A 238,651-nucleotide genomic window follows, 5' to 3' on the forward strand; every position below is an offset into this window, starting at 1 on the left:
AGGACATTTTGCATGTGCTGTTTTCAAAAATGTTAAACTTATGGCCAAAACAATAACACAATGCAAAACTTGAAAAGAGCAAAATCCAACAGCAATATTTTATTGAAACATATTTTAAATCTAAAAATGCAGTTTAACCAGCCACAGCTGATTCTCATTGTAGATGAACATCTGCACAGGTGTTACTCCTTCAATTTTTCAACTCCTTCAATTCTGGCAGCCAGAAGATTCTTTCCTAGGTGTGTTGCCCTAGATGACATAAGATGTGATGTGGATGAGAACCTGTGGCCAAATGGAGAAGACCGAGTAGAATAGCATTACTATTGTATGTGTATCAGTGGATGGTGTGTATACAAATTCTTGTATTTTGGGATTACTTAGTGCAAAAACATAAAAATACATAAACAAATATTAACGAATTCTGCATGATGTCTGATTCATTCCAGTAACATATATTGAAATTATAAACAGAGATGTGTCCTTGTTTTACACAAGAAAACACTGTGTAATGCTACATGTTGTTAGTGTTTTTAGGTCATTGTTTTGTGGGTGACAAAGTGTGTTTGTCGGCTGTCAACCTTTGCTAGTGTTCTGGAAGAATGAGTTTATTTGAGACCTGAATGAAGTGTTTTGGTAGTTGTAGTGCATTTTGAATGTGAAATGAACTGCTTTGCCAAGCTGACGGTCAGTTAGGAGGATTGTGTGAAGAGTTTTGCAAAAGTGACCTAAGTATTGAGACATGTGTCCTAGCTTACCTGTATTATAGTGCTTAGGCTGATTGCAAAGTGAACTAATTATCTAAAAAAGTTTTCACATGTGACAGTGTGCCAGACAGTTGGCAAATGAGTGTAAATAATGGCCGTAAATGTGTATAGTTTTGCTAGGAGTGCGTTGATCATTTGGAAATTGAGTGTAAAGCAGTGAGTTGTGTTTACAGTTCTGCAAAGAGAGTGCTGTGCAGTGGATTGTAGCTACAGGTTTGCAAAGTGTGCGCTACAAAATGGCAAACTGAGTGCAAAGCAGTGTTTCTGCTTTTAGTTTTGCAAACTCAGTGAGTGGTTTTGCTATAAGTATTAATAGTTTTAGAAATTGTGCTGTAAGAATCACAGTTAGGGTTTAAGCATTCAGAAAAAACTGTAACATACAGTTGAAAGGCCTGCATTTGTGTGCATTGGTGCATGCTGAGGTTTTCTTTTGTTCAGCATGGTTATACCATTGTGAATTTTGCTATATAAATATGCTTCAGAGTCTTTCATATGTTTGACATCCAACTAAAAAATTTGAAAATATATAAATGTTTTAAATCAGTAACATTGCATATCTGGAGGAAATGTTTTTGTTTTTTAACAACAAATGAGTCACGTTTTAAACACACTTTAAATAACCAGCACTGGCAGTCAGACATTGATGAAGCGCTGCCTGTAACAGACGTGGTTTCCGTGTGAAAGGACCGCGGATGTGTTGGTGCAGAGACACACGCTGTATTGTTGCTATTCTCTTTTGCATAATCAACGCCTAACTGCCAGAAATGCTCTCATTTCACAAGTTGGCATACGTTTTGCCAGAAAGACGGTAAGACTACACAGTTAAAAACTGTAAAAATGCTGAATTAAGAAGAAAAAAAAAAGATTTACACTGTTTCACCAAGTTAAAAACAAATCCAGCAAAGCTGCTTCTAACACACACTTTTATATTTCAGATCGGTGTCTAAAAAAGCACCATTAAATTAATTTGATGTTGTCTGCAGGTTACTGAGAAGTTGTTCTGAACCTGTCTCCTGGAATACGATATAATAGTGCGGGTTTTAATAGAAAATGTTTTATCTCGGTTGTCTAACAAGATCCTTACTCTGGTTGGCATTGCCTTGAGCCGACTGCTGTAGTGATTTGGCGCATTATAACTAAAATTGAAGCACACAACGGCAACATTTATTTATATACAAAAAGAAAAATGCTTTTTTACATAAAAGAATTCTTACTTCACAATTCATCACCATACTGAAACCGATTTTGTGGATACATAGTGTAAGTCCTCATTTTTAACCCATAGTGATTTGGGTAATTTCTCAGGGACTTGGAAGGGTGGCCATGCGCAGTCTACCTCATCGATGTTGGGGGAGTCGTCAAAATACAAAAAATCTTCCTCATCGTCGGTGTCCATAGTCCAGAGTTGTGGTGATGAGGAGGGTGCGCTCCACTTTGACAATATGGTGCATCTTCAGTCCAATCTTCAAATGTAGGGTTCGTGGACAGACCTTCAGAGACTGAAGTTTGGCCAGCATCCCTTTCACAGTCTTTCTGTTGTGGTGCTGCTTGTACCCAGTTCTGCCAATTTGATGGCTGTTTGAGCAGAAGGGCTACGAGATGTCATCGTTTGCTGGCCCATTCTCACGTGCTCCTACAAATCAGGCTTTTGTTTTAGAAAAGAAAACAGATTGAATATCCTATGATATACATTTAAAAATTACAATAATAGTCTTGCTTTACTTACCATTTATGAAGTCCATGTTAAAAAAAGAACGATGTTGGCCTCGCTGACCGACCGACCAAAATGCTGTAATCGCGAGGGCAGTTATTGTTGTGATATTTTGATACCATGGTAGCATTTACAGGATATTGCTTTATAGTGATATTATACAGGAAAACTGTTACTCAATAAGGCCCATTTACTAGTTGTTTTTCTCTTTCTCTGTGACCCAAGAATTAATGTGTAAGAATCACAGGCTGGTACCAAGGTCGAAAATACCACAGCGATCACTTCCTTACTCCCATCCTCCCTTCTTTATCTCTTAGAAAAAGGCTTGTTAAAGGCCAGGTGGTTTGTTTCAGAATTCACTAATGAAAGAACTCTGTATTCTATGTCTAGGAGTGTATTTCGCTGGGATAATCATAAATTGTAGCTGAACTGATAAACTATACAAAGGATACTTCTTTGCTCAGAGGGCAGGAAGACGTTTCCTTATTTGGTCTGTATCGGTTTGAACTGAGAATCTGCTGACACACGAACCTTTTTCCTCTATATAAACTGTTGTATACTGAATAAACCTTTGAGTTGATTTTGGGAAAGCAACCTGAACAGTCTCTGTGTCACTTTGTTCTCCTAACTACTCCCGACGTCGTAACTAACCTGCTGAACGGCATACCTGTGTCATGGTTCAGCTGTGTGGCAGGCAGGAGAGGACCCAAACGCAAACTCACGGAGACAAAAACGTAAACTCAAAACACAGCTTTAATGCTGGCATAAAGTGAAACACAAAAAACAGTACTAAACTTAAACTGGGGAGACTAAAGTACAAGGAGCCACAGGGGAAAAATCACACAGCTATGAGGGAGAACGCGACACCGAACAGAGGGAGACGCAGACAGAAATACACAGAGGGTTAACGAGGAAAGTGGGAACACACGGGGAACACAGCTGACACAGATAACCATAACGAGACAGGGCGGGGTGAACATAACACTGACGGGAGACGGGCAGAGTCAAACAGGAAGTACAGAGGTTCAGACAGGAGGAGAGAGCACGGGGAGAACACAGTCATAACGGGCTGGGGAAACATGGAATAAAACATAAGGAGAGACGAGGGCTCACAGATACACAGAGGGGCACACAGGGGGTAAAAGCCACAAAGGGAAAACACTTAGGGAACAACACAACAGGGCAACTCAGGAAACATGGCCTAAATAGGGAACAAAATACAAACATACAAGAAAACTAAGAATACTGGGCCAACATGGCCCAGGACCATGACAACCTGAGTGTTACTTTGAATAATTTTGAATCTTATAGGGTAAAGACAAAAACTCTGCTTATAGGTGCCCACGCCTCGGAGGAAAACCCGATCCACGGATGACCCGGGACGGAGATTTCTTTCAGTTATGAAGTAGGAAAATGCCGTGTGTCTGATGGGGTGTTTTTATATAGGTGGGTATAAACGACCAGGTGCAAATTCATGCTTTCCAGCATACTTTATTGACTCACACGGTTGCTGTTCACAATGCTCACAGATTTGCAGCTCTCCCGCTGCCCGCTCAACATTATCACCACAACAACCCAACCACAGGACCCAGTACAATATTTAATTCGGCGGGGCGTGATTGCGGATGCCGTGCAGAGGAGGCGGACGCACCTGCACGGCACCGCAGGCCACACCCTGCCACAGTGGGCTTGGTTTCAGTTGCCCTCTGACATGCAGAGATAAAGAGCAGGTTGTAAAGAAAAGGTGGAAACTACAGAGGTGCAGTTGGGGAGTGTACCTTTCTTTGTGAACGTTAGGGTGTGTGTCCTCAGATGCTCTTGATAAGGAAACAGCATGTATTCTTTTTATGACTTGTTTTGATGACTGTTGTGGACCCACCTGTAACCCATGTGTCTAATCATTGAGTCTTATTGTTGCAGTATGTTTGTGTGACTAGTAGATAAGGGCTTTGGAGTTGACGTCACGCCGCAATGCATTGTGGGAGCGCGGCACCATTTTCGGGGTCTACGAATCAAAACAAACACACTGTGTTGGATCGACGATTACAAGATGCTTAAAAGCAGCTCAAAAGAGAATGGACTGTATAGAGACCGATTGCGTCCAGAGGCGAAGCGGCGGTACTTGCAGAAAATAGCCTGCATTGGAAATGTGGACCCGTATGAAATACGGCCGTGGAGTAAAAACCCTGAAGACCAACCGCTATTGACGTAGCCTGACATATTCTCGTACCTTATCTGTGGAGTCAGCGCGTACAAGTCGTCATTCAAACAAAGGTAAGTCAGCTCGAGTACTGCGAGTGAAATGCGTTTGATTTCCATCCGAACATTCACATTAGTGCAGCATAAATTCATTCATACATTTTATTTTAATTTTATACATTGATTAATGACCTGCAGAATCTCCTTATCATATTAAGTGGTTCATAATTGTCACTTTATGCTTTCTCCATCTCTACAGTGATGGCATCCTTGCATTACATACTTTAGGTTCATTTTCTGCAGGCAGGTTTCTGACAGAGAACAGGCAGGTTTACACTATAACCTGCAGCGATGGACACATAAAGAAATGAAAAATGACATGTATGTGCTAACTTTCTAAACACTTTGTTACATTTATGATAAAGTAGATTAAACACATTTGTGTCGGCCTTGGCTCATAGTTCTTGTCTTTAAATGAACTTTGTCTGTGTGTGTTTCAGGTCCTGCACTCTAAGACTGAATGAACCAGCATTGCAGCCATGGGTCACTGTGAGCATCACAGGGAAGGTTGAAGCCGCCCGCTGCACCTGCAAGGCCGGAGTCGCAGAGACCTGCACCCACGTCACTGCTCTTCTGTTTAAAGTAGAAGCAACAGTGTTGATCTGTGGCACAAGGACTGTTACAGATGAACCTGCATACTGGGTTTTGCTGGGTAATGTGACCAAGATACAGCCAGAGGTTGGCCATAAGATAGACTTCTCCTCTTCAGCTGCCCAAAAAAAAGGCTCTTGATCAAAACATTCACAGACCATCTGTAGTGACAGGTAAAAGGAGCCGTCCTCAAAAAAGAAAAACCCCACCTGCTGCTGTGGAGGAGTCGTCACTGCTATAATGCCATCATGTTTTATCTAGGGGTCTAGATTTATGCCTGTAGTGCACTGCCGTGTAAATAATTTGCATTTACTGAATATGTACTGACTGAGTCCCGCTGTTCAAAAGTTGAATAAAGAAACAAAGTAATTTTTGCCTCTTTTTTTAAAATTAAAACCACTTCATAGAACATCACATCAGTTACAATGATGATGTCATTTATAGTTTACAAATGACAAAATGTTTACACAAAATCATGACAGTGATATCACCCACTACTAACATTACTTTATTTACTGTGTCTTTTGAAAAAATACAGCTATTTATACAGCAAAAGACTAAAGAATATTTAACAGGAGCAGGTTTCATTTTCCCTGGTTTTATTATCACACTGTTCACCAAACGCAGCAAACCTTCACCATCTTATCCAGAAGGGTCACCTCTTCACCCTCACATGGAAGAAGTAATCTGATTGGCATGGTGGTATGTTTGCAGCAGGTCCCTCGTGTAGCGCTGGAACTCAGTCACGATGTTTCATCCATTTCATGGGCTGGTTTGCTGCAATAATGCCAAATAATTAGCAACTCTATAGATAGAAGGTAGTTCTGCAAAATCACTCAGTAGGATGTTTGTTCTAATTTGCTATGAGCTCAGAGCGCATAGAAAATAAAACTAATAGGTAGGGCTGGGTATCGTCACTGATTTCTAGAATCGATTCAATTCCGATTCACAAGGTCCCAAATCGATTCGATCCACGATTCGATTTAATTCGATTCGATTCGATTTAAATCTGGGAAATTTTGACAGTCAGAAGTATAATTCAGATCAGGACATTTACATATTTTTGTATCTATAAAAAGGAAGCTGACACTCGCAAGACTTTATCCAAGGTGTGAGCATCACAGCAGATGCCTTTGTGTCAAAGTAGCTGAAGATAAAACACAGAAAAACATGAAGGTGATTTTCCTGGCCTGGATTTTATAAAAATATTCTGCAGTACATCAAAAACGAAAGAAAACCATTAACTAATGAACATTACCTCTGACATTACAGCGGTTTTATTAGACACACGGCTAAGCATTTTGCATTTTGAATAATATTAAAAAGTTTAAATTTGTTCAGTATTGAACAGCAGAAATGAGGTTTTCTTTTCGGAAGAATGTAAAAGGAGAAAAAACAGCGGCCGACAGCGCTGTAAGCAACAGTAGACTTGTGCGTAACAAGCAAGCGAATAATGCAGAAAGCGAAACTGTTCGAGAGAGAGAGGGGGTGGGGGGGGGGGGAGGGAGAGAGAGAGAGCTGCGCATCGCAATGGAAGCAAAACAGTAAAAGAGTGAATTCATGACGATGTTTATGTGAAGCGTTTGGATCTTCTTTTGCTGCTGGTTCGGTCAATATTGTTTGGAGAGAGATCAAACTAACAGCTTTAGAATCAGCGCATAAAGGGCGTGAACACAAAGCGCGGACCCGGATCAGCGAGCTGTCGGCTTTCAGCCCCGACTGTGAGAAAGGCGACATCTAACTGATTCTGATCCGCGGGTCGCGCTGTGTGTTTAAGTCTATGTGCAGAATCCCTGTACCTGCTCTCATTTACTGTTTGGTGGTTCTTGAAATTTTGTGAGATGTCACCAGAGATTCTGGCATTTCGGACAAAATAAATTTATATTAAAAAATCGATTCAGGATTTTAATGAATCGATTTTACGTTATCCAAGCCAGAATCGATTTTAATCGATGAATCGATTATAAAAACCCACCCCTACTAATAGGCTATAAAGAGTGATATGAACATATTTAGAACTTACCGGAATGAAAATGTCCAGAGCACCAACAGATATTTGGAGATGGAAGAGAGCTGGATATCAGCTCGTCTCACAGCTGCTATCCAGGCTGGACGCCTTCGTTTGGTAACATCGATACACGAGCTGCCTCGTGTTGCTTCCAGGTTGGGGAAGAATGAAAAGACAAACCCTTTTTGAGCTTATTCTCTTGCCGGTCGTGCGATCGAACATTGCAGCCGACCACACAGCAAGAACGAACCATGGCTATGCTTTCGCTCCTTTTTCACTTAGACCCCCAAAATGGCGGATCGGGCCAAAATTCTTTCCACGCCCACCCCCGTGACATCACGCTCCAAAGCCCTATAAGGGCAAGAAAAGGTACAGGTATATTACTACTCATAATAATAATAATAATTGATTGGATTTATATAGCGCTTTTCTAGGCACCCAAAGCGCTTTACAATGCCACTATTCATTCACTCTCACATTCACACACTGGTGGAGGCAAGCTACAGTCATCTGCTGGTGTTGCTCCACTGTCAACACAGCCATAAACCAGGAAGTTTTAGAGCACTTCATGCTTCCTGCTGCTGATCAACTTTATGGAGATGCAAATTTCATTTTCCAACAAGACTTGGCACCTGCACACAGTGCCAAAGCTTCCAGTATCTGGTTTAAGGACCATGGTGTCCCTGTTCTTAATTGGCCAGCAAACTCGCCTGACCTTAACCCCACAGAAAATCTATGGGGTATTGTGAAAAGGAAGATGCGATATGCCAAACAGTGCAGAAGAACTTAAGACCACTATCAGAGCAACCTGGGCTCTCATAGCACCTGAGCCAGTGCTTTAAGTGGGCCGGTACGCGCCGGTACTCAGTACCGCCACTTCTAAATATAGCTCTTGAGAGTACCGCCACCTCTCCATGCGCCCAGAACGTGCTTTTAGCGTACCGGTACTCTCATTTGCACATCTGTTATAATCGTTTGGCTGCGCTGCCGCTTTACAGAGCGCCCTTCACAAGAACGCTTCCTAATTCGTCCCACCGAGAGCAGAGACTACATTACCCATACACCAATGTGTTTTACAAGTGAAAAGCGCATGCGTCGCTTTTGCCGTTGTCATGTCAACAACTCAACGTGGTCCGGAGAGGGTGTGTAAAACGCGCAAACAGCTGCTCGGTTAAAATACAAAAACAATGAACACTTAATATGCTCTCCTGGCTCAGACTCTGAGTAGTAAAAGAACAAGGTCAGAATCAGAGGACTCGCTGGCTGACACCCCACCAAGCCAGAATGATATCGCTGCAGGTCAGACGCAAGCTAATGAAAGCTGCACTAGTGCCGCAGCCGCGGACGACGGCACTTTTGGCGACGACGAGGACGAGAATGACACCATTTCTACCGACGACAACAGCCGCGTTAGCGAGCATGAGTGGCCAGAATGTTGGTCCCAAGCACAAGTCCGGTATTTCTCCACAAATTACAAGTGGCTGATCAGCAGAAATCAAAAGTTGGGTTGTAGTGTGTGTAGTCAAGTTTGTGCTCGCGTGGACATGCAGCAAGGGCAGAGAGTGTCGCAGGAGTGGAGTGGGTGCTTAATCTCGTCTTTTGGAAGGGACAAGGCTGCACAACAAAACTCACTACGAAAGAAAATAAAAGAGCAGAGAGACTCAATTTATCACAAGAAAGCAGTTGAAATAAAAGAGAAGGCAACACAAAATACAATGCAAAAACACATTGAAGAAATGAGAAAGGCTGACTACGCTTCAACTTGCAATGTGTTTAGAACAGCTTATAAGATTGGCAAGCATGGGCGTCCCTTTACAGACATGCCAATAGATGTCCAGTTGCAAGTTTTAAATGGTGTCAAGATGGGCAGAGTTTTGCACTCTAATAACTCATGTGCAAATATACTGGATCACATTGCAGCTGAAATGAAAAAGAAGGTAGTCAATGACATAGTGATGAATGAAAGAAAATTGTGTGTGCTCATTGATGAATCCACTACAATAAGTGGAAAGTCTGTGCTTGTCGTGTGCCTGCGGTCAGCTATTTCCAGTGAAAATCCAGACACAATATTTTTTGAACTGATTGAGCTGCAGGGGACCACAGCAAAGGACATCACTGAAGCACTGTTAGGATGTCTTCATAATAATGGCTTTGACCCTCACTACCTACAGGAACATTTGTTGGCATTTGCTTGTGATGGAGCCTCAGTGATGCTTGGGAGGAAAGCAGGAGTTGCTGCGCAGCTTTGTTCCAAATTCCCTTACCTGTTTGTCTGGCATTGTTCCAATCAATTCAATTCAATTTTATTTATATAGCGCCAAATCACAACAAAAGTCGCCTCAAGGCGACTCAATCACAGACTGGAACTGGCAGTTTGTGATGTTTTGAAGGAGGTAGGAGGAATCAACCACTTTAAAATATTCTTAGATCAGCTTTACTCCCTCTACCATGCATCACCAAAAAACCAAAGGGAGTTAACTGAGAGTGCTCACAATGTTGGACAACGTCTCCTTGTGATAGGCCGTGTTTTATCAGTGCGTTGGGTTGCTTCAAGTGAGAGAACAGTGAAAGCAGTATGGGAGAACTACCAAGCTCTGCAGGTACACTTTACAAGTGCTGCTGCTGATAGCAGCAGGGACTCAAGAGAGAGAGCAAAATACAAAGGACTCAATGATGTTCTCACTACTGTTTCTTTTGTGGTCAATCTTGGCATCATGTATGACGCTCTCACAGAACTCAGTGACCTCTCAAGAATGCTCCAGAGACGGGACATGACTTTGGATCAAGCCGACAGGCAGCTGGACCGACAAATCCGGGTGTTTGAGTCAATGGTATCCACACCTGGTCCCTACACACAAACTGCCATTGAAGCTGAAAGGGAGAAAATCTTCAGAAATGTATGCCTGCATGAAAATCAGAGGGTTATAAAAATCAACCATGGCCAATTTTTCCATAGCCTGGCTGAAAATGTTAAGTGCAGGATGACTCCAACAACTTCCTTGCATGTCAGTAAAACCTCATCTGAAAAGACAGATAGTCACCTCCTCTCAGACATCAAGGTCCTCCAGTCTGACTCCTGGCCTGCATCTCTAGATATTCAATATGGGGATGCAGCGGTCAGACGTTTATGTCAGAGATTCAGAGTTGGGGAGAGGGAAAGTGTCCTAGGATTTAGGGAGTATAAAGACCTTAAAGCTTCCAAGACACCAGCAGCCCTGAAGCCGCTTCTTACAGCTGTCCACACCATTGCAGTATCAACAAGTGAATGCGAGCGAGCTTTCAGCTCAATGAATGATACTTTGACAGATAAAAGAAACTCTCTCGACATCAAAAGGCTTTCAAATATGATTTTCCTGAAATGCAACGGACCACCCTTGGATCAGTTTAACGCACAAACATATGTGCAGACATGGCTGGCACTAGGGAGGAGAAGTGCAGCATCCACAAACTGCGAAGCCCAAAGTGAAAGGAAAGTGGAGCCCAAAACGTGCTGGAGCCTTTTCTAGGTAAAATGATTTGTACAGTATTTCTCATTTTTCATTTGGTGTACTGTGATTGTATTTTGCTGAATCTGCTTTTGTATATTTTTCAGGGGTAAAGAAATGAACCATCTTCAAGACTCAAGATTATGTTCTACTGTTCTATGGTTATTATGTTTGGGTTGCTTCAAGTGAGAGAACAGTGAAAGTAGTATGGGAGAACTACCAAGCTCTGCAGGTACACTTTACAAGTGCTGCTGCTGATACCAGCAGGGACTCAAGAGAGAGAGCAAAATACAAATTAGTTTATAATTTATTTTATGTACATTTTGTTAAAAAAAATTTCAATACCTTTTTGCACATTTTATTTATGTTCAGTAGCTCTTTCTAGCTCAAGCAAATCCACAAACTAATAAAATGATTTATTATTTTGTATAAGGTTGTCTGTTGACTGTTGTATATAAAACCCATTCAATATAGTTGTTGTTACCTCAGGGGAGGCGGAAAAAAAATAGAGTACCGGCACCTCTTTTGGGCCACTTAAAGCACTGACCTGAGCAGTGCCGCAGACTGATCGGATCCATGCCACTCCACTCCGCATTGCTGCAGTAATTCAGGCAAAAGGAGCCCCAACTAAGTATTGAGTGCTGTACATGCTCATACTTTTTATGTTCATACTTTTCAGTTGGCCGAGATTTCTGAAAAACCTTTCTTTGTACTGTAATATTCTAATCTTCTGAGATACTGAATTTGGGGTTTTCATTAGTTGTCAGTTATAATCATCACAGTTGTGAGACATAAACACTTGAAATATGTGAAAAAAAAGGAAAAAAAAGAAATGTACATATCTTCATGCATGCTTTGCAAGCTCAGTGGATGTTTTTTTTCTTTTTTAGAGAAAAGCCTGTCTGTATAACGGAATCATTAAAATGTTAAAGGTTAAAAAAAATAAAAAGAAAGAAATATGTGTGGACTGAATGTATACATCATACAACTTTCATTTTTTGAATGGAATTCGTGAAATAAATCAACTTTTTGATGATATTCTAATTTTATGACCAGCACCTGTATATATATATAAATTCCCCACCACAGGGAGAATTTGTGTTAAATTTTTCATTGATAGTATATGGATTTGTACACTTGCAATTCTGGATACTAGTCTGTGTTAAATCAATAGTAATATATTTTTAAATATTGTGTACTTAGATTAGGAACAGCAGCACTTTTACAGTTGTTACATGTTTAGTGAGCAGCTGCCAGATTGTGATGTCATGCATTAAGATGTCAGCTGTCATAATGTGAATCCACCCGAAAGAAACAGAACCAAGCTTGCACACTTGGATACAGGATTTCTGGATTAACGTCTTCGATCCTGAGGACACCCCTGCTTACATGTAATTCTAGATATTTATTATGCTCCACCTCGTACGAGTTTATCCCCGCCTACCAAAAACACACCAATCAGAGTTGGCTCACATGACACATAAAGGCTCCGTTTCGCCCTTTCATTCCTTCAAGGAGAGGGACAGTTAAGAGGAAACGCAGCAGCTGAGTCATTCCTGTTGTGTTTGTTTGAAGTGTGTGGCCTAGGCAGCGTGCGTGTTTGGTACACCGCCGTTCGCAGGAACACGGACTCTGTCGACAAAATTCCCTTTGAACAGAAGCGGGTGTGAGGAAAATATAAGTCCTAATTATTAATTTATAAGGAAGCATGGACTCTTGCTGATGACAACCAACATTCTCGTGGATTTCACTAGTCTGGAGTGGAAATATGCTGCTGCGTTCATGTGGAAGCCTCGAAGTAGACGGAAATTGTCATAAGTAAGGCGAATGTGGTAAGTTAACTGACAAGGTGTGTGTGTGTGTGTGTGTGTGTGTGTGTGTGTGTGTGTGTGTGTGTGTGTGTGTGCGCGCGCATTTTATGTTAACTTTATATGTAAAACAAAATGTATTTCACTTTTTGTGCGTCATCTCTTCAAAAGAAGTGAAACTGTAAGTCAGTGTTTGTATGTGTTTTACATGCCGGTGTGGCTGTTTACTAATCAGAAGCTTTGTTCGAACCAGCTCCAGTTTGCATGCCAAATATCATTGGTCAAGCTGCTCCCGATGCACTGGTCGGAGTGTGAATGTGTGTGGGGAAAAGCAATTAACTTCCTCGCGCGTAAATTCAACAAACCGCGCGTGTTGAACTTGTCAGCCGCGTGCGCAAAGAATTCATCGTGCACACCTTGAAAATTTCCATGAAATTCCAAATCAAAACCCCATAAACTATGGTATGTTACAATAATATTAACTCTGAGTGGTAGATGCTGTTATTCATTAATGCCGCATAGAGGTGGGTCAGAGTAATAACAGAAATTAAGTTTGAAATTACATTTTCTATAGTTACCTGACAGCAGCTGAGCTATGCCATTATGGCCATGTCACATGAATGGTGTGACAGCTATTTCACTTCTATAAACTAATAAGTTCATGTTGAATAAAAAAAAAAAAAAAAAAAAAAAAAAAAAAAAAATCTTATTCTTCAGTCAAACTTTGAGGCAGTAGCTCTCAAATGTTCTTGTAGATTGTTCAAAAGAACCCCCAAAGTCTAAAGAGTCTTTGAAATGTGAGAGTTTGAGCATGACAGGCCAAAGGTAACAACTGACCTCTTTATATACCAGTGGCCCAGTATTAACTTGTTCCTTGTTCTGCAATTACAAGCTCTGTGTAAACAATCTTGGTATCAAAATAAACTTACACTTGTGAGATTTCATCAGAGGTGTAAAACGTGGAGCAGATGTTACTGAGGCTGAAACACAGAAAGGCGGAAGTGGCTCTGATGTGGCTAGTTAGCTGCAATAGCTCCTGATAATAATTAGTCTATTGGCTGACTTCAAAGATAACTGAGGAAACTGAGAAGCCAGTTTCTGTCTTTTTTCTTCTGTGTTTGGCTGAGATTCTAAGGTTTTAGCATAGTTCTAAACGAGTTACATAGCTGCTTTTCATTTTCAAAACCTACATGCTAAGACACCCAAAAAATATAATGTGAACGTGGTTAGATCCCTTCTTTATGAGGAAACAAAAATGCTCATCATAAGTGCTCAAGGTTATGTTTTTCTGCGCCGAACGGAGCTTCAGAGTACCCAGCCTTCTTGGAGTCACTGAGTGTTTGAGGTAGTTCCACCTGAGACCCTGTTGTCCTGCTGGGAGACTTCAACACTCATGTGGGCAACGCTGGTGAGACCTGGAGCAGCGTGATTGGTAGTGATGGGCAGATGAAGCCCCATGAAGCACTGAAGCTTTTCATCCAATTGGTTCACCCCAACGCGAAGCTTCATGAAGCTTCATTTGCTCTAGCAGGACACCTACTGGACGTAAAAATAATAGCTGGCATGAATTTGAAGAGTGTGGCATTTTGCACACAGCCTGTAAATGTCAACAACAAAAGGAGTGTGTAAAACATGTATATTGTAGTGATGCAGTATACTGTGTATATTTATAGTGGCAGTATGGGAAATGATTATTTGGAAATGCTTGAAATGGAAATGATCATTTACTGTGAGGTGAGGTGTGGTTGAGGTATGGACAGCTACACACTGAGGCTTTGAGCCTCAGTCCTGCCTGTTCACATTTTATTCTGTAAAAACTAAATTTTCACTGCTTTTATGACCTTTTTAGTGGGGAGAACATAGCTAGGATTTAATGATTTAACAAATTTTTTGAATCCTTTGTCCTCCACAATGCTAAATGGCTGGGAGTCCTCAATCACCATGCTAACCAGGTCTTCATCTATTTGAGATTGTTCTCCTGAGGAAAGACAATAAAGATAAAGCACAAATATAAATATCACATACGTAACTTATAACAGTTGTATAATATTGTTATATCATTTAGTAACATTACTGCATCCTATATTATCATTGCATTTGATGGCTCACCTGGTCTTGCTCCACAATCGGTGTTCCTCTTATTCTCATGCAAAGCTCTGTAGTGCCTAAGCATGGATGAGGTGTTGTTGTTATATCCCAGCTCCCTGGCACATAGCAAACACTTCACCTTGTACAAAAGTCAAGACAGCTCAACATAAATTGTATTGCACCATCAGTATCATGAAAATACATCTTCTGTAGAAATTTACATACCTTGTTGGGAGGAATAAAATCAAAATGTTCCCACACAGGGGAGGACATCCTCCTCTTCTTAGCTGGCTCCATTCTCTCCTGACTTTCTCTCCTCACTCTCATAAACCTCCAAACGGTCTCCAAACTCTCACTAACCGCAACTCTCCATCAAACACCCACATTTTGATTGATGTCTGAGGGGTTTATATCGCTGTCATATCTCGCGGCAAAGTTCGAACCACTTCATGAACCAGTCACGTGGTACAGCCGGGCAGCGAGGCTTCGGACGTCATCATTTTCAGCTCCTCCCATAAATGAAGCAAGCCTCGATACGCGCTTCGCGGAAACGCCCCCTCCATTACTCGACACACGCTCCGAAGCCTCGATACAGAACGTCCCATCACTAGTGATTGGGACTGACCTGCCAGATCTGAAGCAGAGTGGTGTCCTGTATGTCCATAATGAATACCATGTTCAAACAAAAGGGCAGCCATAAGTGCACGTGGCACCAAGACAGTTCAGGCAACAGGTTGATGATTGATTTTTGCAATCGAATAATCAGATCTGCAGCTGTCAGGGGTAGACATTTGTTCTATCACAAGTAAGAGAAATAAGACACTGCAGACAAACTCAGAGTTTTAAGAACGTGCGCACGTTCGGTGTGTGTCTTCTCAGGGTGAATGTCCCTGAGAAGACACACACCGTGCGCACGTTCGGTGTGTGTCTTCTCAGGGTGAATGTCCCTGAGAAGACACACACCGATTGCAGGCTTGCTTGCTTTATTTATAGGGAAAAGCAGGTTACATAGTACTTCCTCTTCTGTGAGGAGTCGGGGAGAGGTTAGACGTTAGCTCAGCGCTTATCTGACCTCACACACACACACACACACACACACACACACACACACACTCTGAAATAACGAATACAGAAGTATATCATGCTTATCTGACATCTCACACACTGAAGTAAGGAATACATCATGTTCTCTTTAACAATAAGCTTGGTTATGTTGAAATATATGAACACTTGAATATAAGGCACACTTGATTATATTGCATTATGTAAAAAATCTTCTTACAGCAGCCATATGTTCTGGACCCTCAGGTGAAGAGAGATACTGAGCCGTGGACCCAAGGTGGTTGTTACTTGACATGTTGGTAACCCCCAAACCAGATAGTGGACACCAGAGGTGAAGCGAACCATCAGGCTGAAGAGTCCTATCAGGCTTGTTTGCCTGTGGGGCTCCTAACACAGCTGATATGTACTGACAGGCCAAGCGGAACGGGGCTCTGGTAGAGGCTGAGGCAAAAAGTAGTGTTGGTGAGGCAAGGGCGTAGATTTGGTCATATCGCACAGCCCTAACCCCCGGCCTGTTTCAGGCTGGACAATAATAACGGTGGCATTTAACTTATTTTATCCGATAAATAAACACTGTAAGATACAAGTTTTTTTGTACATGCATATGTATACCACTCCACCCCAACAGCCCTTTTGAATGTCTCCCTAATTCTGAGGTCTCAAGGTTGGGAAGTATGTGCTAGGCTTTGGCCCACATCAGTCGAAAATTGTATGTAACCATGAATAACGTGTTGCCATGTCCACCAGGAGAGACTGGACAGTATAGATGTAAAACAAATATGCCAGCAGTTTCTCAGTTAACGAGAGGAGAAGGCCTTGCAAAATCGCTAGCCCGATGTCCCAGGGCTAGCGATTTTTCCAGTCGGGCTACCAAAATCTATCTCTGCCCTGCCCGTCGGCCTATCGTAGGAAGGAAAGATATGTCAATGCTTTTGCATTCTTTCGGAAATGTAGCTGGGTAATTACGTCATTGGCATCGGTGAGCCACTGTCAATATGTGACACTGATTGGTGAGTGATGATAATTTGTGCACCAATTCCTCTGACATAGTCTTATCAATCGTTAGCTTACTATGCAAACATGACAAGTGAAATCTCCCGCAGCTTAAACATGTGAGAGGTTGATCGCGCAGAGAATCGCTGAGCTTATGTGAGTGCGTGTGTAAAAGCAGCAGGATATATATTTGACTACGATGACCTGGATGACTGAGAACCTTCACAGGCAGATATATATTTTAGTTCTGCTGAGCCAAATAAGACAGGTCAGGGTGAAGAAGTGACAGCCAAAGAAAAGCTTACCACAAAACGGAGCAGTTATGACAAATCAGACTATAAGGCAAAAAGAAAGTGCAGTTTCATGGACAAAAGAATTTCTGTGGCTGCAATATGACGAGCTAAATAACCAGGGCTGCACATAAGTGGTCCGCAGGTGCGCATTCGCTGTCAAAATAAAAAACACGCACAAGATATGAAGTTGCAACGCGTGTTTGCATACATAAGATTTTCTGGAGGAGGACAGACATTTGTTTAGAACTCTTAAAGATGTCGAAGAAGCTCCTTTAAGCAATTACTGTGATGTTCCTCCACCTCCAAAGAAATGTCAGGAGTCCGAACCACAAAAGAAGCACGTGTTCTCGGAAAAGTGGTTGCAGGAGGTGAGCTGGCTTCAAACAAATGATGAACGCACAGAGATGTGGTGCGGAATGTGCCGTGAAAATCCCACTCTAGCAGACAAAAACAGCCTTTTATATGGACGCAAACGCGCGTTGCAACTTCTTATCTGGTGCGTCTTTTATTTTGACAGTGAATGCGCACATGCGGACCACTTATGTGCACCCGTGTAAATAACATAATGTTCTGCCGGGTGTGTTGTTGGTTTTCTCTCGATTTCTGAGTCGACAAGCGCCTTTGTTACTGGGACCAGTCATTTTAAGAAAGGCCCCCATGAGAAATGCAAGAAATGCATTATTGTTCAGTCTGCAATATCTTTTCCAGAACAAACACCAATTGCAAATAACATACTAAAAATAAACCTGAAAAATCTGTTTAGAACAGCGTACTATGTTGCAAAGAGTGAACTACCACTGGCACAATGTAGCAGTCTTTGCAAACTTTAAAAAGCAAATGGCCTCGATCTTGGTTCCACTTGTCTCTTACCCGTGACTTCAGTGGAAATTTCAAATTCAGGATCTGACACAGACTGATTCATGTCCTACACAGTTCTTACAAGTTCATAGAAATTTCTGTTCAATTAGAACCAAGTATTTGAGTTGATTGTAATTTTTATACAATGTTGTAATTTGTGTTTCAACAATTTTTTGATTAATGTTTTGTTTCCGTTACAATATTATACATTAATGTATAATATTGTAACGGAAACAAAACAGGAAACAAAACATCAATCAAAAAATTGCTTTTTGTTTTTTTTGTTTTTTTTTTTTTTTATTTTTTTATTCAGGCTACCAAAAACTGAAGAGTCCCTGCCCGAAGGGCTACCAGGGATTTTGAAATTTTGCGAGCCCTGAAGAGAAAGCAAACACAAAAAGAGCAACAAACTAGCTAGCAGTAGATGACAGTAGATACTAAATATTAAACGCTATTGTGCAGCATGCAAGATAGACGGCGCACAATGTGCTTTGAGGCAGCAGCCAAGAAAGGTGTAGTCCGCATCTGTGTACACCTGTGTGGATCAGCATGCTTGTATTCCAAAGGTTTGTAACGATCTGCTAGGGAGTGTAGAGCCATAGCCCCGTCCCCCAGGGCATGAAGCAGGTATGGAGGAGATCAAGACTCCAGACATCCAGAGGCCCCAGAGTACGAGGGCCACCAAAGGGGGGGGGACCGTGCCACCCTCCTGGGAAGAGCTGAGTAGAGCCCCAAACAAGAGGTCACGGAGCAGAGGCCAGAGGGGGTTGCAGTGGCGTGCCCGCGGGCTCTGCCGGCAGCCAGCTGTGCCAGAGAGGACTGGGCTTCAGGCCCAGAGGCCTGAGGGCACTCCACCCACCGCCCAGGCACACAAGCACTTTTATTAACATACAGCATAGATGTACATGAAAAAATTACTCAAAACTAAATTATTAGCATTCATTAAATGATAATGCTCCAAAAATAAAAGAAAACAATGTTTTTTCTGCATAACAAAAAGCTCACAATTGTGCAGTCAAAATGTAAACTAAAACACGATGAGCATAATAACAAAGACAGATTTCACAGCTGCTCTGTTCCCAAGTTCGTGACTGACAGCCTGGAGTTTGAAATCCTCTTTGTAACCACGTTGCTGAACAGGTGCAATTTATGGTCCTTATACACACACGTACGGTAATATTACGTTGAAGCACAGTACGTATCACTCCGCGAGGCTCCTCGGTAGCCGTAATGCGCCGATAATCCATAGAGTGGTGCAGCTCCGTAGCTTACCAAAGTCGTACTAAAAGAATTTTTGACATATTGCTGAGCGCCGTGTACCACATAAAATCTGTTTGCGGTCATCAAGCACAACCAGAATTCATACATAAGGCGCGCTGTCAACTTTTGAGAGAACTAAAGGATTTTAGGCCGTGCAGCCCCTGTAAGCTGCATGGCATTAGTGCGGTTAGCTCGCTAACACGTTCATGCCGTCCAGCCCCACGCACGGGGCTATGTGCAATAGCTCGTTAACGGAGGTTTGCCGTGTCCATCTTGTCCTTACCTGAAGGTGAAGCGGTGGGGGAGGAGGGGGAGTTGTGTTCAGTGAAGGAGAGAGGCGAGGCGCCGAGTAGCGTTGTTTAGAGACAAAAGTGGACGAAAGGGAGGCAAACTTGCAGCTCCACCATTATAATTATAACGTAACCTAGACTTTATTGATATAAAGGATATTGTCACAGCTTATATCAATATTTTTAAAAAACGCGATATATCGCCCAGCCCTAATCTCTACCCACATCACTCATGGGAAGCATTGCTTCAATAAAAATGATGGTCTTGCCAAAAATTAAGTGATTTCAGGTAAACCATCTTTGTATATTTCCAAATGCATTTGGAAAGATAAACCCCTGCGTATCAGCTTAAAAACACTACAAGGGACAAAGGAGGACTAGATCTGCCTAACTTTCAGCACTACTTCTTAGCCAACAGGCTTCAGTTCATCACAGGATGGTTAAAACACACCCTCTTAGATGAGCCCTGGCTGGATGTAGAATGGGCACTATGCAATAATTTAGAGATTTCAGATCTACCATTTATCAGCTCAAACATCAAACGACATGAATGCCTTAAAACATCAACGTCAGCTCTTCTCTGACAGCTGGTGGGAGTTTCTAAGAAATGACTGAGTCTTCATTAATCCCATGCAAACTTACACCTATGAATGAAAGGCTTTATTGGCCACATGCAGGTTGCCCCGCAGTGGAATAGAACCCCACTGCGAGGTGTGTAAGTCGGGGACACACACACACGGACATCACATGGGAATACAGGTCGGAGATCGGCAGCGTTACAGAAAGACACTGAAAGTACACAACAATGGGAAAGTAGAAGAGGAAAAAGACCTCTACTCGTGCTGAGCACCTATGGGAGGACAGCATGAGAACAGGAAACAACAAAAAAAAAAAAAAAAAAATCTCTTGGACAGAGAGCACATAAATGTCCACAGTACAACAATGGAGTACGTGACAAGCCACAAGGTTGGGTAGGGGGTGAGGAGTAATCCGAAGGAAACAAAGCAGTCATCCTGCACAGCGCTACCATTCCAGCACGGCACACGGACCCGCCGTGTTCCCCCACAGGAAACAAGCATCGAAGGTGTTTGGAAAGGGAGGGGGGGGTGTGGGTGCGTGTCCAGAGTTCAGCTGAGACGGTGTCCTCCGCCCTATCAGGCTAAGTAACAACCCTGACATACTACAGAATAATAAGATTAACTTCCCTTATTAACAAGTTGTATTAACAAATTAAGTCTGTAATAAAAAGGAAATTTAAACCTTAAGTTGAACTACAAACACTGGGTGTGGTACAATTTCTTTATCTTAAAACTCTCAAATTACTGTCTCAAATATACCGTATTTTCACGACCATAAGGCGCACATAAAAGTCTAAGATTTTCTTTAAAAAGTGCGGCGCGCCCTATAGCGCAGTGCGCCCTGTGTGTTGTAAGGAGGACGTAGTAGAGAACACCATGAGAACGCTAAAGGGTGAAGTGTGGGCGTTGATCGTATATACCGGACAATCGCACATACCTGTATAAAAGGACAGGTATGTGCATTATGTGGAACATCGTTGTTTTAACAACCCTGGAAATGGCAAAGAGACACGCTTATGAAGCACAGTTTAAACTGAAGGCCATCAGCTACGCGGAGGAACATGGAAATCGAGCAGCCGCGAGAGAATTTAAGATTAACAAATCGATGGTTCGCAAATGGAGGAAGCAAGAAAACAAGCTCCGGCAGGTCAAGAAAACGCAGCTGAGTTTCCGCGGACATAAGGCGAGGTGGCTCGAGTTGGAGGAAAGACTCGAGCGGTGGATCATCGAGCAAAGAACGAGCGGGAGAAGCGTTTCGACGGTCACCATTCAACTAAAAGCAGTTTCACTAGCTGAAGAGATGAACATTGAACATTTCCAAGGAGGTCCGTCTTGGTGCTTTCGGTTCATGAAACGGTGCCATTTTTCCATCCGGACCAGGACTACGGTAGCGCAGCAACTTCCAGCGGATTATACCGGTAATGAAAAGCTGGCCATCTTCCGCTCCTACTGCAGCAAACACATTGGCGACAAACACTTCCAGCCCAGCCACATCACTAACATGGACGAGGTCCCGCTCACTTTTGACATCCCGGTGAGTCACACTGTGGAGAAGGGGACCAGCACGGTAGCGATACGCACAACGGGGTATGAAAAGTCTTCTTTTACTGTTGTGCTTGGCTGCCATGCTAATGGACAGAAACTGCCGCCTATGGTGATTTTTAAGAGAAAGACTTTGCCTAAGGAGAAGTTTCCAGCAGGAATCATCATTAAGGCAAATGAAAAGGGCTGGATGGATGAGGAAATGATGAAAGAGTGGCTGAGGGAGGTGTATGTAAGGAGACCAGGTGGTTTTTTTTCCACGCATCACCATCACTCTTAATCTGTGACTCTATGCGTGTCCATCTCACAGCCAATGTGAAAAAACTAGTGAAACAAATGAACTGTGAGCTTGCTGTCATTCCGGGAGGCCTGACAAAGGAACTCCAGCCGCTGGGCATCGGTGTGAACCGAGCGGCGTGGGAGCGATGGATGACCGATGGGGACCACAGTTTCACTAAGAGTGGAAGGCAGCGCCGGGCGAGTTACGCCATAATTTGCGAATGGATTGTAGATGCTTGGGCTAACATGTCTGCTGGCACTGTTGTTCGAGCTTTCGCAAAAGCCGGCATCATTTCCGAGGAGCCGCACGGCACGGAAAGTGACTCTGACAGTGAAGAAAGTGAACCTGGCATGTTTGATGGAGATTTAGCGCAGCTGTTCAATTCAGACACAGAGGATGAGGACTTCGATGGGTTTGATGACAATTACCGGTAATAAAAATGTGAGTACCAAACTCAGTTTTGCTCCCGCTTTATTTTTAAACACGCATACTTGTATGCGCCTTATAATCAGGTGCGCCTTATGTGTGTCTTAAATACATTAATGGCACACATAACTGAGACGGCGCCTTTTAGTATGGTGCATCTTATGGTCGTGAAAATACGGTACAGGACACTCTCTAAGGTAGATCAGAATCTCTTCAGATTACAAAATGGGAACCATCAGTCAGCTTAGACCAAACCTTCTGGTCTCAGGTATGCTTAAAAACCTTTTAAATTGATTAGAAATCCCAGTCTACAATGAATACAATACAAAATATTATATAGTGCACTATACAAGTCATCGGATGTTCACGATGGACTTTACGTCTTCTAACAACTCCTCACACTGTCAAGGCAATCCTATCCCCCAGTCATGTCTGTTCAGTTTGTAATCAGGACTGCCACAGTTAGTCGTTTAGTCACGATTACATCGACTATTAAAATTGTCGATGCGTCGTTTGAAGCTTTGTAAGATGCAGGAATAAGTAGTAGGATTTAAGAGTATAATAACAGACTGGAACAGAAGATGGCAGCAATGCATGTGCAAGGATGCCAGCTGCCGTTAAACCCCGAAGAAGAAGCTGTCTCTGGTATCGTAGCTGTGTCCAGATTTTGTGGTGGCATCCTTCGGAGGCCGCATTTGTAGGTAGAGCTGGGCGATATAACGATATGTATTGCGAAATAACTTTCTCGATAGAAAAGTTAAACTATTGCGATAGATCTCGCCGCTCTTGTCCTCTTAAAAAAAAAAAAAAAAAAAAAAAAAAAAAAAGAACAGCCAATCCAAATTAAGTAGCGCAGAGCTGAACCAATCACAGCCGCAGCGTCATGTCACGTGACTTGTTACATACAGCACAAGTGCCAAGCCGCACATGTGTATTTGTTTGGGAAGCAGCCAGCCGCCGTACTGCCCGGGTAATGGAGGAAATGAGTGCGCCGACTAGAGAAACATCAACCGAGCGTGACCGAAGGTTACCGAAGAGAAAACAGATGATGGTTCCAACGCCGGAGAGATTGTCGAACGGAAAGGCCAGAGAAGCTCCGCAGTGTGAAGGTATTTCTGCTATTTCAAGTCTGACAAAAAACAGAGCAGCGCGCACTGTAAATGTGCCGAAAGCAAGTCTGGAAATACAATAAAGCGGTGCAGCTCAGTCTCTGACTGGAAGCGCTGATTCGTCATTTGGCTTTTGTCAGACTGAAGTAACTGTTAAAACTGTTTGAAAAGCTCAGCTATACAACAAGGAGAGATTGAGAATTTCCTTTTAGTTCTCAGTTTATTTGATATTGACTGTTGAAAGATTTTATTATGTTTATGTATAGAAGTACATTTCATTTGAGGTCCTCTAGATGTGTTTGCTCTTTTTACTAGAGAAGTTACACTGTGCAAAGCTCAGCATAAAGTCTCTACTGTTGTATGTTATCTCTTCCACTCATGTGTCTGTGACGCAAACATGCTTGAGTATAAATAAAGGGTGGCAACGGCTGCGGAGTGTGAGTCTCCGTTTGAGCTCTCACCCGTGTGCACGTTAAACCTGCAAACCTGTCTGAGTGTCATTTATTCTGACCTGAGTTGCATTACAGGAAAACTCCTGACATTGACAAAAGTTAGTCAGTTTTGTCTGTTCTTCTGTAAAACAAACTAAGATTATTTTTAGAATTAATATTTTGTTTCTAAGTGGAATTGACAGTTTAGTCTGTTTCGTTTGTTCTATTTTGAAACTTAAACGCTTTAGCGGCTGCCTTTTGTGTAGTTTGCAATATTTGCCTTTATTTATCTGAAAAAGTCTCGTGTTCCTTAAGTACATCTACCCTGTTGAACTTATTATGGGAAATAAATATTTAAATCAAAACAAGCTGCTGATTATTTCACATTTTACTTGTGAGCAACGGCACATTTAAATCTTACAAATATAGTTATTTGGCTGATATCGTGATAGATATCGTTATTGCCTGAAATGAAAAAAACATATCGTGATATGAAAAAATCTCATATCGCCCAGCTCTATTTGTAGGCCGATTATGTTACAGTGTCGCAACAAAGGCTGTCCAAATTCAAAGACTGCTCCAAATGCAGCCAACAAATGTGTCCTCCTTTTCCCCCAGATTTGAAGGATGGGTCGGGTGTATCCTTCTTGGCCCAACCTATCCCAGAATTTATAGCATGGCCCAGCCAATTCCAGTTTCCAACAATGGTAGCAGCTACCTAGTTTTAATATTACTCTTATTTCTCTTCCTGGGTCACAAAATAAACTTTAAAGATATTTTCAAGTGTGAATGTAGCTGTGTAAACTTCAAATATCTGCTCAGTTTATCAAGACATCATATACGTGCAAAAGTGCTCTCGGGTTTTTGGAGACGTCTGTTACCCACTGGCTCGATAGCTAGCTGGGGGGTTCAAGCCGGCGTAAACAACGAACTCCCGGCGCATTGTTTTCAGACCCCCCTCGGTCTTTGGCTACTCAGGTTAAACATGATAGATAGATAGAGATATAGATATAGAGAGATAGAGATAGAGATATAGATATAGATATAGATAGAGATATAGATAGAGATATATATATAAATGTCACTTAGATAACTTTAAAATGTTTTTGGCATTTTTCAGGGTTTTATTTGTCCCTGAGTAAATTGGTTTGCTGAGATCAAAGTTGGTTTTCACACAGCTGAATAAACGTTAAACAGAAGAGTGAGACTGTAGAGAATTTACTCCGGTGTCCTATTTATATTTCTCCACAGAGACAACCTGCAAATGTCATTAAAGGTTTAATAAACCATCATCTTGCCTTTATTTTTAGTTAGCACATACCTTAAACACTTCAAGCTGTAAGCTAATGATAGTTAAGAGGAGACTGAGAGCGGTGAACCCCGGGAGAGCTGCCAGTCTCAGGGGCTGTGGTTAAAGCCTGTGCATCCTCTCCCTGACTCATGGCACAGTTCCCCGTCTACCTGTCTGAAGGCCTCCACTATCATTCACGTCCCCAAAAAGCCTGGTATAGACATCCTGAATGACTACAGACCTATAGCCCTTACTTCTATAGTAATTAAGTGTTTTGACTGAATACTATTTCAGCACATCAGAGACTGTCTACACCCAACACTTTGCATCCTCTGTGGACTGATTTGCTCTGTAAGCAATCACCATCACTTCACAGAGAGCTGGGTCATCTGGAGAAGAGGAAGGGCTCCGTAAGGATGCTCTGCATGGACAGCTCAGCATTCAATAACATAATATACGACATCTTCAGCTCAACTCTGATGGAGATAAGACTGTGTACAGGGCGGAGGTAGAGAACTTGTCCACTGAAGCTGATCATCTTTAAAATAAAATAACTCTTAATGGGCTTCAGGAGGCACAGACAGGTTCACTGCCCTCATCTTAAATGGAGACTGGTGGCATTTGTCTCCATGTTGGCCATTTAAACTGTTAACAAAGTGTGTGTGTGTGTGTGTGTGTGTGTGTGTGTGAGAGAGTAATTGTATAACTATAACCCAGATTTTGGTTTACATTGTTTTTGCAGGATGTATGCTCTCCAGGGCTTAAGAGCAAGGTGTCCACATCATGCCCATTGTTGTAGATCCTTAATTACCACCTCATCATCTTCAAGAGACACAATGGGTTCCAATGTTGAACTTGATATTGGAGCTGATATTTCAGATGAACGACATTGTAAGAATCAAGAAGTGAGAAATTCAACAAACTGTGGACTGAAGAGGAAACGACAGCGGAAGATCTCTCCTTATCCTCACAGCCGTCAACCAACAAAATGTGAAGATTTTGAAGTTGAGAAAGCCAAATCATGGACAGATGAAATGTTTGACTTCATCAATAAAGAGATTGCCTTTTACAAGTCAGACGTAAAGAAGAAAGAGACTTCCAACGCTTCTGGGATTCAACACTGCACTGGACAACCTCTTGACCAAGGCGGGTTGAAAAGCAGCAAAGGAACAGAATTATTTCCCAGCTCTAACAAGAATTATGATACATCTGCATCAGAGAACTGTTTAAAAGGTACACTAATCTCTGCTGTATAAAGTTTAAAACATTCTCCCAAAATGCATCTGCTTGGATCGAATTATGTCTGTAAAGGGTTGTCAGTCATGTTCTGATAACTGAAGGTAAAAGACATGCCAGTGTTGATGAAATAATGTATAACCACTCCTAATTATTCAGTACCTGCACCAAAAAATCCAAATGCTAGACTGAAGAATGTAAAACGAATTGCAGAGCTGGACAACTTTTCTGAATCACACTGCAACAAACCTGGAGTGGCGATATAAGTAACTTTCATCTCTTTATGTCCACAGATTATCAACATGTCATGTTGGATGTTGCTGCCACTTGCACAAAGAATGAAGCAGAGAGTCCAGTGACTGTGACAGCAGTGTCTGGGGTCACCGTGCCAGAAGAGACTGAGAAGTACCCAGGATTAACGGTCCGCTGCAGTTCCTCACAAGGAGAGCGTGAGAGAGTCAAAGAAACACCAGGCACTCTACCTTTGTTATCCAAGCATGTGAGATGGGAGAGGGAGGATGTTAGCCTCAAACCAATTGAAGGAGTAGGTTTAGGCAGTGGGCCTTGTGTGATTGGTGGAAATCAAGATAAAAATGTAAACCAACTTCAGAAAATTGAAGACCAACACTACTGCCATGTTGAATCTAAGGATGCAGTTGCACTTTCCAGCCTAGATTCATTAACTGATAAAACTGAGCTTGGCAAAACGCGAGTCTCTATGTACCAAAGTGAACAATCGGTGCGCAACCAAACAAGCTATAAAAATGCTGAAGAGGATACAACTGGTGTGTGTTTACAGGCTTGTTTAAGCGCATCTCTTCCTTTGAATAAAGTGAGCAGTGGAGAGCTGTTCTATGTAACTGTTGTAAAAGATCCACAATATGAAGATATTTCAGACACAGAAAATTTATCGAATATGGACACGAATCTCCTAAACACAAATCAAAGGGACCCTTCATATGAAGATGTGAGTGAAGATGAGAATCCAGAAGTTGATAATAATGATGATAATGACGAGGAGATGCCTTCACCTTCATGTGACGTGTCTGAAGCCAGTAATACGCAGTTTGGACATGTGCAGAGTCAGGCCGAGCTTCCAAAGAACCAAACACTTGGCATAGCACAAGATTGCTCTTGTCCATGTTTTGTTGAAACTGAGGATGGGTTTGAACGTTTCTTATGTCCTAAATGTGACGGTGAGAAACATTTAGATTGGCAAGCAAGCTGCTCTTTGAGCCCCCTTTCTGACGCGCAAGATCAAGAGGAGACTGATGAGGACGATGATTGGCTTGTTATGCCTATTAGCGTATTAGATGTTAAATGGGAACCAGCAGATGAAGGCCAGGCTGACCCAGAAACTGTTTCACAGCATGATGGTGAGCATGAAGACCAGGTAAAACAAAGTGACACAAATCCAGCTGTCTGTGAGGTACCCGGATCTGTTCCAAACCATGTGCCAGCTTCTGCTTTTTCCATGATGGAGGTTTTTGAAACACCTTCTCATCTAGCAAAAGTCATACAATCTAGAGAGACAATGCAACAGTCCTTCATGGTGCCTTCTTCCTGGGGCACAACTGAGACTAAAGCTCAGAGACCACAAAATAGGGAGTCACATAGTGCTCCTGATGACAGTTGTGAAACTGACGATAGTTCTGATTACTCTGCTGATTCAGGACGTAACTATCTGACCGTGTCCAAACAGTGGTTAAGTAACCTGTCAGCGCCTGCGTCAGCAGAGAAAAATGACTCTGGTTCTGAAAAAGAAAATGAAGACCATGAGATGGCAAACTTACAACCAAGTCAAACGGGGAACAGAAGCAAGTCTTCAGAAAAGGATGACATCATCAACCTTGATTCTGACACCGAGGATGAAGGTGTCCAAAGCTGTCCAGAGACAAAAACAAAGAGATTATTCTCTACGCGCACAGAGAACAGTGGAGCTGCCAGCCTTAATCAACTGAAGAAACCTTCTCCTGAAACTGTGGAAGGAAACTGTCAAACCAATGGACGTACATCTATAGATTTATCCAGATGTTGTAATGAAGTGATCCAGAGTGGGAACCCTGACCTTTCACAAAGGACAGAAAAGTGTAATAATACTGGATCTCACCATGGTAGAAAAGCACGAAGCATTTCAGATGATCCTGCTGTTATAGTAATATCTGACACAGAGGATGATGGAAACCAAAGCAACAGACATGTCAAGAGGAGAAGTGGACTAATCTCTGAGTCGATGGGGAGGGATGGTACTTCACAAGGTGAAAAAAGGAAAAATAATAAAACGCAGGACGGCAAGCATGAAAGTGCTAAAACGGAGACCAAAGAGCCTGGTATGTTTCCTGCAGACACAAAGTCTCAGCATCAACCCAAACTTCAACATCCACAGTTGAAAGAAAAGAGACGGGATGTAAGTTTTAGACTATCGCACAGTATAAAGAAGAGAAAACTGATTCAAGTTATAAGGCATCCTAAGCATTTTCAGCAAAAAGCCAACAGACCACCTACCTCGGAAACAGACATGGAAAAAGTCCTTACCAAAAGGAAGACCATTTCTTTAGACATGGAGAATAGCAATAGTACCTTCATGGAAGCTCAAACCAACATTTTTGCCAATGAAAACTCTCAAATCGGTCTGTCATCCAAAGACTCATCTGAGAAGCTTCTGATGTCTGGGGAGCGGGAGGTATACTCCACTAAAGCTTGCCACAAGCATGTTCAACAAAAGGCAAAAAGGACTTTGGAAAAAGCATTAGAAAAATGCGTTAACACACAGAAGAGAAGAACCATAGTACTCTCATCACAAACTGAGGGCAGCAATGATGCCTTACTTTATGCACAAACTAGTCCATCCTCCAAGTACATGCCTAAGAGGTGTCTCCAGACTCTGGATTTGAGTCCTAATCCTGTGAGTCCTCACTTTTTTGTTCAGAGAGCTTCTCAGCCTAGTGAGCACCTGAAGCACATGGAGCAGTCTACAGTCCAAAAAAATAAAACTCTGGTGACACCAGAAACCAGCAAAAACACTCGCTCCTCTAAAAAGGAGACGCAACATTTTTACAAAGAGATAAATGACAAGACTGGATACAGAGGAACGCGCCACACTGATACACACCATACATTACTTTCTAAAACTAATACCAGCTCAGCTAGTGCCAGACGACATTTTTCTTTATACAGTTTACAGCAAGCTCATTCCTACAGCAGCACCTCAACATTAGGTCAGTCTTACACTCATACAAAGGACCCATCATCCTTTACATGCATGCAGCATTCAGCCAAGAAGCAAGTGTTTAATGACAGTCAAAAGAGCTTTGTCCCAACCAGGAGAGATCAAAAAACTAGTGTGGAGAGTAACCTACGAGCCCAGAACAGTTTCAAGTCAATGAAGAAAGGTAGATGTGGTGATGATGTGGCACACAGGCGGAGACGCAGCTTCTATCCGTCTGTACCTCCTCTGATGAAGAGGACCAAGTGTGAAGCCATTCAGCTGACCAAGGCCAGAAATCGGGACACTCCACAGAAACAAAGTGTGTACTTTTGAAGTCTTTAAAGTGTTTTGGATTATTATTCATTAATTATTCATTTAGGTAAAGTAAAAAATTATTTTAAATGTGTTTAATCTCACTGCATGTTCCTAAACTTGATTCTAAATGTAGGATTCCCTGTGAGTGAAGGCTATAAGTGGAAGAATGAAACAAGCTTCATGGCTAACAGAAGATGATCCTCAACAATATATACACGGACTGCATATAAAACATGAATCCGGCTTCTGGCCCAAATGTAAAACTATACATTCTTACGTTTCTTTTTTGCTAACAGCCCTGAGGGAACTATTTTGAGTTGTTTCAGATGTTTGTAGAGGTGCCACCATTTCTGTCTTTGGTTTATCAAAAGCTCTTCTGTACAGTACAGCGGCATTCATATAAAACTGTAAAATATTCAATATTTTACCTGTTGTCAGTGTAAATATGTACGTTTAATTAATGTTATATTGTTAACATGTGTCACCGTTGTCATTGTTTGTTTAAACAGGAATCTGTTTGCAAAGGCTACTTCATGCTTCACATTTTTACCTTGAAAGCTTATCTAGTACACACCAACTATAACTGTATTTTCAATTATACTGCTAAACAAATATGAGAAATGATAAATTGACAAATGAAGTGTACATGTTGCAAATTTATGCCATAAAATGTGCACTTTATTAAGAACATGGCACTGGTCAATGAAAACCAGAACCATCACCTATATATAAACCGTACATTAAAAATCACACCGAAACTTAAAATTTTCCTTGAAGTCCTTTCAAAGCACTTTATACAACATTCTCACATCTCAAAGGCTGATGGGGTATTGTCACCCTGCCAGGCAGTCGGTGTGGATACTCAAGTCAATGCGAGAACGAGGCAACGTAGGATTTTTAAATTGATACCATTAGTTTGAATCCTACAGGTAAAGTTTTCTGAAAATCTCGTGAATCAGTGATTCGTGAGATGAGAGAAAAAACATGTTCGCCAGATAAAATCCAAATGAATTCATATGGTTCAGAAAAATTATAGTAATTACAAAATGGTATGTTTCAGGCTAGAATGGCAAAGGGGAAGCTGTCAGTAGAGGAACGAAAGAGAAGGAACAGGAATGATCAAAAAAGGAGAGAAAAAATTAACAGCCAGCCTGAGTTGAAGAAAGAGTTTCTCATAAAGGGAAAGATGGAGAAATAGAGTGAAAGAGGGAAAAATAAAGAACATCAGTGATCTGAAAGAAAGAAAAAAGGCAGAAGAGAAGGTTTTGGAAACAAGCACAGAGACAAAAGGAGAGAAAGTCCAGCAGGGTCTAAACACACAACCACAGAGAACTTTAGGAATCAAGGAGCAGGCAGCTACTGGTTGGTGAACTATTAAGATGTAGAACTTGACATGTGCAAAAACAGAATTGTTATGATGTGTCTTGTGATATTATGTAAGTTGTTAAGGTTTAATTGTCATTTTGAAAGAAATAATATCTTGTTTTCTACTAGTGTGTCACCACCGTCAGATTTGTGTCACCACCGTCAGCACCTTGTCAACTCCATAATATGGAGTTTTTCTTTATTTTTCTCTTTTGGAGAACCATATATTTTCCTCCCTCATGATCTTCCAATAGAAATACGTAGTTTTCTCAAATGTGTAATTTGCATGCTGCTAAATATGATTGTTTCTTATAGAGATTAAATACAAGCTTCTGAAAATATGTATGACTGTAACTCTAATAATAAAAAGCCAAAGAATCTTACTCTTAAACATGGTTTTTAGTTTGAAAACATATGTGCATAAACAGTAGAATAGACAAGCTACTAATAGTCAAAATAGCTGAAACAACTTAATTTAGAATATGTATTTTTGCATTTCTTTGTGTCTGATGGTGTTGACTAAACGTTGCACTTCTCCAGCAAAAACATAAATTATTAAAAAATGTTACACCTGGGAGATTGTACCAAAACACGGTGAGACAGCCAAAACTTTGTGTAACAATTATATGTAAATATGTTTTTGAAAAATCAAAAAATATATTTTAGAAAATTAAAACCTGTTTTGTCCCTAATCTCAGGAATCACTGGAATGTGTTAACTCAAGAAGGAAGTAACAGGATATCCAAAGTCATCCCATAGGGGCAGCTACTAAAATATTGGAAAGCGTCAAATGCCTGTCAACTTTTCTGAAAAACACCTAGGACTTTTAAAATTATACCATGGATTCATCTACTAACTGCAACCACCATTATTTTCTTTTCAACCGTCCTCTTACCAAATATCGTGTAGTGTTAAATGCAGGTAAACTAAATTAATAATTCATTACAAAGGTTGGACTTCAAGGATTTTCTTGTAGTCAGGGAGATAACCAAGAACCCGATGTTTTGACAAAGCTGCAGTATTGTCCTGTGAAGACAGGAGAACCTCCCAGAAGTACAACCATTTCTGCAGCACTCCACCAATGTGGCTTGTATGGCAGAGTGGTCAGTTGAAAGCCACATTTCAGTAAAAGACACCTTTTACCCTTTATACTGCCAGACCATGAATTGCAGCCTTTCCCCAAGCTGTCTGTGAATGGTACTCTTGGCCATTGATAGCAACAAATACTTCTGGCACAACTTCACCTACTTCCAAGGTGCATGAAGAAGATAAAGATAAATAAAAAAATAAAATATCCTCACATGAGAGCTATCTTTTATGTAAGAATTTAGAAACCAAGAAACCTCCAAAACTTAAATCCAATCTTGTCTTTTGCACAACCTTCACACCAAAAACCAGAAACATTAAAGAAATTATTTTAAAACATTGGATCATTTTGAAGGATATGCCAAACTTATTAGGGACCTTTAAAGAACCACCAATGATAACTCATAAGAGAGGTAAAAATATTAGAGATGGGCTAAAATGCCTTGATGCATTCACAATCATCCAGGTAAGTAAATCTCCAAAAGTTGATTTTGTTCATCTGGACGTAGCGTTTTCAGTGGGAGAAACATTTCGTAACTCATCCAAGTGGAGTCTCAGCTGACTGCAGGTTTCCCCAATCTTATAAACAGTACATTATGCAAATGTGCAAAACATTTGTAAATGTGCATGGAGTTATAAAAAACATATATAACTGTACATTTGTAAATGTACAGTAAATGTGTCCGGCTGGGATAACCACAGTTACTCAGGGCCTTCTTGATGTTCTTCTGCCTCTCTGGCTGCTGTGTCCGTGGGGATGGTGTTCGCTCTGTGTTGTAGCGTCCTGATGATGCCCAGTTTGTGCTCCAGTGGATGATGAGAGTCAAACCTTAAATACTGACCCATATGCGTAGGTTTCCGGTACACGTCAGCTTTTAGATGTCCCCCATTACTGATGGAAATCTCACAGTCTAAGAAGGCTAACCTGCCACTGTTCATATCCTCCCTGGTGAATTTGATGTGTCGGTCCACCACGGTTTCATCTGCCTCCATAATGACATCTCTCACCTTCTCAACAAAATCCAAAGTGTTCTGGATGTGGTGTTCAGAGCTGCCTACCAGCGGGTTGAGGATTGAAGGCAGAAACGTAGATGTTATAGGTGACCGAGTTGATTATACAGACAGTTGGCCTTAAAGGTGCACCCTGTTTATGTATCTTCGGTAAACCATACAGACTTGGTGGGTATAGCCTGTGGGATGAGGTCCGGTCGATAGCCTGACTTTGCCAAAGCTGGGACACGTAGTTTAATGCCTTTATTTTCAGGGCCGTGTCCACTTAATACTACACTATATGATTATATGGCACTTTAGTTAATATAAAGCATAGAATTGAGGCACTTCAAATAATTCCACCCCAACATGCCCTATGAAAGATTGAATTAATGAACACAGAAGTTTAATTAACTAGTCCTGTTGCAAGACATTTTAATAAAAAACATTATAAATCAGCTTAATTTTATAGGCATTGAAGCCATTAAACCCAGTCAAAGAAGTGGTAATATTAATTTTATCAGAAAGAATTGAAGCATTCTGGATATTTCGTGTTTTCGAGTTTACATCCTATGAGTGAGGATTTATTACTGAGTTTCTGTGAACTGTACCTTTTGTGTTTTTATGTTTTATAACTAGATGTTTTGCTTTGTCTCCCTCTTTTAATGTTTGTGTATTTATATTAACTTTTAATTTTTATCTTTTTTTATTTTTATATTAATTTATTTGCATTTTTCTGTGTAATTTTGAGCATTATTACTATAATACATGTGAGGAAATTTTATTGATGTATTTATTTATTTATTTTCCCCTCCCCCTTTTAATCTTTAATGGTTTAGTCTAGAATCTATTTGGGCTGTGACCTAACCAATTAACCAATTAGCCAATACCACCTCATTAAATATCAATTGGTCAGCTGGTTTATTTGTGAAGGTGTGATTGGTCCATTTGAATTTTTTTTCTGTTTCCAGACTTTTATTTAAACACAAATTGTTTCACATTTGACAATGACCCTGATGAAGGCCACAAGCTGAAACACGTTGGTCACTTAATAAAGTTGTTTCTTATTACTTTTAAGTGTTGCTGGAGTCTCCGTGTCGTTTAACTCTTGGATATTGATCAATGATCTTTGATCAGTGGTTGATGATCAATGGTCATGACAAATGTATATTACTGATCAAGAAACTGACCTCACAGCCCATTGTTCACCAGTGGCGCTAGTTTCAGTCATTGTGCAAACATCGTCCTTGTAAGGTTGGGGAAACCTGAAGTCAGCTGAGACGGAAGAAGTCACTTCGTTGAGTGACAAAAAGTTTCTCCTACTGAAAATGCAACGTCCAGATGAACAAAAGCAACTTTTTGGGATGGATGAATGAATCACCTGGATGATTGAGCATGCATCAAGATGAGCAATCGTTAAGGATGGTAAATGGTAAATGGCCTGTATTTATATAGCGCTTTACTAGTCCATGTACAGTGTTGTACATCCTGAGAAAGACAGAAAGCACTGGTGAACTCAATGCAAAAAATATGCAATGCTTTTGTTCAACCCTCTGAATTAAAGCTGAAAGGCTGCACTTGAACTGCATTCAAGTGGTTTGATTCGACGATCATTGTGGTAATGTATAGAACCAAAATTAGAAAAAAATTGTCTCTATCCAAATATTTATGGACCTATCTGTACATCTCACTAGTTTTCTTTCTTTCCAGTCTTTGAAATCAGATCAGTTTAACTTGATTTTTTACTCTAAAAACTAAGGTTTAATTAAACCATTGTTAGGATGAAATATTTTCATATATGGTTAAGATCTCCTTTTATACTTTCATATTTTTATAATGCATTTCACTACTTGTTGCCTGTTTCAAGTTCAGGGCCTAATATATATAACCAACAGCATGCCCCTATTAGGGTGAGTTCAAGATTGATTGATTGATTGTGTGATCATACTTTATTCATCCCGAGGGAAATTGGGTTAAGGCTGCCAGCCATGCCAGCGCCATCTTACCCTCCGACCATACATACATTACACAAACATCACATGGGGAAGACAGGGATGTATAACAATGGAAAATGCACCACATGAGGAAAGACGAGGAGAAAAAAGAACTCCCCCCAGACTGAGCTCCAACAGGGAGATCAGTTTGAGAACAGAAAAAAAAAAAATACCTCAGCGCATACAAAAAGCACATGACTGTCAATACACCATTGAAACACAAGACGTGCAACGGGGCGGGTAAAGGGTAAGAGAGAGCCGGTGTAGACAGCGCATCCGGTCCTGCAGCATGTCTGTGCTGGTCCAGTTGACCGCCATCTTCCCCGGGAGGGGACAAGCATCGAAGGCGTTTGGAAAGGGAGGGGGATGAGTGTGTATCAGTGTATGTGTGTGTGTGTCCAGAGTTCAGCTGAGACAGTGTCCTTCGCCCTGCCAGGTTTAGTAAACAGTCTTCCAGCCAACCCAGGTGGCCTTGCATGGGGGAGGAACAGTCTAAACACAGTCGTTATCAGGGTGTTGTTGTTCGGCTCCAGCCTTGAGACCACAGCTGGTGCTGAAGCAGTATCCACATGAAGTGATGATGGTTTTTACTTTAATGCGAACAACTCATGTGAATTTCAAAGCTGTTCTGACAGTCCGACACTGGTCTCTCAATCTCCCGTTGGAGAGCTGCGAGCTTCTCCATGATCTTATCAAACTTACGCTCTGTGATGTTGTCATTCTTGTGCTCAAAGAGCCGATTCTGAGAACTCACGACCGCAGTGAGCTTCTCCAAGATGTGATCAATTTTCGCTCAGAGGTCTTATTCTGAGTGTTCACGGCAGCCGTAAGCTTCTCCAAGATCTTATCCGTGCTGCGCTCAATGAGCCCATTTTGAGAACTCACCACTCGTCCCATCGATTCAATCCCAGCGGGCAGCCTTGTGGGGTTTTTTGCTTTCTTTAATCTTCGATAAGCCAGCTCCGGTCAGCAAGAACCCTGTTATCATGGTTCCAAATAGGTAGATATCTTCAGCACTCAGGCTCACCCGAGCCCAGACTTCTCGTTGAGAAAAGGGTGTTAATTGCATTTAGGGACCAGTTGATCAAATCCATAATTCCTCTTTAGGTTTTAGAGAACAGACTGAGAGAGAGTGTTCCAGGGAAAAGTAATACAAAACACACAAGACTAGACAAGGACATAAGAGGCAAAGCAGGGAAGATAAGTGTTGTGATATTTTGATACCATGGTAGCATTTACAGGATATTGTTTTATAGTGATATAGTGATACAGGAAAACTGTTACTCAATAAGGCCCATTTACTAGTTGTTTTTCTCTTTCTCTGTGACCCAAGAATTAATGTGTAAGAATCACAGGCTGGTACCTCAAGGTCGAAAACACCACAGAGATCACTTCCTTACTCCCATCCTCCCTTCTTTATCTCCTAGAAAAGAGCTTGTTAAAGGCCAGGTGGTTTGTTTCAGAATTCACTAATGAAAGAACTCTGTATTCTATGTCTAGGAGTGTATTTTGCTGGAATGATCATAAATTGTAGCTGAACTGATAAACTACACAAAGGATACTTCTTTGCTCAGAAGGCAGGAAGACGTTTCCTTATTTGGTCTGTATCGGTTTGAACTGAGAATCTGCTGACACACGAACCTTTTTTTTCCTCTATATAAACTGTTGTATGATGAATAAACCTTTGAGTTGATTTTGGAAGAGCAACCTGAAGCAGTTTCTGTGTCATTTTGTTCTCCCAAGCTACTCCCGGCGCTGTAACTAACCTGCTGAACGGCATACCTGAGCTTACTTTGAATAATTAATTTTATACAGAACTCTGCTTATCGGTGCTCACGCCTTGGAGGAAACCCGATCCATGGAGAAACCCGGGACGGAGATTTCTTTCAATAAGGAAGGAGAGGAGAAGAGAAAAGTGTGACCGCCTTTGCCAAGAGCCAAAATTAAAGTGCTGCATGCTTATACAACAGTTTCAGACAGGAGAACCTTCCTTGGCATTGGGTGTGATTTGGCGCTATATAAATAAAATTGAATTGAATTGAAAGGATAAGCGGAAGCGAATGGATGGATGGATGAATTGAATTGAATTCAACATCACAGCAATCAGCTGCATGTGACACTCACACTATTCTGTCATGAAACAACATTTCTCAGGAAGTGGACCCCAGATGCAGGACTCAAAACCCTAACCTTTATCAAGGTTGATTGCAGAGTGCAGCAAAGTTCAAGATCCACGAGAACATGGGGCAGAAAACAGAAACTCACAAGGACAGGACACAATTCTGTTAGCTGGAATCAAGAGTTGTTCCTACCAGCTACTTTGTAATAGAATAGAATAATCCTTTAATTGTCCCACAAGGGGAAAATTGGTTATGACAGCAGCAAAGAAAAAAGCACATATACAAACGAAACAGGACACAGAACAGAAACACACACAATTTTTACAGAAAAAATATTTAAGTCATGTACAATAATTACAAAAACAGAGTACTGTACATATTAAGATTAAATAGGAGAGGGATCAGCATTTATGTTGTTAAATGTTTTTGCTTGTAAGACTTGAACATTTAACTGTAGGATAGTAGATATTATTGGACAAAGGATGCTAGAACCAGAGCTTCAAAGAAGGAGGATAAGAAGAAGATCACAGAAAAGGATAATGGAGTACATACAGAGGGTCGGTGTGACCGAAGACAGGGTGAGATGGAGGCAGATGATCAACGGGAAGAAGAAGAGTTTAAAGATTTGTCTTTACTTCGAAAAGGCACCATTTCAAACCATCTCCAGCTATCAGCTGTTGAAACTGCTGTTCTTCTTGTGCGTCCATGCATTTGACCACCAGAGGGAGACAACGCAATATATAGTGCACTCGCCGAATTATTAAATTGAGACGATGTATAAATCTGAGGACCTGCAATTACAGAAATTTGTGTTTATCAGAGTCAGCACGTGAATGTTAAATCATGTAGATTTTACTGTTCTGGGTGGAGGGTCAATGACCATTGCAAGTTTTGTGTTTTTTAGCACACATGCAACAAAAACTCTATTTTTCTATTAAAATCTATTAAAATCATCGTTCTTCTGTGTTGTTTTTCAGAACAATACACTCCCTACACGCTGCAGTTTACTGTTGTCTGTGGCTAAATTACCTGTTTTTACATGGAAGAAAATTTTGTCTCTTTTCTAATTTGTCATTTTCAAAGGTTGGTTTTTATGTGCCTTTAAAAGTTAGTTGGACACAACTTCTTATTATTTGAAAATGGAAGCGACATAATATGCGTATGGGTGATGAGATCTTTTAAAACTATTAAATTGTGCTGAAAAGTCATGAAAAGGACCTTAAATCCCTACAAAAATGCAAATAGTCAGTCATATTTTTAAGTAGGGTATTTATTTAATTATTTATAAACGAGTAGCCGTGTGTTTAGGGTTGCCAACCGTCCCTTAAAAAACGGAATCGTCCCGTATTTAGAAACAAAAGTACACGTCCCGTATTGAGCTAAGGGACGCACTTTGTCCCGTAATACAGTGAGAATCAAAAGTAGTCTATAAATGTTAATGGAATTAACACTTTGTTTGAAAACATAATTCCCAGCCCCTCTCCTGCTTTGTGACCAATGAGCTGACAGCACACTTATGACAATTCGAGTATGACAATTCAGATTACCGCTCATCTCATTGGTTGAGGAAAGGTCGCTTACGGAGAAAATACCGGAAGACAACCGATGACCACAACAACAAGCATGGCCAACAGGGAAACAAACGCTGACACTGCGGTGCAAGTCTCGGACGGCACACTGTGCGTCCATAAAATGAAGGTTATAACAGAAAATCTGTCGCTCGCTCTCTCTGTCTTTCACTCACACAGACACACCACCACATCAGCTTTGCTAAATTGCTAATGAAAAACATGATCAGCTGTGATTGAGCAGCAGTGTAAATCCAACTATTTTCACGGTTGTTGTGGTCGTGATAATTTTGTGATGCCACATCGAAAAGGCTCGGATGAGCTTTCCAAAGTTCTACAAGTTGTGCCTCCATCGCTTGTGTCCAGATCACACGCTGCACAGCTGTGCTGCTCCATCTTTTTCACCGACGTTTACGTGTTTGCGCGTGAGCAGCTGCGGTGACACCCTCACGAGCGATTGATGATCGGGAGCTGGTCGTGAGGTGTTAATCGCTTCTCGTTACCCCACGTATACTACACGATGCACGATGAAGGCCAAAATTGGGCTGATCACCAAATCGGTCGCACGACTCAAAAATCGGCTCAAAATGGGCCAAAAATCGCACAGTGTGAGCCCAGCATTAGAGCAGCAATGTTTGTTCGCTCAGAGAAAGAAAAAAAAGGCTGCAAAAGTACAGGGAGGAATGGGAAAAGGAAAACACCTGGCTGGAAAAGTGCACGATAACACCTTTAAAGCGCACTGCACTGTGTGCCGGCGCACTTTTTCCATAGGCATGCTTCTAGTGGTGGGCACATGAAGAACATGAGGGGCGTGAAAGCTCGGGGAACCCTTTACCAATTTTTTGTCCACCAGGCCACGGCAGAAGCAGATATGGTATGTAAACACTGGTTTGTTTTTTTTAACCCTCTGGTTAAGGTTAATATGGGCATGTGCAGTGAATATCAGCGCTATGTGGCCAGAAGTGTGATAATATAACTTATTTTGTGTAATAAACAAATGCAAGGATAGATGATTACAACAAATAGATGACTAATACATAAAAGTAATACATAGATTAATAATGATGATGAGTTATGATGCGTAATCATGGGAACAAGTGGGTTTACAAACAGGAGCAGCTGATTAGCTTTAGAAAAGCTGAAATAATACCTCAACTGAAGCCAACTGTACTAAATGCACTGTATGTGCACTGTTACAAGAATATTTTTCGTTCTATTGCTTTCTATTAATTTATATAATTTTAAGTTAAGTAGGACAGAGTTCTTTTAAAGAAAGATTTACTTATATTCTCAAAAGTTAAGCATGACAGGCTTCTGTTTAAGAAAGAGGCCTGTGTTACTGTGTTAATGTTGTCATTGTGAGCTAAAAATAAATGGCTAAATGATCATTTGTTTCCCATATGGTCATATCACAAAGAATATGCATCTGCTTAAATCAAGTTCAAGTCAAATGGTTAAAAAATAATTTCACACACAAAAAAAGAGCTACCACACTGGGAAGGGTGAAGACAACTGGGTTGCCCGGCCCTGGCCACGAGGTGTCCCTTATTTATTTTTCAGGGAGTTGGCAACCCTACGTGTGTTGCAGTCTGTCAGCTTGACGAATATGAGGACCATAGGTCGTATTTGAATATCCCGCCTCGTCACCGACTCCTCCGAGCTTTGCCGAGGCGGGGATTCACACAGCTCTCTTCTCCCGTAGAGTTAGTAGTGTGTTGGGAAGCTGCACAGAAGCTCCGGTCACTGAAAGGTAACTTTTATAAAGCAGCTCTTATACTGCGAATGTTTCATTTTCTCATACGACGCGCAGCAGTGGAGCGTTATCAAAGACTGGAGCGTTTTATTTAGCCCCCCGCCTTTTCCTCTTGGATGTATCGCTTGAAGAACTAGGAACGGACCGCGCAGCTCACCGAAGCCGGGATGAGCGGGACCTCCGCGGGGTCGGCCGCGGCGCCCTGCCGCTTCGCGCACTACTTTGTTATTTGTGGAATAGACACAGAAACGGGACTTGAACCGGACGAGTTAGCAGGTATGTGGCTTCTTTTCTGTTGTTGAGTTATGAACGTGTTTTAAAGTCAAATGGAACCGCAGCGGTCCCCTCTCGCTTAACACGGTGTTGTTAACTGTAACGATCCATCCACCGCTATGGAGCTCTGGCTTTTTATTGTAAACCATTTAATACATTTATGTGACATATAGTGAGATTTCAGAACACTCTAAAACACAAGTGACACACACACACCTTTACAAATAAGTGGAATGAAACAGTTACTTCAAAGAGTTACTACAGGGCAAATAAGCAGTGTCTATACATTAGAATAAAGATATGCATCATTCCTGTCTGATCACAGTATATGAGCTGCGGAAACCAGTGTCATTTAAGGTAATAAGCTTTTGAGAAATCAGCAGTAACCTATCTTTTCCGAATCCTATAATCTGATCTGGGCTTCCTGTGCTGTGCTACGTCTCAGAGCTGCTCTGCAGCTTCAGTGTCAGTGTTTCCCAAATGAATCGATTTTGACTTTGATGCTTGTTGTGGCTTAAAATTATACATTTTAAGTAACTTTTACAGCAAAATAAAGACATGTTTGGATATATTACGCGTTCTTCGCCGGTTTGTTTGTATGAGTTTTAATAGTAAAATAAAAAAGCATAGTTACGTTCAGTACTACCACAGGTGTGGACTAAGATGGGGATTTTGTCTCCACAGCAGAATGTATTTTTTGACATGTAATTCCGGCAGGATCCCTGTTGTGTATTCACAGAAATCTTTTTCATCCTGGTGACTGAAGGAGAGCCGATGTCTGCTCTTCAGTGGCACCAACCTCAGTTTCAGCACGTTTGCTTTGTCACCAGATGCATTCACTCACGGGCTCAGTTTGTATTTTCTCCCTCTGCAACAGCCAGAGTGGAGGTTTTTTTTAAATGCACTGTGGAAAGCTTTGCTTTGTGGATCAACAAGAGAGTTGCTTGCTGTATTGCATCACAGTTGAATTGTAACTTTTGCCTCTGGGGCAAAGTTGCGAATCGTAAAGTCAATGTGTTCATGTTGCACACAAGTGACTTGGCTTAAAGCCTGGATGATTAAGTGAAACGAGTGAAGTTAATCTAGAACAAACGAAACTGAACATATACACAGATATATATTAAAATTTTATTGAAAGGGGGAAATAACTTCCCAGCACTGGGTTTCATAAACCAATTGCTTATCCTTGCTTTCCATAAAGACACTGCTTGACTGTGGCCATCTGCTCAGCAGTGATGCTCCTCTGCTGCACTGCTGAGATACAAACTGTAAAGGCATCATTTGTTTAAAAAAAACCCTTATAAGTAAGTATTTTAAAAATATACTTAAAACTACTGTGGTGGGAAGCTACAGTTTTATACCAAAGATGCATTATATGCTTCCTATGCTTTAAACTTCATCAAAGGTGATCAGTGGTGAAGTGGCCAGCTTGGTGAGGATTCCCAATGGGCTGTTTAAAAAAAGAAAATCACAAGATTAGTTAGTCAGCTCTAAGAGGGAGCCTCTGGACCAGCTCAAGAAATCCTTCATCCCAAATCATTGAGCTGGTTCTGCTCAAATAGCGTATCTTTGGCAATTTCATCATACGTACTTTTGGGACACAACAAAGGCTGAAAGATGATGTAGTATAGCCTCATCATGTTGTCAAACTATTACCATGAAAAATCCCAGTCGAATAAAATAGCCTGTTGTTTGGGCTCTCAGGCTGTGAAAAGAAGAAATCTTATCAGGAAAAGAATATGGAATCAGTTTTTCTTATAAATGAACTAAATGTTTATGAATACAACGATAGTAAAAAGTGTGAAATAGCTGCTCTGACTGTCTGTAATCAGATCTGCTGCCACGGTCTCTGGTGATCTCCAGTTGTACACAAAGATAATGTTGCAACGATTGATTGTTTGGTTGTTTTTTAAGCTTAGGCAGCATCTCAGCACCCCACTTATTCTTTTGCCCCTAAGTTAGAGGCAGAAACAAACAGAGTGACCCACATTAGGCTGTTTTTGCTTTTTTTAGGCTGCGACTCCCCTCCTCCCAGCTTTTTGTGCGCTACTGTGGCCTTATTTCCGTCTGCTTATTGTTTTACTAAGAGGACCCAACTTCCTGCAGACCTGCCTCAACCTCCTTTTAGAGTTGGCCGTACCTTCTGTCTATTATCATACAAGTGTTTCCCACATGGACTTTGGTGAAAAATAAAGTCCATGTGTGGGTAATTGTATCAGTTTGTATTTTTAATTATATTTTCATTAATTTATACGTCAGAGAAAATAACATCATGCACAATTTATGTCCTCTTGGACAATGCTCACTCTTATTTTTAAAAGTTTTGTTGTTGGTAACCAGCCAATCCTAAGCGTAGTATATCCTAGCTCATTGGCCACTGTGTTGTTGTGGCAATCCTTGATATCATCCACCTGCATCCTTCAAAAGGGGTCTTTTGAGTGTGTGAATGTAGTCAAACTTATCTTCTGCTCTTGAGCTGAAATCTTCAGAATCGATCAGCTGGTGAGGAACTTTTTCTTAACTGGTTAATTGTCTCCTGTAAGAGGTCACTGTCTCAGCCCGGGCCCACAGCCCATACCACACCACTCAGCCTCAGGGGTATAAATACATCCTGGCTGTCATACAGGCCCTAAAATAGTTTGTGCATTCTAACACCAGATGCATTCTGGGTCAGCAGCATTGTGGAGTTAAAGTGACCAGCCTGAAAAGCTAACTTTGGGGTGAGAGCTGTCACGTGTAGATTTAGATATGAGGTCATGGCTTGCACATCTCTCTTCTGTCTCTCGATGTAAGAAAGGTATGCGCTCTTGGTGGAGGGGAAGCAGCTGGTGGTTTCAGACCCCTGTAGCCTAAATCTTCCAGGTTACGAAAGACACTTTCATAACCTTTCATTACCATTCCTGTTTGCAGGAATGTATCTAAAATGTTTTCATTACCAGTTCAACTGTTTATGTTAAGCTTGCTCAACTATAAAAAGAATAAACATATATGATGTGATTTCAACTTTCATCTTATGGCAACATTTATGGCAGGTTGTAGTGACAGCGCTGATATGCCTGAGAATCTCATTTTGTAGCAAAAATAACTTTTATCTTATTGGATACAACAGAAACTGACGAAGTTAACCGTGAGAACAGGATTTGCGGTTGAAATAAGGTGATAAATTTGAAATATATGTTATTGCAATACTCAGCATTGCAAAATGTTAAAAATCTCAATAATAATCTCTCATTGTGATAGTGTCATATTGTGAGATGCTGTGTGATCGATCCCTGGGGAGATTTACTTCTCCGATGGGCCATTCTATACCCATTTATGACTCTTAATATTGTGTTTGCACAGTAACCTCCCTTGCTACCAGCTTGGAAGCTGCCCAGTGCAGGTTTAAATATCATTGAAGCACAGGGGCTTACAGGACAGCCGTGACGTGGGAGTGTCTTTGGGCTGCTGCTGCAGGCCACAATGGGATTTAAACTGCTAAAACTCCCCACTGGCCTGGACCATCTGTCTGCACCAGAGCAGCCTGAGAGCAGTCAGGACAACGACTGCATCATAATGGCCAACATGACAAGTATGCTAATGACAGGGACTAACAACAGTAACGGACGCGTCTGTTGACTCACGTTAACAATAGCGTGCATGGGTAATGGACAGATTATATGGCACAGACACTTACAATGGCTAATGACTGCTAACATCTCTGCAGTTCTTGTATTGTAAAAATAATGTTGATCTCATTTTAGAATTTTTAACTCCTTTTTCTTTCCGAGTTTTTGGACGGTGACTCCACTTTTGCCACGCTTGCTACAGATCTGAGTCTTTCTGAATGTGGGTTTCTTTCTTCCACGCATCATTACTTCCTTCTCCTCTCTTCTAGCCTCAGTCTCTTTTACTTTGCTGTCCCCCATTTGTTGCCTCGTGTTCTGTCAGCATGGCCGGCCTGTCGTTAAGCTTTTTAGAGTAATCTGTTTGGACACTTCCTCCAGGCTACACTGAGCACATCTCTGTAATATAACACAGCCAGGCCTAAGCAGTGCCTCCTCTACTCCCCTACACACACTCAGGCTATTGACTCCACTCTGCTTTCTTCAATCTTTGACCAACAGCATCCTCTTATTATAGAACTTGTCACTAAAGGTGGACTTTTTAATGACTGTGGAGGTTTTTGCCTCACTTGACATGGAGACAAAAGTTTTCTCCTGGCTGAGTTCTGATGCTCCCAAAAGAACAACAAGCACTTGTATGAATGTGTGTGTAAATGGGTGAATGAGACATGTTGTATAAAGTGCTTTAAATGCTTGAGTAGAAAAGTACGATATCACAACCAGTTCATACCATTCTGATGGTTCCTCCTTCATTTATTGTCACATGCTTTGACCAAACTCGCTCAAGCTGGCGGAAGCTCGGCCTTTGGTTAAAAAGATCTATCCAGAAAAACCAAAAACCATTGAAGGTGTTGTTTGGTGAACCTGTGGAACATCGAGCTTTCAGGTAGACTTTTGAAGTGTTTCTCCTCAATCAGATTAGATCCCACTCAGTGATTTAACCATATTTAAATTTTTGGGCCAACATATCATGTCAGATCTCGTATAGATTTCCTGGAATAATAATCTGTTTAATTTTGCTTCACTTAACCAAGTAGCATGAAGACAAACAAATGAAATGATAAAATGAATTCTATGGCGTTGTGAACTATGAAATAATTGTCACCTCTCGACTCTACGCGTGCCACATAGTTGTGTCGGATGTTCAGTGTTGAAGAAGATCCCAGATCTTGCTCACAGATGTTGGATTTAACTTTTAAAAAATGCTGCTGTCTTTTTCTTAGTCCTTTACATTTTAGATTGTTAGTTTTACAGGGATTTTATAATTCTGTGTTAAACTTTGCTATAGTCACATCATAACCACAGACCATTCTGAAATCCTACAATTAGAGCTGGGCGATATGAGATTTTTTCATATCACGATATGTTTTTTTCATTTCAGGCGATAACGATATCTATCACGATATCAGCCAAATAACTATATTTGTAAGATTTAAATGTGCCGTTGCTCACAAGTAAAATGTGAAATAATCAGCAGCTTGTTTTTATTTAAATATTTATTTCCCATAATAAGTTCAACAGGGTAGATGTACTTAAGGAACATGAGACTTTTTCAGATAAATAAAGGCAAATATTACAAACTACACAAAAGGCAGCCGCTAAAGCGTTTAAGTTTCAAAATAGAACAAACGAAACAGACTAAACTGTCAATTCCACTTAGAAACAAAATATTAATTCTAAAAATAAATCTTAGTTTGTTTTACAGAAGAACAGACAAAACTGACTAACTTTTGTCAATATCAAATAAACTGAGAACTAAAAGGAAATTCTCAATCTCTCCTTGTTGTATAGCTGAGCTTTTCAAACAGTTTTAACAGTTACTTTAGTCTGACAAAAGCCGAATGACGAATTAGCGCTTCCAGTCAGAGACTGAGGCTACGTCCACACGTACACGGGTATTTTTGAAAACGGAGATTTTCCGTTTTCGTTTTAAAAAATAATCCCGTCCACACATAAAGGCAGAAATGAAGGAAAACGCTGCTATGAACATGCCAAAGCAGCAGGTGGCACTAGATTCCTAACCGTGCAGAAATGTTGGCCAATCAGAAGTCTAGAAGCCTCGGTGGGAAAAAGTAAACAAAGCTGGGGCATAGAAGCAGAACCGAGTCGTATGTGTGGACGGACAGTAACTGTGTGTATATGTGAGCATGTAAACACTGCAGAGAGTAGAATTAACAGTATTGTAGAAATTCATTTCACCGAAACAATAACGTGGCGCACAGTGTGACGCATGCACCAGTTTATTGTATTTCCAGACTTGCTTTCGGCACAATTTACAGTGCACGCTACTCTGTTTTTTGTCAGACTTGAAATAGCCGAAATACCTTCACACTACGGAACTTCTATGGCTCTTCCGTTCGACAATCTCTCCGGCGTTGGAACCATCATCTGTTTTCTCTTCGGTCACGCTCGGTTGATTTTTCTAGTCGGCACACTCATTTCCTCCATTACGCGCTGGCTCCATTACCCGCTGGCTGCTTCCCAAACAAACACACGTGCGGCTTGGCACTTGTGCTGTACGTAACAAGTCACGCGACGTGATGCTGCGGCTGTGATTGGTTCGGCTCTGCGCTACTTAATTTGGATTGGCTGACCTTTTTTTTTTTTTTTTTTTTTTTTGAGGACAAGAGCGGCGAGGTCTATCGCGATAGCTTAATTTCTCTATCGAGTAAAAGTTATATCGCGATAGATATCGTTATCGTTCTATCGCCCAGCTCTACCTACAATGTGAGGTGCATTTCCCTGGAAATGTAACTGCATGTTGCACTGGACTGCACAGATATAAATGCTGGCAGTGGCATGGGCCATGTGTGTATGCTGTACATAGATTCAGCCTACAACGTAGGTATAAATGACACTTTACTGTTTGGAGCAGCGCTGCATTGATAAAAGGGAAGCAACGAGTCAGGAGATATGGGGCCCCATCCTGGATGAGAGGCTGCTAATCAAAGTTAAGAGTCAGGGGGTGGTAATGGTCCATCGCCTGCTTGTGGGAGTCAGCGGGGCCTGCCAACCTCAAAGGATGCTGGGAGCTGTTGCCGTAATATCCCTTCACAAACCCCTCTCAGTCTCTTAAACCAAAGTGAGCAGTTGCTCTTGAAAGGCCTGAACAACCATCTCATCGCCCCTCCCTTGAAGTGACCTCTAACCCCAAGCGCCATATGTTCTGTCTCAACATGACCTTAAAGAGACAAAAGAGGCAGTGAAAGCCGAAAAGATTGTTTCTTGTAGATTTCTGCAACAGTTGTAGTTGGACATGACCATGATGAGTCAGCTCCACTGACTTTTTTTCTGTTGCTGATTTTGTGTAGAGGCTTGAGGTTTTGTTCTTTGATTGCAGCTGTTCAGAGCAGCTGCATTTAATTATGGAATAAACAGGCACGAGCCTGAAGAGTTAAAAGGGAAGCTGCAGAGAGAGACTGCAATGGTTGTTGGCAGAAGCACCCATGCATTTACAATTTACATGTGAAATAAATGGAAATTCTCTATGTTCTCCGATAGAACTCAGCATCTTCTTCCTGTATTTACTGTTGTTACTACCTCCCCAGACACTTCGGGCCAATGAGCAGGCTGAACATTCTCACATGGTTTCTAGCGACGCATTTTGGTTCGCTTGGAGTTCACTTGGGTTTTTCTCTGTGTGGAAACAAACCAAAACCATGGGAAAAAGCTACAAGTTTACTCATCAACTGATTCACGTGTGTGTGTGTGTGTGTGTGTGTGTGTGTGTGTGTGTGTGTGTGTGTGTGTGTCATCCTATCACTTTTGACAGAAAAATAAGTTAGCAATGAAAGAAAAATCAATAGCCACAATTTAAACAGAAGCTACTGGGAGGAGCTAACTAAAAAAGGCTGAACAGAGTACACTGGAAGCTAAGCTTTGACTAATGAGTCCAAATTAGTTTTCATTGATTTTAAATATAATGCTCCAGCATTATACAGCCAGGGGACATATACAGGCAGTATTGGCTCTGATAAACTTGATCACGGTAACTGCAGAGTGTGGTGTTATGGCAGAGTGCCTGTAAATCTCCTTACATAACTGAGATAGACTGCCCAGTGGTAGCTAAGACCCTTATGACGGATTAGAGCTGCTGCTGACATCACATCACTGTAGCTGTTTTTGTTCATGGATACCAGAAAATGTTGGAAGAATTTATACAAACACCATAAAGCCTGTCATATGAGACAGTCGGGATGTGTAATGAGCTCACTTTACCTTTGTGAGGTCACAGTGCTCACAGGGACTTTTTTAAAATGCTTTTTAGTAGAGCAGGGCGATATGGCCAAAAATATTTATCACGATATATATTTGAAAATTTGCGATAACGATATAACTGACGATATAATTGATGCGAGACAAAATACAACTCCACAACATTACTAGTGCAAAAAGACAACCTTCCATTTATTTTCACTTAAACAAGAAGCTGGTTTTTATGTACATTAAAGCTTTATAAAAATGTAACAGTGCAAATGCAAATTCCTTGCTGAAAGTTTAACCAAAAGGCATTTCCAGTAGAAATGGGCTGACATATCCTGAGCATAACCATGTATAATATCCACTGAAGTTAAAAAGAGGTGCTTTGCAACATTAAACTGCAGTGTGCAGTACGCATTTTTCGGACCATAAGGTGCACGGGATTATAAGGCACATTAAGCGAAACAAAGCAGTCAGATAAATCAAATTTTATTAAACTCATTCTTCTTGCTTCCTCCACTTCTGTACCATTGATTCATTAATGTTGAATTCTCTGGCAGCTGCTCTATTCCCATGTTGTTGCAGTATATTAATGACTAACCTCGTATTGTGGATGGATTATCTCAGTTGTTCTCCTGACTGAAGTTTGGTCCGTTTACAGCATCCTGCCATGCGATTGCATTTGTCTCTAACCATGAAGAACCTTAACGTTAACTTTTATAAGTGGAAAAGTGTTAGTGTTCGTCCTCCAGCTTCACTGTTTATGTTATGCTAACATAGCTGTGTCGCTAGCGATCACGTAGCACATCATTATATACCAGCTAGCCCAACTTCAGTAACCCTACAAACGTCACTGCTGTTTAGTTTCCTGTCTTCATTTATGTTGGAAGTGATAGCAGAGCTGTACGTTTGATTTTTTTCAGAAATCTCTCAGTCAGAACATGCAATATCATGCTTAGGTAACTAGCGAAACTAGCGAGCTAACTTCCGCTAGCTTCCTGCTAACTTCTAACTCCGTTAAATGTAATAACTTTTGTTTTCATGGATGCCTGGAAGTTAAACTTTATAGTTACACCTGGTAAAGCAGCAATGCTGATCGTTTTATTAAAGATGAAAGAATTTAAACAGTTTTTAACTCTAAGTGATGCTGCAGTGTTGTTTGACCTGAAGTATACGGAATTTAGGACCCAGATTACTCCCAGATTTAAGAGCATCTTAGTCCGACAAATATGACAATAACAACGGCCGCTTGCATGTTCTGCAAAAAAATGTGCTTTGTTGTGTATCTGACGGACAAACACCAAACCAGTTCCACATCACGGAAGTTGCACCAGTTTTACAAACCAATTCTGGTTCATCTGTTTCACTCAACAATCGGCCATGTGCGTATGAAAACAAAGGCACTGCGCATGCGCGTTTTACTCCCATTCTATCGCGATATTTCATTTTCCTATCGTTGCCTAACATTATACCGGTATTACCGTGAACGGTATAATATGGCCCAGCCCTACTTTTTAGATATTAAGTTGTCACTTTTGATTGCTTCTGCTCTTATAGAATTATATAATCCTTTCTCAGAAACAAAAACCAGGTTAAAAAAAATCAGGTAATTTTTTTGTTTTTACATTCATCAGGTTCCAATCAGCCCAAATAGCAAAGAGAAATTAAAAGTGCACACCATGAAAGAGTTTGGGTCTTAGGTGGGTAAGAGAGTTTTCTAGGGTGAAAACTGCATCCTCTCATTTGTCAATCCACAGTGTGTGTGTGTGTGTGTGTGTGTGTGTGTGTGTGTGTGTCCTGATCCTTTTACTAGCCGAATTGGACTTTGATTTTTCAGAGAATGAGCTCCAACTCATCTACTGACCTCTGGTCTGTGTGATAAGGCTGAATAAACAAAAGCATGACCTCTCTCAGATAAGCAGTTCATGTCATATTCTCTCTCTGTCTATCTTTTCTGTTGTGAAATTTGATCTACCATAACTGGTACCAGTTTGAAATCATTCTTTGACCTTGATATTGTCTGATGTAAAACTACAGCTTCTATCAGCTGTCTCTATTAATCTTAGGATGTTAAATACAAACGATTGGTAAACCCTGCTAATCCCACATTGTTAGCATAAGTACCTTGATGGATTGTCCTATTATTTCACAGCCCACATTAATTCCCCTACAGCCAAAATCTCCTCCATCATCACATCATTACCTCGTAGTTAACTGTGTTTCAATCTGTGTGATTGAGCTCGAGCCACATTCAGTCACATACAAATAAAGCCCTCTCTCCTACCCTTAAAGCAACACCAGGTTATGTAATTAGGGTGTTGGTGTACTTGTCAAGGCAGATTAAAGCAACTCAGCTGCTATTTCTGAAAGACTGGCTTGGATTGTTTAGTGCAGCAGTGAAACGTGACAAAACGGTCAAATCTGATAGGTCTGATCGGGAGAGAAGCTGATGAGCAGGGATTTAAAAAAAATAAATAAATAGTGAGAAAATTGAAGAAAATCACTCCAGTCTGCGACTACTGTCACAGAAAGAGATGAAACCACTAAAAACTGTAGCCTAAAAAATGTTTTTGCCTGTTTTATTTCATTTTTAGTTCATTGTTCCAGAAGCTACAGACCCAGATACAAGTATAGTAATCATAGTAAAGCGCTTAGCAGCTAAAGAGCTAAATATTTCGCTCAAGACGTGGTGGATTGCAAAGATCAGAATGAATAATATGAACTTCACTCAAGTGTTTCCATAAAGCAATTTGTTGTATAACCTTCGACTCTCAATGGCTGCAATTAGATCACCCAGACGACATCACAGTTATATCAGGGCTATTTTTTAAGACTTTAAAAACTTGGGCTCACGCACAAAATCAACTGTGTTGTCTTGTTTTGTTTCTTATATTTAGTTTTCTTCTTCAGTTTTAGATTGATATAACTAGGTGCTATGCTAACACAGGTGGACGTTCTAAATGTGTTTGTTTGCTTTGTCTAAGCTGCATCTGTGGCACGGAAAGCAGAATATCATGTTGAATCCCTTGTGTACAGATGTTTTTCAGTCATTTCTAAGAGTTTCAACCAGAATGCATATTTGCATTGGGCGCTCCAGTGAGCTGTGTCTCTATGCTCCAGTGTAGTTCGAAGGTTAGTGTCAAGGCAGCACAAAGATAGATATACACTTTACCCACTGAGCGCACACACACACTCTCTCTCACACACCAGCTGTTTTTCACCGGTCTTTTGAACAAACATGTCGTTGTCTATGTCTGTTGTTATCATGGCTCCATTTTTTCTATAATGTGTTTTCCAGGTAAAGCCTTATTAAGCCTCAGGACGCTCACAGTACTCTAGGTTTAACGGAGCCATTGTGTCATTGTGCTTTGAAGGCTCAGATGGAATTTTCAGTTCAATTTCATTTATACAGCACCAAATCACAACAACAGTGGCCTCAAGGGGCTTTATATTGTAAGGTAGACCCTACAATAATACATACAGAGAAAAACCCAACAATCATATTACCCCCTATGAGCAAGCACTTTGGTGACAGTGGGAAGGAAAAACTCCCTTTTAACAGGAAGAAACCTCCGGCAGAATCCGGCTGTCACTAAGACCAACATTCCACATAATAGGGCTTTGTTGTGCATGACTAATATGATTGTGGTTCATCTTAAAGATATATGGTTAAACAAATTCCAGATGCTTATGCCTAACTGGGAGAAGCTTTAGATACAGCAGGCTGACCTAATAGCACACTGTTGGAAAAATTGCGCTACATTAATATATATCACAAAGAGACCCAAACCAACAATATCTTAGTCTTTCTCTCGGGACTATGCGATTTATGTTTCGTATTTTTGGGTCAGAGCACCACACCCATTGGTTCTGCTCCCAAGTATGTATCTTTAAAATTGTTTTTATATATGCATTTTTTTTAAAAACGTAGTAATTTCTTAGCAAGCAAAACACAACCTCGTTTACTCCTTTCTTGAGAAGTAGTTTTATTGGTGGATTAAAATTAGTTTAAACTAATTAAAGCAATAAAGAAACTAGACACCAGGATGCTCTAGGCTGCAGGTCGATGATCGACTTTGTAATCGTATCACCAGACCTGCGACCATATGTTCTGGACACTCGGGTAAAGAGAGGGGCTGAGCTGTCAACTGATCACCACCTGGTGGTGAGTTGGATCAGGTGGCGGGGGAGGACGCTGGACAGACCCGGTGCACCTAAACGTGTAGTGTGCTGGGAACGCCTAGCAGAGGCCCCAGTAGGTGAGACCTCTGCTAGGCAGAGGTCCCACATCCCTGTGGGTACAGCTGCCATGCTAACAGCTGACTATTGACACACGTACACAAAGAAATGCACAGTTAGGAAGTCGGCTCTCTACCTCGTAGTTTTTGTCCTATGAGATGTAACAGGGTGGCCAGAGCAGTCACTCTTCAGACTGAGTACAGATTGAAGGAGCTTTGCTTCTTACCTCATATATATTGATGTATACATCAAATGGTTTTGTAAACTTTTGCTAAAATGCTTTTTAGTAATGGCTTAATTTGATGGCGTGAAACCATCGTGTGGCGGGGCGTAGTGTGTGGCGCCGGATCAGCTCGTCACGCCTGCCCTGTCTGTACTCGGTCCTGACTGAAGTTGTTGTTGTTGGTGTTGTGTGTGGCTGACAGCTGAAAAGCTGCAGCCGAGAGTTGTAAGAAACAAAAACTGTAATAAAGCGTGCTGAAAAGTGCGAATATGTTGTCGGGTCTGCCATGCTTCATTTACAAACCCTTAAGCATGAAGTGATGTGTCACTTCATGTTTAAGGGTAGGCTTATGATTGCTTTTGGCTTTGATGATCAGGCCAGTGATGTGATGTGTTTTAGTCTTGTTTCCTGTTTTGCTTTGTTTTTTGCAACATTGGCTGCAGTGTTTATATCTTCCTTCGTGTTGTTTATTATATCTGTCAGCAATCCTTCATCTTAGGTTATTTTTGGGTTGGGTGTCTGCTAGGTAGTATTTAGTTAGTCCCTTTTTGTGTTCCAGTCTTGTTTCTCTGTTTTCGTGTGTCCATTTCTCCTCTGTCAAGTTGATCTTGGTCCCCAAGTTTAGTTGTATTTTACTTCCTGTTTTATTTTGACAGCGATTGTTCTCTGTGTTTTGTGTTACGTATAACTTCCTCCTGATGTTTTATGTTGTGTCCTGGACACTTGGAGTCCCTGCTCTGCCAATGTTTTGGACTAAGGTTTGAGTTCACTGAGTCTGAGTCCTGTATTTGGGTCCTAATTATTGGTGCAACGGATCAGAAATCTCACGGTTTGGATCGGATCACGGTTTTAAGTCACGGATCGGATCAGTTTTTTGGATCAACAAAAAAAGAAAAAAGACAAAAATTTAGCATTTACTTATTTACTTAGTGAAGTATTTTTTGCCTGTTAAAAACATTCAACTCAATACTTATTCCACGAAATTATATAAAAACAAATTATGGTACAATATAGGGCAGTATAGGGCTTTGCATCTACCACTCACTTCAATTCAATTCAGTTTCATTTATACAGCGTCAAATCACAACAACAGTCGCCACAAGGCGCTTTATATTGTAAGGTAGACCCTACAATAATACATAGAGCTCATTATATCGCACTCCGCTGTGACATAATGAGCGGTCATGTAGCTTTCCGTTGCCCTGGAGGTCCACCCATTTGTAGTTGGGCAACAGAAGATGCCTGGGACAGTTCAGCCATAACTTAAATCTTTTCCTGCTCATACATGCTTGGAACGATCTTGCCACTGAAGTGGACGCGTAGCGTGGCTCAAGCACGTTCATCATACGGCCTCCCGTCTGCAGCTAAACACCCCAGTAGCTTTTGTAATAGCTTTAGCCCGGTCGGACTGGGCAGGAAAGGGCTGCTTAAATACCGCATACCCATACACATACTTTTTTTTTTTTCTTCTTTTTCGAATCTTCGGATCACGTGCGTGCCGAACCGTGGAGTGGGATCGGTTCGGATTACGGATCAACCGTGATCCGTTGCACCACTAGTCCTAATCCACAAGATATGAAGCTGATCCATGACATCATGAGTTTGAATATTTAGGAGGAGCAATGCTGTTTTCATCCTGGTCACACTTACCAAACATTGTAAACTTATATTTTTCCCTTTACAACTGCACTGAGAGCTCTGTTCATAGGTTTTGTGGATTTCAGGCACAGCCAAGGGGACAAAGCTGTCTGCTTCAATCATCTTGGGATTATGCTTTTTGCAAACTACATGGTGATGATTTCTAACTCACCTTTGGGTTGCTTGCAGCTCAGTTTGAGATTTCCAGTTACTGAGTTTTTAGTTTAGTTTTGATTACTATTGTGCGCCGAGTTTTGTTATTTCTCTTGTTCTGTTAAGCTGCATACTCACTGAGATCACTTCTAGCTGGCAGATGCCTGTGTGACCTTCTGATATATTAACTAGCAGCTCATGTATCAATCAATGGGATCCACTCACACTGGTGTTCGCTCGAGCTGCTCACCTGAAAGCTTATCCTGGCTCCTGCCCACCTTGTTTCACCACCAGTTATTTTTTACCACATTGCTTTAAAAAAAAAAAATCCTAATTCTCGTTTGGCAGCTTTGCCAACAAAATTAAACTCCTAATGTGATGTTGTGCCAAATGTAGTTTTGCTTTTCCAAGATGAGGTCTCCTCTTGTTTGTGTGGTTTGTTTATCTGTGTATTTATTCATTTCTATTATTGTTTAAGGAGATGGAGAGAACCATTACTGTAATTTCAGTTATTACAGTATATGTGTAGTATGACAGTGACTAAGCTGACAGGCAGAAAAAGGAAGGGGGGAGAAAATAGGAGAAAACATAATAAAAGGATATCACACAAAGAAAAACAAACATAGCACCTGGAACAGAAAAATGTGAAAATGCCCAGATAACACAAATCCACAATCGTCTTATGGTCTGCTCTCTTGATTGTCCCCAGAGTGCATATTTGTGTTTGTATATAGTTGTAGTTTCCCTGTCAGCGTGACTGCTAACATGTCCTTGTGTGTTCCCTAGTGATGGACAAAGCAGTGTTTTGTGAAACACTGAAACGTTTGAAGCAGTTGTGCTGGAGTTGCATCGAGTTTCCAGAACAATTGGGCGCCTTTCTCCACAGTGACACCTGCTGGCCACTTTTGCTGTTGTCTCATCTCAACAATAGTGTTTATGAAACGATGACACCCACAGCATTGCACATTGCAAGTCTAAACAATGCTATTTTATTTTAGATCTGACTAACAAGAATTATGATGAAACAAATTTTCTAGAAATCTCCAAACAAACAAGGAAAGAAAACAGATTGTTAAAGATCACTGTAACAATATGCCTCAGTGCCTCAGGCTTTTTCAGTTGCTGAGTAATTCAGTGCACAACAGATCAATACATAAAATATATTGAGCCAACACTGCTTTGTTTATTGTGACAGACACATAGGTTTCCAGCTGTTTTTGAGATAAGTTCCAAATTACTTCCTTATCCTCAGAAAACAACTGCGGACTTCTTGGGAGTTTGTATCATCAGGTTTGTACACTTTCAAACACAGCTAGTAGCAGATGTGACATTATATTTCTATTAACTAGAAACAACTAGAAACAAAGATCAAATTTCTCTCATTTTGCTTCTCTTTAGTGTAGAAATAACATTTAAATCTTTCTCTTGTCTCTTTCTGACAGGATGCATTGATCCAATTTTTCCATGTTTAAAACCATCCCAATATCTTGACTCAAGCATCTGATAGTACATGATAGCACCATGTACTGATGAGATGGTAAATAAAATAAATAAGCTGTAAACAAACCAGCTATATTCCAGACTCTGGAGAATCTTTTTTTTATGTGCAAGGCATTATCAGGCCTGACTTTCTCCTAAATGAAGATAAATAATAAAATCCTCCTGAAATATAAATAAAAATATATAAATGTGTTGAATTAGTGTTTATTAATTTATTAGCAAAATAACAACAAAACACAGAAGGGCCAAAGATAAATAACATGAAAACTGGTTCGCCTCCTCATCATTGTTGGGGTTTTCTTTCTAATATTTAGACTCTTTTGATAGAATCTAAAGTTACTTGACGCAATAGTTCTGGCCACTATGTAAATAAAACAGAATTCAGTTGAACTCTTACTGGTTCACCAGTGATGTGGTGGATACCATAACAGACTTGGTAGTAAACTGATGGATGGTTGGTGTGTAGGTCTTCCACCCCTCACAGCCCGACATTTGGCTGTGTGCCGACACAGCTGTGTCATAAGTAAAGAATGCTGAACACAAGCTACTGTGGTGCCTACAGCTTAGCAGAGATAAAGGGACTTGTGGGCTAGCATTTTCCCTTCCAAATCCCACAGCATCCTGACACATTCCTTCTCTCTTTTTGTGTATGTAAATGCTTCCTTCTTCATTGTGCCCATGAAGGATTTCATCAGTCTCCGAACAAGGGGTGGCTGTAGCTCTGGAGGTAGAGCAGCTCATCTACTAATTGGAAAGTTAGTGCTTTGATCCCTGGATGCTCCAGTCTGCATGCCAGATATCCTTGGAATCCTTGCAAGAGAACCCCAAGCTGCTCTCTGATCCATGGGAGTATGAATGTGTGTTTATGTTAGATATAAAGAACTTGAAAAATCTGCTGCAGATTGTATAAAGTGGTTTGAGTCCTCAGGTATAGTAGAAAAGCACTATATAAGAACCAATCCATTCACCAATGACAATGAGTTGACCAGGCTATTCCAGAAACCTAATGCTAGCCTGCTTTGCTCATTCCAAAAACACTTTTGATGGGATCATTGTCCTCTAGGAAAACACCACCCAACTATTGAGCTGAAGTTAAAGAATTTGGAGGTAGTCCTTCTTCTTCATTATGTACCACTGCCGCTGGCAGCTAAACACCTGCACAATATGACACTACCAACATTATATTGACAGTTGGTAGATTGTTGTTCGGTCTGAAAACCTGGCCTCGCCTCAAACATTTCTCTTTTCATTGTGACAAAACAGTTTAATCTTTGTCTCATTTGACCATAAAACCTCTCTCCAGAAGCCATTTGGCTTGTTGTTGGCAGCTGCAAATATCGATTTTGACACAGAGGCTTTTTTTTTCATGGCTGGCACTCTCTCGATGTATGGGGAGAAAAATCATGATGCTGGTATTCCAGCAGTTTCCGTTCCATGGCAGGCTTGAGCCTTGGTGGTTTCTGAGTCATTTCTGAACACCTTAACCAACTTCCTGTAATCTGGGGGTGAGATTTTGAGTCTCCGTCCAGACGGACAAGTGGTGACGCATCCAAATAACTTGTATTTAAGCACATTTGCTTGAACTGAGCCTAGTCACTGGTACACAAGAGCACTGTAGTACACTGGAGCACTGACAGCTCCAGTAGGTGCTTACTACTCACTGACACAAGTAAAAAAAAAAAGAAGAACAACTACCTTAGAACCATTGAAATATGTGCTTCTACCAAGGGGGGGGTTGGAATGGCCTCACACCCTCCCAAAAGTTGTATTGTCATATCACATGGTACTGCCATGTGGGAGCATGTGATGCTGTTTTTTTTCCACAGTCAAATGTACGCTTTTGCAAACTCATTTTTTCAAATTTGATTAAATATCAAATTTAGCATCCCCACCTACAGACCTACACTTTGGCACACTGTACACACAGACTCAGTAGCGCCCCCTGCAGGCCTCATCTTCTAAGCATAACCCATCATGATTAAGAGATTAGAAGTTATTAGCCCGACCTCCTCCCTGCTCCCCTTCCTTTCCCTCTGATACCTCAACAACAATCCCCATTTGTAGTTGTATTGTCGCTAAGGAGACGGACTTGGTGCTGCTCTCACCCAGTCAGTGCCAGTCGCTGGCAGCTGAGCTCAGCACAGCAGGCGCTGGCTCCGTTTAGAGAGAATCTGTGTTCCATGCACATATGAGATGTTTGTGTGGCTGCCAAAATGTAGCAGGTGCTGCTTGTAGAGCACTGGGGTCATGGAATGTGTGAAACGCTGCTGGAGCACATGAACTCTTGTCTGACGTGAGAGATGGATGAATCAACCAACAGCTAAAATCAAGTGAGAAAAGAAGCCATGAATCATAAACGCTGTTATGCACTTTCCCCCCCTTTTTAAAAAAAAACATCTAATTGGTACTACACAGCTGCTACTGTTTCAGCTAATTCACTTTAAAAGCCAACTGTTATTACATTTTAATTTTTTATTAGCTAACAATCCAGGATACTTCAGATTCTTTGCTCCATTGGTTTAAAAATAAAAGATTCTCCACTCCACGTATAAGTGCAACACAAGCACAAAAACACAAAATAACAAATCAAAACTACAAAAGATTTTTTATTAGTGCTGTTCTTGCATTTCTGTAGCAAATGCTAATTAATTAATTGTGTAGCAAAGACTACTTAACTGCCAACACAGCTGATTGAAGCCCTACAAAAACCGATGCAAGCCAAAAGGATGGGCCAGCCTGCCAACCATTGTCAGGGAAACTGGTTGGACAAAGAGTGTTTTCACACCTGCTGTGTTTGGTCCGGTGTGAACTCGGGTACGGACAACAGCCGCACTGAGACCGTGTGGAGAAAGTGGTTCAAAAACTCCAGAGCAATTAGTTTGTGGTGTGAACGTAATCCAACCAACTTCCAAATGTAAATGTGCGTTACAAGTACCAGAGCCACATAGCTTTATGTTCTCATTACGGGAAGGTGTAACTGTCCAGAGCACAGGACCTTCTTCCTGTATTTAATTTTGTTGTTCGTACCCCAAACACACCTGACCAATGAGTGGACTGAACATTCTCACGTGGTTTGTAGTGACGCATTTTGGTTCACTTGGATTTTTCTGTGTACTGTGGACAACAAACCAAACAACAGGAAAAAGCTACAAGTTTGCAAGCGTATCACTTGATTCTGAACTATATGTGTTTGAAAACACCCTAAGAGCCCCAAAATGCTGCTTGTCTACACAATACAAATGGACAAGAGAAGACAAAGACTCTCTGTGTTTGTCTGAATGAGTTCAGTACGGTTAGAATTTAATTCCATTCCATTTTATCTGCATAGTGCCAAATCAAAGGAACAATTGCCTCAAGGCATTTTACATGGATCTGTGCCCCGGAGAACAGGCTGAAGTCTTGCAACAGGAAGAAGCTAAAGGCTAAACTAAAATCTACTGAGGAACATGTAGTGTTGGCAGAAAAGAACTGTTCCACAGTAGACCTATGGTTAGACGAAGTTTGATTGAGTTGGGACATATGTGAGCCATCTTTGTGAAAGCCATGTAGTTTTAAAAGGAGGTGTCATAGTTGAGAAATGCTTTCTGCAACAAGTTCTGCAGCAACGAACTCCAAATCATCCTGTAAATTTTATGATTGGGTAAGAAACAAGGATAAAGCTCCTACTTGAAGCTGTGAAAGAATGAAATTAAATGAAACCCACTACACACTCCAAATTGTGGAGCATCGGTTGTCTTAAATATGATGCCAGGAGCTAATATTCCTTCACAGTATTAATGAATTTCCTCTCCAGCTTCGATGTGCTGTGATAGCTGGTGTAGTGTTGATTCTTCCTGTTCAGATAAAGGAAACAGCTGAGATCTGTCTCAGACTGTTCTGTATCCCCATGATGCATTGTTACGTCTACATATGATAGACTTTGTGTAGAAAGGGGCTAATTTACATGAGATATTCAGGAGATATCCAGGATATTCAAGATGAATCCTTTTTTATGTATTATGCTGTAGTATGAGACATAAAAGCCCCGAGGTTTGAGAATAGTGACAGGTGCAGCCCAGCTTCCAAATCCATGGGTGCACACCTTTCATGCTGGAGGTGAGATGCTGACAGCCTCTTCATAGTTCGGCACAGAGGAACAAAGCCCATCACTCATGCTCCCTGACTGTGATCCCACACGCGCGCACACACACACACACACACACACACACACACACACACACACACACACACACACACACACACACACACACACACACACACAGTGGGCCATCTGATTACCTGGTTGCCAGGGCAATAGGCTCCATATGCATTATTCATCAGTGTCTGGGGGGAACATGATTATGCTGTTTATCTTGTATTTGTGTGTGTGTGTGTGTGTGTGTGTGTGTGTGTGTGTGTGTGTGTGTTCAGGAACATGTTTTATCTCACTTGTCTATATGTATTCCAGCGATATCTTCCTGGGACCTATTTCATGTAATCAGAGGGACTTTTAAATAATTTGTGTGTCTAATGTTGCTTTGTGTGTCACATAGTAGCCTAGCTCTTACACTTTGGGGTTGGAAGTCCTTGTGGAAGAGTGAATTGGCTGTTTGTTTGTCGATTAATGAAAATTCTTGTGATACTTGTCAGGAGAAGATAAGATAAAGAAGCATTTAATTGTCCCACAGGGGAATATTCACACTATTCCAGCAGCAAAGTGGACAGAGCAGGAATAAATAGATGCAGCATAACCTAAAATGTACACTATACAAGGTAGAAGAAATATATTTTAAATAAATGTATCTGTATGTATGCACAGTGCTCAGGAACAAGGAACACACCAAGTCAATTAAACTTGATCTGATCAATAAAACAGATGCACCCACCCCCCTCAGTTCTTTTTACTTTTTCTAATAATATTAATTAAATTATCAATGTTATCAGTTTTGAAGTAAAGGCAGTGATTGGCTTGGTCTTTCACAGTCGTTATGCTAAAATTAAAAAAATAAAGACTAACTTATACCACACTTTATTCATTTTTCCATGATGCCTTTCTTCTGCAGTGATTAAATTATTTATATGTTTTAGGCGATGTGCTGTTGAACCCCTTTTTTATTGGCATGTTCTAAGGTATATTTTATTTTCATCATCTGTACATTACCACTGTATGTTTGGGGGCGCCAGGTCCGTCCAGCGTCCTCCAACTTACCACGAGGTAGTGATCGGCTCACAGCTCAGCTCCTCCCTTCACCCACGTATCCAGAACATGCAGCCATGTGATAACCTCATAAATCGTTGGGGTTTTTAAATGTTAGGTTTTACGCATGACGAGTCTAGCCAATGTACTGTGTTTGAGTTCCTATGCAACTCTCATCAGTCTCATTAATATATAACCTGGACAATAAAGGTCCAACAACTGATGCTTGTAAAATCTCAGTTTTATTTTTCACAAAAGGGAAAAAACAACAAAAATCGACTAATCATGAAGAGATTTTTTAAAACTCCTTTTTTGTGTTTACGTGTGGACGAGGAATAGAGTTTGTCACGCAACGTCAGAGGTATGTGCCTGTTTTCACGTCACGCTGTGGCCACGTTATTGTTTACATGAGATGAACTGCAGAATGGCAGATAGAGACAAAATACTGTTAATCTGACTGTCTGCAGGTTTTACACGCTTACATACACAAACAGTTACTGTCCATTTACAAAGGCAGAGGCGTCACGGTGTGATTATTTTACGTGTAGTTGTTTCTTTCCTGTGTAATAATATTTAACATTGCTGTCAGTACATTTTTCAAAAAATGCCTCTCTGTGCAAAATAGGTTCAAAAACATAAACAGCTGTGGGATCCTGTTAGTCCGTGATTTGAACCGGGGGAACAAATCGCTGCAGGATCAGCCTGATGTTATTTGTATCCAGCTGTAACTTTACTGTATAAAGAGCTAACATCTCCAAAATGTCAGGAGCAGTTAGTCATTGCAAGAAGTGTTTGTGAAGTAAAAATCAAGAATGTGGGATCCTGTTTGTCTGTGATTTGGAGAGCCCAGCGCTGCTCCCGACGAAGGGAAAACCAATCCTGCAGGGAGACCTACCTCGGCACTTGTGCAGGTGAAGCCAAAGGGAAGATTTGCTTCACCATATTTTCTAGTCTTTGGCTTAGAATGAAGTTGGTTTGGAAACATATTCAGCGATGCTTCATCTCCTGCTTTGCGTTTGTGTGAGAGCCCCGTCAAAAACCTGTCCATGATGCTAGCAGTGTCCAAGCGTTCCTTTTTCTTTTTTTTTCCTTTTTCATACCGCGCCCCCCCTGCAATGGCTCTGCGCCCCTCTTAGGGGGCGGGCCCCACACTTTGGGAAGCTCTGACTTAACCTGAGGGGGGGGTGTGACAACAGAGTTATCAGTGGATAATGAAAACGTCTGGTTGGGACTTAGGTCAAAAATGACTGAGTAAATGAGCGAGTATAATGACTATACTCGCACTTAGAATGACCAAAGTTGGACTTGATATTTTATTTAGCATGGCCCATAATGAGAGCAAATGAAGTCATCAAGTGTTTGGTTTGGGCTGAGGACTGTTTCCTAGACTTCTTGCAGCCACAAGTGGTTGCTTTGTTTGCAGTTTATGGCTCTCAGTATTCAGGACGGAGCAGAACAACAGTCAGATTAAGCTGAATTAGTTCACAGTCAGGCTTTTAAGTCATAGTCAGAACTGAGGCTTGTTAATCCTCTGCATCAATCTCACAGAGGTGTGTGGTTGACCGACTAATGCAAATGCATCTTTTTGCTGTGTAGTCAGCTGTGGGAAGATTTTTTTATGTTTTTTTAAGAAATCTTGTTATTTTTAGGGCAAAGTTGTTTTTATGAACCTCTGTTCACTATGTAAATATAATCCACATATACACAACCCACTGTATATTACCTTAGCTCTGCAGTTTTAGCACTTTTTAATTGTTGCTGTATTTACTCTGTGTGTCTCTGAACGTTTCTGTATGAAGGGAACCTGGGACACGAGCTGAGGGGAGCGAACAGAAACAAACAGAAAGAGGTGCCATGATGTAATAAAGAGATAATGCCAGCAAGCACTGTGTATGTGGTTTTCCTGTCACACGGCAGAAGAAGAACAGTTCACTCCACTTCTTACTACCTAATGATTGAACTAAGTGACGCCTGATTTTTACAGAATGACTGGACAGACTTTCGGTTCAGGCCTTGTGATCTCAGCATGCAAAGGGGAAAAGAAAATGCAAAATGATGACGACATGGCTTTTTGTGGACAGGCCACACTTGTAAATAACTATACAATGAAATCTTTTTAGTGGATGTGTGTATGCATTAGCACTAAATTCATGCTTTGTGTGTGTGTGTGTGTGTGTGGGGGGGGGGGGGGGGTGTAATGTGTGTAATGTCACAACAATGTCACACAATTAAAATAACTTTTCATTATCATTTACATATATACCTGTAAAGTGTGCAAGCTGCATTCTGTTCATGTCTCTTTCACGTTGCTTCTCTATTTTTGTGGGCGATGTCGCTGGTTTTTAGAGCTTCATTAGGAAGGACCTGTTTCACTGTTTGGTTGCCACACTTTGTACCTAAGGTAGAAGGTTGCACCTTTTTTTTTACATTTTTTTTTAAAAAAGACTTTACAGTTTGCTTGCTTTGCAACATTTTCTACTAAAAAGAACCAAAGACTGACAAAAACAAGTAGTCTATGATCTCGACACAGTATTCACGTGTAGCATTGTTGTTACATTACAATTCTACAAAGAGATAACGTCCTACAGTTGTCATAAAATCCAAACAGTTCATGCTTTGTTTTAAAGATATGATCGATGAAAAGCAGATTACTCTGACTCTATAATCAAAGTTGATCATTAAGGCAACAGTTCAGCACTACAACTTCAGGAAGAAACAGACACAGTAGTAGTACTTGCACATGTGTTGTATCAGTAAAAGCAGACAAGTATCAGAATAGACAGGACAGTGACGGAGAAGGAAGCTGCAGCGGTGCACACTAATGCATGTTCTAGAGTTACATAATACTGATGGGGACGTGTAACTGTGCATCTGTGTCACTGATTGGCTGATGCACAGTTACAGATCATGCTCCAGCAGTAAGATCAGATAAGAGTATGGTGTTGTAGAGAGAACAGCAAATGCACATAGCGTGAACTTCAGTCTAGGGCTGCTCGATTATGGCAAAAATGATAATCACGATTATTTTCACTGAAATTGAGATCTCGATTATTTGACGATATTTATTTAAAAATAGTCACTGTCCTCTCCAAATAACTTCTGCTTAGCTTTCCGAGCTTCCCTCGGGTCCTCTTAATCAGCGGTCCCCAACCCCCGGGCCTCGAACCGGTACCGGTCCGTGAGTTGTTTGGTACCGGGCCGCGAGAGTTGAGGCTCAGGTGTGAAATGTATAGTTTTCAGGGTGTTTATCGGTTTTCAGCGTTATTTTGTTATCATTTTTATCGTTAACTCGGTTTTCCTGGGTCTTTTCAGTGTGTTATGAATAAATCTTCTTTTTTTCGGTACCGGTACTAGTTTTATTTTGTTGTATTTATCCGCGACACCTTAAAGGCCGGTCCGTGAAAATATTGTCGGGCATAAACCGGTCCGTGGTGCAAAAAAGGTTGGAGACCGCTGCTCTTAATTGTTGTGACACGTGTTCGAAATGCAGAGAGGTGCGCTCGATTTGCCACACGGAGCAGCGCGAGAGTAAAGCAAGAGGGAGGGGCTAATAATCGGCTCAGTCATTTTTAATGATCGTTGAAAGCCCAGATCGTAATCGAGATTAAAATTCGATTAATTGAGCAGCCCTACTTCAGTCTATTGTAGCACGTGAGCAGCTAAAGGTCATTGAAAAGTTTTTAAAATTTTGAATTTAAAACAAAGAAAATGAAAAAAATGTTAGTTGCACATAGTATGTAAAAACAAACAAACAAGACTGTTTTTGTATGAGTGTTTTTGTGCGACTCTCTCATCCACATTCAATCACATCAATCTAACACGCTAACCAAACAGCCTAGTTCAGGGGTGTCCAAACTTCTTGCAAAGAGGGCCAAATTTTATGAAGTGAAGATGCCCGGGGGCCAATGGTTCCTTTTGACATTTTTTTCCATAACAAAGTTACGTGAAAACGTAATGAAGAACAATTTTAATAGTCATTACCTTTATTTTTAAAATGGAAATGTACCTAAATAAAAGCCACTCAGGCAAGCATGAACAACTCTAAAGACACAATTCTGCCTTTCATTTATATCTGGAGAGTCAGATAACATTGAACAAACTGTATAGAATACCCTAAATATCCATGAGTTTGCAATATCGTTGCCTCATGAACATTTTAAACAGGAGTTATAAGTAATGAAAAGTGGTCTGTTATCAATAAAGTTTAAAAAAAGTGAATTTTGCTCTTGACTTTTACAAGATCTTTCCAGAAGTTTTTCACATCAGATCTTTCAAATCTTCACAGGAAGATTACACAACTGGGAAGTTCACTTGCCACAAGAAATAAACACATATGTAAATATACACAATATGTACAAACAAACAAACAAAATACATTTTCCTTTTGTGAATTGCATTAGTGTGCTTTATTCTTTTTACTGTTCAGGAACACATGACTAATGCAGGGATGTCACTCCTGCTCTTCTGCGTGTTTTAGTTCTGTTTCTGGTTTGCAGTTGAATCAAATAATGGCTCATCAGCACATCTCCTCATTTACCAAAGTTCTGCACAGGCCTGAGGCATCATTTGATTCAGCTGTGCTAAACCAGAAAGAGACCCAAAACATGCAGGATAGCAGCTCTCCAGTAATTTGGACATCCCTGCTCTAATGAGAGGGGTGATACTGAGATCGAGATTTTAGTAAAGCGATCAGGTCTGGTTTGAGGGCAGTGGTTGAGATGCACAAAATATCAAGCAGGTGGGAGTCACTCATCCTGGATCTCAATTTCATGACAGAGAATGTTTGCTCACACAAGTATTGGAACCAAATAAGCTCAGCTTTTTCTTAGCAAGTGATCGCACTTCAGGAAACCTGTCTTTGTCCAGCTGCCAATAAAAGTCAACAAGAGAAGACTGCCGGTGTTTTCCGCGGCACTCATCGTCACACTGCAGCTCAATGAGCTCCAGCTGAAGCTGCAGAGGAGCATCATCAGGGTCCACGGAGAAGGGAGATGAGAAAAGCAGCATGTCTTTTTCAAAAACTGCAAAGTCCTGAAAGCGTTTGTTAAATTCCCCAGAAAGAGACGCGATAGCTGTTGCGTAACTCTTCACGTGGACATTAATGTCCTCTGGGAAACTGTCAATAACGTCTTTCAAAGCTGGGAAGTGTGCGGTACAGGGATCTGTTAGGGACACGTGTCTTTGGAAAAGTTACAGTTTGGGTCCAAAGGCCTTGATGTGAGCGTATAGTTGGCTCCCCACTGCGTCTTTTCCTTGAAGATTAACATTCAGCGCATTCAGATGCTTCGTAACGTCGACCAGAAAAGCCAGATTTGCCAGCCATACAGGATCAGACAGTTCTTCCATTGGTTGTCTCGTCTCATCCAAAAACTGTCTAATTTCGCTGTAGTGCAGACCACCTCACATCGTTGTGATAAATTACGTCACCGTATTCAGCCTGGATGTCATGCAGAATCTGCTGAAACTGTCGGTGGTACGGAGCTTTAGAGCGAATACAGTTGATTGTCTTTGCTACTGGTTTCATAACATCATCAAATTTGAGATGTTTGGCACAGAGAGCCTGCTGATGAATGATACAGTCAAGTCTAACAGCGTTACCTGCTTCTTTACTGACTTCATTGCAGATCAGTGTGGACAGTCCGTTTCGCTCACCAGCCACGGCAGGTGCACCATCAGTAATGATCCCAGAAACTTCACTCCATGGTAGCTTCGTATCATCAACAGCTTCGCAAACAGAAATGAATAAATCCATTCCTCTGGTTTGACCCTTAAGGCTTTTGAGATCCAGCAGCTCCTCTGTCACGTTCATCTTGTCGTCGACTCCTCGTAAAAGAATCAGCAGTTGCGCGGTGTCAGATGCATCGGTGCTTTCATCACAGGCTAATGAAAAATATCAACTCCACTCCTCTGTCCCGCAGCTGTCTGTGAATGTCTGAAGCAAACATTCAGAAATTCTTGCTTCTTCTCGGGGCAAATGTTCTCCACCATTTTCATGACACAGTCTTTGACAAACGTACCTTCAGTGAAAGCTTTGCCATGTTTAGCTGTTAACATAGCCACTTCGTAGCTGGCTTTCGTGATATTTTCATGTGTCTCACAGGCCCGCGTAAAAAATCACTGTTGCAAAGCCAGAGCAGCTTGGAGTTGCTTCACTTTTTCAGCGCGCTCACTCCCTGTTAGCTTGTTATATGTTGCAGCAAGTTTAGTCTCGTAGTGTCTCCTAATGTTGAAATCCTTAAACAAGGCACCAGTCTCTTTACAAATAAGACAAACACAACTGCCTCGAATTTTAAGTTAAAAAAAAGCAGAGCAGAGAAGGGCGGGCTCGCAGCTCAGGTGCAGGTAGCAGAAAAAATGTGCTGCCACCATGTGGTGAAAAAGGGAATTGCATTTTTAAAGTCATGAAGAAAGTGAGCCATAAATAATATGTGGCGACCGTGGCTCAGGGGGTTGGGAAGCGTATCTGTAACCGGAAGGTCGCCGGTTTGATCCCCGGGCTCTCTGTCCTGGTCGTTGTGTCCTTGGGCAAGACACTTTACCCTACTGGTGTTGGCCAGAGGGGCAGATGGCGCGATATGGCAGCCTCGCTTCTGTCAGTCTGCCCCAGGGCAGCTGTGGCTACAACTGTAGCTGCCTCCACCAGTGTGTGAATGTGAGAGTGAATGAATAGTGGCATTGTAAAGCGCTTTATTAATACATAATTAGACTGAAGCTGCGGGCCATGTGAAATCTGACGGCCCGCGGGCCGGACTTTGGACATGCCTGGCCTAGTTGATGTCAGTTTTAATCTGTTGTTTTGTGTTAACTTTGTAGATGAGCTAATTCATAATAACTTAGCTAATTTACAAAAGTGCCTCCTCTAATCTGTGATCCAATATAATTTCCAACCTTAGTAGATCTGCTAGAATGTTGTGTCAGTGCAAATTATTTGTTGGGGAAAAAAGTGCTGTTGGTATTTACAGTGAGTGTAGTGACAAGTTTGCAGATATGGGGACTCCTTTAGCAAGCCAAAATATCAGGAGGAGAACTGAATTGTGCAAACTGGTTTATTAATGTTGTGTTTAACGGCAAAACTTTAACGCCAAAAACGTCTTTAAAAAAGCAGCAGAGATTTAAGAAGGCATGCTAGAAGACAGCAAACTTTGATTTTCTTTTAGTCATAGTCTTTTGACTAAAATGTAATTTAGTTTTAGTAATAATTTAGGCATCTAAATTATTTTAGCTTTAGTCTAGTTTTAGGTAACCAAAGTAAGATTATCGTTCACTAAATCTGATTTCATTAAAATATAAAATGTAAAAGTTTGTTGTATTTTTACACATTTTTATAAACAACCTGTGTATGGGCTCAAAATGTGGTTTATAAATATTTTGTACTTGTAAATCAGGATTTGTATGTGTAAAAAAGATTTGTGTGTGTGTAAAAAAGATTTGTGTGTGTGTAAAAAAAGATTTGTGTGTGGACTTATGATTGGTCAATGTCATGTCAATCACAAATGTAACAATCCAATCAGAGAACAGATGGGTTTGGCTGTCGGGGGGATGGGGGGGGCGCTTTTTTGAACTGCAGGTCCTTGAAGGGTAATACAGTTTGAAGCTGGAGGATCTCTATATAAATATCTGATAGCAGCTAGGTCCCCTAACTTTCAGCAGCTGTTGAAAGGAAAAAGTTGTGCTATATCAGTGGTTAGAAATACCATTATTACTTTAGAATTAGTTTAACACAAAGTCAGGGCTGACCCGGGACCATGGCTGTGAGTCACAGTGCGCAGCATGAAAGTCCAGATGCAGGATGTGCTGCTAATGCTAACTAAAAGCAAAGGATCCAGAATTTGTTACGCTGGCTGCTGGGCTCTGTGGGTTTTTGCAGCAGCTCTACCTGTACTAGATGCACCTGCTCCTTGTCTTTTCTATCTCTGACTTTATGTCCTCTACAAGAGTTTCTGTTTTTTTTGCTGGTTCTTCAAATGTTCAATAAAAACATGTATGCTAATTCATAACGAAGAAAGCTTTGTAATGAAGACTGACCCCTCCGAGAGCCAAACCCATCTGTTCTCTGATTGGATTGTTACATTTGTGATTGAAATGACATTGACCAATCAGATGAAAGGAAGAAAAATAGGGTCAAAATTCGTACTTGTAACTTGCAGTTTTTTTGGCTAAGTCCACACATAAATCTTTTACGCACACACAAATCTTTTTTACACATACAAAACTGATTTACAAGTACAAAATATTTATGACCACATTTTGAGCCCATACCTGTGGCTTCTGTAGCAGAAACTTCATTCCCTGCACAGTCGGGCTCAAAGCAAAATGGCTAAAGAATCAAACAGAAGGATGACGATGTTGACCTCATCCTGAACATTTTAATACAAGTTTTTTTTAATACAGAAAAAAAACAAAACGTTTTTTTGCAACAATACACAAAATTCACGGTTCGGTTCGATACTTTGGTGTCACGGTTCGATATTTTTTCGATACAAAAAAAATGTTCATGCCTTTTAAATTTGTCATTTATTAAATTTTCACGGCACATTCCGCACCACATCTCTGTGCGTTCATCATTTGTTTGAAGCCAGCTCACCTCCTGCAACTACTTTTCCGAGAATACGCGCTTCTTTTGTGGTTCGGACTCCTTCTGACATTTCTTTGGAGGTGGAGGAACATCACAGTAATTGCTTAAAGGAGCTTCTTCGACATCTTTAAGAGTTCTAAACAAATGTCTGTCCTCCTCCTGAAAATCTTATGTATGCAAACACGCGTTGCAACTTCTTATCTAGTGCCCGTTTTTTATTTTGACAGCGAATGCGCACCTGCGGACCACTTATGTGCAGCCCTGGTTATTTAGCTCGTCATATTGCAGCCACAGAAATTCTTTTGTCCATGAAACCATAAAGCTGCACTTTCTTTTTGCCTTATAGTCTGATTTGTCATAACTTTTCCGTTTTGTGGTAAGCTTTTCTTTGGCTGTCACTTCTTCACCCTGACCCGTCTTATTTGGCTCAGCAGAACTAAAATATTGTGGCGAGCTCAGACAAGGAGGAGACGGAGGTATCGTTTGGTCTTGCTTCCCGTGAGCTAGCCAGGGAGCACAGCCGTTTATTGACATCTGCAGAAGAACACTGCCGCTAGCTAACTGCTCAGCGCGGCAACAGCACAGCAACAACAACAACAACAACACACAGGGCGCCCTCTGACCCCGGAAGGACACACCGTCGCAGCGAGAGGGCGTCACCCGTCACTATGGCAACATAAACAAAACATAACTGTACAAACAGAACCCCGAACAGCCCTGATCCACTACAATATATATCCTGCTGCTTTTACACACGCACTCACATAAGCTCAGCGATTCTCTGCGCGATCAACCTCTCACATGTTTAAGCTGCGGGAGATTTCACTTGTCATGTTTGCATAGTAAGCTAACGATTAATAAGACGATGTCAGAGGAATTGGTGCACAAATTATCATCACTCACAGATCAGTGCTGTCGCTCTCTATACACAGTTCGCGTGATTGCAAAGTGAAAGCAAAAAAACAAGCGCAAATTCAAACGCGATTTCAATATGTCACATATTGACAGTGGCTCACCGATGCCAATGACATAATTACCCAGCTACATTTCCGAAAGAATGCAAAAGCATTGACATAGATTTTTCCTTCCTACAATAGCCCGACGGGCAGGGTAGCCCGTCTGAAAAAAAAATCGCTAGCCCCAGGACGTCGGGCTAGCGATTTTGCGAGCCCTGTATCTGATTGAGGAATCACTCATCTTTGGAAAAGAGAGTTTATTACAGAGAAATGCCTCTTTCCAAAATAAAAGCTATACTATCCGCTTCTTCTGGGCTATATTCTCAGCAGCATAAGGAGAATCACGTGCTAACAGCTGTCTAAATGACTCGGCTAAAGTTAGTAGCATGCTTGTTGTTTTTGTCTTTGCACTAGGATGATGTAAATGTGCAGTCATATTCGTTGTGTTCCCACTAGTGCTTTCAGGTTAATCTCGTTGAAATGACCTTAACGCCACAACACGGCAAATCTCCGTTAACGAGCTACCGCCGATCGCCCCGTGCATGGGGCTAGACGGCCAACACGTTAACGAGCTAACTGCGCTAACACACTAGTTCCCACCCATGTAATTGAGCATTGCATGGCACATCCAACATACTGTTTTACTTTAGTCCATGACTCGCTTACCTTCAGGGTCATACGTCACATGAAAACCAAAATAATTCCAAACGCCAGATCTGAATGAGAGTGGGGGAGGTCCATGTTGCAAGGAGAGCTTAACTTCTGTCTTGCTAGCTTGCCCTGCGCTCTTCCTTCTGACGATGCTGTCTGTGTTGAGTGCTCAGTGGATCTGCGCTCGACAGTGCAGCCTAGGCGGAGTAGTCGAACACAGATTCACTGAGCGCTCAGCACAGACAGCATCGTCAGAAGGAAAGTTGATAAAATAAATTACAAATGTTGTATTGTTCGATACATATGCGTACTGAACCGAAAGCACTGTATCGAACGGTTCAATATCGATACGAATATCGTTGCACCCCTAATATATATATATATATATCTATATATATATATATATATATATATATATATATATATATATTTTTTTTTTTATTGAGCGTCAAGAATGTAATTCAAAGATATACGTGTAACAAAGTCACAATGCTCCTTTTTATATATGTACCCCACCCAAAGAACATACACAATCCAGAGAGACAGAAAAATAAATAAAGAAATAAAGAAAGAAAATAAATTTAAATGAGGTACATCAACATTCACCATATATAAAGATGTGCACTTAAAAGGCAATAGTTTGCACAAAATTAATCACCTTCACAACAATAAGGGTATACGGTAGCTGCCAAGTGAGTATCAGATGGGAATGGTTTTAATTTTCTCTAAATGTTTTAGCAAAGTATCCCAAACGGCAAAGAATCTCTCCTTCGAGCCCTTGAGAGTATACTTTATTTTCTCCAGCTGTATAAATTGTGTCAGGTCACTGAACCACAGAGCCGTCTGTGTTGGGTGGCTTTTGTGACTTCCAATGCAATAATATCCTTAAGCGCGCAAGCAGTGTAGTCAAAGTGATTATGTTTTTGTAGCTTTTCCTTAATGTTCTATGTCCTCTATCTGTAGCACCAAATATACCCATAACTGAAATAAATTACTGCGACACTTTTTGTGAATCAACAACAACTAACCACGTCTATCGGCGCTACTTCACTCTTTAGAATTCTTGGGAAAAACACTTAAACAGACAGTCACTTTTATACGCTGTCAAATTTACATTACAGATATGAACTGTCATCTCTGTGGTCTCTTCTATGTGAAAATGGTAAAGTTATTTGACTGCAATATAAATATGGTACACTTGCTGCTTCTGTAGTTGTGTTTTGGATATGCTGCTTGGTTTGACTCCAAAGAATGTGTTACTCACTTGCCCTGAACCTCGAGTTTCACCGACAGCTTCAAAAAGAGGTCACTAACATGAATCTAAGCATTTTAGTTGAATCTCTTGTTTCTGTTTTGTAATGTTCGAGTCCTTATTAGGAAAAAAGTGTCGTTTTACAATGTTACCGCTTCCATTTGAAGCATGTGTGTTGCATCCTTAATGGCATGCTATCATCTATTGTGTCATGTTCATGCTTACCTCATTTTCATGCATTTAATTTGCTTTTCTGTGTCCATTTATTATGACATTGCGCTCTTTTTCTGTGTTTTTTGCTCCATGTCTTGCTGCATGTGGTTCACCTCTAGCTTTGCACCGGTGGCTAGAAGCAGACCGCCAAGGCAGGGATCCAGATACTGCATCTGCAGGTAAAACACACTGCCTGTACTCCTCGATTCTGAGCTTACACTTCACATTATTTTCCTGCAAGCCAGCTTTGTTCTCACTCAACTGCTCTCTAAGTGTGTGTGATGTCAACCCTTACATATAGTCAGTGGTCCGTAGGTGCGCATGCGCTGTCAAAATAAAAGACGCGCACCAGATAAGAAGTTGCAACGCGCGTTTGCATACATACGATTTTCTGGAGGAGGACAGACATTTGTTTAGAGCTCTTAAAGATGTCGAAGAAGCTCCTTTACTTTGGTGTTCCTCCACCTCCAAAGAAACGTCAGGAGGAGTCCGAACTGCAAAAGAAGCACGTATTCTTGGAAAAGTGGTTGCAGGAGGTGAGCTGGCTTCAAACAAATGCCAGCGGACCACTTATGTGCACCCCTGCATGTAGTATTAATTTTCAGCAACTTCCTTATGAGGAAAATAAACTGGACTGTTGTATATTAAAATAAATATTTTATATAAATATATTTAGATAAACTAGGTGTGGGTGATATAGCCTCAAAATTATATGTTTTTAAAAATTGTTAATTTCAGTGATTGCAGGCAGCAGCATTTATTGATGTCATCAATCAGCTATTTTCCAAAGAGCTCACTGATGACAGATTATCTAATATGAAGTATGAACTGATTACCAAACAGTGCCAGCGGCAGAGTATACGCCGTGACATGGGATAAGTCAAAATAGCCTAGGTTCTGTTTTCCATCGAAATGTTTAAATAAAACTATGACATTACTGCTTAACACTTTAGTTTAACAAAAACAAGAACTAAAGTACCCTTACTGTGTAACTTTGGGAGCCTGCACGATATTGTCACATAGGAAATTAGAGAACAAATAAATTAGAGAATAAATAAGTAAATTTAAACTAATTAGAAATTTGAAAAAGAATCTTGCTGGTATGTTGTATCTTGGGTTAAGTTTTTAACCACTTGTTTAAAGCCCTGCTTTTTCATGCAGTTGCACCAGTAATTTCCATCCAAGCAGCTTGTTTCTACCTTTAGTTCAAACAGATTTGTAGCATATTTTGCAAAGTAATGTTCTTTGTTTGCAGTCTGATTTTTTTGCAGCTCCCAAAAAATTACGTGTGAGATGAGATGACACTTGTTTTGTATTATTGTATATGTTCTTCATATAATGCTGTGATCCAAACAGTCCCTTTCACCAGTTTACTACCTTTACTCATGGAATGAAAACTCAGTATAGCAAGTTCCACTTATTATACCAGTTGTTACTTATCAGCAATATTATGCTAACAGCGTTAGCTATAAAACCTGTTTGCATGTTTGAATTGGTCTTTCTGCACATCTGTTCATACTTCACTGTGTTTCCTGAATTATGATGAGTTTCTCTTTGCAATTAAACACATCTGAATAGAACTAAGAAAATGTGTTTATTATGTAAACCATATTCATGATTATGTCCATTAAATCTTTTCACAGTTTTAGTTTTAGGTTAATATTATTTACCAGCTTTAGGGAGTTTAAAGGCCAGCATGAAATTCTCCACATAGCACAGGGCGCATCGTACCACATATTTAGCTTCAAATTAAACTTTTGGCCCTTTTGGGGATAGAGAAATCATGTCAGTCCCTATCTGTTTGTGTTAGGCCAACATTCCTGTGCTTTGTAGTAGGGCTGCTCAATTAATCGAATTTTAATCACGATTACGATCTGGGCTTTCAACGATCATTAAAAATGACTGAGCCGATTATTAGCCCCTCCCTCATTTATCCGCGACACCTTAAAGGCCGGTCCGTGAAAATATTGTCGGGCATAAACCGGTCCGTGGCGCAAAAAAGGTTGGAGACCGCTGATTAAGAGGACCCGAGGGAAGCTCGGAAAGCTAAGCAGAAGTTATTTGGAGAGTGACTGCTGTTGGTTGAAAAGAGAGTTTAAAAAAAAAAACTTCAGTGGTGTTGCACACCATTTTATATTATTTTTTAAAGTCATTGTTAACCCTTTAAAGCCGGTCAGAGCAGCACGCTCAGTTTTGTGTAACTATTTTTAAATCCCTGTAGAACCTGAACCGTGTAAGCTAGCGCAATAATTTGTTTTGCATATGAAACCGGAGGAGTTGTACTTACATCTGATGCCATCAGCTTGTCCTCGGTCACGGTTTCGTTCCACATATAGCTTTGCAAAAACTGCATAAAAAGCTCTTGCAGGAACAAAAACATAATATTCCAGAAACACGCTTCGCCGTTCCTATCAGCTGTTCGTAACACTTCCCACAGTGAAATGATGCACATGCTGTTTTCTTTGCAAATTTGCATCATAGGATTGTTTTTTGTTTTTCCTGCAGTATATAAAAATTGCTGCATCTCCAAAATAAAACTATGAAGACACTCAAAATAAATTTCCTGTTGTTGTAAACTATTTTTTGCAACTTTATTGTATTTAAAGTTTTGAGGGATAAACCTCTTAAATTTCTCCAAGTAGAAATATATGTAAACAAAACAAAAGCGATTTTCAATTTTTTTTGTAGTTTATTGCACTTTTTTGCAATTTATGTAATTACTATGGACTTAATGCATACATATTATTAAAATATGGGCTATAACAGTTGTATTGATGTATAGCAACTTGAAATGCTCCCACAAATGGCACTACAGCATGTAAAAAAAATAATATAAGCTCTGGTGGACTTGGTTCTATAGTAGGTCTTAAAGGGTTAAATAAATATCGTCAAATAATCGTGATCTCAATTTCAGTGAAAATAATCGTGATTATCATTTTTGCCATAATCGAGCAGCCCTACTTTGTAGATCCCCGTGGATCACCTCACCACCTCCATGTGGATTACAGTCTTCAATCCATTTCATCCTCTTAGCCAGTCGCTGTCTCTCATTTCCTGTCTGCATTCTACAACTGACAATGCTGAATGTAGGTCAGCTTATTTGAACTTGTTATCCAAATCAGTCCCTCTTGTCTTCATGACTAAAGCGAGTTATTGTTTTGGGGGTTTTTTTAGTTATTGTGCTTATGCCTGACTTCTCTTCTCTTCTGCCTTAGAGTTGACAGCCTTATAGTAAAGCAGTTATCTCCTGGGGTAGACAGTCAAATGTCTATAGCACAGGTGTCGAGGGCCGGTGTCCTGCAGGTTTTAAATGAGTCCTTGATCCAACACAGCTGATTTAAATGGCTAAATTACCTCCTCAATATGTCCTGAAGTTCTCCAGAGGCCTGGTAATGAACTAATCACTTGATTCAGGTGTGTTGACCCAGGGTGAGATCTAAAACCTGCAGGACACCGGCCCTCGAGGCCTGGAGTTCCCTACCCCTGGTCTATAGGTATGAGAGAGCAGAATGGGCCAGTTTTTTCCAAGTTTCTCTCCTTTGTATATTAGATGTTGCTTTAGTGATTGTTGTAAATGTTATCCCTGATGCACAATAGCGAGTATATTGCAGTATTGCAGTACCCATGAGAGCACTCTTAAATGCGTTGGCTTCAGGCTTGATGGTGCCCTTCACATCTGGTGAAGGGCACCATCAAGCAGAAGAAAGAGTCCTATCGGGCTTGGTTAGCTTGTAAGATTTTGGAGGCAGCTGGCAGGCTCCTGCAGTCCAAGTGGAACACAGCTCAGGTAGTCACTGGAAAAAAACTTGGGTGTAGGAAGACTTTGTTATGGGAAAAGAAAAAGACTTTGATCTGTCTCAAAGCAATTTTGGCAAACAGTCGGGTGACTTGGGAGAGGAAAACGGCGCTCTATTTACATGGTACATGGCGTGAGGTGCTACTGACCTCAAATGAGGATATAGTCGAGCCTCCTTAATCCAATTGAAATGTCTTCTATAGAAAAAGCAGAGTCTGGGTGGTCACTAGACAGCTTGTTGGTGGTAGGGTCCCTGGGGTGAGGTAGCCATGGTCTTTAAGGCCCTGGATGTTGTAGGGCTGTTTTGGTTGACATGCCTCTGCAGTGTCACCTGGAAACGTGGGGCAGTGCCTCTGGACTGACAGACTGGGATGTTGGGTCCCATCTTTAAGCAGTGAGACTGGAGACAGTGCTCTCAGGTGCAGCCTCAATGGGATGGTCTACATCAGGCTAAAGGAAAGAAGAGTCTATCTGTTAGTCGAATTAGGATTCAGGCAGAAAAACACAGTTTTCGTCCTGGTCACAGAATGCTGGACCAGCTCTTTATCCTCTTGAGGATATTGAAATGTGTGTGGAAACAAGGTGACCGGTCTACATGTATGTTATGGACATTCGAGCATGTCCCTCTGAGCATTCTGTCTGAGATGCTTCAGGAGTATGGAGTGTCCGGCCTGTTGCTACGAACCTTTCAGTCCTTGCACAGCTATTGAACTTGGTTCACACTGCGAGTCAGACTCATTCCTGGTGGGTAGTAGACTCCACCTTCTTATCAAAATTGTTATGGACAGAATTTCTAGACAAAGCCAAGTGAGTATGAAGCAGCATCAGTAAGAATTGGCACCTCCAAGTTTGAGACTATGGTTCAACCAGAAAAGAGTTAAGTGCCCACTCTGGATAAAGGACAAGTTGCTGCCTCAACTGGTATCTTAGAGTCTTGTTGGGCATTTGACAGTGATGACCCCTGGGGACCTCCTGAGTGAGGTGTGCCAGGCATATCCTACTGGGATGAGTAAAAATCACCAGTATTGGTTTGGCTTAGAAGAAAAGGTTTGATTTTGGAGGAAGTGTGGACATACCTGGTGATTGGGGATAGGGAGTAAGGGCTAAGGGCTTCTATTAGAGTAGAGTAACATTGACGCAGAGCTCCTGCCAAGAGCAGTTGAGGTCTCCCAACTGGAAGCAGTGGTAAAAGAGACACTTCTTTTGTTAACTTAATAAAAACAGGGATGTATGCATGTGAAGACTGGGATGCACAGAAGTGCTCACTAATAAACTCCTTTGTTACCCAGGAGGTGTCCAGGCATTGACAAAACAGTGTTCACCTGTCCCTTTAGCCTTTCCCAGTTCAAAGTTATGCCTTCAAAATGAGGAACGAGCCAGCTAGTTTCCAGAGGCTGATGGAGATAACATTGGGTGATCTCAGAGGTTGGACCTGCTTTTTGTACTTGGATGATTTTTTGATCTATTCTCCAACCAGAGAACAGCATTTTTTCATCTTTGGGCTATATTAGACAAATTAAGGCAGACAAAACTCACTGTTAAGATGAAAAAAGCCAGCTATTAGAAATGGCAGGCTGGTATCACAGGTTTGGTATCTCTCAGATTGCTGAGCCACTGAAGTGAAAAGGACCCAAAGTCCATTGGACTCCAGAATGTCAGCATTCCTTTGATGTCTGATATCTCAGGCCATCCCAACCCTGACCTAACCTTTGTGGTGTATACAGATCCCAGTGATGTTGGACTTGGAGTTGTGTTTGTGCAAACAAAGTAGATTATGCAGAGAAATTCTGGCCTATGGCCTGCATTTATTCCACTACAGAAAATGAGTGCTAACTGTAGTGTGGGCATTCAAGAAATGGAGATACCTGATCACTCCTCCTTGGTTTGGGTGTTCAAAACCTAAAAGGGATCTGCACAGTCACTTGCTGGATCCTGTATCTGCAGAAGTTCACCTTTACAGGTGAGTACAGTAAAATATAACACTGCTAAATGCTTTATCCAGAGCCCCTAGTGACCCTGCCAGCAATGAAACCCAGGTTGCCAGCATATTATCTGTTAAAGGGGAACCTCGCAAGCACATTTCATTATCAGATGAGGACATATGGAGAGCCAACCAGAATGATGCAAAAATACAAAAGATTTACCATGCTAAAATAGATGATGGGAATCTCACTGTGACTGAGGCTACCAAGTTCACCATCCTGGAAGACAAGGTCTACAGAGTCTTACAGCTTCAGGTTTGCATACCAGATTGTCTCTGGGAAACCCTTCTACAGTTGTTAGTTGATGACCCTACATTTGGCCACTTTGGCAGATACAAAGCCTAATAAAGGGTGCAAACATTGGTATACTGGCCAGGAATAGGTTTGGATTCGAAAAAGTATGTACAAAAGTCTCATGTCAGCCAGAAATAGAAGCCAGAAACCCGTAAGGTGGCGGGAAAACTGCTACAAATCCTAGTGACGAGGCCCTGGGAGATGTTTGAAGAATTCCCTTGGATGACTGACTAAACGTTTCTCCCAGTGAAAACGCTACATCCAGATAAACTGAATCAACCTTTTGGGATTTTGATTTCCTTCTTTTGGGTTCTCTTCGTGGATTAAAAACCCAAAGTGGGGTATTTTACATTCTATGATGTAGACTTGAATTGACAGAGGATTACCAAAATATAGAGATTTTTTTTCTTTGTGAATGAACTGAGTTAACTGGAACTGGGCTCAGCTAGCCAGAATTGAGAACAGTTATTTCTATTTGAGGTTTTTCATATATTGTTTTCCTTTATGAACCACTTGAGTGGTGTTGTTTTTTCTATTATATAGTATTTAATAATCTCTTTGAAAACATCTTTGATTGCATCTTCAGGAAAGCTCACTGCAGAGCTTCCAGGTGCACAAGTGTGAACTTGGTGTTATCTGCTTTGCAGTTCAGTCGCTCACAGAGATATTCTGTCCATTTGGTTTACTGAGCCAGTGCTACTGATTCTGCTAAGCTTTATGTTCTACTTCTGTATCTCATGTCCAACATAATTGGAACTGTGTCAGGACCACTTTTCAAACTAGGGTTGATATTTTATTTGGAGTAATGTGTTTGTAAAATCATATGCCTATTTTCTGGAACCTCCCAAAACATTCTTGCAAATTCTAAGGAGGGGAAAGAACCCATCTCTGCGTTTTCACCTGCATACATGACAAGCACACCAGACAAGCATCGAGTTTAGCAGCAATAGCCCTCACAGAACAAAGTAGGCATTAATATAACAGATATGGCATTGCTTAAGTCAGAAAAAGCATGGGGAAGCATCCTACAGAGTCACCAGCAAACAGTATCCTGCTATTTGTGAACAGCACGCCAAACGGGTATCCGTTTAGCTAAAACTGAGGTGGGCTGGCATTGAGCTCAGCTGATCTGGAGCATGACTCTGCAGCTTCAGGCCCAAGTTGTTTGATTTTTTGTTTGTTGATGCATTATTACCTTTTTATTTTCCCTTTCTCATTTGTCCAGGTGAAAACTTTGAGCAGAGTCCCCTGAAGAGGACATTCAAGTCCAAAGTTCTGGCACGTTATCCAGAAAATGTGGAGTGGAACCCATTCGACCAGGATGCTGTTAACATGGTATGTGGACTGTGATTTCTGGAGAAATGATAGGCAGAGGATAAAGGAGGCTATGGATTCTATCAAAATTACGGCGGGAAGAGCCCAATGGGATCATTTCTAGAGGAAATGGGGCAGATTAGTGGTTTTGGCCAGAGGCAGAGGAAGAAGCTTTTGAGGCTTTGATTTAAAACACAGTTGGGCCTCAAGGAATTGTGGGTAACAAAGCAATTAATACAAATCCCCTCCAAAAAGTTTTACATTTAAAGCTGTACTGACAGTGGCAGAGTTATGGTTTTGATTTAGGTCTTTTAAAATCTTGTCAAGAGAAGAGTTCCACACTGCCAAACAGTATTTGGGATAGAGATACCAGACATATATGAACAGATACGAATCACATGTAGATGAAGAAATAATAGATTTTTAAGTTTAGACATCTAGGAAGATCTATAGCAACACAACAGTTAAAAGGGACAGGCTATGTACTGAATATATAGCTTTACATTCTACCTGTGGCAAAGGTGATGCGCACACATGCAAATATGTGCCTTAAAGGGAGTTTCTACTCTGCAAATAAAATATTTTTAAAGTGCTTTCATATAAATAAATTACTAATTAGTGTAATCAGCTGCCTTTCGAGTGAATCTCTCATTTTATATGCAAAAGTAAACTTGATGATGGCAGTCCCTGCTCTGCTCTGAAGCATAGGTGAGCCCAACGTACTGGGCCGTCAGCTAGTTCTCCACCTGCTGCGAGCAGAAGAAATCCTACCATCTCCAACTGTAGTCCTAGACAGCAGAGATGGACCACATGTGACAGCAGGACAGGAATGAAGGAGACATGACCAGCACAGTGTTCGTGATGGAAACAAAGGCGTGTACTCTCCGTGTGGATAAAGAGTACACACCTTGTTTTCCACCTCACCCAGCACCACATCTTTTAAATAATTCAGCCGCGCATCTCTCCTTACATTGACATGGAAACAGTCCATTATGCAGCAGTGCAGCAGCTGAAACCTGATGATGCCATGTCAAGGGCATTTAATGACAGAAATATCATTCTTTCTTTTCCCATGTTTTCTGATCATTACAGCTCTTTAAATCATTATCATTATAGCCTTAAATCTCCTCTTCTACCTACATACCTCCATCATCTCTTCATCTTATTACCGTCTCACCGTCTGTGGAATCTAATCTCCTCCTCTTTAGGTTTCTGCTGGGAGGGAAAATCATATATTTGTAAATGGCAGGGAGGTTTGCCCACTTCTTATGGATATGGTCCTGTCAGTAAAGAGAATAAATACAACCAAATGAGTATTAGCCCATGTTCTGCAGGCACAGAAATCGCACACTTTTCAAAACTTTACATTACACTAATATATATACTAGTATACATATATACTGATATACTAGTATATATATTCCCATTCTTGCTCTTTAAGTTAAACCACATTTTACATACTAGATCTCTGATGTGTTGCAGTCTGTGAGCAGCAGTTTTCCTGTACCATAAACAATAAACCATGCACATAGGTTGAACTGCTGCTGTCCTCATTTCTTTTTCACATCAGTATTATAAACAGGAAGACATTTAAATTTGGTTGTTTTGTCCTTTAACTGCTACATCGTGGAGCTCATAAGTATATTGGCTCCTACATGAACAGCCACCCTGCACCGGTATCTCCTGTGTTGCTCCTCACTCACGTAGTTAGATGATTGTTACTGCTTCCTGGTTCATTCTGCAGGCTTGTACTGAAGCCTGGTTAATGCTTATTTGAGACAAGACTTGCCAGATGTCATCATTTATATCATTATCTTTCATTGCTGACTGAACTGCTCATTAAGAGCCATGGATAATCCAATCAGGCCTAAATATTTGTTTAGATGCCCGTCAGCACAGAGCACAATAAGGAAGAGAATTCAAAATGTCAACAAATCGTCAAAACAATTATTGTGGATAACAGTTTGTGTGCATGTACACATGCATGGACATGGTGACTTGAGACTTGTCTCCACAGTGTGTCCTTCGTCTCAGCAGCCAAGTAAACCTGATGATGGCAGTAACTGATAGAGTTTGGCTGTGAAAGCAACAAGTGATCAAGTAATCATATGACACGTGATTGCTATAGAGAGTTAGCAAATTTATTTAATAATTAATCTTCTCCTCATTTCTTGAAAATAGTGGATGTGTGGTATAAGATGCCATGAAAGACTTCCTCAGTGCCGTAGTTAACATATTCAGGTATTTTGTTTTGTCACAGCAACAAACAAATCAGTTCAATAAGGACAGATCATTAGAAAGAATCACAGAATACTCTGATGGTCTGTCTCGGCAAAACAGAACCCCAGCTGTAAAAAGGATTAGGTGAGGACCCCCTGGAGCCTAGACACCGTTGGTGGAGATGAAGGTGGCTTGAATGGAGCTTGAGTGATGAGATGGAGAGGTGGTGGGTTGCACAAAGACGCAGTGAGAGTACGTGGCATGAATGGAAGTGATGAAGCTCAGATTTAGCCGGCAGCACCTTGGAGCGGACAAATGTGAGGCCATAGATCTTCCTTATTGAACTCATTATAACAATAAAATGGAAAACAAAAGCATAAAACCGCAGAAATTCAAATTTGAGAATGGTCATGCAGAGAATCGCTGCCTTTTTCTTGTAAGATTTTCAGCTGTAGAATTAAATGTAAGCAGCATTTTTACCGGTGTTTGAAAATCCTATGAGATCTGGAAAAGTGAAAGATTATGGACACATAAAAAGATTCCAGCGTGAGTGAATCAGAACTGACGCGATGATTTCTGTTTGCCCTTTCTCTCCGCAGCTCTGTATGCCCAAAGGTTTGTCATTCAGGACACAGGCAGACCAGCGCGAGCCTCAGTTCCACTCCTTCATCATCACCAAGGAGGATGGATCTCGAACATATGGTTTCGTTCACACCTTTTATGAGGAGGTGACCAGCCCACAGATCTGCTCTGCCATGCAGACTCTCTACCAGATGCACAATGCCGAGCAAACAAATGCCGCTTCTTCCTCCTCCTCTTCTTCCTCCAGCATGGACTCACTAGCCAGCAGTTTAGATGATGGTTACTCCCCCACCTCATCATCCTCATCATCTTTATCTCGTGCAGCAGGGAGCTATGACTCGTCACGGGACACGCTCTATGTGTCCAAAGCCTTGTGTCTGATCACGCCTATGCCCTTCATGCACGCCTGCCGGCGCTTCCTTGCACAGATGCACTCTGCTGTCATAGCTGCAACCGCACCCCCCTTGCCACTGGAGAGCTACGTTTACAACATCCTGTACGAGGTGCCGCTGCCTGCTCTGGGGCGTTCACTCAAATTCCACGGCATATACGAATCCATTGTCTGCCAAAGGCCGGGACCAGGAGAGCTTCCCCTGGCCGACTTCCCCCTGGCAGAGGCCTTTTCTCTGCTAGGCGTGGAAAACCTGGTGCAGGTGTTCACCTGCACCTTGCTGGAGATGCAGATTCTGCTGTACTCACAGGGTAAGTACATTCTACACATGCTGTTGGATTTCTGGTGCTATTACACTTTGAATTGGTTCTGCATACAGAATACAAACAGGCTGTGTCACCTATACCACACATTGTTAGATAGTTCCATTAACCTATTCTCTAAACATGCTTCCAACATGGTTTCAATGGACATTTTAACATGTTATAGGACCTGGAGAGTCATTGATAAGTTAAATGTCCAGTCATCAGCTTCAGTTTACCTTATTTTAGTAATATCTTATGTTGCCTTATGAACAATTGTTACACTACTGTAACATTATACAGTAGTGGGAAAAATGTTTGCCGCCTTCCTGATTTCCTATTTTTTCTATGTTAGTAACACTTAAATGTTTCTAAATTTCTAAATGAAGGTTTATTATTATTAAAGGGGAAGAAATCCAACCCTGCACAGCCCTGTGTGGAAAGTGGGAAAATACTTTCAATTCAATTCAATTTTATTTATATGGCACCAAATCACAACAACAGTCACCTCAAGGGGCTTTATATTGTAAGGTAGACCCTACAATAATACATGCAGACAACAATCATATGACCACCTATGATCAAGCACTTTGGCAACAGTGGGAAGGAAAAACTCCCTTTTAACAGGAAGAAACCTCCAGCAGAACCAGGCTCAGGGAGGGGCGGGGCCATCTGCTGCAAGTAGCCAGGACCAGTAGCAAAGGTAACTTTGTGGACTCACAAGACAAAAGTTGAACTTTTTGGAAGGCGTGTGTCACACTGCATAATGCAGCGTTTCAGAAAAGGGACATAGCAGCAGTAAAAGATGGTGGTGGTCGTGTGATGGGGCTGTTTTGTTGCATCAGGACCTGGAAGACTTGCTGTGGTCCCTAGCTTTTGGTCACTGTAAGATGATGGCACATTTTCATTTTTAATCATTGTTATGTTGCCAGTTTGTGGGTAGCTAACATATGATCAGCATATTTTGGTTTCATTTCCAAAATTGGGACAATTCAGCGTCCTGGGTGCCGGCGGAGTTAAATTATGTTAAAGATGCATCTGTCTTGGCAGTAGTTGGATCTCCACTCCACAGCCATCTGATAATCTGCTGGTCTGGCACACTGTGAGGATATGGGCTCAGATGACAAAACACTTCTGTCTGACTGATTTGTCTTGTTTGAGTCCAATGCATCAAATGACCCTTTCTAACCATCTACAAGCAATCCTGTATTTCAAGATTGGCGTGGACGGAGCACTAGGTGCTTTAATGATTTGTTCACTGATAATAACTTAGCATCTTTTATGAAACTCTCTGAAAATTCACATTTATTCAGGCGTCTTCAGATTAGACACTTTCTTCAGTCTTAGATGTCGAACTTTCCTGAGGTACTTTGAAGACGGCAGATATGTTCCTAACTTTGCGTCCAACTCAGAAAGGGTTAATATCTGCTATCTGTCACATGCTGGTGGGCATTAAAGGCCCTTCGATTGTCAGGCATTAAACTGCTTGTGAGCAGGACTTAAGCATGTCTCTGTCTGAGGATATGTGAGATTCAATATTTAAGTTGATAAATTCAGCATCCTTCTGTCCCGACCCACTCGCACTGGCTGAGAGATCTGATGTCCTGTCTAAGCCTGGAAAAGATCTGTTCTGATTAGCGATACCAGCAAAACATACAAACAGCTGTGAGGGTCCTTGCTGAAATATTTGCAAATCTCCAGGCCCTGAGTTCATCACTGCTCTATGAGCCTGCATGTAGATATTCATTTGTTTATTCTTATATATTCTTATTCTATATTATTTTTTCTACATATATATTTCTCTATTTAACTGCCACCTTAACAATAACTAAGTTTAGCTCTGTTCTTTCTTAGAATCTAAGACCTCATTGCAATATGCTTTTTTCCCCTTTCACAACCTCTGCGATGTTTTCTTTTTTATTGTGCTTGTTATTAATGTGTGTGTATTCTGTTTGGTTAACCTCAATAAAAATATTTGAGAAAAAAATGAAATCAAATTCAATTAATCAACTTCAGAGGTTTCAGTGGATACATTTTTGTCTTCACTCTATTATGCTATGACGTCGTTTCTTACTTTGAGGCCTTTTAGCCACTGGAAGCTATTGTAAGGCTTTCTGTCTGGTTGCCAGAAGTTGTGGATGTCTGTGGAGAAAATTTGTTTCAGAATCAGAATACTTTATTCATCCCGAGGGAAATTAGGGTTACAGCAGGCAGCACGCTAATGGCGCATGCGCACTCACAAAGGAACCTTCTGACCAACTTTACACAAACATCACATTGGGCAGACATGTCAGAAGGTAGGCTGATAGGAAAAAACAACGAAAATACACTACATGAGGTAAGAGGAGGAGAAAAAAACTCCACTCAGACTGAGCTCCTAGTGGGAGAAATTCAAATTCAAATTCAAATTTTATTTGTCACGTACACAGTCATACACAGTACGATATGTAGTGAAATGCTTGGACAACTGCTCGTGACCTAAAGAAAACAAAAAAGGAAAAGGCTATGAATAAGATAGGAAATAAATATGAAAAATTAAAAAGGGTAAATTTAACTAGGAAGGAATAAAATATAAATTAAGGTTAAAAATGAAATAACTGTACAACACAAATTAGAATGAAGGGTAAATTTAACTGGGAAGAATAAGATAAAGATAAATATATAAATTAAAGTTGAAAATAAAATAACTGTACAACAAAATACACAATATAGAACTATATAACACTGTAGGAACACTAAAATCCCTAAATGTAAACCGCGTATCATCTGTAAAAGAAATTTTAAAATATTTAATGAGCAAGCGTTTCATTATGACTTGTCTATGGTAAATTGGGAAAACTTGAGTCTGATACCAGACATCCATCTGGCTTGGGCTTATTTTAAAGAAATTTTTATGAAGATTTTAAATAAGCATGCACCTGCCAAAAAATTTAGGGTCAAGGGACGGGAGAACCCTTGGTTTTCATCGGAATTATTAGAGTCCATCCATCAGCGTAACGTGGCATGGGCAAAAGCTAGGAAAAACGATTCCCTGACTGACTGGTTAGACTTCAGGAAATTAAGAAACAAATGCACGACACTTATCAAGAAGGCTAAGTCAGAATATTATTTATCTGTTACTACAGAAAACCTCAATAACCCTCAGAAATTTTGGAAAGTAATTAAGTCCTTATCTATAAATAAAATATCACAGGCTCTTCCAAAATTCATTTTAAAAGATTCTGTCCCAGTTTATGACAGAACTGAGGTCTTAAACAGCTTTAACAAGCACTTTGTAGCTACTGGTTTTTTATTTAACTCTGTTGGAGCAGCCCCCATGATTCCCTGCACAGAACCCCAAACATATATTGGGGAGCTTTTTGATTTTTCTCCTTTTTCTGTCCAGGAAGTGCATAAAGCTCTTAAAGCCTTAGATCACAGGAAACCCCCAGGGCCAGACTTAATAGAGCCCTATTTTCTGAAAATAGCAGCTGATTACATTGCACAACCTCTTACGATCCTTTTTAATCTTTCAATCCAAAATAAAGAAATTCCACTTGTTTGGAAGTCTGCTTTTGTTACACCAATATTAAAAGGAGGCGACCCGGCCATTTTGACTAATTACAGGCCAATATCAAACTTGTGTGTTTTGGCAAAAGTCCTTGAGTCTCTCGTCAGTGAGCAATTAAAAGAGTTCTTGTACTCTAATGAAGTTCTTTCAAAACTACAATCTGGGTTCAGAAAACAGCATAGTGCTGTCACAGCTGCCACAAAAGTGATAAATGACATACTTGTTGCTCTTGATAAAAAACAGCACTGTGCTTCTCTCTTTATTGACCTGTCAAAAGCTTTCGACACTGTGGATCACGCCATTTTAAAGCATAGGCTTCTTTCTTTGGGGCTGTCTAGACATGTTGTCTCCTGGTTTACTAATTATTTGAGTGACAGGACTCAATGCATTAAATGTGAAAATCTGTGCTCAGAACTTTTGAATATTCACACTGGGGTGCCACAGGGTTCAATTTTAGGACCTCTGCTGTTCACCATGTATATAAATGATTTGGGACAAAATGTGTCCAATGCTAGTATGCATTTTTATGCTGATGACACAGTTATTTATTCCTTTGGCTCAAACTTTGAAAAGGCAATAGAATCGTTGCAGAAAGCTTTTGACGTGGTTCAGCACACACTTCTGGAGCTGAAATTGGTTCTCAATGCTGAAAAGACAAAGCTAATGTTGTTCTCAAACATGAAGAGATTTCCTCAAACTGTCCCCTTGGTGTCCACTCTTGAGGGAAACCTCATAGAAGTGGTGCATACGTATAAATATCTTGGCTTTTTAATTGATGATTCTCTGACCTTTAAACCTCACATAGACAATCTTGTGAAAAAACTCAAACTAAAATTGGGATTTTTCTTTCGAAACAAATTTTGCTTTTCTTTTGAGACAAAAAAGCGTCTTGTAAATGCTACATTTTTATCTGTTTTAGATTATGGTGATCTGCTGTACATGAATGCTTCCGCCCAGTGTCTTCATAAGATTGACTCAGTTTATCATGCCTCCTTACGATTTATTACAAACTGTAGGGCCTTGACCCATTGTTGTGATCTGTACGCTCGAGTGGGATGGCCTTCGTTGTCCTCCAGGAGGTTTGCTCACTGGTGCATCTTTATTTATAAGGCCCTGCTTGGACAAATGCCCACCTACATTTGCGATCTGCTCACACGGAGAAGTACTGTTTCTTACAGCCTGCGTTCAAGCGATCTTTTATTGCTCAATGTTCCATTTGCCAGAACTGAACTGGGAAAGAGGGCTTTTACTTATGCTGCCCCTTTCACATGGAACATGATGCAAAAAGACTGGAAGATAGCAGATCTTATTTCATTAAATGCTTTTAAGTCCAGATTGAGAGAGCCAGAGAAAAATGTTTTTAAAATGTAATTGTTATTTATAATATGTATGTAACTTTGTAATTTCAACGTGTTGTCGCCTCTTGGCCAGGACTCCCTTGCAAAAGAGGTTTTTAATCTCAATGGGACTTTTCCTGGTTAAATAAAGGTTAATAATAATAATATAAGAATGTATGAAGAAATATAAATAAATAAATAAATATATACACAATAACAGCAGCTGTACAAGTATTAACTGGAAATGAAGAATATAGTGACCAGTGTTGTGCAAAACCAAAGTCCAGAAAGTCCAGTGTGTGTGTAAGAACCATATGTGTGGGTCAGTACTGTGTGGTGGTGTGATTGAGAGACCGTATCGCCTGCAGGAAGAAGCTCCTCCTCAGTCTCTCTGTGTTGGTCTTCAGGGAGCGGAATCGCTTTCCTGACCTCAGCAGAGAGAACAGTCTGTTGTTGGGATGGCTGAGGTCCTTCACCATCTTCCTGGCCTTGGTCCAGCACCGCCTGCTGTAGATTGAGTGCAGGTCAGGGAGCTCGGAGCGGATGGTGCGCTCAGCTGACCGCACAACCCTCTGTAGAGCTCGTCTGTCCTGCATGGTGCTGTTCCCGAACCAGGTTAAGATGTTTCCCGTCAGGATGCTCTCTATGGTGCACGAGTAAAAGTTCCTGAGCACCTTGGAGGGCAGTTGGAAGTCTCTCAAGCGTCTGAGGTGGTAGAGACGCTGTCGGGCCTTTTTCACCACGGTGTTGATGTGACAGGACCATGACAGGTCCTGCGTGATGTGAACTCCGAGGTATTTGAAGCTGTCCACTCTCTCCACTGGGCACTCGTTGATGACGGGGGTCTGGTAGTTCCTCTCCTGCTTAGTGCTGAAGTCCACTATCAGCTCCTTTGTCTTACTGACGTTTAGAAGGAGGTTGTTCCTCTGGCACCAGTTCTCCAGAACAGTTTGATAACAGAAAAGAAAACATACTGTTCCTGTTTTCTATACTTTGAAGCGGAGAAGCATTAGAAACTTGTAAAGTAAAAACTCAGATGAAAACAGAGAACACTGTAATGAGGCTTTATGTGCATATCACACTCAGATACACAGTGATCAGATTTTCCTGCTTCTAGGATTCCTTTCATTTATTATTGACAGCTGCAGTGAGACGCAGTTCCTCACTGTGTTAGAGTATTAGAGCCAAATGCAGAGAATCTAGTGTGTAGACTGAGATCATTATTTGTCCTACATTCCTCAGTCATACTCTTTTGCAGTTTCAGTGCAGCTTCAGCACTCTCTCTGCAGCTTGTTTATCTTCTGTGCATGATGAGTCATGCAAAAAGAAGCTGTTAGCTCATATACCAGACCTTCAACTCCAAATCAAAAAACGCCAGTTTTAAAGGCGGCATTCATAACAACCATCAGAAACTACCTCTAGGAGGTCCAGGTTCTCTGTAGGCACGTAGAAATCGCTCGTGTAAATAAATGAAGAGGAAAACCCTTTTTTAGTTTGTGAGTCACGTTTGATTAAATGGGATTCTGATAAATGTCGTAAGGAGTTATCTGTCCAGACAGAACAAACTCTGCTGAAAGAGGGACATTTAACTTCTCAACTTTGAGGCAAGCAATTGAAGTGGGCATCAATGAGAGTGACCAAAAACTCGACTCCCTCACTATAGATGTCAAAGTTGTCCCAGTGATCCTTTCTACATCTGTAAAATCTTGTCTGGTTCCATTGTTCTGGCATCTTCACTCTCTGGATCTGATCACGCACCTCACTGTGTATTGTTCTTAGTAAAGAAAAGGTTTTTCAACACATTTTAGTGTGAGCTTGTTAGTAAAGATGATTCTTGTGGCCCTTCCGAGTCACATTTATTCTGCAAAGGAGATTTGCTGCGAGAACGTGAGGTTTGCATTTAAAATGTTTGCATTACAAAAAAAATTATATTAAAGTGTCAAATGACATATATGATAAAACATTAATAGCTGCAAAGACGGTGTGCTTAACCGACTGAGTTAATGATGTCAGACTTTAACAAGCACTGAAGCTTTTGCTCCAAATTAAAGGCAAATAAAAACCTTTTCATCTGTGCAGTCATGAAGACACTATAACTGTAATCACACTCTTGGCATATGTCAACGTGATTTCCTTGTTTCAGCATGTTCTGAGGTTACCGTCAAAGTCAATTTAGGTCAACAAACTTTCTTACAGAATACAAATTCACGAGTGCAAATTCCAGAAAGACTGTGTGTTTAAGCTGCAGTTGAACTGCTACATTTAATGTTAGCTTAAGTTTAATATGCTTATAGGTACTTTTGTTTCTGCCACAAGTTTAAAATCAAGGATTTGAAATCATGAATTAGGCCGGTTTCTGCAATTACTTTCTTTGAAAATCCACAATAATACTCAATAATACAAACTGATTAAAAATGAGCATATTCCTCGTCTTTTTACATTCTGCACAGATTACACAAACACGAGTGATCAAAAAAAGTTGAGTAATTATGTGCGTACAGAAATATACCAACTTCATATGTAATGGCGCTGTAGGCAGGGAAACATGGAACAGTGCTACACGTTAATGAGCTGCTGTCCTGCCGTGTCGTTATTGATTGTGTTAATAATAAGCTAGCCGTTATTATTAAGCACTGTGGCATGGCGGTTAGCACTGTCGGCTCACAGCAAGAAGATCCTGAGTTCAATTCCACTATCAGGGGTCTTACTGTGTGAAGGTTGTGTGTCTCCACGTGCTCCAGCTTCCTCTCACAGTCCAAAGACATGCAGTTAGAGAACGGAAGGATTAGTCAAGATTCTTTATTCGTCACATGCAGTGAAAGTGTTTAATAATGTTCACATTCCTACTCAGAGTCTCTGACTTTGGCAACCACTCAAAGAAAGAAAAAAATGTGTAGATGCTAAAAAACTTCCAGCAGCAGAAGGTCGGTGGATCAATCACAGGCCAAAGATGGAACCACTGACCTCACTGGATGTTGATGGGACCACTGCAGGAGATTCACAGGTGTTTTGTAGATACACCTTAAGAATCTGTCTGCAGTTATTCTCTATATACAGAAATTGCTTGAACTGCTTAAAAAGCATCAGACAGAGCCAGGTGCCTGTGTGCACTAACACTGCACTGATGCAAATGTCATTTCCTGTCCTGACCTTCACAAGAACTGTTAGTCTGTTTGCTGTTTAAGGTGCATCGTATGCGTTTATCCAGAGCAGTCGGCCGGCGTTTTCACACAGTGTGATTAATCAGCGTGTTTGACTTGTCATGGGATGACAACTTGCTTCCTGACAGTAACAGCTGTTTACCACAGACTTGCTCACTTCTTGCCTTGTGAGACTGAGCTGCTGGTCTTTATCAGGCCCTAATGCACCGTTACAGTTTCACAATGACTTGACCTGTTTCGTCTTGTTTTTCAGTTCTATAACAACAACAGCAACCCTGAGCCCTGTCACTGCTGGGGCTTTCCAAAATATATCTGAAGGTGCCTCGAGTTAGCAAGTTTAAAGTCTGTCAGTGTGAGTAAAGGGAAGAGGAGGGAATTTATGAGATACTGCACCTCACCACTTAATTCAGATTAGAACAGCAAGTGTTGATGACTAAAGTAGAACAGCTGAACTTGTTATTTTAAAGCTAAAGAGAGCAAATAGGATGAGACATGCTGCAACATTAAGAAACAGGAGTGTTTCTGTGAGATTTGCTTGCTGTGTTCCCCACACAAAGGAGAAACTTTGAACATGTACAGACATATGAAAAATATGCTCACACGCCTACAGGTAGGAGCTTCAAAACCTGGCTTGTCTCTTTCCCACAAAAACATTTATTAATTACTCAGATTTTCACTTTGAGAATGCGTCCTTATGCCTCATTCACCCCTAAATTTAACACTCGCCTCGGATGGATCGGAGAGCAACTTGGGGTTAATATTGCCAAAGGCAATCCCCGTCTGCAGACTGGAGCAGACGGGGATCAAACCACCAGTCTTCTGATTAGTAGTAGCTCAACTTCCTGAGCTACAGCCAACCTGTAAATCGTGCTTTGATTAAGTGCAGTTATTTTAGATTTGCATGAAAGGTAATCTTCATATATGTGTTATAATGCAGTTTAAAAAGTAGGCCCAAACCTGAGCACTGCGCCAACTTAGCCCCACATTTTACTCCGTACCATATGGCCCAGTACCATGATGTGTACGAGGGGCTTTGAATACCACGAGAGCTTTAACATACACAAGTGTCTGCTGTGGTAGCAGCTTTAGTAACTTCTAGCAACTCTGCCTGTGGAGGTTCTTAATGACGATGGGAAAAGTGTTTGCCCTCTTCCTGATTACTTCTTTTGGCATATTTGTCACAACTTTATGTTTTAGATCATCAAACAAATTTGAATCTTAAACAAAGCTTAAGTAAATACAAAATGCACTTTTTAAATAATGACTGAAAAAAGGCGATCCTGACCCACTTGATGCTGTTTGAAAAAGTAATTTCCTTGTAAACCTAATCAAGCCTTTGTGATAATTGGTCATGAGTCTTTAACATCAGTTGCCATTGCAGAATTGCAGAAGCTGGTTCCACAGAAGAGGGGCCTGGAAACTGAAGTGCTCCTAGCTGCCGTTCTTCTTCTTCTTTATTTAAGAATAGACTAGAATACGTGTATATGCTGCCCCCTTTAGTTTCAGAACAATTGCACCCTTGGTTTGCTGCCTGTGGTATTTACCTTAGTAAAAAAAACCATCAAGTACTATTGCAGATTCCAAAATTTGCCTTTGAGAGGAATCACACGTATTGGTTCTTTAGACATCACTAATTCTCCCAACACAAAAGAAAAAGACCTATTGCCTCACTTTTTGTTTGAGTGTGTGACATTTATTCTAACATGTATTTTACACACTTACCTAGAGCAGCTGTGCTTATAATTTTTTCCAAGTGTGTGTGTGTGTGTGTGTTTATATAGACATTTAAACACAATTGTAAATACATTCTGCTTCTAGAAACGGACGTTTTCCGATAAGTGAACCAGCTGTATCTCCGACACGCAGACTGTGGTTAAGACTTTGGAAACCTGCAGTGAAGGTGCACATACAGATCGGGAGATGCTGGCTGAGCCAGGGGGAGTGGACCATAGGAGAGGAGAGGATGATGAATTCATGAAACCTTAGTTATGTTTCCTCCAAGTGGACTTTTCACTCAGGCCATAATGATGAAATCTGATTGAACTGCTGCTGAACTCAGCCTGCAAGACACTGTAGCAGTGCTTGTGTGGTGTTTGGTGGAGCTTAGCGTGAATTTAGGATCATCAGAGTGCAATTTTACAACTGACATGAAACTACGTGTTGCTGTAATGCTCTTGTCTCACATCACACTTCTTTCTCTGTGTTTCTCAGACTACCAGCGGTTGATGACAGTGGCAGAGGGCATCACCACCCTCCTATTTCCCTTCCAGTGGCAGCACGTCTATGTTCCCATCCTGCCAGCCTCCCTCCTTCATTTCCTAGATGCACCTGTTCCCTACCTGATGGGCCTGCAGTCCAAAGAGGGCACTGACCGCTCCAAACTTGAGCTTCCTCAGGAGGTACAACATCAGCCTGGGTAGCGTTAATGCACAGACCAGCCACAACATTAAAACCAGCTGTATAATATTAATTACTATCGACCAGGAGTCCTACCAGGCAGGGTACCAGTGTTGGTGTCTATGGTCTGGCACAGGATGCTGGCCGCAGATCCTTTGAGTGCTGTAGGTGTATGGTGCTTCTGTCACTGGGCTTGATCAAGCTGTGGATTCATGAAACTGCATCAACAATGGTCAGAAGGCAGCCAAGTTTGTGAACGCCGTAACTCGAGAATGAAGGATTTTCATAGTTATGTCACAGGTGCATCTCCTAGAAATTTGGGACTAGTTTAAATCTGACTCTGGGTCAGGCAGAGGTGAAAAAGTACAGACGTTCTGTATTTAAGTAGAAGCGCAGATACTCCGGTAAATATCAAATTACTGAATCAAGAGGATGACTTCACACATGAGTACTGTCAGGGGTCAACGTGAGATACAGCATGTGCTGTGGCTCAGCACAGGGAAAAGAGTCACAGCTCACAGTCATTTCTAATGTGAGTTTCAGTAGATTTCCTTTGTGTACAGGCTGTGATTAGCTGGTCTGCTGCTCTGTGTGGATTTACAAAACTGATTTCAACAAGATGTAAGCAGATGTTTCACAAGCTATAAGACAAAATGTCTTAAATTTGTCAGTTACTGAGCCGTCCTTACCTTTAAATCCAACCTCTCTTCTTCCTCTCCTGTCCTGTCTTTCTCATCTTTATTTCTGACTGAAGTTGTCTCTCACTCTTTCTCTGTGTTTGTTGATGTTTGTGCAGACATTGGATGCCCCTTAACCCTTTAAAGCCGGTCAGAGCAGCACGCTCCGTTTTGCGTAACTATTTTTAAATCCCTGTAGAACCTGAACCCTGTAAGCTAGCGCAATGATTTTTTTTGCATATGTAACCGGAGGAGTTGTACTCACATCTTATGCCATCAGCTTGTCCTCGGTCACAGTTTCGTTCCACATATAGCTTTGCAAAAACTGCATAAAAAGCGCTTGCAGGAACAAAAACATAATATTCCAGAAACAGGTTTTGCTGATCTGATCAGCTGTTCGTAACCTTCCCACATTGAAAAAGACGTCAACGCGAACGATCGCATGTCCGCCATTTCCTGCCCAAAACCGGAAGTGACACCATTTTGCGGAAAATGTAGTTTTTTTTTACTTGTAGGCCTTAAAAGCCTATACTGGTGTTTTTATAAGTCATGTTTGACTTTATGCTTTTCTGAATAGTTGCTGGGATGCTTAGAACTCGAATTGCACTGCTGGAAATAGTTTATTTTGATGCACCTGCTGTTTTCTTTGCAAATTTGCATCATAACATTGTTTTTCATTTTTTCTGCAGTATATAAAAATTGCTGTATCTCCAAAATAAAACTATGAAGACACTCAAAATAAATTTCCTGTTGTTGTAAACTATTTTTTGCAACTTTTTTGTATTTAAAGTTTTGAGGGATAAACCTCTTAAATTTCTCCAAGTAGAAATATATGTAAACAAAACAAAAGCAATTTTCAATTTTTTTTAGTTTATTGCACTTTTTTGCAATTTATGTAATTACTATGGACTTAATGCATACATATTATTAAAATATGGGCTATAACAGTTGTATTGATGTATCGCAACTTGAAATGCTCCCAAAAATGGCTCTACAGCATGTAAAAATATAAAGTAAGCTCTGGCGGATTTGGTTCTATAGTAGGTCTTAAAGGGTTAAAAAAACATTATTCTCTTTAAATAAACCTAGAGTAACAGGCATGTTTAAAATGTAGGGAGTAAAAGTTGTCAGAAGAAAAATACAGATACCTGAAAATTCTACATAAATACAGTAACGAAGTACTTTGTTATGTCCCACCTAAGAGGTCAGAGGTCAGGTTTTCTGAAACTCTTGTGAACACAAAACTCCAGAAAGATGTCACCTAGGATTTTTGCATTTACACCAGATCAGGATGTCATCTGTATCTTTATAAAAATGTTCCTTTTCGGAGCACCCAAACTGAAAAGCTTGTAACAGGAAATTGTAATAACATAGAACTTAATTTATAATTTCACATCTTCTAGTTTCTGTTCAGGTGTGTAGGTAACCTCCTTTAAGTCTAACCACACACACACACACACACACACACACACACACACACACACACACACACACACACACACACACAAAACAAACACACTTGCACATTTAAATGAGCATGGCACACATTTTACTTATTAAACCAGAAAAAAACTGAATCAAACTTTATTAATAATGGTTCCGTTTGATCAAGTCTCTATAAGGACACAGCAGCCAGCTCAGCTGGATGAAATACAGTCTTTATGTTGTCTTTGTTCTGGATCTGCTATCTTTATCTTTGTATTTATTGTAGTTTTAGTTTATAAAAGCCTAACATGCAGTTTTAATGCTTTATAATGCTACAATGCTGTTCTTCTTTATTGGATGAGGTGATGTTTTTTTTAACTGTATCATCCCCTGCACTATATTCAATTCAATTCAATTCAATTTTATTTATATAGCATCAAATCACAACAAAAGTCGCCTCAAGGCACTTCATAGATACAGAGAAAAACCCAACAATCATATGACCCCCTATGAGCAAGCACTTTGGCGACAGTGGGAAGGAAAAACTCCCTTTTAACAGGAAGAAACCTCCGGCAGAACCAGGCTCAGGGAGGGGCGGGGCCATCTGCTGTGATTGGTTGGGGAGAGAGAAGGAAGACAGGATAAAGACATGCTGTGGAAGAGAGACAGAGGTTAATAACAGATATGATTCAATGCAGAGAGGTCTGTTAACACATAGTGAGTGAGAAAGGTGACTGGAAAGGAAAAACCCAATGCATCATGGGAATCCCCCGGCAGTCTACATCTATTGCAGCATACCTAAGGGAGGATTCAGGGTCACCTGGTCCAGCCCTAACTATATGCTTTACCAAAGAGGAAAGTTTGAAGCCTAATCTTGAAAGTAGAGATAGTGTCTGTCTCCTGAATCCAAACTGGAAGCTGGTTCCACAGAAGAGGGACCTGAAAACTGAAGGCTCTGCCTCCCATTCTACTTTTAAATACTCTAGGAACAACAAGTAGGCCTGCAGAGCGAGAGCGAAGTGCTATAGACATATAAATAAACTGATATGAAATAATTAAATGAAAAACAGTCAGTTTCCTTGTTATCGTTAAATTCACCTCAAGGCAGAGCCAGACAGGAGTAGTCTTTTATTGCTTTGTCACTTTTCAGCCTCAGTCAGACAGTGAGGAGGTGAATGTGTCCTGGATTTTAACCATTGTATTAGTCCAGTGCTGGGTGGGTTACAGTTACTGTGTGTGTGTGTGTTTATGTGTTAGGGCACGATAAGGCTCTAACAAAGCAGAAAATCGATTCTTTCAGGCCTCTGGCTTTGCTCACACCCCCATCATCACCCTGGGTCGTTAATCTGGGACTTTACATATGGGTGTTAATTATCCAATTCAGTGCAGGATGCCTCTGTGCATCACCCACAGCTCCCTTCTAACTCTCCTCACCTCTTCCTTATCCCCTCACAGGAGCCCCTGCATGAACAGTTTGTCCCTGTGTTTGCCTTTGAAGTGGATGTGACCTAGAAATGAAAAGCCACACAAAGAGTAGATGATGAGAGGGAGGAAAGTGTAGCCAGAGTTTGTCTTTTTCTAACCCTGTTTATTAAAAACGTGAGCATGAGAGATGTTTGGCTCTGTTACACTGTGCCTTTCTCTGCCTGCAAGTATAGCTATGAGAGGCCAGAGCCAAACGAACGTTTCTGTAAACTTAATTCAACAAGTTGGTTTTTGGTTGTGTCTGTATGCTTACAGTCTCATGGGCTCACGTGCCTTACTGCTATCTCACAGAACTCCACGTACATCTCACCTAATTTCGATGTCTGTTTTTACACTCATTCAATATTCTCACCCAAACCTTCTTTTACTTTGCTCAGTGAGATTTACTACATTTAGAAGTCAGCAAACAGGAATTGCACTTGGACATTCAATCAATTAACAACTAAGAAATTCCCCCAGCTGTGGTGTACGTCGGTCTGTTTGGCAACATTTTTATAGTCCTTGTAAAACGTTTTAAATTGAGAGGTCCTTTAGCAGTCTGTATTCTGTGATATGTAGAAGCTCATTTCTACATGTTTAGTGTTTCTAGAGGTTTTGCTTTAATCCCCCATGAGGCGTGATGCAAATTCCATCCTATCACATTTGGATTGGTGTCTGAATATATGCTGTTATTCCATTGGCCTATATTCTCGACACTCCATATCCCAACCCCCATCATACCTCCACCTCCTAAAAACGATCTGTCTTTACTAATCCTGCCTCCACCAGCTGTTTCTCCTGTCTGCAGTGCACAGAAGACACATCGATCCAATGTCTGCGGTGAACACATTTGAATTCACTTGTTGTGCCAACAGAAATGCACATCACAGAACTGAAACTTGCACCATTAGAGTTTATTTCAGAGCCTAATAAAAACGTGTTTTCCTCTCACAGGCCAACCTGTGTTTTGTGGATATTGACAACCACTCCATCGAGCTTCCAGAGGACTTCCCTCAGTTCCCAAACAAGACCGAATTCATCCAGGAGCTCACTGAGGTGTTATTAAGCTTTGGCTTCTCTGCCAACACTGGCGCCCCGCCCCGGACCCGCTCCAGTCCTGGCAGCACCTCGTCCACCCCAGGAAGGGAACGCAAATCCGCCACCCTTCGACAGCTAGAGGACGATGGACGTAATGGCAATCTGGCAGGAGAGGAGTTAGTGGTGCTGGAGCTGCTGCAGGGAAATGCTACGCTGGAGAGACTGCAGGCACTGACTAAACGCACTGGGGTGACTGTGGCACGTGTGGAAGCCCTGAGGGCTGGAGTCAAAGGTCAGCCCACCGACGGAGGAAACCAAACAGGAGGTGAAGAAGAGGAGCTAAGGAAAGCCAAACTGAACGTTCAGCTGAGGGAGGTGTTCGCCAGCCGCTTCACTACCATGTTTGCAGACTATGAATCATTTGTTATCCAGAGCGCTCCTGATCTGGAGTCCTGGCTCACCAACAGGGAGCAGATGCACAACTTTGACAAGGTGATCAAGGTTTCCTTTCCCGTTGTGCCTCAGTCAGAAATATGTTTGTAAAAAGGTCGTACCTTATTGGAAAACAAGTGTTGTACTCAACGTTTTCATGGTATTTGTAAAAGAGGCATTTTTCTTCTTACCAGTTCCTTTTTTTCCAAGTCCCAAGATGTTTTAGTTATTATTGGACAGAAGTACAAAATGATATCAAAAGAACATGAGGCCAAAATAACAAACAAACCACAATATAACCAAGAAATAACTAAAAAAAACAGCAGCTTACCTCCCTAAAATGACATAAACAGGAGGAAACAGTTTCTAAATAAGTTGTAGTTCATCTCACTTGGTAGTGATTTAAAAAGCAAAAGAACAAATGGAAAGAAGGGCATATCTAAGGGAAGGACAGTGGATCATAAGAAAAGCCAGAGGATTTATCATGAATTAGCTGGAGATCATCCATAATTGGAAGAAATGATAGCGTAGTCTCTTTGGACTCTATTTTCTTTGTTCTGTTTATTTGTGAAACCTGTTAGTTCCTGTTACTGTTTCCTATTAAAGTATTTTATGTAAGAATGGACAGTATTTTAAACTGAAGAATCAGTCTGCATATTTTCAGTCAATGTTTAGTGCTGATTAGACTTATTTATTTCATTGTGTTGTTTTCCTTTCTGTTAAAATTCTATATTTACATTTTCCTGGCATTTGTGGTTTAAGGCTAGCTTTGTTTATTACAAACAAATTGTTGTCTGAAAGTGGGCTCTTTCTCCCTGTGCTTGCTGTAGGGGATTGTTTTATAGTTGAGGTTTTTCTATAATATTGTGCTGTCTTTACCTTAAAATCTAAAGTTACTAAAGATGCTATATAAATGACATTGAACTGCACAGTACTGAAAATACATATGCTCTTGTGAACAGGCTTCATTCCTGTCAGACCAGCCAGAGCCCTACCTTCCCTTTCTGTCTCACTTCATCGAGACACAGATGTTTGCCACCTTCATCGACAACAAGATCATGTCTCAGTGGGAGGAGAAGGAGCCTATGCTCCATGTCTTTGACACTCGTATTGACAAGGCACGCCTCTATAATATCCGTGCTCCCAGTCTCCGGTCGTCCTGCTACCAGAGGTGCTCCATCCTCAAAGAGTCTGGTAAGCTCAGATGGGGACGTGTGTGTGAGAGATTTATTTCTGTGTGAACATGGTTCAGATTGTTGGTTTGAGAAGCATGTGTTGTGAAAATGAAAATATTCCAGGCTAATTAACTTTCTCACTGAAGTGAAATAAGTCTTTTCAGTGCCTGCTTTCAGTGGAAGAGTTGTTATATGTAAGTAGTGTTTGCTCAGAGATTATGCAAAAATGTTGATACATTTCTTTATATTTTGCTTATGAAATGGGAATTAGCTCAGTGATTGATGCAAAGTTGCAGTTACCATGTAAACCATGTACAAACATAGATGGAAGATGTTTGTACAGCTCTTATCAAGTTTGAAAGCCAATCTTTATTCTTCATCACAGCTTGTTTTGGAATTTCTTTGAATATTCTTCAGGAATAGTCATCTAGACTCCTTGAAGGACATGCTACAGCTCTTCTTTGGATGTTGTGTGCCTGTTGTTACTTCTCTGTCAACATAATCCCATACTGCTTCAGTAATGCTGAGGTCTGTGATTGTTGTCATGCTGAAAAATGAAGTTGTTTTGTGAGGTTAACCCTTTAAAGCCGGTCAGAGCGGGCACGCTCCGTTTTGCGTAACTATTTTTAAATCCCGATAGCACTGCAACCACGTAAGCTAGCGCAATAATTTTTTTTGCATATGAAACCAGAGGAGTTGTACTTACATCTGATGCCATCAGCTTGTCCTCGGTCACGGTTTCCTTCCACATATAAAAACTGCATAAAAAGCGCTTGCAGCAACAAAAACATAATATTCCGGAAACACGCTTCGCCGATCCGATCAGCTGTTTGTAACACTTCCTACGTCCATCAGCGCGAACTATCGCATGTCCGCCATGACCTGCCCGAAACCGGAAGTGACGTCATTTTGCGGAAATGTAGTTTTTTACCATCAGGGCCTTGTGAGCCTATACTGGTGTTTTTAAAAGTTATGTTTGAGTTTATGACTTTCTGTGTCGTTTCTGGGATGCTGAGGACTCATATTGCACTGCTGGAAATAGTTTATTTTGATGCACATGCTGTTTTGGGTTTTTTTTGCAAATTTGCATTATAATATTTATTTTCGTTTTTCCTGCAGTATATAAAAATTGGTGTATTTCAAAAATAAAACTATGAAGACACTTAAAATAAATTTCCTGTGGTGGGAAACTATTTTTGCAACTTTTTTGTATTTACAGTTTTGAGGGATAAACCTCTTAAATTTCTCTAACTAGAAATATATGTTAAAAAAACAAAAACGAATTTAAATTTTTTTGTAGTTTATTGCACTTTTGCAATTTATGTAATTTCTATGCACTTAATGCATACATATTATTAAAATTTGGGCTATAATGGTTGTATTGATGTATAGCAACTTGAAATGCTCCCAAAAATGGCTCCACAGCATGTAAAAATATACTATAAGCTCTGGCAGACTTGGTTCTATGGCAGGTCTTAAAGGGTTAAACACTGTCCAGATTGTGTGGTGGATAAAAATTTGACTGTACTTTGTCACTTTCATAATTCCATTTGTTTAGATAAGATCATCTTCACACTGGCTGAAATGCAGCGCTGCACCATGACAGAACCGCAACCACAGCATAGTTTGGCAAAGCGCAACATTTTCTTCCTGTTTCCATTAGAGATGGGCTGATCCGATATTACGTATCGGTATCGGTCCGATACTGACCTAAATTACTGGATCGGATATCGGAGGGAAATAAAAAATGTAATCGATCCATTAAATATCAAAAAAGCACCTCACAAAACTTGCGACATGGCGTAACTCGGCTCATAACCGTAGCACGTCGGAGCAGTATGCGTCACGTGATAGAGCGGCTGTGGCCTGTGAGACCTGTCGGCGGTCTGGTTGAGCATTTCATCTCCGAGGAAGTTATCTCAGACAGAAGTAAAGCAAGTGTGTAAGTTCATCTCTGTTTGTAAAGCATTCCCACGTTAAGCTTAACAACCGATATATGGAGCGACTGCCTCTCTCTCCCTCCCTCTCCTGTTGCTACTTTAATCATGAAACTGATCACTGATCAGCTGATCGGCTTTTCTGTCGCGACTCTGTCTCTCTCTTGTTTGTTTTTGGCCCACTTTGCACCAGAAAGAGGAAACCAGCGGCTGAACAACAGCAGCACGTTTAAGCTTGATCAGCTGTTGTTAATGTATTTATTATTACTTTCTACTCCAGGATCTTTTTCTACGTAGCTGACGGCTGGTAACTGTGCAGGGGCGGATCTAGCAAAGTTTAGCCAGGGGGGCCGATAGGGCATTAACAGGGAAAAGGGGGCACAAAGACATACTCTTCTTTCTTATTCTCATTTAAAATGTGTAGCTTTTAATAAATAATTATCTGAATCTTACATCCAAAGTTTTAATCTGATGTAAAATATACCCTAGTAAGCTATAGTACGTTTTCCTTTGGGAAGGTACCATCTGTGCAGTCTGCAATTCTGCAGAAGAAAGATGTTGAATCTATTTAATTATTCTTGGAAAATAATTTATTTCTGTGCATTTTTTTTTCACACTGCATCAAATTAAAGTTGATTACGTCGATTAAGCATCATGGGGTGGGGGGTGGTTCCTTATTTTTTATTTATTTATTTATTTTTGCTGGGAGTTTTAGAACCCTATTAGTTAGGTTGCTTACTCTTTAAAATACCAGAATAGGGAGGATGGAGCAGGTTTAAGTTTATTAGATTGATCAGTGTTGCTGAACTATGAAATATTTTGGGTGCAGTGTATTTTTTGCATACAGGTGTAACAGAATAGCTTTAGTGTTTGTTTTAACTTGAGTATGAACTTATACAAAATGCAGCAAGATATTAAAAAAAACTGTTTTATTGATTAAAAAACACTATATCGGATTCATATCGGTATCGGTTGATATCCAAATTGATGATATTGGTATCGGACATAGAAAAGTGGTATGGTGCCATCTCTAGTTTCCATACTTCAGTTAATCCATGCACTGTCTCAGTGGAAGAATATTTGTTAAGAAGCCATTCTGAAGGGCAGGTCTTTGCTGGATTTCTTCCAGTTTCTTTAGGATATAATTTTGAGATGCTATTCATCTGCTGTGGGTCGTTTTTAGTCCTTTTGTCCCCCTCTCTAGTTTTTTTAAAAACACAACTAACAGCTCTTTGGGATCTTTTTGATGCTGCAAAAGACGATGTAATGCCTGTCAAACTGTGATTCAACTATAGAAATGAAAAATAAATTATGACTTTTTGCAAAGGCTAATGGTATCAAAGTCCTAAAGACACAAATTAAAATTGGTTCTTTGCTAAGTTACCCATTAATCTGTTGTCTATTCGTCATTGTCAGACAGTTTTAAAGTGCATTACCTCTGCCTTTGTCCGTAGTAGCTTTTTGAATCCTATCAGGCACCTGTTTAAAAAACTGTCTTGAGGCAAAGTTTCTCCCCCTTTATGACCATTTAAAACATATAAACTCATTATTAACAATTGCAAAGAATAATAACCTGGCCTTGTCTGGAATTTCGCAACATTTAGAAGACAATAAGGAGTAGTCTCTATCAGACCAGTTGTTGCTTCTAGAAATAATCCCCTTGGATGAAGTGTGGGCTGGTGCCTTGGTAGCATGCTAAAAATGCAGGACATGACACAAGAATTAGAAAAAAAGCAGGGAGCACAATGTTCTGACAGTGTTGGTGTTCTTCTGGTTTCCTGCCAGTTCTCATGATCATTGCTGAGATCGACAACAGTGGCTTATAACTCTTCACATGTCAGCTCAAGATAACGCTGTTTGTACGAGTGAGCTGCCGTGGCTCAGTGTGTTCAGTGATTCCGACTTCCATGCACTAATAGGCCAGTCCATGTGAACTGCAGTTGCCAAGGGTGACTTCATTTGCAATGGTCTGCATACTTAATTATGCAGACAATGGACAGGCCTTTCCTCTGCCTGCCTCCCTCCAGTGCCTCCACTCAGAGAACACGCCACCTGCTCTCTGAGGACTTCAGTCAGAGACAAACGCAGTATAACAGATGAAGATGGAGTGTGTTTGCAGTCGCTGCTGTTGATGATGTTTAATCTTTAGAAGGATCAACAAGTAAGAGTCAGTCAGACCAGGTCTCTATAGAGAATGAACCACAACGTCATACATCATGCTGTGATTTAATATATAAACAGCCTGTTTTGAAGTACAGCCTAGAAGTGACACAGAATAGAACAAACAGGAAGCTGAGTCACTCTTTGCAGCAAAACTTATCTGTGAAGGACGGCGACATATCACTCAATGTCTTACATCTTAATTGCAGTTTTTTTTCCAGTGGGGTGTGTGTGTGTGTGTGTGTGTGTGTGTGTGTGTGTGTGTGTGTGTGTGTGTGTGTGTGTGTGTGTGTGTGTGTGTGTGTGTGTGTGTGTGTGTGTTCAGATAAGATGCGATCTAGATGGTGGAATCAGTAATCACATAAATCCACATGCATGCCTGCAGCGTTTAAATCTGAAATTACCTTCAGTAATGTGACACCTACTGGAATTCTCCAAATGCCATGATGGTTTCACGTCCTTACAGCGTTGTCTGAATCTGTACCGTCTTTTGTTTAGCTCAGGCCATTGAGCAGCGGCTGATGAAGATTGACCACACGGCCATCCACCCACACCTGCTGGACATGAAGATCGGTCAGGGGAAGTACGAGCAGGGGTTCTTCCCCAAACTGCAGACCGAAGTGCTCAACACAGGACCGAGCAATAACAAGTGAGTCAGCCTCCACTGTGGACAGATTTCACAGACGACAGCAGAAGCTTCAGGCTGTCTTTGTCAGAATACTCCAGTACAGTTTGAATGTAGGTTCAACGGAGATTGGTTAGATCAGGTTACACACATACAACTGAAAGCCCAGCTAGATGCACTCAGATCCTATTTCCTTTTCTCCATTTTATTCGTGTGGCATTCCATAATCAGTGATACATAACAAGCAAAACTTCAAAAATGTTGACAAATCTGTTTGCACTGCTGAAAAATCTTTATAGAATAGTTTAATAGGATTGTTTTAATCTGCTCGTAATAATATCATCAATGTTAAAATGCAGTTCAAATCAAAGACGAAGTAAAACATAAAAAACTGTTGTGAATTAACTGCTTTACTGTTAAAGGCAAATGTTTTTGTTACCTTAAATCTTAAAGTAACTTTATACAACTGATGTACTTTCTTCTCCCTTCAGTTTGACTCACAGGAGCACAGATAGTTAAAGGCTACGCAGTATATTCACAGCGTGTTTGTTCTGCAGGTGGTGTCACAAGGCAACAACAGCTCAGCGCAGAAAAGATCGCCACAGACAACAAACGGAACATCTAACCCTTGATAATGACCTGAAAGAGGTGAAAAACCATCCTTCTGACTGCTCCCTGGTCTCCACTGTTCTCTAACTCTCTCATCTTTATTTTCTGCTTATTGTTTTGTTCTGTTGTGTAACTACATTTATGTTTCCTTCTGTTTGAGCTTTCTTTGTTTGGTTTATGTTATGTTTATGCTACCTTCACTGTCTTCTTATGTTCCATTCTTTTGGCTCTGTCGTCTTCTATCTGGCTGTGTGTCCTGTTCCGGTCCGTCTGGGGTCGGGTTGTACCGCTCTTCCTCCTCGAGCAGGTGGAGGGCTGCCTGGTCCTACAGAATTCCATGGCATTTTGGGAGTGGGACAATGCATCCCCTCCTCCTGTCAAACCACCTAAAAAATCTGCTTCTGCTTCCTGCCTGGTATGTGCAGGAGATGCTTGTGTTTTGGATTCCCTCTCATAGCCTCCACCCTCACTTCCACCTACTTTTCCGAGGTTCCCACATTCTCTAAGGCACAATTCCTTGCTGAATAGTAAAAAATATAAAATTCTAAAGGAAAACAAGAATAAAACAAGCAAAATACAATCTTTTTGCATATCTGAGGGGTGTTTAGGCTCGGTGAGCTGCACAGTTAGCAAAGGCATATCTTCCAATTCTTTGTTTTGAATGTGCAGCAGTCAAAAATCCAGAGAGATTCACTTTTAAGGTACCGCAAGTAAATTTTTAGGTCCTTCAAGAGGAAAAAAGTTGCACTCATATGTAATTGTGTGTTTCAAAAAATTTACATTCTCATAAACTTGTGAGTGAATCCATCAGAAATATATTGGACCTGGCACCGAGTTATGGAAACCACCATGTTGCCCTCCTGTCTTGAACACAGCGGTCGAGATTCACCTAAATGCGTGTTATCGTTTCATGTATGTGTATGTATGTATCTACTATGTATGTATGTATGTCATCCTCTTCTGTCTTACCTGAAGCCTCGTCTCCTGACTGAAGTCCGGGCAATAACACAAAAACGTGCATAAACAAGCTTGTTTTTTCTTCATATTGTTGCAATTTGTCACTGTGAGTAGATGAAGATGTGACCATCCCATATCCAGACAGTTATAGCCATTACACCAGTATACCAATGTTAGGCCTCAGTGTCATAAAAAGTCCCATCAGTTTCACTGATGCCATCTAACAGCAGCTAACAATGGCAAAAACAGCAGCTCTTACCAACAGAAACATTTATGACATCTTCAAAAACCTGCCTCAGACAGACTTGAGCTGCACTGACTCATCAACACATGTCGGACTCTTCCACAAAGTTGTACAGCCTCCTTCAGAGTAAATACACATGCAGGCGTATTGACAGCTGAGGGGAACAGCAGAGTGACACCCTACGTTCACTACAGCAGCCTGAGTTGTTTGTCCTACAGCAGACACCATAGCTAGAATTTTCCTCTTAAACTGGGATGGTAAAAAAAAAAAACAGAATTAATTTAACTGCAATCTCCTGACATCTAGTGGTTAAGATTTTAGACACTGAACCTTTAATTTGAAAAAAAAAAAGGACATCAAATACATCATTGACAGTATTTCCATGTCATGTTCTCCTTTGAACACTTTAAATGTGAAACAGCAGCAGTGGGAAATCTTCTGTTTGTGAGAACAGTGATGTAAGAGCATGGATTTCTCATTTCTGCGAAGCACTCAGAGCTCATTATAGGAAACATTTTGAATTTGGTATGCCATGCTCCAGACTGAGTGATACTTCCTGCCAACACAGCCTTTCTTTTTACTCGCCTCCTGTGTCACACCCTTTAACTTAACTCACTTAAGTTCCTCGAAGTGTCTCACATGAACAAAATTACCATTAACAGCCACAGAACTACTAGAACAGGTTATTAACAGTGTATAAGGAAGGCACGTATTTGTGAGATTGTGCCAGGAGTGAGGATGCTTACCTCAACCTCTAATACGTGTTAACTGCAAACATTCATACAAAAGAATGACACTTTCAGTGCCTGTTATTTAAATCTCACTAAATATCTTCGTCTGCACTTCAGAAGTACATGCAGGAGGCCCGCAGCCTCGGGAAGAATCTGCGACAGCCTAAACTCTCCGACCTGTCGCCTGCCGTGATCGCCCAGACCAACTGGAAGTTTGTGGAAGGGTTGCTCAAGGAGTGTCGCATGAAGGTGAAACAGAACCCCAGCAATGCTTCTGCACTTGGAAATGACCCATGATTCTTGATTCTTGCATGCACTCATTCGCTGTCCTTCATTTACAGAAGTTATTACTGAAAACTGTAAATATATATACAGTTTATACTTCTCAGTTAAAGGGTTACTCTTTTAAACTTAATTATTGACATTTTGCACAAGTGTTTCCAGTTCATTACAGATTTTCTGATGCTTGTTTTAATCAGCTATCATGACCATAGTATTAAATTGCTGCTTATTACACATAAACTGCCACAGGAGTTTCCTGGTAGTCATTACTATTCTTTAAGTTTGTTTCCAAGGGTTTTTACCTGGTTATTAATATGTTATTAAATAGAAACGGGCAGTTTTGCATTTTGCAGCTCTGTTTCCTGTTTATAAACTACCATGGTGAATGAGTGGTAATAACTGTGAAATTACCACATTATTGCGTTCTATCAAAATGACTCCTGTAATGTTTAACGATGAACTGCAGTGTGTCGCATAGAGTACCTCCAAATCCATACTAGAGATGGACCGATCCGATATTACTTATCGGTATCGGTCCGATACTGACCTAAATTACTGGATCGGATATCGGAGGGAAATAAAAAATGTAATCGATCCATCAAATATCAAAAAAGCACCTCAAAAAACTTGCGACATGGCGTAACTCGGCTCATAACCGTAGCACGTCGGAGCAGTATGCGTCACGTGATAGAGCGGCTGTGGCGTGTGAGACCTGTCGGTGGTCAGGTTGAGCATTTGGAGCCTCGCTACCAAACGAGCATTTTATCTCAGAGAAAGTTATCCCAGAGAGAAGTAAAGCAAGTGTGTAAGTTCATCTCTGAATGTTTGTAAAGCATTCCAGCGTTAAGCTTGACAACCGATATATGGAGCGACTGCCTCTCCCTCTCTCTCCTGCTGCCACTTCAATCAATGATCAGCTGATCGGCTTTTCTGTCACGAGTCTGTCTCTTGTTTGTTTTTGGCCCACTTTGCACCAGAAAGAGGAAACCAGCGGCTGAACAACAGCAGCACGTTTAAGCTTGATCAGCTGTTGTTAATGTATTTAATATTACTTTCTACTCGAGGATCTTTTTCTACGCAGCTGACGGCTGTAACTGTGCAGGGGCGGATCTAGCAAAGTTTAGCCAGGGGGGCCGATAGGGCATGAACAGGGAAAAGGGGGCACAAAGACATACTTTTCTTTCTTATTCTCATTTAAAATGTCGAGCTTTTAATAAATAATTATCCGAATCTTACACCCAAAGTTTTAATTTGATGTAAAATGAATAGAAGTCCATTACTGTATATAGTAACTGTTAAGTCTAATATACCCTAGTAAGCTGTAGCACTTTTTCCTTTGGGAAGGTACCATCTGTGCAGTCTGCAGTTCTGTAGAAGAAAGATGTTGAATCTATTTAATTATTGTGGAAAAATAATAGATTTCTGTGCATTTTTTTTCACACTGCATCGAATTAAAGTTGATTACGTCGATTAAGCATCATGAGGTGGAGGGTGGGGGGTGGTTCCCTATTTATAGTGTTTTTTTTATTGATTAAAAAACACACTATATCAGATTCGTATCGGCCGATATCCAAATTTATCGGTATATCAATATCGGTATCGGACATAACAAAGTGGTATCGTGCCATCTCTAACCCATACACATAAAAAGTTCCTCAACTATGACACAAATTCTCCACAATACAAAGCAAGGCTCTTCTACTCCAGTTTGCCCATTTAGCCATCATAAGAAATGATGAAGAGGCACGTCCATCCACAGAATGCAGTGGTTTTTAATATAACTGGAGGGTAGGTTACATGGATGTGTCATATGCCTTGGATTTTAAGTATGTTCATAATATATCACAGTGATTCCTCTAATTGTATGTGGGTGTGTAGACCAAGCGTATGCTGGTGGAGAAGATGGGCCGCGAGGCGGTGGAGCTGGGTCATGGCGAGGCCAGCATCACTGGATTAGAGGAGAACACTCTGATTGCCAGTCTGTGTGACCTGCTAGAGAGAATCTGGAGCCACGGGCTGCAGGTCAAACAGGTCAGCACACACACTGAAGTAAAGATATATACAGTGCTGCACAAATGTTAGGTTTCTTCAACACGCTATAGATGTTGAGGTTCCTCCCTCTGTGTCTGTGTATAATGTGATGCCTCATCCATCGGTGCAATAACTGCTGTTATGTGTGTCATTTCTGTCCTCGGCTCTCTCATGCTGATCGTGATGTTTCAGGGGAAGTCTGCTCTGTGGTCTCATCTGCTGCACTATCAGGCCCGGGAGGAGATGCTGGCGCAGCAGGCTGACTCACCAGGTAACATACACGAACACACACGCAGTCGAAAGCCTCAGTCACATGTTAAAGCATCAACAAAAAATCCATCTCTCCTTGTAGCGCCTCGCTTTCTTGAGAGGAGGAAGTCTGATAGTTCCATAGCGATGCCTTCTCTGCGTGTGTCTCTCATTCAGGATATGAGGTATGACTTTGTTGTCCTTTGCACTGTCCAAGCCTCTTCTACAACAGGTAGACTAGAGTAACACTGTTTAGGTGTTCCTGTTAGTATTAAACATCATATTATATACAGTATACTCGCTGCACGTACTGTAAACAAGTAGTTTGTATGTCCGTGTTGGTGCATCTGTGAAAATGTATAAAATCTGTAAGTGAAGTTAAAGTAAATAACTTTTCCTTCATCTTAAAACCACAGCGTTATTCTTCTTCTCCGTCTGTCCCAGGCATATCCAGAGTATGTCAGAGATCAAGACGGACGTTGGCCGAGCCAGAGCCTGGATTCGCCTGTCCCTGGAAAAGAAGCTGCTCTCTCAGCATCTCAAACAGTTGCTGTCGCGACAAGCCTTAACCAAGTAAGCATTTTGGTGACTGAATCCCACCTTCATATTTACATGTCGTGCACTATTAAACATACATTTTGCAGTCGTTTTCACAGTAAGGGTTTGCATACAGTTAAAACACATGACACAAAGTTGTAGAAAACCCTCCGTTTTATACGATGTGGGAGAAAGTGGCTCTTTTTTGTGTGGCTTGATCATGCCACAGGGGGCAGCAGTGAGCACCCTGAGCCACACCAGTGCAGCACTGGGAGTATTTTTCTGCTGTATTCATTTACAGGAGGTAAAAGGTCCATCTGGCCAAATGACATTCCCACTTGACTTCCACACATCCATTTCTGAGTGAAGTATAACTGTAAGCTTCCCTGCACGCCTCCATTTTGCCCCTTCAAACAAAACAGAAGCGTTTCAGTTCATTGCTAGTTTCATGGTCGGGCTCTCTAATTGTTAGTCTAGAAAGATAACGTTTTATTTTGTTGTTTAGTTATTAAGGGTGCAAAAACTGTCAAACTAAAAAGACTTTTGACATGGATGTTGATGAGGAGAGATGTGATGTACTTCGCTGTATCTGAACCTGACTTGACTGACCGCCACAGGAAGCTGTACAAACGTTACGCCTTCCTGCGCTGTGAGGAGGAGAAGGAGCAGTTCCTCTTCCATTTGCTCTCTCTCAATGCTGTTGACTACTTCTGCTTCACCAGTGTCTTCACCACCATCAGTGAGTTTTCCATCAGCTACACATAACCTCTGACCTCTGGCCACCCACAGCAATGCTTTTCTTGAACAAAAGAAACGTTTTAAGACGAGAAGCTTTAGGTGATTGGAAACAGCAAATTATGCTGTTAAATATGTCACATATCAATGTGTATTTTTATGAACTGTATATATACACTCACACATATAAACGTATATTGGAACTGAAATTGTGTGTCAGCAGCATTTCTATGAAAAGAGGTCGTGTTGTTGTTTATAATGAGGTCGTGTTGTTTATAATGGCATGACATCAAACTCCTGGGAAGCCCTTCAGCCCTCCTGCACCACCTACTGAAGCCTTACAGTAAAAATGTCAGTTACTTTATTCATAGAGCTACGGATCAATAGCTGACTGTGAAATTGTGAGGCTTTTTTTGTCTTTTTTGCAGTGATCCCATACCGAGTCATCATCATCCCCATCAAGAAGCTGAGCAACGCTATGACCACATCCAACCCCTGGGTGTGCGTCTCAGGGGAACTGGGAGACTCGGGCATCATGCAGATCCCCAAGAACGTATTAGAAATGACCTTTGATGTGAGTACTGTGACCTTTGACCTCCCACAAGTTGATCATGCTGTCAGCCACTCTGATGTTGTGTGCAGGCATTGAGTTTGTGTTTTCTATGTTTCACTCCTTGTCACTGTTTGTCAAACATCACATGGTGCACTGCAGCTTATTTAAAGCCACAGTAATCAAAAATCAGTGTTTCTTAAAGGTGCTGTAAAGAGAATAGTTCATCCCAGAAGTCTCGGGACAAGGCTCCAAAACATGAAGTGATATGTAAAATGCTTCTTGCCTTGGCTTCAGCATTTCTTGAATAGGCAATATTGGACTGGAGAGTTAGTTCCCATAACTTCTGGAGAATTTCTCCTGCTCTGTGTCCACGTTGCACGAGTTTTGCAGTTTTAAGAACTAAGGTTGGGCGAGTGGATGAATGCATCGACCATCGACGATAGGCCGAGCCTTTCGCCGATCATTTTTACAAGAGCCATTCATTTATTCGCCCATGAGTACGTTTGCTAATAATTTTGGTTGAACCCAGTAGAAGGAGCCAATGGAAAAAAAAATAACACTGTTTTAACGGCACTGCCTTCCATCTGCAGGCACATGCAGCCTCCTCAGAGTGCGCCCAAATTCAGCCATTCATTTCCTCAAACTCCTGTTAAAAAAAACAAAAACTTTATTATATTATTTACATTTTAAAAACCCACAATGGAGGGAGGGAAACAAAGAAACTGGCTTCTTTTCCCCATTGTAACTGTGTTTACAGGTCGTTCCAGTGTTTATCCGTCTTACACACCCGACCAAACAACAAATACAAAATGAAACACAAAAGTAAGTTAAAAATAAAAATGTCTCCTCCAGCTAACATAAAAATAAATCTTTGATGTAACGTTAAGTCTTTTGTGCGATTTGGTGCATCTTAAATAAATGAATAATCCAAAAAGTAGCTATAATAACTCTGAAACAAACAAGAAAAGAAAGTAAAATATTCGCTGCAAACAAAACGTATAAATTCACAAAAAAGTCGCCTGCGCGAGTTTATCGCCCATCCTGACTAAGAAGCATTTAAAGCTGCTGTTTTAGTTCTAAAAGTGAACCAGTTGTGGTGAATTTCAGCAGCATCTGCCATCACATTCACAGCAGTCTACTTCCTAAGCCCTAAACAATTCTCCTTTTACCTCAAGAAATTTTCCATCAAGCAAGATCGATTATGAAGTGATGTAGGTCATGTGAAGACTGCCCTCTAGTTGCACTTCTATGCAGTGCACTCCAATAAATCAATTTTGTTTTACAGTGTCAAATCATGCAAGTAGGATTTCTGTGAGCCAAGCCTAGTTTGCATGCATGAGTGAGTTTTATTGTCCTTTCTTTGTGTCTTAACGTATGTTTCCATCTCCCTCAGTCTGCTTTCAGGCCTCACACGCACATCTCTGCCATATTCAAGGTTAGGCAAAGCCCTTGCTCTACAGCTCCATCTCCCACCATCAAGCGTATCCCTTTGAAATGCTTGCTTTTCTTTTCTGTGTTTGACTTGCTCAAAGTTGCTCCTTTACCCTGCGTACATGAGTGCTGACTGAAGTTGTGCTCTGTGTGTCTGGAAATGTAAAAAATAAATAAAAAGTAAAACGTTTGTGCCCAAATAACTGAATTAACCAGAGACAGACAAGTATATCATGCACAGTAATGAAAGAGAGTAGGATCTGATATTGTATTGATTAACTAGTTGCTCTCTGTGTTCAGTGTCAGAACCTGGGGAAGCTCACCACGGTGCAGCTGGGTCACGATAATGCCGGCCTCCTGGCTAAATGGTTGGTGGACTGTGTGATGGTGCGGAACGAGATCACAGGACACACCTACAGGCGAGTAGAGGACCTGTCTTTGTTCTGTTGTTGTTACTCATTTAGTAAACGTCCCTCACATGCTTTTCTGTGCAGCCAAATTAGATTGTTGTAGACCTCAGACAACATTACGACCAATAAGAGTGCAGCTAGCAGCCGATAACCGTCCTGTCATGAGTGTAACTGCTGGCGCACGCGTGTCACACTCTGGGCATTTAATAGTTTGCTGTTTCTCGGCAGTTTTGATGAATTTAAAATGAAAATTAATAAAGTGTTTTTTGTTGTTAGTGAGTTAAAAAAGGCATATTCATTCAGCATTATATTATATTATAGAGACATTTGTTAAATTAACTGGAATGTGTGGCTCACTGACAATATTGGAGGTCAATTTTGTTTGTATAACCCAATCGGAGAAAATATTAAATTGTTTGTTTCTCATAACGTCAAAAAGCAGACAAGAAAAGAAACAAGACACTGAAAAATACAAAATATAAAACATACGAAAGACAAAGAGAGAAGATCAGAGCGGAGACGTGTGGAGAAAGAACAAACCGATATACGGATGGAAAACGCGTAGATTTCGCCCGCCTGTGTGTCTGAACCACATTTAGTACATCACCCTCTGATGCACACCAAGTGCTAGTTAGTAGGAACCATTCTGCGTGTTTGTTGATAGCAAGTCAAATATAAAATATCTCCCCTGAAAATCAGAAGAACAAATAGAACGATGCCAACAGATGTAGAGCGTTGATGTGTAACCTCAGCACCTTGTTGTCCATCAGGTTCCCCTGCGGTCGATGGCTCGGTAAGGGTGTGGATGACGGCAGCCTGGAAAGGGTCCTAATCGGGGAATTAGTGTTGCCCAGCGGAGAGGATGATTCTGCAAGGGCCTGCCGTACACCCCCGCTACAGCGTTCACCTTCCCAGGGCAGACGCATCAGCATCACATCGCTCACCGGACGAGATACCAGTCAGTAACTGTCAGCGTTCTCACACAACAGGAAATCTCTAATACTGAGAATGAAATGTTTTCATTTCCTGACAGGTTTTGCCGCACTTTCTGATATTTGAAGTGCAGGATTTTAAATAGATTTTATCCACAGTAGGAACAAAAGATGGTCTGTGTGCAATTACTCAGTCATCCACTACCTCACTAAACACTTTCAGAAGGCTCTATCGATGTTTCAATTATTTTAGAGCTTTTATGTGCAATGAATCTCATAATATCATCAAAATAAGACTGCCAGGCTTCCATTAAATGCTTTTTTAAAAACCCTTTCTGCAGTAGTTTTTTGGAAACTTTAAGGCATATCAACTTCTATAATAATAATGATAATCTCTTTATTAAGCTGCCAGGAACTCAATTATATGGGTAATTCTTAAAGTGTGGTTTAAAGCTCAGACTTCCATTGCAGCTCAAAAATGCAGCGTTTCCAGGAAGGATGGTAGCTACAGACATTAGCTGTTGCTACCTCAGGCTGTCAGGGTTCAGAGGTCTGTAGCAGTCTGTACTGATGCAGATGTTTTCCCCATTCTAGAGCTGAATTCAGCACAAATCCAAGAGGGGATTGGGGAGGCAGTGAACAACATCATCAAACACTTCCACAAACCAGAGAAAGAGGTCAGTGACTTTCAGCACTCTGAAATCCTTTTCTAATGAGTGCGTGCCTTATAGCTTAACTACTGCTATGCTGTCTGTGAATTCTGAGTAGTGTGGGTTCTGTTTTCCTGTTTCCATCAGGGAGTGCATTCATTATGTTTCCATAAGTAAAGTTGTGCTTTGACCATAGAAAGTCTGAAAGAGTGATGATCTTTCAAGTTGTAGTCATTTCTCTTCAGTGACAGTCTGTCACAGCACATTGTTGAATCGAATTTTAGAGGTACTCCAACGTTCATGGGAATAGTGTAATTAGCAAAAAGTGTTAAGCCACTTAGATGACAGGGTGCCAAGTTACCTGCCCACACAAGCAAGCTTCGTTACATGTGTGTACTAAGTAACAGACAAAGTAACAGCGTCACTTGCTAAATGTCAAACTTCTTACATTGTATCAACATTTGCTTTTGTGCATTGACGTGTTGATGTGTGTTGCACAGAGAGGCAGTCTGACTGTTCTGCTGTGCGGCGAGAATAGCTTGGTCGCGGCTCTGGAACAGTTCTTCCATCACGGCTTCAAATCTGCCAGGCTCTTCCAGAAGACTGTGTTTGTGTGGGACTTTGTGGGTGAGTGTGAAGAGACGGCACGCTCTGCTGCTGATGAGGAAAACTGTTCAGTTTGGCCCATGGCAGAAAATCAAGGGCTAAACTGTGTTACAATGTGTACTGGTTTTACTGGATTAAAGAAAAAATGTGGAATACCTTTTTATTCATGTGTCATGGTTTTTATACATGTTTGTAGAGGATTATACAACATTTACAATTATTTTTGTGTAATCTGGGCTTTCAAATGAATTTGTAACATAGCCTTCAGCCTAGTGTTCTCAGTTTGTTGAGCTGTTACACAACAGTAGAGCGCTTTAAGTAAGCTGATATGGTGTGTGATGCTCCTCTAAAACCCTACAGAGAAGGCTGTTGCCTACATGGAGTCAGCTGACCAGGTGGGAGACCTTCAGGAGACCACTGAGGCCATGAAGATGACCTGTCAGTCACTCTGTCATTACTTCAATGCGATCAACTCCACCTCCAGAAACATCGGCAAGGACGGAAAGTTCCAGTTGTTAGTCTGCCTCGGAGCCAGGTCAGTGTGGAGACAACGAATTAATGTAAATTATGTTGTGAGCTGTGATGGAAGCTGTTCCTGCGCAGGTGTGGGCTCTGATAGCATCTTTTGATTTGTGATTATTCGATCAGAAATTTGACATATTAAAAACATGTCACGATTGTGGTCAGAAGTTTTCATTTGTCTTGGATTTCCTCTAGGGCAGGGGAGACAGGACAAAATAAATGCTCACTGTCGAGGCGAGTGCTGTGTGGCTGGCAGCAAATGCAGGACTCTCAGACGTCAAGAGTGAAACTCTAATAGCAGCTTTCATTCAAACAAAAAAAGTAAAACCTCAAACTAGATATTAAACTGGACTCAAGAACTAAATACTAAGAAACATGAACTAAGCTTTAGTCATGAACACAGACAGGAAACCACCAGCATGGTGAGGGTACGCCACGACACAAAGCAAAGAAAACACAGGGCTTAAATACACACCAGAGTGATCAGAGTGGGAAATGGGAGGGAAACACAGCTGGGATTAACTAGCCAGAACGAGACAAAGGAAGCAAAACTAGATACATTGACATGAGACGAGGGACCGCCAAAATAAAACAGGTATAACAAAGATGTGGACTTGACACTGAGACAGAGAGACATGGCTGACCGGGAAGACAGAGGGAACACGAGGACGAGTGTGACAAGACGAGGAACACGAGACAGCCTAATGACAGAAACCAAAACCATAGGACTAAAAATATAACACAGCAGAACCAAAACCCACGAATTACAATAATTAAAGAATATAACTAAAGCACACAAACACTGAGTCACAGGCCACAGGTGACACTTGGCTTGTTTTCTTTTTTCTTTGTTTCTCTTCACTGTGGCAGAAGTTAATGATAATTAAATGCAAAGTGGTGTATAAATACATGGTGAGTGAAGAAGGAAGGCACAATGTATCATGGGAAGCCCCTAGGAGCCTAGGCCTAGTGCAGCATAATTAAAGAAGGGTCACCTGATACAGCCCCAACTACAACCTTCATGAGAAAGGAAAGTTTTAAGCTTTATCTAAGTAGAAAACCTGCTTTTCTCCTGAATCCAAACTGAAAGCTGAGGGTTCTGCCTCCCATTCTACTTTTAATGCCCTAGGAACTAAAAGAAATCCCACAGTCTAAGCGCAAAGTGCTCCTTTGAGATGATATAGTACTTTGAGCCAGGGAGCCGATCCTCTTCATTGGGCATAGATCCTAGAAGGAACCTTCAGTGGATTCTGCACATTCCCAGTCACCAGAGCCTTCAGTGGGTCCTGCACAGGCTGAACATGAGCAGCCAGAAGCTGAGCCAGAGGGTCCCATGTTGTCTGAGCCAGATGGCTGCTACTTTCAAAACTAGCAGATTGTTGTGCTTCACCATCAGTTGCTTTAAATTCAGCTACCAGCTCGGCTTTCCCTCAGCCGTTAGTCTCCCGGCCTTTCTCCTTGTCTTCGGCCTCCTCCCAAGCATTGCTGGCCTCCTGTTGGGCCACCAGATGGCCTCTGCCGTAGCTGCTGCTTCCCTGTCTTGCCTCACCATCGCTGGCCAAGTCATCTCTGGTAGTCCACCGTCTTCATTGCTGGGCTCCTGTTCTGTCTTCTTATGGACAGCCTGCTCTCAAGACTCCTGAGGGTTTCATTTGTTCTCCAGAGGGGCTTCAACTTGTCTTCTTCTGGCCTCTTTCCCAAGTCTCTGTCTTCATTGCCGGCCCTGTGTTGAGCCTCCGGATATTCCACCTGTCATGCTTCATCTCAATACCAGACCCAGTAATCCACATTGCTTATCTTTTTAGTCCTGTTGAAAATCTGCAGTCTCACCACTGATTAACATTTAAGTCGATTTAACTCTTACTCCGTTTAACTGACACAGACTGTTTACTTACATATTGTTCATAGCATAAGCACACACATTTACTATACACTACACATATTAAATTGTCTGTCTCATTATTACAGTTAATAAAACTAAAGCTAACACTACTGTTGGTATGCAGAAAAACATTGTTCACTGAAATTAAAATTAAACTGGACTCTTGAATAAGACTAAACCAAATCATATTGTGCGTTCAACTAAAACCAAACTAAACAATAATTAGGAGATGTCCTTGGGTTGAGTCTCTGTCAGTGTGGTCAGGATTGTCACCTCAGCAATGGGAGGCTTTGTGTAGCAACTCAAACTGAAGCTAATTCAGTTCAGTTGTGTTTATATAGCAACAGTCACCTCGAGGCGCTTTATCTTGTGACATAATGCTACAATAATGAATAAAAATAATCAAACCAAACTGAAACTAACATTTTTTAAAAACTAAATTGAATTAAAAATTGAAATTTAAAATGCGATAAACTGTGAAGTTTTAATAATTCTGATCACTGTTGGCCCCACAGAGACCGCCTGCTGCCCCAGTGGCTCCCCCTGCTCGTGGAATGTCCAGTGATCCTGCAGATGTATGAGGACACAGCAATGCTCAGAGACCCTTCCACTCTCAATACCCTTATAAGCGTCCTTGAGACACTGCACGACTTCTCCATCACACTGGAAGCCTCACTGGTCAAAGGCATCAACCTTTAGCTCCACAGGACTCTGGTTAATTTTCTGTCCTCCTCTTCAGTTCACTCTGTCCGTCTAACTGTTAGCTCCTTGGCCTTGTGATTAGATGGATGATAAGGTTTGGAGGACATTAAATTGAAAGGACAATTTGGAAACCAAAGCAATAAGTTCCACATGTTCTCATGTTGCTTGATTCTTCATGAGAGACGTTAAAATTTGTGGGTGACCCATGAGCTTGCATGCAGTATTTCCACTCTTCCTGTGAATTTCAAAGACTATTTAAACAAAAGGTCAGACCAAGGATCTGTAGTTTTTTACTTGATGAACTAATGCTGTTCATCACAGTGCACAGGTTTCTGCAGACATATCAGCTTTTAGAAGCACTTCCTGCCTTCCATGTATTTGTTATTTCAGTACACTTGGAAAATGACTGTTTGGCTTCCTGCTCACATTAAACTCAAGCTGCAAGTCAAAAATCTGTTCCAAAAAGACTTTTGCAAAGCAGTTATTCACTGTCATGTTTGAGGGAACTACTTTTTTATATTCCCAAAAACTGTTCATCTGGACGTAGCGGTGGCCAAGCGTACGACTGAAGAAGTCACTTGGATGAGTGACGAAACGTCCAGATGAACAGAATCCACTTTTTGGGATTTCCTTACCTTGATGATTGAGCATGAAAATACTTTCTATATTGTTTTTGCTTTAAGGTCTTTTCTAGGCTGCAGGATTGTCGTTGCTGATATGAATCACAGCATCTTTCTGCCTTATTGATTCTCTTAGTGTACTGAAATATGGCTGCTTGGAAGAAAAACAAAAAATTGAGTGCATGCTGAAATGACAGCATAGAGACATAGCTGTAGCAGCAGACATGTAACAGCTGTGTGTAGCATAGCCCCCTTCAGTTGGTACGAGTAGATCCATTATCTTACCTGTAACTGTTGGTTATAGTAGCATCAACCCAACTGTTGTTAGCGTGAGCAACAATGCTTTTGTGCACGGAAAGAGTACGATGCCATGAAGAGACTGAGCTGAGGGATCACTGACACAATGACAGACTCAGTGTTAAGAGTTTAACCTGTGGCTAACATTCCTACCTACATTATACATCTATGTCTCACTTCACAGATGTGCGCATGTAAGATCAGGTTTTAAGGCTGTGTGCCTTACAAACACAATTACACCATCTGCCTACACACAAATTCATGTAGGATTTCTTGCCAGTTTGCCAGTTTCAACAACTAAATAACAGCTAAACTGTAACACACAGGCTCATCTAAGAATGAAAAATGAATTTCAGCTGATTTATGCCTTTTCCTTGAAACCAGCGTGTGTGGGCCAAAAGTGTGAACTCCTACACTATGGAGATACCTGACACATTAACAATATACGACAGAAATTAATTCAAGTATAACATTAATGAATTAAAGTCCTGGCAGTTATTAAACTTTTCCACAAAACAACAAAACGGTTCTTTCAAAAACAATAATCAGTATACACAGTTCAGCTTTTTACTGCATTCATATCAAACATCAGGAATAAGCTGAAATTTTAGAACGTTTACTTCACAAAATGACGTTTCTATAAACAAGACTGAGTGTAATAGCACCCATTTGTCACCAATTAGCATAGGAAGCGAGAAGTAGCAGGTTTATGGTCTTAACAACTTTCATGCTTGTGTGTGTGTCATGATTCCCGTAAAGTCCCACTTCAAGCCAGTCACAGGTTACGTTTTTAGTCCCTGTGTAACAGCCGCAGTAGCACTGGCTGTTTATACACTGTTTAAAATCTAGATTTTATTTTTTGTAATAAAGCAAACTAGCCTATGCTAAGCTAAATGTTCTTTAATTGTTTAAAGGGGTTTTTATGTAAACTGCAGACTTGGCATAAATGGATGAATTTCACAATTAGAATTGTTAACCTTGTTTTCTGTGGTCCATAAATGTGTCATGAAGGGACGCGCCATATTTGTGTTTCACCTCCTCTAAATGCGCTCAAAATGTAAATATGTTTGGCAGCAGAGAGTAAAATGTTTGGAAATGTGTATCTTGGGCAGATGTCCTATCTTTGAACTTTTGCAGCATTAGCAGTTTTGTGTTGCCTGTTGCTAAATGGATACTTTCAGGTGTACATATTGTCAACGCACGCTGTCATTTAAGCTGTATTCATGTGGCACTCTAATGGATTACAAATAGCAGGGGAGTTTATCTGCTTTGTTACGACAAAATGTGGACACGGTTGCATTTCTGCTGTTTCCAGAACGGAGTATGTGATGGGCAACACATCCTGCCTTCCTGTGTTTTTAATTTATATTGACTTTGACTGGCTGACAGCAGCACTGGTGTTTTATGGTGGACAAACCTGTGGAGTAAGTCGATGCGTCCTAAGCACCTTTAAAGTAACCACTATTTCTCCTTCATGTGCCCCTGCTGATTAACCTGTGGGACTATTGACAGCTCCAAAGCACAGACATGGATTCCTCCACCTCTTCCTGGACGTCTTTATGTACGGACTATTTTTCTGGCAGCACCAGAAACGACGTGTGGAAGATGACCATCCACCCTAGTAGTCACACTTCATGCCAGCGTTGGGACTGACTGCTCTCTACTGATATTTATTGTTCCTCAATAAAACACCGAAGTCTAAGATGTGTGTGTGTGACATGTATAATTTTGAAATATAATAATATTATAAAATAAAATATATTTCATGCCAGGAAGTCACCACTTTTAGACTCAGTTGCTTGCTAATCTTGAGCAAAGTTTTAGTAGAGGTTACACTGGCTGTTGCTTATTTTGTTTTGCATGTGTATTGCTTATTGGTTAAATAAAGTATTTATCTCATGTCAGTCAAAAATGTTGCTACAAATACTCTTTGTAACAGCTGAAATTCTAATCTTGTTATCCTGTTGTAACTAATGAATTTCTCCTTTGGAGGAGTAGAGTTTTTCTTTTCAGTTTCACAGATAGTTATATAACACATGCAGTGCTTTACCTGCTTGCAAGAGAGAGACTCATTAGAGATCATGTTTAAAAATTCTAATTTTATTTGTCACACACACAGTCATACACAGTACGATATGCAGTGAAATGCTTACACAACTGCTCGTGACCTAAAGAAAAAAAGAAAAGGCTATGAATAGGATAGGAAATAAATCCATCCATCCATCCATCTTCATCCGCTTTGTCCGGGGCCGGGTCGCGGGGGCAGCAGCCTAAGCAAAGAGGCCCAGACCTCCCTCTCCCCAGCCACCTCCTCCAGCTTATCCGGGGGAATACCAAGGCGTTCCCAGGCCAGCCGAGACATATAATCTCTCCAGCGTGTCCTGGGTCTGCCCCGGGGCCTCCTCCCGGTGGGACATGCCTGGAACACCTCACCCAGGAGGCGCCCAGGGGGCATCCTTGTCAGATGCCCGAACCACCTCAGCTGGCTCCTTTCGATGTGGAGCAGCAGCTGCTCTACTCTGAGCCCCTCCCGGATGGCCGACCTTCTCACCCTATCTCTAAGGGAGAGGCCAGCCACCCTTGGGAGGAAGCTCATTTCTGCCGCTTGTATCCGCGATCTCGTTCTTTCGGTCACTACCCACAGCTCGTGGCCATAGGTGAGGGTAGGGACGTAGATCGACCGGTAAATTGAGAGCTTCGCTTTTACACTCAGCTCCCTCTTCACCACGACGGACCGGTGCAGCGTCTGCATTACTGCAGCTGCAGCCCCAATCCGTCTGTCGATCTCCGGCTCCCTTCTCCCATCACTCGCGAACAAGACCCCGAGATACTTGAACTCCTCCACTTGTGGCAGGAACTCATCCCCGACCCGGAGTGGGCACTCCACCCTTTTCCGGCTGAGAACCATGGCCTCAGATTTGGAGGTGCTGATCCTCATTCCCGCTGCTTCACACTCGGCTGCGAACCGTTCCAGTGCGAGCTGGAGGCCCTCACCCGATGAAGCCAACAGAACCACATCATCTGCAAAAATCAGAGATGAGATTCTGAGGCCACCAAAGCGAAAGCCCTCCGCCACTTGGCTGCGCCTAGAAATCCTGTCCATAAAAATTATGAACAGAACCGGAGACATAAATATGAAAATTAAAAAGGGTAAATTTAACTAGGATGGAATAAAATAAAATATAAAACTGAAATAACTGTACAACACAAATTAGAATGAAGGGTAAATTTAACTGGGAAAGAAGATAAAATATATAAGTTAAAGTTGAAAATAAAATAACTGTACAACAAAATACACAATACACAGTATAGAAATATTTAAGAATGTATGAAGAAATACAAATATAAATATACAATAACAGCAGCTGTACAAGTATTAAATGGAAATGAAGAAATAGAAGATTTTTAGGCCAAAGTGCAATAAACTCAGAGTTCTCAGAATTTAAAAGTAGCAAGTTATGGATGCCTGTAGTTAAACTAGTTGATTTGTGTCATCTGGATGTGTGTATCACCTCCATAGAAAAAAACATATTCAATTCAATTTTATTTATATAGCGCCAAATCACAACAAAAGTCGCCTGAAGGCGCTTCATACATACAGAGAAAAACCCAACAATCATATGACCCCCTATGAACAAGCACTTTGGCGACAGTGGGAAGGAAAAACTCCCTTTTAACAGGAAGAAACCTCCGGCAGAACCAGGCTCAGGGAGGGGCGGGGCCATCTGCTGTGATTGGTTGGGGGGAGAGAAGGAAGACAGGATAAAGACATGCTGTGGAAGAGAGACAGAGGTTAATAACAGATATGATTCAATGCAGAGAGGTCTGTTAACACATAGTGAGTGAGAAAGGTGACTGGAAAGGAAAAACTCAATGCATCATGGGAATCCCCCGGCAGCCTACGTCTATTGCAGCATAACTAAGGGAGGATTCAGGGTCACCTGGTCCAGCCCTAACTATATGCTTTAGCAAAAAGGAAAGTTTGAAGCCTAATCTTGAAAGTAGAGATAGTGTCTGTCTCCTGAATCCAAACTGGAAGCTGGTTCCACAGAAGAGGGACCTGAAAACTGAAGGCTCTGCCTCCCATTCTACTTTTAAATACTCTAGGAACAACAAGTAAGCCTGCAGAGCGAGAGCGAAGTGCTCTAATAGGGTGATATGGTACTACAAGGTCATTAAGATAAGATGGGGCCTGATTATTTAAGACCTTGTATGTGAGGAGCAGGATTTTGAATTCTGGATTTAACAGGAAGCCAATGAAGGGAAACCAATACAGGAGAAATCTGCTCTCTCTTTCTAGTCCCTGTCAGGACTGTTGCTGCAGCATTTTGGATTAGCTGAAGGCTTTTCAGGGAGTTTTTAGGACTTCCTGATAATAATGAATTACAGTCGTCCAGTTTGAAAGTAATAAATGCATGAACTAGTGTTTCAGCGTCACTCTGAGACAGGATATTTCTAATTTTAGAGATGTTGCGCAAATGGAAGAACGCAGTCTTACATATTTGTTTAATATGTGCTTTGAAGGACATGTCCTGGTCAAAAATGACTCCAAGGTTCCTCACAGTGTTACTGGAGGCCAAGGTAATGCCATCCAGAGTAAGAATCTGCTTAGATACCATATTTCTAAGCCGAGTACAATAACCTCAGTTTTATCTGAATTAAGAAGCACAAAGTTAGCGGCCATCCAGGTCTTTATGTCTTTAAGACATTCCTGCAGTTTAACTCATTGGTGTGTGTTATCTGGCTTCATGGACAGATAGAGCTGGGTGTCATCAGCATAGCAGTGTAAATGTATGCTATATCTTCTAATGATGCTGCCTAAGGGAAGCATGTATAATGTAAACAGAATCGGTCCTAGCACTGAACCCTGTGGAACTCCATAATTAACTTCAGTGTGTGAAGAGGACTCTCCATTTACATGCACAAACTGGAGTCTATTAGATAGATATGATACAAACCACTGCAGCACAGTACCTGTAATACCTACAGCATGTTCTAATCGCTCTAATAGGATATTATGGTCGACAGTATCGAACGCTGCACTGAGGTCTAGCAGGACAAGCACAGAGATGAGTCCACTGTCAGAGGCCATAAGAAGATCATTTGTAACCTTCACTAAAGCTGTTTCTGTGCTGTGATGAGATCTGAAACCTGACTGAAACTCTTCAAATAAACCTCTGCAGATGATCTGTTAGCTGTTTGACAACTACTCTTTCAAGGATGTTTGATATGAAAGGAAGGTTGGAGATTGGCCTATAATTAGCTAAGACTGCTGGGTCTAGAGATGCTTTTTGAGTAAAGGTTTAACTACAGCCAGCTTGAAGGCCTGTGGTACATAGCTGATTATTAGAGATAGGTTGATCATATTTAAGATCGAAGCATTAATTAATGGCAGGACTTCTTTGAGCAGTTTTGTAGGAATGGGGTCTAAAAGACACGTTGATGGTTTGGAGGAAGTAATTATTGAAGTTAACTCAGAAAGATCAATTGGAGAAAAAGAGTCTAACTTAACATCAATGGTACTAAGAGTAGCTGTAGATAATATTACATCTGTGGGATGATTATTGGTAATTTTTTCTCTAATGATAAGAATTTTATTTGTGAAGAAGTTCATGAAGTCATTACTAGTTAACGTTAAAGGGATGGTTGGCTCAACAGAGCTCTGACTGTTTGTCAGCCTGGCTACAGAGCTGAAGAGAAACCTGGGGTTGTTCTTATTTTCTTCAATCAGTGATGAATAGTAAGATGTTCTGGCTTTGTGGAGGGCTTTCTTATAAAGCAGCAAACTATTTCTCCAGGCTAAATGATGATCCTCTAGATTTGTGACACGCCATTTCCTCTCCAGATTACGAGTCATCTGCTTTAGGCTACGTGTTTGAGAATTATACCACGGAGTCAGGTACTTCTGATTAGAGACCTTAGTTTTCACTGGAGCTACAGTATCCAGAGTCGTACGTAGTGAGGAGGTAAAATTATTAACAAGATAATCGAACTCTGTTGGGGTAGTGTTCAGATAGCTGCTCTGCTCTGTGTTGGTACAGGGCATTGAAGATGATAACAGTGGGTGGATTATATTCTTAAACTTAGTTACAGCGCTTTCAGAAAGACATCTACTTTGATAAAGTCTACTCTCCACCGCTGTGTAATCAATTATTGTAAATGTAAATGTTATCAGGAAATGATCAGACAGGAGAGGGTTTTCAGGAAACACTGTTAAATGTTCAGTTTCTATGCCATATGTTAAAACAAGATCTAGAGTGTGATTAAAGTGGTGGGTGGGTTCTTTTACATTTTGAGAGAAGCCAATTGAGTCTAATAACAGATTAAATGCCATGTTGAGGCTGTCATTTTTAGCATCTACATGGATGTTAAAATCACCCACAATAATTATTTTATCTGAGCTCAGAACTAAATTAGATATAAAGTCTGAGAAATCAGACAGAAACTCTGTGTAAGGCCCAGGTGGACGATAGATGATAACAAGTAAGACTGGTTTCTGAGTTTTACAGCTGGGGTGGACGAGGCTAAGCATCAGGCTTTCAAATGAATTAAAAGTCTGTCTGGGTCTTTGGTTGATTAATAGGCTGGTGTGAAAAATTGCTGCCACACCGCCCCCTCGGCCTGTGCTTCGGGGTTTCTGGTAGTTAGAATGACTCGGGGGTGTTGATTCATTTAAACTAACATAATCATCCTGCTGCAACCAGGTTTCTGTAAGGCAGAGTAAACGATTTGTTGATCAATTATTAAGTCATGTACTAACAGAGACTTGGAGAGAGACCTAATATTTAATAATCCACATTTCACTGTTTTACTCTTCGGTTCAGATGTGGATACTGTATTGTCTCTAGCTTCACATGTCTGAGAACAGAATCACCAATTACCAGAGTTTGACCCCCGGCGGGTGTGTCGCCGAGTGGGGAAAAACGGTTAGACACATGAACAGGTTGGTGGTGTACCTGGGGCTTCTGTTTAGGACTATGCTTCCTCCTCACCGTCACCCAGCCGCCCTCTTTCCCCAGCTGCTTGGGATCTGCCGGGGAACAGCCAGCGGGGCCTACGCCATCTTCGGCTGCACCAGCTACAGGGGCCTGGCTAGCTACGGGTGAATGAAGGGTGCGAAGCAGAGTCTCCAATTCAGTAATCCTGGCCTCCAGAGCTGCAAATATACTACATATTCTTTTCATTGTTTTGTGTAAGGGAAACTCTGATCATGTGAAAAGCATTGGTCCCAGCATAAAACTAAGTTAAATTCCATAACCAACTTTTTGTGTCATCGAGTTCCTGTCTGTCTACATCTCAGGATTTCTTTCTGGTATCTAACAGCAGAGGGGGTACTTTTTGGCAAACTGTCCCCATTACCAAACTGATTATACTGGATGATGTTGCTGGCTGCACAATGTTGACTCCTCAGACTCATTTAAGTAAAATGCTAATTTATGCTTCTTAACTGGACAGATTGGTACCCTCCAAGTTTAGCCGACTTGTTTGGGAAGTGTACTTCACGTGGAGCTCTATATCACCACCTGTTTGAGAGAATAAGCGTCACTGGTTACAACCACTCACCAGTGGCTTTATGTTTAATGACGCACTTAATACTCATGTGCGGAATGGTTCTTATAGAGCATTTTTGTATGTACTTGAGTAGGGCTTTTTGAAGTTTTGTGAAGACATTTCACCTCATCCAGGAGGCTTCTTCAGCTGTGAACTGGCTCTTAAACAAACCTGCTTAAGTAATGTAACCCAAGAGTGTTTTTGGTTTTTTTAGTTTTTTTTTTTTTTTTTTTTTTTTTAAACTTAAATAATAAAAACACAAAAACCACTACACTTCACTGCTCATCTTTTATTTCAGCAAGAGACCTTTTATACCTTCACAGTAGACAGTGCTACAATTTTGCCTTTAGTGTTTGACACCACACCCACCACCAAGAACAATCCTTTCCTCAGTAAGAATGAATGGATAGGAGCACAGCATCAAGCAAAGTGCTGCAAATACAGTTTGTCAATTCACCTGATATGTTGAACTAAATGAATGACTTGAGGTTAACATCTGGTCAATGCAAACATTCATTGAACAAAAAGGCACAAAATGATTCCATTTTTGCAGGTGCCGCTTTACAGCAGACGGTGTAACTGTATCAGTCAAAGTGGGAGTTCATCACAATGGTTTTTATTTGGTCTGCCTGGTTTGTCAATTGGTAACAGACCCCATTTGAAAACAGGTAAGTTGTGTAAGTGGTCAAAGTGTATAATCTATACTCTCACCCATGTTGTGAACAAGTTTTATGCATTAGCATGCAGCCTGACCACTATACTCAAACGTCAGTGCAGTCACCATTCAATGCAAAGCAAACAGTCCACACACTGGAAGAAGAGTCCCATCAGGCTGACTGCTACTCAATCCTGGTACAGCAGAAACCCAGAGAAGGTGCTGTACTTCCAAGTGCTGCCATAGATGGCTCCACGATGCAACCTGAGCCACACCTGGTCTCCTTGGAAAAGCGGCAAAATGGCGTGGTTGCTGGCCGTTTCATGGTCTGGGGCTCCATCGTTGGCGTATGCCGACACCATCACCTCCTCGTTGCGCATGAGGTTAATGTAGAGTGGCACATTGATGGCAAGCTTCAGGATGTGGAAGATAAAGACATAGGTTCCATTCACAGGGCAGGTAAAGCGGCCAATGTGGGTATCGTACATCTCCCCTAGGTTGCTATGGAGCTGGTCAAATACAATCGGCTGGTCGAGATTTCCTGGAGCGAAGTTGGCAGTGCGAGAGGCAGTGAAGGCCACTCGCAGAGGCTGGGAGAGTGGGTAGAGCTGCATAGGCAGCAAGGCGGTGTGGTGGTGTCCATGTGGAGTGAGTGGGACCTCCACAGTGGAAACAGACAGGGAATCCCCATGACCCGAGTCCACAATTGTGAACGCTCCCTCCCTGTCTGGGCTGCTCACCTGAGAAGAATCACTCCAGGCTGCTGTGGAGTTGAGATGACACAGAATGCCATGTTGATTATTTTTAACTGCAGGAAGAAAACATCAAATCCCAAATTTCAGAATTTGGCTGTGGAAATATGTTGGTGGCACCAAACTTAAAATCAAAAATGGAAGTGGAAGCTGTAGCAGAAAAGACAATGGTTCCTACCACTGTTGTTATGTCTCCCTGCTCGCCTGTAGTTGTGCTGGTACCCCGAGTCCTGAGAAAAAGGCCACAGAAGCACAACAGTGACTTTTACACAGAAGGAAACAAGGACAGAAGATGCGCTTGGTATAAAATCTAAGTTGAAAAATAAAAATTCTGTAAAATGGAAAATTTTGCATCTTCATTCAAGTTGCAGAGTCATCTCTGTGGTCATCTCTTTTCAGTTGATTTTCATGGAATGGGCCCTCTATACTTCCTGCTTTGAATCTAAATTGTGAGCAGCTGTCTGACACAAACTGGAATTTTATATTTTGTTATTACCTTTAAAAAATGATTTTATATAAAAGTCAGGCATTGTTCAAAGCTTTTGGTGAGTGCTGATGATTACTTGTTATGGCAACCAACACAGTCAACATATCCCACAACTGTTTGCGATTGTGCAGCCTACTTTGTATAAGCAAATACACTTCTACACACCGCTTCTGATGATCTACTTGATTATGAATTTTAAAGCTGCAAACTTCCTCAAAACAGATTGTGCTTACAGAAAAACTGCCCCCATATAGAAACAAAACGTGTTCCCTTTCCACATGAACAGACTAGTATGAAAACTGCAGGACTTGAATAAGTTGTGCTTTTACTTAGTGAGCAGCTTCACTTCTGTAAATAAATTGATTTGCTTGTCAAGTAGGTTTCCCATCCTTTGCTTGGGTCATTTAATGAAATGCCTTTTTGGTTTATGGCCGTATTTAATCCATATTTGTGCTGGGATTATAAAATGTTAAAAGATAGGTTGACTTACTCTAGCTGCATAGAGGAGGGGACCAGAGTCCCTGAGATGAGTTGGAGAGATGTAGGATCCTCCTGTAATCAGAAACTAGTTTAAGAAAACCTCAGTTTAAATTGTGCCAGTTCACAAAAAGATGCTTGATGAGAAGGTCATAACCCCACAATATTAAGGAAAACTTCACACATAAAAACACTGGTTGTAGGGAAGAAGAACTCCCTTTGAACAGGACGAGCCCTTCTGCACAGAGGCACAGCCACAGCTTGGGGTGGGGTGAGGAAACGCACAACAACAAAAAACCACCACAAACAAACCAAAAACGAAACAAAAAACAAAACAAAAAAAAAAAAAAACAAGACCAATACCTCGTTGCCACCCAGAGGAGCGAAAGGTTTGAGCCAGTGCCTTGCCACCACGTGCCATACCTCTCACAGAGCCTCTGGTGTAGTATGATTGGCTGGGTCGAGTCACACCACCCGACTGGCTTGGAGACTGAAAGATCTGTCCACCATGACCCACCGAGTAATCCGACTGGTACACTAGAGAAAATGCATCTCGATGATGACGACCGGTCTAGCAGTGACGACACAAAGCCAAGAATGCAAAACTCAACATACCTGGCTGTGCCTCCTCCTCTGAGAGGGCAAACTCGGGTGGTGTCTGGGTGCTGGCAGTGGTGTATCTGGGCTCAGTGAAAACAGAATCTGGTTTATAGGTCACCTCCCCCGTCTGAGTTAAGGAGGTGCTCACTTTAAAGACCTACAGAAAGCAGAAAAAACACAACCAACAAAAACCTCGAGGAGCTGGTTTTTTTTGGAAGTCACAAAACAGACATTGAGAAAATGTAGGCTAATGAGCTTGTTTAGCATTCATACATCCATAAGCTGTATGGGTGTTTAATAGTTTGTGGTACTAACTATTAAAATATTAGAATCTTACTTTCCAGAACTGAACCACAAAAATATTTTAGATGAGATGTCAATTTTAAATATGATGGTTCATGCACATGGTTCTCAAAAATTACCCATCTTAAGACTTCCACCAACTTTAAGTTTGTGAACACCCAGAGACTACAGCTGGAACAGCAACACATGTTCAGACACCCAGTAAAATGGAGATATAATACCCACTAACAGCCTTTGACCCATTTGCTGACACCACAAGATCTTTAATCAGAATCTCTTATCCTGAGCTGCACCATGTGTGAGAAGTCTCAGCTCTATTTCTTGCGTACAGTGAGATCTTATCTCACCTCATTTCTTTTTATATCAACACCGTCTGAATCGCATCTCAGAGAGGAGCTACAGCCCTGCACTTTGACTTTAGCCACCAATGATCAAAGTCTGAATGATACTTTGATGAAACTTACTGACTGGATGTTCTGAAACTGTGCAGAGGTCAGAGATCGCCTGGTGGGCGGTGTAGAGAAAGTCTGTCCCTGAGGGGGGGTGGAAGTGCAGGATGTTACCCCATTACAGGGCGACTGCTTCCCTGAATCTGTTACTGGTGTCTGGGAAGGTTAAAAGAAACAAAATAAAGTATTCTGGCAACACTTCACAGAAGAAGTTCTCCGATGGTGGCTAAACTAATCTACCATAGGACAGCTCTTCTCCTCCAGATTGCTGGAGGCAGTCGACTCCCGGCGAAACAGTGGCGGTGAAGGAAAAATCTCTTTTTCAGCCAACTGGAGAGACTCCTAGATTGACAACAAAGCTTAAGAGAGGCACACAGAATGCAGAGTATAACTTTATATTGAAACGAATGGCTCCTTACATGAGGTAGGGCCTTTGGGGAAAGTTCTATGTCACAGGTCTCCAGGCTCCGATTTCCATTGGTCAGACTGACTCTGCGCTCTGTAAGCCTGGTGGGCAGTGGAGTGGACTGAATATAGGAAAGGTGGATATGTCACAACTAAAAACTGTTCTCATTTTTAGTCACACCTGCTTTGTTAAAAAGGAAAAGAGCTCCTTACATGCATCGCTTTGGGTAGGACATCAATTGGGCTTCTCAAACCTGCTTTAGCTGTTTAGGTGAGATGGAAAACAAAACAAAAAATATTAGGAAATTTATTCAAAAAAAATCTAAGCAATATTTCTTTTGTATGACTAAAAGACCGACAAACTGCTAAAACACAAATCACATTTGCATATACTGCTAGTACATTTATAGGCCACACCCAAGCCTGCAAGCGCTTTCCTGAATATTACGTTTAGAATAGATTTAAATGTCTTTTTTTTGTGTATTTCACAGTTCTGTCTTAATCCTACATCTCCCTATAGCAGCTCAACCCCTTCATAGGAGCATTGCGACGCTAAATGATGAACACATTTTTATTGAGTACTCAAATGGCTTTTTAGTCACACTGAATCGGGGGAATTTGAGGTTCAGCATCGAGCCCTAGGATGGACGTGGAGACTAGATGAGCTGGGAAGTCAAACCACTGATCCAAGTAGAATGCAACCTGCTATACCCCCTGAGCCACGCTGACAATCACCTGTACACCTGGTAAGGTCCAGCACACTCGAAAAGCCTCCCATCAGTGATGTTTCCAACACCAGTCAAGTTCATCCATCTCAACCCTGACAAAACAGAATTCATGTAGTCATCCTTTAAACTCTCCCAGTGAGTTTATTACTACACCGGCCCCTCTCACCAGTGACACCAGATCATCAGCCACCAAGACTCTTCCCATCCAGGTTTGCTTCTTTCAATTTAGATTGTTTTATTTTTTAAATTAAACAAAACTATATTGGATCTTTTGTACACAATCTAGATAAGGTTGGTGTAATTATACCAGACTAAGATGACTCCATCCTAACCACCATCTATTCAACATTCTGCCCTCTAAAAAAACAAAACAAAGTTCAGATCCATCAGGTGCAAAACCAACAGACCAAAGAACAGCTTCTACCCGTGGGCTGTGAGAACCATAAATGCAAAGTGAGCAGACCTCTCTCATACCATCACTTTGCCGCTGCTATTCATTCCAGTCCCTGTGCAATATTTCAGCAGATGTGCAACTTCCATCCCTATCCTTCGTGACCAAAGCCCCCACAATGCTTCCTGGAAGACAAACATTGTGTAGTGTTCTTATATTTTTTTAACTTTTGTGGTCTTGCTACCTTATTTCGCTGTGCGAGCAACCCTACGATGACAATAAAAGTTCTAATTTTTCTCTTTAAGTACCCAGTCCTTCCAAATTGATCTTTATATTGCATCATGAGAACTATTAATCACTGCTGCATTAGCAAGCTTTACAATGATCCCAAACACACGGCCAATGCAGCAAAAACATACCTTTACCATTAAAGAGTACTTTGGTTGGATCTCTTAGTTTTCAGAGTTCAAAGCTGTGCTGGTCAATGCTTGTTGGTGGCACCTTCGCCTAGATAAGGACAAAAGGACCTCCTTCCATTGAACGTAAGCTCTGTTGACCTTTGATAAGCTTCTTTTAAAAAGGTAAGGCCCACCTGTGCAGTTTCTTTCATCTATGCCATTTTAATTGTTGCATTTTATATGATAAAGCACTTTGTGACACCTGAGAATAACAGACCTTGTTAATTTTTTTCTCAATTTACCCAGAATGGAGGGAGATCCAGAAGGCTGTCTCTTCAGTCGGAGCTGGTCATTTGTAGGCGAGCTCTCACCATCTAGGAGAGAGTCCTGAACAGGACAGCATTAAAAAAAAAAAAAAAAAAAAAACAGAGCAATAAACCTTCAGTCACTGGCAAAGCTGAAAACAACAATAGTACCACTAGTTACACACAGAAAGTTGCAAACCAAAGTCCACCTGCATAAAACTGAAGGAGCCATGGATCTTTGTCATGAGCTCCTCGAGGTGTTGTCTTCTCAGGATGGGATCTTTAGGTAAGGCAGATGCAGAACTGAAAACTTCCACAGGTATATCCATGCCAACTACCTGTCAGGAATTACAAGGGGCTCATTTGTACACCTAAAAATATTTACAGAGCATCAATGTGCGTGTCTGGTGAAGATCAGCTGTTCAACTCACCAACTTTGAATTTTGCTCCTGTTTGGCCTTCTTCTCCTTCCTCTGGGAAGAATAGGATTTGAATCACCTGAGCTTTTGAGCCAATACTGGCAGATCAGTTCTTGTAATTTAAGATCAACTGACTACTTTCAATAAGTGCGCTCACCCCAGAGAATTACAGTACATCTGCAGCCCTTCCTTATAATAGCGAGTCTTTGCTGTCCCCTCCCCCGAAGTAATGCAGTCACTGGAATGTTACCTTTGCTAAACTACAGCATTAATGTTTCGTTTTATTCGTATCTCTACCTACTGAGCTGTTGTTCACAGACAGCCTGTTCTTCACCATGAGAAGAGGAATGCATAAATCATGTTATACTTCCGTTCGATTCATTCTGATACTAATATAATGAATAGTCGTCATCAAGTCACCCAGTTTTACTCGTCATTGCAGATGACAACTGAAGAGCAAAAATGTTTGACTATATTTTACCAGTTTGCAGTCCGCAGACTGCTTCCTTGTGGTGGATGGAATGACTTTAGGTATTAAAGTGGCAGCTCCTCTCCATGGTTTGAGGACTGCAGTTTGCGGTGATGAAGGTTCCCCTGGGAGCTCCATATCCCAGCAGTCAGGAGGGTCCTGCTCCTTCTCACTCACGTATAGTCTATTGAAAAACTGGCATACAACAGAGCAGTGGGTTGGGAACTGTTTGTATATAAAGCATTGAAATGCAGTCGAAGGAAAGGGTGGGGGAGGGGACCCTAAATGAATATTGGGCTTACCTCCTTTGAAACTTCATTTGATTTTGACTTTAGTATGGCTGACAGGGCAAAGCAGAAAAAGAAATATGGAAGTCAACTTTTTCAGGGAAAATATGGCAGTTACAGAAATACATTTCATGTAGTGATGCCTTTTAAAGCTCAGCTTAAGCAGAAACAGGGCAGGAGTGGGATCACAACACTGTCAAAACTAACCTTGGAGCTGTGCAAGGGCCAGAGAACTGTTAAACAGGAGCCCGAGGTGGGACACCTGATGCCAATACAACTACACAAAAGGAATGTAGATGGCTGCAAGTCGCAGTCTAAACAAGCAAGAAATCAAAGCCAGGAGGGGCCGTAGTCTGAAATCTCTCACCTCCCTCTATACGGTCTTATATTGCAGATCGACTAACTCATTTTTCAGCACATGAAGTTGTTCTTTGCCTGCTACAGGTTCTGGTACTTCTAGCTTACAGAACACAACAAGGACTGCCACGGGCATTTCCAAGACAGTACAGTTTGGGTCAATTCCTGGACAGGAAACTCAGGAAGCACCAAAACAATGTCAAGGACCACCAAAACTAACCTGGTCAACCCGCTGGTAGGAAAGTACAAAATAAAAACCTAAAACACCGATCCTGTAACACATGCAAGGTTTTTCATGGCTGAAAAGTTGCTATTGAAATGTAATTATGGAATCTTACAAGTGTGGCTGGCTGAGCTCAGGACCACCTCTGGAGTCTTGCTTGGAGGAGGTGGAAGACAACTGAAGTACTCGCAATTCAACAGCCTGGTGAGCTCCTCTTTCAACTGTTTAACTGAAAAGGAAAAAGAAGGCAAGTAGTAGGGAAGATATTCTTAGTAAGGTAAATCTATATGCAAGAATATCCATGTATACCCTGAAAGGCTGAAATAAAAGCTGTGGATTAGAGAAAAACAGAAACAAAAACCTCCAAACACCTTCAAGAGGCTGAGGTGGAGGTTTATGAATATTTTGCTGTGTTTTTCTTGCTGTTCTTTGAATTGTAGACATTGCTTTTTGCAGCTGGTTGTAGGGCTTTGTGTCTAATATGTTAGAATTACAGGAGCTCTAGAGATCTTTCCGGTTTTTGCACTCACACGAGGATCCAGCCACCGGCTTGTCTTTTCCCTCCAACAGGTCCATGTAGGCCAGAGCCGCCTGCTCCATTTGCTCTTGTAAACTACAGCGAACAGAAAAGAGATGTCAGTAGCTATATCCTGAAATTCAAGCCACCCTGTGCCTGACATCTACAAAAATTCTATGTCAACACTCAACTTCCACTCAAGAAGGGCAGAAAACTTGGCTCAGAATTTGTGGCCTCCTGAAAATATTGTGACATGACCAATGAGAAGTGAAAGACTTGGGTCAGAAGTTTTAGTCATTTAAGTTGCTACGTCACCTTCAAAGGAGGAAGTTCACCATCTTATGGTCACTCTCACCTCAGTCTGTTATCTCTCTTGACTCTAAGCAAGGTGGTGAGCTGGCTCAGACTATGTAGCTGCTGGCCTGGAACGCATGGTGCCTGATTCTGGCCGGCCAAAAGGTCTCTCCTGACATGCTCCTTTTGCAGGCTAGCAAGGAGGTGCTGGACCTGGAGTACAGTGGCCAGACGTCGCCTCTCTTCCTCCACTATAGCTACTTGCTCCTTCTTCATGGCTTTCCTCTGGGCCTTAATCAGCTGCAGGGGAGGATTAAAGGAGTTTTCAAATTCTATAGCTAGTTGTGAGACTTCTGACTATACAACAGTTTAATTTATATAATGCATGTGAAGACATGAACGTGCATTTATTTACAAAGTACAGTTCAAATGCAGTTTTAGACCAGATCGACATCAAAACAAAAGGAGAGACAAAAACAAAACAAAGAGCACAGGTTACATTTCTAACTGGGTGGGCAGCCTACAGCCCACCAATATCATCAGATTACCAGGTGTAATTTTGGATATGCTTATCTAATGCACCGGAGCCAAACACAGCACAAGCAACCTAATACCCAGGGCATAATAACGCCTCGCCAGGATATAAAGACAAAGTGACCAGACACATTTACATTCTGAGTCAAGCCATCCAGGGTTTTGTGGAGCTCTCGTGCAAAGTCCAAGTTGTGCAGCACCTCCTCATACTTTTCCACAGCCGCCTAAAATGGAAATGGAAAGCTCAAATCACCAGTGCAGGTTCTAGAGACAGAGCTCATTTAAGAAATCACTACTAGCTGGACTCACCATTTGATCTTTGTTTAGAACCTCACCCTGCTTCAGTCTCTTCCTGTAGCCGAGCAGTTTCAGCTGTGGGGACAACACGCGTCACAAACAGCAGGCGCCCACTTTTACAGCACTGTCAGAAACGTACCTTCTTTTTCTCTAGGTTGCGAATTTTGTGTTTGAGGCAGATGAGGCCATCTTCTATGTAGGTTTCATAGCCGTAGTAAGCAGTGGAGATTTCCATGTTGAGCTGCAGCGTGTTCAACCCAGCAGGTGAGCCCATCTTCAGGATACCATCAGTGACCGAGTCCTCTTCTCTTCCTTTTGACTTCTCAGGTGGAAAGGTGATATCCAGGGTAGGTGAAGGAGATAGCTGCACCATAGTGAGCTCCACACTGCTATGAAAAAAAACAAAACATCATCAAAGCTGGAGAGGAAAGATCCTGTTGTTGCTTGCAGTGTTTCAGTAGAAACAGTGGCTGGGTGGACAGAAGAGTTTGGGCAGCCGCCAACCCCGTGACAAAGCATTTATCCCGGCCACTGAGCAGCCGGCTGTCCCTGGATGAATCATGAAAGGAGCAGAAGCAGAAAGCGCAACAACGCGAACAACGTGCGCAAAAAGATGGTTTTTGTACATTTTCATTTGAACTAAACAGCCTTGTTTAAAACATCCACGTGATTCATTTTAGCCTCACTTGTTCTGCTGACTTGTCAGGGATTCATATCAGCAGAATGGGCTTCATTAAACAACATATGAGGAATTACAGCGTTTGGCTCAAGGTTCCTCAGGCTGCAGTCAAATCCCGATTAAAAATCCACGCAAACTTTCCTGCAGATATCGCGTCAAAAGAGCAGACACTTAGCGGATCAGAACTTTGCCTTCATATTGTCGTCATTTCAAATTGTATCACTACAGACGCAGCAGCGTATCATTTCAAACAAACACCCACCTGGTAGCTTGTAAAAATTCCCACAGGAAGTGCCGCCGGACAGCTGCAAGCTCCAAACCAATCCCCCTCTTTTCTAACCGCGATGTTCAGCTGGCAGAGGCCACGCGGGTGTCGGCTCACACCTTTATATACTCTGCCGCTTTACACATGCCCTGCTGGGGCCGAAAGAAACCAGCCACCCCACATCCGGTTCTAGTACCTGTCGGTGACCAGACCGGATTCTCTCTGAAACATCATTACATCACTTTATAACAATATTTCACAAGTGATTTGATGGATGGAAGCATTTTGTGTGTTTTGTTGTTGGTATAAATAAATAATTCAACTGAATCATGAAACGAGTTTACACACTGTTCGTTCATGACATAGTTCTGTTTAAACCACAGACTGTATTTAAAAGATAGAAGTAGTCATCTCTGCATTTAGAAACATCACCTTTACCTTTTCACTCAGGTTATTTGATGTATCTGTTTATTCATTTATGAGCAAAACGTGACCGTATTCGTACAAGAGTGTGGGAGTGCAAGGTTATTAGTTATTAGTTAGCTGTCTCCAAAAACTATTTTTGTCACACAAAAATAGTTAGTGACAAAAAACTAGTTTGTGACAAAAAGCTATTTTTGTCCCACATAGAAACATGCATCATGGCAACTTTTGGAACCAGCCTCAAGTGACCACTGGAAGAACTGCAGTTTTTGGAACTTTCAACACAGATCTTTCTGCTCTGGAGGTTTGTGCTGCGTCTCTCTCTAACATACATTTACAAAGCTGCACAAAAGTCTGTCATGACTCTTGTTTATTCAGATCCTCATATTTTTGTGTTGCTTTGCTTCCATATTCAGAACTTCTTCAACATGCTGAAATTTATTTATTATTTATTAAACAAATTAATTATTGAATTGCGTGATAAATATATTATATTATTATTATATTATTAATACTAATATTTATTTTCTTTCACATCTAATGTACAATGTCATTCATTTACGTGTTTAGTTACTTATGTATTAATTTTACTTACTTATTTGTGCTGTTTCTCCACATGTGTGGATTTTCTTTGAGAGACTGAAATTATAGATACAAACGGTGTGTAACTGTGTGTAACTGTGTGCTCATTTAAATGAGCACAACGGCAGGAAAAGGGAATAATCGCGGGTTATAGGAACTTCCCATTCCTTGCAGAAATATTGCATTTTGGAGTCACGTATTCACACTCCAGCCCAGCAGGTGGCGGTAATACAATAAAATGTTGAATGTCAACCGCCTAAAAAAAGAACTCGAGCCAATATTGACAGGTCGTTGCCTGCAACACTGATGTGAGCGCTGTAAAGGTGTCGGGACATTAGCAGAAAGAACACCGACGTGTCTTTAACAGAAACTCGCCTCCGCTCCTTTAAACAAAATGCTGAGCATGTGTCCGATAACAAGCCTTTTATTTTGAATGCTCTGACCGGACGTTGTGTTTTTTACTACCGGAAGCCTTTTCGTGTTTAGGCCACACTGGATGCAAAAGGCACGAATTTTGGGTGCAGAAACGTTAGCTTCTGTTAGTTTCATGAATGTGAGAATAAAAATAGAAACGGAACCGTGGAACTAAACACACATGGATCCCAACCGTATAATCCAGGCTCTGAAGGGAACCATCGACCCCAACCTGAGGATAGCGGCAGAAAATGAACTCAATCAGGTGGGTGAGCTAAATAGTTTTTGGTTTGCTTGTTTTCTTTTTTCGTTCGAGCCGAGGAGGGCTGCTGGTGTTTGTGGAGGATGGCGGACCGTGTTTTGGGGCTTGCGCTCGGCTTTACCTGGTTAACGTTCAGATGCATATATTAGGCCTAAGATCAGCATTTAGTCTAACCGGTACCCCGACAGTCACTGCGGCAGCTGCCCTGGAGAACAATAGCAGGCAGTTCTGACAGCCATCACGAGCTGACGGTCAGCAGCGGGGCTTCCCAAACTTTCTCATGTCAGCACTGGAGTTCAGGACTTCCTCCAGTCCTCTGTTGTTGCTCCTGCCTTCAATGGCCGAATAATAAAAAGGATCGCAATATTTGGCGATTGAGAGCTTTGCTGAGTTACCCAGAATGATGCAGAAACCCACTAATGTTTATGCTGTGTTATTTTAACGCTGGCTGCATCATGACTGAAACTTGAATTGGTAAATCTTAAATGGGTTTGAGCTGTGGGCATTCACACTGTGTAATAACTCCTTATTTAATTACACATGCATTGTGTGATTATATAAGCTTTACATCGAAGCTCTAAACCCCCCGTTTATCAACTATCACCTGCTGGGCAATCCTCGTTTTTTTAAAGGAAAAGAAATCATCGTATCTTCTTCTGTCCTCTTTTTCTTTCTCCATCTCTGAGATCGCACATTACTTTGTGTTGTTTTTCTTTCTCGGAAACGGATCTATTGCACTGTTAGTTTGCAAAGCTATACAGAAAAGGTTGGTGTGTTTGTTGAAGTTTCATTTTAATTTGTCTGCAATTTCAAAAGAAATAACTGTGATAAGTCTTCGATGTCACAACTTTGACATCTTCCTGGATGAATTCATGGCAGGCATAAGATGTACTTCAGGATGCAGAAGACCGAGTAAGACAAAAAGTATTTAACTCCAAATCTTGGAAATGGGGAGCTGGCCGGAGAGGAGGTGGAGAACAACAGAAGGTTTGATGTGGGATTGGAAAGTTTACAAAGGCCAGAATACATTCACTGACCAACAGCTGAGAATTGCAATCCTCTAGAAAACATCTGTCTAGGATCCAATATTCTCTTGCGAGTGGACCATGAATGGACTTTGACAGAAGTACAAATGGTAATAAAATAATAATAATAATAATCAATCTCGCACTGTTCAAGACAGAAATGTTAGATGGCGCCAAATTATAAAAACAGTTAGACTGTATATACTGTGATGAAGTGACGCGACAATAAGTACTGATGGCCTGCAGTGTCTGTGGGGTGCTGCAGCTGCATGAGTGGGCCAATAAAAGAGAATCACACCACTAATGCACATAGACCTGCACAGCACAGTCTTTGCATGCGCAGGCTGCAGTCAGCAAAACAGGTAGAATTTTCATATCAGTGTTATTTTCACTCATTCACTCACACTTTCCTCTTTATCCTTTGTCTTTGCAGTTTAAGTGCCTTTACCGGTCACACAGTTACACACTGGTGAATGCTTCAGAGGCCATTTTTAAGAGCTGCAGCTTTGGCATCTTACATTTCATTTCCAAAAACTTTGGGTTTAAAAATGTTTTAATATTGTTTTGAATACATACGAAATTTTGAAGCTGTCCATCTGTCTGTGTTTCAGTCCTACAAGATCATTAATTTCGCCCCTACCCTGCTTCAGATCATTGTGTCGGAGCAGGTAGAGTTTCCTGTTCGCCAAGCAGGTAAGATGCTAACTGGTTTTGGTCACTCTGTTTCCATCATTATTTAGTAGTTAGAAAAATAGCACTGACCTGCTGAGAGAGACTGTTGTATGAGTATGTCTAAAACTAGCTGCCATGGCCTCCCATTTGGGAAGCACTTCACTAGTAAGTATTTGGAGTAGCAGAAGTGTGTCGGAGTGTGTCGGGGTTTTACACCAAACTTGAAAGGTTAAAGATTTGGATCTGCACGTGTGGTTTCTCAGCCTTAAGAAAATATTAGATATCAACAGGCACTGTGTGTTGGCCCTGCGACAGACTGGCGACCTGTCCAGGGTGTACCTCCGCCTCTTGCCCTATGACAGCTGGGATAGGCTCCAGCGCCCCCCGCGACCCTGAAAAGGATAAGCGGAAGTGAATGGATGGATGGATGGATCAACAGACCAGTGTTTTAAATGGAGTCTTTGTGATTTGTAGAAGCACATAAATAAATGAACAGTGTGAAACTACATTAGCTATATGACCTGTGTGATGATGGTCTGATTGTCTTGGTGTGTGTAGCTGCAATCTACCTGAAGAACATGGTGAGTCAGTACTGGCAGGACAGGGAACCATCTGTCGGGGAGGTTGTCTTTCCCTTCAACATCCATGAGAACGACCGGCAGCAGATCAGAGATCAGATCTTGGAGGGTATCATCCGCTGTCCAGAGTCCATACGGTACATGCACATGTGCATACACCTGCTCACTCAGGACAGCTTTTCCCCTTCTCTTAGATCTTAACCTATTTCAACCATTAAAAGCCCTTTGAATAGTGCCCACGACATGATAGTGACGCCACATATTGTTTTCTTTTTTCTGTAGTGCCCAGTTGACCATGTGTTTGCGAGCCATCATCAAGCATGACTTCCCCGGCCGCTGGACTGCCATTGTGGACAAGATCAATATGTACCTGCAGTCTCCAAACAGCGGCAGCTGGTATGGAACCCTGCTGGCTCTCTACCAGCTGGTCAAAACATACGAGTAAGTAACCTGTTCATGTTCAGCCCACCCACCAATCACGTCTGGAGAGCAGAACGTGAACGTGAACTTCTGAAATCCTTTATTTGAAAAGATAGTGAAATTGAGGTCAGGGCCCCTTTTTAAGAGTGATATGTGTGCAAAAGAAAAATTGAGTCTTAGGCCAGCGGCCCCCATCCTTTTTTGAGCCACGGACCAGTTTAATGTCAGGCAATGTTTTCACGCTGCGGCCTTTAAGGTGTCGCGGATAAATACGACAAAATAAAATCCTACGACTGAGACAAAAACTGGTATTTTGTAAATATAATAATAAAGATGAATTCACTGTGTAACTTTATTAGCAGCGTCCTCCTGAAATGCTGAAATCCTGAAACAACATGGAGAGTAACATCCTCCTCTCTGCCCCTTAATGCTCCCTGGTCACTATGGTAACATGTAACTATTTCTTTCAAAATAAGACACATGACTACAACACAGGAAAAGACCCAGGGAAGCTGAGTTAACGATAAAAACCCCGAAAACCATAAATTTCACACCAGAGCCTCAAGTCTCGCGGCCCGGTACCGAACGACTCACAGACCAGTACCGGACCGTGGCCCGGGGGTTGGGGACCACATGACTTTTTTAAAGTTCATCTGGCATGAAGCTGAAGTTTTATAAGAATCAGCAGTTTTAATCTGACGGCCATGAAGGATCTGAATATGGACTGTAGGCTGGATACTTTTTGGTGACCTCATAAATATTGATGTAGAAAAAGATTTCTGAAATTTGTCGAAAGCAGACTGTGGATTTTCAGGCTTGTCATCTGCGTATTTGCCTGTAACACGTGTTACATTAAAAATCCAAGTTACAGGAGCAGTGATCATATCAGCACTGAGGCGAAGGAGGGACAGTTTACTGTAGACCATCGTGTGGTTTATCGAGGTAAACGCAAATTAGTTTTTACAGTTCTGAATATTTGGTGGAGAACATATAAAATTGGAGATACTGTGTTGTTAGACAACGAGTATATAAAGCAAATTCCCAGCGTGAAAGCATTCCAAACTGATTCCCGAAGGAAGTGATGTAGGTACGTTTTGAAGGCTTTCCAGAACTCGGATGCTTTTCCTGGATGTTTGCAAGAGATAACCAATAGAAATATGATTTCTGTTGTCTAATTTTGATGATGAAATTTGGGATTAATCTGTGTTTTTCCTCTCCCCAACATACAGGCTGTGTCTTTAGCATTGAGATCTCTGGAAATGACTAATGCAAACCAAGGCTTGTTCTGTTTTAAAAACACTTTCAGAACATTGAAACTTTAAATGTCACAGTGGGGCTAGTCATTTTTGTCCTTATCTGTAGCAAAGCTAGCAACCAACTAAATCGCTTCATTTGAGGTGCATTATAAATCTAGTGGAAGCCCGGCTTATGAAGACCCCATTTAATGAAGAATTCACGTTACGAAGGCCTGTGGTACGGCAAAATGCCCGCGTAACGAAGTAGATAAAACAGAAAATATTAAAAAATTAAATAAAATTCCATAATGTTATGTACACGTATACGTACATATGTATGCTTTCTTCAACCTCCTCCTTCGTCTTCAGCCAGCATCGCCTCACTCAAAAGGCGATGGAAAAAGGTGCTTTGCCTTAAGAAAAATTGATTCACGAAAGACCCTCTGGAACGAATTAATTTCGTAAGTCGGGGTTCCACTGTATTAATTATTTTACAATTAGTAAAAATGTGCAGCTAGTTACAGTTTACATCTTTGTGCCAGAAAATATAACATTACAGTATGGAAGCCCGTTTCTGCCGCTAAAAAAAAGGATCCATAACTCGAAATTTCGAGTTATTAACTGTGACGTCTTTTCCTTGTCACCCGGAAGCTGAAGCCCTCAGGCACAAATGCTACAGCTAAGCTGTATTACATCCAGTCGTGAATGCACAGATTGCTGAGTGTTTTCAGCCTGGCTTCAAAAATGATGAAATCCTTGTGTTATTGGCTGAATCACATGGTGTTACTATCAGCAGACGTACTTGCAAAAGCGCCAGTTTTGAGTGCGCGTTGCTCTGCGCCATATGCTTCCGGGTAACAAGAAAGTGACCTCATTCACGTAGATTACTGATTGGCAGAGCTAACTTGAAATTTTTAGTTATTAACTCGAAATTTGGAGAAATATAAGTCGAAATTTCGAGTTATGGATATTTGTCTTTTTTTTGTTTGGGTGTTTTTTAGTGGCGCGCTTCCATATTACAGTGTAATGTCATTTAAAGAAATTCTCTCAGACCAGCAAGGCATTATAGAGACAGAAGCAGATAAGGCACTCTCTGCTTCAGTCTAACAGCTGAAGGAGAATGACGTCTACAACCTGAAGCACGTTCTGATTTGAACTGAGATCATTTAGTAAGTATCACGCATGTGTGTGCTTCAGGTACAGGAAAGCAGATGAGAGGGAGCCGTTGCTTGCAGCCATGCAGATCTTCCTGCCCAGGATTCAACAACTCATCAGCCAGCTTCTGGTTGATGCCACAATCTTTTCAGTCCTCATTCAGAAACAGATCCTGAAGATCTTCCATGCTCTTGTACAGGTGTGTGCACGTGTGTGTGCACGTGTGTGTGCACGTGTGTGTGCACGTGTGTGTGCACGTGTGTGAGCTTTTTTTCAGATGTTTTCATGTGCTAAAAAGCCAGACACTGAAACTTTGAAATGTCTCATGTCAAAACATGTAGTTGTAGTTGTTGACACATGTAGCTCTAAATTGATATGTTTCCTTCAGTTGTCTTATGCTGAGCTTACAGAATGTGACTGTGGCCAGACTGAATGCTAAGAGGGTGAGAGGGACTACAGTCCTGCACCTTTTTATTCCTAATTACACACTTTTCAATGTGCCCTAAACTCCACTACACTGGTACAAACAGCAGCAGTTGCTGTTTATTCAGATTAACTGTCGTCGTCCGCTGATGTGACTTATGTATTAAGGAAAGGCTCAGAGATGCTTTCAGAAAGTAGACAGGTGGTCGTAATGGAAAGGAGTAAGAACGTACTTCTTCTTTCTTGCAGTATTCGCTGCCTCTCCAGCTGATCAACAACACAGTGATGACTCAGTGGATGGAAATACTCCGAGCCATAATGGACCGAGACATCCCAGCTGTAAGATCCCGAATCATATAGACACAATGTGATTTAACAAATCCAACAGTATGTGACGTCTTGATGCATTCTCAATCATCTAGATAAGGAAATCCCAAAAAGTTGACTCTGTTCATCTGCACGTAGCGTTTTCAGTGGTCACTCGTCCAAGTGACGTCTTCAGTCTCTGACTGCAGGTTTCCCCAATCTTATAAACAGTACATTTGCATAATGACTGAAACCAGGACCACTAGTGAACAATAGGCTGTGAGGTCAGTTTATGAGCTGACCTCACAGTTTCTTGATCATTTTCACATTACGGATCATTAATATGCAAATTTCCAGATGAACAGAATCAACTTTTACATGGTAAATCCTTTTAAGGTTTGGGATTTTATTTTCAAAACTTGTGTATTGCACTTTAATTCTAGTCACAGAATGATCATTAAAGTACTAGCATGCTTATTCTATGCGCTTTCAGCCCTTTATCTGCCTCGCATTACCAATCAGCCCAGCATGGATGCTTGTGGACTGTGGGAGAGTCACACAGACACAGAGAAACCAGCAAACGTTTTGTGCTGAACATTTGTTTTAATAAAAAAAAGTCTATAATGAACTTTTTTTTTAATTAAGTCCAAACAAACCACATTCATTTGGTTTCATATTACACAATCTTACAATTACACACGTGAGCCTGAACTGTTAGAAGCTTACTTCTGCTGAGACATTCAGTTATTGTGAGAGCTGAGTGGCACAAAACGGCATCATCAGTACAGAAACGTTTTTCCACTGACACAAGTGCTCCACAGTGTAGTTAAAAACCCCGTAAATAAAGGTTTCTATACTATTTCTAGACGCACGGATTAAAATTCTAATGAATGTGTTCTTCACGAGGACCTAGTGCTGACCATACAGTGTGTTTGTTAGGAGACACTGGAGGTGGATGAGGATGACCGTCCTGAGCTGGCGTGGTGGAAGTGTAAAAAGTGGGCGTTGCGCATCATCACGCGACTGTTTGAACGGTGAGTCCAGAAATGCTGTTAAATCATTACCGAGCAGATTTGGGTTTGGCAGAAAGACCTTTTCAGCATTCCTGTATTTCTGATGTGAATCACAGATATGGAAGCCCAGGAAACGTGACAAAAGAGTACTACGAGTTTGCAGATTTTTTCCTGAAGACATATGCAGTGGGGATCCAGCAGGTAAATATGTGTCACTGAGTCTGTTTGAGTTATAGGGAATGTCCGGTAAATAACACTCTGACTTTGATCTTTAATGTAGATTCTGTAGTTGATACGTATCTTTGTGGTATTTGTGCGTTACAGTCAGTAAACATGCACTCTTGTTGTTTTACGTGCTAATTGGCTTTGTTCCTCAGCATGACAGCAACAGGTTAACTCAAGAGCTCTTCAATATCTACTTGAAAATGCTATTTTATATTAGGTGCATTCCAAATTCAAGGTTATGTGATATTCATAAGGCGTTTATGCTGTGCCTAAAGGCAGACAAAAGAACATCTCCTAGATTAAAGGATGGTCGTAACAACCGGAGAGTCCAACGCTAACAACATGACTGGGAGCTGAGAAACTTTTATTAGTGAAGAATTCTGTGCAAGTAAAGACTCTACAGACTCTACCTGAAATGTCTGAAGGATATTTTCGGAGGGAAAAGTGAAGAACCGCTCTGGACTTGCTTGAACTTCAGAGGGAGCTGGAGACTTGGATGACTGCCCAAGAGAGACGGGAAAATATGAGAATCCCTGGTATTGCAAAACAGAACCTTGAACCTTGAACAGGCGGAAGATAACTTCCTTGCCATGGTGTTTTTGGAAAACATTAAGAGAGAGGTTGGAAATTCCTGAGATAACGAGTTTGAAAATAGAGCACATGAAAGTTTGGCTTCACAGCCCGACTGAGCCACGAGCGCCCAGCCCCGGACGCCGAGAACCACCAATGCGCCGGCGGCTGAGAGCATCAGCCACCAGCAGGGAGTGTGGTGGGGGGTCCCCACAGATGGGGGGTCCTGAGATGTTCCCAGAGGGGCAGTCTGCCCCCAGAGCCAGGAGATGTTGCCCTCTGCTCTGGGGTGGAGACAAGCAGACCACCCCCGGTCCTGCAGCAGCAGGGAGCATCCCAGACGCCAACTCCTCCCCTCAGCCCCCCACCCCCCAACAGAGAACGGGGGTGTGAAGATCGCAGCAGCGTATTTTACACTGACCAAGCCAGATGAGTCTGCCTGTTGCTGTCTTTACCAAGTCATGCTGGTGATGCTGCCGGCTCTGCATTGCTGGGACAGGCTGAAACGTTTGTCCGCAGTTGCTCTGCTTCGACATCTGCAGTGTTGTTGTTTTCAGATGAACAGAATCAACTTTTGGGGATTTGCTTACCTGGAGTATTGAGCAAACATCAAGACTAACAGTTTGTTGCAACTAATCCTATGAGCGACGGTGGTTATTCATCCTGTGCGGTGTGTTATCCATCCAGGTCTTGCTGAAGGTGGTGGACCAGTACCGACAGAAGCAGTATGTTACTCCTCAGGTCCTACAGCAGTGCCTCAACTACCTCAACCAGGGTCTGTCACACTCACTGACCTGGAAACAGATGAAGCCGCACATGCAGGTAGGACATGCATGAAGGAATATGATCTTTGCCTGTTCCTGATCGGACCAGACCCTCTTATTCAGTTTAGAGCGATCTGAATTTAGTTTCACCAAATACTTAAAGGTACTATTCCACCAAAAATGTCAGGAACTTTAGAGAGGAGTCCTTCGGACTCAGTTCAAAGTTGACTTTATTAAAGAGTAACGAATGGATGCTGACTGAAAGTTGTTCTGTCTGTGATTTCATCATTTAATCATTCACATAGTTACAAATTTCTGCCCTACTTTTTCCACTCTGGTCATTTTTATTGTCTATTTATTTTAATAAAGCCAGTCTTATTTCTCCCTCTTGAATCATCTTTAATCTCATTAATATTATGAAGATTTTGTTTCATGTAGACCATATGCCAGGAGGTCATCTTTCCTCTTATGTGCTACAAAGACGAGGACGAGAAACTATGGCAAGAGGATCCATATGAGTATATCCGTATGAAGTTCAGTAAGTGTTCAAGTATCCTGGTATTAGGGTTGTAATGATACTAGAGTTTTAGTCTTGAATTACTTGTGCACACTCTGGAGTCTCTGCTTAGTGTTGCTGTGGTTCCCCTACTGCTCTGCACAGGAACAGGGGGTCCCCATGTGTCTGTAATCTGCAGATTGCAAAGGCAACAACAGCATATCTGAGTTTGGAGTTTGCCTACCAAAGAAACCCAAAACCCTAAAAGTGAAACTGAGAGAAAGTCATTTTTGGCCATTGCTATAACATTGAGCGGTGAAGGTGAGTGCATGTCATGTCTGGGAATATGTTATTTTTGAGAGTATCCATCTTTGTATCTAGACCTCTATGATGACCATGCTCTCCCAGTCACTGCTGCCCAGAGCCTGCTGTGTAAAGCTGCACGCAAGAGGAAAGAGGTGAGCGGGGGGGGGGCATGATAGCGCACATCCACAGGAACCAGAGTGCTTGTACACAGTATGTGGCAACTAGCCCTTTGCCCAGGGATATTGATATTATATTATAGTTTATTCCACCACATGAAAAAAGGGCTCTTTCTCTTTTCCTGCCAGTGTATTTTATTTTTATTACCACAAGCCACAAGCTTTAGTTTCTGCACACAGATCTTGTAAATGTAATCTGCAGGATGTCCTGTATTCATTTTACAGGTCCTGCCTCAAATGATGGAGTTCTGCCATCGTATCCTGATGGAGCCCTCTGCTGATCCTTGCAGGACGGATGGAGCGCTGCACTGCATCGGAGCTCTGGCTGAGCTCTTACTAAAGGTACACAGAGACAAGCACAGGAACTCTAACGAGCACTTTTATCAAGTAATCAGCTTCAAGATTCGCTGCATTTCTGCATGTCTGGTCCTACAGAAGCGGCTGTACAGGGAGCAAATGGAGCTGATGCTTCAGAACTACGTCTTCCCCTTGCTTAACTCTCCTTTGGGTTACCTGCGTGCCAGGGTGAGTGAACCTTCCTCCCTCCTTGGTAGAGCAGTGTAAGAGTGTCATGATGGCTAATAATGTGTCACCACTGAATGAATAATGTGGGTGCAGTTTAATCCTGTATGTATAATTTTCACCCTGTGTTTATTTCATAAAACTAAAAAAACCATATTATGTCCAGTTAAGGTATTTGAGTTCTATATTAAATTGAACTGCGTGTACAAACTCATCATTTAGGTTTAGGACCTAAACTGGAATAATTCCAGTTTATTTGAATCATGTATTCCAGTGGCTATTGAAACTAATGAAAAGTATGCAATAACCACTGGTAGGGCATATATTCATTAAATGAAACTTAAAGATGACCTTTTTTTGAGGAATTATTTACATTATTTACAAGCTGCACTAGAAGCTGATGTGGACTAGTGCTGTACTGCTTTCACAAATTTGACCAAGGTGGAAATTGTATGGATGCTGTACAAACTTGGGATACTCTCCTTTGTTAGTCCTGCTGGGTGTTGCACTCCTTCAGTCCGCTGCGTTTCCATGACGAGCTGGTGCTGAGGAATGCTGTGGAGTTGGTCAAACAGGATCTGATAGATGACAAAGAGATGCCTGTCAAGGTGGAGGCTGCCATCGCTCTGCAGACGCTGGTCAGCAACCAGGAACAAGGTCTGTGGAGGACAGCTGATTCACTCCTGTGTGTTAAAGCTGACATTTGTACAATGCACCTTACCAGCTTGACTGAAATCAGAATCAGTCCCATCACAGGGTTGTGAAAATGAATGTTTTGAGGGAGGTATTAGCAGGAAGTTATAATAACTTTGAAAAGTAACGTGATATTGGCTTCGATTTTTCAGATTTTTTTTTCTTGTAAATTTCTCTCGTTTTTCAAGTTTGGTTTTATTTTCTTTCCCATCACAGGCCCAAGCTTCTATTTAAAAATAATGTGTGTGTAAGAAAGGAGACATGGGTATTCCTTTAAGTAGGGATTAGAGACTGGTTGTCATTGTAGTAGTAGAAGCACTTATGAATATTGGTAGAACATAAACACTGATAAGTGCAAATATGATCATCTCCCATACACAGATTTAGTCTCATTTTCTCACTCAATCTTTTCTCATTATAAAGCCAAGCTGTACATCAGGCCTTACATTCGGCAAGTCATGCAGGAGCTTCTGCATGTGGTCAGAGAAACGGAGAACGATGACCTGACCAACGTCATTCAGAAAATGATCTGCGAGTACAACCAGGAAGTGGCCGTCATCGCTGTAGACATGACACAGAACCTGGTAGGACGACAACACACACTTATTTTGTAGCTTAATCAGGTATTAAGGAAGCATGCAGCATCCAGGTGTGTGTGTGTGTGTGTGTGTGTGTGTGTGTGTGTGTGTGTGTGTGTGTGTGTGTGTGTGTGTGTGTGTGTGTGTGTGTGTGTGTGTGTGTGTGTGTGTGTGTGTGTGTGTGTGTGTGTGTGTGTGTGTGTGTGTGTGTGTGTGGGTGGGTTTGTTTTTCTTCTCCTGAGTAAGACACAGATGAAGCTACTTTTAGGTTAAGTTAGTTTTATTTTAAGTTTAGCTGTGATCTGGGGTAAAACTCGTGAAAAACATCAGGGCAAGGTAAGAGTTAAGATTAATGTGGATGTCCACAAAATGAATCAAGGTCAGTGAAGTGATGGGAAACACCACTGTGTGTGTTCGGCAGGCAGAGATCTTCACAAGAGTTCTACAGAGTGAGGAGTACGAGGAGAACGAAGATAAGACTGTCATGGCTCTTGGTATCCTCAGTACAATTGACACCATCCTCACCGTAATGGAAGACCACAAAGAGGTCTGAGGCGCACACAGCAAGAAGTATTTGAATTTGGGACAGTGGTGAATGTAATATTTGACGCATTATTTCTTTTCATCTCTCAGATCACACAGCAGCTAGAGGGGATCTGTTTGCAGGTGATTGGCCTGGTCTTGCAGAAACCCATCATAGGTATGGCAGGTGTGTGTGCACGGGCAGTCCAAAGAGTGTGTTTTGTTTTGTTTTTTGGCGGGGGGCGGGGCCTCCCTTTTCAAATTCTGTCGTCCTCCACATTTTCACACTTTTCCCTCGTCCTAGATATTGCAAGTGTTCCAAATTTTGTTAATGAATTAATTTTGTTATTTCAAGTAAATACATTCCTTGCTATCTTTATCAAGAGCCACAGTGATCTCTAGATTATTTTTCCATGTCTACTCAAAGGGAAGCAGTCTCATACACTGGTGTCACGTTTTATCTCCTGCATTTAATGGAAATATGTGTAGAGATTGCATGTTCATGCTGAGTGGTCTGTAAACAGCACCGAGAGGACTCTGTTTCCTGTTAGTGGTGTTGGATTGTCTTTCTCTTGTATCTCAACGATGTGGCAGAATATCATTGTCATTCTTTAACCACTGCAGAATTCTATGAGGAGATCCTGTCACTGGCGTTTGGCCTTACCTGTCAGACCATCTCCCCCCAGATGTGGCAGCTGTTAGGCGTCCTGTATGAGGTCTTCCAGCATGACTGCTTTGATTACTTCACAGGTATGTCCTACACCCAGTTTCATCTCCACTAACTCTTGACTGTATGTGGTATTTTCCTCCTAGATATGTGCAGAAGTTGTATTTGTGTTGTTTTGTCCATAAATTTTCAAATTATATAAAATACGTCTGCTTAAGTTCCTTCTAAACGTGTTATTTAACCTAATTAACCGTCTGCAGCTGCCCAGAAATTCAGTTTACTGTGTCCAACAGGAAATAGAGGAAATTATCCCCCCTGAGAGGCAGAAACAAGCACATATTTCACACGTTTAAAATATTAATCATAAAACAGTTTTTTGTTATCACAATAGCTGTGAAACCACAAATTGGTAACAACAAAAAAAGTGACATGTAGCCACATTAAGACAGTGACACATCAGCCTATTACCATATTTATTAAAGAAATACACATTTGTGTTTTGTAAGTTTGACTGCTGTGTTGGAGTTTTTACACGTCTGTGAAAACCCCAGACAGCTGCAGATGATTCAAATGATTTTTGTGTGAATACACAGAGGTTGTGTCACATAGTTCCAAGAATATGAAACATAAATGATTAATAATAAAACTCTTGATTCATGTTGGGTAAAGCTTATATGAAAACACTGTTGGAGTTCAAAGTATGAATTGTGTTTATGTCACAGATATGATGCCGCTTTTGCACAACTACGTTACTGTGGACACGGACATGCTTCTGTCCAGTCCGAAGCACTTAGAGGTCATCTACAGCATGTGCAAAAAGGTCTGGCTCCAGATGTGTTGAACTGTGGTTCACAGAAATATCATCAGGAACAAACATGCAGCTTTTTTCCAATGTTGTTGCTGCATTGTGACCAGTAAGCCTTTTTGTTTAAGGTATTGTCCATGGATTCGGGCGAGGATGCAGAGTGTCATGCAGCCAAACTGTTGGAGGTTATCATCCTGCAGTGCAAAGGCAGAGGCATTGACCAGGTCAGGTGCAGCTCTGTACCTTTATTTTCCACTTATCACACAGCCAGCACCGTTTCCTTTATTTCTAACGTCCTGCAGCCAGAACACTGAAGTGTCGCTAAGTGTTTCTCTCTGTCGGTGTAATTATGCCCAAAGCTGGGAAGCCAGAGTCATGCCAGTTTGTTCACCTGCATGTTTCAAGCACACTGTGCTTCAAACCACATGTTGCTGACATTCTGAGGAAACAGTGCAATGTTTTCTGCTCTTTTGTTTCTACAGTGCATCCCTCTTTTCGTGGAGGCAGTGCTTGAGCGTTTGATGCGGGGGGTGAAATCCAGTGAGCTGAGGACAATGTGTCTCCAGGTTGCCATTGCTGCTCTCTACTACAATCCAGCCCTGCTCATCCATACGATGGACAACATGCACTTTCCACACAACCCGCAGCCCATAACCACACACTTCATCAACCAGTGGATGAATGACACTGAATTCTTCTTGGGGTAAGGCAGCAAAGAGAGTCCTTTGATGCTAACTACTGAGTTAGGGTAGAGAAATTCTGGATCAATGTTCTCTTGTGATTTTAAAAATTTCATGTTGTGAAGTTTTTGAGTGAAGCTGTGATTGCTATGAAGGGAGGGACAGTTTAATTCAGTTTTATTGCTTTATATATTTATTTATATTGTGATGTAAAGATCCTGCAGCAATAACAAGAAAGTCCAGACGGTTTGACGAGTTGGAGAAAGAAGTAGTTTTCCTGTGGCTCTATATCAGGAAGATTTATGTTTTCATTTTAAACACAAATTAAATAAATTCGACAGCTAATCAGTGAGAAATGTTGATCACTGAACCATAGAGACACCGTGTCATAGATTTAGAACTGTTTGGATCTGTTTTTCTGAGCTTTGAGCAAAGCCAGACTGTTTTCCACCTACTTCCAGTCTAGCATCACTGTAACTCCAGCTCTGTAATGGGCACCCACATACCAACAGGTGTTCTTTCATGAATTCTTTTAATTAACAGATGACAGTTTAATTTGTGTGAACACTCAGAAACTGCCTTGTTCTGATTCACTCTACAGACTCCATGACCGTAAGATGTGCATCATCGGACTGAGTGTGCTAATCGAGCTTCCTAGCCGGCCAGCAGTGCTGGATGCAGTGGCTGCCCAGATTGTCCCCTCCATTCTCCTCCTTTTCCTGGGCCTCAAGCACATTAATGCCTCCCGCCTAATCAACAAACCAGAGCTGCTTGCCCGTGCAGGGGCTCAAGACGAAGACCAGAATGGTGAGAATAGAGCAGAAAGCAGGAGGTTGGCACCAACAACAGAAGAAAGAGTCAGTCAAATTAGCCACTGAACTCACCAGCGCTGAGTGTAAATTAGCTGCACTATGTTTCTCACTCTCTGCTCTACTTTGCTTCGGTTAAAAATAAAGGAATTGGGTCCTTAAACCTTCTCTACCTCTGGTGGGTCACACTCATAAATGTATTTGCTGTTATTGTTGTGATTGAGGCGTCATTCTTTTATTCGGACATGTAAATATTTTGATTCGAGTGTATTAGTTTTCTCTTAACTGGGTTGTCAAAAAAATTGATGCTAAAAATTAATATTGAATTCAGATACTCATTTGCAACAATATCGATATCAACTGTGCCGTCTTTGCCCCTCCAGCTGCACACAGCTGCACACAGCTGCACACAGCAGTCAGACAAACAGCTCCTCCCCTCACTAACAGCTGAAGTAGTTTTTCAAGAGGTCAGTAAAGCTCACGGTTCAACAACAACGAAGGAAACGGTTATCATGAATGTTAACTTGACCGGTGCACATTTTAACATTTAATGTATTTAAAATGTGTTTCTTATTTAGTTGTAGCCAGCTGTGTGGTCAGTTTTAAAATGCAGGCAGTGACTGCATGTGTTCAGTGAGCGTTCTGAATAACCTGGGGTATTATTTAAATATTTAAATGTTAGGTATTTTGCTGTTTGGCCTTTGTTTTTATTAGTAAGTTCTAAAATATTGAAATCATTTGTCAAATGAAAACCAGCACAGCTGTTAACGGAAGCTGAGCGGGAGGTCGAGGCACGGTGTGCCGGGAGTGCGGTGTTCCCCCTGGCTCTAGTGGGCCGCGACCTCCCGGTCAGCTTCGAGCTGGTGGGTAACAGACGTCTCCGAAAACGTCGGAGCACTTTTGCAAATATGTGATGTCTTGATAAACTGAGCAGATATTTGAAGTTTACACAGCTACATTCACGGCTGAAAATATGTTAAAAGTTTATTTTGTGACCCAGAAAGAGAAACATTAAAACTAAGAAGCTGCTGCCACTTTTGGAAACTGGAATTGGCTGGGCCACGCTATGAATTCTGGGATAGGTTGGGCCACAAAGGATAGCAACTTGGCCTTCAAATGTGACCTGCAAAGGATGTGACCTATTTTACGAGATCTTGCAAGAGTAACTCGACATGATCTTCATGTGTTTTTTTTCTCCACTGTCCCTTGCAGGGCTCCATATTTAACCACTTCAAAGCTAAAGATCCAATGTTACCAAAAAATAAAAAATAATCCTGATTGTGTGGAAATACATAAAAGACTAAGCTGACTATAACTGTCAGCTTCTTTAGAGATTTCAGCAGCAACTAGTACAATGTCTCATTAGACTGCACTGTGCTACCAGGTTTCCTACCGGCCTAGCTTGTAATTTTGTAATAGCTACAGACTAAAGGTTACATTACACCCTTACAAAAAGATGCTGTGGTATTCTTTCACATAGGAAAACTCTTGGGAAGATCCTGTTCACAAAGTTGCTTTGGTGTCAGAACCATAAGCAGTTGGTCTGTTGACCACGACCCACCTATAGTGACTCCCCTCTTCTGGGCCAGCACTAGTTTGTGAGCCAGTCCCCAAATCAAACTGTACGCTGAAAATAATCTCTCTTTAAATCCTGGTACCTCACTCTAAATGGCTGTGTTTGTTTACGGCAGAGGAGATTCCTAGTGATGAAGATGAGGTGAATGAGAATTGTAACACCATGCAGCAGCAGTCCAGCATGCCAGCAGGCCAAGGAGGCGATGATGATGACGACGATGAAGATGACTATTGGGATGACGATGGTTTTGAGGGAACGCCTCTGGAGGAGTACAGCACGCCTCTGGACTACGACAATGGAGAGGACGAGTATCAGTTCTTCACGTCTGCCCTGCTCAGTAGGTCATCATTCACGTGTTAGAGAGAACCTTACTGTTTGTTTCCGGGACACTGGGAGCAGATCTTCGGGTCCTTTAGGAAGCAGCATGGTGCTTCATGGACCGGGCTCATTCAGGTGCAACCAAGATCTAGGAAGTTTCGAGAAAGGGTCAACAGCGTGGCCCCTTCTTCAAACCATCTGTGTGTAGTTTTTGTGCTGCTGTTAGAGAATATTGTTGACTTGGAGGTGGGTGATGCTTCTTAGTTGTCTCACTTTCACTCCCCTACTCGTCCACGCCCTGCTTGCAGTGACTGTGGTGCACTACAGTTTGAGGCCCACTGCCTCTCCTTTTATACCATTTTATTCTTTACTTAAATATTTATTTGTTCACTCACTGTGACAAATACAAGACATTATCGTAACCTTCAGAAACCAGCCTATTGCAACTGCATGTTTACATTCTTGCTCTGATTGGATTCGTTGAAGTTGAAACTTTTTAATATCACATACAAAAACATTGCAGTGGGATCAGTTCATTGCTCTGCTGTATTTATGCTGTTATTTTTCCACATAGTTTGGTAACGAAACAGGATAAACACAGATGGGACAGTCCTTGACAAAAATGTGATTCTCAGTAACTTTTTTGTAAAGCAGTATAACCCATTTATAGCAGCATATAACGCCTGCAAAAAGATAGATTGCATGTCTCCCTGGAAGCCCTAAAGATTAGTTGGAAAACTTATCAGAGGGCAGTTAAGGCCGATAAACACTCCTACTTTTCTCAACTTATTTCGGCCAACTCTCATAACCCTCGTGTTTTATACAATACTATAAATTCTGTACTTAACTTGGAGGGTTATGACCTGTTGCCGTCCTCTGAGGCTATGTGCAATAAGTTTATTACCTTGTGGACAAGATTGCTAGCCTGAGGCCTCTGATCCCACCTATTGTTGAGCCGGCCATGTATGCTCCTTGCTCAAGCCTATTCTCTGCTTTTGCACCGATTTCTCTGCGTGATTTAGAGGAGTTGGTGCTACATGCTAAGCCCTGTGGCTCCCCGAACGATGTTGTTACTCCCCGCTTTCTCCAAAAAGTATTTCCCATCATTGGACCTTATATCCTGAAAATTATCAATACTAGTCTGTTAACCGGTCAAGTTCCTAGTGGGTTTAAACATGCAGTCATACACCCCTTACTTAAGAAACCTGGCCTTGATAGTTCTATTATGTCAAATTTTAAACCTCCAAGCTTCCCCTTTTAAGCAAGATCTTGGAGAGGATTGTACATACCCAGCTGTTGGATTATTTGAATGACTCGCAACTGTCTTCCAATCTGGTTTTAAGCCCTTTCACAGCACAGAGACAGCTCTTGTTAAAGTTATGAATGACATTCTTGTTGCTACTGATCCTGGTAAATATGCTGTGCTTGTGTTATTGGACATGACAGCTGCATTTGACACAGTGGACCACGACCTGCTGATCTCCTGCTTACACCACTGTGTGGGAATTTCTGATTTGGCATTGACATGGATAAAATCATATCTTTCCGAAAGTAGTTTTTGTGTCAAGCTGGGGCTGGCCGCTTCCTCTGTGGCCCCTCTGCTTTGGGGTGTGCCCCAGGGACCTATCCTTGGGCCATTACTTTTCTCGCTGTATTTACTCCCCCTTGGTGCGATTTTTCGTAAACACGGAGTGTCATTTCATTTGTATGCCGATGACTGTCAGCTTTACTTACCTTTTAGTCATTTGGATACCTCCCCATGTCAATCACTGCTTGACTGTCTTAGCGATATTAAATTATGGATGGCAAATAATTTTTTGAATTTTAATGGTCGCCCACATCACTCTACTGATTCTCAAGATGTTGATTTTGGTGATTTGACCTCTCATCTGAAAAGTTCAGTCACTAATCTTGGTGTTAAACTTGATTCTGCGCTTACTTTTGAAGGTCATGTAAATAGGGTGGTGAAATCAGCTTTTTATCACCTCAGACGCCTGTCGAAGATTAAGCCTTTCCTTTCCAACCCCAATTTGGAAACTCTTATTCGTGCTTTTATCAGCTCACGTCTGGACTATTGTAATTCCCTTTTAAAAGGGGTCGGGTCGGGCACCTTGTCACGGCTGCAGTTAGTGCAAAATGCGGCGGCGCGATTTTTAACCGGTAGTAGGAAATTCGATCACATCACTCCGGTTCTGGCTTCCTTGCATTGGCTTCCCATTGATTTTAGGGTTCGTTTTAAGGTCCTTTTATTGGTTTTTACATCTTTAAATGGTCTGGCTCCTGTCTACTTCTCTGACTTGCTGAAGCCACATGTTCCTCCTCGCTCGCTCCGTTCAGCTGAGCAGCTGCTGCTGTCGGTCGCTAAGTCGCGGCTGAAATGCAGAGGAGACAGAGCGTTTTCAATTGCGGATCCGATGCTCTGGAATAACCTTCCCCTCCAAATTAGACAAGCGTCATCAGTGCAGGTCTTTAAGTCCAGATTGAAAACCTATTTTTATTCCCTGGCTTTTAACTCTGTAGGAAACTGACACCTTCTTATTTATTTTATTGTATGTAATGATTTGATGGTATTTTTAATTTGGTTGTTGTTTTGATCGGTGTTGTTCAGCACTTTGGTCTGCCTGGTGTGTTCGTAAAGTGCTATACAAATAAAACGATGATGATGCATGAAACCACCGTGACACTAGAGCTGTGCTGTGTGTTTGTCTGTGTCTGTAGGGGTCCAGAGTACTGATCCAGCATGGTACCATTGTTTGACGGCTGCGCTCAGCGATGACCAGAAAAAACAGCTTCAGGAGATCTACAGCATCTCACAGCAGAGGAGGAGCACTGCAACTAAGGGCCAATGGTGAGAGACGACATGAGGAGAGAAGTTAGAAAGACGGGAAGAAACATGCTGAAAAAATTGTAATTGACTCGGTGCATGCATTACCGCATCCAGGGGTCCGGTTCAGCTGTTCAGCTGTTCTGGCCGTTTGCTTAAGCCCACGGTCCTGGACTACAGGGAGTGCAGAATTATTAGGCAAATGAGTATTTTGTCCACATCATCCTCTTCATGCATGTTGTCTTACTCCAAGCTGTATAGGCTCGAAAGCCTGCTACCAATTAAGCATATTAGGTGATGTGCATCTCTGTAATGAGAAGGGGTGTGGTCTAATGACATCAACACCCTATATCAGGTGTGCATAATTATTAGGCAACATCCCTTCCTTTGGCAAAATGGGTCAAAAGAAGGACTTGACAGGCTCAGAAAAGTCAAAAATAGTGAGATATCTTGCAGAGGGATGCAGCAGTCTCAAAATTGCAAAGCTTCTGAAGCGTGATCATCGAACAATCAAGCGTTTCATTCAAAATAGTCAACAGGGTCGCAAGAAGCATGTGGAAAAACCAAGGTGCAAAATAACTGCCCATGAACTGAGAAAAGTCAAGCGTGCAGCTGCCAAGATGCCACTTGCCACCAGTTTGGCCATATTTCAGAGCTGCAACATCACTGGAGTGCCCAAAAGCACAAGGTGTGCAATACTCAGAGACATGGCCAAGGTAAGAAAGGCTGAAAGACGACCACCACTGAACAAGACACACAAGCTGAAACGTCAAGACTGGGCCAAGAAATATCTCAAGACTGGTTTTTCTAAGGTTTTATGGACTGATGAAATGAGAGTGAGTCTTGATGAGCCAGATGGATGGGCCCGTGGCTGGATTGGTAAAGGGCAGAGAGCTCCAGTCCGACTCAGACGCCAGCAAGGTGGAGGTGGAGTACTGGTTTGGGCTGGTATCATCAAAGATGAGCTTGCGGGGCCTTTTCGGGTTGAGGATGGAGTCAAGCTCAACTCCCAGTCCTACTGCCAGTTTCTGGAAGACACCTTCTTCAAGCAGTGGTACAGGAAGAAGTCTGCATCCTTCAAGAAAAACATGATTTTCATGCAGGACAATGCTCCATCACACGCGTCCAAGTACTCCACAGCGTGGCTGCAAGAAAGGGTATAAAAGAAGAAAAACTAATGACATGGCCTCCTTGTTCACCTGATCTGAACCCCATTGAGAACCTGTGGTCCATCATCAAATGTGAGATTTACAAGGAGGGAAAACAGTACACCTCTCTGAACAGTGTCTGGGAGGCTGTGGTTGCTGCTGCACGCAATGTTGATGGTGAACAGATCAAAACACTGACAGAATCCATGGATGGCAGGCTTTTGAGTGTCCTTGCAAAGAAAGGTGGCTATATTGGTCGCTGATTTGTTTTTGTTTTGTTTTTGAATGTCAGAAATGTATATTTGTGAATGTGGAGATGTTATATTGGTTTCACTGGTAAAAATAAATAATTGAAATGGGTATATATTTGTTTTTTGTTAAGTTGCCTAATAATTCTGCACAGTAATAGTCACCTGCACACACAGATATCCCCCTAAAATAGCTAAAACTAAAAACAAACTAAAAACTACTTCCAAAAACATTCAGCTTTGATATTAATGAGTTTTTTGGGTTCATTGAGAACATGGTTGTTGTTCAATAATAAAATTATTCCTCAAAAATACAACTTTCCTAATAATTCTGCACTCCCTGTAGTAAGAGACCCTACTGGGTGTTTGCAGAGGGGCAGACCACTAGGGGGCTCCATTCACACCCAGTGAGAAGGGAAGGAGAGGGCTAATGTGTTTGCCGCCTTGTGAGTTCAGTTGTGTGAAGCCGAGATTCAGCGTGTTAGTTCAAAATGTGTTAGCACCAGTCACAATTGCAGTGTTGGCGGCCATGGTCTTTCCACACTCGCCACAGCTGGGGATTGAAACTAGGTCGCTCTAGAGCCCTGAGCTTTTCCACACACAGCATCAGGACACGGCACTGACAGTGGGCTATTTTAGCAATCTCTTATCAAAAGCCTCCAACGAATTTAACAAGCAAAAACAGTAGAAAATAAGTCATTCAGTTTACAAATCTTGTGGGTTTTGTCGTAGCAGAGGGAGAAGGATGCAGTTTTAAACGCGTCGCTCAATCCTGAGCCGAGTTTCATCTTGTGTTTTCAGAGCACTGAAGAAACAGATGGGCTGCAGAATCAGGAGAGGGGTCAAAGAAGAGAAACGCTGCTCTGAGCTGAAGTGTACTTCAGTTCAATCTGAACGATGTCAGTCTACATCCAACCATATCTGAACAGATCCCACCAGAACCAGAGTTTCAGTAGACCTGGATGGAGTAGCAGGGGCTGGTTTCAAATCACAATAACTGCTGATTTGCTGCACTGCTTCAGACCCCCACTGGAATAATGCTTTCACTGGGACAGGTCCACCGGCCTGTGAGTGTGTGACGGTGTCTCTGTGTATACTTGAGGAAAAGATCTGCATTATAAATATAAATGTTCTTGACCAGCACAATTCACAAAATATTTTGTACAGTGCAGTGCTTTAATTTGTAACTAAGTCAGTTGTGTTTTGTGTTTGTCTCTCAGCGAAAGTGTAAAAAACAAAACAATAAAACTGCGTCGGAGTGTTTTTGTATGTACTCTAAGAGCCTCTTTCTTCTCTGGGCAAGAAGAGTCCCTTTCTGTCTGCCTGCGTTGTACATAGACTGTGAATGGAAACGAGATCAGAGGTCTTGTAGATCGACTGTAATGTTACATATGTAATGTAAAGTGGGAGAGGAGGAGCTTTTAGTCATGTTGGATTTGTTTTTGTGAGGTTTTTTGAAACTGATTTAAGAAAACCATGGATGTTCACGCAGTAGCATCGGAGTTTTTTCTTTACTATCGTTACTCTTTACCGTTACTAAACCAACATTTCTGGTGTGTTGTTAAATAACCTGCTGAAATAGTGCAGTTAGTACAGCTATAAAGAATTGAGTCTTTGGAATTGCTCAGTTTTTATTTATTTATTTATCTTTTTTTGTGGATTACTCAAAAAAAATAATAAAATTTCAGTTAAGTTAAAGAACTAAACTAATAACACAAAAACACTTTTGACATCAGTAAGAACCACAACCGAATTCATGCTTTCTGTAGCTGCATAAGAGTCGTCAGTGACAAGCAGGGTTTAGGGAACATCAACAAAACGATACTTTTGGGATGTTTCGATTCATTTTTCATTCTGCTTTTGCTTCAGTGCTTTTGTTCTACAAATTCTCATAAGTTGTAGAAGTCCTGCTCCTTTGGGGGGGGCTACACATTGTGCTTCTGTTATGATCTTTACAGAATACTTGCCACAATGAGTCGTCCTGAATTTACTCAATTTGTGCTTTTGCAAATGGATCAACACAATAGTCTTTTGCATTGATTGTAAAAATCACCACAGCAGTTTGCTCTGGGTGCTTTATATTGGAAAATACAGACTATACAATATTACCCCTCTACCAATGCCAAGCAAGCATTTGACAATGCTGGGAAGAAACTCCTCTCTTTAAAGAGACTTCATCCAAGTGACGAACACTACAAACGCTACGTCCACATGAACAGAGTCAACTTTTGGGGAATAGTAGGACTTCTTTGTGCATTTTTGAGGGAGTAAGCTTTTAAGAGATACACAGAGGAAGTAAATACTGAAGTTAACAATTGAAAGCACCACTCAGGTGCATCCCAGCTGGTACTGTAAGGGTTTGCTCACTGTTTTCAATAAAGATCTGAAAAGTTTCAATGTTTGCATTAGTTTAGTCAGATTGAGTTTGTTTCTACTTTGTGAAGATGGACCACATTTTTAGTTGTAAATTCAGAAATTCCAAATTGTTCACATCTTTCTTCCAACGTGGGTATGCGCTGAAGAAATACCTCTGAGACAATGCTGTATGTGCAACACTTTTAGGAGATGGTGCCATTGTATCGCTGTACTGAAGAGGTTTCAATGACACAGTGAAGCCTAAGTGAAGATGATGCTTTATCTTCAGCTTATAGATGATTTCACAAATGTTGAAAGAGGACCAAGAGCATTCATTATGTCAGGTCTGTCAGGAGCACATACAAGGACTTCAGTCTTTCCTTCATGAAGTTGGAGGAAGTTGTCAGCCATCCAACCTTTGATGGATTCTAAGCACTAATTCAGAAGCTTAGAAACATCTTGGGGTTTAAAAGAAATGTATAACTGGATATCATCTGCGTCGCAGTGGCAACAAATGTCCTCAAAACGGCTCAAAATATGCTGGAGAGGAAGTGGATATATTAAAAACAATAAAGGCCCCGGCACAGAACCTTGTGGCACACCATAGGTGAGAGAAGTGGAAGATGACCTGCCACAGAAAAATATCGTTCAGACAGATACGAGGAGAACCACTCTAAGGCAGATCCAGATACACCGACCCAATATTTCAGCCTCTCAAGCTGAATGTGATGGTTAACGGTCACAAAGGCCGACGTGAGGTCCAACATCAGGAGAACAGAACATTTTCCTGCATGTTAGTCTGAAGACTGTTTCAGTAGAATGAGCTCTGCAAAAGCCAGACTGAAATTTGTCAAGGATATTGGGTTTGACGGTATTTTTGAAATTGGCCTGTAAGCATTTGGCAGCATTTTTAAAAATAAGCAGGGACTTTACCAGACACCGGTGAAGTGTCAATTATGGTGAGCACACAGGGGCCGATAGACTGGAAGACATTTTTGAATAACGATGCAGGTAAAATGTCAAGTGAACAGGACGATGCTTTCATTGAAAACTACTTTTACCAGCTCTGGTAGTGAGATGGGTAAGAAACGTTCTAAGATAACAGGCCGAGCTGGAGAAGGAACCGACTATGCAGATGCTGATGGGGAAATTTTTTTTTCTTACATCACTATTTTTTCTAGAAAGAAAGAAAAAAAAATGTAAACATGGCACACAGGCCAGATCTTGTCTGAACATGTCAGGATAACTAGGCAAATATTCAGAGAAAGTAACAAATTCAGACTTCAAAAAGGCGAGAAGAAGCATAAATGAGCCACATCTCTGTTTTATCTCAGTTTAGCAGATTCTTTATGTATGTATACATGAACCATTCTGAACATGTTTTGGTTTCTTAGGTGTTGTAAGAACATCCTGTTCCTCTTCAAAGTGTAATTTCCTGCAGCAACTTGACAGATGTCAAAGCGACAACAAACCACAACATCACCGCTTTAGCTTGTTTCACTTTACTGATCTGGAGCATGGCGAGTGCAGTGGAGAGGTTGCTGTGGGCCTGCATTATCCTGGATTCTGGTGTGCGCTCGATTTCACTGCCAGAAATCAGTGATTTGAAGTTCATTGAGGAATGTGTGAAGGAGCACAACTTGGCGCGGTCATCTGTCAGTCCCCCTGCTACCGACATGCTGTACATGGTACGTGAAGAAATGGCGTTTGTTTCCTCTCTCTAGTTCTGGAAAGCAGTAATAAAATCACAGTGAGTAAGCAGTGATAGAAAAAAATGACTTGTTCATGTCTTCTGTGATCTGTCTGCAGACTTTGTTGGGAATGAGGAGGTGAGGGAAAGAAAGTTATTAAAGCATGTACAGTTGTACAAAGCTTCATGCAACACATTCACAAAGCAGACTTGACGTTATTAAGCAGAAGTCAGAGGAAGTAATATAAAAGACAGACAAAGCCACCGATAGTCACAGATAGAAAAGATCTTCGGTAAGTAAAGAAATAAAGAACAGTTCGGTGACAACAAAACTGTGCAATAGATTGCACTCAAACTGCCTTTCTGGCATGGCTAAAGTGCACTGCAAATGTTGTGGCAAAAACCTCGCCACAAGTTTGGAAGTCGACTCAGCCATTTGACTTTTTACTTCTGCTTGTGTATCACAAATAATGTACTGACTGAAGTCAGAAATGTGTATGCACGAAAATGAAACTAGCGTGTTAGAAAAAACTGAATTAACAAAAGATGAGGTCTAATGCTTCAAATCTTCTGTATCTGCTTATCCAGACGTGGGATGAGGCCTTAGCCCTTACTGCAAAAGCGTGGGCAAAGCGCTGTATATTTGATCACAACATTTACCTCAAAGATGCTTCCCGCGTGCACCCTATCTTTCTCTCTGTGGGAGAAAACATATGGACAGCCTATCCACCATCACAATTTAATACAGCAAAAGCCATAAAGAGATGGGTGGATGAAGTAAAAGACTACAGCTACCAAAAGAACAGCTGCAATAAGGTTTGTGGCCACTACACACAGGTATGTGACCTTTCTACTGCATGCATAATGTGGAGAAAAAAAAGAGAAAAAAGTGAACCATGATTTTTATATTTTTCTGCATGTGACACTTTAACCTCTTTGGTCTTTGCAGGTTGTGTGGGCCAGCACCTACAAAGTTGGATGTGCAGTACAGCTGTGCCCAGATGGCATCAAGCACTTCACTAATGAAAAAGGTGTCCTCTTTGTATGCAACTATGCCACAGCGTAAGTTGAAAACATGTTTAAATAACACAGTGAAATTAGCAAATGAAAACTTTTGTCTCAGCAGGTTATTCTGGGCTGCCCTGAGTGTCATGTGAAAAAAGGAATTTGTTTATACGTATGTGTTATGCCGCAGTCAACTCATCCAAAATGCTGCTGTGAGAGTACCCACAGGAACTAGAGCCAGGGTGGAAACTCCAGGCCTCGAGGGCCGGTGTCCTGCAGGTTTTAGATCTCACCCTGGGTCAACACACCTGAATCAAATGGTTCGTTCGTTACCAGGCCTCTGGAGAACTGCAAGACATGTTGAGGAGGCCATTTAGCCATTTAAATCAGCTGTGATGGATCAAGGACACATCTAAGACCTGCAGGACACCGGCCCTTGTCATTGGCTCCCTGGCCCCGTCTTATCTCAAAAACCTTATGAAAAGTTACCTCCTTTGCACAGTGTCAGCTTAAAGCACTTGTTGCTGCTGAGTTTGCATCTTTTGCTGTGGAGTACAGCCAGACTTTTGACTGCTTCGCCTTGGGCATTTTTAATCTGTAGCTCTGCTCTAAAAGAATGTACGTACTTGGGCCCGCCTACTATCCTTGAAAAGGTAAAATGATTGGCTAGAATTCAAAGTGTGTGACATCTCAGGGAAAAAAAAACACCAAAATAAAGCACCAAAATGTGCGCTGCTTGTCGGTCTGGTTACTACCGTTTATGTCAGAAGCGGTGCCACAATGGCACTGGATACGGTACCCATCCCTAGTCATAACTTCTTACCTGAAGTTCAGTTCACCTGACGCTCGGACTGGCGGCCACCTCGGGTCTCTGCTCCTCCTGCCTAACCTTTCCCTCATCCACCTGCTGGCCTCTGTGGAAGCTCCGCCATAGCCACCACCAAACAACTGAGTTATTTTTACACACCGGTCAGCATCTGGACAATCCAACACCTTTCATTGTTTATACCGTCACAAAAAAACCCTCCCAAAAAAATCATCGGCCCATAAAAACTAAAAATCACCATCGGCCCACCGGGCAGATGCCTGGTGGGCCGATGGCCAGTCCAGCTATGGTCTCTCCCTAACAATGTGATGCTGGATGTCTGCCGTTCTGAAACTCCTGTTTGCAGACTACAAAATCTTACCTGGGACAATGTGTTCTAACCCCGTTGTTTTATGGAAGTCATACAAACGAAAATAGTCTGTAAAAAATATCATTCAGTATGATTCAAAGGCGAAATTTTAAAGACTAAGGAAAGTTTAGGGCCAGTCTGCCTGGGCCAGGCAGATCCTCATGTACTAATGAGAAGTGAATGAACTAAAAAAGGGAGCAAGGGTGCAGTTACAATGATCTGAGACACTTTTTTAAAAATAATGTCTGTTGTTTTTATGAATGGCCACAATTAATTATGGGACAGTGTTTTCTCCTCCCCTTTCATAAAGGTCCAGTGTATCCTATGCTAAAGGAAGCATGTTTTTAGCAAGGATGTTTGCAGCTCCAGAATTGGAACAGCTCTTAGTATGGATGCCACACAGATACTCACAGGTCACTTCTCTCACTTTTAGGACCCTCCCTAAGCAGCATGGACTGTTGGAACGAACCCACTGTGTGTTAAGTTATTAATAATCTTTGGCTCTTTTCCATACCTTCACTTTTATCCTGTCCTTCTCCCCTAACCTTTTTTGTGGTATAAAGAGGTTACTATAAGCAGAAAGTACTGAGAAACAAATTAATATCACTGATTTATATGTTTTTCTGGGATCTTTTGACAATAACAATGAAAGAAAGAAACGTCATCTTTAAAATGACCCTATGTTGAAGCAAGCAGATGTGTGTGTGTGTGATAACGTGGGAGGCGGAGGTAAGATGATAAGGGGAAGTGAAGATAATTCCAGAAATTTTCCACCTAGAGTGTGGTGAGGTGACTGAGCCTCTGTTTCTTTTCTTTTACAGGGGTAATATAATCGGACAGCACCCATATGCATCTGAGGGGGGAGCCTGCTTGAGGTGCAGTGGCACTTGTGAGAATAAACTCTGTCGTAAGTATCAAGTGTCTCTGGTTCAGTGTGAAAAGTTGCTGCTTATCTTCAATCAAACCACAAGTTCAAATTTCAGCCCAGCTCATTTTAAAGATGTGAAAATTCTGATTAGAAATCAGCATGGATATTAACTCTTTAACACAGTGGGCCTCATTAACTGACATTTGCACAGTAATGTTCTTGCTGTCATTTTCACAAACCTACAGGATTCATGAATCGTGTCCTGTGTCAGCGAATGTGAATCATTGTAAATAAACAAGTTCATGCTTGCTGTCTGCGGGTTGTAATCTGCAACCTGGAATGTTCACCGTGCATGCTGCCCAGGCCCTCTGTTATAGGAAAACACATTTAGGGTGGTGTGAAGGAGCTCCAAGAGAAAAACTCTCATCCCTTCATCAAAAAAGCAGAATTCTGACTAAAGGAGGCCAAAAAAGTCAGTGTTTTCTTGGAAGTGACACTGGTTTTAAACATTTTTAAAGTATTTAATAATAATATAAAACCCCACTTGGACTGCATGTATCCCCTGAAACTAAAAAGAGAAAAGGTATGACATAAAAGCTGGTGTAGGACAAACTTATAAAAGACCAAACAAAAAGAAGGAAGCAGGTGGAGGACGGGGAGCACCTAATCTTCCACCATGACTAACCCCCTTATCTTTTTACCATGAACCATGAGGTCCGTTTTACATCCTCTCTTTAAATGACCGTAACTTGGTTACCGTTGCAAAATTCAAATGGTTTCAGAAAAAAGAGACAACAAGCTTCATGGTGATGTTCACTTTAGCACAAGGCAATCACAGGGTAGCGTCTGAACAGAGACAGGGAACTCCGCTCCGCCCAGGTTTTGCTTCACATTTCTGCAACTCCTCAACTATTTTGGGCTCGAGAGAAAATTACATTTTTTTCCTATTATTTTATAACCAAAGTCACTAAATAGGTCCAAGTAGCCTGTATGCTACTTGGATGATTAAGGATTAATGAATGAATGAATGACGGGGAGCACCTAATCTTCCACCATGATTATCTTTTTATCTATCTATTTTGGGCTCGAGAGAAAATTACTTTTTTTTCCTATTATAAGTCCAAGTAGCCTGTATGCTACTTGGATGATTAAGGATTAATGAATGCGGTAAAATACAGTTATTACTCACAGTCATTGAGCTGTGCGTTTACATCTTAAAAAATGTCACCTTGTTCTCTTGTGTCTTAATGTTGTTGCAGGTAGTCCTGAACGTGATTCACAGAAAAGTAAGTCTGATGGTGATTAAGCCAAAAAATAATAGCAGTGAAGGGTAAGGTGTAGCTCACATGGCTTTAAAAGTCCACAGCTGAAGTTTGTCAGTGTGTAGTAATGAAGTAAGCAGCACATTCCACTGCACTCAGAATTTGTCATAAAAACCATTTTTGCATTTCCAGGCTACAACTGGAGCCCAGACTGGGACACCTCGGATACCAGCAGCTATAGCCCTGTCAGCGTTCTGATCGCTCGGCCGGTTGCCCTCAGCTTCACTTTCATTACAGCGTATGTAGTCCACTACTTCTACCCTGATGCATTCTGCTATGAATAAAGCAGCTTGGCCTGAGCAACACTGATTTCCTTTAGACATTAAGCAAATTATTCTGTCCATGTGAGGCTTAGGCCCACAAATGTAACATGTATGAAAATTAATAAAATTACTTTTATCTCTGCTTAATTATTATCAACTATCAACTCCACTATCAGTCTCATATTATAGACAACAAAGTCAGTGCTCAAAAGTAATCTTTCATTTGACAGCACGTTTAAGGTGGTCAGGCCAGAGATGAATGGCCAGACTGCTACGAGCTGATGACAACAGTGACTCGGCCACGCGTTCAAACTGGGGCGTGCATAAGAGCATTTTTTAATGCACAACACAAACCTTGTATCAGTTGGGCTCCAGTAAGAGCAGAATGGGGGATTTGCACCATTCATGTACAGACAAGCAACTGTGTGATGCTGTCATGTCCAAGGACCAAGATCTGTGGTCACTAGGTGGTCCAGCACGTGGTTAACGTCCACGATACTCCCAAAAGTATTCGCTCATCTGCTTTCACACACATATGGACTTGAGTGACATCCAGCTGCAGAGTGGGGGGCACAGTTAGGCTCAGTGGGGGAACAGGCGACCATATGGCTTATAGCCAGAGAGCAGTAAGCCTGGGTTCAACTCTTCTAGGAAGGCTTTCCACAAGGTTAAGGAGTTTTATTTTAAATGGGAATTTGTGGCCATTCTTCCAGAAGCCCATTTGTGAGGTCAGACACTGATGTTGGATGGGAAGGCCTGGCTCGCTGTTGCTAATTCATCCCAAAGGTTTTCTGTTGGACTGAGGTCAAGACTCAAGTCAAGTTTACTCACACCTCATTTGCTTGTCCAGGTCTTTCTGGACCTTGCTTTGTGCACTGATGCACAGTCATGTTGGAACAGTCCCTAAACTGCTCCCACAAAGTTGGGGCCATGAAAATGTCTGTAGTGATCGACTCTAAAGAAAGATGGTGATCTCTGCGTACTCTGCGCCTCGCCACTTTGATGTAATACCAATCAACAGTTTACTGTGAAATATTTAGGAGCATAGCATTCCTGAGAGCAATCCATTCTTTCACAAATACAGGTAGAAGCAATCTGCATGCCCAGATACTTGACTTAATACACCTGTAGCCATGGAAGTGATTGGAATGCCTTATTCCCATTATAGTGCAAATCAAAGAAAGCACTTCAGAAGGCAAAAAGGGTCCAACCCAGGCCTTGAAAGGTGTGCCTAATAATGGGTGTATTTCTTTAAGGGTTTGGAGACTGGGCATCTATGGTAACACAGCAAAAATGGAAATTAAGGGAAATGTAAGAAAACAAGACCTAGTTTATTTCAAAAAGAAAAAATAACTCCTTTAATTTTACATTTTTTTTCCCTCTGGAAATAATTAATAGCAAGCGAGTCAAACAGAAGGAAAAAACCAACACATTCCCGTCACTGTGTAACACTGTAAAAAGGAAAGTCAAGACAGACGAAGCATCATCTTGATCCACGCTCTACACATTCACTGAAATTCTTCTTGCTGTGAGCTCAGTCTTTTCTCTGTCCAACAAGTGCCACAGCACAGGGAACAGTGCACAGTTAGCCTTTGCTTTTCGCTTTGTTGCTCTTCTTCTTCTTCTTTTCAGTGGTGCTGCTGGTGGGAGGTGCAGGGTTTAATGGTGGAGCACCCAGTTTCTTTGTTTTGGCTTTTTTTACTTTGTCCTTTATAGCTTCGATGTCCAGCTTGCCTTCTGTAGGAGCTGTGGATACATAGATGAGACAAGAATGGACAAATTAAGGGCAAAGCTATACCAAGTGCTCGAGAATCCAGGTTTTTCCTTTAATTTGTCACTGCTAGGTTCTGAGATCAGTGCTTGTTTTAATATTTCTACCTTTAGCAGTCTTCTTCATCAGAGGCTTCTCTTTAGGAGGAATGAAGGCTTTGTTCCGCTCTTCTTGCTTCTTGGTCAGTGCGGTGGCCTGTTTCACCTACAAAGAGGAAGGAAGTTTACAAAGGCGACGTTACACAATGCTTGGTTGCTGCCACTGAAACTCAAAAGCAGCCTGAAGAAAACCGAAAGAGACAAAGCCACTATAAATTCTCACCTTGATTTCTTCCATCTTCTTCCTTTTCTTCACACTCTCCCGCAGGAAGAATTCTCCTGTGGCCAGCTCCTGGTCAACCTGCATAGGAAGTCCACATATTTGAAACGTACTTTAAATTGCCTCAACATGCAATTTAGTCTCAGCGGTTGTGTGTGTTTGTTATACATTAGAAACACTGAAATTCTTCAAACATGCTTCCCCTGACCTTGCTCTCTGGCTGTGGAGGAGGGAACGGGGTGTACTCCTTCTTCACGCTCTTCTTCTTGGGTTCCTTGCGCTTGGCAAGATTCTTGTGTCGGAACTTGGGCAGAAAGCGCTCCCAGTTTTGCATCCGCAGTTCGGGGTCTTTGGACAGCTCCCGTTTGATCATCAGAGTCTGATGGTTGCAGCCGTGGGTGGTGGTGATGGAGGGGCAGAACAGCAGTTATAAAGATGCAATACTTTGGTCATGTTGTGTATTTACACCTTATGTAGTGACTGCAGTAAAATGCTGTTTTATTAAAGACTGCACTGTGCAAAAGTCGCTTATTTCGTTTTTTGCTAGAAAACTGGGAAATAAGTGCAGCGGTAAGTGGAGGGATTTACTGAAATGTGCAAACATAAATGGAAACCAACGAAACCAAAGAACATTTCCAACAAGTCAACGTCTCAGAGGAAATTCCAAGGCTCTTCTTTTGTTCTGTTCACAAGATGATCCCACACAGTTTGAATAACACTGATCTGCTTTTCCATCAGATATGCTTTTCCTGCATTGGCAGTGAGTTTGAGATCGCTGTCATGTCTTCCAGATGGTATTGCATGACAGCTCAGAATCTGAAGGTATTTTTCTGCAACCAGCAGACCACCACCAATTTTGACGAGACCTCCACCACTGAAACCACGACAGAACTAGGGCTGCTCAATTAATCGAATTTTAATCACGATTACGATCTGGGCTTTCAACGATCATTAAAAATGACTGAGCCGATTATTAGCCCCTCCCTCGTGCTTTACTCTCGCGCTGCTCCGTGTGGCAAATCCAGCGCACCTCTCTGCATTTCGAACACGTGTCACAACAATTAAGAGCAGCCAGTGTTGCCAACTTAGCGACTTTGTCGCTATATTTAGGGAGTTTTCAGACCCCCTTAGTGACTTTTTTTCTAAAAAGCGACTAGCGACAAATCTGGCGACTTTTTCTGGTATTATTGGAGACTTATTTATGACGACTTTTTGACGTGAAAATGCGTATCGCTCTTACTCTCAACAAGCAGCGGGTGCTGCCGTGGGCACCTCACCCGTGCCAAAGCTCTCCCAGGCGGAGGATAGTCCTCCCCCGCTGTTATCAGGGCAGGAGATGTTCACACCCATGCGTCCAAAGGGCAAATGAATCGCGCATGAGTGAAGTCGCTGCTCCCGCACTGACTCTAACGCAGTCAATTCTTCTTCTACTGTTATGCTGTTTTGTGGATCACAAGGTTTAAAACTACTTATAAACAAACACTCTCACACACAAACTAACTCCACCAGAGTGCCAATTTCGGGTCACTTTTGCCAGTCCAGGCCCGGATAAAGGAGCAGGGTTGGAATTGTGACATTAAAAAACAATAATTGCTAAAAGAAATTTAATTTGTAGTTCTAAATAAATTCTAACTGCTTTCAGGACGTTTTTACTCACTTTATGTCTCTTCCACGATGTTATTTCTCTCTCCAACAACATAGGTTACAATTACATTAGCATGACCAATTATACAAATTAGGCGATGACGTCATTTGGCGACTTCTAGCGACTTTTAGGACAACCAATAGTGATTTTCCTTACTGAGGAGTTGGCAACACTGAGAGCAGCGGTCTCCAACCTTTTTTTGCGCCACGGACCGGTTTATGCCCGACAATATTTTCATGGACCGGCCTTTAAGGTGTCGCGGATAAATACAACAAAATAAAACCAGTACTGGTACCGAAAAAAAGAAAATTTATTCATAACACACGTGAAAAGACCCAGGAAAACCGAGTAAACGATAAAAACGATAACAAAATAACGCTGAAAACCGATAAAAACCCTGAAAAATATACATTTCACACCTGAGCCTCAACTCTCGCGGCCTGGTACCAAACGACTAACGGACCGGTACCGGTCCGAGGCCCGGGGGTTGGGGACCGCTGATTAAGAGGACCCGAGGGAAGCTCGGAAAGCTGAGCAGAAGTTATTTGGAGAGGAGAGTGACTGCTGCTGGTTGAAAAGAGAGGTAAAAAAAAACTTCAGTGGTGTGGAAACATTATGGGCTGGCGGAGTCAGACGTGGATCAAGTAGACACAGTGTGTAAACTTTGCTACGGTGTCGTAGCTGCACCACAGAGCAACACTGCAAAGTTCACTAAACAGATGTTTACATTTTTCATTTATTTTTTATATTGCAAACATTTGCACTGTTATCAGTATTTGCACACTATTTTATGACAATCTTTAAAGTCATTATTCAACACATTGTTATTGTTAAATAAATATCGTCAAATAATCGAGATCTCAATTTCAGTGAAAATAATCGTGATTATCATTTTTGCCATAATCGAGCAGCCCTAGACAGAACCTCCAGTGTGTTTTACAGACGCTGGAAACTCACTGTTGTATCTCTGTCCTAACCTCTAATACGAGCAGGAACATTTAGAGTTTCAATCCATCAGACCTGTTGACATTTTTAGTTCAGGGCTTGTGTAATTTAACCCTTTTTCCCAGTTAATTTCCCTTAAGAATAGCTTCTTCAAAGCCTGGAATACTTCAGTTAGAAGGTTTTCAAGGAGGCATTATGTTGATGCCTGAACCAGCTCAACAGGCTCCCTTTGATGTTCTGTTCAGGAGGAATATTTTTCTCTTGTAAAATATTGGAAAAACATTCCTGTGAAAATGATCAGGTACCTCGACTGTAAAGGAATGAGGGAAGAAAAGACCCCATGAAAAGAAATGTAGAGCTACTATTCACACTTTTACAAGAAAGTCTGGCTCCATGGAAGTAAAATATATTAAAATGATGGCTGGCTAAAGACTTCTGCACAGTGCTGTAAGCTGTAACTACTGGTTAGGCAATTTAAATAACATTCTGTGACTCATACAAAACAGGAAGTCCTATTTTAAATAGTCAGCTCTGTGAAGCATGCTCTTTCATGCCCTCAGCTCTGGGCTGAGCCAACCTTGGCGTGCAAACCCAGAGAGATGGACTTCAGTCAGGAAATCAAGAACAAGGATGGAAAACATCATCACTGGGCATAAATGCAGCGCAGTTTCACTCTGACTATTGTTTCTGCAGCAGTTTGAACACACCTTGATGTTGTAAATGGGATGAATGTTCTTCATGGTGTCCAACACCACTTTACGAACCTGAAAAGCAGAGGCAGAAGAAAATCATAAATGCTTCAACATTCTTTGCCTCATTACAGTAACAGTTCACCTCTCCATCAGGTTTAGCTAAACCCAAACTGAAGAGCGTTTGTATTACACCAACAACTTCTCTCTTTTACTCCCACGCATGAACCCACACAGTGGGCTCAGATGTTTAGCTGTCAGGAGGTTCTGTATACCCTGATGTCACAGGATAAACAAACACACTAAAGTAGTCAGCGTAGGCACCTTTTCATTAATACAACTGATCTTATTATGTTTAGTCGCCCATTACTGACAGTCTTACCTCCTTTAATCCGCTGTAGGGTCCCAGTGCAGACACCGTGTTCCCCTGCACCATCACATAGCAGTTGGTCAGTAATTCCAGTGCCTGCAGAGAAGCAACAGGCAACATGAAGCACACAGACAGAACTTCAAAAGAAATCATCTGTTAACGAGAGTTGCAAAGACACATGGGCCGATAAATGCTGCCACCTACTGACGTTGATTCAAAAGTACACAACACAGACTTGTTTACATTGCAGACTGGTGAAAATCAGTGACACAGATGCACAATTCATGGTTTAGAAACAAATTGGATTCTCCTACTTTTTCCTAACATCCATCACAACACTCTGTGGAAGCCGTGATTAACTTCAGACAGAAAGACCTCAGAAAGCTGGACTCTGGTGTGACTCACCTTTAGGGTGGAGCCTTTGGGGCCAATGAGTCGCTGCCTTCGCTTCACAAACCGCTCTCTACTCCTCACCATAGTGCCAATTTTGATGATGTCACAGGCGATGTCATCCTGTAATATTCTTACAGCCTGGAGGCAACAACACATCACTGAGGTATCAAAAAGTCTGCATCACTCTGAGTGCTTAGTGACAGCAATCACACACATACTCGAAAACATTAAAGGATGAAATCTACATGTTGTGCATGCTGCAAACTGGCACAGTAGTGTTACCTGTTCAAATGGCACACTCCTCGCCAGCAGCTTAATAAGATCTCTGGCTCTCACAATGGCATAAGGGTCAAAGGTCTTCTTAGTGGTGCAGACTGTCATGCTGCCTTCTATTAGGTCCAAAGAAGGTTTAATGTGCTGAGAACAACAACAAATGATTCAGTATGTGAACAGCTCAGGTCGGCAATTCAGCCTCGTAAAGCTGCCAATGTAAGAGCCAACTTAACACTTAACTGTGAGAAAATGTTACAGAGGAGAGAAATAAAACCAAAATAATGTGTGATAATAACTGGGGATGTGGCAGTGTTCAAAATGAATTCAAATATAGTTCAGCTGTAGGACTTTCTGACACTGTGGACCGTGGCCTTTGCTGAAAGATACAAAGAGCTTACAAAGCATCAAAGAAGTCTCACTGCTTAAAGGTGTCGTGGGCATCTTTAAACAGTGACACATTCCACAATTTCCAATGCTGACCACACAACCTCCTGAGAGGTTGTGTGGTCAGCATATGTTGTTGTAGCGATTTGGCCGAGTAAAAGAACACAAACTAACACATTTGGACCACTAGTGCTGAATTTCTCATTTCTATTCCTCCGCTTACAAGATTTCAGTGTTTTTTCATTTGAACTTACAGGTGATAGGTCACAATAAAATTTTAAAACCCTGAAATAATTTATCCTGGAACCTTTTTTACATTGTAAATCTGTTAACAGGGGAGTGCAGACTTTATATCCACTATATGTGTACATTAATACAAGATAGCATACAACCTGATTAGACTAAAGAAAGTGGTAAAAAAAAAGGTTGACTTCCTTCATTGAGCTACATTATAATTGAGATACAGCTGACAGACAAGTATTATCATCTGTGTTCAGTGCAAGCAGCTTGTTCTGACTCACCACCTCTCCTAAAGCCTTCTCCACCAGAGGCCAGCACTCTTTCAAGTAGGCCTCCCTGTACTTGGGGAAGAGGGTGGCAAAGCTACTCTCCTCCAGCAAACCGCGGGGGTTATCCTCTTTGGTGAACAGTGGCTCCTTCCATCCATCGGGAACTGTCAGGAGTTCGGATTCATCCACTGCAGGACGCACGTGAAGTCACGTTACTACAACGTTACTACAACGGAGGCATGGACTACCAACACGAGGTATACTTAAGCAAAGGGAACAGGGTGAGTTAGAGACAGAATATTGAAAAGATATACTGAAGGAACGCGGAGAACAGTCCACTGACTAAAATAAGACACGTTTGAAATTCTCATCATCGACGTGTTCCCCTGGCTGAGGCGACTCAGGCTGCAGACTTTGGAAACGTGTTTGAATCCCGGCAGGTAATAGCTAGCTGCCCGGCGTCAGCAAACACTTGTCAGTTTAAGTATGTGAAAAGTAAATGTTCGGGTTATTTTTTCTTGATGCGACCATTTAGCGAGTGAGGGTAACTGCACTCACCAAACAATCTGTTTACAATGCGAGAGCCGCCATGCTAGCAGAACTCCAGCATGGCTCGCAGCCGTCGTCTAAAGCTGGGAAACAATCCTGTTGTTCACGCGGGACGGCTCGCTGGTGTCACTTAACCTCATCTGACGCGAAACAATCAAACTCACCTTGGCTTTTAGTCTTCTTCGATTTTTCCCCCGTTTGCTCCTCACTCACGCCGTCACTGGCTGTGGAGGACGCCATTGCTGAGAAGAAACGGAAGTGACGTACAGTACTCTTCCTGGTGCAACCTGGAGCGTCTACTAAAATAAAAATAAAAGCTTTCTAACATCTCACCTGTTTGTTTTTATTCAGGCAAACATGGATACCATTTTTAATGATAGAGCGATTAAGCTTGTGTTTCTGTCATGTAGTGATTGTGCTTAACTGTACGAAGCTTACTGTGTGAATGCTGTAGGCATTCTCTGTGTGTGTGTGTCTCAAATTAAAGGTAAAAACATACACACACTATGACACACAGATGCAAACGCACAGATAGATTCCTTGCATGCGTCTTCAGCATTACTGGGTTTCTGCAGCTCCTGTTTTTCGTGTTTAATCCATCCGGCACACAAGCAATTAAACACTATGAATCTGTTCCACAATATTTGCAGTCACTTTACAATGGGTCACTTTAAAAAGGCAGTCACGGATCACCACTATAGCATTTTGACAATATTTTGACAGTATTTGAATAAAACTGTTTCCTGTAGCCTAAATACGTCTCTGTACCTGAATAGAACTAAAGCTTTTTCTCATAGGGTTAATAATATGTCTACCAACTATTTCACGTCCACATTACTGCTGAGAGTTATTCCAAAAGCTTCCTTTAGTGGCTCTTCATCAGAATATTTATTTACTTGTTGACATGAAAATCAGTCACTGTGTATTTTTAACACCTAAAATTCAATGTGATGCCATTATCCTGCCAAACAACATAAAAGTCTCCAAAACGGTTAAGTATGGAACATATTATAAATGGAAAATCTTATATTGCACTCTAAGCACAACAAATGTGAAATGGCAGGAAAGATCAGTGCTCTGTTGCTGTATGCAGAGTACATGTGTACATTTTTCGGAGTACCAAAAAACACATTGCCTTTGCAGACTGATGATCAAACACAGAGATAGAGGTCGCAGAAAAATTACAAATACCTGCACGTTGCTGTCTTATGTCATTCAGTCACCTAAAGGTGGTAAGTTTGACCTTTGTCATCATGACTAGGTCTGCATGCCTACTGTAAATGCACTGATTTCCAGTCATGTGACTGGCTGATTTGTCTTAATGAGCAGTTGAGCATCTGTACCTAAGTTACCTGATTTTAGTCATTAGGCCTTTTATAAAGTATTACTGCCATTTGTGTCTTAATATTTCTAGTAACACTACTGTAACTGCAGTGAGCACGTGAGACATCCCTTTTTATGGAAAAGGAAGGAAAAGTCATATTTATTATTATTACACGACTGTTTGTGCTGACTGAACAGGCTCAGGCTGAAGCAGTGCAGATCCTGGCCTATTTTCAAGTATCATTAAAGTTACCACGTGTTTAAATGTCACCATTAGATGTCAGTAGATTGCAGATTGCAGTCAATTCAGGCACTTTTCTTACCCCTCCTGACTCAAGTGCATAAACCGATCTACGTTAGCTCTGGTAATTCTGACGATCGTTCAGTAATTTTTTGTTTATTCTCTTTATTTGCTTTTTGGAGAAGTGAAGTTACAAAAAGCTCTTCAAACAAATTTGCTTTGGTGGAGAGAAAACAACCGTTGTAGACTGTTTGGGGTTACCTTTTATAAATGTGGGACTAGTATTGAATTTTCAAAAGTGAAGTGAGTTCTTCTGACCAGGTTCAGACCAGGATGAACACAAGTATGATACTGAACCCACTAGAGAACCGCTCCCAGCTGTGGGTTCACCTCCTCCTGCTGAACTCATAGAGAAGCAAACAACCAGTCCAGGGACAGACTCTAACGTAGCATCACTTTCATCGGTCACTCCTGACCTCCTGTGAAGCATGACGAATGTGGCCTCTCTAAATATGAGTAACTAAGAAAACATGTCAGTAGGCATCCTAGTAGTTAATGACTTAATTATTTGGGGTATTATTGCTATAAAAAATAATATTAACAGTATTATTATTATTGTGCTTCTGGCTTTAGGCTCTACTGATAACGCAGAGGTCTCTTCTTCCTCTGGGCTGTTTAAAGGGCCAGTTTATCCAAAGCTGTGTATATACCAGCTGCTGTCAGGCTTCAGATAAATAAACATAAATAAACATCAGACTGTCAAAAGAGCTCATCTGTGCGAGACCACCGAGCTGAGAGCATTTTCAGGTCCAGATCCCCCGTACGCCATCGTTGGAGAGCAGTTAAAGTTTTTCTTCCCGACTGTGATTTGAAAACGTCGAAATGGAATCAAGTCAAGGAATCTATAAACCTATCAGGGTATGTGACCGTTTTAGTTTTTACTGCATTTCAATAATTTGAAGAATTTGTTGTAGTTTTAAAAGTTGACAAACTGAGAATCCTTTTAAGTAACAATGACTAAATTGCTATTTCTTTGACAGGTGTTGTTCAACACACCGATTTATGAAACTGCTGTAAAGATCTGCTGGCATCTTCCGGGCTACAGGACTCAGGTTAGACCCAGATTCATGCAAACCAAAGCTGACAGAAAATATCAGGTCATTTCTGAGAGTGGTGGTGATTAAATGTCTCCTTTACTTTTAGATTGCGATTATGACGGAGTTTCTCAGACTTCAGCAGGAAGATCTAATTCCACCGAACCTCACTGCTGAAGATCTGAGAGATCTTTTGGTGGAGAAGAGCAGGGAGACGCTCAGAGAGCAGTGAGTTACTGTCACATCTGATGACGTGTAAAACCTCTGCTTTGCTCTCTTTTGAAGGCTGTGGGAGTTTGAATTAGAGGATTTTGAAGAAGAGGAAGCCAAACCTCTTCTAAGGCTGGTAAGACGAGAAAACCCACAAGACTTTTTTTTCATTATGTTCACATAACCTTTAAACATAAGCGCACTGTAAATGTGTTTTCTGTTTCAGGTGTGGGCGGTGAACGTCAGCAATAAAATGAGGGACGTTGAATTTGAAGCCAGAATGCTTCTTCAGTTCCCAGAGGCCGTGCCTCCTAAATTTCAGTGAGTCACATGTATACAGTCATTAACCCTGTAAGACCCAACCCATCAAAAAACAGCCAGAAAATTCAGATTCTTTGGAACTGAGATGTTTATTAACCCTTTAAACAAAAGCCACAAATTAGTTCTTTGCTATGTCATGTTGTGTATGATTTACTTTTATCATGTATTTATCATATTTTTTGTATCACATTTGATACACTGGGTGTTTTTGGCAACTTTTTGTTAACGACAATGTTAATTTTAGACAAAAAAAACTTTTTTTGTCCATAATATTTTGAAATTATAGCAAGTATTGATCATGTTGATGAGATAAGATAAGATAACCTTTATTAGTCCCACACGTGGGAAATTTGTTTTGTCACAGCAGGAAGTGGACAGTGCAAAAGTTATGACGCAAAAATTAGAATACAATAAGAATAAATACAGTACACAGCTGTACAGAATAGAATAAAATAATATACTATATACAGTAGAATAAAATAGAATAAAAATATACAATAAGATAAAAATAGAATACGAATACTATATACAACTGAGTAAAAATACAACGATGACAGAAAAGATTATTGCACTTAGTATTATTGCATATGTATGGATGTGTGTGTTTGTTCAGTTAAAGTCTTTATTATGGAGTCTGACAGCAGTGGGGAGGAAAGACCTGCGAAATCTCTCCATCCCACACCGTGGGTGCCGCAGTCTCCCACTGAAGGAGCTGCTCAGTGCTGTCACAGTCTGCTGCATGGGGTGGGAGATGTTGTCCAACAGGGATGACAGCTTAGCCGCCGTTCTCCTGTCACTCACCACCTCCACTGGGTCCAGAGGGCATCCTAGAACAGAGCTGGCCCTTCGGATCACCCTGTTCAGTCTCTTCCTGTCCCCAGCAGAGATGCTGCCGCCCCAGCAGACCACACCATAAAAGATAGCAGAAGCCACAACAGAGTCATAGAATTTCTTCAGGAGTGGGCCCTCCACCCCAAACGACCTGAGTCTCCGCAGCAGGTACAGCCTGCTCTGCCCTTTCCTGTAGAGGGCGTCTGAGTTATGAGTCCAGTCCAGTCCGTTGTTCAGATGAACACCAAGGTACCTGTAGCTGTCCACAGCCTCAATGTCCATACCCTGGATGTTCAGTGGTTGCAGTGGAGAATGCTTGTGCCTGCGGAAGTCTACCACCAGCTCCTTGGTTTTACCGGCGTTGATCTGGAGGTAGTTCAGCTGGCACCAGTCCACAAAGTCTTGAGTCAGTCCTCTGTACTCCTTGTCGTCCCCATCAGTGATGAGGCCGACTATTGCAGAGTCATCAGAGAACTTCAGATCGAGGTCTCAGAAACTCATGTATGATACAAAGGTGGTTACAGGGTTAACAGTCCAGCTACAGTGTTTCAATATTTAAGTGATGCTTTGAATATGTTTAAAAGATACCTCTTATCATGTTTTTCTACAGAGCACCTAAACTCCTGAGCGTGGTGAACATTTATGTCTCTTATGGTTCTCAAAATACTTCCACAAGTCCAGTAAGATAACACATTGATGGTATTCATTTAATACAATTTCAACCCATTCTGATAACATATGAACAACAGTAACTGAAACTGGTATATAAAATGCATTTCCTGTCAAAAATGCAGTGTGAATGCTAATAGCTGAATAGTTTGAATTTTTAGAATTGCTAAAATCTTTGGTGAAAAACATGTTTCATGGGCTGAAATACACCAAAACATTCATCTGACAAATTTTTCTAGTTAGACATTATGAAACATGACATGTAAAAGTGAATTTTGCCAAAGTTCTAGTCAAAGTTCTGAGATAGTAGTTTTGTTTTGTTTTTGTTGTTTTAAAAACAAAACAAAAAAACAATAAAAACAAAAAACTACATCATGTATAATTTTCTCATGTCATGTGTAATTTCCATTGCAAATATTAATCACAGTTAAAGTAAGAGGGGAAGGCAGTAAAAACTCTGGAACGGAGACGTCATCAAGTACACTGTCGTTCCAATTGTAAAATGATCGCGCTGTGTTCCTGGGAAGTCCACACTCGCGTGCAAACTCATTAGCGAGAACAAGTACAAACTACTTGAGAAACAGTCCAAGAGTTTACAGCAGGAAACAACAAGTTACACATACTGTTTCAGACACTTTATTGGGACCGTAGCTGTTCATAGTAAGTCATGATTGCTTTGGTAGCACTCACTAAGAGCACCGTTACTCCCAGAAAGCCTATTGATCCAGCCACAATGGCTATTACAGTCATGTACTCTGCCCCTGGAAAGAGATGGATATAGGTTCATTTCATCACCCCTGTATTCACAATACACACAGCTACACACATGCACAGCAAGTCAAGACATATTAGAAGATCAGTGACAGTGTATATCAGGACTGCCTTTTTTATATGAACCAAGTAGAATTGAAGTTAAAACAAAAAACTAACAGAAATGCATTGATGCATTGTAATCTAAGAACGGTTATGGAAGCAGATGCAGATTCTTTTAAGAGTTCAGTCTTAAATTTGAATGAATGAACTGAATGATCCCTTGACAAGCTTACAGTAAGACGGTGTAGCTGACTTCACTCTTGTGTTGACAATCAAAGGTCCAGCAGACACGACAGCAGCGTGTTTCCCCTCACTCTCCATTTGACTCACGGACCTCTTTGTGTGCTGCTTGCCAGTGCATTTCTGCAACAGAATGAGAGTCAACTTTAGACTCATGCAGAAACACAAAACAAACAAATAAACTTCTGAAATCTGGATAGAATAAGGTAAATAAATTTAACACCAATCTGACTGAACCACAGCAGCATGTTAAATGAGCAATAATGGTCACCTAAGGGAATTTCATGTACCTGTAGGTTTTTGTAACCTAAAAGCTTTGAGCTCTTGTCTTCAGAGTGTACTGGCACTTTAAAGATTCCAACAGCTGATATCAAATCCAAGTGCAAAGCTGACCACCTCAAAATGGGATTTGGCTGAATCTCACTGTGGCCTTATTTGTCAAAATATCCAAACTAAATGTTCCACAATAAATGTTTTGGAAACTTACAAAAAAAGATATTTTTTCCTCTATTCATAGAAACCAAACTAAAATAAGAGTCCTACTCCAAATAAAAACTGAAGTGGCAAAGTGCATGAAAAACAACCTGTCAAAACTTACAGCCATGACTATATGAATGTCGTTTCAGTATAATGACAGCCAAGCAGGAAACAAAATGCACTGCGACTGACATGCAGTGACACACACGTGCAGTAGTTGTTGCATGCCAAGACACAATCAGAGTGGGGACAGAAACAAGACAATGTTCCCACCTGTCCGTCCCTTTTGTCTGAGTAACCTGTAGCCAGACACTTACATCAAATGGATGAACTACATTATTTTACCAAGTGCATCTCAAGCTTGAAACAATTGGCCATTTTACCAGTCGACAGTCTTCATCATGTCCACATATGCTGGCCAGGCAGTGGAAGTAAAGAGGTAACTTCTTAGGCATGTTGAACATCTGAATGGAAAACCTGCTTCTATGTGCCAGACCGTTCACAGACAGCCAGTGGAAAGTGGGGTCAACAGGACAACTGAAAGGCATACGCAACAAGGAAGAAACATAAGCGTGTGGTTAGATTTAGCAATCCCAACCTTTCAAAATGTATCTTCTGAAAGTCATCAAGTCTGTGGGCACAGAGGAACCAGACTTAACAGAGCAACTGAGAAAGCTTGAGACATACACACGCACACAGTATGATATCTATAACCATAAAGTTTTAAAAAGGTTTATTCTAATAATATAAAAAAAAGAGGAATAGGTATTTGGTATGTTCAAAGTCTAGCCCATTCATTGCCAGCTGCATGCTCAGCAATGGATCCTAGTTGTCAAACATAAAACGAGATTTCATGAATACCCATCTTGCAAAAGGACGCCCTGGGTAGGGTCGTGAGGGTCGATGCTCTCAGTCGTCCAGCACGACTTCACCTGCAGGAGCAGGTCTACAGCAAAAGAGCCGTTTGTCTCCAGAGCCACCTGGAAGAACAGTGTGTCCTCGAGTTCCAGGGTTATGGCATCCCTGTAACTGTTTGTGTAAGACTCATCCCTGTACAAGGTCATTTTCAGGCCCAGGTGCACTGACGAGTTAAACTCCACCAAGGTCATGGAAGTGAGCCTACAAGCAGAGAGTCAGAGAGCTGAATCAGGATCAGAGAGACTTTATTTATCCCCAAGGGGCAATTAAGAAGTCATTTTCTTTCATGTTGCCCTGATTTACAGTACATTATGATAAAAAGAAAGCACACCTGCCTCACTTCACTGAAGTTTGCATGGATTTGTTCATGCACAGCCCGTGAAAGCACTACCACAGCATTCCCAACAGGTTTAACCTCTTAATTTAAACGTATTCCAGTATTCCTCATCCTACATTAAAGATTACTACTACCCCCCTCACCTTCATTGCAATGAGTTTCTCATCTAAGGCCAACAAAACATATTTTGGATGCATCAGGGGAATAAATATTCAGACACATGATTTTAACTGGAATAACAGACATTTTTTGGTAAAACTTTTGGCTTCATATTTGTCTTTACAATAATTTGGTAAGGAATGTATGGTCAACTCGGGTCCTGTGGCTACATAACTAGACAAAATCACCAACCTTCCAAAGGGTGTACATTATGGCAAAACATCCAACTTTGGTTTCATCTGTCTAAAGTCTTGCAGTTGGTTCTACGAGTTTTGTAAACATAATCCATGCTTCCATATTTACAAAAAGGCTGAACAAGTCATATCTGCTCAGCCTTTCCCCCCCTAACTGTATTGTTCTGAACTTTGAGGCCTGTAGAGTCTGAGATGCATCTCTTGGGCGTTTTGCAGTTTCTGAACACTGCAGTGTGACCTTGGGACAGATTCTACTCCTGAGAAGATATGCAAACATCTTGAATGCTTTCCATTTGTGATACTGAAGACTTCAAATTGCTCCCACTGATCAAAGATCAGAAGATTATATTGATCTTTGAGAAACAAACTTTGCTGCTGTTGTCTTACATTTTTAATCCTTATGGAAACATTAACAGTGTTTTCACACATTGCTTCTGCATTTTGGCTTAATTTTTGTATATAATGTAGTCTAATATGTTTTGTAGTTTCTGTGAGGTTGCATTTACTTAAACCCCAAACTGGTAATTGTATGAATATTCCTACAAACACTGGGATTTGATGAATCTCACCATTCCATATCCACGCTGACTTGAGCATTGCGGACATAATGTCGTGGGTAAACGCACTTCCACACCACTTTTAGGTCCCGCCTGCTGATCATCTGCCCTTTGGTCAAAGTGACACTCAGAGTATTCTGGAAGTTGATGTGAGTTTTGTTAACCTAGACAAAACCGACAAACAGAAATAAAACTCAAACCACAGGTATGAGGGGAAGGAGTAAAAAAGAAAAAGAAAGAAAGAAAACTGTAAAATTAAATCCATTATTGTAAAACTCAGCTAATTTGACTGCACACAGCTAAACAGATGCATTCAAGTTGGGAAAACAAACCCTAATTTGAGTATACATCATATCACTTGGAGAGCAACAATTTTCAGACTATTGTTAAATAAGATTATAGGACTCAGGATGCTTTATGCAGACTATGATTCATTAATTATCCAGCAAATATCCAGTCATGAGGTAGGCAGTGGCACCCACCACATGCGTTTGCCTTACAAAACAAAGATCACTAGGACTGCACAAAAATGCAAAATCTTTCCATCCCTCACCTGTGGCATGACATGCATATCACATAATGCTGTGCAATCAATCCTGTCGAGGGCAAATATTCAGAGGTCACCGGTGTATGCTAGGCTGACAACTTAGGATACTGAGTGAAAACTAACAGAGTGTCTTTTTTAATATTGGTAAGAAATCTGTCTGGCAAACAAACCTTTCAGAGCTTCTTGCTGAGCTTAGTTACTCACCTGCTTCTCGGTTCCACATTCAGAGACTTTTCGTGAGGTACGGAAGTAGTACAGTGTCTCACTCTCATTCACAATGCAGCGACCATCATTCAGCTTCACTGCAACTGCTCCTCCCATGCGAGAATGCAGGTAGGGCTTTGCTATTGCACCAGCCATCAATTTATCCAGACACCGGCTGAAGAGACCTTTTTCTGTTTGAAATCGAGGGTCAAAAAAACAAAACAAAAAAATCAGCAGCTGTACTACTACACAAGCAGTTTTTTTTAAAGGATGAGCTTTTAAAATAAAATACATAGGTTTAAGAGATTGATGAGAGGTCTCTGTACCTTGGCAGACTGGATGTGAAGCTGGAGCACGCTCAGTCACAGAGCTGACGTCATAGTAACCATGCTGGCATACACAAGAATATGAGCCCAGAGTGTTGATGCACAGAGAATTGTGAGAACATAAAGGCTGTTTGGAAGCACACAGGTCTGGACCTAACAAGGCAAGCAAAGAAAATAAAATTCCACTAAAAACATGAAGGTTTTTACTGGCAAGGGCTGAGCCAGCTTTTTACCAACACTTACCATCCCAGTAAATGACTCCACCTTTAACAGTGATGTTGGTGGCATTTAGAGAGCCAGTGTAATACAGAAGATCTTCAATAGGTACGGGCACATTTTCTTTAGTTTGGGAGGCATCAAAAGCCCTGAAGAAAATCTCAGTTTTGTCTGGCTCATCTGCAGGTTCAAAAGAGTCCAACTTTATCCGAACTGGCTTATCTTTCAATAGCTCCTGCAGCTGGAGGACAATACAAAGTTTCAACTTGGCAAGTCATCATAAATTTAAAAAACAAAAAGAAACAACAACCTTAAATTCAGTAACCCTCATAAGAAACTAAAAACCTTGATTATAAGTTTTAAAGTTTAAATGGAATAGCAAGCATAGAGAGTGAGGTTACTCATGTATGGCAACTTGCAGTCTGCCAGCTTTTAAATATGAACGTCTCAAACCTGAAAGCTAAAAATTTATATTAAAACATAAAAGCAAAAATTTCTGGCACAACTTCACCTACTTCCAAATATGAGACCGATGAGAGTCTAGTGAGCTAAACAAGGTGTTGCTGACCTTTTTTCACTACTCTGGAAACAGAGCTACTATTAGCAGGTAAATTAGCACACTCAGATCTGTCATCTTAAGGTTTTTCCCTCTCACTATGCACCCTAGCTAACATTAGATGTAGAAGAGTGGGAGATATTTTAAGCCGGGTTTTCACTTTTTATACAGAATTGTATAAAATTAAGATGAGCCAATTACAGAGTTTTTAGTCCATAGCTGCTGATATTAATTTTTGATGTGTTGCTCACCTTGTTGTTGAAGATCTCCTCTATTTTATCTTTAGCTTCTGATGTGCCGTTGTCTAGATCCTCAGGCAGTTTCCAGGGTACAACCACTGTGAGACCTGTGTTGTCATGATCTAACTCTAGTTCTAAAGACACCAGGAAATGGGAACAGTGGGTAAAGGTTTACATCAAAGACTATTGAAATAAAGGTATGTCAAACCAACCCATGTCGTGAGCAGGTCCACCAGCCTTCACATGGAGCTCTTTAGATGAATTGGCTGCCATGAAAAACAAATGCGAATGTTCAGACTCCAGCTGGTTGTCACATTCTTCCCACACATTGAGAACATAAGTTTTCCCTTCTTCCAGCCCGAGGAGGCGTAGCTTTGTGACTGACACACGGCTGCTGTCGATGGTGGTGCCGTTCTTCAGGGACAGCTCATATACGAAGCCCACAGCTTGCTGCTGTGGGCTACTAGGGGTCCACACAGCAGCAGAGTCATTAGAGTGGTACGTCAGCTCAGACACACCGTAAGGTCCTGGATTCACATGCAGAATCAATACAGAGGACACAAAGACAAGTAAATAACATCATACATATGAAGCCCAACATGTTACAAATAGCAGCAGTAAGATAAGTTGACAGTGAAAATAGAGAGAAGCTAATAGAGCAAACATGTCTTTAGCTGACTTACTGAACCATCCTGAGACAGCCGTTTTAAATTCAGTAATGTATGGCAACTACCAGTTTACAATATAATTATACTTATAATTCAATATTTCATTAATCCCATTAACACTAGAAGTAGTTACATTATTAAATGCCAAACACCACCAGTTACACAACTTGGCAGGCCAACGCACACAGGTCATGTTTTACCTGTTTGTGCTGTGACCGTCTTAGGACTCATGAGCACACCATCTCCACAAAGTGCCTCCACCCTGGCCTGGTACTGTTGGCATGGCAGCAGCCCCCTCACAGTGTAGCTGTTCATGAGAGTAGTACCCTGCAGCACACCTTCATGAAACACTCTGAACATGGAGATGGAAGAGGTGTTCCTCACCTCCCAGCTCAGGGTGTAGTTGGTGGGGCCAAACAATGTTTGACGCAAGTCCTCAATGTTGGAATGGACTGAGGGAGAAGCAGAAGGGGCTTTCACTGAAGGATAACTAATAGCTACTCTGCATGAAGTTTTAAATTTAAAAATGCTATTCTATAGGGAGATAAGTGAGTGCCAGTACGGTCAAAAATGTGAGTCACATACAAGAGTTTCCGTCATTCAGGACCATCTTGCTGTAGCGGGACTCGATTCCTGCCTGGCAAACAGTCTGTAGGCCAAACTTCACTCTGCTGCAGGGCTGCAGGTCAGACAAGCTGACCTCAAAGTTATCTTTGTGCCAAAACGAGACCTCGTCTGTGATGTGGTTTGTACCGTTGAGGTGGAAGGCAGTGAGAAGGAAGACCGAGTACTTGCTGTTCACAGGGCAGTCCCAGGATAAAGATATGCTGCTGCTGTTCCATGACGTAACCTCAAAGTTCTCTGGAACATCTGGATCTGACGAGAAACAGAACAAGAGCTACAGCAGCAGTTTTAGCATGTGTTGAAAACAACTGATAGCAGTGTCACTTAAAACAAAACAAAAAACCCCCAAAAAGCTTTGAGGTTTAAAAAAAAAAAAAAAAAAAAAAAAAAAAACCATAGTTGGCGCCATCTAGAGGTTGTTATGTGAATTTAAGGCCTTTAACCTTTGCAAATGTACTTTAATTAACTAAACATCACTCATTAGTCCATACCAGTAATAGTAGAGAGGCATGCTAAGGAGAGAGTGTCTGCAATCTCCACACAGGCCATGTAGAGGGTGCAGGGGTCCAGAGCAGAGAAGCGGTAGTGGTTGTGAGTGGTAACATCCAAAGTATGCGTGTTATAGGAGCCTAGTTCAACATGGTACAAAGTCACATTGTGACTATAGATGACATCTGGTTGATTCCTCTCCCAGGAAACCAGCAACATGGAGGGACTGCGGGACACCAGTTTGCAAGCGAGGCGCATTGTGTGACCTGAGGAGAAAAAAATAGTTTTAAAGATGCAGAAAACTGCAGCAGTAACGCACACGTTCATCTTAATCATCATAATAGTTTGAATGGTAAACATTTTTACAGCACAACTGGGTGGCTGCAGCTCAGGAGGTAGAGCAGGTCATCTACCATTTGGAAGGTTGGTGGTTTGATCACTGGCTGCTCCAGTCTGTATGCTAAGTATCCTTGGGTACTGAAGCCCAGGTTACCCTCCAATGCATTCACTGGAGTGCAAATGTTAGATAGAACAGGTGAAAAACACATGTTGTATGAAGAGCTTTGAGTGCTCGAGTAGAGGTGAAAAGCATTTACTTCAATGATATCCACGCTAGGGTAGCCTAGCTACAGGTCACGTGGTCTCCAAACAACTTAAATATCAACTGGTTAGATACTGGTTGGATTAAGTTAGCAGCAAACATCAATGCAAGGCAGAAGAGACTAGAACCTTTCCTGAATATTCAACATCAGTAATGGTCACTTACCTTCTTGCTAATAGTTAAATGACAAAATTGGCATCTTTTACCAGTTTATTATAAATACAGGGTATAAACATTAGGAAACAACTAACCATGTATAAATAACACCCTGTGGTTTTATACAATTCTGTTGCTAAGGACTATTTCATAGCTGGTTCAGGTGACTTCCCAGTTTTGCTGTCTAAAGTGCAACTATAGGAACGACACTCACCCAAAGCAAGGAAGAAATTTTCCTCCTGTTGGAAGTATACTGTTCCATTTTCACATGCAAACACTTCAGTGGGACTCAACAACTTGAGGAAATCCTGAGGAACGATCAGATCCCAACAGCAATCAAACTATGCAGTGAGGTGGACTGTGCATGAAATCTAACATAACCACTCATCTGTGTAAAAGTTGTTGTCAAAAGTACCTTAGTGGCATTTGTTGGATGTTGTAGTGGCTGCTTTCGGCCTCTGACTTTAGTAAACTTTATACCTTGGGGTGAGGTAAACACATTTAAAGGAACATTAAACAAGAGGTTGGGGTGTCAAATTAAATTGGGATTAAGAAGGTATGTTGCTTACGTGGGCTTTGGGGAACTGTTAGAGTCCATGCCTGGACAGAGCCACCATATTGGAGGGTTAGCTGGTTTTCAACACCCGGCGACAGAGTCACAGAAGTCACTTTGCCCACCTTTCTGATGGATTTCAATGATGTGCCATTGAGCCATATGTCTCCATTTTTCCTTCAAGAATGGGAAACAGTACACCTCATTTTCTCCTGTATATTACATGATCATTCCATGTGACTGATTAATAGCTGCCTGTTTATCGTCACCCTTATTCAGACATGGGCAGCATAACATGATCCGGTCACATTTGAAGTTTTAACAAGCCGTTCTCTTTATCATCTAATACAGTAAGTCATCTTGGCTAAGCTCATTAGACCTCTTTGATCAAAACTAAACATAGTATATTTACTCAGTTACTTCAGTTGAGTAGTTCTAATGTAATAGTGGGACGTTTTGTCATTGGTGTATGAATTCTTGAGGTTGTAGTGACCTTAAAAACATTTGTTACATTAAACTTTAATAAACAAACATTAAGAATTATTTGATCATAATGTATGCAGTTCTGTAAATACAGGTACTTTTAATTAAGGTACCTGACGCATATTTTTCATGTTAAAACCTCTGTACTACCAACTTATTTAAGAAACTAAATACTTATTTCATCCCTTTTACATTTGTCCTGAGGTCTCTGAACAGCACAGGGGGAGATTATGCAAATCTATGAATCACGTTTACCTGTCCAGATCATTCCCTTTGCTCATCCAACACAACGAGAAGGAAATATCGTTGCAGCGTCCTGGAAGAAAGTCGATGAGAATACCTCCAGATGTCACGTTTTATTTTCACCATTTTACCTCAGCAACCAAACTCACCGAGCGATATGACATGAGGCACCAGGATGAAGAAGACGAACGAGTACTGTAAGGAGTTCCTGAAAATATTAGAAGCATATGAATCCGCTGAATTTGAGTGAGATAAGTTTGTATGAACCGGTAGTGATAAGTTATTTCCTTACATGTTCGTTGGAAATCCAGCAAAGGAAAGTAGGTCGCGTTTATTAAAAGAAGGCCGGGGCTTGAATCAGCAGGCTGCTAATAAGTGACAGGTGTGCACTTTCAGCTCACCTGCTCAGATCCTCGGTGACGGATTACTGACGTAAAAAAGTCTTTTTTATTTGTTAGAAACAGAAAAAGCCCGCCTAGTATTGCACCAATAGCGATACGTTGTATTATTCTTTATCTGCTAATGCAGAGGGGAAGACCACGAAGGATTACACAACTTGATTGCAAATGTGCAAATGTTTTCATCTCCTGTTCAGCGACCTGCCATCGCGCACGCTGGTCGACACTCCGCTATGGTTAAGGATATGATATGTACACGTCTGTTTCCAGGATTTTTTATAAATGTCTCAACAGGTGAAGCCAAGTGGGTCATACTTACCGATTCATTAATGTGTAGTGCATCACTTTATATGTTACAGCTGGAGATTATTTAATTGCTTATATTCTGCTTTCCAGCTTTATTGTAATAATACGCATTCGTTTATTTATAATAACATATTACTACAATCAATTATCGTCAGAATGTTAAGTAATTAACACTTTGAAACAAAAAAGGGTTAATCTGAAAAAAAAAACCCCATACCATCTATATGTTTGATGGTGAAATTACACGAGAAACTGCTTCCATCATATAAGTGATTCTACAGTCTGAACTCTGGGTGCAACTCAAAAAGAAATATCACACTGTAATCATTATTACTGGAAACAAGAAAATTATCTAATCCCATACTTTAAAAAAAAGAAAAAAAAGCAGGTTTTACGAATTTTCTGGATTTAAATTCGACTTTTAATTCTTTTCGAGAACAGCCGACATGCTAAAGATTGAGATCTTCCAAAAGGGGGAAATGTGTGTTAATAAAATAAAATAATAAAAATTAAAAATCAAAGCATACTTTTCTATGACATAACCCCAATTACAGAATAACTGTGGCATGTTGTTGTAGTACATAAGGCCTGTAGATGGCACTGTGTACCTTGTGTTTGCTGTCCTCTGCCTGTAAAGAAAAGCGTATTAATAAATGTATTGGTTTTAATTATACATCAGTGACTGATAAGTCTGAATGGTAAAGGAGAAACAGATTTTTATATAAGCACAGAAACCGGCGTTCATGGAGCCCACTGCTTGGCTCATCCCTGTTTACCATTTGTGCGTGACTGCGATTACATTAAGCAAAGGAAAGACGACTCGTCCTCTATTAGTGGTCCTGCACCGCAGAGTCTGCATCCAGCTGTTCAGAGTCTACTGGACAGCACTCAACAGTAAGACAGAGCAGCTTTTGTCTGTTTAATCTTAATAAGGAACCAGGCAAATTGGAGTCACAAGCATGCAGAGTGTGCAGAGAGTTTCAGGCGTATGAGGGCCGCAGCCATAAGTCAAGTCAAATCATGATCCAGGCAGCTGGTCTGGGGAAGTATTAAGAGTATTCTATCACAATATGGAGAACTGGCACTGTTTGCTGCTGCTGTGCACACTGAGTTTAGAGCTTTCCTCTGGAGGAGTTACAAAAAATGATGATGACATCGACCTTGTCAGCTTTTTGAGAAATGTCTACCCCGAGCCGTTCATCATCAACCGAGACTTTGAGATAAACTCCGTCGAGGAGCTGGGACGCCCGGGGGACCCTGCAATCATACAGCAAACCAAGGACAAACCTGTCACTCAGGATACAGATGGGGCTGCTGGACCAGTGGTGATAACCAAAGATGGCCAGATCAAGGGGATTACTGTGGATAAGGCCCATGTATTCTATGGTGTTCCGTACGCAAGTCCTCCTGTTGGGGCTTACCGCTGGAAGCCCCCCAGACCTGTGAGTCCTTGGCACGGGGTTTATGATGCCTCCTTTCCCAGGGCCGCATGTATGCAATTCTGCAGTAAAGCTATCACTGAGGAGTGCCCTAAGAGTGTAGGTGTATTACAACCTTGTATTTCTTTATATCCTGCTACGATGTTTTATATCACTTTAATGTTACAGCTTGAGGTTATTTTAATTGCTTCTGTTCTGCTGCTTTGTGATAATACATAGCTGTTGTGATTAATGTGCTGACATGCTAATTATCATAAAATGACACTAACAGTATAACACTGAAATTTTAATTTGCATAGGCTTAGTGCACGCAAACTTTCACATGTCAAAGATATTTCATATCCAGTTCAATTAGACTGGTTAGATGTAGCAGGTGGATCAAAAGAGCTGCCACTGACAGTGTGATGAAGCCATGGATGCTAAATTCTGCACTTAGAGATGAAACCAATTTCATTAGAGTAAAAGTGAACAATCCAGCCCAGTGAAAGTCGTTAGAGTCCATGTTGTAAGGCTCACGTCACATGGAGCGGCGTCACTTTATGAGGCCATTGTTAATAAATTATATTTAGCAAAAAGATTCTCAAAGTGACAAATATCTATAAATAAAAACCTATGTATATTTGTTTTTTATATATTTAAATTGTATTTACAGAATACAATTTCCAAACTAGTACAGTTATTTACAATGAGGGAGAGCAGTTATGCTACTTTGCTGTATGCCAGATTTTTAAGGACAGCTGATAATAATCTTGTGTGAGTAGAAACGTAGTCAAAATCCAAATGTAATTTAAGTTAGCGATATTAAGAGTTTTTAACAACATGCTCCAGTTATCCATCTGTTTGTTTAAACCGGCAAACCTACCAAGACTATTAACAATATCTGTGTATATAAATAAGAACTATGTCCTTACACTAATACAATAAGCTTTCTGAATCAACTTTCTGTCTAAATATGATTTAAAAACATAACAACAACAAAAAAAAGTGCCAGCCACTTAAAATAACTGCAGAATGTATGTCGGTAAAATGACAGCAGATAACTGAGGCGATGAACAGTCTGCAGCTCAGGAGGTAGAGCTGCTCATCCAATAATTGGAAGGTTGGTGGTTCGATCTGGCTGAGATCACCAACCACCAACCAAGATACTAACCCCAAGCTGTTGCACAGTTGGAGTACGAATGTGTGTAAATGGGTAAATAAAGTATGTTATATAAAATGCTTTGAGTGCTCCAGTAAAGTAAGAAAACATCATATAAGAACCAGAACATTTAACAAAAAGTGGAGAATCCAAGCACTCGTATATGCAGCACTGGGACTACCTAACCTCTGAGAAATTCAACTTTATTAAAAACAACTAACAAACAATATCAATAAAATTAATTCAGAAAATGTGAGTAAGCAAACTGAGTACACTAACCAAGAGACGGTGCTCAAAGGGGACAAATGTCCTTATTCAGTCCTAAATAAGGTGTAAGGAGTATAAGAAACCTGCTGTGTGAGCCTACTAATTAGTTTGTACCATAAACACTAAATAAATAATTTATATTCTATCTGCAGTTTTTACCTTTCACCTGGCTGGCAATTGCCTCCTAACTCGTATCCATGTATCCGTGTATCCATGTATCCGTGTATCCATGTATCCATGTATCCATGTATCCATGTATCCATGTATCCGTGTATCCGTGTATCCATGTATCCGTGTATCCGTGTATCCATGTATCCATGTATCCATGTATCCGTGTATCCATGTATCCATGTATCCATGTATCCGTGTATCCATGTATCCATGTATCCGTGTATCCATGTATCCATGTATCCATGTATCCATGTCACACACGGCCAGAAGTATTAAATTCAAAAGAAAAAAACAAAACAAGATAAAAGTGACAACAAAAAGTGAAAAATTGAATGACCTGCATCCTCTAATGTCTCCAAAAAGGTCAGTGAGGATTGTCTCTACCTCAACATCTTTGTACCACTGGATGTGGACTTGAGCTCTCCTCTGCAGAGCCACCTGCCTGTCATGGTTTGGATCCATGGTGGAGATTTCATTGCTGGTTCTGCCTCCAAGCCTCTGTATGATGGACGTTTCATTAGTAACTTCACCCACAGTGTTGTTGTAAGCCTGGAGTACCGACTGGGTAAGAAGGATTACGTTTAAATGGACCCATTAGTGTGTAACAGCCTGTGTATTTGAATCTCAGTGCCTGTGTCACTCTATGATCCCACGTCAGATTTCACTGTGCACACAGGGATAAAATTCAGATGAACTTTAGCAGTGGACGTCTCAAAGGCAACAACAAGAAACTCGTGGAATCACTTAGTGAAAATAAGAATTTACTTATTATAGAGAGCATGTGTGCGTCTGTGTGTGTGAGACAGTACGAGCCTGAATAATGCTTGTGTGCCACTTTAAAATGGCCGAGCCTGTTGGTAATTACTCTGCTTTCCTGCAAGACTGAAAACAGGAGCTCTGATATGTGAACAGTAATTTGGAGCTCGGAGGAAATGAATGTCTTGCCTGAGTCAATTACGTCTTGTTGATCATGTGAAATCCTGCATCATTAAAGGTGCATTTGGGTTCCTTGTGTCGGGAAAAGATCCTCACACATCAGCTGCAGGGAATTATGGGATCCTGGACCAACAGGCAGCTCTTCTTTGGGTCCAACAGAACATTGCTGTGTTTGGAGGGGATCCCGCCAAGGCAAGCAAGCACACAGACACACACACACACCTAAGATAATTATTTTAAAATGAGGCATTTATTAATAAGGTGGGAATAAACATTGTAAGAAAACAGGACAAAAGAAGAAAAAGGGGAAAATACTGAGAGAATGACCACAGTGGGGAAAATAGTGAAGCAGTTGCTTCCAACAGTTAAAGATACTCATTGTAAACTTTATGCTCAGAAGCTCCGACATATTTTCTCAAATTCATAAAGTATAAACATTTAAAGAAAAGTATAATCTCAGAGGGGAAAAAAGGAAACACATTTCCAAATTTGATAACTCACTTGGTTTGGTTTAGACCAAAAGTTTCATGCTATTTCCATATTTAATTCTTGGACTTTGCTAGAGTAACTTTTACAGTTTAAAGTCATTTTTGTTTATCTCCTGTCAAATGCAGCATCTTAATTAACCTTCTACTTAAAGCATGCTATTTGAACCTCTTCCACTTTTCTTTTAATCCAACTTTGTTGTGATTTGTTGCCCTTCACAAACAACAGATTGGAACAGCATTCAGGTGCCCTTAGATGGCCATTTTAAGGAGATCTGCTTTCAGTGACATCATCTGACATCACAATTCTTACCTTTTTCTGTCATTCTGTTGTATACCTGCTGGTGTGGTTGGGATAATTGTCCTCTTGTAAGACCGAGGCCAAGCTTTAGCTGTCAGACTCACTTTTCTCTAGAATACTTTGGTAAACAGGAAAGTTGACTCAATAATGTGTCTGCAGAATAAGCCCAAATCATCACCTCTCTACCACCGTGCTTGACATTTTGTTTGAGGTTTTTATGCTGATATGCTGTGTTTTGTTTTGTTTGGCAAAAACAAACAAACAAACATGTCAATGTCCATTATAGCCAAATATCTGCACTTTGGTCTCATCTGTCCAAAGGACGTTGATCCAGAATTCTTGTGTTTCTTTTTCAGATGCAACCTTCCAATACTTAGCCATGCAACCATGTTCTTTTTAGTGAAAAGAGACTTTCTCCTTGCAACTCTTATATTCCTTTATCATTATCATATTTACCATGCTAACTGAGGCCTGTAGGGCAATGTTTGTGGCCCACTATTGTTGATGCTGTTTATCCTCATATATACCTGAATTATCCAGACCAGCAAAGCGCCAGAACTTCTGCTCTTATAGCAGAAGTTTTTTGCTGATGAACAGTTTGATGCAGTTTGGTGCATTTGATTATCAGCACCGGTCTACTTTATAATTTCACTTTCTATGGGCATGCTCAGTTTTTCACAAACGTCTTCTACATTTTGGCTTAATTTAATTTTTGTTAAATAAATAATGACATGGTATAATCTGTCCTCTTTTGTTGCTCATCTGAGCTTATTTTATTACCTGGTAAGGAACAGGTTATTTCTGTTACACCCTGATTGTCATGGATCGCTGTGTGGCAAGCAGGAGGGGGACCCAAATGCAGAACTCACAGACACGGGGATGAACTCGAGAAACACAGCTTTAATGCTGGCACGGCAGAACACAGGAAATACAAAACTAAACTGGGAAAAGTAAACTAACACTCTCAGGTAGACACAGGAAGATCCACACAACATGAGGGAGAACGCGACGCCGAACAGAGGGAGACTCAGACAGAAATACACAGAGGGTTAACGAGGAAAGTGGGAACACACGGGGAACACAGCTGACACAGATAACCATAACGAGACAGGGCGGGGTGAACATAACACTGACGGGAGACGGGCAGAGTCAAACAGGAAGTACAGAGGTTCAGACAGGAGGAGAGAGAGCACGGGGAGAACACAGACATAACAGGCTGGGGAAAACATGGAATAAAACACGAAAGGGGACAAGGGCTCATGAATACATAGAGGGGCACACAGGGGGTGAGAGTCACAAAGGGAAAGCACACAGGGAACAACACAACAGGGCAACTCAGGAAACAGAACCTAAACAGGGAACTGAATACAAAAATACAAGAGAACTAAGAATACTGGGCCAACACGGCCCAGGACCATGACACTGATAAGTTAAGCCTTTCTCAGGTCAAGCCAACTCCAAATTACAAAGTTTCCTTGAAGAAGCAAACTTGCTTTTCTTTCCAAGCTCCTTAGACTACGATCACCTGGATGTAGATGTCGTACATTTACTAAGCCTAACTTTCATTGTTCTGTTTGTATTTCGTTTGATATGAAATTAATATTTTTTGCAATATTAACAGAAATTAAGTTAAAGAATTTTAAGTAGCGACATTTTTTTAAAATCAGGTCACAGTATTTGGGGAGAGTGCAGGCGCTCAGTCGGTAAGCCTTCACCTGATGATCCAAAGCAGCAAGCCTCTGTTTAACCAGGCCATCCTGCAGAGCCTGCCCTTCTCCATCCCTCTGAAGACCAGGTGAGGAACTAACAGCTCAGGGCAATACTGGGCATGGATGTGAGATAGATGCATGCTTTGATTTAAAGCTGAGCATTAGATTACGTGAAAGATCTTGATCACATTTCAGGATGACTTCAAGCTGAAATGTAATTTTCTTTTTTTCTGCACATCTTTCCCAGACATGATGCCCTGAAACTGGGAAAAGGCTTTGCTAAACAGACGAACTGCTCTGTGAGCGACTTTGTCTGCCTGCTGTCTCTCACTCCGCAGGCCATCCTGGCCGCCCAGATGAAAACAAGTAGGACGCCACAAACCCCAGATTTAGAGCAACACTCATTGCTGCCCACATATTACATAAGGAAGCAGGATATAGTATATTTGTCTGCAAATGACTGTGAAAAACATGTTCATAGTGAGATACTTGTAAACAAAATCATTATGACTGAACAATGAGCCTCTAAAGGGGCAATTAGAGTAATTTTACTGTCTAACAGCAAGGAATAAATTTGATATATCTGCAGGCCCGACATTGTTATTGATCTGTATCACTGTGATTACATCATCGACAGCAGTTTTCAGGATGGATGAACTCACGGTTATAGCTTATAATTGAGGCAGGAAAATGCACTCTGGAGAAGAAGTTTAGCTCCCTTCCTTAGACAAACAAATCACATTAATAGGCTTTTGAGTTTTTATAACACTGCATACGATGCATTGCTTAATATACTTTTCTCCCTCTGTGTTTTAACTTGCCAATCTGTTTTTGATCCCAGGTTCCAAGATTTTGAACCCATTCAGGTTTCTGGAGGTTTTTGAGACGTGGGGTCCGTATATCGATGGGAAGTTAATCAAAGAGCAGGCTGTCACTGCCTTTCAAAAGGGGCACTGGCAGAAAGAAAAGCCAATACTGCTGGGTAAGAGCAATAAGAGAAACCACATTGTATTATTACTGTTATTATTCAGGATTTATATTTTATTCTCTCAGCTTTCTGCTTAACTCCCACTGGTTCTTGTTATACAACTATTTGATATGAAAATTCCGACATCATGACAAAGCTGAAGGCAATGTTTGATTTTTAAGTACAGAGACAATCAGAAAAGCCATTGGGCAGAAGAATCACAGCAAGTCCACAGGCAACACAGACATCTACTTGTTTCTTTAGAGTAATGTTGTTTTCTGTCCTGCAGGTACAACGTCCGAGGAGGGGGTTCTGTTTGCGTATGGGGTCTTCAACAAGCCAGTCTCCACAGTGGAGTGCACCGTGTACATCACAGCCATCTTTAAACAACACACCCTACAGATCCTACACAAGTACCTGCCCATGTACAGGGATGCTGACCACAGAAATATGCTGGCTCAGGTAAGAGGAGTTTAATACCGTCTTTTTAGTGTTAGTATTGCTCTTAAATTGGAAAAGAGTCTTTCACATGGCTGGGGAGGAATTTCGGCCTGCTTTTGTTTTGCAGAATTTTGCAGACGTTTTCAAACTTGAATGACCCGTTTAAAGCCCTGCTAAAGCATTTTGGCATTTCCTTCAGCACTTTCTGGCAGAGAGTCTTGTCTTGTAGCAGCCCCGATCATCACACTACCACCACCATGTTTGACTATTTGATATTTTTTTAATGAAATGCCAGAGATTACTGGACACAAAACTTGAACAAAAGTTCATTTTTGTCCCATCAACCCAGAAAATATTTTCACAAAGTCTTGGGGATCATCAGTTTTTAGCAAATGTGAGTTGAGCTTTTATTGTTCTTTTTAGTAAGCAGTGATTTTCGTCTTAGAACACAGATGCCATTTCTGCCAAGTCGCTTTCTGATTGTAAATGATGAACACTTTGACCTTAACTGAGACAACAGAAAACTGCAGTTGTTTAGATGTTGTTCTCAGTTCTTTTGTGGTCTCCTGGATGAGTTGTGTTTGTGCTTGGAGTCATTTTGGAGAGAACTTCACCACTGTTCAAAGTTTTCCTCCCAACGACCTTGTAAACTTTTCCAGAATGTTTTTCTCATCTATTCTCAAGTTTCCTCAAAATATGGCATGATGGTGGTGTTTCTTTGAGATTTTTTACTTTCTCACGTATGACTTTAGATAGCTTCTATCCCTCATTAAACGAAATCATCATTTAAAAAGTACATTTTGTATTTAGTAGTAGTAGTAGTAGTATTTATTTATTGTCATTGTCAAGAACAATGAAATTGCGTTTGGGGCTTCCATACAACCCACTATCTTTGTCTAATATTTATATATGCAAAAAAGAAAAAAAGAAAAAAAAAGAAATAATCTAAATGATCCAAATTTACACCTTTTACCACTTTAAATATATAAAGTGCACCATACTGGCAAATATTTAAAAGTGCCAGTATGGTGCCATATTATTAGGATGCAATGTTTGACTTTAAGCCTCAGTTTTATATAGGTAGGGCTGGTGTGCAGTTTAACACTGAAAACAGGTCAAATGTAGTCCACATGTAAAAGAAGTTCAATTTCTGGTTTGAACATGCTGGTTGGTGCGTAGGTCCTCTCTGTGCTAGCTTGTTAGTTTTTTCAACAGCTCTCATGGTTTTGATCTCTATCTCACACACTCATACTTAACAGGTGGAGAAAATCCATGTCACTTACATCGTCTTGATGCATTCTCAATCATCCAGGTAAGTCCATCTGGACGTAGCGTTTTCAGTTGGAGAAACATTTCGTCACTCATCCAGGTGACTTCTTCAGTCTCAGCTGACTGCAGGTTTCCAATCTTATATCACATAAATGGCCCCATGAAAAGTGGCAGGTTAGCCTTCTTAGACTGTGAGATTTCCATCAGTAATGGGGGACATCTAAAAGCTGACGTGTACCGGAAACCTACGCATATGGGTCAGTATTTAAGGTTTGACTCTCATCATCCACTGGAGCACAAACTGGGCGTCATCAGGACGCTACAACACAGAGCAAACACCATCCCCACTGACACAGCAGCCAGGGAGGCAGAAGAACATCAAGAAGGCCCTGAGTAAATGTGGTTATCCCAGCTGGACTTTTGTCAAAGCTGGACAGGCACCTAAAGAAAGCTCCAGCCGATCCAGGAGAGAAGGACAATCGCTGCCTAAGCAAAAACCTGTAGTGATCCCATATATGTCAGGAGTATCGGAGCAGTTGAGATGCATTTTTTCTAAACACCGGGTCTCTGTGTCTTTTAAACCCCAAAACACGCTGCGCCAAAAACTGGTCCACCCCAAGGATCGGGTCCCCCGACACAAACAGAGTAACATAGTGTACGCTGGTAAGTGCAGGAGGATTGCCAGGATTTATACATCGGGGAAACCAAACAACCTCTGGCGAAGCGGATGGCACAACACAGAAGAGCCACCTCGTCAGGCCAGGACAGAATCAACCTTTGGAGACATGTCACTTACAGCTGTTTGTAGTAGTCTTTTTTTTCATACCAGCAGCATGAAGTAGCAGATTTAGATCAATAATTATTCATGACTGCTTAAATTTCCAGCGGACACTAATTTTATGATAAATTGCTTCAGATATTTGTAATGGTTAACATGATGGTTGGTAAGCAAACCAACATTGTCTGATGTTGGCATGTGCTAGCATAAACGTCTTTGTGTGCTGTGTTTATCATTAATTTTGATGAGGGAAAAATGAGAAAACCCCCGAGCAGTATTCTGGCTGCGATTTTGATGAATAGTGTAAGGTGTCAGCAGGTCAGGAGGTGACACCTATTTAGTATTCAGTCACAGCTGACTGTGCAGTGAGGCTGTCCTGCATTTCTTTGTGAAGGGTGCTTCTTCACAGGACCGGGGTCAGTGCAAATATCCGAGCATTGCTGGGAAATGTATTTTAAAGAAGCTGTTTTGAATTTTTCCTGCCATGCTACTGTGATTTATTATTGCTGTTCCTATATAAAGAGGAAATGTTTTCCCTCACTCATTAAAAGTGTAACCCCTAGCCTCCATTGCCAACCTTGAAATTATGACAATAATTATGGTTGCCTGCCAGAGACAAAGTTTTGAAGAGACCAAAAGCTAATTATCTAGAGTCCCTTGCTTGCATTTCCTCTGCTACAGGGTGCACTGGTTAACACTTGAAGAAGAGTTCACAGAAATAGAGAAATATTCAGTTCACAGAAGGGGAAGTTTCTGAAGCATGCTGCTTTTGATCCGACAAATTGCATATAATTAATATTCCTCCGTTTGCTGTGGCTTCGTTTCTATCGTTGTTCTATCTGGTGGCTGTCAGGAAAGTGTCAGGGAGCTTTACATTCAGCCAATAATTTGCAAGAACCTGCAGAGCCGAACATCTCTACAAACCTAATGCGCTGTCTGTGTTCAAGAAGTCAAACAGCTTATGTAAAAGAAAAAAAGGATGCATTTACATAATGAGCTGCATCTGAAGAGGTTTTGTTCTGTTCCATTCCTCCTCTTGCTCACAGACTGAACAGTAAATCCTCACACACACTCTGCCACACACATGCATCAATAACTACTCATTGCGTGGCTGTGTGAGGCAGGACATCACGTATGGATCGATAACCCTCCTGGCCAGTGCTTGGTGTGTAATGAGGACCCAGCTGTGTTGTACTGTCTGCCGCCTGTCTGTGTGTAATGAGTGATGGGAAACTGAAAACAATTGAACTCTTGCTGCTGAAGTTGGTTTGAAATAAATGTTGCATTTCCTTATGACCAGACTGAAAAGACAGGAAGATTTCACCACGCATCAAACTTTGGCATTATAAGTAACCTTCCAGATTTCAGTGGAAATCAAACAACATGCTTTAACGCTGCCTACAGAGGGAGCTACAGCTCCACTGTCTCTCATTCAGTATTTTTTTTCTCACCTCCATCATTTGTATGGGTGAATCATTGGGACCACCTGGAGTCAGGGAGGTTGTCTGCTTGAGATTCAGCTTGACTGCTCCACTAAGAAGCAACTCGTCTCTCCTGAACATCTACAATGACAGGGGGGACGAGCTGAGGAATCACAGATGAAGTAGAGGACAGGCTTCCAGAGGAGGAAGCAATGACTGGAGGAAGACACCCTGTTTGTATTAATGCGAGTAGAGTGAATAACAAAAACATCTCTTAGAATGACGTACTCTGATTGGCCTTCAAAATGATTATAAGATTGTAAACTCCATAAAGGTACAATCTCTTGCAGCCTGTGTTATACTGCATCAGCTCAAACTAAGTATATAAAAACAACTGTCACCTGAGTGTAATCTTAAATAATGTCATAATCACTGATGTTAAAAACTGTAATACGTTTGCTACATGTAATATGAGCAGTGTTAGTCATTGTGACTGACCCACAGAGAATTAGCTGTTGACTTTGCAGTTCCCCACTGAGTGTTTTAGCATCACTTACATCATTGTTTTGGTTCCTACGTCCAACAGCTATGGTTTAGTCTCACTGATGTCATCAATCTCATTTTCAAGTAGCTGCTTTCAGAGAGGGAGCTTTAATAAATCCAGAGTAAATAGCCTGAGGTATACTCAGCACTATCTGTCGGGAGCAAATAAAGTCAGGAACTAGCTGGCAAACATGCTGGAGATTTTTCCAGTTAAAACGCCAGCTATTTCCAGAAAGACTAAACAAAGCAAAAAATGAAATATCCAAAGTCAGAATGTATCTGTCCAAAAATCAAGATAAACTGCAATAAATACAAGTGCCAGATTGAGATTAAACATGCAGCTAGCCAGCTTTTTATCTTGCAATATGTAGTAGTACCATTACTGGTAGCATGTTTTCCAAAATTGTGGCTTTGAAGCAAAACGATACTGAGCCATGGGGGTAACTTCGACTTACTGAAAAGTAAAATATATATGTTCTACCTTATAAATAACCATCATCATATTTGCAATAATTCAGAATGAACTATTAGAGGTATAATTGCCACAAAATTAAAGAAGCATACTGATGACATGGCATCAGTCTTGTTTTGCCATTTTGAGCTGCGTTTTTCACACGTGTGACACTAATGTTTAGCGTTTGCTGCGTTTTTACTAACTGGAAAGTTTCTTTTTCTGTCCAAACGTATGTTTGGAAGACTTGGTTCCACACTTCAGTCTCAGTATGGTGTACAGAGGTTAGCACTGTTGCCAGCTAGAAGGTTTTGGATTTCTGATCTTCCAGCAGTGTTTGTTGAGTTTTCATGTTCTTCATGTTTCACTGTGGCCGTCTCAGGTGATGTTCTAAACGGGCTGTAGGTGTAGATGTGAGTGTTTGTGGTTATGTGCTGCCTTTTCCCACCCAAGGAAAATCATGCAAAACATTTTTACCTTTCAGAAAGATGCATTTATTGCTTGAATTTAAATCATAAACACCAATAAAACCAGCAAACCTCATATATTCCTTAGCTATACACATGAGGAAAATGAAGTACAACCTTACAGCTTCTATAGGAATCAAGAGGCTGATAATCAAAGGCACTTCATTAGTTGATCATTAGCATCTGTGCCCACTTCTGCACTGAAGCAAAAGATTTGCTGGTCTGAAGCAGTCAGGTGTGTCTTAACTCAATAGCAGAAATGATTTTTCCAGCAAATTCACCCCAAAGTCAGATTGTGAAATGCTCTGTGAAACATGCACCTCAGACTTTACAGGTCTGAGTTAGCATTTCAAATATAAAGTTCATGGCAGTGCAGGACTCTTCTTTCTTTCAGCAGGTTTCTGTCACATTTTTCAATTCAGAATGGAAGGTATCTTCCCCCAGGGAACTCCAGGGGGGTCAGGAGGTGACACTGCTGGATATATTTAATATTCAGTCGCAGTTCACTCTGCAGCAGGGAGTTGGTGAAGTTACAACAGGAGCTTACTCTTCCACGTACACACACTGTGTGTCTTTATAATAAGTTAATATACTGTGTTGTGTTGTTTGTTGCGTTGCGGTGTGTCATATCGTGTCGTGTTGTGTTATATGTAGTGCCGACGTAGGACAGTTTTCCAATTTCATTGTACTACTGTACTATGTGTGACTGTGCAATGACAATAAAGAGTTATCTTATCTATAAATGCCACTTTTCCTGAGGCCCGCAGGGGTCAGCGCAAACCAGTCACAGTGGAAGCAGATGTGGAGAGCTCAGCTTTAGTCCTACAATTTTTATATTTATGGAGTATATACATTTTCTCTGCATTAGACAAACACAGTATTTCTGAGTGCATTTTGAACAATACGACTAACATAATCAACTTCGTTCCCATTGAAAACCCCACTAACCAAGTCTATGAGCTCTGTGACAAGTCTCGCTATGGCAGAATTATAAACACCTCTGCTGTCCTAAGGAAAAATGAGACTTGATTTTGTAAGCGAGGGAATTTCAGCTGAATCACTGACAAGCTCATCGACTCTGTGTGAAGTGCTGCCATCACTATGAGCAGTTTCAGTAAAGCGGCAGCTTCTGTCAGACTACTAGAAATGACGTGGTACAGATTTTTATGTCTGTGAAGGTTCTCGGTCATCCAGGTCATCGTAGTCCAAGGAGCTTGGAAAGAAAAGCGTCTGGAGGTTGGCGAGCAGCCTCCCAAAGAGAGAGTGAAGGCCAGAGAGATTACAGGATCTAGCTTTTATACTCCGGTCATTCCCACCGCTCATGTGCTGTTAGATCATTAACGATCTGACCAGTGCTGCGGGGAGGGAACACAAAAGGGCCCAAACAGTGCTACCAGGCCATCACGCGCCCACCCATAAAAATAGGGCTTAGACAGCCATGACGTTAGTTAACATTTTGCCAACACTTGAAGTTGTATTACTAGGACACAGCCCTTGATAATGCATCAGCCAAAACATTGTCTGCTCCCTTTATGTGTCAAACTTCCAGATTATATGGCTGAAAGAAAAGGCACCATCTCAAACGCTGATTGGGATTCTGGGGATTCTGAAGAAAATGAAGGAAGGTGAGGCGATTGTGATCTGTGTAAACTAAAACAGGATTCCCCCCTGCCCCTACATACACTTCAAAATGTTGTAGAGCCCATATTAAAGCCGATGCGCCCTTCTCCACTATCGAGTAGTTCATTTGGTATAATTTGAACTTCTGGGAGAAAAAACTGACAGGAAGGTCCACTCCATCCTCCCCCTCCTGCAACAGAACAGCTTCGGCTCCCACCATACCAGTATCTACCTGTAGTTTGAGTGGCTTATCCATGCAGGGAGCCGCTAGAGCAGGTACAGAGGAAATCAAAATTTTCACTTCCTGAAAGCCTTCCTGACAAGGTGGCGTCCAAAAAATCGTAAGCTTGTAGCCGAGAAGGTTAGAAGCTACAGTGGAAAATTCTTACAGAATTATCTGTAGTAGCCAACAATCCCAACAAAGCAACCAAGTTACTGGGTGACTCAGATGTCCCTGTAAAATGGAATCGCCAGGCGCGCATTGGTGTAACATCCTCTGCACCACTTGCACAGACATGATAAGGCTTTAACAGGTATGCATGAAAAAGTGATTTCCTTCTGTGGTTGGGAGTAGCAACCAGATGATTTCGATCTGACACCTGCCGCAGTGTCTTCCAATCATCCTGTAAAACTGCTAGTCGACCCTGAACAGTGTGACCACAAACCAATTAATTTGGGCTGAACCCAGTCCCAGCCTGAGTAACTTCTCGTACCACTAGCATGAGCCAGTCCCTCATTGTTTTGGTTTCTACGTCCAACAGTTATTGGTAGGCAGTCCCTCCTTCCAGTCACGATCCACTTCCGTACAATAAGCACGCAACAGGACTTCAAGGTTTGGTGAAACCTTTCGATAGCTCCCTGACTTTGTGGATGGTAAGGATTGGACTGGGCATGTTTTACCTGAAGGAGCTTCAATATTTCTGTGAACATACTTGATGTGAAATTTGTCCCTCGGTCACTCTGAACAATCTTTGTGATACCAAAAACCGAGATAACCTGTGACAGGGCTTTAACCACTGCTCTCTGGTAATGTTGGGTATTGGGTAACCAGCTGCGTAGCGAGTAGTTAAACACATCACTGTTAATAAGTACATATTTCCTGCCTTTCACCTGGGTAACGGCCCCACACAATCAATCGGCAAATGCTCAAAAGGTAGGGCAGCACGGTGGCACGGTGGTTAGCACTGTTGCCGCACAGCAAGAAGGTCCTGAGTTCAATTCCACCATCAGGCCGGGGTCTTTCTGTGTGGAGTTTGCATGTTCTCCCCGTGTTTGCGTGGGTTCTCTCCGGGTACTCCGGCTTCCTCCCACCGTCCAAAGACATGCAGCTTGTGGGGATAGGTTAATTGATTAATCCAAATTGTCACTAGGTGTGAATGTGCGAGTGAATGCGAGTGTGAATGGTTGTTTGTCTCTATGTGTTAGCCCTGCAACAGACTGGCGACCTGTCCAGGGTGTACCCCGCCTTTCGCCCTATGACAGCTGGGATAGGCTCCAGCCCCCCGCGACCCTGAAAAGGATAAGCGGAAGCGAATGGATGGATGGATGGATGGATGGGACATAAAGCACACCCAACATGCTCCTCTGACCATTGACGGAGCGTCTGTGGAGAGAGTGAGCAGCACCAAGTTCTTGGGTGTGCACATCACAGAGGATCTCTCCTGGACGTACAACACCAACACCACAGCACTGGCCAAGAAATCACAGCAGCGTCTCTTCTTTCTCCGCAAACTAAGAAGAGCAGGAGCACCAGCCCCCATCATGTACACTTTCTACAGAGGCACCATCGAGAGCATCCTGTCGAGCTGCATCACTGTGTGGTTTGGAGCCTGCAATGCGTCCTGTCATAGAACCCTCCAACGCATAGTGAGAGCTGCAGAGAGGATCATTGGTGTCTCTCTCCCCTCCCTCCAGGACATTTACAGCACCCGTCTCACTAAAAAAGCCCTTTGCATAGCGGCTGGTCCCACGCACCCAATGCAAAGCTTCTTCAAGCTGCTGCCGTCAGGGAGGAGACTGCGGAGTCTCCAGGCCAGGACCAGCAGACTGAAGGACAGCTTCATCCATCAGGCTGTCAGGAAGCTTAACTCCCTCCCGATTCTGCCCCCTCTCCCCTCTTCTCCTCCACGGTCTCACTGAACTCTGTCACACACACACAAACACACACACTCTCTGACTCACTCACTGGCCTGCACCAGTTACCAGTCACTTTGTGGAGCATTGGACTGCCATTACCTCATAAGACTTTGTTGTTACACTATCTCTTACCGTACATTACTAAATCTCCATTTGCACTATTTGCTTATTTGCACTACTCTGCCTGGTTTACACTCAATGTCATTTACCCATTATATTGTATATTGTATATTGCATAGCTTTCTTGTTATACGTAAAATGGTATTGTAATTATTTAAATTTTTACTTTTTAATTATTTTATTTGCATTTTTTAATCACTCTCTTATATTTAAATGTTCATTTGCTATTTCATCTAGGGTTTGAGAGTAACGAAATTTCTATTCTCTGTATGTCCTGTACATGTGGCATAATTGACAAATAAAGTTGACTTGACTTGACTTGACTAAAGGTGCTCAATTGCTTGGTTGGGCTTTCCAATCACTTGACAAATGTGACCTGTTTTAATGAACAAGGAAATGAACTTTTTCAGTTTTGGCCCAAAAAAATGGCAAAGGACTCTGTCATAAGTTTTCTGAACACCTAAATGTCCAGCAGTGGAATCATGAGCCGTCTTCAAGACATCCGCTCTAAGTTTATGTGAGATGACAGAAAGCATGTCCCATTAAAGCTGGGCGTACACTGTGCGATTTTTGGCCCATTGTGAGCTGATTTTTCAGTCGTGCGACCGTTTTGGTGATCGGCCCGAGTTGATATACTGCTTAACGATGGTGGCCAAGAGCAACTTCACCCTGTACTAGCTCTAATGACAAAAACAGATGATGTAACGGTACAGTCATTACATTTCAACTCATACCCAGGACTTTAGAACAGCAACCAGTATCAATTTCTGAGGGCAACACTGGGATAAATAAATGATAAATCCAAAGCACCTCTGTCTCTAAGAATGTTTACAGCTATCTTCTGGTCATGACCCACCAATGAGACTAAACCTGCAGATACGTATGGTCTATACCCTGGGTCAGTGAACTGGAAATCCAGTGGATTTCTTTGAATAATCCCAGGAGTAATCGCAGACCTAGTGTGAACCTGCACAGCAGCTATTACCTTATTCCTTTCAATGGGGGCAGCCAAAACTGCAAAGGCAATGTTTCACTGAACGAGTTCCCTGTGCAGATTTAGCCTCAGCCTGCAACAAAGGGCACTCATTTTCCCAGTGCCCTTCACCTAAACAGTAATTGCATGTCCTACTTTAGTTTCAATTTGCGCTGGTAGAGTCTTGTTTAGTAATTGCATTCTGTTGGCCCTTTCTCCCAACTAACAAGACAATCTCCCTGCTTCCAACCACAACCTCCTTTGATTGTCAAAGTAAACTCATCTGCCAACACTGCAGCATCAGAAGCATTTTTCACTTTCTCCTCATTCAAGTATGTAGCTACTCGTTTAGGAAGAGTGGACCATAACTGCCCAGCAAAACAAGCTCCCCCAACTGTTCAAATGTACTTACTCCAGAGGCAGACCACTGTCGTATCTTAGCCAACCTCTCAAAATGCAATAAATAAATAAATATTGTCATAAGCTAGTAGAGACATCAAAAAGTTCTCTGAAGTCTGGTGAGCTAGTCTGACAAGAATCAGGAAGCTGACCCTTAACCAGGTTTAGTCTATCATGCTCTAAAGTTAGTGAGAGGCACACAGCAAGCTAGAGTTCAGAGTTTGGTCTTGAGCTTGTTTTTGTCCTACAGCACAGTGTGAACAGTACTTTTTGGGGTGCACCATGATGAAAGAGCAAACCTGACATGCCTAAGCTGAAAAAGCTTTGCCTAGTGAGGCCAAAGCTTGGACTGTCCTGCAGTGTGCTTTATACAGAGTGATGCAACTTGGGTAGTGTTGTTTCTGTGTGATTTCTACTGATGACTGGAAAAATCTCATACTTGGGCTCTGACGTAGATGCTGCACCTCTCCTCTCTGGTGCACCTTGAGATGTTTTATCAAACAACCTGAATGAAAAAGAGCCATAACCTATTTTTTACTCCCAAGCTTGGCATTTAAGCAGATTGCTGTTTGCTATCTGTCTTTCGTCTTCATCTCTTACTAAAAAAAATTCCCCAAAGGAACCTTGTCAGGATGTTAAAAAAACCCAAACATTATCTCCATGGCACCAATGGTGCCATGACACAGAACAATATATTGAACACAATCAACTTTACTGAAAAGAGGCAAGGGCAAGTTATTCCAGGGGTAGAAGATGAGGATCGGTCTGGGTGGAACACTCTAGGTCTCAGAAGTGGTATTTACCAGATGTCATCATGTGGTCACATGTAGGAAATAAAACCACAAAGGTGGAACTAATAGTAAAACAGAAGGTGGGATATTAGGAAAAAACAATCTAGTATCAGCAAATGGTCCAGCATTACATGACTGCTTACAATGGAAGTGGCCCAGCTCAACCATTCTGGAATCTCCAGATAACATTAGGCTTAAGGGTTCCCAAGAGAAGAACTCATTTAGGAAAGTGGTGGAAAGAGCTTCCCGGTGGCTGTGGCCTAGGAGAGATGTCAAGGCCTGGAAACTGTATGGAGATGAGTAGTGTTCATTGCTGAACAGCCAACTCATGACCTCAGTGGCCACATTTACTGAAAATGGTTGTGATATGCCTTCTCTTATGTAAATAAAAATGTCAGTAATTGAAATTGAAATGTCCTTTGGTAACATGGTAATTTTGCATTGTTCCCTCTTTTGCTGCCACTGCTCCTTCCTTGGACGACTTTTGATAGATACTAACCACCGTATCCCACAAAAGCCGGAGCTTTGGAGATGTTCTGCCCCGTCTTCTATCACAGCTTGGCTCCTGTCAAACCAGGTCAAATCTTTACACCAGCCCATTTTTCCTGCTTCTAACACGTCAACTTTGAGGATAAAATGTTCACTTGCTCCCTGATATATCCCACGCACTAACAGGTGCCACAGTGAAAAGATAATCAGTGTTATTCACTTCACCTGTCAGTGCTCAGAATGTTGTGCCTGATCGGCATCCATAGATGAATACGTTCAAATGCACAACAGTTACTGAATGGAATTTTTAAAGCATTTGTTCTTTCTGAACATGACAATAATCTGACACTGGAGAAAAGAAGCGTGCCCAAAAACAAGAACAGATTTTAGCAACGAGAGAGCAAGTTGGACGGGGGAGAGAGAAGAATAGAATAGAATAGAATAATCCTTTAATTGTCCCACAAGGGGAAATTTGGGTGTAACAGCAGCGATAAAGACACATAAACAAACAAACAGTACACAAGACACAGAACAGAAACATACACAATTTTTACATATTTACATCAAGGACAGTGGTTACCAAAAACAGAGTACTGTACCGTTATTAAATTAAATACAGATAAGAGGCAAACCCAGGTTGTAGTGTGAATCGGTTGATAAAATAGTGCCAAGTTGTGAGGAGAAATTCTTTTCAAAAGATATAATAAACATAACTTGTGCTCGTATTGCCTTGAATGTGTGAGACATGATCATAAACCTGTGTGGCAAAAAATAAATAAGTAAATAAAAAGAATTGAGTGAGAGAGACAGAGAGAGTCCCGTCAAAGTCAGCAAGTTGTTTTCAGCTTTCAGATGTTCAGCTGTGTGGGTGCAGGTTGTGTGCTGCTGAAAAAGACACATTGGTTTCTAGGTAACAGGCAGGAGAAGACAGTCTACCTTCATTTTCTTTGCTTCTTTTTAGCCGAGAGGGAACAACATTTTCGCTGCTCTGCCCTTAGCCCATCTCTTTGTAGATGCAAGGCTAATGAGTTATTCTTTTTCTTTTCTACACACGGCAAACTCCACAAGAATCGCAGTAAAGTACCGACTTGGATGTTTCTTTAATTTTAAATCAGATTGGTTGTTTTCATTTTGTTTCCAGGCTTAATACTATTCAATACTAGTATCTGACTAGTTAATTAATATAGAGCTACATATCCAGCATATGGAACATACAGCCATGAAATTTGTCCATACTTAACCTTAACCCACAGGTTATTATGGCTTTAAGCAAAGGGTAGGCAGTAGGCATCCATCCATCCATCCATCCAGCCACTTCTGTTTCCCCAGTTCAAGGTCATGGGGTGAATTGAGCCTATCTCAGCTGTAATATGGAGCGAGACAGACATAGTAATATAATAAGAATATGGTAATTACTAGGGTAATCTTTGTGTGTGATCTAAAATGAGTTGATGATCTGTAAGTGTGGCAAATTTGCAAAAAAGAATTCAGAAGGGAGCAAATATTTTACACTGCACTGATGGGTAAAGTGCAGAAATAAAGTACTATTTGAAAAGCTTGAGTGGTCATAAGTAAATGACAGTTTTCGCAAAGGTGGGCTTACCTACCTTGACATGACCCTTGCCAATGTCAAACTTTAGGTGAGCATCATAGATGTGAATGGTGGATCTGACTGCAAATCTAAAGGACTTTGTGGTAGCAACTTGTCACTCAGAAAGCAGCACCCAATAGACACAGTGCTTTTCTCTAAGCCGTAAATGGTAAGGTGAACATCGAGCTTTACTGAGATTTGAAATTCACAATTGAGACTACAGCAGAGGGCCAGAGACATGAGTGCGAGTTTAAGGCAATTCATTAGTAACTTCACTTTGAAGAGTGAGATGATGATGACCATTTATTGTTCCAGAAAAAACTGTTTGATGAAGATTTGATCCATTACTGTAGGAGGAATATTGAGTGAACTGCATGTCAAGCAAAAGGCTTGTTTTACAATTTTGAATAGCGTCTTTCATACACATATAAACCTCATCTTATCGATTCTCTTATCGACTTTCATTAGGTTCTCAGTGGCTGCACTTTGAGAGTGGCCACCATCGTTAAGCAGCATATCAAAGACATGACATTCATGTATTCGTTCTTGTTGTGCATGCTGTGTGGTCAAATGTTTCTGCATGTTCAAGGTATTTCAGCTGTTTGTTATGATCAGTGTTGGCGTTATTGCTCAAACAAGTAATGTAGTGCACATATTACCCGGAACACTTAAGTGATGCAGTTGTTACAAAACAACCTGAAACGCATAATTGTCAGCTAACAATATAAACCTATAGACTACAGTTCCACACACTCCCCTGGTACATTTCCTACAATGAGCAGACTATTGCACAAGTTCAGATAGAACCGATAGGCAAGCAGAACAACAATTTCAAGGAACTAAAGTACTAGGAGCTGGTCCTTTACAAGAACCGGTTCTCTATTCCCATGCCTCATAAAGCTGATAAAAAGTCCAGGTTTGTGAAAGTCATTACAAATCATCCTGAGAGTGTAGATTTGCCAAATTTCATTATAGTTCAGGCACTAAGACAATTTTGTGCCAACCCACCCATGGGATGTCTGATTGGACTTTGGTGGTACTATTAGTAAGGTTGTGTTTTCTGGAGTTATATAATTTATGTTTTACTCCAGTCTTATCTGATCTTAATCTGCAAAAACCACAAAGATCAGGTGGTGTTACTACAGGAAAAACAATGCTGATCATCAGAGTTAGTGGGTTTTATCTTCATGCAACATGCTTGTTTGTAAAACATTTAATAACAAAACAATTAAGACATAAATAATGTGACCTCACCATCTCCCTCTTATTTTCCTTTCCTCAGATTGTTACGGATTTTGTCTTCTTATGTCCATCGAGGAGGTCAGCATGTGCTGGCACAGCAGCGGGGAGCAAGTTCTGGATGTATGTTTTTGACCATGTGATCTCGGACCGCAGTGTCTGGTCAGGTCTCACTTTCTGCTATGAGCATTCCTGTCATGGTGCAGAGCTGCCCTTTCTTTTTCATTCAGCCTCTGTGGCCAACTTCACCCTGTCACCGTCGGAGAAGCTGCTGTCCAATCGAATGCTGTGCTACTGGGGTGCCTTCGCTCACACCGGCGACCCTTCCTCCAGGAGCCAACAGACAACTTTCTGCCGGGAGCAGCGTCTGCCTATTTGGCCGCGCTATTCTGACACCAGTGGCTTTCTGGTCATGAACCTCACTGTGCGTTCCCATACGCAAGCCGGAACCAGAAACCATATATGTGATTTCTGGGACCAGCTGGGCATCTACTAGAGAGGGAACAGGCTGGGCATGCTGTTCTTTTGTTGAAACTAGAGTCAAAAGAATGGCTCTTTTCCCTGCATTGTTTTGTTTCTAAAAGTAGGATGTGTAGATGTCTGCTCTAGCTTTGCTCTAGAGTTAGTTAGTTAGTTAGTTAGTTGATGGAGTTTTGCTAGTTACTACAGTACTGCCCTTTTGTCTTTTGTTTGTTGCAAGTAAACCATGTATTTGTTTGTATGCGAGATTTCTTTTCTAATTGAATGCAAGTCTGCATGACTTGAATTGTTATCTAGGAGCAAAGCAGCCAGACGGTACTTTTTAGCTATATCAGTCACCAGACTGGATTATTACAACAATTCACAAATTCATTACCATAATGTTTGGTACAAAAAATCATTGCTTAGGGGGAATCCTTCTCATTCTGTTCTGTTGTTTATTAGGGATTTGCATATTTGGACTGGAGTGAAATGTCTTGTCAACTATGTGGTGTGGTCCAAAATATTTTTCTGCCCTGAAAACACATCACTGAGTTATTTCTGCTCACAACTTATTAGGACCTGCAGCCATGTGTTGTTCTAAGAGAAAAGCCTCCCTTTACAAAATGTTATGACTCATAAGACACTGGCATCAAACACTTAGCCAGAAGAAAGCTGGTTCTATCTGGCAAAAGGGGAAAACGAATGCATTTGGTAACAGTGGTGAACATCAGTAGGACGATTGGTTGATGGAAGGCTAGTTTGGTTTCTGGGATCACGTCTGCTATGCAGGCTAATGTCAAAGAAATGCAGAATATCTCAAACAACAGGAAATTGGATTTATGTTGACTGAGCAAGTTAGTGGTGAGCTGGTGAACCATATCTTGCTGCCTATCTGTAACCAAATCCTTCCTGGAAATACTATTTACCTTATATAACCTGCGACTTTAAGGCAAAGTGATTGAAGATTAATTGAACTAATAATGCTGGTAGAGAAAACCACTGACCGGCATATGACAGTATGGTAAATACTCTGCTTTAAATGTGGGTCACTGGAACTAACTGCCAGTCACAAAGCAATGGTAAAGAGGGAATTGTTGCATATGAGCCCTAGAAGGCAGCATGGTACTACTCAAATTTGGGCTGCCAGTGATGTTTTTTGCTTTTTGCACCCCCCTGCAAACCCCAGTAGTCTTGCAGTGGCACCATTTCTCACACGTCATTGTTATGCTCTCCTGGCTATTGTTTCTATCTTAGATTATTAAGTAATTAAGAATTAAACCCATGTCAGTCTCCACTTTATATTGTACCTTATGAGCCAGGTAATAACCCTAAAGGCCATCAGCAACACATCTGCGTGTTGTGAAAAGTAAATGGCTTGATGCTCTCAGCTAAGTCACTGACATTTTATTTGACATGTTATGTCAAAACAATTCAGTTATGATTCTCATCATATCAGTCTTGCCAGTAAGTGATATGGGTCCACAACGAATGCTAATCTAAATTTACATAAATAAGGGTACAGCTTGTCATATCATCCAAGAACAGAGGAGGCAGTAATTTGTGTGAAATAGTTGTAGTTTATGAGTTTTACGTTCCAACAGCAGTGGTTTGAAGTCTTTCAAATCCTTCACTTGATCTGGGAGCTTAACTGGCAAATGTCCTGTCATAAGCCTGCTTCCTTAGCCTTCAGGCATTCACCACTCCTGTCTCTTTCTAGAGCAACTGAAGTGGCCTCTCTCCCTACTGGCACAAAGGCCACAGTGAATTGTCCTGTTTCCTTTGGGGCCAGTTTAATATATGCCACAGACACACACGACCATTTTTATTGGCTGTTTACACACGACTGGTAGCGCGCTGACACACTAGGGTGTGTTGAGGCCACCTCATTATCTCAGCAGACATTTACTTTGCTGTCATCCAGTATCAAAGCACGGCCCTGTCTGAGATGGCCGCACAGCTAATCAATTGCTGTTCATCCCAACACTGCGCCAAAGGCTGTGCTCACAGGCTGTCCCCCTCCCCCTAAAAAACCCTGCTGCTCATTATTGTGACAGCTGATAAGAGGGAGATGGAGTGAGAGCGAGAGGGGACAAACAGACACAATCCTTTCTGTTGCCTGTATAATTTAGAAAAGGTTATGGAATCAATGTCTGGCTGTCTCCAGCTCCAGATCAAGGTTGTTGGCTTTGCACAGACATTCCAATAAGATCTGATTATGGCCACTGCATTTGCAATTAAAAATCAGATGACAGCCTTCGCTGCCCAGTATGCTACTTGGGACAGTTAGAATACAGCAGCACGCTGTCCACTGGCGTCCTTCTCAAAACAAATTGGGCTCGTTCAACTTTTAACCTCCTAGGACCTGGCGTCCCAATATGTGGACATCACATTTTGGGTTGTCTAGACCAAAATACTAATTTTTGCTCTACATGGGCCTGATATCCACTTACGAGGACGTTATACTGCCACTGTTCTTTCAAAATTTTAAATGAATGCCCTCTTATGTTGATCTCTTTTTTCTCAGAAACAAAAATCAGGTAAAAAAAAAAAAATCAGATAATTCTTTGTTTTTACATTCATCAGGTCCCAATCAGCCCAAATAGCAGAGAGAAATTAAAAATGCATGCCATGACAAAGTTTGGGTCTTAGGAGGGTTAAAAACAGTTTGACATAATAAGTGTATTATGTGTTCTTGCTTTCAGTCAGTGAACTGATTTAAAATGTATGCCACTCTCACATCTGTGTATACTGTTGTGGAAGTTTTCCATTAAATAAAGCCTGCAGACGAGCGGTGAGCGGTAGCTAACATTCTTTAATCAAACACACAAAGAACAGACAACCAAGCTTGATGAAGTCCCTGCATGACCGCGGGACAGACGGTCAGCAGAGTCTCCCTGAGTCCAGCATGGCTCTCAGTTAAATACCTTCTCCAGGAACAAAAGGCAGCACACAGCTGTTTCACACCTTAAGGTTCACACTCCCTTGCTGCCTCCCAGAGTCCTCGAAGAGACAAAAGACTCTTCCTGTGGAGTTGTCTGCTTCCCCCAACTTCCTTACTACACCCCCACCATCTGTCTTACTGTATGAGTGTGAGACATGTTAAAATCCAGTGGCACCAAGGTATCATACAATAAAATAATGTGATTAATACATAAGTAAAATAAATTCCTATACAATACCTATAAAGTTAAATGTGAAACTGACATAAGGAAAATACATAGCACTAAGCAAATCCAGAAACAACACTTCTGAGGGATTCAGTTTCTGAAAAACAAAACAAAACAAAACAAAACTCTCTAGACTTCTGGGCTACACATCAAATCCGACTTTTTTGACCCTATGCGACCCAAATCCAATCATGGTGTGACAGTGTGAACGGCACAAATCCGACCTGGGTCACTTTCATATGTGGTACTGAATCCGAGACATATCTGATGTTTCAGAAAGCGACTGCTGTTTGATGGTCACGTCGCATTAAATTCGTCTTTTACGTCACTGACACGAGACAGACGCCAATTATCAGCGCCGGAGAAGACATGGTGAACGCTTCCTGGCCATCCCGTGTAGATGTCAGTGAAACTGCTGGGAAGACAACGTTGGAGAAACGTGAACATTTTATTTGTTCTGTATAATCTGCAGATTCTGACAGAAATCTGCAGCTATCCTTTGAAGCAGCGCTCCTCTAAAACAGCAAAAAGGATCATTATTAGGCCAAATGTAAATAACAAAATAACTTTAACTTAAAGCGAAATTGGGAAACGTAAAGTCCGAAACAAGTCTTTATATCAAGGCCATCAGTCACACAATACTGTTGGTCTGGGTCTAAACAGAGCGCGTTGTGTGTGACGTCTTCTTTTGTGCATGCGCCGCTTTGAGCGTTCACACTAGAGCTATGCTTCTCTCCTCTCTCTCCAGCTACCACCTGTAAACTCTAGACACCAAGGTGTTCTAGACCCAAGACCAACAGTCTGTGACCTGGGTTTGCCCTTGGTTCTCCTCCCAGCAGGATATGCCAGGACACCTAGTCTGATACCTGAACCAACTTAGCTGTCTCCTTTTCAATGTGAAAAAGCAGCAGTTCTACTATGAGCAACTCTTGTATGTCATCCTTGGATTCTTCATCTCTACGGTTTAAACCTCAGGCATAGGAATCCCCTATCTCTAAGGTTTAGGAATCCCCTTCAGTCTCAGTCTTCAGACTGAAGAAGCCACTTGGTTGAGTGAAGAAACGTTTCTCCCACTGGAAACGCTACGTGCAGACAAACATACGTTTTTGTGATTTCCCTACCTTAATTAATAAACATGCATCAAGACACTCTGGAGGAAGTTTATCGCTGTCACTTGTATCTGTGATCTTACTTTTTTGATAACTGCCCACATCTTGTTGCCATATGATGTAGGGACATAGTTCAAAAGCTTTGTCTGTGTCTGTGATTCCAAAATACTAGAGCTCCTCTAACCTGAAATGAGCACTCCACCCTTTCAATACTGAGAACCTCTCATAGTGAGGTTGTAAACCACCTCCATCCTGGAAGTCACTGGTGGTCACTGCCCAAGAAGCTCATACCTTTCCAAAAACGGTAAGGATAATTCTGAGAATACCAAATTGAAAGGTGTAGCCGATATCCCTGTGTTGCTGTTGTTCCTGCATCATAATGATAATGTTTGTAATTGAACCAGTTACACTGTTGTGATGTGATAGCATTGCAGTGTGAAGAGAACAACTGTTTATATAAAAGTCTGTACAGGAACAAGTGGTAAGCATGTCAGCTGCTTACTTTATTATTTGATATCATTTACTCATGTTGGTTTGCTCATGATCATTTTTAAAAGCATTAGCTCACTTCTTGGCTAATGCTAACTGCTCAGACAGCATCACTGGTCAGTTGATGATCCTGGACCAAAATTATTATGAGGATGTAGGAACAACACTAACACAGGGATGTGAGATTGTGAACTTGGATACCCTTCAGTCCTTGGATTCACCTGGAAATCCTGCTTATTAAAGTAATGAATGGAGATGATGACAAAGACCATCCCTGGAAAAATACATCTCCCCATGGGCACAATTCCGACTCTTTATCAGCAGTGCAAACTAAATTATTTCTACAGGAACTGAAAAAGCTGTAACAACAGGCCATAGAACTTCTCCAAATCAACAAAGCACACTGGGTAATTTCTCATGGACCCCAAAGTATCATTAACAGGCTAAAGAGCTGGTCCAGTGTTGCAAACCTTATTTTGGGATAAAGTTACCTGCAGAGTTTTAACATGTGTTTAATATTATTTGACCTGTGATTCTATATAATAATGTCCAGATGACTACAGAAATTAACATTGTGACTCTCTTCCGATTCATTTGGATAAGGGCTTGGTCTTGTAGCCTGGAATAATTTATTTCTAGAAGGACTTTGACTGAGCTCAGACCCAGTTAGCATAGCTTAGTAAGAAAATTAAAACCAACCTGACTCTGTTAGAAGTTAATGAAACCTACCTCTACACTGTGAAGCTTATAGTTTGAACTATATGATCAAATAAGTTTCAAAATCCTTATTAATAATCTGGAGAAGTGCTGCCAGGAGGAGTTTGTTACATTTTGACAGAATTGGGCTACAACTTTCTTCCATTGTTGTACTTCTAAGTGAAACTAACCCAGCAAGAAGGTAAACAAGTGTTTTTCTCAAAATGTTAAACCTTTCTCTTAAATTCTGAAAAGGGCCACAAAAACTGTTTAAAATGAAAGCATGGCGTTCTAACACTTGTGATATTCTGTTTGAACTTAGCTAAAAGAAAAAAAATGTGACAAGTTTGCTTGTAGATTATGGCTTTGGAAACCCCCCACAAATGACACTGCAGACAGATAAGACTGTTCATTTCTGTTTGTGGCTGCCTCTTCTCTTTCCTGGCTTTGCTCTTGGCTACATGAATAAAAGCAACACAAGCACATGTGCTCCGATCTGTCTCAACACAGTGAAGGCTCAAGGGCAGATACGAGAGGTGAGATGAAATTAGGACTGCTGCTGTTTATTTCCAAGATTAAAAACAGAGCACAAAGGCCTTTTGGCTGAAATATCACATTGTATATGATAGTTACAGTTTTGCTTTGAATGTGGAAGTGATATTCTCTCTTATATTTCCTTTTAGTGCTGTGGGCAGATATCACCGTCGACAAACTCCTGCTTGAAGATGTGCCATTTATCTGTCTTGTGCTCTAAACAAAGCAGCCTGTGAAGGATAATCTTTTATTCTGCTGCAGACTCAGCAAACGTTTCACAGAAGGCAACAAGACCAAGTTTCCTCAAACAAGTGCAAACTTTTCAGCCTGTTTAAACTGAAGTTATGGCCTTCTCATGGACTTGGGACATATTTTAGTTTACCACGAGCATGTAGGCAAGCATAAACAGCTATCAATACTTTAGTGTAAAGTATTATATGTGGTATATTCCTACTGAATTTTGAAAGTATTCAGAACCTTGAGTTTCAATTGCACATTTCAGTCAATTAGCAGCCTTGGATATCTTTGTACGTACCTTTTAATATTTAAACTTGGTGTCTCTGCAGATTTTGGGTATATACTACTCCTATCCAAAAAATCATTACAGTAAGTATTTTCAGCTCAGCTCAGTTTATTCATTTATTTATTTTTTCGGTCTAAAGATTTTCGTAGCACTTTCTATTACAGCTCATTAATAAAGTGGTAATAGTAGCGAGGCAGAAATGAAAACCCCCCCCCCCCCCCCCCCCCCCCCCCCACTTTGTATCTGACCTTTCCATGTGCGTGAAAGTGCTGCGAGGACCTAAAACAAAAGAAATATAAGATATTAAAAATGTCCTTTTAGATATAGTGGTCACTGAACTAATATTGTTTAAACTATTACACCTGTCTGAGATTTGCTGGATTTTAAGGAAAGACTGTTTTTGTTCTTTCTTGGAATGAAAGAAATCTCAGAAATCACCAAAAGAAATTCCACAATATTATATTTTCTTTAAAACACTTTTTTTTTCAATTTGTCATAATACGTTATTGAATCACATGACCAAACATGGTATTGATTGTTACATGGTATGTCATTTGTATATGATCCCAGTTGGATATATTGTTGGATATATACAGTATATTGTAGCTGAACAATCCCTCCCTACAGTAATTAGTAACATACTGACAACCACCAATAATCCCACTGCTTTTACATTTCTAGTGCTAAACATGACATTTTATGAGCTACGTTTCTGTACCATCAGGGATTAACACAGGATGGATGGCTGTCAACCAGGATGCATGAGACTAGAATAAGGTGCAGACATACATTACTTTGCACAGCTTTGTTTAGTTGTTTACAGTCAGTCATCACTTCACCATAAAAAATAAACACAAACACTTCAAATGAAGGACTGTTAGTCATTTATGCAAATAATAAATAAATAAATCTGGTGAAGTATTGGTTTCAGCCAACCTCCTGGTTCAGTGCAGTGATGCTTAACATTGCTTGATGACAGAGAATGAGTAAGCATATGGATTACAGCACAGATGCATCATGGGACTGAGACATACAAATATTGAAAATCACTAGCACAGTCAGAACCAAACAGAAACATTAGAAGCAATTTGGATTCGAACCATGAATTTCAAGTTTTGAGGAGGTAGACTGTGGAATAATTTTCTTCACTTTAACTTTTATGTAACAATTACTTTACTTTATTTTTCCATTATCTTCTTACTCCACAGGGAAACACATATTCTTCTATAATTCCTTATTAACAAAGCCATCCCCTCCATATGTTTTGAAAAACACTTGCACATGTTTAGTAGGACCTTTAGGCGTAAGGCCCAGTTAAGTGCCAATTAAAAGCGAAAAAAATAATTGAATCAGCTTTTTTATTTCAGTATTATACAGAAACCATGTGCATACAAATGACCTCATTCAGAATATGGAGCTTTCTGCTGACCTGCGAGCCTGTGTCTCATTCTCTGGAGATTTACTATGTTATCGCAATGCTGCTGCCAGAGTTGTTTTTTTTTAACCTCCCCAACCTCAACTGAATCAGTCCGAAGAGCTTACAGTGTACATATAGAAGGTAGACTATGGCGTTATTTTTGTGCCACTATTCTGAGTGCACGTAAAAAAAGTTTGCAGGTGCAATTGTTGCATTTTGAGGAGAAATTTATTTCGAGTGAAGAAAAGCTAAATTTGAGTGAACAAAATTCATTCCTGCGTGCAAAAAATGTATTTCAGTGTTTGCTATTATCCACACACCAAAGCAGCCCCTCTCGCTCAGTTTTTGCATTTGCGCTCGCTCGCAATGTGTTGCTCGCGCTCTCAACATTTCTGCCCGTGCACGCTCAACTCTTTCTCTACACCAGGGGTCAGCAACCTTTAGCACCCATAGAGCCATTTGGACGCGATTTCCACGCAAAAGAAAACACTGGAAGCCGCAAATACTTTTTGACATCTAAAATGAAGATAACACTGTATATATTGTTTTTTACTTTGTGTGAACAACTAAGGTGTGTTGCTTATGAAATCCATGAAGTGCTACAGAGAAAATTACATTTTATTTATGTAATTAACACATTTTGAACTCTTAAAGAAATATAACAAAAGGAAAGACGCCCAGCTGAACTAAAATGATCCATGTAGCAAACAAAAACTGCTGTGAGCCGCCCCCCTTATATCGCCTTTGGGCTTTTGGAGCCTTGACCTGACTTTTAAAAAAAAATAATTGGAAAAAAAGCACTATGCTGCTGAAAAAATGAAAAATAGATATTTGCAAAATTCTGCCTAAATATGTATTTTACCTGGTTAATGTGTGTGGCGGGGCATGGTCTGCAGCGCCGCTCCAGGGGTGGCAGACGCACCTGAGCGCCACCCGCAATCGCGCCTCCCCGCCTTAACGTCTGTGCTGTTGTGTTGGTGTGTGTCGGGTTGTGAGCTGAAAAGCTACAGCCGGCTGTATGCGTACAGCAACTGTGTGTGAAAAGTGGTCAATAAAGAGATGCTGAAAAGCGTGTTCATGGAAACATCGTCGGGTCTGCCGTGATATGTTTACAACGGGACTTCTGCTCCTGAACCTCTGCGCACAGCGTCTGCAAATCGGGGCTGTACGAAGTCACATTCATCTTTACGCAGGACTGTAAGCTGTCGTCTGTGAGGCGTGAGCGGCGTTTGTTTTAACATAGTTCACAGTGGAGAACAGCTGCTGACATAATGTGGATCCAAAGATCCATAATTGGCCTACCTGGGGTGGAAATTCTCGATAAATGCACGGCGTTTCGGCGGGTATACCGGTGTTCTGGGAATCCATCCTACCTGGCAAACCATCCTACCCGTTGTTTCTGCACATGCGCACAACACGAAATTCAGTGACAAATTGTCCTACCTTTGTGAATATTAGCTAGAAAAATACTCTGACCGGTAAAATTAACTGCCAAACCAACCTACCTTTGTGAATGTCACCTACAAGCAAACTTTAACAGCTAAAATTCAGTGGCAAATCATCCTACCTTTGTTAATAACAGCTAGACACATACTCTGACAGGTAAAATTAAGTGCCAAACCATGCTACCTTTGTGAATGTTACCTACAAGTATACTTTAACGGGTAAAATGAAGTGGCAAACCATCCTGGCTGTTTGCATATGAGCTACAAGCATACTCTGATGGGCAAAGTTAGGTGGCAAACCGTCATACCTACTTAAATTGGTGCTGGAATTACTCTGTGACAGCAGAAATGTGCATAAACTACTTACGGTAGGACGTTTTGCCAAAGTAGGATGGTTTGTCAGAACACCGGCTTCCACGAGTGTGACGCTTATTTTGAGCGATCAAAAACTAATAGAATATAATTTTATTTTTATATTTGAATATCACAATAATCTTCCAATTTAGAACTACAAGTTAAAAAAGAACTAACATAAAAGGCATCTCCGAAAACGTTAGAGCACTTTTGCAAATATCTGATGTCTTGATGAATCGAGCAGATATTTGAAGTTTACACAGCACCAGTCTCGCATGAAAATATCTTAAAAGTTTATTTTGTGACCCAGAAAGAGTAATATTTCAAACTCCGCCACTCTGTGTTCCTCCGCCACTGCCTCGTTTGAGCTTTGGACCAAATGCATTCTGGGATATTGCATTTCGTCATTTCGAGCTGATTGGAGACCAGAACAGCCAATCAGATTTTTTGCATCCAAGTCTGTGATTGGCTGGTTTTGTGGCACAAATATAACGGTGTAGAGAAAGAGTTGAACGCGCTCGCTTGCAATGTGTTGCTCGCGCTCTCAACACATTGCGAGCGAGCGCAAATGCAAAAACTGAGCGAGAGGAGCTGCTGAAATACATTTTTTGCACACAGCAATGAATTTTGTTCACTCAAATTCAGCTTTTCTTCGCTCAAAATAAATTTCTCCTCAAAATGCAACACTTGCACCTGCAAGCCTTTTTTTCGTGCGCTCAGAATAGTGGCACAAAAATAACGCCATAGTAGACTACAGTGCATTTTGCTTATAAATCCAAAAAGGGCTGTAATTCTGAGCTGAGACTTATGTATTAAGAAAGTGTAGGCGGGTGAGAAGAGATAGCAGAGCATTCAAACTCCAGTTTGCTACAGCTTACTGTAACAATAACACTCGAGAGGGCACCTTTTACTGTATTGAACCAAACATTTACAGCATCAACACAACACTGATCAGAGTTTCTGAAAGCTCCTTTGTGTTTAAAGCTTTAAAGCAGCTTTGACCCAGTATAAGTGGAGCAACTGTGTTTGAACTATCCATAGTGAGAAATTCAAAATGAAAATCCTCTGTTGCTTTAGTTCTGCGTGCAAACTCACGATCTGGTTAATCCTGTGTATTGTAAAAACTGAAAGACAGCTGTGATTACTAGTAGCTCAGTGCTGCCTGTGGTATTGGACTCAGCCGTAACAGTATCCGCCTGGTTTTGTGGTTCATTGTTCAACGTTGAATTGCACACAGGTCTCAGAGCTTCAAAAAAAATGTTTTCTCGCCTCACAGTGAGCCATGAGACTGTGAGGCTATTCAGAATACATTCGTCAGTCATAATTACCAGCTTTCTGAGCAAATACCGGGATGTTTCTGCAGCTTAGTCACTCATGGGCAAAGCACTAGTTTTTGAACTTCACAGTTAATCATTTTTCCTATGGCAGCTTTTGATTTGCAGTTTGCTTTAATACATGATGCAGTTACTACAGTAACCATCAAGTACAGACGTTTTGCTCGCCTCTTTCAGTAACTTTGGTTAAATCTCCATTAACCAACCTTTTTTTTTAAGTCACTTGTGAGAAATGCAATAAGCTGTAAGCATCACCTGCACACTTTCTAGATGTTGCACATTTACTGTGCAAGAGTGTGGGTGGTTCTTCTGTAAATCTGATTTTGCAGACTTATTTTCACCATCCTAGATAGTACTGGAGCCCCAAGAGCAAAGAGAGAGAACTGTTGACCAAAACAAATGTCTTCTTAAATATTTTTCATCTCTTTCAAAAAGTAAAACAAACACACACACTGTCACATGTTTTCCCCACAATTTTTGGTTCTTTGAACCGATAGAGCAAAAACAATAATGGAACTTGAATTTTTCTTGCAAATTCTTTTTTTCTAATAAATCAAATACACAACAGTTTAGATGACATGCAGAAAATGTCTCACCAGAATTTTCTCCACACTTGCATCTCAAAACGCTTCTGCACTTGTCCTCTCTCCCCAGCTTAAAGTTACTGACTCACTCTCAAGCTGTCAGATGCACTTAGTATGCTCAGATATGAGTTCCCACATTGGGGATATTGAGTATTAATTAATTAAGTAAAATGAAGAAGCATAATAAATGAAAATCTGAATCGAATGCAATGTAAAAAACACTCAATACAGTCTCTATAAAGTAAAATAGTTCAACAATATAGCTCTAAAAAACGGAATAATACCAGCTTACAAGGTGTAGTCCTAAAAAGGAACACAGGAAATGTGAAATGGCATTGAAGTTACTCAGAGTGTGAAGTGTAGTGGACACTGCAGTGCAATAAAGTGGCTCAATATACACAGAGTGTTATGTTTAAAGTAAGAGCTGAAATAAAATTATTCAGTTGAATTCAATTCAATTTTATTTATATAGCACGAAATCACAATAAAAGCTGCCTGCTCTATGTTGCAAGGTAAAGACCCCACAATAATACAGAAAAAACTCCAATTATTATATGATCCCTTATGAGCATGCACTTTGGCGACAGTGGGAAGGAAAAACTCCCTTTTAGTAGGAAGGAAACTCTCGCAGAACCAGGCTCAGGGATGGGCGGGGCCATCTACAATGACTGGTAGGGGGGTGAGTGGAGGAAGACAAGACAGAGAGCCAGAGATGAATAACAGCTAATGATTAAATGGAGATTGGTGTATAAATACATAGTGTTGTTGTCTGAAGTATGAAAGATATCATGTACCCGACCTTGTGGCGGCTGAGCTGAATCAGTCTGTCTGCCTGTCCAGCAAGTGGTGCAGAGGGTGGTCAGGCTTATCAGGTGACCTCTTCTCCACCGCAGCTTCAAAAGAGTCAATTTTGTAGAAAATCACAGAGCCAGTCTTCCCAATCAGTTCATCCAGTCTGTCGCTGTCACCTTGTGCTCTCCCAGCACACCACAGGAAAATGCACTGTTACAAAATCTCCAACATTTTGCTGTACACATTGAAGAATCTGATTTTCCTTAGGATATAGAGCCTCGTACACAGCCTCAATACTGGTCTTTGATTTTAGTCTTTATGAGTGTGGAATGTCCTGGTACATTTAAAAAGATTAAAGCCGCTGGCTTATAACAATTAGCTGTCGTTATTTTTTTGGGGGGGAGTTTAATGAAAAATACAAAATGGGCGGCTGCAGCTCGGGAGTTCGGTTGTTTGATCCCTGGTTTCTACAGTGTTTTCATATTTCTTAAAAGCATAGAATAAAGTGCTGTATGAATGTAGCTTGTAATAAAAAGGGCTTTAAGCGCTTATGTAGTGTTTTGTTTTTTTTATCTAAGTCAGTCCATTTAGCAAAGTAGCACCTATGACAGACATTTTACTGTAGTTATTCCAAGGGAACACTTCTTGGCCTCATTTCCCCCAGTACAAGTGCATGCATGTTAGTAATATTACTTACTGGTATTATTAATACTGCTTTTAACATGATTGTTGCTGCTACTGTTATAGCTACTGTTACTACCATTATTATAACTTAATTTCCACGGTGACCCGAGAGGTCAAACGAATTGCAACTTCAAAAAAACACCAGTAATTAGAAAAACACTTCATAAGCAGGCAAAACACAGCATTAATAGAATTATAACATCAGTCAAAGTATCAAAAAAACTGAACAGAATCGTGGAAGTCACAATTCAGTTCGTTCAATTCAGTTTTATTTATCACAAAAGTTACCTCAGTACAGTTGCACAATCAGATGAACCCCTATGAGTAAGCACTTGGCAACAGTGGAAAGGGAAAAAATCTTTTAACAGGAAGACCCTTGTGATTTTTATTATGTTGCTGTGCATTCAACCTCTCACAGTCACTGTAAATTTTCCAGGAATGAGACAAATATTCCTATTTTCTTCTGTTATCCTGTAATCCTCTATCAGGATTACTAAAGCAGAAAATAAACGAACAAACAACCAAACCAACTGTGAAATCCCACTGAACATGCTGAAAAAAGACAGCATTTGAGATTATTCTATCTCCAAGCATGAAATTAGCTTTTACATTAATTTTTGGAGGCTTCCTTCTGCTTTGTAGCAGGTACTAATTTTGTTGCAGCATGTCAAAACAAGAATGGCATTTTAACACAATTAGGCATTCATTTCAATGATGATGACACCACAGACCTTCCAAATAACACAGAGCTTTATGACTCATTTATTCCTGTTACTATCTAAAAGTCTAGAACAAAATGGCAAAACAGAGTAAATGCACTACCAAAAACCAATCCAGTGAAGAATGTTCAGTTACGTGTTCAGAGTTTAGATCTGTCCTGGATGTTGATGCAACTGTCATTAGCAGTTTATAAAAGAACAGCACAAGGGCCAACAGAAGACAGGTGATGGACAAGGGAGGCGGCAAAGCCAAAAGGTTTGGCTGTGTTGAGTAAATTTATCGTCCCGTCCAGGAGCCTGGAGCTGCGCTGCTGACGGGCGAGACAGTTCAAGGTGCACCTGGCTGCTCCTTAAGTTAACTGCACTGCTCATCAGTGACAGTCCCAGAGGCCGGTGGGTTTTATGGACCCTGAAATAAAGTTAGTTTATGAGGCCATTTCCTCTTTATGTGGAATAATCGTGTCAGTAAGCACTCAGAGCAGCACAGAATTTTAATACAGAGTCTAAACAGCTGTGGCCCTGTCCTTGAGGTTGAATGAAAATGACCTGCAAATGCTCCAATCTGTCAACAAGTATTAGCTCCTCATCTTGCCTCAACCTGCTGGCCACTCAGATCTTTCTTCTCTAGAGCACTCAGTCAAATGAATTGCAGTCAGAGCAAAACTGCTCCATTTGTATTCACCATTTCTCTCCAAGTGTTTTAATATAGGGTTAAGTGTCTGTCAAATTATTGGAGGTTGGGCCCAAACAACTGCATCTGCAACCTCCTTCTGGTTACATACTACTGCCTCTGCACACTGTTGTAAACTAATGCAAGTGTTTTAGGAGTAAACAATGTTGCTGACACCATGATCTGGATTTTTTATTAATTAATGTTAGGTTCTTTTTGCAGTGATTCATGCTCTTTATCTAGTCCTCTTGAGACATGAACCAGTGCAGCAAATTTTGACTGGAGCACCATTTTTGTGTATTAGCCCAAATGTATTAGCCCAGCTGTATTTCATCTGTAAACTTGCAAATATACTTATATTTTCTCATTTTTGTCTATTGAGAAATTAGAGGACTGGAAGCTGAGCTGGAGATAGCATTGCTCAATATGTTAAGATTAACATTAAGATTGGAAATTAGAACATCAGAGGGAAAGCTTTCGGGACAAAGTTAGAGAGTCAAGATTGAAATGGTTTGAATATGTGCAGAGGACGGATATGATGTTGAAGACGGAACAGTGAGGCAGGAGCAGAGTAGCCACAGTGGCTGGCCACAGTATTTTATTATGAAGTACCTATGTTCAGAAATGTCAGTTTTGCACATGTAAAAAGGACTTTCATGCTTATGAATAAAAATAAAATGTCAAATCTGACGTCATCTTCAAGATCAACAGATTTATCTGAGGGTCACAGTGACACTAATACTACATAGAGCTATTTAAACATTGCTCAACATATAGACATATAGGAAATTACACATGGAGGATTCTAAATATCACATTACTTTGAACCTTTGACCTCTGCGTCAGTGTCACGTAGTCAAAATTTCATAAAACGTCTTATTTAGGGCTAGACAGATAAGATAAGATAACCTTTATTAGTCCCACACGTGGGAAATTTGTTTTGTCACAGCAGAAAGTGGAAAGTGCAAAAGTTATATAGCAAAAATTTGAATACAATATGAATAATATATTGTACACAACTGTACAGAACAGAATAGAATAAAATACTATATACAGTAGAATAAAACAGAATAAAATATACAACAGGATAAAAATAGAATACAAATACTATATACAACTGAGTAAAAATACAACTTTGTCAGAAAAGAGTATTGCACTTAGTCTTATTTCACATGTGTGGGTTTGTGTGTGTTTGATCAGCTGCAAAAGTCTTTGTTGTGGAGTCTGACACCATGGGGGAAACCTGCGAAATCTCTCCGTCCCACACCGTGGGTGCCGCAGTCTCCCACTGAAGGAGCTGCTCAGTGCTGTCAGAGTCTCCTGCATGGGGTGGGAGATGTTGTCCAACAGGGATGACAGCTTAGCCGCCGTTCTCCTGTCACTCACCACCTCCACTGAGTCCAGAGGGCATCCTAGAACAGAGCTGGACCTTCTGATCAGCCTGTTCAGTCTCATCCTGTCCCCAGTAGAGATGCTGCTGCCCCAGCAGACCACACCGTAAAAGATGGCAGAGGCCACCACAGAGTCATAGAAGGTCTTCAGGAGTGGGCCCTCCACTCCAAATGACCTGAGTCTCCACAGCAGGTACAGCCTGCTCTGCCCTTTCCTGTAGAGGGTGTTTGTTGTTCAGATGAACACCAAGGTACCTGTAGGTGTCTACAGCCTCAATGTCCTTGGATGTTCAGTGGTTGCAGTGGAGGATGTTTGTGCCTGCGGAAGTCTACCACCAGCTCCTTGGTTTTACTGGTGTTGATCTGGAGGTAATTCAGCTGGCACCAGTCCACAAAGCCTTGGGTCAGTTCTCTGTACTTCTTGTCGTCCCCATCAGTGATGAGGCCAACTATTGCAGAGTCATCAGAGAACTTCTGCAGGAAGCACTGGGTGGAGTTGTGGGAGAAGTCTGCAGTGTAGATGGTGAAGAGGAACGGAGCCAGAACCGTTCCCTGTGGGGCCCCCGTACTGCAGACGACCCTGTCCGACACACAGCCCTGAGTTCTCACATACTGTGGTCGGTCGGTGAGGTAGTCCAGAATCCAGGTAGTGAGGTGATGGTCCACTCCAGAGTTCTCCAGCTTGTCCTTCAGGACTGTGGGAAGAATGGTGTTGAAGGCACTGGAGAAATCAAAGAACATGATTCTCACAGTGCTTCCAGCGGTCTCCAGGTGAGAGAGGGAACGATGCAGGAGGTGAATGACGGCATCATCCGCTCCAATGCCAGGTTGGTAGGCAAACTGAAGTGGGTCCAGTGATGAGGTTCAAGGTTCAAGGTTCAAGGTTCTTTATTTGTCACATGCATAGTTATACAAGTATAACACACAGTGAAATGTAGCCTGACACGCTCCTCGACATGTTCAAAAATTGGGGGGGGGGGGGGGTGTAGAGGAAGAACATTATATATATATATAAAAACACCCAGCACGCCCCTGCGGGCGGTTTATCCTTCAAGCTCGGGTCCTCTACCAGAGGCCTGGGAGCTTGAGGGTCCTGCGCAGTATCTTAGCTGTTCCCAGGACTGCGCTCTTCTGGACAGAGATCTCCGATGTTGTTCCCGGGATCTGCTGGAGCCACTCGCCTAGCTTGGGAGTCACCGCACCTAGTGCTCCGATTACCACGGGGACCACCGTTACCTTCACCCTCCACATCCTCTCGAGCTCTTCTCTGAGCCCTTGGTATTTCTCCAGCTTCTCGTGTTCCTTCTTCCTGATATTGCTGTCATTGGGAACCGCTACATCGATCACTACGGCCGTCTTCTTCTGTTTGTCTACCACCACTATGTCCGGTTGGTTAGCCACCACCATTTTGTCCGTCTGTATCTGGAAGTCCCACAGGATCTTAGCTCGGTCATTCTCCACCACCCTTGGGGGCATCTCCCATTTTGACCTCGGGACTTCCAGGTTATACTCGGCACAGATGTTCCTGTACACTATGCCGGCCACTTGGTTATGGCGTTCCATGTATGCCTTGCCTGCTAGCATCTTGCACCCTGCTGTTATGTGCTGGATTGTCTCTGGGGCATCTTTACACAGCCTGCACCTGGGGTCTTGCCTGGTGTGATAGACCCCAGCCTCTATGGATCTTGTACTCAGAGCTTGTTCTTGTGCTGCCATGATTAGTGCCTCTGTGCTGTCTTTCAGTCCAGCTTTGTCCAGCCACTGGTAGGATTTCTGGATATCAGCCACCTCCTCTATCTGCCGGTGGTACATACCGTGCAGGGGCCTGTCCTTCCATGATGGTTCCTCGTCTCCCTCCTCTTTCTTGGGTTTCTGCTGCCTGAGGTATTCACTGAGCACTCGGTCAGTTGGGGCCATCTTCCCAATGTATTCTTGGATGTTCATTGTCTCATCCTGAACTGTGGTGCTGACACTCACCAGTCCCCGGCCCCCTTCCTTCCGCTTAGCGTACAGCCTCAGGGTGCTGGACTTGGGGTGAAACCCTCCATGCATGGTAAGGAGCTTTCTTGTCTTTATGTCAGTGGCTTCTATCTCCTCCTTTGGCCAGCCTATTACCCCAGCAGGGTACCTGATCACGGGCAGGGCGTACGTGTTGATGGCCCGGATCTTGTTCTTACCATTCAGCTGACTCCTCAGGACTTGCCTGACCCTCTGCAGGTACTTGGTGGTTGCAGCCTTTCTAGCGGCCTCTTCATGGTTCCCATTTGCCTGCGGGATCCCCAGGTACTTGTAACTGTCCTCTATGTCTGCAATGTTGCCTTCTGGTAGTTCAATCCCCTCAGTTCTGACTACCTTCCCTCTCTTATATATATATATATAGTATATACACTGGGTGAATGTGCAGTAGTAGCAGCAAGCAGGTGAATTCTGTACATTAATATGAATAGACATCTGACTATTTTACAGGATAGACAATATAAACAGATTTAAAATTAAAGGAATTGAAATGTACATTGTGCCTTGGTTTAGTGTCTGGAAGAGTCCTGTCTCAGTCAATTATAGATGATGTGAGAGGGCGGGTGTGTGTGTTTAGGGCACGGATGGCTTGGGGATAGAAGCTCCTCTTGAGTCTCTCTGTCCTTGCCCGGATGATGCGGAACCTTCTACCAGATTGCAGAAGTTGGAACAGTTTGTTGCCTGGATGGGACGGGTCCTTCAGTATCTGCGCTGCTCTAGTCCGGCATCTCCTGGTGTAGGTGTCCTGAAGCGGGGGGAGAGCAATCCTGCAGCAGCGTTCTGCTGTACGGATCACTCTCTGGAGAGCTTTTTGGTCCTTCACACAGCTGTTCCCAAACCACGATGTCATGTTCTGTGTGAGGATGCTCTCCACAGCGCCTGTATAGAAAATCCTGAGGATCTTTGGAGAGACCCTGAACTTCCTCAGTTGTCGTAGGTGATACAGGCGCTGCCTAGCCTTTTTGGTCTGGACCTGAATGTGGGCAGCCCATGTCAGGTCTGAGGAGATGTGGACACCAAGATACTTGAAGGACTGCACCCTCTCCACTGGAGCTCCATTGATGATAATGGGCTTGTAGTCTCTGTGCTGACCCCTTCTGAAGTCCACCACCAGCTCCTTGGTCTTGCTGACGTTCAGCTGGAGGTGGTTGTCCTGGCACCACGATGCCAGATTCTTCACTTCATCCATGTAGGCCGCCTCATCGTTGTTGGAGATGGCACCCAACACCACTGTGTCGTCAGCAAACTTCACAATGGTGTTGGAGCCATGGGTGGCCACACAGTCTGAAGTGTAGAGGGAGTAGAGCAGTGGCGAGAGGACACATCCCTGAGGTGCTCCTGTGTTGATGGTGATGCTGTTGGAGAAGCACCTGCCCACCCTCACCACCTGAGCTCTGCCAGTGAGGAAGTCCAACACCCATGCACACAGACGGCTGTTAAGTCCCAGATCCCTCAGCTTTGTGAACAGTCTGCAGGGCACTATTGTGTTAAACGCTGAACTGTAATCAACAAACAGCATTCGCACATAGTTACCCTGTTTCTTGTCCACGTGGCTGAGAGTGGTGTGTAGGACGTGGGCGATGGCATCCTCTGTGGATCTGTTGGATCTGTAGGCGAACTGCAGCGGATCTGTGGTGTCTGGGATGGAGGAGGAGATGATGTTCTTCAGCAGCCTCTCAAACACCTTCATTACTACCGAGGTCAGTGCAACTGGCCGGTAATCGTTCAGGGATGAGGGTTTGCTGTTCTTGGGCACAGGGATGATGGTGGATCTTTTGAAGCATGTGGGGACCACAGACTTCGCCAGGGACTCGTTGAAGATGTAAGTGAACACACCTGCTAGCTGGTCAGCACAGCAGCGCAGCAGACGGCCGGTGATGCCGTCTGGCCCCGCCGCTTTCCTTGTGTTCACTCTCCTCAGTGCCGCTCGGACGTCATGCTCCGCGATGCTGGTCACTGGTCTCTTGCTGATGACGTCACTGTCCTCACCATGCGCCGAAGCTGAGCCAGGACCAGCCGCTCCAGGGTCTTCATCAGGTGGGATGTCATCCGGGCTGTAGCTGTTGAGGTCCTTGGGGTGTGATGTCTTTGGCACTGGTACAACACAGGAGGTTTTCCAGAGCTGTGGGACTCTCCCCAGCCTCAGGTTGAAGATGCGCTCCATCACCCCACACAGTTGGTCCGCGCAGGACCTGACGACCCTTGAGCTGATGCCATCTGGGCCCGCTGCCTTCTTGGCTTTAATTCCCCCTCAGTTCCCTCCTAACCTGTGTGGTTGAGAGAGGCAGGCTGGAGCCTTGTGTTGAGTGTGTATTGGATGCTGTTGTTGGGGGTGGGGAGGAGTGAGCAGGGTGAATAGAGGAGGTGTGAAGTATCTGAGGTGTCAGAGGTGGAACAGCAGCAGGGCTCATACACAGGGACAAGGTGCACCATGTTGTGGAGATCAACTAAGTAATAAGGCACCATTTTATTATTTACATATTACAACCATTTAAATACAATTGAGGCTTGAGCCTAAATACAGTTTGCATACATGTAACTGTACAAGTTTTGTTTTTTGGAGGTTTGTTCTCTCAAAGTGCTTCGTGTTTATTCTGGTTGGGACAAAGTAGGCATCATTATGTTAGCTTGTTAGATTACTCAACACCATCCTCGAACCTCTCCTACAAACTGACACCTAGTCACAACCTGCTGGTATCATATTTTAACACGTGAGGTATCCCTCTAACATCATTTGATTTAGTTTGATTGAACTGTCTTGATACAGATAGAGGGCATGAGGAATTATGTTAACCAAATTAAATGCTGGAGAAGCTTGTTTCAGATGGGAAAACACTGTGAAATTTTGTATTTTAACTTAACTAGGATCTTTTACTAAAGCTAACCAATTAGTTTGGACACCCAAACCTAACCAAAGTGACAGAAAACAATATTAAAAATGTAAATGCAAAATTTTATCGGCTGTTCTCATCTGACCCACCTGGACTTGCGTTGGTTGTTATTCTTCATCATCAATTAGGATGGTACTGAGGAGAACTGCGCTACACTAAAGCTAACTGTGTATAGCCCTGTAATGCCAAGTGCATTAAGTTTGATACATTTTTTGAGACCTGCACATCATCAGTATGATTTTTCCCCTTTAAAAAAAAAACATAAAGAATTGCATGCACAGTACATTTTTCATCAATGAATTGCTTTAAAAAATTGCAAAAACTCTGGCAAATACAAAAATAAAAACTGGATAAGCTCTGGGTTTGTTCAAGGAACGTTATATTAATCAGAAGGTTGGAGCTGCACTTCTGACCTTCTTATACTTTTTTTGTTGTTGGTTTGTGATTTTTTCTAAGGATATTCTGACAGAAATATTCTCTGAGTAGAGAATCATGGCACATGTTTTCTGCAGTAAAATTACCGTATGTTAGTTCAGCTGCAATTAGAATATTATCCAGTTTTCCCAACAAAAACTCTTATAATCACTGGCAGATACAGAGAGACAGTGACAGCTCAGTATAGATTTGAAAGAAAATAAATAGTGCTTTCATTATACTTGTTGGAATTGTCTCTCCTAAATTCATCCAGAGTCTCTCTAAGGCACAATCTAGCCCATCTTAATAGTAAGGCAATATACAGAAACAAGCCGAAAAGAGTAGAAATCAGATTTCATTTAAGATAAGATAGAACTTTATTAATCCCTCGGGTGGGTTCCTCTGGGAAATTCGACAATTTGAATATTAACTGTAGTTTTTGCCCCCTGGCAACAAAATTATTGAGTGGAAAACCATAAATTGTTTAGAAATGAACATCTGCATATTTTAATAAAGAGATTGTTTTGTAGCTTGAAATGACTGACAGTTTCCACATCCCACCCACTCAGTGCAGTTCCAGCTCATTATGAAGTGACTGATGTGCGCATAAAAGCAGACAGACGTTGTCAGTCACACAAAGAGGAGGCGAAAGAAGAACTAAAAGAAGCTAGAAGAAGACGCTAGTTTAGAGAATAATGAAGACTGACTGGAAACTAGTACAGCTCCCACAGAACCCAGTCTGTTCCTAGAAACCCTTATATTGTTGTGGCTTGCCTGGTGTGGCAACACTCTCACTATCATCCTGCATGTAACCACCCTGACCTTCAAAGATGACCTTCCATCTAATTACTGCCATCACAGCAGGAGGGACACTGCTGGGAGCTGGATGCTCTAACCCATCATCCTATAAAGCAGTCTAGCACAAGTGCTGAATGGAAACCTCAAGCTGAAGTAATCTGCAGTTCTGTGGAGCTGGCTGGTTGCAGGGACAGTCGTGACTCAACTGATAGACATTTCCTCTGCATCATAATGATGTCATTAACCACTGTACTCTTTACTTCTGTTTGACATTTTTTTTCAAGATTTCTCACCATTTGTTCAATAAACTCAAGCCCTGTGCAGTGGCGTCTTATATGTTATACCATCTATATTAGGTAAATTGGCACGAGGTAGATGTGCCCAATGTTTTCTATGCTAAATTTGTAGTGTTTGAATTGAATTGGCATCCACAGCCTACATTTTATGTCGGTATATACTGTCTTTCAAAAATTTATTTTAGTGTTCTCATACATACAATACCATCGTCTTTTTTCTTGTGTTTTTCTCTGTCTACATTATCTCATTCAGCAATACATATGTGATGTAATAACTAAATGACAACAAATTAATCTGAATCTGAAGAGTTTGTGCATACCTATACATCAAATCTCAAAATATTGCGCATTTATCTGGTGCACCTGGTGGTTTATTATTTTTGAAGTATTGATGTATTATCAAAGGTGTTACCAAAATGTCAACTATAAACAACTGGGTAAGCTAGATGTAAGTCATTGTCTCTTTAGGACTTTATTTATTACAGCAAAATGTCAGCTTGATATAACCATGACTATAAGCATTAAAATGCACTTTTTAGAAAATAAATATATATGTTTTAAAATTGTATTTATCCACTGTATTTATGCAGTCACTTAACACTTAACCTGTGCTGTTAGCTTTTAGCCTGCAAAGCTATCCATTCACTACTGCCTTACAAGTAAATGCTGCCCAAAGAGAGTCCTTCTTGTTGGTATAATAGCTACAATTGTTAGGTGACGGCTGTGTGCAGACAGGAATAGGACCCAAGGTGCAGACTCCGGAGACAGAACTTAAACCAAAACAGCTTTAATGCTGAACGCAAACATAACATAACTGGAAAAAAAGTCAAAATAAACTAACACCGGTGGATGGGCAAAACACACAGCAAACTAAACGGTAGATCGCGACACGGACACAGAGAAACACAGGGCTTAAATACACAGAGGGAGCAATCAGGGAATGGGTAACAGGAGGGAAACACAGCTGGGGCAAATCAGACACATTAACATCAGACATGGACTTTCAAAGTAAAACAGGAAACACATAAAACAGACTGAACAAAGACACAGACTCGCACGCACTGCAACAGAGGGAACAGAGACGTGGGACCAGGGCAGACACAGACACTGACTGGAGACGGGGATATAGCCACTAAGGACACACAGAGACGCGAACTAGACAAGGGGATACAGCTGACAGGGGAGACAGAGCAGCTAGAGAAGACAGAGACATAAACTATAAGACAGAACTCAAAGAAACCAAAGACTAGAAAGTATAAATAATATAATAAACTCA

General features: G+C 41.4%; 8 protein-coding genes and 2 long non-coding RNA genes across 23 annotated transcripts; 6 read left to right on the forward strand and 4 right to left on the reverse strand.

Annotated features, from left to right (window-relative positions):
• Positions 1–1,499: 1,499 nt before the first annotated feature.
• On the reverse strand, positions 1,500–3,533 carry LOC112436217 (uncharacterized). The gene is made up of 3 exons (XR_003024981.2): positions 3,143–3,533; positions 2,491–2,553; positions 1,500–2,409 (listed from the first exon to the last, which is right to left on the reverse strand). It is a non-coding gene; the product is annotated as an uncharacterized LOC112436217 (long non-coding RNA).
• An 8,810-nt stretch (positions 3,534–12,343) lies between these two features.
• LOC101463904 (uncharacterized) lies at positions 12,344–31,943 on the forward strand. The gene is made up of 4 exons (XR_013093853.1): positions 12,344–12,650; positions 25,870–26,360; positions 26,657–29,890; positions 30,020–31,943. It is a non-coding gene; the product is annotated as an uncharacterized LOC101463904 (long non-coding RNA).
• An 8,708-nt stretch (positions 31,944–40,651) lies between these two features.
• On the forward strand, positions 40,652–122,430 carry LOC101464200 (DENN domain-containing protein 5B). 9 transcript variants are annotated; one of them, XM_014410950.4, is made up of 24 exons: positions 40,659–41,038; positions 73,536–73,595; positions 80,714–80,823; positions 83,622–84,306; positions 94,557–94,744; positions 99,263–99,838; positions 100,741–100,972; positions 105,549–105,699; positions 106,233–106,323; positions 106,592–106,699; positions 108,337–108,465; positions 110,377–110,529; positions 110,722–110,800; positions 110,882–110,963; positions 111,223–111,351; positions 111,933–112,054; positions 112,479–112,624; positions 113,997–114,038; positions 114,335–114,453; positions 115,215–115,402; positions 115,971–116,053; positions 116,527–116,653; positions 116,993–117,167; positions 119,552–122,430. In XM_014410950.4, the coding sequence occupies exons 1-24, from the start codon at positions 40,930–40,932 to the stop codon at positions 119,733–119,735; spliced, it is 4,068 nt and encodes a 1,355-aa protein (XP_014266436.2). In that variant the 5' UTR covers positions 40,659–40,929; the 3' UTR covers positions 119,736–122,430. The 9 variants fall into 9 exon arrangements, with proteins under 9 accessions (XP_076732058.1, XP_023009768.2, XP_014266436.2 ...); XM_023153998.3 differs by having other exon boundaries at positions 40,660–41,038; positions 108,334–108,465; XM_023154000.3 differs by lacking the exon at positions 73,536–73,595 and having other exon boundaries at positions 40,658–41,038; positions 108,334–108,465.
• A 6,050-nt stretch (positions 122,431–128,480) lies between these two features.
• Positions 128,481–138,655, reverse strand: caprin2 (caprin family member 2). Of its 5 annotated transcripts, none has more exons than XM_023153997.3 (21): positions 138,495–138,655; positions 137,693–137,939; positions 137,566–137,628; positions 137,394–137,480; positions 136,784–137,022; positions 136,442–136,524; positions 136,027–136,140; positions 135,347–135,384; positions 135,057–135,239; positions 134,588–134,629; positions 134,366–134,494; positions 134,154–134,238; positions 132,548–132,597; positions 132,349–132,456; positions 132,170–132,271; positions 131,945–132,085; positions 131,193–131,334; positions 130,941–131,114; positions 130,591–130,652; positions 129,792–129,843; positions 128,481–129,669 (listed from the first exon to the last, which is right to left on the reverse strand). In XM_023153997.3, the coding sequence occupies exons 2-21, from the start codon at positions 137,924–137,926 to the stop codon at positions 129,050–129,052; spliced, it is 2,748 nt and encodes a 915-aa protein (XP_023009765.2). In that variant the 5' UTR covers positions 137,927–137,939; positions 138,495–138,655; the 3' UTR covers positions 128,481–129,049. The 5 variants fall into 5 exon arrangements, with proteins under 5 accessions (XP_023009765.2, XP_014266433.2, XP_014266432.2 ...); XM_014410947.3 differs by having other exon boundaries at positions 131,001–131,114; positions 137,693–137,942; XM_014410946.3 differs by having other exon boundaries at positions 137,693–137,942.
• A 1,129-nt stretch (positions 138,656–139,784) lies between these two features.
• ipo8 (importin 8) lies at positions 139,785–162,201 on the forward strand. 2 transcript variants are annotated; one of them, XM_004570891.2, is made up of 25 exons: positions 139,785–140,181; positions 141,815–141,896; positions 142,434–142,590; positions 142,736–142,894; positions 145,306–145,462; positions 145,936–146,025; positions 146,932–147,026; positions 147,122–147,206; positions 148,488–148,622; positions 149,003–149,102; positions 149,442–149,518; positions 149,768–149,884; positions 149,978–150,067; positions 150,556–150,721; positions 151,181–151,341; positions 151,757–151,882; positions 151,969–152,044; positions 152,482–152,607; positions 153,247–153,344; positions 153,458–153,553; positions 153,812–154,032; positions 154,611–154,816; positions 156,510–156,731; positions 159,431–159,560; positions 161,734–162,201. In XM_004570891.2, coding segments are annotated over exons 1-25 (3,057 nt in total). In that variant the 5' UTR covers positions 139,785–140,097; the 3' UTR covers positions 161,735–162,201. The 2 variants fall into 2 exon arrangements, with proteins under 2 accessions (XP_004570948.1, XP_004570949.1); XM_004570892.2 differs by having other exon boundaries at positions 151,969–152,035.
• A 2,454-nt stretch (positions 162,202–164,655) lies between these two features.
• glipr1a (GLI pathogenesis-related 1a) lies at positions 164,656–169,757 on the forward strand. The gene is made up of 6 exons (XM_004570893.4): positions 164,656–164,975; positions 165,566–165,814; positions 165,927–166,039; positions 167,979–168,064; positions 169,285–169,311; positions 169,480–169,757. The coding sequence occupies exons 1-6, from the start codon at positions 164,805–164,807 to the stop codon at positions 169,629–169,631; spliced, it is 798 nt and encodes a 265-aa protein (XP_004570950.2). The 5' UTR covers positions 164,656–164,804; the 3' UTR covers positions 169,632–169,757.
• Positions 169,758–170,920: 1,163 nt separating this feature from the next.
• krr1 (KRR1 small subunit processome component homolog) lies at positions 170,921–177,757 on the reverse strand. Its single transcript, XM_004570894.2, has 10 exons — positions 177,621–177,757; positions 176,920–177,095; positions 176,024–176,158; positions 175,754–175,879; positions 175,361–175,444; positions 174,997–175,053; positions 171,908–172,078; positions 171,703–171,780; positions 171,489–171,585; positions 170,921–171,356 (listed from the first exon to the last, which is right to left on the reverse strand). Exons 1-10 carry the CDS (start codon positions 177,694–177,696, stop codon positions 171,196–171,198), a joined length of 1,161 nt encoding a protein of 386 aa, XP_004570951.2. The 5' UTR covers positions 177,697–177,757; the 3' UTR covers positions 170,921–171,195.
• A 1,317-nt stretch (positions 177,758–179,074) lies between these two features.
• Positions 179,075–180,649, forward strand: LOC143413319 (uncharacterized). The gene is made up of 5 exons (XM_076876141.1): positions 179,075–179,938; positions 180,061–180,132; positions 180,224–180,342; positions 180,400–180,460; positions 180,551–180,649. Exons 1-5 carry the CDS (start codon positions 179,903–179,905, stop codon positions 180,647–180,649), a joined length of 387 nt encoding a protein of 128 aa, XP_076732256.1. The 5' UTR covers positions 179,075–179,902.
• Positions 180,650–182,765: 2,116 nt separating this feature from the next.
• On the reverse strand, positions 182,766–192,270 carry LOC101467170 (uncharacterized). Its single transcript, XM_004570895.5, has 19 exons — positions 192,038–192,270; positions 191,895–191,953; positions 191,758–191,818; positions 191,036–191,196; positions 190,882–190,946; positions 190,681–190,774; positions 189,712–189,975; positions 189,182–189,472; positions 188,797–189,048; positions 188,141–188,455; positions 187,941–188,062; positions 187,161–187,374; positions 186,918–187,070; positions 186,592–186,782; positions 185,853–186,004; positions 184,537–184,794; positions 184,059–184,212; positions 183,192–183,321; positions 182,766–182,906 (listed from the first exon to the last, which is right to left on the reverse strand). Coding segments are annotated over exons 1-19 (3,063 nt in total). The 5' UTR covers positions 192,040–192,270; the 3' UTR covers positions 182,766–182,781.
• A 266-nt stretch (positions 192,271–192,536) lies between these two features.
• LOC101467455 (cAMP-regulated D2 protein) lies at positions 192,537–217,842 on the forward strand. Its single transcript, XM_004570896.2, has 8 exons — positions 192,537–193,987; positions 195,828–196,029; positions 196,459–196,592; positions 198,854–198,981; positions 199,143–199,261; positions 199,737–199,877; positions 200,152–200,324; positions 214,634–217,842. Exons 1-8 carry the CDS (start codon positions 193,520–193,522, stop codon positions 215,084–215,086), a joined length of 1,818 nt encoding a protein of 605 aa, XP_004570953.2. The 5' UTR covers positions 192,537–193,519; the 3' UTR covers positions 215,087–217,842.
• Positions 217,843–238,651: the final 20,809 nt, after the last annotated feature.

The sequence above is a fragment of the Maylandia zebra genome, linkage group LG17 (assembly GCF_041146795.1).
Source record: "Maylandia zebra isolate NMK-2024a linkage group LG17, Mzebra_GT3a, whole genome shotgun sequence".
NCBI lineage: Eukaryota > Metazoa > Chordata > Actinopteri > Cichliformes > Cichlidae > Maylandia > Maylandia zebra.

Bases quoted from the DNA above. Each gene is read 5' to 3' on its own strand.
- LOC101464200 (XM_023153998.3), top strand. From the start codon at position 40,930: ATGAGCGGGACCTCCGCGGGGTCGGCCGCGGCGCCCTGCCGCTTCGCG. The intron at 99,839-100,740 runs GTGATCAAGGTT...TCTTGTGAACAG, and splicing joins AGATGCACAACTTTGACAAG to GCTTCATTCCTGTCAGACCA. The intron at 114,454-115,214 runs GCGAGTAGAGGA...GTTGTCCATCAG, and splicing joins ATCACAGGACACACCTACAG to GTTCCCCTGCGGTCGATGGC.
- caprin2 (XM_023153997.3), bottom strand. From the start codon at position 137,926: ATGGTGCAGCTATCTCCTTCACCTACCCTGGATATCACCTTTCCACCT. The intron at 131,115-131,192 runs GTATGTTGAGTT...CATTTTCTCTAG, and splicing joins AGAGGAGGAGGCACAGCCAG to TGTACCAGTCGGATTACTCG. The intron at 129,844-130,590 runs GTAAGTCAACCT...CCTTTTTCTCAG, and splicing joins CCCTCCTCTATGCAGCTAGA to GACTCGGGGTACCAGCACAA.
- ipo8 (XM_004570891.2), top strand. From the start codon at position 140,098: ATGGATCCCAACCGTATAATCCAGGCTCTGAAGGGAACCATCGACCCC. The intron at 141,897-142,433 runs GTAAGATGCTAA...TGGTGTGTGTAG, and splicing joins GTTTCCTGTTCGCCAAGCAG to CTGCAATCTACCTGAAGAAC. The intron at 147,027-147,121 runs GTGAGTCCAGAA...TGTGAATCACAG, and splicing joins ATCACGCGACTGTTTGAACG to ATATGGAAGCCCAGGAAACG.
- glipr1a (XM_004570893.4), top strand. From the start codon at position 164,805: ATGGCGAGTGCAGTGGAGAGGTTGCTGTGGGCCTGCATTATCCTGGAT. The intron at 165,815-165,926 runs GTATGTGACCTT...TGGTCTTTGCAG, and splicing joins TTTGTGGCCACTACACACAG to GTTGTGTGGGCCAGCACCTA. The intron at 168,065-169,284 runs GTAAGTATCAAG...ATGTTGTTGCAG, and splicing joins TTGTGAGAATAAACTCTGTC to GTAGTCCTGAACGTGATTCA.
- krr1 (XM_004570894.2), bottom strand. From the start codon at position 177,696: ATGGCGTCCTCCACAGCCAGTGACGGCGTGAGTGAGGAGCAAACGGGG. The intron at 171,586-171,702 runs GTGAGAATTTAT...TCCTCTTTGTAG, and splicing joins AGAAGATGGAAGAAATCAAG to GTGAAACAGGCCACCGCACT. The intron at 171,357-171,488 runs GTAGAAATATTA...ATGTATCCACAG, and splicing joins GATGAAGAAGACTGCTAAAG to CTCCTACAGAAGGCAAGCTG.
- LOC143413319 (XM_076876141.1), top strand. From the start codon at position 179,903: ATGGAATCAAGTCAAGGAATCTATAAACCTATCAGG. The intron at 180,133-180,223 runs GTTAGACCCAGA...CTTTACTTTTAG, and splicing joins TTCCGGGCTACAGGACTCAG to ATTGCGATTATGACGGAGTT. The intron at 180,461-180,550 runs GTAAGACGAGAA...TTTCTGTTTCAG, and splicing joins CCAAACCTCTTCTAAGGCTG to GTGTGGGCGGTGAACGTCAG.
- LOC101467170 (XM_004570895.5), bottom strand. The intron at 190,947-191,035 runs GTAAGCAACATA...CCTCACCCCAAG, and splicing joins AACAGTTCCCCAAAGCCCAC to GTATAAAGTTTACTAAAGTC. The intron at 189,049-189,181 runs GTATGTGACTCA...CTTCTCCCTCAG, and splicing joins CCTGAATGACGGAAACTCTT to TCCATTCCAACATTGAGGAC.
- LOC101467455 (XM_004570896.2), top strand. From the start codon at position 193,520: ATGGAGAACTGGCACTGTTTGCTGCTGCTGTGCACACTGAGTTTAGAG. The intron at 193,988-195,827 runs GTAGGTGTATTA...GTCTCCAAAAAG, and splicing joins CTGAGGAGTGCCCTAAGAGT to GTCAGTGAGGATTGTCTCTA. The intron at 196,593-198,853 runs GCAAGCAAGCAC...TTTTAAAATCAG, and splicing joins TTGGAGGGGATCCCGCCAAG to GTCACAGTATTTGGGGAGAG.